Source organism: Mauremys mutica, chromosome 19, assembly GCF_020497125.1.
Source record: "Mauremys mutica isolate MM-2020 ecotype Southern chromosome 19, ASM2049712v1, whole genome shotgun sequence".
Lineage (NCBI taxonomy): Eukaryota > Metazoa > Chordata > Testudines > Geoemydidae > Mauremys > Mauremys mutica.
The window spans coordinates 1,445,823-1,731,100 of NC_059090.1; the positions used below are offsets into that span (position 1 = coordinate 1,445,823).

Sequence of the window (285,278 nt, forward strand, 5' to 3'; positions counted from 1 at the left end):
GCCCCGCCCCTAGGACCACACCCCACAGCCAGCCCTCCCGCACCATTCCCTCTAGCGCCCCCCGCAGCCAGCCCTCCTGTACCTTCCCTATAGCACCCCGCCCCTAGGACCACACCCCACAGCCAGCCCTCCTGTACCTTCGCTATAGCGCCCCGCCCCTAGGACCACACCCCACAGCCAGCCCTCCTGTACCTTCGCTATAGCGCCCCGCCCCTAGGACCACACCCCACAGCCAGCCCTCCTACCCCATTCCCCTTTATTCTCCTCACCCCTCAGGCCCCCTTGAAGGGGTGCTGAGAGCCATTGACTGTGACGAAGTGGGACTGTTCGCACTGGGGGCTGGGGACAGTTCCTAAGTATCTAGCAGCAAAAGGCCATGCAGCCAAATGCCTGAAGTGCTGTCTCCTAGCAACTGATGGCCCGGCCCCTCCCTGCAAAGGTGCTGGCTTAAAGGTGTTGGAGACAAAGGGGTCAGGTGACCTCCTAGCCTGGAAAAGAAGCTGAGCAGAGAGGAGGGGCCGGCGGGGGGGGGGGGGTTGGCAGACTGGAGTTGGCTGAAGAACAGAGGGGAGCAGGGAGACCGAGCTCTGATCCCTGGGGGGGGGGGGGGGGCTGTGTGGCCCCCCAAGATGGAGCTAACCGGGGGAGTCCGGTTATCTGTGCCTGCAAGACCTGCGTTGGACTGTGTTCCTGTCGTCTAAATAAACCTTCTGCTTTACTGGCTGGCTGAGAGTCCTGGTGAATCGGCAGGGAGACCGGGGGTGCAGGGCCTGACTCCCCCACACTCCGTGACATTGACCCAAACTATAAATCCTGTATATGATGGAAATCACTTGAAGCCAGAGGATGCTGCTTTACCCCCAGCACCCCTAGTTCCAGCACCTGTTTGCTCTTCCTCTGGGCCCTTTCGGAGCATGCACTAAGGCCAATTGGCGGCTCCCGCGCTGGTGCAGACACTGACTGTGCACGTTGGGCTTCCAGGTGACTCCTGTAAGTGCAGCAATGTCACATTCCCCGAGGGGCCTCGTTCCCCTCCCACGCACTAGTGATTACAGGCAACAAAGCTGGCCCAGCGCCAGAAATCCACTCCAGCTTGTATACACCATCCAACTGCCTTCACTCCTCCCCATTTGGGGCCTCTCCTCCGCAGCTCAGGAGGCAGCGTGGTGCTCACCAATGGGGTTACTTGCCCTGGCCTCAGCATCCCCAGAGAAACAGGCGACCACCACAGGCCCTAGCGTGGCTTCTCCCCCCTTGCATGCGAGTTCACGCAGCTCGCTTTTGTGCATGGCCTTTCTGCCAACCCAGGAGCCAAGCAGGCATTTCCCCAGGGACAGTTGCACTGGAGAGTTTAGACGTGGGGGGGGGGGGGGGAAGGAGAGATGAGGAAGGGGTAACATTTTTCAGAAGCGGTGGCATAAACTATTTACCAGAAGCAGAAGCTGCTGTCAATTAGACCTTGCAGAAAGCTTTCAAACTATCCAAACTGTCTGCCCCTCCTGCTCACACCTTCCTCCCCCAGTGACCAGTCAATTTATTCCGAATGTCTGACAATCAATTCATTGGAAAGGGAAACCAAGCTTGACTTCAGCAGAAGACCCAGTGGCTGAAATCCCTGCCCCTAGAGGTAGCACCTTGCATGCAGAAATCCAGGCCCACAGTTGTACTATTTCTGGCCTCGGGAGCCCCACCTTCTGTTCCCACAAGAGGAACGTGGGCGAAGCACTTGCATAGGGCAGTTCCCAGGTCTCCCTTGCTGCAGATTAAGCCCATTACTTCTTGTCCTACCTCCAGTGGACATGGAGAACAACTGATCACGGTCCGCTATAACAGCCCTTCAGATATTTGAAGACTGTAATCAAATCCCCTTCAGTCTTTGTTCAAGACTTAACCTGCCTAGTTTTCATAGGGCAAGTTTTCTAAAGTGCTGATCATTTTTGTTGCTCTCCTCTGGCCTCTCTCCACGTTGTCCACATCTTTCCTGAAGTGCAGCACCCGGAACTGGACACAGGCTCCAGCACCGAGCATAGCAGGGAATTACTTCCTGAGTCCAAGTCATTAATGAAAACATTGAACTCCACCCACCCCAGCTTGGCAGTGAGTACGGTCTTTCAGCCAGGTGCCCACCCACCCACCTTTCCATAGCTGCTTTGAGAAGGTCACATGGGGCTGTGTCAAAATCAAGATATCACATCTACTGCTTCTGTCCTTATCCACCAGGCCAGTAACACTATCAAAGCAGGAAATCAGGTTCTTTAGTGCTTCGTCTTAGCAATGCATCCATGTCTCCAGTTTTTGGCAGAATCCTTTTGATTTCCAGCTCGTTACAGAGCTCCTGGTGAAGCCAGAGGGTGTCTCTACACTGTGATGAAACACCTGCTGCTGGGCTGGGCCAGCTGACTTCAGCTCCAGGGCTATGAAAGTGCAATGTAGACATTTGGGCTCAGCCGGGTTGCCAAGGCATCCGGTTTTTGATTGGAACGCCCAGTCAAACAGGGACCCTAGCGGCTCCGGTCAGCACTGCCGTCTGGGCCGTTAAAAGTCTGGTGGGCAGCGCAGCGGGGGGGGAGGGGGGGCGCATGGCTAAGACAGGCTCCCTGCCTGCCCTGGCTCCGTGTGGCCTCCAGGTCCTTGTGGCCCCTAGGTGGATGGGTGGCCAGGAAGGCTCTGTGCATTGCTCCCACCCGAGTGCCGGTTCTGCAGCTCCCATTGGCTGGGAACTGTGACCAATGGGAGCTGCGGGGGCAGCGCATGCAGGTGCAAGGGCAGCACATGGAGCTGCCCTGGCTGCCCATGTGCTTAAGCACTGCCAGGACCCCGCACCCCCCCCACGCCCCAAACCCTAGCCCAGAACCCCCTCCTGCACCCCAAACCCCTCATCCCCATGCCAGAGCCCAGCCCTGCACTGCAACTAGCAAGTGTGTTCCATACACAGAGGCATATACATCACAAAACATACTGTTCTTTGGAGTTATAGGTGGTTTGTGTGTAGACACTGCAGAGGACACGGTGAGGTCTCTGCTAGAGGCTGGAGAGAGGCCAGTTTGAGTCACACATTTTCATGCACACAGGTTCTACTGTTCTTTCCAGGAGCTAAAAATTAGGTTCTAGAGGAGCCTCAGATGAGTCCAGCATCTCTGCTGGAGAAAGCATTCACACCTCCCCATGCCACCCAGAGATCTACTGGAACAGACTGCCAGGCTTCCACCATATGGCACAAGCCAGAGCCCCACTTACTTTGAGATTTTAAACTACAGCAAGCCAGGAAATTCAGTTCCTTCGCAGCCATGCAACTCAGACTCCTTGTAAATGTGTCATGTTTAGTCTCAATGCATGTCATTGCAAGTTCTAAGGCACAGTTGCTACAAAAACTAGATTTGCATTTATTTAGGGTTTTGCCTTTAAATACAAGACGGCATCAGGAAAAACCCTAGCTTTTGCTAGGAAAGATTTGCAAATGTAGCAGTGCTGGCGTATCTTCCTAGCACAGATGCAGCTTATACTAGCCATAAAAATAGTTTATATGGGAATAGCTTATACCTGTTCCCAAGTAAAATAAGCTGTGCTGGCAAAAGCACTTTTATCCTGGTCTGTGTCTACATGAGGACTTTTGCCAGTGTAGAAATGCTGCCTCCCCGCACCCCCAACAAAAATAATCACACCCTGAACCGATAGTATAAACACCAGCAAAAATTTCCAGTGTAGACCTGGCCCAAGATTTTAGTTTCTTCTGTTTATTCAAATGGGCAATTAATCACTGAGATAAGCATCGTAACCCATCATGTCTCAGTCTGCATGGCTTCCATGTAGATCTGCAGCATGACTCCTCAGTGTGAAATGTCCTGCTCACAGAATACATGTTCTCAGTGGCTAACTTCATGATCTGGATGTCACATTTCTTCAGACATGCCAAAGGGACGTGTCCTCAATAACACTGAAAATGAAGCTGTTGGGATCACGAGAGCCAGACAGGCATTCAATGAAACCAGCGAGGACGTTTTGTTCAAAGTACCAGCCAAATGGTACGGCAAACGCCCCAGAAAGTTCACTTTGGGGGTGGGGACGCAAAGAGAGTTGCAGCCTATTGCACTTGTACAGACATGAGAGAATCTGAGAAACTCACATTCTTTCATGTATCATAGAATCTCAGGGTTGGAAGGGACCTCAGGAGATCATCTAGTCCCACCCCCTGCTCAAAGCAGGACCAAACCCAACTAAATCATCCCAGCCAGGGCTTTGTCAAGCCTGACCTTAAAAACCTCTAAGGAAGGAGATTCCATCACCTCCCTAGGTAACCCATTCCAGTGCTTCACCACCCTCCTAGTGAAATAGTGTTTCCTAATATCCAACCTAGACTTCCCCACCTCTGAGTAGATGATGGAACAAGGAGCAATGGTCTCAAGTTGCAGTGGAGGAAGTGCTATTATCCCCATTTCACTGACGGGGATTGAGGACCAGAGTGACTTGCCCAAGACCCAGTTACAAGTCCAATGGCTGGAAGCGGAAGCTAGACAAATTCAGACTGGAAATAAGGTGTAAATTAACAGTCAAGGTAATTAACCACTGGAACAATTTACCTGGATCATGGTAGAGTCTTCATCACTGGCAGTTTTTAAAATCAAGACGGGTTTTTCCTTAGAAGTTCTGCTCCAGGACTTATTTTGGAACGTTCCATGGCTTGTGCTCTAGAGGTCAGACTAGATGATCACACTGGTCCCTTCTGGCCCTGCACTCGATGAATCTAGTCTCTTCCTCTCTAGCCTAAAAGGCAGTTTTCTTCAGAGTTCTAGATGCCTGAAAAGTAGCCTCGGTGGGAGCCTTCTCAGTCTCAACTTCTGGGCTGTTACACACCCCCAGCAACAAGACTGCACTATCGTAAGTTCTGAAAGCGACAGTATCAGACTCTTGTACAGACCTTGAACAGTTGCACGTGAGGTATATTTCTTCCCCATTTCTCCTCAAGATGCCAGCCGTTCAGAAGTGGGCTGTGATGGGGGAGACCCTGCAGCGAGCACTACTCGGCTTTGCTTGGACAGGCAGCGGGAAAAGGACTCTCTACAAGCAGTTTTACAAACACAAGTACATAATGTTTATTTTTAAATTTCCAATTTATTACAAGTATAGCCCTTAGCAGAACCCCCCTCCCCCCATGACAATTTTTTTTTTTTAAATAATGTACAGTTCCAAAGGTTTCACTGGGTAGGAGCTGCACAAAATGGTCAGTATTAACAAGACAAAACAACGCCTTCAAGGGGGGTGTCAAACACAAGTGTCAGTGCTAGTTCTGTGGGACAGGCTGGCGGGGCTGGGGGAGGAGAGAAGGAGGCTAGAATTCTGCTATAGGCTCACAACAGTGACTGACAGTCCAGGAGTGAACCAAGTGCTTGGTTGAAAAAACAAAAACAAGTACATAACACTGGGCTGCCATCTTCATTAACCTTTTTATTCTCAAATCATAGGAGCTGCACCAGGTTTTTTTTAAATTTAATGATCAGCACAGAATAGCCACACAGCTACTTTGTTCCAATTTAAAGACATAAGATGTTCAAACCCTGATTTTGTTAGACCAAAATCTGTCATAAGGAGGGAGAGGCAAAAAAAAATAGTTTTGCTTAAACAAAAATCAATAACTCAAGTGGCACAAGCTGTTGGGGACACATGACAGAGCCATGGCTCTCTCCCCAGCACAACCGATCTTTCCCACTAGTCAACCGCTGTGTAAATCGGAGTCCGCCCTTCTGCGCACTACAGGGCGTGGCAGGTGGGTTGGGGGGGAAGGGAGGCTGAGTTAGTGGAGGTATTACTATAAAAGTGGAGAGCAAATCTAGAAAAGGGTCAGTGAGACCCCTCCCTTCCCTCCCCAAACAAATCCCCCAGCTGAACTCCAGCTACTGAGAGGAAAACAAGAGTTTTAGGAGGGAAAAATATAAAGCAAACACATTTTCATATAAACTGTACTGTACATGTGCCAAAGCAAGACAAAGGTATCTTACAAGGTGTTCTTTATACAAGCTCACTGCTAGAAACAAGTGACTTAAACTAGAAAATTAATTTAAAAAGTTCCACAGAACAAGTTTCTGCTGCTTCCCCTCCCAGGGTTTTCTACGGGATGCGTGGGAATGCCACGTCTCTGATATGCCTCTGGCACTTGGTTCATCCACTCGAAGGGCTACATGATTATGTGCTGTTAAAGGTGAGCAAGGGAACCAACAGTCATGTCCAACTGGAGCGCTGCAGTCAGAAGAAAGGACAAGCTCCTCGGAGCATGACCTCAGGAGACCGCTCCCCAGAAGAAACAGAGGAGAGCAGCAAGAGCACCTCAAAGCCATTTGTATTATGATGCTGGTGAAAGCCATATCTCCATAAATGTAAGTGCTTTGCTCACTCGACGCGTCCCTTCATTGGGGGCTCAAAATTAACACCATATAAATATACACATACAAGAACTAACGGCCATTGGCCTGATCACACTCCGTCCTTCTGTGAAGCAACATGATCCCTCCCCATGCTAGATGAGGGCTGGTTTCACATCACAGGCAGCAGATGGCAGGAGGTCCCACAGCGCTCCAGTGTTGGCTGCTCAGCTAAAGGGGAAGGAAGCAGATAGCGCTCCACACTGGAGGAGACTTCACACTCCCCTGTCCAATGAGGCTTAGGCCAGTTCTTCCGCTTGCCCTCCCACCTTCTTCTTCTAGCAGGACAATCCCATAAGAGCTTTATGTATTTTGCTGGAAGCAGTAAGTCACCTCTGCTCACTTGATGGATGCCAAATACTTCAGGAAGATACAGAGAAATTACAAACTAGAACTGGTCACGGGAAAGGCTGGATTAATAAAGAAGTGTCTGCTGCTTCCTAAATCCCTTCAGACAGCCAAGCCTGCCGCCCAGCAGCACCAGAAGGCCTGCTCCAACTCTGTCTCCCCCCAGTCTCTGCCCCTCATTTCTTTCTCTTTCGCCCCCTGGAATGTTCAGTGGCCTCTGACTCACTGTCCCCTTCCTGCTCCTCTAGTCCCTGGTGCCTGGCAGAGGGCTTCTTGCGTTTTCTGCGTGAGTATGTATGGCCAGGCAAGTGTTTGTGCAGCATGTCAATCAAACACTGTTCTGTCTTCTCCAGGCAGGACAGTACGTGGCTCCCATTCTGATTGTAGTGCTCAGCGTTGGAGAACACCTGTTTGATGTCAGAGAGGAACTCTAGCACAGAGCGATAGCTGCCACATGAGCACTTGCTCTGCATAGTCTGGAAGTCCATCGGGTTGCTGATGACCTCAAAGTAATCTTCAGCTTCCTCTGTGGTCACTGGCTCCCTGCCGAGGAAGGAGTCATAAGACAGGAGAAGAATTAGCGTCAGACACTGGTATTACCTAGATACTAGCAGGACACTCACACAAGTTTACCATATCCACTGACATGGACCTGCAGCTCCCAGCAACACCACAATAAACCTTGGTGCCTAGAGCCCTTTACAAACCAACCAATACCCAGCATCCCCGGGAGGTGGCCAGCTTACAGACGGAGACACTCAGGCAGTTAAAGTGCCTTGCCCTTCATAGACGGGAATTGGTAGCAGAGCTGAATTTGAATTCTGGTGATGAGGACTATATCCACTAGAACATGCTTCCTCTGGAGGGAACACTTTGGGTGGCCCAACGCTCAGTACTGTGCAGAGAAGGGAATGGGAGCGAGTCACTCCCTAGCTTTAGAAGTCAATCTTGGTTCCCTCCATAGAAACTAGTCTCCAGAGACACTGGGCACAGGGGTTCCTAGTGTAACAGGTAGACCCACTTCTTCTCTGTACTTCTGCTGCTAACACACCCAGGCCTCCGGGCCAGCAGCAGCCTGCAGCCGTGGCTTCCTGCAGCCCTGAGGCGGAGCCACGCCCACTGCACAGGCAGAGTTCCAAGGAGAGTTTACACAGGGAAGGAAGCCCTAAGTGCCTCACCTGAAGGGCCAGCTGAAGCGGTACTTGATGAGCTTATTGAGGATTTCCTCACACTTCTGCAGCTCCAGGTTCTGGCGACGTGAAGTCTTCTTCGTTTGAAGCACCTAACCACACGAAGTGGAGCAAGCCATTAAAAGGAGGGGAACCGGCATATGATTTAACCGTAGCCAAAACAGTTCCTAAGGACTTGCCCACACTGAGGCTTAGTGAGCAGCAAGTCAGGGTGTGACTATACAGCACACTAAGTCGCTGGGAGGACCCTGCTACCTAATGCACACCAGCAGGGTCATCACGGTAACTTCGTGTGTGGCAGGCTAGTGTGCTGAGCATTCGCTCACACCCTAGCTTGCTCACTGCATGGACAAGCCCCGAGTGGAGGAAAATAGGAGTAGAGTTTTCCTTTTCAATCCTATCACAAGCAGGTGTATCAGTGGGTAGGGGAGAAGTGATACTGATGTAAACACTAAAGCTTAAGGTGTTCAAACCCAACCATCCTCTCTGCAATAATAGAGAAGCAAACTGCTCGGCTGCGGGAGCTTTGATGCTAGCAGCCAAGAAATGCCATGGCAGCTTGAGTTACAAAATGGGAACCCTGTCCAAAAGCTCTGACAGGAATAGTTTACAGGCAGCCCTGTCCTTTTTTCAGGGGCAGGAAGCTTTTTCAAAGAGGTTCAAAGCAAGTGGCCAAAGAATAAATGATAACAAATGGAGTGTGCAAATCCCTCTCCTCCTTACCCCCTGGATAGACAGCATATGACAGGCAAAGGAGGAAGAAAGCAGTTGTGGTGCCGTGTTAACAGGCCTGCGGCATAGGCTACCATGCCATTTTAAATAGCAAACAGCAGCTGATGAGCCCAAGCTTTGCTGTACTCGAGAAACAAGCAGTGCACAAGGTCAGCCATTTGTCTAGGGCTTTGTAGCCGGTCAGCCACTACTGTACTGGAGTCCCCCTCGGCTCTGAGCTCTGTAGGGGCACTGCATACAGATACTGCTGTTCCCTCCATATCAATGTAACATCCTGGACCTAGGCTATGATTGTCAACAAATCACATTTGTGCTGGTAAGAGGGGCAGGGAGCTAACAGGACCTGTCTCCTAAGCCTAGAGGGCTAGAGAAAGACAGACATTTTAACCAAGACACCCAATATTTTACCGAGGTCCACAATCCCAGCAGCCGACCCTGGGGTTTAGATGAGACCATTCCCCACTCGACGGTACCTCTAGCTGACTATGGTGCACCTCCCCTGATCTGGAGAGCATGTGAGCAAGCAACAAGAAAAGGCCAGCAGAAAAGAGGTCTCCTGTATAGGTTAGCCTAAGGCAACTACAGAACCACTAGCCGTTTTACCCCATCCCAGGCACCCTACTGCAGCAGGACCTGAGCCCCAAGCCCTGCACTCCAGCCCAAGAAGCAAAAGCTGTTGATGCTGGGCACTTTGGGAGGGGCGCCTATGACAGGCTATAACAGCAGCACTGTTAACGCTGGTCACTAGATGTACAGCAGACCTGTGGGAAGCTCTTGCGACACTGCACCAAGGTGCTAGAATGCCAATATCCCCACGTAACCCTAACGGCTACATCCCCGGGACAGTCAGCATAGAACCCCCAGCTCCACCCTTCCCAGTGCACCCACAGGATTGGCTCTATTCAAACACACAAGGTTTTATTCATTAAATGTCAAGTGAAACCTAAACCAGCTAAATTATGTCCTGAAGGTTGGGGAGTGACCGTCCGGACAACAACTGTCAGAAAATGGCCAAGCCCGGGGAGCGAGGGTCCGGCATTGCTGGCATTCTATCACCATCCCGGACCCCCCTCTTCCCCCACCTCTCTGCACAGACATATGGATACTATTTAAAACCCTTTAACAAGCTGCAGGCCGCCTGCTAATCAAGGGGGACAATGTGTGAAAGCGGCTGGGGAAGAATGCCTGGCATATCTGTGCTCCGTTTGCGCTAGGCCCTTAACGATACATGGCCTTTGTTAGACAGACCTCAGCCCCGTGTGGATTTCACAATACAATTCAGGGTATTTCTTTGAGAAGGGGAGGGGAAGGAAGTGTAACACCTGTTGAGTTTATAACTCATGAAGTGAGCAATCTCCTGGGGGCAATTTGGCTCTTACCAGCTCATCAATGTCTGCTCCGTTGACAGGTGTGGCCCGCTGCCGGGGTCCTCTGGTGGCATGCAGCGACTGTTTCTTCCCTTGGTGCCTGCCTTGCCTGGAAGGGTACATCATTGTGCTCTGCTTGCCCTTGGGTGCCTTTCTGGGTCTCACTGAAACGATCAGCACAGTTTTAAGAACAGGTTCACTTTTGGAGAGAAATCTGAGAGCCTCAAACCAAGGAGAGAGGATGACAACGGAGAGGAGCCCTTCAAGCCTCTTGGCTTCTGCTCCTTATGTTGAGAAGCTGACCCAAGTGTTATCACCTCTCCAAGTCACTGAGACTGTCTCTATCACAGACAACATCAAAAAAATCTAATCTTTGCAGAGACAGTCGCATATAACAGCAACCATTCAAAGAAGAATTTGGTGCCCTGAGTAGTGGCCACAAAGGTTTAAAATGGAGAGTTGCACCATCTCTGCCCAGCTGTACCAACACAGGTATGGTCATACTGCTGTCTCAGTTGGCTGGACAGGTGCTGCTTCTCACCAGTCTTTACTCACTTCTGCATACACTGAGTAAGCCAAGCAATCATATGCTTTCTCCAGGTGAAGCAAATGCCCCCTTTCCAGAAAGGACACTGGTGGTTGGCAAGGATGTTACGCCTACTCATGGGTGACCACACACACACTGCCAGCAGACCTCTAGCTGGGAGGGGATTTGGATTTCTGAGCTCTCTGTGAGCAAGGTTCAGCTGTGGCAGTGTTGAAGCAGAAATGTCCTAGTGCTAAAATCCTGATATCTCCAAGCCTTCCGAGGGCGGGGGGGAGGGAAGTGAGTTAAGCCTTGGAGATAACTTACACCTTCCTTTACTGTTCAGACCAGAAATGTGTGGGAATCCCTTGGTTTCCTGTTGTCCGCTTGCTCCCTGCCAGAGTGTGGATGGCTGAATGGGTGCCTTTACAGGCATTTACAAGTGGCCCACACAATAGGATAAGCCAGTTGCTAAGTCCCCCTGAAAAGCTAACTGTGTTCACAGTGGGTGTCGAGTTACTCTGGCAGGGAGCTCTTCCACATGCTGGAATTGGTAAACAATGGAATTTTATTCCAAACATTGGGGCTGCTACATTATGCTCCAGATAAATGTTTTTGCCCATTTGTCAGCCTGCCTGTCACCATTTTAAATGGAGGGAATGCAAGCATGGTGACAAACTGTCTCCTGTCTTAAATTTCTCCTGCGACCCCTGTGCATTGGGTGTATGTTGGTCTTTCTTCCTGAGCAAGCGCCTTCCACCTGGTCATAAATGCATACGAAAGCCATGTCCAACATGCAGCAGTCCTTCACTTGTGGCCTCTAATCCAGCCCTGTCCAATAAATCATCTTGTCAGGCCCCCTGCAGGAGCAGCGTGTGTCAGGGCAGTGGGATGTCTGTATACTGTCGCTCCTGCTTGTGTGTCAAGTTCGCAGCATGTGTTAAATGTCTGACAATCCAACATTCTAGATTCTATCCTCAGGATAAACGCTACACAAGGATTAACTGGGACTTCTCCACTAAAACAAAAGTTTTCCACCATGACCTTTCCATGCTAATGCCCTGTAAAGCTGGGGCTGAGTTTAATGCTTTATTTTTAGTGACAGTAACCCTCTTTTGCTATTGTCTGAAAACCCTGGCTTTGGTCCTGAAACTGGAATGCATCAAGGGCTGAACATACTCCAAGTGTGGACATGGATACTGCAAAGAACAAAGAGCAACCTATATCAGAAGATCAAGGAACACCCCACAAATTAAACAAAATGGAAAAATGTGTAAGGCCTGAACCAGCCAGCTGGAGCTCAGTAGTACAAAACACTCCCCAGCCGGAGACCACTGGGAGAACGTATACAAATCCCCTGGGTCTCAGTCACTGAATTCCATCACCAGCTTTAGCTGAAGAATTTGGTCTGAAGCTACAACTTTCATGTCAATGACATTTCAGCTGAAAGCAAATGGTGTGCACGTGCATTTCAGGGATCTTTCCAGTTCATGCTTCCTGATCTACTCCAGTGGGGCAGCATCAAAGTCCCAAAAACAAAAGGAAGGAGATGGAGTGTGGCAGAAAAGAAACTGTTGGATTTGGGGTAGAGAAGCATGTGTTTCATTAAGGCCTGGTCTACACTACAATTTTAGGTCGAATTTAGCAGCGTTACCTCGATTTAAGCCTGGACCCGTCCACACGACGAAGGTCCCCCCCAATCCCCCCCCCCTTTTTTTTTTTTATACACACACAAAGGGCTCTTTAAATCGATTTCTTTACTCCACCTCCGACGAGGGGTTTAGTGCTGAAATCGGCCTTGACAGGTCGAATTTGGGGTAGTGTGGGCACAATTTGATGGTATTGGCCTCCGGGAGCTATCCCAGAGTGCTCCATTATGACCGCTCTGGACAGCACTCTCAACTCAGATGCACTGGCCAGGTAGACAGGAAAAGGCGTGCGAACTTTTGAATTTCATTTCCTGTTTGGCCAGCGTGGTGAGCTGATCAGCACAGGTGACCATGCAGAGCTCATCAGCATGATGTGCACATTGCCGGGGCACATTGCCCATACTTTGTGAGACGTCTATGACCATGTCTATGTCCTCATCACCACACTGCTGTCACCTCCTCACCTGGTTTTGCTTTTGCAGCTTCTGGTTCTGTGCTGAAAAAAGGCGCGAAACAATGGTCTGCCGTTGCTCTGACAGAGGGAGGGGCGACTGACGACATGGCTTACAGGGAATTAAAATCAACAAAAGGGGTGGGTTTGCATCAAGGAGAAACAAAAACAACTGTCACACAGAATAGCCCCTCAAGAATTGAACTCAAAACCCTGGGTTTAGCAGGCCGTTGATTTCACAAAACAAATTGGGTCAATTTCTTCATAGAATCATAGAAGATTAGGGTTGGAAGGGACCTCAGAAGGTTTAGCAGGCCAATGCTCAAACCACTGAGCTATCCCTCCCCCTCATCTACTCCATCTATCTTTTACATCTTAGGCTGGCAGCAGACGGTACAGTATGACTGCTAGCCATCGTCATCTCCTGGGTGCTCGGCAGAAAATGGGAATGACCTGGCTGAGTCACTCCTATGTCTGCCCAGGAGCCCTGATCGACCTCACCGAGGTCGGCTAAAAGAGCACCCAGGAGTACGACTATGATGGCTACCAATAGTAATGCACTGTCTGCTGTCAAAAGGCAAGGAGCTGCTGCTGTGTAGCAATGCAGTCCCACGTCTGCCAGCACCCAGGAGATGTACAGTGACGGTGAGCTGAGCGGGCTCCATGCTTGCTCTGGTAGGACGCCTGCACAGGTAACTCAGGAAAAAAGGCGCGAAACCATTGTCTGCCATTGCTTTCACAGAGGGAGGCCTGACGACATGTACCCAGAACCATCCGTGAGACTGTTTTTGCCCCATTAGGCATTGGGATCTCAACCCAGAATTCCAATGGGCAGTGGAGAGACTGTGGGATAGCTACCCACAGCGCAACGCTCTGGAAGTCGTTGCTAGCCTCGGTACTGTGGATGCAGTCTGCTGACTTAATGCCCTTAAACGCACAATCCACTATAAAAACGATTTCTAAAAACGACTTTTATAAATTCAACCTAATTTCATAGTGTAGACATACCCTTAGTCTGGAATGTCATTCTGAACCCTGGTGGGTGAAGTAATCTTTTTTACTGGACCAACTTCTGTTGGTGAAAGCAGCTTTTGAGCTTAAACAGAGCCCTTCTTCAGGTCCTCGAAAGCTGGTCTCTCTCACCAACACAAGTTGGTCCAATAGAAGACATTACCTCACCCACCTTGTCTCTCTATTATCCTGGGACCCACGGCTACAACAACCCTTCATACATTTTGAACCCTGTGACTATTTCACTCTGCTGCCTGAGAAAGCTCAATCTCTGAGAACAGTTACTACAGCCCTGTTAGAAGCTTCCCTGTCAACTTTTGTTCAGTTTGGAGAGGGCTGACTCATACTACAGTCTGGACAGTAGACACTGGCTGTTCTACAGGAAGGAATAAGTGAAGGTGAATTTTAATAGTGTACAGAGGGAACCTCATGGAGACAGGCTAGAATTGTACTCCCCACCCCCAATCCCAAACAAGATACTTTTTTAAATGCAAAACTAAAAGTTAAGTTTTGGGGTGGTGGAGACAGAGAGAGAGCACTTCACTTCATAGGGACAGCAAATGCTGAAGAGTAAAAAGGCTATTAACATAAGCAATCATGCTGCTTGCTAACCCTTCACTGCTGCAGGCCCCTGCTGACAGCTTAGCAGCAGTTTTTATAGCATCAGCTGTGTATCAAGAAGCGTGGATCAGCACACTGGAATGCGATCATGCTCCCACTCCTTTGAGTTGACGTAGTATTTAAATTGCTACAAGGACAGTCTCAGTCCTGAAGTAGCAAGAGGCACGAAGGCAGTCGATTTCCAGTTCTCCACAAATACATCGCATGTCTGCAGCCTTCTCTGAAAAGATCTTCCTTACACATCCATGTGAGAGCCCAACCTCTTCCTCAGATAGGACACAAAGCCTCAGACAGAATACATGACAAAGATGGAACAGACTACAGCTGAGCCCACACGATAAACTTGTAGCTAAAGACTTACATTTCAGTCCAGCAACCTCATAATCTTCTTCTTCTTCCTCCTCCTCCTCAGCATCTTCCTCATCTGGGCCTTCCTCGCCCTCTTCAGCCTCCTCTTCAGCAGAATCTTCGGTATAGTTTCTAAAGGCAAGATGATTAGCTAGATGTCAGATGCTCTGAATAAACTAGCAGAGCCTGGCTAGCCTTGACCCTGGGAGTTTCACTGCATGTTTGTTCATACACACAGACTTGCTGACCACCTCAATCTAAAACAAACATTTGCTTCAAATTGCTTCACACTATAGTAATCTGTTCTTTTTCAGCCAGGATATCATGTTATAGTTATGGCTGAGATGGCACTTTCAGTCTCTTGCTACTTTCCAGGCTATCACTTTGGGGCTGACAGATTTCAGCCCAAATGCTAAAAACTTTCAACAGCTGAATACATGTGCAGAGAGAAACAGCTCTGCTGTTGTTCCACACATCTCAGCGCCATGTTACCGATAACTACATTTAACACTGTTTGCAGTGTAGTTATTCCTCAATAAGGCAAGTGCTTTGGGGTTTGAGGAAGAATGTCAGGATACCACATTGACCGTATGCAGTCCTCTTGCCCATGAAGTACAATGCTACTGATGCATGGGGAGCATCTGAAACATGCAGTCACTACCAGCTTACACTGTCCAAGTGCAATGCAGCCAAGGTGGCCTTACCAGACTCTCCACACATTTGGTCAGCCAGTCCTTCCTCAAGTCTTCTCCCTCCAAATCCATACTAAGTTTGTTCGAACATGAGACGTAACATGAGACTGTAGGTAGTAGTGGAGCAGAGAAGAAAGAAAGCAGCCAGCAGATTGTCAGATCTCCTGGCCGCCTTCTTTCTTCTCCCATTAAAGGGCTGCTTAAGAAGTTTTGGGGGGGAGACAGGGAGAGAAGAGTGTCTCCTTCCCTACTCCATCTCACTGCAGTGCCACTTTTCATGCCCTCCGCGGAGCGGAGCTGATTTAATGTGCTAACCATCAGGCAGACATCACAGCTACATTCCCACCTTTACTGAGCAAAGTACTGAGGGTGCACATGCACAGATGTCATAAAATGCAAAGATCTGGTTCGCACAGTGAGTGCGAACCCTGGCACTCATCTAATGCGGAATAACAATTATAACAAAAAACAGGAATAGAGAACAATATGCATGTGCAGAAAGAGGCAGAGGTATGCTTGCTGTGGAGCTACAACTTTACTCATGCAAGGCAGAAAATTCAAAGTCTCCATCATTAATTAAATGGAAAAAGACTACGTTCATGCAACACTAAGAGCTGGAGGGTGTTCCAAGGCCAACATTTTCTCCCCTTCTATTCCAGCTGGAAAGAATAAAGTAGTAAGTAGATAAGACAGGTGTTACTCCACCTGATGGCTCACATCCAGGAGCAAAGCAGCTTGCAGATGACTCTGACACATCAAAGCAACTGTGATCTCAGGCTAGAACAGCTGTGTTAAAGCCTTGCCATTTCAGAACAAGCCTGATAAACTCCTTTTAAACAGTGCCCAGAGAGTAATTAATATTGTTAGGCCCATATACCACCTGCACATGACAATCTAATATACTTTGTATCACTGCTCTGGAGGGGAGGCCAGCTAGGTACCTATTCTTCAGGGGTAGTTGGTACCTCATCCCTCTGGCATAAGTGCAAATGCAAACCCCAGACAGCCATGATTAAAAGAGGAGAGAGAGTAGGTATCAAGTCTTTTGAGTTCAAAGGTGAGTCATAAGGTACCACTGGCTATCATGGTCTAAACAAACAGTTATACTCAACATTGTTCTCTGCAGAGTAGCAGACTATGGGCTCCACGGTTCTCTCTTTTGGATGGACAGGAACAGCAGTCAGTTCAGGCTGCTTCTGAGCGCTCACCTCAGCTGGAAGTCAAAGGACTGCAGTGCTAAGGAAGCCTGTTCCTATGAGCAAGCAGCCAGACTTGCTGCTCAAATGAGCTGAAGCACCAAGTGAGTTTCAGCACTAATAGCAGCCCTTTATCACTGCAGAGACTCTTCCACTGCTACAGTGAAGTTATTTATTTAATCCCCTCAAAATGTCATGCGTCACTACAACACAGGTGCTCTAATGTAAGAGCAGCCTGAAAAGATTGCTCTGCTATTGTTCAAGTGCCATCAGGTAATCTAGGTATTTCCCTCCTCTAAAAGCAGTTACTGATTAAGGACTAATGCTTTGGTCTCTTTGTGAAAGCCTCCTTAGTTCTCAGAGCCTGATTAGAATTCCCACCCAGTGAAAGCATTCAGAGAAAGGAGGGTCTCACCTCCCCCGGGAGCTGCGCCTGGCGGTAGAGGGCTGGCAAGCTGGGCACTGCCACTCGCCATCTGGTATCTCGTAGAGTGCTGGTCTCAGACAAAACAGGTGGAAGGCTTTGTTACACTCATCACACAGGATCAGCTTGTCATCCTCACCTAGGAGAAGAGAGAACTTGCATGAAGTGTAGTAGCACAGCTCTGCTCACCCTGAGCAGCAGCAGCTACCACTACAATGGAGAAAGGGACAGAGGTGGAGGACCACAAAAACTCCTCAAACAGTGCTGCAGCCTTTTAAAGCCTATGCGAGTTTCCCAGCCCTGTTGGGTCTGGCTTTGAGCAGCACAGCGCAATTGCCCCAGTAGGAATGCTACCTCTGTGCTCCTCATTAACTTGAGCAAAAACCTATTTTGAGTGAGCTGCTTAGAGAACTTCACAACATGACTCTCCTCCCTACACCTAAAATTCTAGTTGTGTCAAATCAAGCCAGTTGGACCTAGGTGGGTGCCTTTGACTCAACTAGAGCACCCTCTGCTGGCAATGGACTAAAGAGTTTTTGCAATGCTTCAGAAGATCGCCCACAGAGGGGATGCACTGTAGCTGTTCAAGAGGACATCTCACTCAGTCCTCCTTGCTACTGATGCTTAGTTCACAAAGGCTAGCCTAAAAGTGAAAAGGTGATTAGTATGAGCCCCTGGCAAAGTAGGACAGAAAGTCTGTGTGGAAATAGAATCTCTGCTGCCCCCACCTCCCATGAGCATTTCAAGAGAGCTCAGCACCTTCCAGCACACAAATGCAAAACAAGACAAAGTTACAGTGAGGTGCTATGTGCTACCAGGCTCTTCTCTAAGGGTAGAGAAATGGCTGCTGCCTGTGCACACCTCCCATTCAGAGATCATGATGGCAGGACAACTACTGGTGACTCTCTCTACACTCCCCTCCCCATAACCCCCAATTTACATAGCTCCCCTTTGCAGATCTTCACCTTCATACCATGTCTTGCATAGAGGGGGATTCCTCTGGCCCAGGTCAGTTTCCTCCTCCACTTCCCAAAGTAGTAGTAGTTCAGGACATGAGGCCTCATCTTTCTGCCTACCCTCACATGAAGAGCTACAGCCAGGAGTTGCTCTCTCCCAGCTCCTTCTCTTCCACCCCCATCAACCGCTCCCTAGAGCAGAGCATAGGTTGACGGCGGATAGCCTCACTCAGCCTAATCCCACCTTATTCTCCCTCCTTCAGTTGTGGGGTGTTGTATTAGCTCCTTTTGTAGCAGAGCAACCAAGAGATGGGCTCAACTCACAAGGCTCCTAGAAAATTCAAGCCTGAAAGTGTGTGTTATGAATACAGACAAGACAAGAATTGCTTTCAGGCAGTCTGCTTTGACCAAGCGGAAGAGCACTAACAGAGGGCATATATAAATAGCTCTTAGCATGCGGCAGCTTCACCTATCATCACAGAGCCAAATTACAGTGCAGGGGGCTTAGAAATATGACAGTTTCATTTAACCACAAACACTTGTGAGAGTTATTTCTGTCAGAAATGCTGAACTCAGAGTAAGCCCTGGGTTTGTGTGGCATGCACTCTGGATAGGAAATGAAGGCATGACTGTTCCCAGAAGGGTTTGTTATTCTGAAGAGGCACTTTCATACGATAGGGATTTGTATCCAGGTGATCCAATATTTAGGACACAGTACTTTCATAAACACAGAAAGACACAGGGGACAGCCCTCTGATGATGTGCAAGACTAAGAAGGACCCGGTGTACTGCAGAGAGAACCAATAACATCTTGGAGTGCAGGAGAGGCTATGGAAATCACAGTTCTGCCGTGTTCTGTAAGTTTAATATAAAGACATTTAATTTGACTTTTGGTCTTAGGGCTCCTGTGACATTTGTGTTTCTGCTTCTGAACGAGTGAATCCTGATGTTCAGAACAAAAGCACAGCCAAGAGCAGGATGTGGTGACTCACTACAGGAGCGTGTTCCCCACTGTTAAGCAAGCTTGGGGCTGGAATCCGTACCTTTCTTGCGACACACTTTGCATCTGGCATTTTCTGCAGACATATCCCATTTGATACAGGCATCCAGCATCCCAAGCAGCACATGCATGCGAGAGAAGGTCTGGGCCTCCCGGATTGCTGTCTTCCACTTCTCCACCGCTGAAGCAACCTGCAACCAAAGCACAGGAACACAGCTCACTATAACTTGAAGACTTTTTACATCTCTTGGTTGGGGCTCTTGTCAGCCATAATTCAGCTATTGTATTTTCTACCTTCTACATAGCTTCACAGTCCTATTTGAGGCTTACCCTCTAATCAGCCTCACTGGGCCAGACATCTTGTTCATAACACTACGGTCCTTTTGTGTTTCATGACCAGCCTGAAACAACCTACACAAACTGCACTACATTCTTTACTTGGAAAGAATAACCCAAATACTTGTCAGTCAAAGAAAATAAACAGCGGAATTTTAGCCCCATTAAAAGTAGGATGAAAGTTAAAAGGCAGCTGGCAGGCATTGTTCAGGTCATGACTGCTGAGAACAGTCTGTACTGCCCTCCAGTGGACACTTGAAGAGCATTCACATCTGTCAGCAAGATCCATTAAAAAGTCTGCCCTCAAAGCTGTTCAGCTGACAGGTGGGTGACAGTGACATCAGCCACAGTCAGCTTTGACAGGCAAAGCATTCCGGGTCCCAAATACAAGACCAGTTATTTTCACTGAGCTGCAATAACTTCAGCACATTTGAGGTTCTCTCATTAGCCACAAATTAGACCATAGTATTAAAACCTGGGATTTGCACCAACATGACTGCTGGAGTCTGCACACAATAAGCCACCCGTGAAATCTACATTTCAACACCAGAGGTTTAAAAACAAAGGTGCAGTAAGTCAGAAATACACTAGAACAGAGAAGCAATCCACAGCCTCTGCATGCTCAACTAAAAGGCTAATCCTCTGCTTTACAACAATGAGTCCTAGTCCTGACAGGGACATAATAGGACTCAAGTAAATATTCTTCTACCCCAGCAAAATGAAAAACAACAAACAGTCAAGTGTCAGATGTGAGAAAACTAAACTCTGCAGCTGACAGCAATTTGGGAGCCAAACAAAACCCAGGATTTTTGCAGAGTTGCACATTCCCCTCCCACTGACTTCAAGGAAGTGCAGTATATACTGGATGCTTGGGAAAAAAAACCAACCCACCACACACATTGTTTTAACACCCTAATATCCTCACTGTTGCTTGCTGGTGTGGTACCTAGAGCAGGAGACACTGCCAGGGTCAGTGGAAAACTGCACAGAAAGTTATGGAAATTTCAGGGCATCCCACCATTTTTTGCAGAACATTGTTGAGGTGCTTCACATATTGTGTAATTGATTTTCCAAGTAACTGTTCCATGGCTTTTGCAGTTAACATACTGGATCACTGGGCCAAGATAAATTTGCAAAAGCTGTTGGCAGATTCTGCTTAGATTTTTCTACCCAAGTCTGTGGAATTGACCAGATCTTTAACACTGTTTCCCAAGCTCTATGAGACTGGGGCATTTCAGCATTACCAGTCTCTAAGGTACTCTGTTTATTGTTGCACCTTAACCTGTCAGGCATAGCATGAGAGTCAGTGAAGTTACTTGCATCCTCCTGGCTAGAGGAGATAGAACTCTGCCACTGCAACAAATTAACAAACAGAGGAAAATATCAAGAACAAAAAGAGCGTGACAGGAAAAGCCTGTTGGGAGAAAGACAAAGAGCAGGCTAGAAAGCCTATTGTCTGGCAACCTGAGAATGAAAAAATTCCCATCTGAATAAATGAGATTTCATTGTTTGTTCCTGACCTTAACTTAAAAATCCTGGCTGCACTGAGGGTATGTCTACACTGCAATTACAAACCTGTGACTGGCCCATGCCAGCTGAGTATGGCTTGCGGGGCTGTTTAATTGTGGTGGAGACATTTGGGCTCAGGTTGGAGCCAGGGCTCTAGGATCCTGCAAGGTGGGAGGATCCCAAAGCTCAGGCAGCCTGAGCCCAAATGTCTACACTGCAATTAAACAGTCCCGCAGCCCAAGCCCCGCAAGCCCGAGTCTGCTGGCATGGGCCAGCCACGGGTGTCTAACTGCAGCGCACACATACCTTTAGTGACTAATGCATCCAAACCTATGGCTAAAAAGCAAGAACTGGCCTGCTGCCTGCTCCCACACAAATACCATTGACCAGCAGAAGGGCTAGTGATCTGCCCATCTCTCTCATTCTGGTCAGACAGTTGGGACCCATACTGTACTGTAGGCAGAAGGCACAAGGCTAATTCTGTGTGCTCGCCCTAATGTACAGCCTGGGGTACATCTGCTAGTCAGGGCCATTTGCATGGAAACCAAGGCTGGTTTTCATATACTGCCTTAGGGGAGTCAGTCAGTGTACTCAGTATTTCAGTTCAGGTCCATGCAGGAGCTTGTTCTAGAGGGAAGGCGAGCTACAATTGTAACATTCATTTACATTTCAAAGCTGCAGCAGTCACATTTTCTTGTCAGATAATTACATTTGAGATCCAAACTGTCCTTACAAGGTCACCTTAAAAAGCGTTTCCTAGTTTGGCAAAAAGCAAATTCCAGATAAATTGGGGTGAAAAGACAATGTACTTTAATGCTAAACATACCAGGTAATGCCAGGTATGTCCAGGAAACTCCCACCAGCATAGCCAGACGTAACTGGTACTTTACTGGCTGTCCTATCAATCTACTGCCAAGACACAGGCATGACAGTAAGAGTTGAGAAAGCATTATTTGTAAGAGATCTGCGACTCCAGGGAGTGATTTAGATTGGCATGCTCTGGGAGTGCTGAAATCTACACTGTCACCTTTAAGCTCAACTGGATAATATGAACAAGAGTCACCCTAGACAAATTAGGTGGTGCTAGAAGAGTTCAAGAGCCACACCTGACCTCTGCTGGGCATGCATTCCCAAACCGTGTTTAGAATACCACCCCCCAGCGTTTGGATTTACAGAGTGGGAGTCTGAATGTTCTCAACAGCCTCAACACCACCGAAGGAAATTCAGCGACATTAGGAAAATGAGCCTGTTTTGACAATGGGTGTCAAATTTCTCTCTTCCCAGCTCTGGCGTGGACCGGGTCAATCAAGTTCAACACCGACTGGAGCACAGCATGCTAGACACCTGGCTTTGCTCTGAGGAGTGCTGAACTCCATACCCCTGTTCATGGTAATAGGGGTACTGTTCGACAATGCTAGAAGGAGTGGTGAGAGCAATCCCATGTCTGCTACAGTGGCTGACTTGACAGCCATTGTCAATGGCTGAATTTGGGGTAGATACACAGACAAACAGCCAGTTTTGAAACATGGTTCAGCTCTAGTACTAGTATGGAAGGAACTAAAGGTTTGTCTACAGTTTTTGTACTGCTATAACTATATCCATTCACAAACTAATGTTCTTAAATTGATACTACCCCTAGTATGGACGCAGGTCTATAGGACTGGAAGAATAGCTTATTCTTTGTAAATGTTCCTGTAAATATGGGAAGATTGGAATAGAAAGGATCTGATCATCAGAGATCTATTTACTCTACAGCTTGTTTTCTAGGATAACACTCTGCGAGTCACTCTGTTATGGAAAGGGCTGGAAGATTAATCAAGAACTAATTAATTGGACTTTTCTATAGGAAACAACAAAAACGGAGTATTGCAGAAAAACTGAGGGATGCATCAATTCCCACTGGCTCTGGTCAGTCTGGCTCCGCGCCAACACTGCACCCTCTCTGAAAGTCACAGCGTAACAGACAAAGGCTCTCATCTCCCTTCTAACAGTGGCTCAGCAATGTTGATAAGAGAGCAAAACATGCAGAAATGAATGCATCATAGGAAGCATCAAGAGGCTCCTGCTCTTTCATAGTGCTGGAAGCCTCTGTAATTTCAACGGGAGCAGGCTTGGCCAACTTGGAGTGCTTCTGAAAGAAATCAGTCATAGGAAACATATCCCCACATAATGCAGTGTACTGAAACTACACAGTGCTCCTCTGTTCCACATCTTCACCAAGGTGGACCTTTTTAGACACCAGACAAGCTCCTTTGATTAGATGGTTGCAGTGCTCCCACCACACTGCCCCGGCCCCGGGGGGGGGGGGGGGAGGAGAAGAGAGAGAGCGAGTGAGAGAGAGAGCACGTGTGCTGGCGCTGCAGCTTTTCTCCAGGTCTTCTTGGTCTCCTGCATCTTAAGAACACCTCTTCACTTCTGCTAATGTAGCTTCTCTGTTGCAGGCAGATGCAGCTCATCTCCCCAGCTGGCCAGTCAAACTGCATGGAACCCTCAATTCAGCAAACTCTGGATCTCCCAACCTCTCAGATACCTCTGCCCTTGTCCCCTTGCATAGCACCTGTCCTACTGCACCCCCACTCCCCGGGAAACTTCAGCACCCCACAGGTCCCTCTCTCTCTATAGGTGAAGGGATTAAGAACACTTGGCACCTGCTCTACTAGCCCTTTCCAAATGGGATGTAACATTTTAATTAAAAGCAGCAAAGAATTCTTTGCTGCTTTTACAGAACCAGACTAACACGGCTACCTCTCTGATACATTTTAATTAAGTTTTCTAAAAACACTCCCTGAGAAGTTCTCTTATTTGAAGATCCACCCACGGAGCAGGGAACCTAGGACCCCTGCCAGCAGTGTAGTAGGGGCATGGGAACCAGAAAGTTAAATGCACTAACCAGTTTAATGCTTTTTAGGGAGGGAATAAACTAAGGATTCTGAAACATGATTTTTATTGTGACAGCACCCATTTTAGAACATATGAGGCAAGTCACCCACCCCACAATACTGATTTGATTGCGCACAGAACCTGAAACAGGGCAGGATGAGAGGAGGCACTGGGCTTCATACCAGATGGAGTAAGCCCAAAGAAGAGCTATTTAAAAGAAGAAATGGGTCCTACAGCAACCAATAATACCTTGGCTTCTTCTGCCATTTTCTTCTCTTCATCTACCTCCTCCACCTTGGCAACAGAGTCCTCTCCTTGATGTTTCCTTCTCTTCTGCTTAGGGGCCATGAAACCTTGTAGGAACTTCTTAATGACACTGGCCTGGAGGGCAATCACACATTCCCCAAAATCCTTTAGGCTCTCCAGCGAGCATACCTGTTGGGAACACCACAAAACCATGTAATATTAGGACAACCTACCCTAACCACCATCCCAAGTAGGCTAGTCCTGCAAGTGCAGACCAGCGATACAGCATATTTCTGTTGCCACCAGACAACAGGTTGTAGATTCCCAACTCAAGTAGTGGTCTTCCTGGATAACCCTGACAACACAAGCAGTCTATAAAAATAGAACCCATATTTTTAAATGCCTCTCACCATGGTATTTAAGCACCAGAGTAGACTTCAAGTAGCTCATCCATTTAGGCACTTCAGCAGCCTAGGTCCCCTGACCAAAAGTTCTCCTTAGCATTCAGAGGGCAAGAGGGGCAAGGAAGTGAATATTTTTAGAAGCTGGCTATGGACTTTCAGAGGAGCTCAGCAGCTGATTTCGCTTCTCTATCAGTACTGACAGGTGTGGTAAAATGTCGCTACAGGAAGGCCAAAAGAATTGAAAGCTGCCAATTCAGGGTCATTCTGAGGGCTTGGAGCAGTTTTCAATTGTTTTGGCCATCCTGCAGTAACATTTCACCAAAAAAACCTGCCAGTACGGATAGAACAGTTAAAACCACTGCTAAGAACTCCCCTTTAGAAAGCCATCCGAAGTTGTGGGAAATCAGTTGATCTAACAGTTTTACTGGATCTCCAGCCTCAAATTTAAGGCGGCACTTATGCAGAGAAACGTGAGCTACCAGTTCTTATCTAGAGGTTGGTGATGCAGTTAGAGATACCGCTATGGAAATGCAATACACAAGGGAAAGTCACAACTGAATTTCTAGAGCTATTTGCTCAAGGGAATACTTAAGAGCAGGAACTCAATGGTTACAAGCCCTGGTGTGCCAGAACTTTGGCCTAGTTTTTCACCTTCAGAGCTACTACAGGGGCATAAGTTTAATTCCTGTGTTCCCTCACCCTGGCTTCAAACTCGGACGTCTCATCAACATATCCCAGCCCTCCTTTCTGTAGCCGAGTTGCCACCTCAATAAGATCGCTACGGAGGAAGTTGAGCAGCTCCTGATTGCCATCACAGTACTTCAGGCCCAGGTTTTGTTTCCGAGCTAAGTGGATGGAATGCGTGAGGTCCTGATACCTGGAAAAAAACAAGAGACCACCTTTTGAACGGATGCAGGCTACTACACAGCACATAGTCCAGTAATGGCTGGAGTATGCTGGAGGGAACAGCACAAGCCCAAGTTTAATCTGCACACTCCATCAGCAACAACTGTACAGAACTATCAATTTTCAGCAGCGTGCTGTAGCCCTGCCGCTGAGGAACAGTGCCCTTTTTCCAGCTGCGACTGCAGCAGTTTAAGAGCTGACAAGGTGTCTTGGTGGCTCAGACTTTTGCTGATGGAGAACTCACAATATGTTCCTGAAAAGAAAAGCAGCCCCTCTTCCCATCCCCTTCCTTTATATGCACACGATCATAGCTTTGCTTTGTGCACCCATGCTGGTACCAGGATGGTTTACCGTGAACAGAATGCACCTTGCAATGGGCAAGCTGTATGCACAGTAGAGAATAGTGGCCTCACCTTTTCTGCAGCCGCTCCTTCAGCTGGCTCTCTCTTATTCCCTGGGGGTGCAGGCAATCCAGCAGCTCATCCAGTTCCTTCTGACTATCACAGAGAAACCTGAAAGACATAACAAGCATTGACACCAGCTCTGCTGCCTTAACAGGGAGCGTAAAAGCCTCCTCTGAGAGGGTCAGTCCCGCTCCCTGCCTTACACGTATTTGTGAACTATGGCCCAATCCCCACCAGGCAAAGTGACAAATCATTCAAGTTCTATTATGGTGGCACAGAGGCCTAAAGTTGCCTCCATTTGCTATGCCTTGAATGCAGCTAAGTCTAGGGTGGAGAAAAAACAAGATGTGTGTGTGTGGGGGGGGGGTGGTATTGTTTTATTTAATTAAAAATAAATATATTTAAGGCAGCAGATTTCTGTTCATACGTATCTACCCTGCCTCCCCCATCCGACGATTTGAATGTAGAACTAATAAACCTTAGGGAACTCCCTCTCTTAACCCTCACCCAAGTGCTGTCCCCCCGATCTTGCTCTCCAAGCAATGAAAATGTGGTTACTTCCTCAGCAAGGTGTTAGCGAGATTCGGCACTAATGACAGTCCCCTAAACACAGGCAGTGCTGAGACCTGACCCTAAGTCTCTTACTAGAGGGGTGTCTGATTTTTTTCCACTTAAACTAAACAAATCAACCTCCCGGTTTTCTTCCCCAAACCCTACTCTAACCTTGGAGAATCCAAGCTGCATACTTGGGATGTTCCTAAACCCGCCTTTATTTCTTAAACAGGACAGAGCCATTTGGGAAATAACGTTGGTTGTTTGTGACCTTGGGGAAGACTAACAGGTCAGGTCATCTGTCCCCAGAGACACTGCAAGTGGATTACTCAATGCATCACAGCTTGCTACCAACTAGCACGTATGCCCCTTTCCTCAGGCAACAGGGCCCAGGCAACCGCCATAGCATGCCTGAGAAATATTCATATATCAGACCTATGCAGGCCAGCCATTTGGAGCTCAGCCCATGCCTTTACCATAGCACGGTTGGTCCTTAGGCACTTCTGTAATACTCATGATTTAATACCACCAAATATTACACATTGGATGTGGAGTCTAGATCTGATGCCAAATTCCAGAGAGCTGTTTGGCAATTGTCAGCTAGCTAGGTGTACTGTAGCTTAGTTTACATGCTCCCATGCCTTGTGACACATGAAGCAACCTAGTATTTCCACTGCTGTTTGTCTAGTGCAGGGGTCGGCAACCTTTCAGAAGTGCTGTGCCGAGTCTTCATTTATTCACTCTAATTTAAGGTTTCATGTGCCGGTAATACATTTTAATGTTTTTTAGAAGGTCTCTCTCTACAAGTCTATATATTATATAACTAAACTAGTGTTGTATTGTAAAATAAACAAGGTTTTCAAAATATTTAAGAAGCTTCATTTAAAATTAAATTAAAATGTTGATCTTATGCCGCCAGCCCCTCAGCCCGCTGCTGGTCTGGGGTTCTGTTCACCTAGGCCGGCAGTGGGCTGAGTGGGGCCTGCGGCCGGGACCCCAGCTGTTCCCTGACTGCCCCAACCCTTATCCACAGCCCTGCACCCAGACAGAACCCCCTGGACTCCCATGCCCCCTGACAGGACCCCCAGAACTCTGGACCCATAAAACCCCCCCTGCTCCCTGCCTGCCCCAACCCCTCTCCACACCCCTGCCTCCTGACAGCCCCCCCAGAACTCCCGACTCATCCCACCCCCCACAGCTCCTTGTCCCCTGACCACCCCCTCCAGAGACCCTCCCACCCTAACTGCCCCCCAGGACCCTCCTTGCTCCCTGTCCCCTGACTGCCCTGACCCCTAACAGATCCCGGGACTCCCATGCCCCATCCACCCCCCCCCGCTCCCTAACTGCCCCCTCCAGAGACCCCCACCCCTAACCACCCCCGGGGGATCCCACCCACCCTGCTCCCTGTCTGCCTCCACCCCTTATCCAACCCCCAGAGCCCCAAACTCCTTACCATGAGGCTTCCCGCTCATCCAGAGTTTTGTCGCTGCCGTGCGTGCACACCCGCCCCGCCCCTCAGAGCGCTGCGCGCACGGCAGCACAGCTCCAGATAAGCGGGGAGCGGTTTTCCCTCCCCACTGAGCCAAATGCTGCCCCGCAGGAGCACACAGCCCCAGCCCCCAGAGCCCTGCATGCACAGCAGCAGGGCTCCAGGGGAAGGCAAGGGAGGGGCCAGCAGCTTGCTGCGCTCGGCTGGCACTCCGGCCAGGAAGCGAGGACCCTGCAGCTTGCCGCGTTGGCAGGATTTTTAATGGCACACTGGAGTCCCGGCAGGCTCCAGCGTGCCATTAAAAATCGGCTCGTGTGCCATCTTTGGCACGCGTACCATAGGTTGCCGAACCCTGGTCTAGTGACACATTTTTTGCTCCATTCTAGTCAGTTTCCAAGACTGCGGCATCTTTCTCAATAGTTTTCTTATGTAGTTTGTTGTCCTCTTTTCCATATTCCATGAGGTGGTATCCAGTCAGGAGCTTCTCTAGGAATGCAGTTTTTAGACACTCATACAACATGTCCAAACCACAGCATTTTCTCGAATCATTGTCACATCATTGTAGGTGTAGTTAGGACTCCTTAGACCCTTCCTGTTCAATATGGGAACCACTAGCTAGTCACCGTAAGTGGTATCTGCACAGAAAGACTCAGATGAAGGAATGCTTACTTTACCTTACAGTAACTAATTCTTTCATGTTTTGTTTGCATAGATCCCATTACCCACCCTCTGTCCCTGCTCCTTCAGAGTACATCTCTGCTAGGAGTCTGGAGTAGTGAGAGAACTGAGAGGCAGCTGGGGCTACTCAGTCCTATATACCCTTAGGTTTTGGTGGGGGAAGCATGAGGACATGCAGGGCACAGGCATGGGCCCAGCAGACAGTGTTAGTCAAAAGATTCGCATCTCATGCACACCATAAGTGAAATCCACACAGACAAAACATCTTAAAATTGTAAGATACGAAGCCATTCTTCTCTTTAGTTCTTATTTTGTCACAGTAAGTCACATTTGTTTTATTGGACTAACTTATTCTGTAGCTGTATTAATAGAATGATTCAAAACCACTAAAACCAGCAGGCTCGAATTTTCAAAAAAACTGTTTTTACCCCCCTCCCCCCTCCAATTTTATATTCAACAAGTTTGGTTATTTTAAAAAATACAAAAAAAAAAATAAAAAACAGCCCCCCCCACAAATACTGTCTTATCCCAAGAGGATCTGTAACAGTCTCTTTCTAGTGGTCCACCTGTATCTCTTACATTTACACACAACATAAGGGGAAACAAGTGTGGAATATTCAGTTTGGCTGACTAGAACTGTTATGGAGCGGGATTGTCGAAGTTGCATAACTGTATTTCCAATGTAAACCCAATGTTGGCACACTCTCTCTACTACACAAATAAAGGAGTATCTGCCTTAATGTCAGTAAATTAAGTCCGGAGCTTGCTGGAGCGGAGGTAGAACTCCCCTACCAAATTTGAAGTGAACTGAACAAGGGGTTCCATGGCACCCTAAAGAATACTGAGTAACAAAAAACATTTGGCTACTGAGAACAGTTTACATGTAGTTGAAATCCAATGCCTGGCACTAAAGATCAGTCAATTAAACTATTTTTAAATTGTAATTTCACAATGCTCCAATAGCCCCTTGCACATAACCTCTGCATGGGTGCTGGACTGTCAGATTCTTACTATTGCAGATCTGCCAGCCCGGCTATGAGATCCTCTGTTCAGGGAGCCCTTATGGAGCACAGTTCCATTATGCACATGAGATATGGGAGCTTTCATAGAGGAAGATTAGGGTTGGAAGAGCCCTCAGGAGTTCATCTAGTCCAACCCCCTGCTCAAAGCAGGGCCAATCCCCAACTAAATCATCCCAGCCAGGGCTTTGTCAAGCCGGGCCTTAAAAACCTCTAAGGATGGAGATTCCACCACCTCCCTAGGGAACCCATTCCAGTGCTTCACCACCCTCCTAGTGAAATAGTTTTTCATAACAGCCAACCTAGACCTCCCTCGCTGCAACTTGAGACCATTGTTCCTTGTTCTGTCATCTGCCACCACTGAGAACAGTCGAGCTCCATCCCCTTCAGGTAGCTGAAGGCTGCTATCAAATCCCCCCCCCACACACTCCTCTTCTGCAGGCTAAATAAGCCCAGTTCCCTCAGTCTCTCCTCACAAGTCATGTGCCCCAGCCCCCTAATCATTTTCGTTGCCCGCTGCTGGACTCTCTCCAATTTGTCCACATCCCTTCTGTGTGTGTGTGTGTGGGGGGGGGGGGGGGGGGGGGGGGGGGGGGGACGACGACCAAAACTGGACACATTACTCCAGATGTGGCCTCACCAGTGCCAAATAGATGGGAATAATCACTTCCCTCGATCTGCTGGCAATGCTCTTACTAATGCAGCCCAATATGCCTTTAGCCTTTTTGAGAACAAGGACACACTGCTGACTCATATCCAGCTCTCTTCCACTGTAGTCCTCAAGTCCTTTTCTGCAGAACTGCCGCTTAGCCAGTCGGTCCCCAGCCTGGAGCGACGCAAGGAATTCTTCTGTTCCAAGTGCAGGATTCTGCACTTGTCCTTGTTGAACCTCAGATTTCTTTTGGCCCAATCCTCTAATTTGTCTAGGTCACTCTGGACCCTATCCCTACCCTCCAGCGTATCTACCTCTCCCCCAGGCTTAGTGTCATCTGTGAACTTGTTGAGGGTGCAATCCATCCCATCATCCAGACTAATGAAGATATTGAACAAAACCAGCCCCAGGACAGACCCCTGGAGCACTCCACTTGATACCGGCTGACAATCAGACAAAAGCTGTTGATCACCACCCGTTGAGCCTGACAATCTAGCCAGCTTTCTATCCACCTTACAGTTCATTCATCCAATCCATACTATTTTAACTTGCTGGCAAGAATACTGTGGGAGACTGTATCAAAAGCTTTGCTAAAGTCAAGATATATCATGTCCACCACTTTCCCCAATGTCCACAGAGCCAGTGATCTCATCATAGAAGGCAATCAGGTTGGTCAGGCATGACTTGCCCTTGGTGAATCCATGCTGACTGTTCCCGATCACCATCCTCTCCTCCAAGTGCTTCAAAATAGATTCCTTGAAGACCTGCTCCATGATTTTTTGAGGGCCTGAGGTGAGGCTGTAGTTCCTTGGATTCTCCTTCTTCCCTTTTTAAAAGATGGGCACTATATTTGCCTTTTTCCAATCATCCAGGACCTCCACCAATTGCAACGAGTTTTTCAAAGCTCCGCAGGCACTTCTGGAATTACCACCAGCTGCCCATGGATGGCAATCTCTGCACTTGTCGAGGGAGTAAACCTTGCAGTAATGAGTTTGTGAGCACCAGTGGCTATGCAATAAACTAGGCTGTAATAAAATAAGTTGTCAAGTATCAGAGGGGTAGCCGTGTTAGTCTGGATCTGTAAAAGCAGCAAAGAATCCTGTGGCACCTTATAGACTAACAGACGTTTTGCAGCATGAGCTTTCGTGGGTGAATACCCACTTCTTCGGATGCAAGTGGTGGAAATTTCCAGGGGCAGGTTTATATATGCAAGCAAGAAGCAAGCTAGAGATAACGAGGTTAGTTCAATCAGGTTTTTGTATATTGCCATTCCTAATATCTGATTTGTGTACATTTATCCTTTTCCTTAGAGACTGTCCAGTTTGGCCGATGTACATAGCAGAGGGGCATTGCTGGCATATGATGGCATATATTACATTGGTGGACGTGCAGGTGAATGAACCGGTGATGGTGTGGCTGATCTGGTTAGGTCCTGTGATGGTGTCAGATATTAGGAATGGCAATATACAAAAACCTGTAGGAGAACACTTCAACCTCCCTGGCCACACAATAGCAGATCTTAAGGTGGCCATCCTGCAGCAAAAAAACTTCAGGACCAGACTTCAAAGAGAAACTGCTGAGCTCCAGTTCATCTGCAAATTTGACACCATCAGCTCAGGATTAAACAAAGACTGTGAATGGCTTGCCAACTACAGAACCAGTTTCTCCTCTCTTGGTTTTCACTCAACTGCTAGAACAGGGCCTCATCCTCCCTGATTGAACTAACCTCGTTATCTCTAGCTTGCTTCTTGCTTGCATATATAAACCTGCCCCTGGAAATTTCCACCACTTGCATCCGAAGAAGTGGGTATTCACCCACGAAAGCTCATGCTGCATAAAATAAGTTGTGGACTATTCAGGACAGAAGATGAAATTGCTGTGCTATGCAATGCATAACATACCAATCCTTTCCAGCACATCAGACTGATTTTTCAGTTTACTTAAAGGGCTGTAACTTAGTGAATCTAACTCTTGGGATAGATGGCTGTACATTCAAATGACAATTTTAAACAAGTCTAATCTTAGAACATAAGAATAGCCACACTGGGTCAGAACAAAGAACCATCTAGCCCAATAGCCTGTCTTCCAACAGAGGCCAATCCCAGGTGCTCCAGAGGGAATGAACAGAACAAGCAATCAAGTGATCCATCCCCTGTTGCCCATTCCCAGCTTCTGGCAAACAGAGGCTAGGGACACCATCCCCGCCCATCCCGGCTAATAGCCATTGATGGACATATCCTCAATGAATTTATCTAGTTCTTTTTTGAACCCTGTCATAGTCTTGGCCTTCACAACATCCTCTGGCAAAGAGTTCCAGTTTGACTGTGTGTTGTGTGAAGAAATACTTCCTTTTGTTTGTTTTAAACCTAGGACTCCATTTATGAGCTTTGCCAATATACTTGAGAGGTCAGAATAGAGAAAACGTATATATTACAAATAATTCAGTGTCCAGATTGTCTGCTACCTTTCACAGCAACTCCTGACAACAACAGGTCCTTCTAGGAGGTGGAATTGGAGCAGTGTCTCCATCTCCTCATGTGGGGAAGTGGGGGAGAAAGGGTTGAGAAGAGGCTCTTGTGATCTTGGAGTCATTTCCTTCCAATCTTCCTCCTGAGCCTCTGTCTCTTTCCTCACATTCTCTCATTCCGTTTTTGAGGTCTACTTCACTGAGTGGTCTAGTCATGGACCTAATTGGTGCAGTGGACCCTAGGCCATTTGTAGAAGCAAGAGGGACAGCAGCATCTCCTACCCAAGCGGGACCAGAATGCCGAATAAGACCAGGGTGTAAAGCCAAATGGATAAGATTGAGACAGTGCTATGGCGCAAAGTGATGTCTGACAAGAGACGTAAGGATATTTTGCTGGAGATCTCTGGGCAGCCCTAAAGACTGTTGGTGATTGAGAGGATGATCTGGGAGTTGCTCAACTGAGGGAATCCTTGGGGAGAGGAAGAGGGCGATGGATGTCTAAAAAGGGTCTCTGCTTGATTCTGGAGAAAGTTTGAGTCTGAAGAGGAGGAGGAGTGTGTCTGTTCTAGAGGCAACATTGACTGTTCAATGCAGTGCAGAAGAATACCACTACTGAGGATATAATTCTTCCTGGTGCTGGTGGCATTAGTACAGAGGACAGTGCCAGGGGCTGAATGTCATTAATCTGTAACAGATTTGCATGTACTGTTAAAGATTTCTGTATGATAACAGGACTGGTAGGGAGAGTGGGGGCACTGGTACTGGCCTTCAATGTCTGTATGGATTCAGTTCCACTTGCAGCCAGTTGAGACAAAGAATCAGCCTTTCACTAACCTCTCCAGGGCAATCAGGCCTCTGTGCTCATGGTTCAGAGGAGACAGGAGGTCCGTAATTCCTCATTTCTTTCACCTCACCCATTCTGGGGAAGGAGACTAGGAGCTTGAGTTGCCCTTCAAGTGCAGCTCAGATCTGCCTTACCTCAATGCGAGCAAACAATACCAGGCTTTGGCACCAAGCTCTGTTTGGAGGACTAAGTCAGCTGAGATCCTTCTCTCTGTATTGGTGATGGCAGCCCTCGAGGTAGAGTCCCTACTAAATGGGGTGCTGAAGAAGTGGGATCTCTGGAAGGACAGTCCCTTTATGGAATCGGAGGAGCATCTTTCTGAATCTGATGCTCTCCTCATGGATTGCTCCAGTAGGTAGAACTTTAGCCATCAATGACTTTGAAATTGTCAGTTCTGATTGAGAAGACCAGCCTACAGAGCAATGGCCAAGGGTACCCATCAGTTGACGGAATAAGCCTGTCACATGACAGGCACAGCTTGCAGCCATAGGGGTTAGCCTCAGCCATTTGGTGGAATAGCACCTTGGTGATGAGTAGTAATCATCATAAGGAGGAAAGAAAATATAAAAAAAAATAAAGGGACTTCCAACAGGAAAGTGTCCATAAATTAAGTAACTAAACTAGTTAACAGTAATTAATGTTTATGAAGTGTTTCAAATAAAGGGCGCCAGTGGGTGGGAGGTAGAGACCACAATGTTCTATCTCACTGCCACCAACAGGGAACTAACAGGCAGTTGGGGCCACTCTGCTCTATGTGCCTTCACTGCAGGAGGGTGGATGAGCATAAGGAAATGCAGGGCACAAGCATGGCCCCACAGGTCACTGTTGGTCAAAAGATTCCAATCTCACATGTACCACAAGTGGGAGCCACACAGGCTATTATAATTTAAGCAAGGTCACGTGGCAGGGTATTAAAGACAGGATTAGTATTGTAGGTAGACAGACATGTTCTTAATGGATCAGAATAAATAAGTGTTTTGGCTGTTGTACCAAAGAATGAGAATCTCAGAAAATTAAAAAAAAACCAAACAAAACTATTCGAGTCTGGCTTTTTTTTAATCTACTGATTTAAAAATCACCCTATCTTGGCCAAATCTAACATTCTAGCAGCAGCAAGTCAAAGTCTTACTATCTCTTGGCTCATCTGTCTTTATTACCCACAATAACCAGTACCGCATGTTACACTTCCAAAGTATAGGATTGGGAGGCTACCAGACTAATTCAGCAACTGAACAGGACAACTGAAAAAGGAATAGCTGTAATGGTTATTACAAAGGGACCATCATACATTAAGAATAAAAAGCATTTGTTCAAACAAAAATATTACTGGATACTCCTATTGTGTCTAACTTCACTACAGAACCACAATACACTGAGTGTGTGAAACAAAATGGAATGGTCGCCTCCTTAAAGATGTTCGTTTAGCTTTCCACACTTCAATTTTTTCCACTGGAAATGATCTACAGCACCCTTTTATACTAGATACTGGTCTTTATAAAACACCAAGGTGGATCAGAATCCCATGTCTCTTATGAAGTTGAGACACCTCATTTCTGGGACCACACTAAATAGTCCAGCAAATTTTCCTGAACCCAATTGTCTGGTTATAAGCACAGAAGTGTAGCCAAGAGAAAGCATATTACCATAAGTTCTGTCCTTGTTTGGGTACAGTGGTCTCTATCGGAATGTCTGTAACATGCATGGATCTATGATGAGTGTTCACTCTGCCACCTGCAGCCACGTTCTTTCGCTTATCTGTAAAAGATTCACACAAAATAAAAATGCAATCTCATTCATGGTCACATCTGTCAACTTTTAACTTCACAAAGCTATACTGACTAGTTAAAATGGTTATATCAGACTGCTGCTGGGGTAGTAAGACAGCAAATGAGGCAAAATTGCTCAGTAAGCCTCTTCACATATTTAGCCAGGGAGACCTATAATTTGTTTTCTATAAAGAAACTAAATCAACAGTTTCAGAGTAGCAGCTGTGTTAGTCTGTATCCGCAAAAGGAACAGGAGTACTTGTGGCACCTTAGAGACAGTCAGTTGCTATCCTGGTATTTATAAAGGTATGACTATGGCATTAAGGCACAGTACAAGAAAGGGACATTAGAAATAACATCTATTACAATTTTACAAAAGGCTCTTTTCTCAGTATATATTGACCAGATACTCCATCTAGTGCTTGGAAATACAAATACATTCCACCCTTACAATGTACAAATCTCAGAGTCTTTCCTTTCCAACTGAACTCCAGTATATAATTCCTTTGAAATTATTACATATTTGGTCACAAACATTCACTGATCTTTTATTTATTTCAAGTCTGTATGTATGTGCGTGCTATGAAAATATATTCACCAATTCCATCAGTCACACAAAGAATCCTTTCCTATATGCTTTATAGGTGAAGTATATAAGCCAAGCCATTAATGCCATTTCCCCTCACTTCCCAGCCCTCAAGTGGCTCAGGGAATGTTCTCTTCCTATTGTTGAATTCACAAGAGAAAGTCTCAGCATTTGTGCTGTTCACATTGGGATGTATGCCAAAAAAGGAGGAGTTACCCTTAGATACCTCTTCCCACCAAAGTGTATGTGTACACAGCAAAGTAAGCCTAGGGTTAGTGGGACTCAAGTCCGCTGACCCGTGTCAGGGAACCCGTGGCTTGAGTGTCTACACAGCTTTTAACCCCAGGTTAAGGATTTTCTGATCCGTGCTCAAACTTAGGGCTCTGGCCTCCACACAGTAATGCAGAGATGCAAGTCCAAGTACCCCTATTCCAGAGCGGATAGTGGCACTCTAACCCTATGAATGTGTTTCACTGTGGGAAAACTACTGCCCAACTGTGAGGTGCTACTGATGGGACTCAGGGGCCATAAGGATCACAAGAGTAGATAACTGCATAATTAGCTCCTTTGGTGGTGGTCTGAGGAGAATGACTGCAGTTTGAGAAGGCTTTATACTGAACTACCATCCAACCTGAGAACTGGGCTCTCCAGCTCTAGGCTGAGTCATATTGGCAGGAAAATGCCCATGTGCACCTGTCTGAGGATAATTAGCACATCAATCTCTATTAAACTATTAAAATGAAACACTGCAATTCTTAATTTTAAAATGGGATGTTCAGTGAAGGTCTTTTTGTTTGGTTGGCTTTTTATTTATTTTTGTCGGTTTTCAAGTTTGAAATAAAAAGTAGGTTTCAGAGGAAAAACACCCTTCCCCCCCGCAGCCTGGCTGCTGCCAGTTGCAGAGAGGTGAAGGGTTTCCCCCAGGCTTAGGGTGCAGTGTGCTCCAGCACCCCATGGGGTTTCCTTAGCCCTGTCTCCACCGCACCCAAAGAGGTAGGGATAAGGGAACCCGGGAGGCTGTAGTGAAGTTTTGGAGCTGGCTTCCACTCACTGCCCTCACAGTGCACCTGGCCGGGCTCCTAGGCACACGCTGAAGTGATGGCAACAAGTAGTCCATCTTAATGGGAAGGTGATGGAAGGTGGTGATGTATCTAACAGTCTGATAGTCACTCAAATGGAGGTTCCATAAGCTTCAGGAGAACAATGTTGAGATGCTACAAAAGAGTCGAGTTTCTGACAAATGGATAAGTACGCACGAAGCCTGTGAGGAGTCTCAGTACTGTCTAATGTGAGAAGAGCAAGTATGACCGTACTAAAGTGTACATGCAGTGTTGCTGTAGCTATGTTAGTCCCAGGATATTAGAGACACAAGGTGGGTGAGGTATTGTAGTATAACACGTCATTACTACTGCAAGGTGGACTTGCAGAGAATTAAATGCCAAATCGACTTTGTTTCAAGTGCAACATGTAGTGGAGGCTCTTTGGTACTGGAGCCTCAGTTGGGTCCAGATTATATTGGATTGCCCATATGGACAACTGTTTCCATGTGGAAAAGTATGTCTTCCTAGTAGATGGCTTCCTGCTCTGTAGGAGGATTTCCTGAACCTGTTGAGAAGTCTGTCATGCTCAGCCAGCCAACAACTAAGCAGTCAGGTGCACACAGACCTGCAGTCCTTGCAATATCTGGCAGTGGAGCTGGGATCTCACATCAAGGGAGACAGAGATAGATAGGAGACAGAATGGAAGCGTGAAAAAGATCCGACAGCCAAAATTGCTTCTACCAATAAAGAGCTATTTAGGATCAGCATGGTCTTGTCCCACCAGATGATAGCCTGAGGGTAACTGGGGGAAAGCTGTATAGGAGGCCTGGAGTCCACTGGAGCAGGAAGGCATCTGGTGAACAGCCCATGCTCATGCACTCACTGGAGCAAAAGTTTGGGCACCTGGTGCTGTCCTATCTGGAGAATGGGTCTATCATGAGAGCCCTCAACTGGTGAAAAAGACGGTTACTCACCGTAGTAACTGTTGTTCTTCGAGATGTGTTGCTCCTATCCATTCCAGTTAGGTGTGCGCGCCGCGCGTGCACGGCTCTTCGAAACATTTTTACCCTAGCAACTCCGGCGGGCCACCTGGGCACCCCCTGGAGTGGCGCCGCTATGGTGCTGAATATATACCCCAGCCGGCCCGTCCGCTTCTCAGTTCCTTCTTGCCGGCTACTCCGAAAGTGGGGAAGGAGGGCGGGTCTGGAATGGATAGAAGCAACACATCTCGAAGAACAACAGTTACTACGGTGAGTAACCGTCTTTTCTTCTTCGAGTGATTGCTCCTATGCATTCCAGTTAGGTGATTCCCAAGCCTTACCTAGGCGGTGGGGTCGGAGTGAGACGTGGCAGAGTGTAAGACTGCGGAGCCGAAGGCTGCATCGTCTCTGGATTGCTGTACCAACGCGTAGTGGGAAGCGAAGGTGTGGACAGAAGACCAGGTGGCCGCTCTACAGATGTCCTGGATGGGGACATGGGCCAGGAAGGCGGCCGACGAGGCGTGCGCTCTCGTCGAGTGAGCGGTGAGGCGGCATGTTGGCACGCGAGCAAGCTCGTAGCATGTCCGGATACATGCCGTTACCCAGGAGGAAATCCGCTGCGAGGAGACCGGCTCGCCTTTCATGCGGTCGGCAACTGCTACAAACAGCTGTGGCGAACGCCGGAAGGGCTTTGTGCGCTCGATATAAAAAGCGAGGGCCCTGCGGACGTCCAGGGTGTGAAGCTGCTGCTCGCGAGGTGCGGCATGCGGCTTCGGGAAGAAGACCGGGAGGAAGATCTCCTGATTGAGGTGAAAGGCCGACACCACCTTAGGGAGGAAGGCCGGGTGTGGCCGAAGCTGCACCTTGTCTCTGTGGAATACGGTGTATGGTGGGCTGACCGTTAATGCACGGAGCTCAGAAACTAGTCTTGCCGATGTAATTGCGACTACGAAGGCTGTCTTCCAGGAGAGGCAGAGCAGAGAGCACGTGGCCAGAGGCTCGAAGGGTGGTCCCATAAGCTTGGCCAGAACGAGATTTAAATCCCAGGTCGGGGTAGGACGCCGCACCGGCAGGTACAAGCGGTCCAGGCCTTTAAGGAAGCGGGAAACCATCTGGTTGGAGAAGATGGACCGACCTCCCATGGATGGACGAAAGGCAGACACTGCTGCCAGGTGCACCTTCAAGGAGGAGACCGCAAGACCTTGCTCCTTAAGGTACCAGAGATAGTCCAGGATTGTAGGGATAGGGACTACAAAGGGATTGAGGCCGTGTTGATCACACCAGAGCGCGAAACGCTTCCATTTCGCGAGGTAGGTGGAGCGAGTGGAAGGCTTTCTGCTCTCTAGCAGGACTTGCTGTACTGCCGCCGAACAGTCCCTCTCTGCGTGGGTCAACCACTCAGGTACCAAGCTGTAAGATGGAGGGACTGCAGGTTCGGATGGCGGAGTCTGTCGAAGTCCTGCGTGATGAGGTCCGGCCACAACGGAAGGGTCATGGGATCCTGAACGGAGAGCTCGAACAGCAGGGTGTACCAATGCTGCCTCGGCCAGGCTGGAGCGACGAGTATAAGGCGGGCCCTGTCCCTCCGAAGCTTGAGCAGCACCCAGTGTATGAGCGGGAAAGGAGGGAAGGCGTAGAGGAGGTGATCCGTCCAGGAGCAGAGGAATGCGTCCGACAGGGAGCCTAGAGAGCGACCCTGGTACGAACAAAACTGGTGGCACTTCCTGTTCTCCTTGGAGGCAAACAGGTCTATCTGGGGAAACCCCCACCTCCGGAAAATTGTGTGCACGACATCTGGACGGAGGGACCACTCGTGGGAGAGGAACGACCTGCTGAGATGGTCGGCCAGCGTGTTCTGCACTCCTGGAAGAAAGGACGCTTCCAGGCGAATTGAGTGGGTCACGCAGAAGTCCCACAGGAGCATCGCTTCCTTGCAGAGCGGGGAGGAGCGGGCTCCGCCCTGCTTGTTCACACAGAACATCGCCGTCGTGTTGTCCGTGAACACCGCTACACATCGGCCTTGTAGACGGGCGCGGAAGGTGTGGCACGCCAAGCCGATTGCTCGCAGCTCCCTGACATTGATGTGGAGGGAGAGCTCCTGGGGCGACCAGAGACCCTGGGTGTGAAGGTCGCCCAGGTGGGCCCCTCATCCCAACGCCGAGGCATCCGTGGTGAGGGTGACGGATGGGTGAGGGGGGCGGAACGGAACTCCTGCACATACAACCTCTGGGTCCAGCCACCAGTTGAGGGAGTTGAGGGTCGGTTTTGTGACCGTGACTACCATGTCTATGGAGTCGCGGTGCGGGCGGTACACTGACGCCAGCCAGGATTGAAATGGGCGAAGGCGCAGTCTCGCGTAGGGGGTGACGAACGTGCAGGATGCCATGTGACCCAGGAGGCGTAGGCAGGACCGAACTGTTGTAGTGGGAAAGGTGTGCAGGTCTTGGATGATGGAGACCATCGTCTGGTGCCGAGGTCGAGGGAGGCAGGCCCTGGCTACCGTGGAGTCGAGGACCGCTCCGATGAACTCCACTCTCTGCGATGGAGTCAAAGAGGACTTTTTGGCATTGACGAGGAGGCCCAGTACCCGAAACAGGGATAGTATTTCGGACATTTGATCTGCTACCAGTTGTCGGGATGGTCCGCGAACCAGCCAGTCATCGAGATACGGGTAGACGTGAATGCGACGACGGCGGAGGTCTGCAGCAACTACTGCCATGCACTTGGTGAAGACCCTCGGCGCGGTGGACAGGCTGAAGGGTAGTACCGCAAACTGGTAGCGCGCACTGTTGACCATGAAACGCAGGTAGCGTCGATGGGGAGGGTAGATCGCGATATGGAAGTACGCGTCCTTCATATCGAGGGCGGCAAACCAGTCTCCCACATCCAGGGAGGGGATAATGGACCCCAGGGTTACCATGCGAAATTTGAGCTTGACTAGGTATTTGTTGAGCTCCCGGAGGTCCAGTATAGGCCGGAGACCTCCTTTCGCCTTGGGGATGAGAAAACAACGGGAATAGAATCCGCTGCCCCGCATATTGTGCGGCACCTCCTCTATGGCACCCAAGCTCAACAGAGTCTCGACCTCTTGTAGGAGGAATTGCTCGTGAGAGGAGTCCCTGAAGAGGGACGGGGAGGGTGGGTGGGAGCGAAATAAACTGAAGGCGATACCCGTGCTGGATAGTATGAAGTACCCAGTTGTCTGTCGTTATTTGGGACCACGCCGGGAGGAAGTGAGAAAGGCGGTTGCAAAATAAACGGGAAGGATCCGGGGAAGAGACTGATGGGCCGTCCTCGGACGTCCCGTCAAAACGCCTGCTTGGGCCCTTGCGGGGCCTTGGACGACGCCTGGGCCTGGTTGCGCTTGCTGCCGGATGGCCTACGGCGGTTTAGACCGTTTCGCCGACTATTATACGGCCGCGATCTGGCCTGGGTAAAAGGCCGGTAGGGCTGTTGTTGCCGGAATGACAGCCTCTGGGTAGCCGGTGTGTACATACCCAGAGTGCGAATAGCGATACGACCATCCTTGAGGGTCTGAATCCTGGAGTCCGTTTTCTCCGAGAACAGACCGTGAGTCTCAAAGGGGAGGTCCTGTAGGGTATATTGCACCTCCGGCGGCAAGGTGGAGGACTGCAGCCAGGAGATGCGCCGCATGGTCACTCCTGAGGCCAAAGTTCTGGCCCCTGAGTCCGCCGAGTCCAGAGCAGCCTGGATGGAGGACCGGGAGGCTTTTCTGCCCTCTTCGACGAGAGCGGAGAACTCCTGTCGGGAAGCCGTCGGGATCAGCTCCGAGAACTTAGTCAGGGACACGAAAATGTCGAAGGTGTAACGAGCTAGGAGGGCCAACTGGTTGGCAATCCGGAGCTGGAGACCCCCTGCCGAATACACCTTTCGGCCCAACAGGTCCATGCGCCTGGCGTCCTTGGACTTTGGCGCCGGGGCTGGCTGTCCATGCCTCTCGCGGTCATTAACAGACTGCACTACGAGGGAGTCTGGAGTGGGGTGGGTGTACAAATACTCGTATCCGGTGGGGGGGGGGACCGAGTATTTTCGTTTGACACCCCGTGCGGTAGGAGGGACGGACGCCGGTGACTGCCAGATGGTAGTGGCATTCTTCTGGATAGTCCGGATGAACGGGAGGGCCACCCGCATCGGGGCCTCGGCTCCGATCACGTTGGTCACCGGGTCTTCGTCCTCCGGGACCTCCGCCACCGGGAGGTCAATAGCCTTTGCCACCCTGCGAAGAAGGTCCTGGTGGGCCCGCAAGTTAATCGGAGGAGGGTCCGCCGTAGAGGACCCCGCCACCGCCTCATCCAGTGAGGAAGATGAGGATAGAGTCTGGACCACCACATCTGCCGGTGGTTGCTCAGGAGGGTGGGAAGCTGTATTGTGCCCCGGATGCTCTGCGGGACCAGGTGGCGACAGGGCCTCACCCGGTGGTGATGGGGGAGGCCTGCTCACTGTGGCTTCTGGCACCCTGTGTTCAGCACCCGCGGGACGCGGGGGGAAAGGGAGCCCTGGGGCTCGTGGTAGGCCCAGGGGACCCAAAAAACCCACTGCTGTGGTCCAAGGTCCTGGTTCTGGGTGCCAGCCCGGAGATCTCTTCCGCTGCCCGCCTGAGAGGCAACTGACGGCTGACGTGAAGGTCACGGGGGGGCAGAGGCGCTGATGGATTGCGCCGTGGAAGGTGGCAGTTTGTCCCCGGACGGTGCCGAGGATCGGTGCCGACCGTTGCGTTGCCAGGATGGAGATCGGGACCGTCAATTGCCTCGGTACCGGGAGCATGACCGTGACCTCGATCGACGGTGACGGGAGCGGCTTCGGGAGTCGCGGTGCCGAGAACGGTACCGGGAGCCAGACCTCCTACGGTACCGGCAGTCCGGTGACTGGGACCGGGAGCGTCGCCAGGAGTGCGACCGGTACCGTGATGCTGAGCGGTACCGGGACTGTGACTGGTGCCGAGACGGGGAGCGGTACCGAGACGTTGATCGGTGCCGGGATCGGGATCGGAGTGACGGCGACCGTTTCCTGGATCGGGACCGGGACCGAGACTTGAAGCGCCGTCTATCCCGTCTGTCAGGGGTCGGGGGCCGCATCATTGCCGGCTTGCCCACCGACTGAACAGCCTGCACCAGGCGGTGCCGGGGGCCGGAGGCTCGGTGCCTCTGTGAGCTCGATAAGCTCTCTCGCCGTCGAGAAGGTCTCGGGCGTGGACGGGAGATGCAGCTCGACCGCGGTTGGCACCGGGGAGCAGGGAGGTACCGGACTCGACGGCTCTTGAGGTGCCGGAGTCAACGGAACCGTGCACGGCTCGTGCACTACCACAGCCGGTGCCGGAGGTGCCGGTGATGGCTGGGTAAGCTGTCCCGGAGCATGAGGCTTAGAAGCCGAGTGCGCCGTCTTCCGCTTCCTCGGTGGAGAGAGGGAACGGTGCCGGGACGTCGGTGCCGTCTGCGAAGACCGAGCAGTGTTGGTACCGGGGCGGCTCGGTGCCACTGGTGCGCTGCGCGCCGAGGACAATTTCGGTGCTGCTGGGGATGGCGCGGGAGGTTGAAATGCCACCTCCGTAAGGAGCTGCTTGAGGCGAGAGTCCCGCTCCTTTCTGGTGCGCGGCTTAAACGCCGTGCAGATCGGGCACTTATCTGTCCTGTGAGATTCCCCGAGGCAGCGCAGGCAGGAGTCGTGCGGGTCGCCAACGGGCATGTGCCGCTGGCAAGCCGAACAGGGCTTAAACCCCGGTGCCTTGGGCATGAGCCTGCACCGGCTGTGGAAGAAGAGGGGCTAACCCCCCTAATTCCCTTACTATACTATATCTAACTAAACTTAGATTAGTTGAATAACAACTAAACTAAGTTAACCAACTATGTACACTGAAGAAATGGAGAAACGCTAGGGATGTGGAGGTAAGGGAGCACTCCACTGTTCCAACTGGCCGTCACGGGCGGTAAGAAGGAACTGAGAAGCGGACGGGCCGGCTGGGGTATATATTCAGCGCCATAGCGGCGCCACTCCAGGGGGCGCCCAGCCGGCCCGCCGGAGTTGCTAGGGTAAAAATGTTCCGAAGAGCCGTGCACGCGCGGCGCGCACACCTAACTGGAATGCATAGGAGCAATCACTCGAAGAAGAATATTGGCTTTATGATGGACATCTGCAGTGCCCACTCAAGTGCCTGCATGCCTGTGTAAGAGGCCAAGTTGTTGCCGGCTTCTACAATGTAGAGAGTCAATGGGGTTATCCCATGGGGATACCACCAGGCCCACAGTTTGATGGCTTCCTGGCACACAGGAGATGAGAGCACATCCTTGCTTGTTTACATAGTTCACTGTGGACATGTTGTCCATTAAGATCTGTATGGGCTTCAGGGCTCTGCAGCCCAGGAACACCACACAGGCTAGCCAGATGGCCCTGCGTTTCCAGACATTGATATGCAGCATCAAATCATACTGGGACCAGGTTCCTTAAATCTAGAGATAGTTCAGATAGGCACCCCAATCTGTCCCTGAAGCATCTGATATGAGTCATCGTAGGGAAGGTGGTCAAGAAAGGAACCTCCTTTCAAAATGTCCTCCAGGTCCAGCTGCCAAGTTCTTGTAGGACCTCAGGAGGGACCATGACTCTTGATCAGGTGATGCTTAGATGTCTAGCAGCCCCAGACCTGGCCTCTGAAGTGTGTCCTCAGGGCATCCATTACTGATATTCTGTATGCTGATGACTGTGCCATCCTCGCACACACCAAAGGTCAGACTTTGGAGACAGTCGAGCACTTTTGCTACCTCGGTAGCAAACTTTCTCAAAACGCAAAAAATCAACAGTGAGATCCAGTGCGCAAGTGCTTCTTTTAGGAAATTGCTCCAATGGACAGTGACCTACCAAAGGACACCAAGATTCAGGTCTATAAGACAAAGGTTATTCCCATACTCCTTTATGGATGCCTTATCAATCGCACCTCAAGAGTCTGGAGAGGTACCACTAATGATGCCTCCAGAAGATCCTTCGCATCCAGTGGGAAGATCGCTGCACTAACACTAGCATCCTCAGTGAAGCCAATGTCACCAGCACTGAAGCAATGACCCTAATGCATCAACTCCGCTGGGCTGAATATTGTGTACAGATGCCAGACTCTGGCCTCTCAAAACAAGTCTTCTACTCTCAGCTCACCCATGGTCAGAGATCCTGTGGTGTTCAGAGGAAACGCTGCAAAGACACAATGAAAGCGTCTCTCAAGAAAACTGAGGTGGACATCACAAGCTGGGAGGAGCAAACCACCAACTGACCCCAATGGGGCCACATCCTCCATCAGGCAGTGGCCCGCTTTGAGAAGAAGCGCCTTGCCCACAAAGCTGAAAAGAGAGAAGGAAGGAAAAATAACTTTCTGCCAGCAGCAGCTGGCCTGCCAGGAAATGTCTGTACCTACTGCGGGCAGATCTGTGGTTCCAGCTTTGGACTCTTGAGTCATCTCAAGACCCATATGTAAATCCGTGGTAGAGATCATCCTCAAATCAAGGGATCATTGCCAATGATGACACTGCAATTAAACACCTGTAGCTGACCCATGTCAGCTGATTCAGGCTTTCAGGGCTCTGGACGCAGGACTATAAACTGCAGTGGAAGTGTTCAGGCTTGGGCTGGAGCCTGGGCTGTGGGACCACAAGGGAGAAGGTCCCATAGTCCAGGCTCCAGCCCAAGCCTGAATTCATACACCACATAGTTTCACGGCCCTGCAGCCTGAGTCAGCTGATACGGGCCAGCTACAGGTGTTTAACTGCTCTGTAGACATACCCCTGACATGTAAGCTCGCCCTGAGAGAGTTCATAGACAATCTGATCAGCTATGATCTGCATGGCTATTACAGGCTATTTCTTGTAGTTCACAAGGAATTCTAATTGGGAGAGCAGGGAAAATATGTACTCCAGAGCTGTTAACATCTCAGTATAGGTAGACATGGATTCCCTTACTCCCTAAGAGTTCTGCCACCTCTGCCAGGGATTTTGTGAACACTGTTGTGGAGAGTCCAAAGGGCAATACCCTGGATTGGTAATGGTTGGGTCCCACTCGGAATCTTGGGTACTTCCCACGGACCAGATAGAGAGCTATAGACAAGTATGCAGATGCATCACGCAAGTAAAAAGCCATGAACCAGCCTTGAGCATAAATATATAGAATGAGAGAGGCAATTCCTGAAATGGCATATGTTTTTGTTGAGTCTTCTCAGGTCTAGGACAGAACAAAGACCCCCCTTTTTTTCTTCTTCTTCAGGATAAGGAAATACTGGGAGCAGAGACCCCTTCCCTGAGATCTGGTGGCAGCTCCTCAACCTCCTAGAGGATGCAACAAGGCCACTTCTGCCTGTAGCAGGCTCTCATGAAAGGGGTCCCTGAAGAGGGCTGGGGAAGTTGGAGCAATGGCCTCTAGCACCTATTTGTACAATGTTATGGCAGATCACCCCTGGTGGAATAGGGCGAGATGGCTTCTGAAAGTCATGCTCTCTAAACTGAATCTGATGAGGCTCCCAACAATCCTGTCAAATTCGCTGACATGCCATAGGAGCGAGATACATTGCCAAGGAAGGAGTCTGGTGACCCGTCATACTTTAGCTTTTTATTGGTATGGCACTCAGGTTGCTTGGAATGACAGCATGGTGCTTGTTGTCTTGACTGGGATTGAGGATGGTAGGGCTTACAGTATGAGGCTGGGGTGACAGTCCCAGGGAGCCTTTGAGCCTTCAAAAGAGCATGAAGAGCTGTCTGTTTGCTCCTTAAATTCCATGCTTTCAAATGGCTGGTCCCCAATCATATCCTGTACCTCTCAAGGGATGTCCAATACTTGGAGTCAGGATGTTCTGTGCGTTGTCACTGCCATGGCCATAGATCTGACCATAGAGTTGGAAGTGTCAATTGCCAACAACTGGCCTACCTTTTTTACTTCCCTGGGTGCCATCCAGTTGTCACATGGAGTTTCAAGAGAAAGGGCGTCACTCTATCCCAGCTCAAAGAGTAATTTGCCTCTTGCAGTTGCAGAAAAGCAGAGGAGTAAGTAGGTAGAGCCTTTTTGGGGTCTGTCTTTAGGGGCATTATTTTTTGCTGTAGATTTTTCTTGTACCTTTGAGACAGATAAGGATCCCTGGCTAAGGCAGGCAAAGAAGTATTCAAACCCTGTCTGAGGGATTGGGTACTGCTTCTCTACCCATTTTACACTGGGTGTTTTTGTGGCAGGCATCTGCCACAGGCCCTTAGCCTGGTCATTTATGAGGACGGCGACTGTGACTGGACTGAAAGTTGTCAAAATATCAACTTATATCACTTCACCAGGTGCTCTGCCCCCAGTTCTGTCTTCCTTGTAGTCTGGCATAGACAGTCTGACCACACATGCTGGTGGCAAGAGCGATCTCTTCCTCAAATACGGTGGAGACAGGCTTATAGAGGTGTGTGATGGCAGACCACAGTAAGTCCAATAGGACCATGGTGATAGGACATAAGGGCACCGTTGACTTATTTGATACTGGGTAGTCCAATGCCATTCCTCACAAGAGTCAGCAGCTGAGACCTGGAGAGGGAGATGACATGCGTTTGTGGTGTTGACCACAGATCTCCAAGTAGATTATTCTCTGCTTGAAGGCAGTGAGAACATGTTTGATAGAGAGCAGGAATCATCATCTAAGGGTGGTGCTGAGGTACATTGAGTTCTTGTCATTGGGGCACCATCAGCTCCAGTGACAGTCCTGGCTCTTCCAGAAACACATCTTCAGTTGTAGGTGTTGCCACTGAGGGATGCGTCGCCAGAGCTAGAGTTGTTGCTGGAGGAGAGTCTCTGTGCCACAGGTTCCTCATCATCACTAGTCCTAAACACCACGAGGGGCTTTGTGGTTTTATCCTGAGGCTTTAGGGGGTCCATCCCTGTGGGAAGACACTGAGCTCCTCCTAGTGTCTCTGCTTGTACGTTCACAGCAGTCCCTCTCAGAGCTGCACTTTGGTACCAGAGATGCTGATAGTGTCTGTGGTGATGGTTGAGTCTACGGCGCTGGTCGAGTCTACTTTGGTGATGAGGCCAGTCTTTTTCTGTGCCATCTTCTCTGTATTGGTCTTTGGGGTCCCTTGTCTGCTACTAAGAACTTGGAGTTCTTCTCAGATCCAAAGAGCTCTTCATAAATTGCTCCAGAAAACGAAGCTTCAACCACGCATCTCACGACTTGCGTGTTCTTGTGGCAAATTAAACGCACACCAAACATCTACTCAGTATTTGGGACTCTTGCTCCCTCACTCTCCCACATCTGTTTTTCAATAGATTCAGTGCATTGCAGGATAGGCAGGGCTTGAAGACTGAAGGTTTTGAGTGGATCAGAAGAGTGCTGAAGGTTTTATGAAGAGTTTGAGAAAATTTACCCAAAGCCAAGAATTAGTAGGTTGGACACATGCCAGGTTCCACCTGACTGCCACAAGAGTTAAGGAACTGAAGACAGATCATGGCTCCCCCTCAGAAGGGATAATAAGGAGCACGAGGTACAAGCACAACCCTTGACAATTATGTTCAAAAGACTCCAATCTTATGCACGAGACTCATGCACATCTACAGTGGGATCCACACTGACACTCTTGAACAGCACCTTTACTGATCAGTTACATGGTCATCCATTTGCCGATCGACCCCAACCCCAGCTAGTAACAAAGAGGATCCATTAGTGACAAAAGATGGTATGCAAGAGAAGTTGGCCGATCTTACCCATTGGGTAGTAGTCATCATCATCATCATCTACCACCTCCTCCTTCTTCTGGCGGCGAGGGATGAATCTGTAGTCTATGCTGTCATGTACCCAGCCCTTCTCAATGAACAAGCCAGGAACCTCATCTGAAAACAGCCAATATCTGTAAAGAGCATAGACATTACTGCAGGAGGACAAGGGTTGCATGGAAAAAATACATATACATTCACACACGAGAAGAGAGAACACAAGTATGCAGGAATTTAAAATATATGCATGCATCTATATCTTCAGCAGAAGTGCAGCATGAACAAGAAGAAGAAACTATCCCACAGTTCTTTCTAAAGAGTCTATCATACACCAAGTCTGAATGAGAGAAGGATAATAATGGTAACTACTATAGCCAGCACTTTGATAATTTTAGCCAACTGTTTCAACTACTGAGTCGGGCCACAAAGCTAATCAGGAGACTAAGCAATTGAAATTGCATTACAATCTAAAGCAAAGAAAACTCTTGCTCCCTCACTCCCCCGCACACTCTTACTTTTCAAGGTGAAGTACTTCCTGTCAGCCTCTCAAAACAAATCAATTACACAGCATTATCACTGAAATTTTTTACTCTTAGTTTATTTTAAGTGTGGGGCAAGGGGTCATCACAAAAGTTTTTGATTTAGAATAAAGGGTGCCAGCCTGAGTAGACTGAGAAATACTGGGTTAGACTGAGTGTCATGGATCCCTCCTGCAGAGATGCAGGTCCCCCAGACTACAGCAGTTTGGTGATGGTCTCATCTCTATTTTAGCTTTACAGTAGGCCACCTCTGAAGTTCTTGATGCACAGTAATGCATTGCATACTGGTAAAAAAGATCTCAAATAAATGAAATATTCATTTGTAACATTCTATTCCAACAGAAAGGAGGTGATCACCTAACAGGACCATTAGCAGTTAAAGGGATACAGATAGCACAGGGAAGCTTTAAGGTTAGGTCTTCTACCTGTTGTGGTTACGGTCAGTTCCTATTGGCGTTCTGCGCATCACCAGCTTAGCTTTCGCAATCCCATCTTGGAATGCCTTTTCAGCTGCAGCTTTATGCTTCCGGATTCTCTCCTCCTCTGCTTCTTTCTCCTGTTTTACTGCAGGGATTACCAGACACATTAAAAGAAAACTACTGGAATCAGATTCACCACATATTGCAATAGGCTATTTTCTATTTTGCTGTTTAGCTAGGTGAAGAAAGAAGATTAATTTACTGGTAACTTCTGTTAATGTATTTCCAAAGTAAATTAAGCTAATGCACACAATGGCACTCAGTGTGCAGTGGGAGTGTCCACATGGGGAGTTATTGCAAAGTAGCTTGTGAACTTTAGCTAGTATGCACTAGTTACTAAGGACCCCGCCTCCCGCCCCCCCATGTGAAAAACCCCTAGAGTTTCTCCCAATTCAAGACCACACAACTGCCTAAGGGTCCTGAATCTGCAGAATCCCAAACCTCAAGCTCAAATGCTGCTAATTTCAGTTTGAGAAAGAATGCAGAACAAAACCAGAGCAGGAGGGTGAGCTGGCCTGAGGCAAAGAGAAGGACTTTAATATTACTGGTATTTTATTTTCTGTTCTCCTGTTCCTCAGCATGGCCTTATGCATCACCTTCACTTCATCTCACTAGCTGCTTCAACTCAGATCTCACCATAAAGGACCTTTTCTGAAGCCTTCCTACCAAATGGACAATTGTAGACTGGAAGGCACGCCCCCCCTTAGCCACATAGGTTTCCAAGCGCAGCTGTTCTGCTCTGGCTACACGAGGGACAAGCACATGCTCTAGTAACTTGTACATTCCCAGATATTCTGCCATGTCAGCAGAAGAGTTCAAAAACAGCAAGCTTAGATTACCTGTCAGGACAAAAATCTTGGCATTCTAGTAGCTCCTACATCCCCCGGGAAGTCCACAAACAGAATGAAATAATGAAAGGTGGCAGGATTCCTGCAGATGAATGGTATGTCTACAAGGCAACTGGAAGGGTAATTGCAGCTCAGGCAGACATACCTATGCTAGCTTCAATCTAGCTAGTATAGCCAAAAAGAGCAGTGAAGATACAGCTGACACTGAAGCCTGTGTGGCTGCACAAACTCACCCAGAACCAGGAGTACATATTCCTATTGCTAGCCCATGCCAGGGTCCATGCTGCTGTGTCTTCACAACTTTTTAAGGAATACTAGCTACACTAAGGCTAGCATGGGTATGCCTACCCTAGCTGCAATCATCTCCCAATGCAGTGTAAACATACCCAAGAGCTTTACTTAAACATTTCATCTCATGATCAGGATAAACCACCAACTTCTGCCAAGAAGGCAAAGAACTGAGGTCAGAGGGCTTTAAGCTTTTCTTTTGGGCTCAGGGTACTTTACAGATGTCTTCTGCATCTTTACCTGCCTCTGAAGAACAAGCCCGCCTCACTATGTAAGAGATGTATTGAGAAAAAGGGAACAAAAATGAATCTGTCTAAAGTTAGGCTGAAATCCAGACCCCAAAGACAAAGTTATATTACAATCCAGGACCAAAAATCTAAGTAAGTAGATTCTGAACTTAAATACAAGAGCTCAAATCCTTGAGAAAATTGGAACCAACAAAATATTGAAGCCAACCTAGGGAATTCTGATCACAATGGGAGATAGGCAACAAGATAATGTGGGGCAACAGCCCTCCTCCAAACATACAGGAAGCACCTTCCCCATACATTGCTAACAGCTGGAAGTGCTCCTCACACCACTCTATGCAGGCTACAGTCCTTTTTCGAAACATAGGACTGAAGCGTCATTCTCTGTACACGTACTGCTTGTATAGCTGCCAGAACTTCGCCGCAGCCTTTTTACACACCGTGGAGAGTAGGACTTAAAAGATCTACAGCCTACATTTGTACTGCAGACAGGTATACAGAATAGCCAACAGCTAGCTGAGGACTACAAGAACAGTGCATGCTCAGAGCACCTTCTTACAGGGCTAGCTCTCAAGACGACCTTGTAAAGAGAGTGATTAAAACCCTAATAAGCTATTTGTTGGTTCTGGTTTCCACTGCATACCAGCAGGTTTCCAGTTTCAAATGTAGGAACCTTCACTGGGGAGGCTTGCACCTGGGCTAGAAAGGTTGTCAGCTTGACACCTGCTAATTTCTTAACAGCATATCCTCTTCCCCACTCCATCCCATTTACCGTCATACCCTCAAGAGCTCACTAGTTACTTGAACAAGGTTGACTACAAGCTTTGTACTGAGTCAGCATAGAAAGAAGAAGTGGGACCGCTAAACACTGAGGATGGAGTGGAGGTTAAGGATAATCTAGGCATGGCCCAATATCTAAACAAATACTTTGCCTCAGTCTTTAATGAGGCTAATGAGGAGCTTAGGGATAATGGTAGGATGACAAATAGGAATGAGGATATGGAGGTAGATATTACCACATCTGAGGTAGAAGCCAAACTCGAACAGCTTAATGGGACGAAATCAGGGGGCCCAGATAATCTTCATCCAAGAATTTTAAAGGAACTGGCACATGAAATTGCAAGCCTGCTAGCAAGAATTTTTAATGAATCTGTAAACTCAGGGGTTGTACCGTATGACTGGAGAATTGCTAACATTGTTCCTATCTTTAAGAACAGGAAAAAAGTGATCCTGGCAACTACAGGCCTGTCAGTTTGACATCTGTAGTATGTAAGGTCTTGGAAAAAATTTTGAAGGAAAAAGTATTCAAGGACATTGAGGTCAATGGTAATTGGGACAAAATACAACATGGTTTTACAAAAGGTAGATTGTGCCAAACCAACCTGATCTCCTTCTTTGAGAAGATAACAGATTTTTTAGACAAAGGAAACGCAGTGGATCTAATTTACCTCGATTTCAGTAAGGCATTTGATATGATTCCACATGGGGAATTAGCTAAATTGCAAAAGATGGGGATCAATATGAAAATTTAAAGGTGGATAAGGAACTGGTTAAAGGGGAGATTACAACGCGTCATACTAAAAGGTGAACTGTCAGGCTGGAAGGAGGTTACTAGTGGAGTTCCTCAGGGATCAGTTTTGGGACCAATCTTGTTTAATCTTTTTATTACTGACCTTGGCACAAAAAGTGAGAATGTGCTAATAAATTATGTGGATAACACAAAGCTGGGAGGTATTGCCAATACAGAGAAGGACCGGGATATCGTACAGGAAGATCTGGATGACCTTGTAAACTGGAGTAACAGTAATAGGATGAAATTTAATAGTGAAAAGTGCAAGGTCATGCATTTAGGGATTAAATGACAAGAACTATTGTTATAAGCTAGGGAAGTCATCAGTTGGAAGTAACAGAGGAGGAGAAGGACCTCAGAGTATTGGTAGATCACAGGATGACTATGAGCCGCCAATGTGATATGGCTGTGAAAAAAGCTAATGCGGCCTTGGGATGCATCAGGCGAGGCATTTCCAGTAAAGATAAGGAGGTGTTAGTACCGTTATACAAGGCACTGGTGAGACCTCATCTGGAATATTGTGTGCAGTTCTGGTCTCCCATGTTTAAGAAGGATGAATTCAAACTGGAACAGGTTCAGAGAATGGCTACTAGGATGGTCCGAGGAATGGAAAACCTGTCATATGAAAGGAGACTCAAAGAGCTCAGGTTCTTTAGCCTAACCAAAAGAAGGCTGAGGGGAGATATGATTGCTCTCTATAAATATATAGATATATCAGAGGAATAAATATCAGGGAGAAAGAGGAATTATTTAAGATCAGTACCAATGTGGACACAAGAACAAATGGATACAAACTGGCTATCAGGAAGTTTACACTTGAAATTAGATGAAGATTTCTAACCATCAGGGGAGTTAAGTTCTGGAACAGCCTTCCAAGGGGAGAAATGGGGGCAAAAGACATATCTGGCTTCAAGACTAAGCTTGATAAGTTTATGGAGGGGATGCTATGATGGGATACCCTAATTTTGGCAATTAATTCGTCTGACTAGTAGTGGTAAATATGCCCAATGGCTTGTGATGGGATGTTAGATGGGGTGGGATCTGAGTTACTACAGAGAATTCTTTCCTGGGTGTCTGGCTGGTGAGTCTTGCCCACATGCTCAGGGTTTAGCTGATCGCCATATTTGGGGTCAGGAAGGCATTTTCCTCCAGGGCAGATTGGCAGAAGCCCTGGGGGTTTTTCCACCTTCCTCTGCAGCGTGGGGCACCGGTCACTTGCTGGAAAGTTCTCTGCACCTTGAAGTCTTTAAACCATGATTTGAGGACTTCAATGGCTCAGACACAGGTTTGATACAGGAGTGGGTGGGTGAGATTCTGTAGCCTGCACCGTGCAGGAGGTCAGACTAGATGATTATAATGGTCCCTTCTGACCTTAAAGTCTATGATTCTAAAGCACTACTTTTGGCATCCTAACTGCTGATATATCGGATTAGGAATATCAATTTGGTTTGACCACTACCATGGCTTGAAAACTCCATTCACCATTGACAAGTGAGAAGTTTGTCATGGCTCGTGACAGAACACACACCATCAATTTCTATTGAATTTAAGTTCTCAGAAAATTACAATTCCAGCCCTTAAGATTGCAAAGAAAACCTCCAAATGGCACCTGAACATACAATGAATGCAATTTGTTCCTGAGACTGCAGAGAGCTACAGTGCCTCTGTCCCTGCTCAGAGCTTTCCCAACCAACACAGTGCAACCTACAATTCTGATCAGTTTCACTGTTGCTACCCAGAACCATACGGGCCATAGTGAGACAGTTTCATCTTTTGCTGGTTGGGAAAGCTGAGAAAGGAATATTTTGAAGGAAGACTGTCTCATTGCTGCTGCCAGAATGCTCTGTGGGGCAAAGGGGAGAAATAGGTTTGTGGGGAGATGAAGCTCTCTCTCTTCTAGTAGCCAGATCAAGACAGGAAAGGCAGCAAGTTTGAGGTGCCTATCAGCCAGATGCTAATAAAAAGATGGAGCACATACAGGGGTGCTGTCCCCAAGAATCCCAGCAGCCCTGGTGGGTGCTGGACTTCTCACTAAAGTATTGCCCAGGAAGCTCATTGGTGGGCACCCACCTCATTCTCCATATCAAGGTGTGATTGGTAGGTTCTGCCCTCTGGCCAGTACATGCCTGGGAAGTTTTTCGAGTCCTGTCAATTCCTATGTCTGACTGATTAAAAAGGACAGGGAAAGTCCTATATGCTGGGAAGAGCAGTTTCTGCACTTTGAGGTCTCCAAGATTTCTGTCGCTTTCCTCAAAGCATGGAAACTCATTTTTAAACAAGTCGGATCAGATTGCAAGGATTTTGTCCTGTTGGTAACTCCCTCCAATCACAACACAGCAATGCAAGTTGTAGAATAGTACTTAATTTCCCTATTCGCTGTAAAAATGTTACCTCCAGTGCCTAGTTGGGCCATTTCAATTAGAATGCAAAACAGCAAAGTCATTTGTAGGTAACATCCATGGCATCCGTCACTATACCTGATCACTTTACAAATGATAAAGAGTAAAGCTTAACACAGTTATGAAGTAGGGAATATATTATTCCCATTTTAATGATTGAGAAACAGAGACTAAGTGATTTGCCTAAGATTACTACTTGTGGCAGAGTAAGAAGAGAACTTGGATCTCTTGACTTCCATTCATGTGCCACATTCCTCCTTCCTTTTAAATTGAGTTGAGGTTTTTCCATCTGAAGTGCATCATTATCCAAGATACCTTTTTCATGCTCAAATAACTCTCACACTACTCAGTTTAATAACTGGGTTTTCAGATTAAGAGCTAATAATGAACACAAAAGTTTATGGGGAGGGTGCGGGGGGCAGAATGTTCCTACTCAAAAACAGAGGGATATATCAAGCAACAGAAACACTTGTTCTTACTAAAAACAGTCACATTGGAAGACAGCTTTTATTTTAAACTCAACATCCACAAAACAAACGGGTTTTATTTCCTGTTTGAAGCCACATCGCATAAAGAGGGCTCCTGGTTGACAGCTTCCTCATAAAGTAGGATTTGAACCGGTAAGCAAGGAATAAGAGCCTCATGGGGCACAAGATTTCATCCCCTCTCCTCTGATTATAGATGTTGACCCTAAAACTGACACCTACGGCAAAAACTGGGGTGACAGAAGCCACCACCCTGGTGGGTTGTTTTTTTTTAAAAAACAGATTTTAGTGATAAATCAGCAGCAACAGGACTGACAAAAAGCTGGATGCAGAGTAGAGCACTTTACAAAGGTGAGAGAGGTTGCAAGGCAAGTAGACGGCAAGGACGGTGGAGTTGTCAAGAATGATGCAGAAAGAGGCTACTTATGAGGAAAGAGTGGTGAGACAACCAAAAGATGACATCAGAGTGGTTCTTGAAGAATGGGGAGCGGAGCAGCAGGCTTGGCATTAGCACAGAGATAGCAGCAGAAGCCATAGGACCTGAAGGGGTCTCCTACAGGGACAGCATAGAATCTCAAGGGATGACAACAGATATGGACAGGGCCTTAACAGGCTATGTGATTTGCTGCTGAATCTCAGTTTCATTTAAAACAAACTCTCCATAGGTTTCTAGCCTTTATGGTGGTGAAGGAAATTTCCACCTGAGACCCAATGCTGCATTTCCCTAGCTACATCTCTACTGAACAATTACAGTTGTGACTGAACTAGAGAAAGTTGCAAAAGTGCCATGTTTTCACACTGACAATCCTATTTTGGGTGCTCTCCCTGCACCGATCGTACAATGCTCTGCGCAGCTTAGGGTTGCCAACTTTCTAATATTTTAAAAAAGGACACACCAGCAGGAATGCGGGAATCTCCCCTCCCACACACACACACACACACTGCTTTTCCGCTCTCCTCTGGTCGGGAGGGACTTGCCTTTAGAGCCAGGGCTGGGAGCTGCAGCCACCTGTCACAGATAGGAGGCAACCAAGGCTGAGTAGGGGCTGGCACAGGTGATGACCCATCACCTCCCCCGCCTGCAGAAATCAGATTTTGATCTGACCAGACCCTGTTAGGTCCCCCGGACACCTGGACACCCTAGTGCAGATGCACGGTGTCTATGGTATATTTACACCATTTCTCATTTTTGATGTATTTGTTCCATTTTCTGATTCATCTGGTTCTTGTCCCACATGAGGAACCACTCAGTGGCATGGGGGGCAGAGGTTCCTCACACCTGGAAAATAGCATGAAACAGGGTCCACAGCTGCCTCCTCACCTGGATTGATTCTGGGGACCTAGGGTTTATTACTACAATCACTGACACCTTTGGAAATCAGTGCTTGAGGGAACAGGAGCTTATTCTTTTTACCTGTGTTCAGCTGCTGCTACTTCTGCCATAAAACAAAAGGAAATAAATACTAGAATAAAAACTAACAGCTGTTCTTTCATTTTCCTCTATGATTCAGGCATGGGGTGGCCTGGGCCAGGTGATCCCAAGGAAGGCGACCCTTCCAGGCCTTTCTACCTGGCCTTCTGAATTCCTCAAACTCCATTCCCCTTCTTCATCTTCTACAATGGAGCCTATAGAGCAGAGGTGGGCAAACTACCGCCCACAGGCCACATCCGGCCCGCCGGCCCATTCTGCCCAGCCTGAGCTCCTAGCCTGGGAGGCTCGCCCCCAGCCCCTCCCACGTTGTCCTCCCTCCCCCGCAGCCTCAGCTCACTGTGCCACGGGCGCAATGCTCTGGGCAGCGGAGCTGCGAGCTCCTGGGGCAGTGCAGCTGCAGAGCCCGGCCTGACCAGGTCTCTGTGCTGAGCAGTGCTTGGCTGTGCTCCAACTAGGCTTGCTGTTTTCCAACCCTCCCCATGTGAGAACTAGGAAGGTACTTTGTGGGGGATTTCTGAAGAGGCAAAACTGAAAGAAGAGGATCTGACACATAGCACACCAAATTTTGAGCTACTGGAGTAATATTAAAGCACCACATAGCTGTGGCTTTGAAAATCCTGCAGGCTGCACAATGCCTCACATCAAGAGAACTAGAGACCTTAATCGACACCAGCCATAAAATCCCTCATGGCCAGGTAACACTACTGGAAATGGAGAACTGAACTGATTACTTTTGTATCCCGTTCCCCAGCTCCCACACACACACACTCCAGTACTCTAGTATTGTACCTCTCATTTGCCTCTCCTGTTGCTCCTTCTCTTTCTTGGCTTGAATGGCAAGAAGTCTCCTGCTTTTCACAGCACTAATCATATCTTCAGCCTCTATTTCCATCTGTTGCTCTGTTTTTACCATCTCAATTTTTTTCTTGTCATTCCTTCCCACCCCATTCTCATCTTTCCCATTCTCTTTGTTTTTAGCCTCCATTTCTTTCCGTTTCTGCTTTTCTGCTCTTTTCTTGTCATTCTCTTCCTTCAGCACAGCTAGCCGCTCCTTCCAAAGCTCAGCTGACATCTGCTGCTTTGCTTCCACATGGTCCTGCACAGAGTAAGTCATTAGGATTCGGTGGCAGAGTGCTGTGACTATCTGTAGCTTCTCCTCAGATGTCAGCTCAAAGAACTCTGATGTCTCCAACTTCTCCAAAAACTCATCTTGTACCTCATTATCCTCAAAGGTAGCTGAATCCTTGCTCTCATCTACATTATCAGAAACCTCACTTTCCTCCTGCACATCTGACTTGCGTAGACACAGGCGGACAAGCTCAGAAACAGAATGCAAGGTAAGGGGGATTTCTGAGAGTTTCATTCCCAACTCAGCGTAGTCTTCGGCAATTTCATCCTGCAGCAGGGTCTGCAGAAGAATGACCAGCACCCGGTTCAAGTAGAGAAAGCCCCCTTTCTCTGCACACAGAGCCTCCATCAAGGAGACTGCTGTAATGGGATACTGAGCATCTGGCATCAGTAAGCCTGAGTAACAGCTCAGGAACTCCACCACCATGGCCACATCCCCAAAGAGAGTATTGGGAAGTCCTTCTGGAGTATCCACTAGTTTAAAAGCAGGCAAATTCTTTCCTTTAAGATCTTGGTCCTCATACCGCTTCTGCTTTTCCAGTTTTTCCTGCATCTCCTTTTCCTTCCGCTCTTTTGCTCTCTCCTTTAGTTTCTCTTTCAGCTTCTCCCGTTTCTTCTTCAGATACTCCTTGCGCTGTTCCTCTGTCATGGAAGCCCATTTCTTTTTGTGCTCTAAGAGTTCATAGCGTTTCTGTACTATCCCTCGCAACTCTTCAGGAAGACGGGCACGGTCCTCATTTGAGAGTAGCCGGGCTGTTTTGGAGATGATGCAGGAAAGGGCACTTTTTTTATCCTCCCGGTCTTTGTTTTCCTTGTAATAGGCAATGAGGTGGAGCGCAGCAGGAGGAAGATGTTTCTGGGGTTTGCTGGAGGACCTGGGAGTCCCTGCTGAGCTCTTAGGAGTTCTAGACACCTTAGGGGTGCCTTTTGCCATGTCCAGTAGTGTCATTTGTTTCAGTTTCATCTTGGGATTCTTCAGACCTTTCCTGGGTGATTTTGATTTCCCAGGGGACTTCTGCCCATTCAGGACCCTTTTGCCTTTCAGTTTCTTGTCTAAGGATTTGTCACTGCCCTTCCCTAGTCGGCTCCTCTTAGGAATGTGGAAGTCAGCACCAAGTTTGCCTGGAGACACTATTTTCATCACCTCCTCCAACTCCTCTTTGGAGGATTTTGGGTTCTTAGAGTTCTTTACTTTTAATGGAGAGCCAATAATAGATTTCTTCAAATGCACATGACACCACAGCGTAGGGCTCAGTGGCTGGCCCAGTGAAGATCCATCAGTTTTGGACTTCTTGGAGGGCTTTCTGTCAGGTGATCCAGAGCTCTTCCTTTTGGTTGAGGGGTTGAGAGTCATGTACTAGAATTTAAGAAGAGATATTAATATAAAACCAATCTAAGCAGGGGCAATGTCTGAAAAACCTTTCCCTGATAATTATTTTTAACAGGTAAGTTTAGTTCAGTTCCCTGTTCAGTTTAACAAGTAAGTTCAGTACACAGTATACTGAGGGACACACACAGACCACTGCAATGGCTTTCAGTTTGCTATAGAGTTCCTCAGTTTATAAAGTTAACAGCCCATCTTAGGAGGATTTAACATTCAGCTTTAAAATTTGTTGTTTGTTAAGTTTGTTTGCTACAATGATGTTTTAAAGTTACTTCCAACTGAATTACATGAAAAAGCTTTGTAGTTTTCACAGATTTATGCATTTGTTTGCTTGTAAGTTTGTACGGTAAAAAGAGGACTCATTAGTTTCAGAGGCCTGCTCTGAAGTCTTTCCTGACAATATGAGGGTGGATTTGGAGGGTTTTTAGCCTTTGGAGTGATCCATTTGTCAATGCAGTTCTATTGTTCAGGACTGTTACCTAATCAATAGGATTACACAATTGTTTGTAGCATTTGTGTAGCTGTGTTGATCCCAGGATATCAGAGAGACAAGGTGGGTGACAAGCCTTTTTCTTGGACCAACTTCTGCTGGTGAAAGCTCATTTGTCTCGTCCACCAACAGAAGTTGGTCCAATAAAGGACTACACAGTGGTAGTTTAGCGGCCTCATTTTTAAGGTGCTGCAATCACCCCCAGCTCCTACTGATTTCTGAGATTCAGGTCATGAGCATCTGGATGGGTTAATTTCAAAAACTCAAAAATAACACAGAAGACTTGCAATAATATTTATAACCTCCGTGTTATAAATATTATTGCAACTATCAGAAGTCAGAGTGAAAAAGTTAAGGTTTTAGTAAAAATTCTGTCATGTCAAGCATAACAAAAGAAACAGGATGTTCAACATTCTAATAATTGCTATGATAAGGTACATATTTCAGATACAGTAAGCATGTGCCCATCATAATCAAGTTACCTTTCTCATAGTAATGTTGGCATTCTTATTTCCTGACTTCTGAATGTTTACTACTACATTAAGATTAACCATTTAATGAAAGTTTAGTTTTCTTTTAACGCCCTTATTGCAGAGAGCACCACTGAAGACAGCATATAAACATTGCAGGAGACCACCCACAGAGAAAGTTGTTTTCAGCATGATATTAGTGATAACCCTCTTAACCATTTATGTTAGATATAAATGTGTGTCATGTGTGCCAGTTGAACATGCTGACAGCTCAAAGTTATTTTGGCAGAACTGAGGAACGAATCCTAGATTGGTTTGTCCTCCAACAATTTCAGATTTTAAAATTGTTTGAATTTACCTCTGGGCTAAGGCCACGCATGGAAAACTTCCTCCTTAAAGATTCTCAGAGTTGTGATTATGAAAGTCCTGAAGTAATCTTAACTACTACATTAATTCCCAGGCACTTACAGCGTTATTCTTTCTACCCCACAGGGTAATGAAGGCACTTTAGTGCCATTCAGCTGATATAAGCAGCTCTTGTTTCCACTTAAGAGAAGTTACAGGGGTGAAGAGTCATTTGCTTTTACTCTCCCTTAAGTCAGTTACATTCTGCCTCTTGAACATAGGAAATGGCTATGGTATATAGACTCATAGATTGTAGGGCTGGAAGGGACCTCGAGAGGTCATTGAGTCCAGTCCCCTGCCCTCATGGCAGGACCAAATACTGTCTAGACCATCCCTGATAGACATTTATCTAACCTACTCTTAAATATCTCCAGAGACGGAGATTCCACAACCTCCCTAGGCAATTTATTCCAGTGTTTAACCACCCTGACAGTTAGGAACTTTTTCCTAATGTCCAACCTAAACCTCCCTTGCTGCAGTTTAAGCCCATTGCTTCTTGTTCTATCCTTAGAGGCTAAGATGAACAAGTTTTCTCCCACCTCCTTATGACACCATTTTAGATACCTGAAAACTGCTATCATGTCCCCTCTCAGTCTTCTCTTTCCCAAACTAAACACACCCAATTCTTTCAGCCTTCCTTCGTAGGTCATGTTCTCTAGACCAGGGGTCCCCAACCCCCGGGCCGCGGACCGGTACCGGTCTGCGGCCTGTTAGGAACCGGGCCGCGAACCGACCCCTAGCACATCAAGCGGCGTGTCTCCGGCAGGGCTCCTGAGCCCCACCCCGCTCAGAGCCACATGGTGAGGGGGCGGGGCTGGGAGCTCCGGGCTGAGCTCTGCTCCCTCCGCTCGGCGTGGAGCTCCCAGCCCCGCCCCCTCACCACACGGCTCTGAGCGGAACGGAGCTCAGGCCCCGCCGGAGGCATGCTGCAGCTGTCGGGCAAGGCGCTGAGGCTCCGGGTGAGGAGGGAGCCGGGGGTAAGAGGCTGGGGCCAGGTGGGTTGGCTAAGGGGCAGGGAGTCCTGGGGACAGTCAGGGCACAGAGAGGGGGCGGTCAGGGGGCAGAGAATGGCGGGGGTTGGATTGTGGGTGTTCCGGGGGGGTCTGTCAGGACTCAGCGGGGGATAGGGGTTGGGGCAGTCAGGGGACAGGGAGCAGGGGTGGGGTCCCAGGGTGGTGAGGGTCTCTGGGGGATGGTGAGGGGACAAGGAGCAGGATGGGTCGGGGATTCTGAGGGGGGTGGGCAGTCGGGGGGGCAGGAAGTGGGTGGGGGCCAGATAGGGGGCAGGGCTCCCACTAATTCTGCATTATGGTCAGTTGTATAATTATTTCATTATATATTACAATAATAATAGAAATAAAAGTACAAAAATAAATGTAATGCACTTGAATCGTCCCAAAACCATCCCACAGGTCCGCGGAAATTTTTTTTTCTACGAAACCGGTCCCTGGTGCCAAAAAGGTTGGGGACCGCTGCTCTAGACCTTTAATCATTCTTGTTGCTCTTCTCTGCACCCTCTCCAATTTCTCCACATCTTTCTTGACATGCAGAGCCCAGAACTGGACACAATATTCCAGTTGAGCCTAACCAGCACAGAATAGAGCAGAAGAATGACTTCTCGTGTCTTGCTCACAACACACCTGTTGATGCATCCCAGAATAATGTTTGCTTTTTTTGCAACAGCACCACACTGTTGACTCGTATTTAGCTTGTAGTCCACTATAACCCCTAGATCCCTTTCTGCCATACTCCTTCCTAGACAGTCTCTTCCCATTCTGTATGTATGAAATTGACTGTTCCTTCCTAAGTGGAGCACTTTGCAATTGTCTTTATTAAACTTCATCCAGTTTACCTCAGACCATTTCTCTAATTTGTCCAGATCATTTTGAATTATGACTCTATCCTTCAAAGCAGTTGCAATCCCTCCCAGTTTGGTATCATCTGCAAACTTAATAAGCGTCCTTTCTATGCCAATATCTAAGTCGTTGATGAAGATATTGAACAGAGCCGGTCCCAAAAGAGACCTCCGTGGAACCCCATTTGTTATACCTTTCCAGCAGGATTGGGAACCATTAATAACTACTCTCTGAGTACGATTATCCAGCCAGTTATGCACCCACTTTATAGTAGCCCCATCTAAATTGTATTTGCCTAGTTTGTTGATAGGAATATCATGCGAGACCGTATCAAATGCCTTACTAAAGTCTAGGTATACCACATCCACAGCCTCTCCCTTATCCACAAGACTCGTTATCCTATCAAAGAAAGCTATCAGATTGGTTTGACACGATTTGATCTTTACAAATCCATGCTGGCTATTCCCTATCACCGTACCACCTTCCAAGTGTTTGCAGATTTCCTTAATTACTTGCTCCATTATCTTCCCTGGCACAGAAGTTAAACTAACTGGTCTGTAGTTTCCTGGGTTGTTTTTAATTTACCTTTTTTATAGATGTGCACTATATTTGCCCTTTTCCAGTCTTCTGGAATCTCTCCCGTCTCCCATGATTTTCCAAAGATAGTAACTAGAGGCTCAGAAACCTCCTCTATTAGCTCCTTGCGTATTCTAGGATGCATTTCATCAGGCCCTGGTGACTTGCAGGCATCTAACTTTTCTAAGTGATTTTTAACTTTTTTTATTTTATCTTCCAAACCTACCCCTCTTCCCATTAGCATTCACTATGTTAGTTAGGCATTCCTTCAGACTTCTCGGTGCAGACCAAAACAAAGAAGTAATTGAGCATCTCTGCCATTTCCAAGTTTCCTGTTACTGTTTCTCCCTCCTCACTGAGCAGTGGGCCTACCCTGTCCTTGGTCTTCCTTTTGCTTCTAATGCCTTCTTGTTTCCCTTTATTCCTATAGCTAGTTTGAGCTCATTTTGTGCCTTTGCCTTTCTAATCTTGTCCCTACATTCCTGTGTTGTTTGCCTATATTCATCCTTTGTATACCCTGAGTGCCATGTGGATGCCTACACTGAAAAGAGCACCATGGCCAACCTAAGCCGATTCAGACTTGCAGGACTTGGGCTGCAGAACTATAAAATTGCAGTGTATACGTTTGGACTCTAGCTGTAGCCCAGGCTCCAGGACCCTGCCGGAGGGGAGGGTCCCAGAACCAAGGCTCTATCCAGAGTCCGAACTACACTGCAATTTTATAGCCCTGCAGACCTTGCTCGAGTCAGCTGACACAGGCCAGCCGCAGGTGTTTTACTGAAGGTATGTTTACGCTGCAGACTTCAGAGAGGGAAACAGCATAGGTGAAAATTTTGACTTTACATTGTCTGGGACTATTAAGATGTTTTACAAGATTACAAACAACTGTAACAACCCACAGTAGAAAGTCCAGTCTTTCATAACCTATCAGGGTTAACTCTACTTTGGCAGTATCAGTGTAGATGCTCTTAGGATTAGTAAACTTTCCCCAAGCATTGGTCCAAGACCAGTGATCAAAAAAGTTTCTATTCCATACTTTGATACAACTGTCAAGCCAGAGGAGAACATTGTCCTTGCAGGCTCTTTTGTACTTCCATAACTATAGAAAACTGATTTTTCCGCCCCGCCCCAAGTAGCTACATTTGGCAACAAGTTGTCCGTCAAATCAACATATGGTTTAGGCATTTCTTTACAAGAAGAGAACAAATCTATGTTGGGGAAATTTCTGAGAAGTAAGAGCAGTCAGATGTTGACAATTTTGTTTTCCTGTCAAGCTCTCGGTATTTAACTTTAGCTCCTATGTCCTGTCTTCACTCGCCAGTTCTCCAGACAGTATGCTACCCCACTTCCCTTCTTAGAATTTGCCAGTAAAAGTTCTAAGAAACCAGAAATTGGCTATGGCAAGAATTCTCTAACATTTCAATAGATGGACCTGATAAAGGTCAGGACTCCCTAAATATTTACAGTGAAATATAAAACAATGTTAAGCTTCTCCCACAGATTCAGTTTTACTGTTTCCTAATAGGAAGTAACTAGAAGAGGCAGTGAATGGTATGAAAGTAACAGCAGCTTCCTCCCCCCAAAAGTAAAACTGATTACAACAGATTTGCAAGTTTTTTGCTACACTTGTTCAACAGAATGTACTGTAGGCCCTCCATTGACAGAGTACAGGCACAACACTGGTGTCTCAGGCTCAAATACCATCTCAAGCTGACCAGGGCTAAGAGTTTCATAAAAACAGTGCTCTTGTTCTAGGGACAGCTAATGCACTATTTACCAAAGACTTGCAGCAGTGTAGATAAGTCCCTGCAAGTTCAAATAGAATAAAATTCTTTACATTGATAGCATGCCTCCTTTGGTGCTTTGAATGCTAACCACCTTTAATGCTTTGAGTAAATACTTTTTAATTATGTATTTTTAGTAACTGAATGCCCCAAATACTACAGCAAATTAAGAGGCAGTCTGCATATTAATGATTTTATATTAATCTTTCCTTTAAATGAACCTACACCAGACTTCTATGTGAGACTAAATATTCCTGTTAGAGCACAGAGCCACCCTACTAGGGCAGGCAAAAAGATGTAAGGAAATCACTTTTTGTTCTAGGGTGCAGTTTTACTAAGTTTGAATCATGCTAGAATTATTCCATAAAGGAAAAACAGGACTTTCCCAACATGCACACCTCCCAAGGGCAGATTCTGTGCTCCAGCAGGGTTTCAATACGGTGTATATTGAGGCAATGGTACAATAGTTAGCCCTTTTGGGGGTGAGGGATGAGTCTTGTTTAACCACAATACTGAAAGCCCCTTTTATCACTGCTATGTGGAATATTCAGTACATGTGATAGTTGCCACAGGGTTGCCAGAAGTAGCTCCCTCAGTTAAGGGATGGCAAGCCAGCATCTAGGATAACACGCAAATAGAATAGATTATCTATCTAGTTTAGTGGCAGTATGGTCCAAACGTAGGGCACATGACTGGGAGATTCAAGTCCTATTTTCAGCTCTGCCACTGACATGATAACGCACTCGGGCAAATCACTTCACCTCTACACCGCGATTTCCCACTTATAAAAGAGGGTAATCCTGGCCTTCCTTTGTAAAGTATTTTAAGATTTGTGAATCCAGCACACTATATGAAAGTATTAATTCTGCAGGGACTATGGAAATACAGTTACAAAACCAAAATATTTAATATCTCAACTACAATCTCTAAACTACGATAACCGGATAAATGATTCAGTAATTCACACTACTCGATAAAGGTTAGTTTTCTCCTATGTAGTAAACTCCTGACATCTCAAGTTAGCTTCAACAGCTGGGATTTATATTGCTTGCCTAAGGCAAAGAAAATGCAATCATGGTAATTGTGCCACTAGATTTTCAGTGTCTTGTGTCGGGGCAAAAACCTCTAAATGAAATAAGTTAATTAAATAAACACATTGCCTTACAATAGTATTTGTAGGTCTCCTTTACCCAAATTTTCTACACTTCAGTGTTGCACAAACAAGTATGTTTTCTGGATGGCTAGGGGATTGAGACAAAAATTGTTGCGAGTGACCACCTAGAAAAAAGCAACATTTATTGCATTGATCTGTTGCTGACAATATTGTGTCCAACTAAACTTATTTTTCTTCTTATCCAAGAGTGGGGGCTCCTTATATAATTGCCACTGATTGGCAAGGAGAAATGCAATTTACAATAGACTTCATCTGACTTTAATTCTACCTGATGACCCCAGAACTACAGGCTTCTCACCTAGTTCCACTCCTTAAGAGGGTTTAAGACCTCCCACTCCAGCCAGCCTTTTCAAAGATGACTATTTTAGGTGCTCATCTAAAGTTGCCTTAATGGAGCTGATTTTCAGAAAGTGCAGGGCTTTCAGTCTGAAAACTAAGCCCCTACAAGATGTCTCAAATTTGGAGCCTCCAAAAAAAATTATTCACTTGAAAATCTTGGCCAGTGTCTCTTCCATACCCCCAGCCCTACCCTGCAAGCAGATTTTTAAATGAGCATTCTTACCTTATGTGGGTCTAGCAGAAAGTCACTAAATTTACTGGGAAGAGAGTACTTCTTCACTAATTCATCTTCTACCACCCATGGAGAATTCTCGCCTGTGCCAGCCCGTAGTGCATTATGGCGGATGAAATACCTCAGGATTTCTTTGTTGGGTGGTCGCTCTGTACGGATTAAGCTATCTGCTGGCACATTGCTGATAATCTTTGAAACATCACACCAAGATAGATTAGTAACATTCAATGTTTATATATTCTCTCAAACAACACACGGCACAAGAGCACAGGTATGGTACACTACATCACCTCTTACCCCTTTCTTTGTGTGACCACCACCAATGCAACCTCAGATTAGAACAAATAGCGCTTGTAGCACTGAGAGTTGAGAGAAGTTGGTGGGATGTTCAATTAGCTAAAAACTGTCACTGAAGTATTTGAAATGTTAACTTACGTTGCGGATTCCTTGCCAAAGTCTACTACTTTGTTTTGGCGACAATGCTCAATCATTAATATTTGGTTAAAGAAAAGAGACTAGTCTATCAAAACCTTTTTGAGACCAGAGGAGTTACTCTGCAAGCTGTAATCATTAGTTTCAAGTCATTGCTGCCTTCCTATCAGGATTACATCACCTAGTGAACAGCTGATAGAAAGCATGCAGCAGTGCTGCAAACCAAAGTGCATCCTGAAGTGTAATTAGCTATGATGTCACTCTCAAAATATCACTGGTTAATTAAATATAAGCATCAGAGGGGTAGCCGTGTTAGTCCATATCCACAAAAACAATGAGGTGTCTGGTGGCACCTTAAAGACTAACAGATTTATTTGGGCATAAGCTTTCATGGGTAAAAACCCACTTCTTCAGATGCAGTTACAATATAAGCAGTTACTCTTGGTCACTTCTACAAGCAATACCAGGAGGGATGAGCTAGAGTGCTGATGAGAAGCACAATTGGGAAAGTAACTGAAATACTTTCCTAATGGATTGTATATTCTAAATGGACAACCCACCCTAAATTCTCAATTACCGAGGGACAATCTTCACTCATTGATATATTTCGCTTTACACAAACAACTCTACAACTTTTTATCAGTGATGTACCCAAATATTTGGATGCTAATATCTAAATGGTACTGTTAAATTTATTCACCTAAATTTAGGTTATTGCTGATTATGTACTATATGTATCTTATGACTTTTAAGACAAACTTTGTATTTGTGGACAATCTAAGCACTATACCCACATGTACAGACACTCTTTTCTTAACCTGTGTATTACTTTTTTTTTTTTAACATTAGCTTTAATAAAAAAATTTATATCACTGGCCAGGTTTCATCAACCAATTGGCAGACAGATCAGAGATTAGCCAGTTAACAGCCATCTTACTCACCAAGTCTTCAGACAACATTTCTATACAATACTGAATGTGGTTAAAAGAATCTTCACTGCTGCTTGATGGCACATAGGGGTTATTTATTTCATCCTTTTCTGTCACACTGCATAGTAGAAGATTCATACAGGCAACTCACCTTATCTTCATTTTGCAGCTTGACATCATATTTGTGTGGCAGGAATTTAGGTGGCACCCACTTCTTCTCTTCCTTCTTCAGAGAAGTAGGAAGTTTCCGAGGGGACCTACGTGCCCGGTCACCTGATCAACCAGAAGACAGACAGTTATTGATGCACTGCTGAGACAGACCAACTAGGGGCTATAGAATTAAAAAAGACTACAGTCATACCATTAACAGATCATGCTTAGACTTGTCACATGTTCCTTTAATGCTCCCCAGTCTTTCAAGTTCCCTCAGTAAAGCACCTAGGACACCTTAACATGCATGAGGGACCACCACTGAGCCCATCTTCACAGTGGTTTGCCTATAACCATCTACACACAGAGAGGACGGTTTTATAGGGATCTAGTCCTCTACACCTGCTCAGATCCTTTAAGCTGGTCACCAATAGATAAAATTGATCAGTGTTACTGCCAAAAGCTCTAGTTGTGAAACTGATACTTAGATGCACCATTCACTTTATCCCTCCCAGCAGTATCTAGAAAATGCAGTGGCCTTGCTAAAGTAGATGATCACATCCCAGAAGAGCTGTAGTACTAATCACAATAGGGCAAGACCGAAGTTTTAAGTATTGATTTCTCAGTGGTGTTTTCGGTGTGCCATTTTAACAACCAACTAGAGCTGGTGAATTTGATCAGATCACTTATATCTGGAAATAAATTCCACCACGGAGACTTACTACCAACTAATGGTACAGAATAAGCTAACTTTAATGGTCTTAAATGGCTTATGAAAATGTGAGCAAGAATTCTAAGTTATTAAGTTTCTGAGAAAAGATGTTATCAGGAGAGTGAGTGGGTCAGCTGTCTTCAACACAAGATGTTCAGTCTATCGAAATACGCATATTACAATTGTTAAGTTGCTCAAAGGAATAATGACAACTACTAGAATGAACAGGTGTATTTCTTGACCAGAAAACAGCCAGAAGTTTGTCTTTCCTAAAAAAAAGGATCTCTTATTAAAAAAGAACTTACTGTGGAAGACCATCCCCAAGTTTTATTTTTACACTCATTGCTATGAATTAAAAAAAAGAGAAAAAAAAAGATCATGTTTGTGTACTTAGACAAATTCTAGACCAGGGATGGTCAACCTGTGGCTCCGGAACCGCATGCGGCTCTTCAGAAGTTAATATGCGGCTCCTTGCATAGGTGCTGACTCCGGGGCTGGAGCTACAGGTGCCAACTTTCCACTGCTCAACCCCAGGCCCCGGCCCCTTCCTCTGAGTCTGCTGCACCCTTGCCCCTCCCCCCCTCCATCCCAGAGCCTCCTGTACACTGCGAAACAGCTGATCACGGCAGGCAGGTGGCACAGGGAGTGGGGACGGGAGGCGCTGATCGGCAGGAGGTGCTGAAGTGGCGGGGCGGAGAGCAGGCTGCTGAAGTATTACTGTGGCTCTTTGCTAAATTCTGGCTTCTTCTTAGGCTCAGGTTGGCAACCCCTGCTCTAGACCTAGGTTAGAAACAGACTTCTATACACCATTATGTCTATTTGTAAACATTATGGTTTTAACAAACTTAGCACCTCTAGACACTAACAATTAAAGCACATCATACAAATATCAAAGATAAATCCCTAGCAACAGACCATCCACACATTAATATGTCAACAAAATCATAACATTGCCACATCTAACCAACTTTATCCCTCACTCCACTTACAATCTGGATGCAAAAGGGAAAAAAGATGGCATTGCGGTCTGCTCAGAAGGCAGCTAAGATCTGGTAGACAATGTCAATGAGGAACAAGTACCTAAACTGAGGATTTCTTTGTAACTCAAGGACCTCCTGATGCCGACTGGCAGAAGGCACAGTGATACACAGATCCCTGGGTTCACCAAAATAATGTCATGTGAGGTCTCTAATGAAAGCATGTGTCACATTGGTCATCAATCATTGTGAGATGTATGTATGGAACATATATGAGAAGTCATATAGATATGTTGAAAATTATGTTCTCTAGGCCTTGTAGGTAAAGGCAGGTCACTCACAGGTGCCTTGAGACAAACTTCTCCAGACAAGAAATGGGAGACACTTATTCCTCTGCTGGACCATTGCATATTGTGTGTGTCTTACAACAAAAGTCTACTAGCACAGTGGCTCTCAACCTTTCCAGACTACTGTATCCCTTGTAGGAGTCTGATTTGTCTTGCGTACCCCCAGGTTTCACCTCACTTAAAAACTACTTGCTTACAAAATCAGACACAAAAATACAAAAGTGTCACAGCACACTATTACTGAAAAATGGCTTACCAACTCATTTTTACCATATAATTATATGGTAAATCAATTGGAATATAAATATTGCACTTGCATTTCAGTGTATAGTATATAGAGCAGCATAAAGTCATTGTCTATATAAAATTTTAGTTTGTACTGACTTCGCTAGTGCTTTTTATGTAGCTTATTGTAAATCCAAGCAAATATCTAGATGAGTTGATGTACCCACAGAAGACATCTGCGTACCCCCAGGGGTACTCATACCACTGGATGAAACCACTGTAGTAGCATACTGAGTCAAGTGCTAATGAAGGGCTTGGAGACTTCAGAAGGAAATTAATAGGAAAAGGTAAACAACAGAGGAAGATGTGGGGGGGAGACAGATGGACAGTTTTCAGGTAAAGATCAGAGATCTGGTACATCTTGGGGTGCAGTGAGACACTGGCATCCTTAAATCTGCAAAGAAACTGCGAGAAGACTTGATCTTATGAAAGGAGATCTCAGCCATCCCGGTTAACAATGCTGGGAGAAGAATTTGGTGTAAGCTAGGGGAATGTCCCGTGAGTTAAGTTTAGGCTCTAGAAAGCATGTTATGATTTTGGTTTATATGTAAGCATTTGTTTCTACTATTCTTACTTTCTATTATTTGAATCTCCGTTCTTATGTATATTTATAGTGAAAAAAAGAATAAGTTTATTATCAAGTGCTATTTGTTAAGCAGAGTGGTGATCCTGAGTTAAAACTAGTAAGCTGGTGTGTACTATTTCTTTGGGAGTAGTTATTCTGTGAGTGCTGAGTAGAACAGGGGCTGGGCACTCCAGAGAAATGCTTGAAGGGCTTGGTGTGTACTTACTGCTTGCCTGCAGAGGGACGGCAGAGCCAGAGAAGGTAATACTTGGGTTGCCTGTGGCCAGTGTTGTCAGGGACCCGACCCCTGGCAGGTATAGAGAAGACACTCTCATGCTAAGGGCAGGTGGTAGCAAGGTGCCTCACAACCCTAGGAAGCATCACACCCTCACAGAAAAATATTATGCAAGAGGAAAACTCTCTCCTTTTTAAACCAGGGGACCATAAGCTCAAATATTTCAGCTGATTCTACCTACAGCACTATTGCATGGTGAGAGAATCAGTCTCCAACAGCCAGGTCCTAAAGCATTGTGGCTTTACAAGTTATGCAGCCAACACTTTACACTCCTTCGAAGATTAATAAGGAGGCATTGTGGATTAGATTAAATAGCATAGGTATAATGTGCTCTCTGCGTGAAGTACCATTTAATAAATGGGCAGCCACATTCTGCACTAGCTTTAGTTTCCAGAGTCTAAAAGGCTGTGCCCCATGTACAGCACATTACACTAGCTTGGTCTTGAAGTGAAAGGCCCAGAACACAGTAGCAGAGGCCTGAGAGAAGATCAGATAAGAAGAGAGGCACTCTTGGCTGCTCAGGATGCATAAGTCATAAGTTGGTCTTATGCATTTGTTCTACAAATATTTGTTAACATTGCCCCTGGAAATTTCCACTACATGCATCCGACGAAGTGGGTATTCACCCACGAAAGCTCATGCTGCAAAACGTCTGTTAGTCTATAAGGTGCCACAGGACTCTTTGCTGCTTTTACAGATCCAGACTAACACAGCTACCCCTCTGATACTGTTAACATTTTAACAGTATTACTGACTTATAGTCATAGAAGGGACATTACCATATTATGTTTTTAATGATCAAGAGCACAATGAAAGTTGTGTGCAAAACATTTCATCCCAGATCCTCAATAGGTAATTCAGGCAGCTAACTCCCATTGATTTCAGTGGAAGTTAGGAGCCTAAATAGCTTGGAGGATCTGGGTCTTAGAAAATGAAAGCAGAGAACTGAATGAGCAGAACTCAGTGTCTGAATGCTAAGACACATTTTGGCTGTGGATACATTGACTACATATAATAAAGATTAGAGTTAAAAATGCGACCACATTTTTAGGCATTACAATCTGATTTTAAAAAAGTCTTCTACAGGTACAAGTTATTCTCCAGCAAGACCTGGATTAACCAAATGGCGTTAACACCCTAAAGCATCCAAATGAAGCTGTCTCCTTTTATTTACCAAATGTTTTGGATAGTCCAAAAACGTTTTGTGACTGCTACAGTTCAGGTTATATAACTGTTTCCAATGGCTCACATTGAGTCTTAGAAAAACACTTTTCACGCTGAAGTTTAATACTTTGCCTCTGTTCAGATTTTTTGGCTCACTTTCTAAGACGTTTCACTCATTTTTAAACAAGTGGAAATAGCCTTTGAGGAGCAATACTCAGCCTTGCTCCAGAGAAAGTTGCTTTTGATTTAACTGCACTGTGACTATACAGTAAATTTTTTTCACTAAACTTGTGAAAAGTACCCCCACAGACTTGTGCACATGTACACAAAAATCATAAAACAGCTTAAATGCTAATGAAATTAGTTTTTCAACATTAGCAGAGTTAAATGTATGGCTTCCCAGCTGCCTGAAGTCTCCTAACCTGACAATTTCAGCTGCCCAGCCTGCTTATTCCCATTCCATGATGGTGAACCTACAAAGGCATGCAGGACTGCAAGCCTTGTTTGCGCACCTTAGGAGTCCCTTCCAGCTGCACTACTCATATGATATACAAAAGGGGGGGCTTCTCCCCAAGCCCTAGTGCAGGGATGGGCAAACTACAGCTCGGGGGCCGCATTCGGCCCTCCAGATGTTTTAATCCGGCCGCCGAGCTCCCGCCGGGGAGTGGGGCCCGGGGCTTGCCCCGCTCAGCGCGGCTCCCAAAAGCAGCAGCATGTCCCCTCCTCTGGCTCAGCCAGGGAGTTCGGCGCGCTGCCCCCACAGCTCCCATTGGCTGGGGGGAGCCGGAGGGAAAACATGTCGCTACTTCTGGGAGCTGCTTGAGGTAAACGCCGCTGGAGCCTGCACCCCTGACCCCCTCCCATGTCTCAACCCCCTGCCCCAGCCCTGATCCCCTTCCTGGCCTCCGAACCTCTCTGTCTCAGCCTGGAGAAACCTCCTGCACCCCCAACCCCTCATCCCCAGCCCCACCCCAGAGCCCGCACCCCAGCCCTCACCCCTCCTCCCCTGCACCCTAACCCCCTGCCCCAGCCTGGAGCCCCAGCCTGCACCCTGAACTCCTCATTTCTGGCCCCACCCCACAGCCCACACCCCCAGCCAGGGCCCTCACCTCCTCCCGCACCCCAACTCCCAATTTCATGAGCATTCATGGCCCACCATACAATGTCCATACCCAGACGTGACCCTCGGGCCAAAAAGTTTGCCCACCTCTGTCCTAGTGTCTGTAGGACAGGGGATGCCTACTGCAGATTAGATATATCCACGTCATAGAATCAACATGCACTATACAGGAACCTCTGCAAGGCAGCAGGGCTTCAAACCCAAGAGATGAAACTGCTTTATTTATCCCTTTTACCAAAAAAAAAAAAGGGGGGGGGAGGGTAGGATGAGTGCCAAGAAAGTGCTAAGGTTTACTCTGCCCCCTTGTGTATATTCCATTAACTGAAGTTGGCATATACACCAGATGTTTTCATTACTACATTTGTAGTGCGTTGTAAGTACAGTAAGCATTTTATATTTATTTTCAAGGACTCTGGAACTCAGCTAAGTATTATAACATCACATGAGTATCTAAAATTGCAGAAAAATTGCATTGTTACTATTTCTCATACAATGTATCAGCCATGTAATTAAAAGAATATTGTGCATTCACACAAGAGCGCAGAGTTAAAGTTGCATGCACATGCTTAATATTGAGAGTTTAATGGTGTACTCTTACCGTTTCTATTAAGAGATTATTTTGTATGGAATTATATACTCAGCACCTTTGATAATTTCAAAGAGCTTTACAATGTTAAATTTCTATTTACAGTGTGCATCATCCTTATTTTACAAGGGGTAACTTTAAACAGAGATTAGACCAGTCACTTTACCAAAGTCAGAGTCAGTGGCAGAACCAGAATAAAACTCAGGAGTCTTAACTCTTCTGACATAACCACAAAGCCATATTGAAGCACAGAGGGCTAGGCTGTGTTCCTCGAACAGCCCCATTCAGAAGTTAACTGATTTGGGGTTTCTGTGCTCATGTAATATTTTGTTTAATGAAGTTTTGGCAAACACACTATGAATAAAACAAATATATTCCACAAATTCTAGCCAATTACTGCCCAATGACAAGCATTTGCTGTTTCTTCCTTCCTCGCTAACTAAATTACTGTGCTTTAGTCCCATTCTAAGCATTACTAATGCAGCAATTTGTTTCATACATTGATTGGCTATGTCTGTACTATGAGCTAGGGATGTGATTCCCCTGCCCATGTACACATACTTGCACTAGATCTCATGGAGCTAGTGAGTATAAAAAGCAGTAGTGGCAGCAGAGGCATGGCAAGCCATGCCGAGTACATACCCACCAGTTTCAAGTGGGTTTGTACTTGGCACCGCTCAGCCATGCCTTCACTACTACTATTACTGCTGTTTAGACACACGCTAGCTTTCATCAAGCTACCATGAGTATGTGTACAGAGTAGAGGAATCACACTCTACTTATAGTGTAGACAAAGCCTTAGAGTTTAAGGCCAGAATGTTTCTCCACATGTTAATATTTTCTCAGATAGTATGGACAATTACAATTACTACTAACATGTACATAGTCCACAGCTCAAATACACCTGCAGTGCAAAAGCTCATCTGCATTGAGTGAGAATCCACAGAAGCTAAGGACCGGAAGTTGAGAAACCTGGTTCCAGTTACAGTTCTGCCAGTGATTTGCTGTGTCACTGTGCGTAAGCCACTTCACCTCTACTCCTAGTTTCCTCATGTGTAAAATGGGGACTATGCTCATCCCCCTCGGGTGTTACATATGTTTAAACAACAAGCACTTTACAAGAATCAGTAAAGTGTCCTTAAACATAAGCTTTGATATTTAGCCTGGTCAGAGATGGTTGAAAGTTCTCATTCAAGTGGCCTTTCCAAAACCACAAGCTTTTGCAAAAAAAGTTCAAGTTCTTAAGAGTTACATAGGGTAATGTTTGAGTTCCATATTTTCCTTTTGACATTAACTTTTCCAAACTTGAGGAAGTTTTGAAGAGTTATAAAAGAGCAAAAGGCAAAAATGAAAACATGGAAAAAGCCTTGGACATTCGTTTTGTTGTGTTCAATGGGAAAAAGGGGTGGAGGGAGAAAAAGAGGAAGAAAAACAATTTTTAAGTTGTTTTATGTCCAACCTTGTAAAATAGTAACAGATTTTTCCACAAAGTTGATTTTGGTTTTCCAATCAGCTCTAAGCCTGAAAGGAAGAATTGGCTCCTAAGGCCTATTGGGGAGGTGAGAAAACATAAATATTGACTCAAAGTAGAGAGTCACAATGTTTAGAGTCAAGGGTCGGCTGATTTTATGGTTGGGCTGTGAAGGGAAGTGGGGATAGAAAAATCACAATAAAAATTAACACTAGAGCATAAAGCTCAGCTTTGGTTTTCCTTGCTTTTGATTTGCCTCCTGCTCCTATCAGCCGTTCTTTTGAACCTCATGTGTCAAGCTACACCTTCTAAATTTAAGATGTGGTTGACAGAAATTTAAATTTAACTCTCAGCAATTCTACCACACTAGATGTTAGCTAGTGCCTAACTCCCAGCCCCATCACCACGCATGCATCACCTCCATTGTTCTCAGAGGGTATTTTCTTCCTTGTTAAATACTACTGACCTTTCAGAAGTGCAAACCATTACCTAGTTCTGCTGATCACTATTTTTGTTGACAATGCTCTGTTTTAGCTGCATTTTGTTGTCTGCTGGTCACTATGTAGAAAGTGACCCTAAATACAGCAACGTGGCAAGTACCAGTGTAATTGGTTATGCTCCAGCAGGAAACTCAGAGAGGATGAGATACATCTTCATGACTGAGTGGAGAAGAGAAGTGTCTGGTACCAGCAGGAGACTGAAATACAGGAAGAGTCTTGAAGCGTTCCCACAACAGAGTGGAAAGGTTTCTCAATGATTCCCTCTAAACACCAACAAGGTGACAGCAACATCTAGGTCCTGTCCACAGTATCAACTGAGCAAAGCTTAGCCATTATTTCAGTGACACTATTTCAGCTGCAGTGTGCACAGAACATTGGATGGTCGACATTCTTGGTGTAGGTCATTCAAGTGCGGTGAGTATGCCTCCATGTGCCTGGGATTAATAAAGAACGCTGCCACTAGAATGACAACTGTCAACCAGTGGCAGCAATTTTGGAAGCTACAGCCTAGTCATGGCAGTTGGGTCTACCCTTATCTGATCTAACCTTACTCTGAGCGAAGTTAAACATACTGATGAAGACACGAGCCCTGGCTATACTACAGCTTCTATCAACACCACTAGCACAGCTCCACCAGTGACAAACATGCCCAATTTTTCTCAGCTTTGATAAAGGTCCTAAAGAAACTGCACACATGCTGTAATTAACAGAACTACTGAAGAAACTTTCATATGACTATATTAGACAAAGGCAAATCTAAACATATTTTGATTTCTGTAAGACAAAGTAATGGATTACATGTAGCTGCAGACTTGCAGTGCTTTTTAATTCCATTACAACTTGTGACAGACCCAGACCAGTGGGGTACAGGAGTCTGGTAGAGGGCAAATATACTGGTCACTGGATGAGTAGTTTTCTGTTTCCCTGAGTGACCAGAGCAGGAGCTGCACTAGAGTAATCAGGAACCTGCTAGAACCAATTAAGGCAGACAGGCTGATTAGATCACCTGCAGCCAATCAAGGCAGGCTAATCAGGGCACCTGGGTTTAAAAAGGAGCTCACTTCAGTTTGTGGGGTGCATGTGAGGAGCTGGGAGCAAGAGGCGCAAGGAGCTGAGAGTGAGAGGATGTGCTGCCGGAGGACTAAGGAGTACAAGCATCAGACACCAGGAGGAAGGTCCTGTGGTGAGGATAAAGGTGGTGTTTGGAGGCAGCCATGGGGAAGTGGCCCAGGGAGTTGTAGCTGTCATGCAGCTGTTACAGGAGGCACTCTAGACAGCTGCAATCTGGGCTGGAACCCGGAATAGAGGGCGGGCCCTGGGCTGGAACCCGGAGTAGAGGGCAGGCCCAGGTTCCCCCCAAACCTCCCAACTCCTGATTGGGCACAGGAGGAGTTGACCCAGACTATGGGTTCCACCAGAGGATAAGATCACTGAGGTGAGCAAATCCGTCAATAAATGCAGGACCCACCAAGGTAGAGGAGGAACTTTGTCACAAACTACACCCCTAGCTCAGAATGTTGGTGTATCGTGTAACACTGAGTGAGAAGATCCACACAGTGCTCTTCAGAGAGCATGTACAGTATTTCATAACCCAGGCCTGAGAACATTTGGGTTTGTGCTTCCCCTTTGCCCCCAGATCACAAACCCTTAAGTAGGCTGTCTTGTTACTCACTCATAATCTCTCTTCTGCTGTCATCCTCCTTCAGCACTGACTCCTTCTGGTTGTCCTCGGCTACTTGACTGGAGTTCTCTTTGTCACTGGATGGGGAATCACATGTTCCATCAGATTTCTTCTCAGCAGCCTCCTCATCCACTTTCTCCAGTGGATGTACTTTCAAAATTTTTACTGGCAGCATTTTCTCTTTTCCAACCTGAGCAGAAAAATGCACCAAAAACCAGTAACTAGGCAGGAAATATGAGTTGATCAGCTTTTTAACACTTGAAGGGAAGGAAGGAAAGTGAAATAAAGTAAGAGTCACATACACACTATGGTTTGAGAGAGAACAATTTTTAATCTTTGACCTCAAGTGAGACACTTCTATAGTTTCTTCTGTCACACACTTACAAGATCTTCCCATTATCCGCCCCATTCAGAAGTCCTGCCTATTACTCCAATGAAAGGAAAACCCGCACACAAGCTTTTCTAAAGTCCACCATTGCTACTTCCTCAATCTTCCAGATGTGTTGCAAGGGGTTGTGTGTGTCATCTCAATGGGAGGGATAGCTCAGTGGTTTGAGCATTGGCCTGCTAAACCCAGGGTTGTGAGTTCAATCCTTGAGGGGGCCACTTAGGGATTTGGGGCAAAAAATTGGTCCTGCTAGTGAAGGCAGGGGGCTGGACTCGATGACCTTTCAAGGTCCCTTCCAGTTCTAGGAGATTGGTATATCTCCAATTATTACCTTATTACCTAATGGTCCCAGCTCAGGAAACAGAGAACACAACTCAGTCCAAAATATATATTGTCACAGCACCAGGACTGCATCTTCCCCTTTCTTTTTGACAAACCTGAGTTTCCACTCAGTCCACCCAGCCCACTTTTTTTTTTTTTTTTTAAATTGGAGGTGGGGAGGGCTTCCTCTAATCACATTTGAGCTTCTGCCATTACTGTAGACCTTTCCAAGAAGTAGGAGAATCAAACTAGTGGGAAAACTATTGCCCTTCAGATGTTTTAATCCATCCCTCAACCCTGCCTCGCTCCGGTACTCCAGCTGAGGAGCGTGCCCAGAAGCAGCGGCATGTCCCCTCTCCGACTCCCCTCATGCGTAGGGACAGCCAGGGGGCTGGTGGGGGGACATGTCGCTGCTTCCGGGAACTGCTTGAGATAAGCGCTGCCTGGAGCCTGTACCCCTGCCCCAGCCCTGATCCCTCTCCCACCCTCCAAACCCCTCAGTCCCAGCCCGGAGCACCCTCCTGGACCCCCAACCCCTCATCCCCAGCCCTCACCCCATCCCAAAACCAACCCCCAATTTTGTGAGCATTCATGGCCCACCATACAATTTCCAAACCCAGATGTGGTCCTCGGGCCAAAAAGTTTGCCCACCCCTGAACTAGTGCAAGCTGTGTCAGTTACACTCTGCTATTCCTATTGGGAACACGGTGTGTGTGTAGCAGAAGAGCAGGTAGATGTGAACCACCTTCTTCTGCTAGGCAAGTCTCCTTTGCCCAAGCCACTCATCTTCTGACAATACCACGTTAGCCTCGGCTTAAGAAACAGGTTTCCACACTATTGCTTTGGAAATAGGCATTATCAAGGGAATTCCACAAAGAGGTGAGAGAGTCCTACCATTCTGCACCAAATTTAGATAGTCATGAAGATTGAAGGGGAAAATGTTTGTGACCTCCTCTTACCTCTCTCCTGAGGATAGCGGCATTAAGCAGAAGCATGGCAAGTATTTGAAACTAGAGCCTCACCTCAAAGTCACACTCCTCATCCACTGCATATTTGGTCATGATCTCTAGCCAGGCTGCATCTACAAGCTTCTCCAAGGAAATAGTATTGTGGTGGACCATTTCCAGTACCAGTTTCTCATACCAGGTGGGAAATTCCTCCTTCAAACTGAACAAGGATGTAAAAAGTTTACATCATCCAGCTAACAAAATACGAAATGCAACATGTTCTGTCAGTTCATGCCACTGACAGCATTTTGACAGTGAATTAAACACTTTCAAGGTGACATCACATTGGAATAAATAATAATGCAAGCGGTCAGAGTGAGATTTATCACAAGAAAAAATAAATGTTCATACGGTCACCAATATAAATTCACTTCTGTACCCACAAGAAATACAAAGCACATCTGTGCAACAGGGCCATGCTGGCAGTGCTCATCTTGCTGCCGATTGCCATCTCCCTATGAAGTGTTGCCTACACACCAAACAAACCCTGCCTGTGTTACTGACCCAAAAACATGGCAATAGATTTTTTTTAATATAATTCCTATCCAGAAAAATAAAGTTCCATATTTTTTATTCTTAAACATATCTACTGCAGTAGTGCCTAGAGGAACCAATCTTTCTTCAGGTTATTTTGTATTCTGTCCAGGAGAGGCGTATAATTTATGTAACTCAGTTATGAGACACATGGACACTCAATTATCTTTTCACTAGGGCTGTCAAGCGATTAAAAAATTAAACTCAATTAATCACATTATTAAATAATGGAATATTTAAATATTTTTGGATGTTTTCTACATTTTCAAATATACTGATTTCAATTACAACACAGAATACAAAGTGTACAGTGTTTGCTTTATTTTTTATTACAAATATTTGCACTGTAAAAAGCAAAATAGTATTTTTCAATTCATCTCAGACAAGTACTGTCGTGCAATCTCTATCATGAAAGTTGAACTTACCAATGTAGAATTAAGTACAAAAAATAACTACATTGAAAAAGAAAAATGTATAACTTTAGAGCCTACAAGTCCACTCAGTTCTACTTCTTGCCCAGCCAATCGCTCAGACAAACAAGTTTGGTTATAATTTACAGGAGATAATGCTGCCCACTTCTTGTTTACGTCACCGAAAAGCGAGAAGATACATTCACATGGCACTGCTGTAGCTGGCGTTGCAAGATATTTACATGCCAGATGCGCTAAAGATTCATATGTCCTGCCATCTTCAACCACCATTCCATAGGATATGCGTTCATGCTGATGTGTTCTGCTTGATAACGATACAAAGCAGTGAGGACCGACGCATGTTCATTTTCATCATCTGATCAGATGCCACCCGCAGAAGGTTGATTTTTGGTGGTTCGGGTTCTATAGTTTCTGCATCTGAGTGTTGCTCTTTTAAGACTTCTGAAAGCATGCTCCCTACCTCGTCGCTCTCAGATTTTGGAAGGCACTTCTGATTTTTAAACCTTGGGTCGAGTGCTGTAGCTATTTTTAGAAATCTCCCATTGGTATCTTTTGTGTTTTGTCAAATCTGCTGTGAAAGTGTTCTTAAAATAAACATGTGCTGGGTCATCATCTGAGACTGCTATAACATGAAATATATGGCAGAATGTGGGTAAAACAGAGCCGAAGACATAGAGTTTTCCCTCAAGAAGTTCAGTCACAAATTTGATTAACGCATTACTTTTTAATGAGCATCAACAGCATGGAAGCATGTCCTCTCGAATGGTGGCCAAAGCATGAAAGGACACACGAATGTTTAGCATATCTGGCACGTAAACACCTTGCAACGCCGGCTACAAAAGTGCCATGTGAATGCCTGATCTCACTTTCAGAGGACATTATAAATAAGAAGCCAGCAGCAGCACCTCCTGCAAATGTAAACAAAATTGTTTGTCTTAGCAACTGGGTGAACAAGAAATAGGACTGAACGGACTTGTAGGCTCTAAAGTTTTACACTGTTTTGTTTGAGAGCAGTTATGTAACAAAAAAAATCTGCATTTGTAAGTTACACTTTCAGGATAAAGAGATTGCATTACAATACCTGTATGAGGTTCATTGAAAAATACTATTTCTTTTGTTTATCATTTTTACAGTGCAAATATTCGTAATAAAAATAATATAAATTGAGCACTGTACATTTTGTATTCTCTGTTGTAATAGAAATCAATATCTTTGAAAATGTAGAAAAACATCCAAAAATTTGATGAATTTCAATTGGTATGTCTATTGTTTAACAGTGCGATTCACCACGATTATTTTTTTTTAGTTAATCGCCTGAATTAACTGAGATTAATTGACAGGCCTACTTTTCACCTTTTAATTTCAAGATGAGTTTTCCCTTCAGGAGTATTGCAATCCCAACTGAAGTTTGGCATTTTCTCCCATATTAAGTTTATATTGTCAAAATATTTTTATATGTCTTATAATGCAGTAAGTAGAGCTTATTTAAATAAATTATTGTGCAGTATTTCAGTCTATGCAAATGTGTGTTCCACTGATGTATCTAATATTGTTGGATGATCTTGAATTAGTTGTGTGAAGGATGATTAATTAGAACAGGGATTCTCAAACTGGGGGTCACAATCCCTCAGGGGGTCGCAAGGTTATTATGTGGGGGTCATGAGTATGTGCCACCCAGCTACGTAGCAAGTCTGCTGTCAAGTCTGCACTAGTAAGTCTGCTGTGAAAAGTTATATTAAACATAAAATACCAGTTTAAAATAGTATTAAATATATTTTAAAAAATGTGTTTTTAATTTATGGGGGGGGGTGTCATTCAGAGGCTTGCTGTGTAAAAGGGATCGCCAGTACAAAAAAAGTTTGAGAACAACTGAATTAGAAGAATGGGGGAAAGCTTGCCTGGTCACTTCCTAAATCAGAGCAGGTTTGTCAGTTTGAATTCTCACCATTCATTAATTTTTTTTTTTATTTTTATTAAAAGGGAATGTAAGCACCAAATTCAAGTTTGTTTAGTGACAGAAAAATTCCATTTCACCCTATCTAAAGTTTTCTTGTTTCTTAGATTTAAGGTAGCTCTTGCTGACCGAGACCTCATTTGTAGTTATTCTAGGATTACTAACCAGTGGATTCCTCACGACAAGGGCTGACTAAACTTGTACATTCAGATCAATGTTTTAAGTTTTAAATCTGCAGCTGCATGAAATCTTTATTATAATTCTCATTCAACATGAAGACTGGTCTCTAAGAGACATTTTACTGAACGTCTATTTGGTTTAAGAAAAATATAAAACTCTCTATCTAACCTGAATTGAGACATTCTCTCATTTATGTAACTGAAAACTTTCAGAAAAACAGGAGCAGTTAGCTAATCCTGTATCACTGCATCAGATTAAGTCAGCAAAACTAGGCAAGTGATCCACTGACTCAGCTACTTCAAGATTATGCAATTACAGAACCAGCAACATACACTTCCCTCATATTGAAGAGCATTAGCTGGAGAGAGATCAAAGACGACAATATCTCTATCTAAGGCTTCTGGCATCTTGTACGGTTGGGGAGTAGTTTTTAAAGGGAGCAATTTAATTGGACAAGAAAAATGTTGCAGGCAATTCCTCTCTAGGTCACGGACTATCACCTCTTATTCCAATCAAAATGATGAATTCCCTCCCCAGTAAACACAGCAGAAGCAATATCCAAGACAGATTTAATCTATAAACACACACTAAATAGGTGGGAACAGGTCATCTTTATAGAGTGAAAGAGGCAAAGCCAAAGTTGCCAGTATGTAAAACTGAGAAAGAAATGCCCTTTGTTATGTGTTCAACTCCCTCACTTTCATTGGATACAGCAATTAAGGAATAAGATACCTAATTAGTTCAATCAAGGACTTGCCCTTAGAAAGGTTCCTTCATCATGGCAAGTTTTACACTGGATATAAACCAAAGTTCTGGCCACTCTGTGAGACTGACAAAAGTGGGTAGGCCAACTGGTAGGGAAAAGAGAGAGCACTTGGCAGAACTATCCTTGCAATTTTGCTTTTTTGCAGTTTGTTTCAAGTGGAGCAGATCACCAATACCTTATTCCAAAATACTACTGAATTTAATGGCACCAGTTCACTGGTTGATACCTGCACAGATCTGGAAAAAACAACAACTGCCGCAGAGTTAGCTGGTATGCACACCATCATTATATGGAAACCAGTAAAAGTCACACAACTTAGGTGCTTTTGTTTTTTCTCCTTCAGCAAGAAAAATTCCCTCTTTGTGCAGGTAGTTTTGAGAGATATGCCAAATGTTGTACTCAGTTATTTTGTGAAAAGAACATTACAGATTAAGCTGCATTCATGAGTAGGGGTATGTCAAATTTGGAGTCAAATTTCTTTCATCTTATAAAGTCCTAAGGAACTAGTCACAACCTTAAACTCCCTGCTATGTAACTAGCAGCCACCTATCATTCTAAAGGCAGCTCTCCTGCCCCCAAATTCTAAAGATAGATGCATACCAACTTCTGCACCGTTACTTACAGCTCAGCAACTTCCTGCTCCTCCTCCCAAGCTTCTTTGTGCGTCAGCTGGCTGCTTCCTGTGCTTTTGCACGTCCATATTCGTTCGTTGTATCTCTCTAGCCGTGCCTCATACTCTCTGTAGGAGCATCAGCTCAGGAAAACAGGATTCAGGGAGCAGACAGCAAAACCAAAGTACTATATAGCCCTTTCCATTTGACTAGGCTAGGAGACAATATTATGCTGCAGTTCTGCGGAGCCAAACCTTAGCTTCTGTATGTACACAATATTCTCAATTTAAGTTAAATTGGAGAGCTTGTGTTTGAAAAAATAGCATAAAGAACATCTGCACTAATGCACAACAATGTGATTAAAAGGAAATTAAGAGAGACGAGGGTCTTACTCCATCCTGTACTTGTAAATTCCAGAATTAAAGACAATTTATTAGAGATTAAAATTACCGCACAGCAAATTCCTTGAATTCCCAAAACAAGCAATTTGTTAAATTAGTAGAATTGGTTCCTTTCCATTCAGCTGAACTTTAATACAGTATTAGCTTCTTCATATATCAAAACCAGCCTCAAGTTGCAATTTTTTTGGTTATTAAACACTGGGAATTAAGGGGGCAAAAAGTAGAGGAGAGGCAAGGAAAAGTGTCTTTACCTTGGAAACAGAGTTGCAATAGAACACCAAGCATGGAAGGTAAAGCACACTTACAATAACTATGTATCACTGTAGCGACAGAGGAATAAACCCAGTTTGGCTAACCCAGTAGTTTACAACCCTTCCTGTGAAGGATCTCTCACTTTTATGCTCCCGTGGAAGGCAGTGCTATTCAGTGCTGGAAATTACTTCTAGGATATTATGCTACCTACAGTTAGCGTGTCTCAGTTAAACCAAGCCTTGGGGTACTAATACTAGCATTACATTTTTCCACAGAGTCTGGTTAAGAAGGAAAAGACATACAACTATTAATTCCAGTCTCTGTGGGTCCCCTTCACACTATCCCAGCTGGAGAAAACTGAGCCACAAATGATATGATGCATGTGGCAAGTAGGTATTGTATTTGTATCCACAGCAACCAATGCAATGCAAGAGACTATACTGGGAATAGGTCATCTTTAGAGAAGGTTGCCACTAGCCAAAGCGTTAGACATTCTTCTCCCCCAAAAGCGTGTGTTGATGATAAAACAGTAAAAAAGGCTTTTGGAATTCCCAATCTTTGCACCAGTGTTAAGTGTACAGAAGCATTCACTGTGCCCTGTTTTTCATTTTAAAATACCTGTTTAGTATGTTAGATGGAATCACTAACTTTCAAGTTCCAGAAATTGATCTTTGCCTTCACTTATAGGAGATATCCTTCACAGATTATTGTTTGCAGTGAACCCTGATAGAAGTTTTTTCTTGATACTGCATCAAGTACACAGGTTGTCTAAGATGTTATTTTAACCAGCTCTCTAGAGATACTACACAGAGAGAGTTAATTGTGAAACTAAGATTCCTACTTATATTTACAGCCACTACCAACCATTTCAGCAATAAACTTGAGAAACTGCAGCCACTGAAATAAAGCCCTACCTAAAACTTTTTAGCAAGAACGAAAAAGTGCCTAAATCCATTTCTCTTGAGAGGCACTGACAATCCCAGCTCTCAGTGTAGGCAGAATCCCAAACCTGGAAGCAACAGTTGTCCCAACCATCTTTTGGGAGTCATCTCCCACCTCATAAACACACCACCCACATACCCACCAAATACAGACAATATTTGAACACCGAGTGTTCATTTACACTAGCACATATAATTGCTAGAGAAAAAAGGAGGAGAGGGTGCCCTTATTTGTTAAATATTTAACAATGTTTAACAAATGGTAACAGAACACACATCTTTAATGTCTAGAAGTGATTAAATGTTTGCAAAATCAGTAGACTGTGTGCTGCATCTGTGGCTGGAGAAGATAGTTAAGGGTCTGCTTTGCTGCCACACAACATGCTGGGCCTTTGTTCTCTCTGTCCCTGAAGACAGACTCAGCTCCTTCTGCGGCCAGTCTGAAAGAGAGCATGTAAATGCCTTGCCTTAGCTGGGACTAACAAATTTCTAACACTATTTCCTACACCTCCAGGTTTTCTGTACACAGTTTTTCCTTGCATTCATGGACGAAGAAGCATAATCCCAGTGTATAAAAACTCTATGCTTTTAGAGTATAATTTTAAAGCCAGCAGGTAGAACAATTTACCAGTCTACAATCCAGAGGGTGCGTCCCCATTCCAGTCCAGCTCTGTCACCCAAATGCAACTCAACTCCAACTACAGCTGGTCAGCGCCCATCAACGCTGACCTCTGGCCACATTCTTTAACTAGTATTCCAGGTTCATGTTCACAAATGCTACCCTGCTTTTTGTGTCTCCCAGATCCTACAAAACAGTGCTAGGAAGCATACAGACTAGATACACCTCTACACCGATATAACACTGTCCTCGGGAGCCAAAAAAATCTTACTGCATTATAGGTGAAACCGCGTTATATCGAACTTGCTTTGATCCGCCGGAATGCGCAGCCCCGCCCCCCCCAGAGCACTGCTTTACCGCGTTATATCTGAATTCATGTTATATCGGGTCATGTTATATCTGGGTAGAGGTGTAGTATTTTGTGATTCAGGGGCTGAACCCAGAAAAATAGGATGATGCTATTACAGTGATTCAGGTGTGCAAGTTCTATTTAGTTCTTTCCATTCAAATTGGAAAGAGATCCAATCTTTCTAATTTCAAGCCACCTGACAGGACTGTCTCGCTGTTATAACCAAATAGCTTCTCCACCAACAGCACTGAGTTGGTGGTTGCAATTTCCATGAGCCTTGAAGATGCAGTAATAAAAAAAATTCCAGAACATCAGCTACTGATAGACTTGCAAAAATATCTATGGATAACATGCAAGTTCAATTTAACAGATGAATACCACTTTGGCAATGGACAATATCTCACATGTAGGTAAGACACTAAAGAGCACTCAGGTGTTAAAACCTGGAAGACTAAGTTGTGCTAAAACAAAGAATCTTTTTAAAGAATGCTTAATCTTAAAAAAAATCAACTTAACACCCACAAGACTGATTAAAGCAATTATGCAGCTTTTTCATTGTTGGGAAGCCATTAATATCCCTACAAGTAGTATCAACCAGGCAACAGTTTGAGAATCATCTTTGAATTACTTCCATTTGCATTAACCACTGAGAAAGCAATTGCTTATCGTAAACATGGTTAATGTACTTATAACAAACTGATTCTTAGCCTGATGATGACAGTCACATTTGTCGTAACTACAGTGTTTAATGTGAAACATGCTTTTTACTTGTGTCTTGGCTTTAAAAATAATTTGCCACAAGGGTGACAAAGTTCCTATGACTAAGAGTCTCTTCAGTATGATGCCATACTGTTTTGGTGCTGCTTATAATACTATTTTCCAATCATATTTTAACTTTCTGGACACCCACATGCAAAGATCTGAAAGTTTGTCCTTTGCCCATCTGCAAAGCATTTCCCTTTTGTGAAACCTCTCGCTCTATCATTTTCTGTGCCACTCCAAAATAGGAGATACTGAACTCTTTCAGACCCAGTTCATTGCCTTAGAACACATACTAAACAAAAGGAGACAAATAAGTGAGAGCAGCAAGCTTTATTTTTAGGGAAAACAACACTGCTTTCAAACAAATTACACTGCTTATGGGCAGGCCACTTTCGATTTCAGCATTCCCTCCCTCACTCTCAGGTCAATTAGGTAGAGTGTGCCTTTTGCACAGTGCATACCAGTTGCATTCTTCCAAACCACAATCAGTGTAAACAAAATACATCTCTAAAGAAGTCACAAGCTAGCAACCCTACACACTGGAAAAGAGATACTTGGGCCATACAAAGCAAAGTTTGTCTTTTTGACAGGATATCAGACTCCTGAATTAGGAAAAACAAGTATTGCAGACGGCTCCCTTCCCATGTGTATGCTGCATAAAGCCAAGTGAGATGTAAAGTAAATGTTACCTGATTCTGTGTAGACCCATTAGCCAACCTGTGCAGAAGAGTATTTCTGGTTTTGCCAAGTGATTCATCCCACCTCTCTCCAGAGAGAGACAAACAACTAGGCTCATTCCAAGCCACAGACCAGAAGCCTAAGGTTTCATCTAGCATGCAGTGGACTCGGCAGGGTGTTTTTCCTCTAAAAAGGCTTTAAGGGGATTTGGTGGTGGAGGGCAGCCATGCACAGCTGCAAATAAGCACTAAGCTCAAATAAGTATTCAAGCTCCACTGACCAGCCCATCCCCTCCACCCACTCTGCTCTAGATACTTCCTGTGTCCCTTCCCATATGGAAGTTGAGCTCACTACTGTTTGCCACCCTTCATACAGAAGTTAAGGCTCTCTGCAGGAAAGTATTTTAGTAAGTTAGACAAAATCCAAAGAATTTCACTTTCCATCATCAGAGGGGTAGCTGTGTTAGTCTGTATCCACAAAAACAATGAGGAGGCCGGTGGCACCTTAAAGACTAACAGATTTATTTGGGCGTAAGCTTTCGTGGCTAAAAAAACCCACACTTCTTATATGAAGAAGTGGTTTTTTTACCACTGAAAGCTAATGCCCAAATAAATCTGTTAGTCTTTAAGGTGCCACCAGATTCCACTTTACATCATGTTGATGGATTCAGTATAAGAACCTACACAACACAGAAGGAAGTGTTGAAGGTTGTCTTCGCTAGGGAAAACGGTGGGTTCTTAACTGACACCTTTGTTCTTAACTAAGGCCTTGTCTACACTGCGACTTTACAGCACTGCAACTTTCTCGCTCAGGGGTGTGATAAAACACCACCCCCCGAGTGCTCCAAGTTTCAGCGCTGTAAATAGGGTGACCAGATGAGAATTCCAAAGTATCAGGACCATCGCAGGGGGAGCACCTTTTCAATTGTTACACTCACCCGTCTGAATCTTTGGCAGCAGGTCCCTCAGTTGCTGACAGCCTTCGGTGGCATTTTGGCGGCGGGTAATAAACCTTGCCGCCAAAGAAGGAAGTATCCGCTGCCGAAATGCCGCCAAAGACTGTCGGCGACTGAGGGACCCGCTGCCGAAGTGCTGCTGAAGACCTGGACGTGCCGGGTGAGTGAAACAATCAAAAAGGCACTCCCCCTGCCGCCTAAGCAGCAAGTAAAGTAGCAGTGTAGACAATGCACTAGCACTCCCAGCGCTGGAAATTACTCCCCTCGTGGAAGTGGGTTTTTTTTAATAGCGCTGGGAGAGCTGTCGCGACTACACAGCCACATTAAAGTGCTGCTGTGGCAACTGCCAGTGAAGACATGCCCTTACACACCTTTTTTCCTAGAGAAGAGGTGGTCTAAATGTCTTGGAGTCTGATTGCCTTGAAAGCAGCTTTAGGATGAAAACCCAGAGACTCTTCACCCTGTCACTCCCCTAGCCTCTCTTTTTCCTTCCCTTCAACCATTTGCAGACGTATACCTCACATCCCCTCACTAATTAACCAACACATACATATCAAGGTGCATAAAATATGATTAAAATTACTATTTAAATCAGATTTTTTATTTAAATTTAATACAGGCTTTTAAAAAAATTAAACCTATTTAAAATTAAATTTGAAATTATGACAACCAGTGTTAAAGCATAAATGTATTATAATCTGTTAAAATAATTTAAACTAAACAAACAAGTAGTAGTATGTTTACTTCCAACAACTTAACGAAAGTCAAACCACTGAATTGGTGAAGGCCACAGGCTAAGCACCTGGAACCAAAGTTTGCTGAAGTGCTAAACCAACTTTTGACAGCAGTAGCTGGTTCTGCAGGAGCAGAGAATATTTTCATCACTGCAGTTTATTCAGCTAGTTCAATGAAATGTTTGTTCTTAAAAAACCAATAGTAAACTGAAAATGCACACTTCCAAACTATGAATGAAATCTAGAAGTAAGAGTGCGAGATCTACAAGTTCTAAAATCTGAAGGGCATGCTGACAACAGTAAGTTTAATTCACTAACTGCAGATAATAGTTTCTTTTCTTAATAAATCAGTTAGTTTCAAATGCAAAACATGTTAAGAAAAAAATTCTCATATGTATCCACACATTTAAGGTAGTTTTATTTAAAATAATTAAAGGCTTTAAAATGTTGGAGGTGGTTTTTGTTGTTTTTTTTCAGTACTTTTAATTGCTTTGGAATTCCCAATCAAATAGAGTTTGATATAAACCACAAGTAAAAAATTAATCTAGTAAAATATTAGATAAACCATTTTCTAATATAAAAATGTAAAAAATTAAGAATCTGAATAAATGTACCTTATGTTATAACTGCTTAAATAAATGTGCATCAATTTATTATATCCTCCTTGCAAAAAGGAAGGACCAAATTTAGTGAAAAGACTATATTTAGTTGCAAATCGACATATTTTAATAGAAACCAACTAATAAAAAGCAACTTTTCTTTAGGAAAATAAATAAATACAAATGCATAACAATTAAAATCAAATGGTTTAACTCAAGGTTTACTGCTTACTGATTTAAAACATGATTAAAACCAGTAATTAAAGTCAATCCACCCTGCTGTATATTGAAATTGTAATAGTAATTGAAGCCTCCAAGCCCCAATCTTGTTGCTTTTCTAAGCTCCTTTCAATGTCATATCCCACATCATCTAAGATGTCAGTCACATGAACTGTAGGTTTATTCAGACTTAAATTATTTAAAATGAATATTCACATTATAAAATGAATATTGCATTAAGGCACCCCAACACCATTTCATTGTACTGAATGCATTAGTAATACCTGTCTGAATCTCAGACTTACACTTCCTTTTCAAAGGCTACATAATCCTTCCTATGGGCATTACCTGGCTGTACTTCATAGTGAAGTAACAGAACATTTTCTAATGCAAGAGTCTTTATAAGTTGTGGAGCCTCTTTGTCTCAAGGGCTGCCAAGATCTCTCGCACATTATACACATTTATACATTTCCTCCACAATCTAAATTCTCCTTGCGGTTTCCATCCCACTTGTTGTACAGAAGACAGATCAGTCTCCAGGGCCAGTAGTTTGTAGAGTTACAGCCCATTTTAAAAAAAAAACAAAAAAAACAAACAAAACAAAAAACACAGAAAACAAAAAAACCCACCCACACACCAATCTACGTAGACATTAAGTCCTCTGCACAGAATTATGGGTGCATCTCCTATGATTGTTATTTGATTTGCCTACCACCCACTTCCCCCTCTTCATCCCTCCAAGAAGTGATGAACACTGATTATTATGCTACAATACCATGAACTTATAGCCTACCTTTCATACAGGAGAATCCCAGAGGGTTTTCAAACTGTATATATAGAGAGAAAAGAATCCACTGCAGACAAGCAACTTCCATTGCCTGTTTCTTAATTTTTCCCACAAGAGCTATGTTTTCCACACCATCATTTATGCAAGAAATAAACTTGCTAAATAAGTCCCCTTCCCAATTCTGCTCCAATGACTAGAGTAAACTGAGGCCTATTGACAACTATTACATATATGGCCAGTTGGGGCTTCTGACATTTATCTCATTAATATTTATACAAGACACTCAAACCTTTATACCTGCATACGGTCCTGGCCTATGTGTTCTTGTCTGCCTCGTTCTCTTGTTACACAAACTATTTTGCCATGTCTTAAATTGGGGTATAAGTTTGTCAAGCAGGGACCACAAGCCTTCTACTCTGGCTCTGATCCTACAAACACTTAGGCCAAGTCCACATCACTCAGGGGTGTGAAAAATCTACACCTCTGTAGTTATATAGATCTTGCTCCCGGTTTAGACAATGCTATGTCAGCGGGAGATCTTCTCTCATCGACATCGCTCAGACATGGATTAACTACATTGATAGGAGAAGCTCTCCCCTCAGTGTAGGGGGTATCTTCACTTAAGTGCCGCTGCTTAATTTTAAGTGTAGATCTGCCCTTATATGCAAAGGAGGGCCAATAATCAAGAAGAATTAAAATGGTTTAAATCCAATAGTTAACTGTCCGCAAAAAGAGTTATAGTTGCAAGTTCCTACTATGTAGGCTACAAAACAAACATAATGTGCAATGTTCTAGGGCCTAAGCTTTAGCAAGGCTAGTTTTCTTAACATATTTACCATTTCAAGTGTTTAAGCAGCAAGCATGTATGTCAGAGATTCTTAAAATAGCCTGTGTCAAATTAACCCTTATACTTGGGTTCTTTCACACAAGCCCCTTCCCTTTATTTTACCAAATTAAAAATCATAAAACAGGAACTGAATTTTACAAGACTATCCTGAGACAGAAGCAAGTGTTCACAAACCATCTGCGTTTACTACCAGCCTAACAATATGAACTTAAGTATTCAGTTACTTCATCAGTTTTTGGAGGCTGAAGCCCTGTTTCCTGCCCAGTAAGACAAGCCATTCAATATCCTAGGAAACAGGGAGTTATAAAGCAGCTTTGGTGGAACTCTGAAGAAGTGACAAACGAACAGAGCCGTTTGTATAAGCATCTGCCACACAAATCACGCAGCATCGGGTAACAGAAACTGACTATAAACAAAACGGGAAGTGACTAGTTGACTTTCGGTGCGAGGCTGGGCTGCCGGGCGAAGCGCAGCCCAGGCGGCCGGGGCAGAAGCTGGACAGCGGGAGCCTGCGAGGCAGCCAGTTCCGGCGGTAGCACCCCACCGCCCGAGCCCCCGGCCACCGGCTGATGTTTCGCGGACCAGCAGCTCTCGCCGGCCGCTGTCCGCGACGGCCGGGCTCCAAGGGGAGTGACAGCGCCGGGGCTCGGAGCGCTGTCAGCGGCACAGCGAGCCAAGGGGGCCCCGGTCAGCGGGAGCGGGCGCTGCCCCTCCCCCAGAGGGGCGCGGGGCCACGCGGGGCAGCGGCCGGCACCCAGGGCACTTTCGACCCGCCTGCGCCGCCCCAGATCAACCGGGAGCTCCTCGCAGCCGCGGGACAGCGCCAGCAGCCCCACGCCCAGCCCGGGCAGCGGCCGCTCAGTCACCCCCCTCCCGGTACCGGGGCCGGGGCCGGCAGCCGTACGGAGCCAGCACGGCCACTGTCCCCTCGGAACCGCCCCTCCCTCAGGCCCCACGGGCCGGGCGGATACTCGCGGGTGCGGAAGGCCTCCTGCGTGTGAGGGACGATGAACCTCTCGCCCGCCTCCCCCGGCGGCAGCGGCTTGGCCAGCGGGAAGGGCTTGCGGCCCAGTAGCGGCGCCATGACGGGAAGCGAAGCGGCCCCGGCTGGGCCTGGCGGCTCCCCACAGCAACCCCGGCAGCGGTAGGACCCGGGCGGGAGGATTGAAAAATGGCGGGAGAGTCCCCTCCCCCCTCCCGAGCGAGCGGCCGGCAGAAGCGCTGCGCGCGCACCCTAACCTGCTATTACCGCCAGGCCGGCCCTTCCCGCCTACGGCACCGCCCGATTGGTCGCAGTCTGGGCCACACACAGTCTAGTGGCCGTGTGGCGCGCCTGTCTACTGGCCTAGCCCCGCCCACTTAGCGGACAATTTAGGTTGCAGAGCGCGTAGGGTGAAAGGTCACGTTATGTAAGCGGAGGGAAGCGAGACTCCATTTTGTGGCCCCGTTACTAGTCCCGCCTCCTTCCCTCGCCGGCCAATGGGAGCGCGTCCCCCTCATATCCATCCGGGTACCACGGAGAGGCCGCGCGCCCGGCTTTGTCTCCACAAACGGAACCCACCCCCTCCCCCCCTTAAAGGGGTAGCGCCTGGCCCGGACGGCTGAGCTGCGCCGAGGCTGTAGAGGGCGCTGCTGGCTCTAGGGCGGCTGAGACCGCCGCTCCCCCGCCCGCCTCCTGCGTAGCGCAGCCGGCTACCCCCGCCCCTCCCTGCCCCCGGCTTGTCCGCGGGGGCGGAGCCAGGCTGGCCCCTCGCGGAGCAGGGTCCCCAAGCACCAGCGCCTGGAGTCAGGTGATGCCAAGAGAGGCTCTGGCAGAGAGAAGCCTGAGCACGTGACCCCGCCCTGTACAGAAGTCAAAGGCAAATAAAAAAAGACACAGAACAAAAAAGCAACGTGTGTTTATTGATCTAGCGTTAAAGTCATGATTGTTAAACCAAACTCTTGGTGCCGGACTCACGACGGTAGCACTCTCGGTTCTTGGTCAAGGGGTCTAGGTGCAGTGGATGGGGCCTTAAGGACCTGAGTTCTAGTCCATGGCCTGCTGGATGCCTGCAGGTGAGTCAATTCCCCCTTTCTCTGCTGTTATTTCATCCTCTGTAAAATGGGGCTACTGTTATTCTTGGGGAAGGGAGAGCCCAGTGGTTTGAGCATTGGCCTGCTAAACCCAGGGTTGTGAGTTCAAACCGGGGGGGGGCAGTTAGGGATCTGGGGCAAAAATCTATCTGGGGATTGGTCCTGCTTTGAGGAGGGGGTTGGACTAGATACTGCCTAAGGGGAGCAATCTTGATATTCTAAGGCCTTGGCTACACTTGCAAATTTGCAGCGCTGCAGCAGGGTGTGAAAACACACCCTCTCCAGTGCTGCAGATTGCGGCGCTGCAAAGCGCCAGTGTGGTCAAAGCTCCAGCGCTGGGAGTGCGGCTCCCAGCGCTGTACGTTATTCCCCACAGGGAGGTGGAGTATGGACAGCGCTGGGAGAGCTCTCTCCCAGCACTGGCGCTTTGACTACACTTAGCGCTTCAAAGCCCTGCCGCGGCAGCGCTTTGAAGCGCTAAGTGTAGCCATACCCTATGACATGTAGCAACATTGTATTAAAAAAAATCTATTCCAAAATAGGGAAAACTGAGCCAATCTCTTTACCATGGACAACACTACACTCCCCACAAGCAGCAGGCACTTCACCTGGGCTTCATCCACCCCTCTTCCCTTCCATGATCTTGTCATTTTTGTTGTGCCCTTTGTTGTGATCCTAGTCTCCTTTTGTTTGGAAATTTTGATTTGGCTTGAAAATTGCCACATTTAGGCTGTCTACACTACAGACCTTACAGCAGCACAGTTGCGCCGCAGTAACTGTCTCCCACATAGCCTCTCTGTGCCATGGTAGATATGTCAGCAGGAAAGCATCTCCCACCAACATACCACTGTCCACACCAGTGCTTTTGTCAGTGAAACTTATGTCACTCTGAGGGGCCGCTAGGATGACCAGACAGCAAATGTGAAAAATCAGGACAGGGAGTGTGTGTGCGGTTGGGGGGGGGGGGGGAGTGGTAAATAGGAGCCTATATAAGAAAAAGACCCAAAAATCAGGCCTGTCCCTATAAAATCAGGACATCTGGTCACCCTATGAGGGGCGCTTTTTTCACACTCCTGAGGGACAAAAGTGCTACTGTAGACATAGCCTTACTCTGAAGGCAAAGGAAAATGTTTCTGTAAGTTTTGAAAACAATTAGTCACATAAACCATTCCATTGTTTTAAATATGACTGGATTAATGCCAGGGCTGGCGTTAGGGCGATTATCGGGTCCCATGCCCCTAAGAGGGCCATGCAACGTCCCGAAGGAGCTGCCGCCGAAGTCCCAGCACTGTCAGCGGTGTCAGCTCAATCGTTGCCGGTGCCTTCAGCGGCATTTCAGCGGAGGGACCTTCCTCCGCGGCAGCGATTGAGCTGCTGCTGAAGACAGCGGTGGGACTTCGGCGGCAGCTCCTTCGAATCAGGCCCTGCAGTGCCTAAAGCCGGCCCTGATTAATGCTCGTCTCCCTCTAGCTCAGAAATGGGTTGTTTTTTGGCCCTTCAAATTGTCCGTATTGTTAAATCATCTTTTGAACTTGTTCAGTTGCTAAATTTGATTAAAATAGGTTGTAATTAACCAAAGTTATTAATGATTTTTGTTGTGGATAATTTTCAGCTCAATCTTGCTTTTGCAGATATTAGCTGAAGCTTTTTTTGCCATTGGTTTATGAGATTACAAGATTGGGCACTGTATATTTGGGATCCTGTTGCCCTTTATTGGCTGGTTACAGATTAGATTGAACGTAAGGATGTTCCTACAGGCGACAGCTAAAGAGATCTTCCTTTAGCTCAACTGGAATTGGAAAAGGTTCAGAAAAGGGCAACAAAAATTATTAGAGGTATGGAACAGCTTCTGTATGAGGAGAGATTAATAAGACTGGGACTTTTCAACTTGGAAAAGAGACGACTAAGGGGGGATATGATAGAGGTCTATAAAATCATGATCAGTGTGGAGAAAGTAAATAAGGAAGTGTTATTTACTCCTCATAACACAAGAACTAGGGGCCACCAAATGAAATTAATAGGCAGAAGGTTTAAAACAAACATAATATATACCTGCCCCTGGAAATTTCCACTACTTGCATCCGACGAAGTGGGTATTCACCCATGAAAGCTCATGCTGCAAAACGTCTGTTAGTCTATTTATTTATTTATTTTCTTTTATTTTTATTACTGTTAGTCTATAAGGTGCCACAGGACTCTTTGCTGCTTTTACAGATCCAGACTAACACGACTCCCCCTCTGATACATATAGAGTAAGACACTAAGGCTAAGAAAGGGATCAAATTCTGACCCAATGTAATTGCAAAGTCTTAGTTCTAGATCTTAGATCATACGTTTTAGGTCTGGGTAACAAATCCTACCCTGCCTATGTAAGCACACACAATTTTCTTATATTTTGTAAAGTAAATGAAGGAAGTTTTTAAAGGGTTAAATTAACGGGCTGTGTCACCAAATTATTGAATTAAAGAGGTGGGTGGTGCCAGCTAAGCTAATTTTGGCTCCTGCAGAACCCTGCCTCATGCAAAACACAGCTGACAAGCTACACAAATGTAGCTAAGTGCTCCCTGCAAGCACTGTACAGCTTCCCTTCACCACTCCGAACACAAACCATATTAGCAGAGTAAGCATCAGACCAAGACTAGAACTTCGCTTTCCTGGTTCCACAGCACGTGTCTAACACCCTAGGCCACCTTACTGCTAAGCTACTGAACCTGTTTTAATGATTTGCTTTTATATTGCTTTATTACATGTAGTTCTCAAATCCTCTTAAAAGGGTGGAGAGGATTTACTAGCTGAAATTGACCGTTGACCTAAGTGCAGGGATTTGATACAGTGACAGGCAGTGTGGTGCACTGCAGTGGTTCTCAAACCTTTGTATTGGTGACCCCTTTCACACAGCAAGCCGCTGAGTGTGACACCCCACCCCCCTTATAATTAAAAACTCTTTTAAATGTATTTAACACCATTATAAATGCTGGAGGCAAAGCAGGGTTTGGGGTGGAGGCTGACAGCTCGCGACTCCCTTAGGGGTCCCAACCCCCCGTTTGAGAACCCCTGGTGTACTGGATTCAAGATGGGTCTCCTAGTAAGTTATTCAGCTGCTGTAGGAATATTGGGTGACAGTCTCTGGCCTGTGCTATGCACGCGGCCTGTTTGATGATCAGAATGTTCCTTTCTAGCCTTAAATCTGTACCAGGATTCTGTCCCCAGCCTTATCCAAAATTTCTTATGTAACTTTTTCCAGGGCATTTATATTTTCTATTCCCCAGTTACCCCAGTACGTCTTGCCCCTAGGTGAAGGAGGCGCTTTGGCGAGAAAGGCAGGGAGAGTTGTCCTAAGGTGCAGTCCTGGCCCCACCGTAGTCAAGGGCAAAATCTCAATTGATCTCAAAAGGGCCAGAATTTCCCCACTGATGTTTCCTCTCACTTTTGAGGCGTAACCTGGGCTAGTTCAGAGGTTGACAGTGAAAATTCTCCCTCACCAAGTTTTTTCTCCTTGGCTTCACTGACAGAGACTAACGTCTAGTTTTCAAATAATGGCAATTTTGTAAACATTTTACCATTCCTAACATTGAAAACTGCCTCTTGCTTCGGCCTGTCAAGCTCTACTTATATTTCACACTCGTGCTACACTGTCCCTCTCTTGGCCCAGCATGATCACACAAAGAAACAACACACACCCGCCACACATCACAAAAAGGAGGCACTTCAAATGATTTAAATCTCAAAAAGCCCTTACTCAGTTTACTCAAAAACATTAGAAAATATTCTCTATTGTCCTACAAATGTGAAAACAAGATGGTTTGTCTTTTTAACCCCCTTATTTCTTGTCTAACAAAGGGGATCAAAGTCAGATTTCTAATGCGTTGTAACCTTAACTATAAAAAGGCTATATCGGGTGGGCAAACTACGGCCTGGGGGCCGCATCCAGACCTCCAGACATTTTAATCCAGCCCTCAAGTTCCTGCCGGGGAGCGGGGTCCGGGGCTTGCCCTGCTCCGCGCAGCTCCCAGAAGCAGCAGCCTGTCCCCCCTCCAGCTCCTACACGTAGGGGCAGCCAGGGGGTCTGCATGGGAACCATGGCCAATGGGAACTGCAGGGGCAGAGGAGCCAGAGGGGGGACAGGCTGCTGCTTCTGGGAGCTGCATGAGGTAAGTGCTGCCCGGAGCCTGCACCCTGACCCCCTCCTGTGCCCCAACCCTCCTGCCCCAGCCCTGATCCCCTTCCCCCCTCCAAACCCCTCCATCCCAGCTCAGAGCAAACTGCACCCCCAACTCCTCATCCCCAGCCCCATCCCAGAGCCTGCACCCCCAGCCAGAGCCCTCCCCTCAGCCCCCAGCCTCAGCCCCCTCCCACACTCTGAAATCCTCATTTCTGGCCCCACCCCAAGCCAGAGCCCTCACCTGCACTCCCAATTTTGTGAACATTCACGGCCCACCATACAATTTCCATACCCAGATGTGGCCCTCAGGCCAAAAAGTTTGCCCACCCCTGGGCTATATCCTCACAGTTACAAATCACACAGGGTGCAGAAGGTGGGTCCAGAACCCTGATCTTGAAGCTTCAAACTCAGTCCAAACTTGAAGTAAAAGAAAGTTATGCTTAGCTCTCCGATATAGAAGGAACCTTATGTCCTTTCTAAACTGTAACCCACCAATGGAAATCAACTTACTCTCACACACCCCTATAGTATCTGGTCAATAACCAACAAAATAACCACAGCCGTCAATAACCAAAACAAAAAAAAATCAAAACAAAATTAAAACCCAATGCATCACACACTTAGGAATAGGAACAGAACTGGGTCCCAACAAAAAACATTAATAATGTTTGCTTAACTACAATCCATTTTATCCCAATAGAACCAAGGCATGAGTTTTTCAGGACATTTAACTCTATGAAAATTTGAAGGATAACAAACAAATCTTTTTGTGAGCTAGAGAGACCCAACAAAAATGTCAGACATGCCAAATTTCACATGGAGTATTTTTTTAAATGATCTGTAACTCTAAAACTGTTTGATTCATTTTCTTCAAACTTTGCAGAATGTTTTTCCTTTGCCTTCTGAGCAAATCTGGTAATTTTCATACCAAATCAATTTTCTAAGCCAAAATTCTTGGTGGATTAACATAGGACTTTATAACAGACGCGCGTTGCAACAACTTTAATTTTGGAGCTCTGTATTAACACAAACACAAAACAGTAACAGGTGCTGATGTTTTTTATTTTGGATGACAGGTGAGATCCAGGTGGACAGAGGATCTGGGAAAAAAATGAAAATACATACGTCAGGCTAGGAGATAGCAGCAGCAGTGTGTTCTAGGTAACATGCATAGAATGCTACAACATATGGTTGTTCATGGCCTGAGTAACACCTCTGTAGATTACACTATTAATGAAAAACAAACCACAGATTTACAGGCAAGTTAGCTGCCTAGTGACTAATGTTAATACTTATGTTTTGCTTAGAGAGAAAACACACTTTGGTAAGTTTTATTTGGTTATAATTCGTTTCCTCTCCATTGTATGGATAACTCAGTGGCGTGAGTATAAAAGTTGTTGCTCTCTTGGCTCTGGGAAGCAAGGGTGAATGTTTGCATCTTCCCGCTCCGCAAAACTTTGTACAAAATCCTGGAGAATTTCAGCCCAGCTCCAGGAATAGCTGTCGGAGCTTCTGTAGTAGATGCAACAGAGGGAGCACAAAAGATGGCGGCTAATGTAAGCCATAACTGTGGGGGATATAGTGCGGGAGGGGTGACGATGCAGATTTAAGACACTCCCACCCTCAGAACGTAGTGAAAGAGTTTCTCTTGTACCAAGATACCCAAGGTGGAGGGACCAGTCTCCGTGAATCCCATGATACCTGCCCCAGCCTATCAGCATGAGCCAGAGCAGCTTAGGTGCTACTCTATTATAGACCAGTTGGCCACATGCAATGCAAGCTCTTTGGGACAGGGGCTGTCATTTACTAGGTTTACACAGCACCCAGCACGTCAAGGTCCTGACCTGGTTGGCCTCTAGGCACTATAGCAATATAGGGTCCCTATATGCCTTGAGCCAGCTGTGAATCAGTGTAGCATGGACATGCTCCACCCTGGGCACCACCCCTACACCAGGGCAGGGTGGGGAGTATTTGGTGTCTGGGTTGGCTATGCTATGCTGGGGGAATCCTCAGAGCCAGATTCAACTCCTCTGTGCCACCTGGACGGTGCAAAGGGGCTTGAACCAGGGCAGAAAAATCAGGCCCATGGTACTTAGAACAGGAAGAAGGGACATCCTCTATCTGACTGGAACAAAGTTTTACTTAGAGCGCCTCCTGAAGGGCTTGGAGATCCTCAGATAAAAGGCACTGACCAGAGACCATATAAACTATTATCGCCAGGAATAGGCCCTGCATTGGGGCACAGTCCCTGTGACATTAGCATATTGCCGTGTAAGAGTCACTGCCTTACAAGCGATGCAACAAATGTAATTAGTTATGGATGCCAAAGTCTAATGAACTGCTAAGCATATTTTACTTAGAATACAGCGTGAGTCACTTGACAAGCTTCCATCTGGCAGACAGACTATGTTAGACAAGTGGGTTTGCTAATGGGACATCGCTGTGGACAGATTCGTTTGCTAATGGCTAAATGTAACTAGCAGAGTAGAGTCAAAGGACACCCACCTGTGGGCAGGAAGCCGGCCCGATGGGACCCAGTCTCAGGTGCGAATGTTTATGTACTGGCTTCCAATAACACCAGCGCACGCCACACAGAGCGCCCCCAGGACTTTGAAGAGGGTGGCTCGTGAAACCCAAACAGCGTCTTCTGGCAAAGAAAATGTTATGAAAAATTGTAAAAAGGTTATATATTTAGGAGCCTACGTTCCAGTTTTAGATGCCATGGCAATCCACAAAACCCCCGCTCGGTTGCTGCCTAACCCCATAGGTGTCTAAAATCACTCAGTGCCTACATTTCCGCTGTACTAGTTCTCTAGGAACCTAAATTCCTGGCTCTGGGCATGAACACTTCTGCCTCCCTCTGGGTGTCCAGGACCGGTACCTATCTCCCACCTGATTCCCCACAGCAACCCCCAACCTGGCAGAAGACAGGCCTATGAGCACCTCACTCAATCCAGCAGGTGTACTCAGAGACCACTTACTGGATCATGTCCCACTCGAAAGCTAGCCAGAGGAAGAGGCTTCAACAAGAGAGATTCAGGGAGCCCCACATCAGAATATCTCAAAGCCCAGCGGTTAGCGCATCTCCTGAGAGGTGGGAGACACTTGTTCAAATCTTTTCTCCACATCAAGCACGGGGGGAACTGAACCCAGGTCTCCCATGTCCCAGGTGAGTGCTCTTACCACTGGGCTAAAGGTAGTAAGGGTCAGACCCCTGCTGCTTCCTCCTTCTCTGGACATTGTGTGTGGAGTCAGGCAGGTGACTAATTAATTCTCACATGAAACAACTTGTGTCCTTGAGTCGCCCGACTCCAGAACGGCATTCCCAGTGGTGGATCACAGGCAGGACAGGCAGGACAGGCACCCCCCCAGGGGGGTCGCACTCAGAGGCTTGCTGTGTGAAAGGGGTCACCAGTACACAAGTTTGAGAACTACTGCCCTAGAGTGTTATAGTTTAAAACTAACTCCCCAAACTCCACAAGTAAAGAATAAAACACCCAGTGTAGAGCCAGGACTCCTGATATGAAGCTCCACTAAAAATTCAAGCAGCCAAATTCAGCACCAGTTTCACTTTCCAAGTTTCCTTAGGAGGCAGCCCCAAGAAGACCATGTTACAGCAGCCTAGTGCAGAGAACACAAAGGTGCAGATGCAAGTAGCAAGTTCCCTTCATCCAGAAGAAATGGTCACCCTCACCTTGCCAGGCGTAGTTGGAAGAAACACTCTTAGCACAGCTACTCCCCAGGAACCCATTAGCAGCCAACGCTCTGACACGGCCTCTAAGTTATGACCCCACTTCACAATTGACAGACACACTCCCTCGATCAGCAGGGCTGACAGAAGCCTCTCCACTTCCTCCTATTGCTTCCCCCCCAACCCTTCAATAGAGCCTTGGTCCTACACAGAGGGAGCCTCGGTGGACCACAGTACTCCTCTGGCCCAATGGAGCGCTCTACAATAAGATAAAGCTCGCCTGAGTGGGAGATGGAGCTTCCTCAGGGGCTGGTTCAAGGCGGTGGAATTAACTTCTCCAGGAACTAAGGACCGTCCCAGCTCTCCCCACCTTCCACCCACAGTACAAGGAGAATGTCTTTGGCTTTGCCTTCTCTAACGTCAACGTCTAGCCACATGGGTAGATATTTAGTAAGACAAAAACTCCAAACTAAAGCCCACCACCGCAACCTCCTGCACAGACGGAGCCTTTTCTTCTACGGCTCCACTGGGATTCGAAGTTACATCCAATTTATCAACTGGTCAGTGCATCTTGCTATGAACACTTACAGTGTCAAACACAAGACAGCAGAAATGTTCCCCACTCTACGAGGCTTGGCATTATTAGTTATTTGTACTGTGACAACACCTAGGGGCTAGAATTAAAGACCCAGGTCCCACTGGGCTGGGAGCTGCCAAACCCAGAACAGAACGACAGGCCTGCCCCAAGGAGTGAACCCTTTATAAATCATGTGAACGCAAAGAGGACACTGTAGAACGCCAGGCAGTTTGCTCGGGTCAGTCAGCCACAAAACGTTCAAGCCAGCAATGTTTCCGTGGCTCAGGGCTCATGGGACAGCTCCTCCTCCTTGCTGCAGTCGGGCAGGTTATGAAGAGAGCAGCCTTCATTGGTACTATCAGCTCCATCCCTTCCTGCCTCCAGCCAGTTTCCTTCCTGCCTCTGCAGTAGGAGGGCAGGAGGTGGCTGCCTGTACTGCAGTGAACGTTGTCCTATGAGCATTAGGCTCCTAGCACCTAAATCATTGTTGAAAATGGGACTTGGGCTCCTAAGTCACGGATACTTTTGAAATGTTACCTCAGATTAACGACAGGAGTTTTTCTCAAAAACTTTTCAGGTCCAGCCCCTGACCTTCCCTGCTCCATCTACTAATCTCCCTGAAAGCACAAGCCACACAGAGAGAGATTCCTCATTCATTTCCTTCCTCAGGCCCATCAGTCTGACAGAAACGTCCCTGTCTCCCACATTTTCCACTTCTGAACCAGCCTGTCCCAATTCTCAGCAGGACACTCAGAGGACCAAGAGTTTCCTTTTTCAGCAAAAGTGGGCAGCCATGACACAGGGCAAATGGGTTACTCAATTGTCTCAGGGACTCTTACTGCTCCTCCTTCTCCCAAACTAATATTTTCTTCCCTTTTTCCCAATGTTGAGAAGCAGCTTCTCAGCTGCAGTAAAGGCCATAGGCCATGTGCCTGGGCAGCAGCTGCATACAGACACATATTCAAGAGAATTCTCAGGGGCCATGTAGCCAGTGGGGTGCATTCAGCACTAGACCTAAAATGCCAACTTCTTTAGCTAGATCAGTGTATTGGACATGTGCTGATGCAGAGCTCAGAATCTGGTATCATGTCTAGCAGCGAGCAGTCTGGGTGACCTTTCATCCTGGACAGATTTAAAGGAGGCCTGTTTACATATCCCTGCCATCCTACGATTCACCCTACAGCTCCATCCTTTTTTACCCCATCTGGTTATGGCTCTCCAGCCTTCAGAAGGCGATGGTGATGGTGGCAGTGGCTGTTTCCCTGCAGCGGTTCCTGTTAGAAACTTGACGCTCTCCCAACCACCCAGAAGTGGAGCTGTCCCCTCCTCCAGGCATCCAAATGCATAAGGCAGAAAGAACATGCTGAAGAGTTATCCCCTGATGGCTTAATATCACTAAGGAATCACTGGGGATTCCTATGCACAAGCTACAGCTCAAGCAATGTGATTGTCTGTGGACAGTCTCTCTGAAGCCATCAAGCCAAAGGTCCCCTCAAATTCAAGTTCAACACGTCCTGGTAAGATCAGACAATCCAGCTGTAGTGCTGGATCTCAACTGGCGCAAACCTCAAAGCCACAACATCCTTTGTGTGGGTAGAATGCACTGTGTGGGCTGAAGGAACCTTTTTCATCTCACAATCCAAAGGCAGGCTAGCTAAGCAGGTCATTGGGGAGGAGTCACTCAGCCAGTGTGGGCTCCATCCAGCACGCTGACCTCCTCACAAACTCAAAGCCAGTGTGTAAAATCTGCAGCTGTTACCCTCAACCCACCAGGCCTGGGCGCACAAGTCCAAGGGAACCTTCCCCGTGTGTCTTCAATGCCCCTCCGATACCTCACAGACAAGTTCGAAAAAAGGGAGGGCAGAGCGAAGGTGGCCCTGCAGGCCGGAAGCAGCCTCAGTAGGTCCTGCTACAAACCAGCTCCAGTTTGCTCTGGCATGTCCAATCAGGTTGCTTGTGTTTCCAGGCCTTCTGAGCGCAACACACCATCTCCCATCTGTAACGATGTGGTTCTGGTGGGACCCAACTGAGAGTGCCAATTCAGGACCAATTGCTTAAAACAGGGCAGTCACAGCCCTAGGCTGGGGTTTTTCCACCTCTAAGGCAAACCAAACCAGCCAGACAAAGAGGACTTTGGTCTCACCCCACTGGCTAACCACAAGTCACATAAGCAATTCCCTTAGACACTCCAGTTTCCCAGTATCACCACCAGCGCCACTCGTTATGGGGACAAATGGTTAAACCAACACCCCAATGCAAAAAAAAAAAAAAGGTTCTCTCAATCCCAAAGAATCAAGCCCCAGACCCAGGTCAATATACACATCAGATCTTACCCACAAATCACGCTGTTGCCAATCCTTTAGAATCTAAAATCTAAAGGTTTATTCATAAAAGGAAAAAGATAGAGATGAGAACTAGAATTGGTTAAATGGAATCAATTACATACAGTAATGGCAAAGTTCTTGGTTCAGGCTTGTAGCAGTGATGGAGTAAACTGTAGGTTCAAATCAACTTTCTGGAAAACATCCACAGCTGGGATGAGTCATTCAGTCCTTTGTGTAGCACTTCCATTTGTAGCAAAGTCCCTCCAGAGGTAAGAAGCAGGACTGAAGACAAGATGGAGATGAGGCATCAGCCTTTTATAGTCTTTTCCAGGTGTAAGAACCTCTTTGTTCTTACTGTGGAAAATTACAGCAAAATGGAGTCTGGAGTCACATGGGCACGTCCCTGCATACTTTGCTGAGTTACAAGGCGTATCTACCTTCTCCCAATGGGTCAGTTGTGTAGCTGATGATCCTTAATGGGCCATCAAGCAGGTTAGGCAGAGCTAACACCAACTTGTCTGGGATGTCTCCCAGAAGCACCGCATAAGTTTGAAATACAGACAGTATAGCCAATATTCATAACTTCAACCACAAAAATGACACATGCATATAGACAGTATAATCATAACCAGCCAATCATAACCTTGTCTTAGACACCTTATATGACCCCCTTTACATAAGATTTGGTGCCACTACAGGACCTTGGTTGCGACCATGTTCTATATGGTCCCAGATTATATCAATAACGTCACACCATCCAAGCTCAGTCAGTCAGCCCACCCCTCAAACTGCTCCTCGGGCAGGGTTCTCACCACACCCTTGGTCTCTTGGAGAGCAGACACCACGATGCCTGTTACAGCAGGGATTCTTTACATCATGGCTCAGGGAGAGGAAAATAAGGCTGGGGGGGGCTCTTCAGTTCCTGCCTTCCTCAATCTGGGTGTGAAAAATGCTTATCCCCAGGTTCTTTCAGGGTGCAAGTGGCCACGTTAGGGTCTCTCAAGGGATCTGTAAATGGGATCACCCAGGAGTTCCCCCCCAGTCTCTCGGTCCTTTCTCAGGCCTGTGGTTGGATCTCCTGTTTCTCCCTGGAAACTTCACATGGTGCTTCACTAGCTTTCACCTTACTCCATCTGAAATCCTGCTAACAGCTGTCCCACCTTTACGCTGCAGTTTGGAAGGTGGCCTTCTTGGAGTCCTTTACATCCCCGAGACCGACGGAAGAGTCTGCTGCCCTCGCGTCTCTTTTCCTACTGAATTTTCTATCCAGTCTAAGTAGCGTGCAGTCTTGGGGCTCTTTCCCAAGGCCGTTTCCAGTTTCCACAAGAATCAAGCCAGTTCCCTCCCCAGCTTTTTTGTCCTTGACTCAAACTGAGGTGATGCTGTCACTCCCTTGGCGTGAGCAGAGCTTTCAAAGTGTACTTAACTCAAACCGTCCTCTTGAGCAACATCATTGATCTCTTTATCCTTCCTGAAAGACACAAAAGGGGCATGGCTGCCTCCAGATGTGTCACCCCCAAATGTCCCAGGTCCTGCATTGCACCGTCTATATGGCTACCAATCCCCCACCTGCTTACAATGAAAGCTCTTCCCACCTGAGCTGGGACAGCCTCCTGCACAGAAAGAGGACGGAGCCTTCAACACATGCACGTCCTTAGCAAACACTGCCATGTCAGGAGTACTTAGAACCATACAAGTTGACACGACCACTCCAGAAGGGGCTGTTCAGCAATTAGCACTTGCTCCTCCGCGCTGTTCTTAGTGTATCTGAGAACTGCTATGTCAGACCCCATGAGTCTATCCCACAGATAGACACGAACTGGTGGGCAATTCTCCTTCGTAAGAAGAGAGAACACCCTGGCACAATCCCTCTGCCCCTTTTGAGCCACCCGCCAGGCCCTGAATGTCCCTCCAAGGCAGAAAACTCAATAATAATGGGGGATTTCAACTATCCCCCACTGACTGGGCATATGTCATCTTAGGAATGGATGCAGAGATAAAGTTTCTAGATATCATTTCTTGGAGCACCTAGTCCTGGACCCCACAATGTGCGGGACAATTCTTCATTTAGTCCTAAGAGGCACATGGTATCTGGTCCAAGAGATGAATATAGCTGAACCGCTCAGTAATATTTACTATAATGTAATTAAATTTAACATCCTTGTAGGGGGGAAAATGCCAAAGAAACCCACCACAGCAGCGTTTAACTTCAAAAAGGGGAACTACACAAAAATGAGGAAGCCAGTTAAATGGAAATTAAAAGATACAGTCACAAGGGTGAAAAGTCTGCAAACTGCACGGAGATTATTTAAAAGTAGCATAATAGAGGTTCAAACTAAATGTATACCCCAAATCAGAAAAAGCAGTAAGAGGACCAAAAAACGCCACCATGGCTAAACAGCGGAGTAAAAGAGGCACTCAGAGACAAAAAGACATGCATCCTTTAAAAACTGGAAGTCAAATCCTAGTGAGGAAAATAGAAAGGAGCATAAACACTGGCAAGTCAAGTGTAACAGTATAATAAGGCAGGGCAAGAGAGAATCTAAGAGCAACTAGCTAAATACACAAACACTAACCGCAAAAAAACAATAAGTATGTCAGAAACAGACAAGCCATTGTGGAGAAGCTAAATGAATTTTTTGCATCGGTCTTCACTGCACGGGATATGGAGGGGATCCTCACATGTGAGCCATTATTTTTAAGTGACAGATCTGAGGAACTGGCCCAGAGTGAGGTATGAATAGAGGAGGTTTGGGAACAAATTGATACATTAAAAAGTAGTAAGTCACCAGGGCCAGATGGTATCACCCAAGAGTTCTGAAGGAACTCAGATTTGACATTGCAGAACTACTAACTGCATTATGTAACCTTTTGCTTAAATCAGCCTCTGTATCAGATGGTTGGAGGGTAGCTAATGGAATGCCAATTTTTAAAAAATGCTCCAGAGCAATTCTGACAATTACAAGCCAGTAAACCTAACATTGGTACCAGGCAAATTGGGTGTCAAAAAACATGGTCAAGGGGGATCCAGGGGATATAGTGTACTTGGACTTTCAGAAAGCCTTTGACAAGGTCACTCACCAAAGGCTCTCAAGCAAAGTAAGCAGTCATGGGATAAGAGGGAAGGTCCTCTCATGGATCAGTAACTGGTTAAAAGACAGGAAACAAAGGGTAGGAATAAATGGTCCATTTTCATAGTGAAGAGAGGTAAATAGTGGGGTCCCCTAAGGATCTGTACTGGGACTGTGCTATTCAACATATTCATAAATGATCCAGTAAAGGGGGTGTCAGGGTTCCCCTCCACTCTGAACTCTGCGGTACAGATGTGGGACCCGCATGAAAGACTCACCTAAGCTTATATTCTACCAGCTTCGGTTAAAACTTCCCCAAGGTACAAATTCCTTTCCTTGTCCTTGGATGGTATTGCTGCCACCACCAAGTAATTTACCCAAAAATCCAGGGAAGGGTCTCTTGGAATCCCTATCCCCCCAAATATCCCCCCAAGTCCCTTCACCCCCTTTCCTGGGGAGGCTTGGGAATAATATACCAACCAGTTGCCTTAGCAATGTGAGCACAGACCAGACCCTTTGTCTTCGGGACACTGAAATCAATCCCATTCTTAAAAGAAGAACTTTATTTATAAAGAAAAAAAATAAAAGAATTACACCTGTAAAATCAGGATGGAAGGTAACTTTACAGGGTAATAAAAAGATTTTAAACACAGAGGATTCCCCTCTCGGCTCAGCTTCACAGTTACAAAAACAGGAATAAAACTACCTCTGTAGCATACAAAAATTCACAAGGCAAAATAAAAGATAACCTAATGCATTTCCTTGCTCTACTCACAGTTTCTGTGATTTCAGATGGATTATTCCAGGTATATGTGCAGGAGATACTGTACCTGCTTGGCTTCTCCCTCCCTCCGGAGAGGGAACAACACACAGAACAAAAAAACAAATTCTCTCCCCCCACCCCCAGATGTGAAAGTATCTTCTTTCCTCATTGGTCCTTCTGGTCAGGTGCCAATTAGGTTATTTGAACTGCTTAACCCCTTACAGATAAGGCAATCCAGTACAGCTGCCAAAGAGGGATTTTATGCCACTGCATACATAAAGGTTGCTACCCTCCCCCTCAATATTCATGACAGGGGGTGAATATAGAGATGCCAAATTTGAGGTCAACACTAAACTACTCAATAGTTAAGTCCAAAGCTGACTGCGAAGAGTTACAAAGGAATCTCACTAAACTGGGTGACTGGGCAAGAAAATGGCAGATGAAATTCAGTGTTGATAAGTATAAAGTAACGCACATTGACAAAAATAATCCCAACTAGATCTATAAAATGACGGGGTCAAGAAAGAGATGTTGGAGAGATTGTGGATAGTTCTGTGAAAATATCTGCTCAGTGTGTAGCTGAAGTGAAAAAAAAAGCTAACAGGTTATTAGGTCCCATCAGGAAAGGGATAGATAATACAATGGAAAATATAACTCCATTATATAAATCCATAGTATGTCCACTCCTTGAATACTGCATGCAGTTCTGGTCGTCCCGTCTCAAAAAGTATATATCAGAATTGGGAAAGGTACAGAGAAGGGCAACAAAAATGATCAGGGTATGAAACAGCTTCCATATGAGGAGAGATTAAAAAGAGTGGGACTGTTCAATTTAGAAAAGAGACAACTAAGGGGTGGTAGGTCTATAAAATCATGACTGGTGTAGAGAGCGTAACAAGGAAGTGTTATTTACCCCTTCGCATAACAAAAGAACTCTGGGTCACCTGATGAAATTAATAGGCAGCAGGTTTAAAACAAACAAAAGGAAGTACTTCGACAGACAATGCACAGTCAACCTGTGGAACTCACTGCCAAGGGATGTTGTGAAGGCCAAAAGTATAACTGGGTTCAGAAAAGAATTAGATACGTTAATGAAGGATAGGTCCATTAATGGCTATTAACCAAGATGGGCAGGGATGCAACCCCATGCTCCAGGCATTCCTAAACCTCCAATTGCCAAAAGCTGGGAGTAGACAACAGGGGAGGATCACCTGAAATTGCCATGTTCTGTTCATTCCCTCAGAAGCATCTGGCACTGGCCACTGTCAGAAGACAGGACACTGGGCCAGATGGACTATTGGGCTGACCCCGTATGGCTGTTCTTATGTTCTCCATCCCTCGCTCAAACCCCAAACAGCTCCTCCTCATGCGCCAACCCAGCAGGCACCAAACAGCAGATTGCCAACAGCCCCTCACCCAGCAGCAAATCCTACATTAACAGAGCAGCGGGCCTGTGAGATGGGGGACTGTATGACCGGTTCCAGGGGCTTACAGCACATGCAGCAATGGGGGATGGGGCAGACAAAGAAGCTATGAAGGCTGCTTCAACAGATATAGGAGAACCTCAGAGTTATGAACACCAGAGTTATGAACCAGAACCAGAAGTACAATCAGGCAGCAGCAGGGACCAAAAAAAAAAAGGGTGAATACAGTACAGTACCATGGTAAACGTAAACTACTAAAAAAATAAAGAGACAGCAGCATTTTTCTTCTGCACAGTAAAGTTTCAAAGTTGTGTTATGTCAATGTTTAATTGTAAACTTTTGAAAGAACCAGAATGTTTTGTTCAGAGTTAGGAACATTTCAGAGTTCTGCACAATCTCCACTCCTGAGGTCTTTGTAACTTTGGGGTTCCACTGTACATCCAGAGGAATGGTAACTGACTTTAGAGCACCATGACAGGCCTGTGACGTTCTCTACCTTGTGGAAATACCCATGTTCATCCTTATAAAATGATTGTGTGGTATCCAGTGCAAAGTTTGTCATGTTGAGTGTCTTCGGAAGGCTCATGATGCACTGAGCATTGTTGTTACAGTGATGTTATAGTAATTGTTGTTACAGTGATGTTATATATAGGTTATAATTTCATGTATATAGTTATGAGGCTGAAAATGTGTCCTCATGGCTTAAAGAAAGCCCAGGCAAAAGCTCTCTAAGAGCAGAGGGGCAGTTCACACCTCATCAAGGCATGTATGGGACAAACCCAGCCCAGCCTCACAGGAACAAAGGACACTGCCCTAAGGGGGAGGGATAGCTCAGTGGTTTGAGCATTGGCCGGCTAAACCCAGGGTTGTGAGTTCAATGCTTGAGGGGGCCACTTAGGGATCTGGGGCAAAAATTGGTCCTGCTAGTGAAGGCAGGGGGCTGGATGTGATGACCTTTCAAGGTCCCTTCCAGCTCTAGGAGATTGGTATATCTCCAATTATTACTGAAGCTCTGATCAAAGGGGTGAGCCTGGCTGAGGGGAAACCAGCCAGTCTGTGGTGAGAAACATCAAGTTTGTAAGGGCACTGAAAGTGTTAAAATCAGCTTAGAATGCATTTTGCTTTTATTTCATTTGACCAAATCTGACTTATTGTGCTTTCACTTATAATCACTTAAAATCTATCTTTGTAGTTAATAAATCTGTTTGTTTATTCTACCTGAAGCAGTGGATTTGGTTTGAAGCATGTCAGAGACTCCCCTTGGAATAACAAGCCTGGTACATATCAATTTATTTGTTAAATTGACAAACTCATATAAGCTTGCAGCATCCAGCGGGCATAACTGGACACTGCAAGACAGAGGTTCCTAGGGTCGTGTCTGGGACCAGAGATATTGACTAGTGTCATTCAGTTGCACAATCCAAGCAGCGGCTGGCCAAAAGTGCTCACTCACGTAGCTGGGAGCAGCTTACACGCTAGAGGCTGTGTGTGAACAGCCCAGGAGTGGGGGTCTCACAGCAGAGCAGGGTCAGGCTGGCTCCCAGAGTCAAGGATTGGAGTGACCTAGCAGATCACCGGTCCGGATAACACTAGGGAACGTCACAAGGCCCCAGCCTCCTGTTGCATTATCAATACCAAAGTAGCAGCAAGACGTCTTCTGAAGCAGAAGGTTCTTTGCCAGACCCACTGTTCTGGTCTAATCATTGCAGAATCCAGACTGTTCTCCGAAGGGAGAGTGGGCGTCCGTCCCTTGAATCATTTTTCTCGGAGGGGGCACACAGCTCCCAAAGTGGCCTAGCGCCTAGGTGGTGTGGCAGGGTCATTATTATTTACATGGAACCTGAAAATGTGCTGGGCGCTTTACAGATCCTGACCCAAGCAGCCCGCAGTGGTGTGCTGGGAACACCTACCCCACACATTAATCAGCTATAGAAGAGCCATAAAGAGCTCATATTTATGATTCACACAGAGCTCTCCCCCATCTTCAGTCTGTTCAAAAATAACAACCACCACCACCAATAAAATGGCCGTGACCTGAAACCCCGAGTGCCCAGCTTCCTCATCCTGCCATCCAATGTCTCCCCACTTGCGTACTGTAAGAAAATAAGAATGGCCGTACTGGGTCAGACCAAAGGTCCATCCAGCCCAGGATCCTGTCTACCAACAGTGGCCAATGCCAGGTGCCCCAGAGGGAGTGAACCTAACAGGCAATGATCAAGTGATCTCTCTCCTGCCATCCATCTCCATCCTCTGACAAACAGAGGCTAGGGACACCATTCTTTACCCATCCTGGCTAATAGCCATTGATGGACTTAACCTCCATGAATTTATCCAGTCCCCTTTTAAACATTGTTATAGTCCTAGCCTTCACAACATCCTCAGGTAAGGAGTTCCACAAGTTGACTGTGCGCTGCGTGAAGAAGAACTTCCTTTTATTTGTTTTAAATCTGCTGCCTATTAATTTCATTTGGTGGCCCCTAGTTCTTGTATTATGGTGTAGCAAGGTCCTCTGCCCGCCCCTCTTCCTGGGGCGCTCTGTCACCCCAACAAAGCGCAGAGGGGCTTCTAGTTCTTCAGCACCCGTGGCTTTATTTACACCCCATTCTCCCACTACCAGTGATATACTATATACAGAGCTTGTAGGCCTTACAATCGCCTCTCCTGCACAGAGTCTGCCCTCAGCCTGGAGACTGACCTTCCCCTGGCCATTCCCCCTTTGTCTGGCTGCCAGCCAGCCTTTATAGCCCTTGAAGCCTCAGGCCCGCAGGTGCAGCCAGTTCTACAGGCCAGGCACCAGGCTTCTCCCCAGCCCCAATCTATTCCCCCTGATTGGGGCTGGCTGAGCAGGGGCTAATTAGGTGCCTTTGCACCAGCACCCTGCTACATATGGGAATAAATAATAACTTTTCCTTATCTACTTTCTCCACATCACTCATGATTTTATAGACCTCTATCATATCCCCCCTTAGTCTCCTCTTTTCCAAGCTGAAAAGTCCTAGACTCTTTAATCTCTCCTCATTTGGGACCCTCTCCAAACCCCTAATCATTTTAGTTGCCCTTTTCTGAACTTTTTCTAGTGCCAGTATATCTTTTTTGAGATGAGGCGACCACATCTGTATGCAGTATTCGAGATGTGGGCGTACCATAGATTTATATAAGGGCAATAAGATATTCTCCATCTTATTCTCTATCCCCTTTTTAATGGTTCCTAACATCCTGTTTGCTTTTTTGACCGCCTCTGCACACTGCATGGACATCTTCAGAGAACTATCCACGATGACTCCAAGATCTTTGTCCTGAGTAGTTGTAGCTAAATTAGCCCCCATCATATTGTATGTACAGTTGGGGTTATTTTTTCCAATGTGCATTACTTTACATTTATCCACATTAAATTTCATTTGCCATTTTGTTGCCCAATCACTTAGTTTTGTGAGATCTTTTTGAAGTTCTTCACAATCTGCTTTGTTCTTAACTATCTTGAGTAGTTTAGTATCATCTGCAAACTTTGCCACCTCACTGTTTACCCCTTTCTCCAGATCATTTATGAATAAATTGAATAGGATTGGTCCTAGGACTGACCCTTGGGGAACACCACTAGTTACCCCTCTCCATTCTGAGAATTTACCATTAATTCCTACCCTTTGTTCCCTGTCCTTTAACCAGTTCTCAATCCATGAAAGGACCTTTCCTTTTATCCCATGACAGCTTAATTTACGTAAGAGCCTTTGGTTAGGGACCTTGTCAAAGGCTTTCTGGAAATCTAAGTATACTATGTCCACTGGATCCTTCTTGTTCACATGTTTGTTGACCCCTTCAAAGAACTCTAATAGATTAGTAAGACACGATTTCCCTTTACAGAACCCATGTTGACTTTTGCCCAACAATTTATGTTCTTCTATGTGTCTGACAATTTTATTCTTTACTATTGTTTCAACTAATTTGCCCGATACCGACGTTAGACTTACCGGTCTGTAATTGCCGGGGTCACCTCTAGAGCCCTTTTTAAATATTGGTGTTACATTAGCTAACTTCCAGTCATTGGGTACAGAAGCCGATTTAAAGGACAGGTTACAAACCATAGTTAATTCCGCAACTTCACATTTGAGTTCTTTCAGAACTCTTGGGTGAATGCCATCTGGTCCCGGTGACTTGTTAATGTTGAGTTTATCAATTAATTCCAAAACCTCCTCTAGTGACACTTCAATCTGTGACAGTTCCTCAGATTTGTCACCTACAAAAGCCAGCTCAGGTTTGGGAATCAACTGAAGCAAAGAATCCATTTAGTTTCTCCACAATGACTTTATTGTTTTTAAGCGCTCCTTTTGTATCTCGATCATCCAGGGGCTCCACTGGTTGTTTAGCAGGCTTCCTGCTTCTGATGTACTTAAAAAACATTTTGTGTTTACCTTTGGAGTTTTTGGCTAGTCGTTCTTCAAACTCCTCTTTGGCTTTTCTTATTACATTTTTACACTTAATTTGGCCGTGTTTATGCTCCTTTCTATTTACCTCACTAGGATTGGACTTCCACTTTTTAAAAGATGCCTTTTTCTCTCTCACTGCTTCTTTTACATGGTTGTTAAGCCATGGTGACTTTTTTAGTTCTTTTACTGTGTTTCTTAATTTGGGATATACATTTAAGTTGGGCCTCTATTATGGTCTTTAAAAAGCATCCATGCAGCTTGCAGGGATTTCACTTTAGCCAATGTACCTTTTAATTTCTGTTTAACTAACCCCCTCATTTTTGCATAGTTCCCCTTTTTGAAATTATATGCTACAGTGTTGGGCTGTTCAGATGTTCTTCCCACCACAGGGATGTTAAATGTTGTTATATTATGGTCACTATTTCCAAGAGGTCCTGTTATAGTTACCTCTTGGACCAGCTCCTGCACTCCACTCAGGACTAAATAGAGAGTTGCCTCTCCCCTTGTGGGTTCCCGTACCAGTTGCTTCAAGAAGCAGTCATTTAAAATATCGAGAAATTTTGTCTCTGCATTTCGTCCTGAGGTGACATGTTTCCAGATGATTTAGTTGGGAATTGGTCCTGCTTTGAGCAAAGGGTTGGACTAGATGACCTCCTGAGGTTCCTTCCAACCCTGATATTCTATGATTCTATGAATATGGGGATAATTGAAATCCCCCACTTTTATTGAGTTCTTAATTTTGATAGCCTCTCTAATTTCCCTTAGCATTTCTTCATCACTATCACTGTCCTGGTCACGTGGTCGATAATAGATCCCTAATGTTATTCTCTTATTAGAGCATGAAATTACTATCCATAGAGATTCTATGGAACATGTGGATTCACTTAAGATTTTTACTTCATTTGATTCTACATTTTCTTTCACATAAAGTGCCACTCCCCCTCCCTGTTCTGTCCTCAGATATATTTTGCACCCCAGAATGATTGTGTCCCAGTGATTGTCCTCAGTCCACCAGGTTTCTGTGATGCCTCTTATATCAATATCCTCCTTTATCACGAGGCACACTAGTTCACCCATCTTATTATTTAGACTTCTAGACTATGTACTTCACTCCTCCATCTACTGCCCCCACGTGCTCCCTGGCTACCCTCCCCCCCCCAATCTGTCCATACCATCCTGCTTCACACCTGCAGACGTGCGCTGCTGCAGGGCCTCGGAAGCTCGGCAGGCGGCTTTCATGATGGCCAGTTTCCCCCGTGGCCGGCCTGGAATGAAGACTTCCACCTCCACCTCCACCTCCTCCAGCTCCAGTGCCTGGCCCTGTTTCCTACCCCGCTTGTCTCGTTTACGTGGCTGTCTAGGGAAGGCACCCTGGAGCACGCTCTCCATCAGCTTCCGGGCCTCTGTCTCCTCTTCCTTCTTGGGCTGCACGATGACTCCCACCAGAGCAGCTGGGGCTCTGCGGCTAAACTTCTTCACTTCCTTCAAGATCTTCTGGATCTCGGCCTGCTTGCCCCGCAGGGAGGAAGCTCGGCACAGGAAGAAGATGAGTTGGGGTCGACTATTGCTAGCACCAGGCTTGGCCCCTGGCTGTGTCTGGGTCACAGCCATTGCTGGACTGATCCCTGATTTGCAAGCATCCGGGAACAATTCTTGGACAAAAGCCGCCATCAGAGCCCGAGTGTCTTTTGCCTCCTGAGACTCTCCAACCAGCAGCACCTCTGGCTTCCCCCCAACCTTCTCTATCAGAACCTGGAAATCCTTTAGGATCTGCTCGCCAGTGGCAGCAGCAGGGGGTTTCTCTGACACCTGCCCCTCACTGTCCATGTCCTGTTAGCATGAACTCTCCTGCCCTCTGCTTGCCTAATACTGAAGGAATCACAAATTACACTTTCTTGCTATGTCACAATACACCACCTTGCCTCACCTCACCCTGGGGCACAGCCCCCCTCCATGGCCTAGAGCTGGGACACAGCCCATTATATTGTAAGGGATTATACATATATTCAGTGGATGTTTCAGCACTCAGCTGTAATACAAATACACCATCAACTGGCAAGCATATGTAACACAAAGCACGTATGGTTAGAAAGCCACTGCCAACTAGACAGAAGAAGGCCCCGCTTCACAGCAATGCTGTCAACAAAGGAGTCTAAATTCCTCTGGTGCCAACATGCTTTTCCTACCAGTTGTGACACCCCGTTAAGCTGTGTGCAAATTAACTAGAGCGCCAAATCTGGGATGTCTGATTTACCCCCGTCACAGTCCCACTCAGTAAGAGTGACAGTTGGTCACAAGAGTGGGAAACCCCAATATGAAAGGTCTTGTGGAAAAATTAGAAATAAAACTCAATAAAATGAGGGAGGCTGCAAAGAGACATTTCAGTTTCACTGTGAATTTCGGGCACAGGACTACATAATAATTGTGACTAATATATGTATTTGAAGTCTGGAAAATCAAGGCTTGCCCCTAGTCTAGCAGTCCGGCTGTTGACAGTATTCCTATGACCTCGCTCCAACCTTACTAGCTGAGTGACTTCTATTGTCACAATCTCAGACTCCCCATCGCTATCTTGAAATCAAACCAAACACTGCCTGAAAGACCACGAACAAAGAGTGACGATAAAAGCGACAGTTTTCAGTTAGGAGTTGGGGTTTATGGTGCTGCCTGAGGCTTGGGTGTTTAACTTCTTCATTAATGGCAAGGGGAAAGGGGAAGAGCATAATAAATGGGGAACTGGTGAGGCAGGACCACGTCCCAGTGGTGATATTCCTACACAAAGGACACAGCTTGGGTACACAGGCTCTTGCTCAGCCATATTCTCATGGGTCCGACGAACAGGAAGAAGATGAGCTGCCCGGCCGGGGGCGCGCTGGGCGGCGCGGGGCTGGGCGGCCGGCTCAGGCTGCCGGAGCGCCGGGCCACGGGCAGCACCTGGTGGGCGAAGGAGCTGAGCGCGGCCTGGGCGCCGTCCGGCTCCCACGTCTCCCCGGCCAGCAGCAGCACCTGCGTCCGCTGCACCACGGCCTGGAACTCCCCGTCCGGGCTCGCCCCGGGCTCGGCGCCGCCTGCCAGCTCCTGCCGCTCCATGGCCGCCCCGCCGCTGGGCTGGGCCCGCGGGGCCACGGGCTGCGCCCCGGCCATGTCACAATCCCACCCGGGAGCGGCGCAGCCCCTTGACCAGGGCTCAGACTCTTCCCCTGGGGTCCCTCCCTTCCCCGGGTCGGGAGCACAGTCCCATTCGAGCAGCCAGCCGCCCTCCTACACCCCTTTCCCCTCATATTCCCCTGGGCCCATGACCTGCCTTTGCAGCCCGCGGGGTGGCCTGGAGAGCCCAGCGACTGGCCACTTAGTCAGTCGGTGCTGCCAGGGAGCCACGTAGGACAGGTCCCTCTGCCCCCCATCAGCGAGGGGCTCTCACTAGAGCAGCCCCTCTACATTCCCTACCCTCGCTGCGATTTAACACCAGGCCGCCTGGCCTACGGCTCCGGACCCTACAGCTTCCCTAGAGAAGGCACATCTGGGCAAGAGGCTGTGACAAGATTATTAAATGTGTTAAAAAGGAAAACTTTCCCCCCTGGTGGTTTTCTGTCGCAGGTGGAGCCTCAGCGCTGCACAAAACTGAAGTGGACAAAAACCCAAACAAAAGGGAGATTTTCCTCTCTCCACCTGGTACTACCACAAAGGCTCTGCAGCGTTACAGCTTAGCTTGGGCTCAGCCCGATCTCTTTGGGTAATGAGCTCCTGTCCCTGGGAATACTCTGTTCCCCAAGCCTGGCCTTGGGAAGCATAGCGGCCCCCGGGGTTGTGAAGACTGAGGGGATCTCTGACCCACTTCACTGGGAGCAGGAGCAGGAGCTGAGCTCTGCTCTGACATGAACAGGGAGTCAGTGGAGTCCAACCAAGCGTTCACCTCAACCTTTATTGCTAGTGCTATCAGCAGCCTTGCTGTAGGGGTAGATGAGCTACAATATTATTGGTATTACCATGGAGCCTGAGTCCTAGGCAAGGAGCAGGCCCCACTGTGCTAGGGGCTGTGCAAACACACAACAAAAGAGCCGCTAAATCAGGGTTCCTTTGTTCTTACCGAGGCCCCCATAGAAACTCCACAGCCCAGCTGCACCACAACACCTGTTTTTCTGCATATAAAAGCCAGGGCCAGCATTAAGGGATAGCAAGCGGGGCTGCCCAAAGTGGCCACCACAGGGGCCACCACAGGCCACATCATGCCACAGGGGCCACCACAAAGCTAAGTTGTCCAGGCTTCAGCTTCAACCGTGGGTGGTGAGGCTCAGGGCCCTGGGCTGCAGTCCTGCGCAGTGAGGCTTTGGCTTTCTGCCCTGGGCCCTAGCAAGTCTAGCGCCAGCCCTGCTTGGTGGACCCCCTGAAACCTGCCCACGGCCCCCCAGGGGGCCCCCAGACCTCTGGTTGAGCACCACTGAGCTAAATCATCATGTGAAAGGACTGGATGAAGCCTCTCGGCCCGGCGAAGATTGTGTGTTCCCCACTGCTATGGCAATCTGCATATCCAGGAGTAGGGGGCCTTAGTCTAGCAAGACCCCAAGGTTTTGCATCACCTTTACCATCTGTGGTCTGATGCCCTCAGTCATTGCCAATTTCCTCAAAATGTTTCCCCTTGTCTATCAGCACCACCTCTGCCTTTCCCAGATGGAGCTGGCCACTGTGTTTTATCCATCAGCTGCTTTCTTCCCAGCACTGGGATAGCCTGCATTGGTGGAGACTGTATCAGCAGAGAAGAGGCGTCACAATCTGTCATTCACATACATGTCACAATCTCCCCAGTCTCTTATGTGGATCTTGGCTAGGATGGGGGAGAGCACTGAGTCATGTGGGACTCCCTGTGGTCAGGATTTTGGTGGTAGGGAGTGTGGTCCCCTCAGTATCAATGTCTGCAGTGGGGTCTAGCAGACTAGGTTGAGAGGTAGGTTTGCTGTTGGTCGCCAGAAGAAGGTTGTCCGTCAGCGAGGCCTGTTGTGTGCTGTGTCGTGGCCTGAGGCATGGTGATGAGTCTAGAATGCTGGCAGAGGGCACCGTTGCCCCAGTAACCATGGAGAAAGCCTGGTTGAGACCTGGAGCAGTAACTGGAAATATCTTGGAGGTGTGTAGGCTTCTAGGACCGCATGCTTGGTATCTGGTAACTCCTTTGATGGACATGGATCTCACTTATGAAGAGGACCAGCCAGGTGTCCTCTGCCGGATTTCACCAGACATTCCTTCTTCAGAGTCTCCACAGCCTCTGAATGGGTGACTGGCCCAAACGCCACCAGAAACGTCTTGGGCATCTTAAAACCAAGGGGGCTGCTGCTCTTCCAATATGACATACAATTCAGCACAGAGATTTGCGTGTGTCTCCAATTGTCTAGAGACCATGACACACATCCATCAGCCAGGAGACACAAACCTAGCTTCACCTATCCCTACACACTCACCTGCGTGTCCCCACCTCCGACGGGGCATCCGCCGGTTCTCGGGCGCCCCAGTCCAGCCTGCGGTGCAGACTCTACCCTGGGCAGGAGGCAGAGCGGCTCGGGGGCTGCCGCCGGCAGGAAGCACCAATCACCCCGGCGAGCCCGCAGCTCTGAGCTATTGGGAGCCGACCCCGCCGGACGGGAGCGGGCTGCCCCGGGCTCGCCCGCCGAGGGACGGCAGGAGGCAGCGCGCCCGGAGCCAGCCTGCAGGCGGGGGCCGCGCCGCTCCCGGGTGGGATTGTGACATGGCCGGGGCGCAGCCCGTGGCCCCGCGGGCCCAGCCCAGCGGCGGGGCGGCCATGGAGCGGCAGGAGCTGGCGGGCGGCGCCGAGCCCGGGGCGAGCCCGGACGGGGAGTTCCAGGCCGTGGTGCAGCGGACGCAGGTGCTGCTGCTGGCCGGGGAGACGTGGGAGCCGGACGGCGCCCAGGCCGCGCTCAGCTCCTTCGCCCACCAGGTGCTGCCCGTGGCCCGGCGCTCCGGCAGCCTGAGCCCCGCGCCGCCCAGCCCCGCGCCCCCGGCCGGGCAGCTCATCTTCTTCCTGTGCCGCGCCGCGTCGCTGCGGGGCCGGGCCGAGCGGCTGCGGGAGGCGCTGCGGGGCGTGCGGGAGCAGAGCCGCGGCGCGCCCGCCGCCCTGGTGGCGGTGATCGTGCAGCCCCAGCCCGAGGAGGAGGCGGAGGCCCGCCGCCGCCTGGAGGAGCTGCTCCTCGAGGTCTTCCAGCCGCCGGGGCCGGGCGCCGCGCCGCGGGTCGAGGTGCACACGGCCGTGTTCCGCCCCGGCCGGCCCGAGGGCGCCCTGGAGGTCAAGAAAGCCGCTTGCGAGGCCCTGAGGGAAGAGCCAGGTGCGGCGGGGGCTCGGGGGCTGCCTGGGGCGGTGCCCGGCCTGGCGTGTAGCGCGGAGGTGGGGCTGGCACATGGGGCTCGGGGGGAGGTCTCCCTGGTAATGCCCCCGAGCCCGGATCTTAGGCCCCTTTGGGAGCCGCTCTCAGGCCTGCTCTGCCCATCAAAACTAGCCCAGCAGAGCCGGGTGTTGCTCAGGGCTGTGAAAAACGAGACGCCCTGAAGCCCCGTCCTCAGGTCAACCCAATGCCCAGCGCAGCCAGGGCTAGGTGGGGGAAGAGTTCTCCCATCGACCTACCTACAGCCTCAGCGAGATGGATCATCTACATCAGGGTAGGTGACCTATGGCTTCCGCACGTGAGCTGATTTTCAGTGGCACTCACACCCCGGGTCCTGGCCACCAGTGTGGGGGGCTCTACATTTTAATTTAATTTTAAATGAAGCTTCTTAAACATTTTAAAAACCTTATTTACTTTACATACAACAATAATTTAGTTATGTATTATAGACTTTTAGAAAGAAACCTTCTAAAAACATTAAAATGTATTACTGGTATGTGAGACCTTACATTAGAGTGAATAAATGGAGACTCGGCACAGCACTGCTGAAAAGTTGCTGACTCCTGATCTACATCCATGGAACAAACCTTCCAGGGGACGTAGGAAGCATCTACCCTATGGTGCCGCGGTGGCCCAGCTGCAGTGTGTTAGCTGTGTCCCTGTAGCAGCTGAAGTGTAGACATGCCCTTAGATGGAAGATGCTGGGGAGGGCAGAGTATTATCACTGCAGCCAATTTCATCTTCAAAGAAAGCACTGATTTCCCCAAGGCCTCTCTTCCTGAGCGACAAAGAGTGACTGTGATCCCAGGCTGAGGGACGTGCTTGAGGCTCGTGCCAGTGGAACCTGGACACGGAACTGAAAATCCCACTGGACTTTCTACCCCATCTCTGCTCTCTGCGGCCCCCATAGTCTCTCCGCAGGGCTGCCGTGCAGGATCTGCTGTTTGTTTCTTTCTTTCCCCACCGTGTAGCTGCCAAGAGCTCAGCCAGGTTGAATCTCTGGGATGCTGCGATTCCTAGAACAAGGGCCGGTTTTCATTGGGAAATCGAATCGTATTTCAGCTTGAGTCTTAAGCGCCGAGTTAGCTGATGTGATGCTGTGATCAGTGTGACTAGAACCGGTTGTTCAGTATCCTGTCATCGTGCCGTGGCTGCACTCCACTAAGAGCTACGTTCACTCCCCACCAACTGACAAGCTGCTGGACACAAGCTGGCCTTGTCTGTCCTGCCCACTGCCATGCTCAGCATTTTACCCAGTTCGATTGCTACAAATAGTGTGTGAACCGAGTGAGGCTTCCTAGTGATGACAAACCCAGAGGGAGTGTGATGGGAAGAGGATAAGGATGTGGCCAATGGGTCCCTGGGCTGCATGTATCTATTGACCCATAAGGGGAAGCAGGTCCCTGGCCTATACTCCTGCCCCATACCCTGAGGTAGGGACCATTCAGGAGATGTATGAGGATTCTGTTCCTCAGACCCCAAGAAGGGCTCAGTGTAAGCTTCAAAGTTTATCTCGCTCCGCAGCAGAAGTTGGTCGACTAAGAGCTATTCCCTCACCCTCCATTGTCTCTCGCAGACCTATGAGAATATGGCTCAGCAAGAGCCTGTTTCCTCAGGCTGTGTCCTTTGTGTAGGAATGTCACCGGTGGGAGGTGATCCCAGCTTCACCAGCTCCCCGTTGAATATGCTCTGCATGTTTGTTTAATGGAGAGTTTACCCCTTTCCCATGGTCATTAATGAAGATGTGAAATAAATAGGGCAAAACCCCTACGCCTCCTCCACTGCCATAAACAACAACTCCTAACTGAAAACTGTCCCTTTTATTGTCCCGCTTTGTCCACGATGCTTCAGGCAGTGTTTGGTTTGATTTCCAGGCAGCGGTGAGATTGTGATGTTAGAGGTTACTCAGCCAGCCGTTGTAAAGTTGGAGGAAGGTCACTGGATTATTCCCATGAACTTGATTTCAAGATTCAAGCCAAATTCTGATTTTCCAGACTCCAAATATGTGAATTATTCAAGTTTGTATGTAGCTCTGTGCCTGAAAATTATGATGAAATTGCAATTTCTTTTTACAATTCTGTGATTTTATTGATTTTTTTACCCCCATTATCCCACAAGACCTTTCTGTTATTGGGATTTACCAGTACCTCATTCTTAGAGAGTGAGACTGTGACTGGCATAAATCAGACAATCCTCTTAATAGTTAATTTGTGCACATTAATGTGCAATGGCTGCCTGCATCTTCCACTCACCGTGGAGTTCCCCTTCTGGAAAAACTGGCCCATATGAGCCAGTCATCCAGATAGGAAATACCATACAAGCCTCACCTTTGCAGGGAAACAGCCATCTTCTGAAAGGCTGGAGTGCCATGACCAGAGCCGGTGGAAAAGAGCTGAGATGTAGGGTGAATCATAGGATATGCGACTAGGACTTCTTTAAATGTGCCCAGACAGAACGGTCACCCAGACTGCACGCTGATGGGCATGATACCAAATTCTGAGCTCTGCATCAGCACATTTTTGAATTAGCTAAAGAATTTCGCATTTTAGGTCTAGGGCTAATTGCATCCCCTTGGCTACTTGGCCCCTGAGAATCAGGGGCGGCTCTAGGCATTTTGCCACCCCAAGCACGGCAGGCAGGCTGCCTTCGGTGGCTTGCCTGCGGGAGGTCCTCAGTCCCGCAAATTCGGCGGCAGCCTGCAGGAGGTCCACCGAAGCCGCGGGACCAACGGACCCTCCGGAGGCTGCCGCCGAAGGCAGCCTGCCTGCCGCCCTCGCAGCGACCGGCAGAGCGCCCCCTGCTGCTTGCCGCCCCAAGCACGTGCTTGGGGTGCTGGTGCCTGGAGCCGCCCCTGCTGAGAATCCTCTTGAAGGTATTTCCACCTACAGCTGCTTTCCTGGCACATGGCCTATGACATGTATTGCTGCAGAGAAATTTGCACCTCTACGCTAGGGGAAAGGGGAGAAAGTATTATCTTGGAGAAAGAGGAGGAGAGAGAGAGACTGTGCAGGATCCTGCTCACAGCTGAATAACCCATTTGCCCTGTGTTGTGGCTGCCCATTTTGGCTGAGAAAGAGAACTTGTCATCCTAGTGCCGTGCTCAGAAATGGGAGAGACTGGTTCAGAACTGAAAACCATGGGAGGCTGGGGCATGTCTGTTGGACTGAAGGACCCGAGGAAGGAAATACCTTGAATACCGTGTCCAGTTCTGTTCGCCCCATCTCCAAATGGATGTAGTAGAACTAGAAGCAGTTCAGAGAAGAGCAACAGAGATGGTCAAGGGTATGGAATGGCTTCCATATGAGGAGAGAATACAAAACATTAGGGCTGTTCGGTTTAGAAAAGAGACATTTATGTGAGGATATGATAAAGCAGGGGTGGGCAAACTACAGCCCAGGGGCCACATCTGGCCCTTGAGGCGTTTTAATTCGGCCATCAAGCTCCCGGCGGGGAACGGGGTCCAGGGCTTGCCCTGCTCTGGTGCTCCAGCCAGGGAGCAGGGTCGGGGGCTTGCCATGGCTCTGCATGGTTCCCGTAAGCAGCTGCATGTCCCTCCTCTGGCTCCTACGCATAGAGGCAGCCAGGGGGCTTTGCTCCACACACTGCCCCTGCCCCGAGCGCCACCCTGCAGCTCCCATTGGCTGGGAACCGTGGCCAATGGGAGCTTCAGGGGTGGCACCTGTGGATGGGGCAGCGCACAGAATTGCCTGGCTGCGCCTCCGCGTAGGAGCCGGAGGGGGGACATGCCGCTGCTTCCAGGAGCTGCTTGAGGTAAGAGCCTCCCGGAGCCTGCACCCCTGACCCCCTCCCATGCCCCAACCCTCTGCCTCAGCCTTGATCCCCCTCCTGCCCTCCGAAACCCTCGGTCCCAGTCCGGAGCACCCTCCTGCAACCTCAACTCCTCATCCCCAGCCCAACCCTGGAGCCCTCAGCCCTCCCTGCACCCCAACCCCAATTTTTTTGAGCATTCATGGCCCACCATACAATTTCCATACCCAGATGTGGCCCTCGGGCCAAAAAGTTTGCCCATACCTGTGATAGAGGCTCTATAAAATAAGAACATAAGAATGGCAGAGCTGGGTCAGACCAGTGGTCCATCTAACCCAGTATACTGTCTTCTGACAGTGACCAGTGCCAGATGCTTCAGAAGGAATAAACAGAACAGAGCAATTGTTCAGTGATCCCATCCCCTGTTGTCTAGTCCCAGCTTCTGGCATTTGGAGGTTTAGGGACATCTGGAGCATAGGGTTGTATCTGCGACCATCTTTGCTAAAAGCCATTGATGGGCCTATCCTCTGTCTAATTCTTTTTTGAACACAGTTATAGTTTTGGCTTTCACAATATCCCCTGGCAGTGAGTTCCACAGATTGACCATGCGTTGTGTGAAGTACTTCCTTATGTTCATTTAAAACCTGTTGCCTAGTAATGGCATTGGGTGAGCCCCAGTTCTTGTGCTATGTGAATGGGTAAATAACACTTCCTGATTCACTTTCCCCACTCCAGTCATGATTTTATAGACCTCTGGCCCTTAGTCATCTCTTTTCCAAGTCTTTTAATTTCTCCTCATATGGAAGTTGTTCCATACCCCAGTGATTTTTGTTGCCCATCTGTGCCTTTTCCAATTCTGATATATTTTGAGATGGGGTGTCCAGAACTGCACACGTTATTCCAGGAGTGGGCTTAGCATGGATTTCCATACTGGCATTATGATATTTTCTGTCTTTGTCTCTATCCCTTTCCTTATGGCCCCCAACATTCTTTTTTTTTGACTGTCGTTGCACGTTGAGCAAATGTTGTCAGAGGACTATCCATGACCACTGCAAGATCTCTTTCTTGAATGGTAACACCTAATTTAGACCCCATCATTTTGTATGTATAGTTGGGATTATGTTTTCCAAGGTGCATTACTTTGCACTTATCAACATTGAATTTCATCTGCCATTTTGTTCCCCAATTCACCCAGTTTTGTGAGATCTCTTTGTAACTCTTCACTGTCTGCTTTGGACTTAACGATCTTGAGTAGTTCTGCATCATCTGCAAACTTCTCCACCTCACCGTTTACTCCTTTTCCTGATAATTTATGAATATGTTGAACAGCACAGGTCCTAGTACAGATCCTTGTGGGACCCTGCTATTTACCTCTTTCTATTGTGAATTCCTCCCTTTGCTTCCTGTTTTTGAACCAGTTACTGATCCATGAGAGGACCTTCCCTCTGATGCCATGGCAGCCTATTTTGTTTAATGTGGGACCTTGTCAAAGGCTTTCTGAAAGTCCAAGTACATTATGTCCACTGGATCCCATCTTTGTCCACGTGCTTGTTTATACCCTCAAAGAATTCTAATAGATTGGTGAGGTATTATTGCCCTTTACAAAAGTTCATTTAATTCTGTTCTTTACTATAGTTTCAATCAGTTTGCCTGGTACTGAAGTTAGTCTTACCAGCCTGTAATCACGAGGATCTCCTCTGGAGCCATTTTTAAAATATCAGTGTTACCTTAGCCATCCTCCAGTCATCTCATACAGAGGCTGATTTAATCGAGAGGTTACATACCACAGTTAATAATTCTGCAATTATATATTTGAGTTCCTTCAGAACTGTTGGGTGAATCCCATCTGGTTCCAGTGACTTATTACTGTTTATCAGTTTGTCCTAAAACATCCTCTATTGACTCTACAATCTAGGACAATTCTTCAGATTTGTCACCTAAAAAGAATGGCTCAGGTGTGGGAATCTCCCTCACATCCTCTGCAGTGAAGACCAATGCAAAGAATTCGTTTAGCTTCTCTGGAGCTGCCTTGTCTTTCCTGAGTGCTCCGGTAGCACCTTTATCGTCCAGTGGCCCAAATGATTATTTGCAGGCCTCTGGCTGCTGATGTATTTCATCATATTTTTGCTGTTAATTTTTGTGCCTTTTGCTAGTTGCTCTTCATATGCTTTTTTGGGTCACCTAATTATACTTTTACACTTGCCTTGCCAGAATTAATGCACCTTTCTGTTTTCCTGACTAGGATTTGACTTCCAATTTTTAAAGGATGCCTTTTTGAGTCTACCTGCCTATTTTGATTTGCTGTTTAGCCATGGTGGCATTTTTTTGGTCCACTCACTGTTTGAGGGAGGGGCACATACATTTAGTCTGAGCCTCAATTATGGTGTTTTAAATTGTTGCCATGCAGCTTGCAGGCATTTCACTCTTAGTACTATTCCTTTTAACTTACATTTAGCTGGCTTCCTCATTTTTGTATAGTTCCCCCTTTTGAAGTTAAATGCTACTGTGGTGGATTTATTTGTTTCCTCCCTATAAGAATGTTAAATTTGATTACATTATGGTTGCCATTACCAAGCAGTTCAGCTTTTGATGAGTGTAGCTAATGTAGGACTAAATCAAGAATTGCCTCTCCCCTTGTGGGTTCCAGGACTAGCTGCTCCAAGAAGCAGTCATTAATAGAGTGTAGATATTTTATTCCTGCATCCCATTGTGAGATGACATATGCCCAGTTAATATGGGGTAGTTGAAGTCCTCCATTATTAATGGGTTTTCTGTTTTTGTAGCCTCTCTAATCTCCCTGAGCATTCCACAATCACCGTCATCATCCTGGTTAAGTGGTCGGTAACATATTCCTACTGTTACATTCTTACTATTCAAGCATGGAATTTCTATCCATAGAGATTCTATGGTACAGTTTGGTTCATTTAAATTATTTATTATTTGACTCTGCTTTCTTTCACATATAGCGCCACCCCTCAGCAGCGCAGTATATATATTCCTATATATTATGTATTCTGGTATTGGTGTCCCATTGATCATCATTTTTCCATCAAGTTCATATAATGCCTATTATATCAATATCCTTATTTAATACTAGGCACTCAGTTCACTCAAATTCACCCCTGTTCATATTTAGACTTCTACCGTTTGTGTACAAGCACTTATCAAATTTGTCAATATTTAGTTGTCTGCTTTCATGTGAGATAATTGAATGGGAATCTTTTTCACTGGACTGTTTCTCTTCAGTTCCTGCCTGTATTTTATCAACTTCTATCCTCTCTTCACTATGATATAGGACAGGGGTCTGCAACCTTTCAGCAGTGCTGTGCCGAGTCTTCATTTATTCACTCTGATTTAAGGTTTCACATGCCACTAATACATTGTAACATTTTTAGACAGTCTCTTTCTATAAGTCTATAATATATAACTAAACTATTGTTGTATGTAAAGTAAATAAGGTTTTAAAAATGTTTAAGAAGCTTCATTTAAAATTAAATTAAAATGCAGAGCCCCCTGGACCAGTGGCCAGGACCCGGGCAGTGTGAGTGCCACTGAAAATCAGCTCACGTGCCACCTTCGGCACCCGTGCCGTAGGTTGCCTACCCCTGATATAGGATATAAATCCTCCGCACAGAATGTCTCTATCTGAACCATGTGCTCCTTCACAAATGTAGGCTTTCCCCCAGCCCTTAGTTTAAAACTCCTCTATGACATTTTTAATTTTCCATGCCAGCAATCTGCTTCCATTTTGGGTTGGGTCAAGTCCATCCTTCCTGTATCGGCTCCTTCTTTCCTAAAGGTTTCCCAGATCCAAATAAACCTAAATCCCTCCTCCCAACACCATCCTCTCATCCACCATTGAGACCTGCAGTTCTGCCTGTGAGTCTTTCCAATATTTCCCTGTTCTGTTGTACACTATCCCTGAAGCTCAGGTACTGGCAACTGTCAGAGACAGGATACTAGGCTAGGATTGGTCTGACCCAATATGGCCGTTCTTATGTTCTTAGAATCTGTTTCTGAATTGCTTGTGCTTTCAGGGAGATTGTCAGATGGAGGAGGAAGGTCAAGACCTGAAGAGTTTTTGAGGAAGAACATGATTCTTGATCTGGGAAAGTGACTTAGGCACTTTGAAGCCTAATGTTCATTGATAGTCAATAGGACTTAGACTCCTAAGTGACTTCTGAAAATGTGACTTAAATTCCTAAGTTACTCCGGTGTTGCTGAAAATGTTACCTCTGATCTTGTTCTGCCAGCTTGTGTCAGGCCATGGCTGCTGTGTTTCCTGAGGGGTCTTAAAGGGCTGTGACTGCTCCCCCAAATCACCATGAGGCCTGAAAGGGGCAGATGCCACTGCACTGGGGATGCAGGATGGTGATCTAGTACCCATAACAGGGCCCTTTATGGGTCCACAACAAGCAGTACGCCCATGGCCCAGGCTGTTGGCCATTGCCCTCGATCCTAGTGTGGATTCGGAGGTATGAAAGTGCTGCACAAACCAGTCACAAGGAAGGGACCTGTGAATAGGGTTGCCACGTGTCCACTTTTCAAGGGGAACACCTGGTCATTAAGTGTCCAGTTGGCAGCGCAGGGGGGCTAGCAGGCTCCCTGCCCAGCTCTGTGAGGCTCCCGGAAGCGGCCAGCATGTCCAGCTCCTAGGTGGAGAGGGAACCATGGGGGCTTTGCACGCTGCCCCTGCCCCGAGCATTGGCCGGGAACCGCGAGTGATGGAGGATGGAGTCAGTGGGGGGGGCCTTGGAGAAGGTTTGGGGCGTTGAGGAAGGGGCAGGGGGCAGGGCTAGGGTGTTTGGTTTTCTGCAATTAGAAAGTTGGCAACCCTACCTGTGAATAGAAGAACGTTCGGCAGGGCCACCCAGAGGATTCAGGGGGCCTGGGGTCTTCGGCAGCGGGGGTGCCCCCACTTCGGCGGTAATTCGGCGGCGGGGGGGTCCTTCTGCCCCGGGGCGGAAGGACCCCCCGCCGCCGAAGACCCGGAGTGGAAGAAGCGAGAGTTTTCTGGGGCCCCCGGAGCGAGTGAAGGACCCCGCTCCAGGGGCCCCGAAAAACTCTCATGGGGGCCCCGGCAGAGCCTGGGGCAAATTGCCCCACTCCCCCCCCCCCGGGCGGCCCTAGCGTTCGGTGCAGTACAGGCAGCCCCCTCCTGCTGCAGAGGCAGGAAGGAAACTGGCAGGAGGCAGGAAGGGGTGGAGCTGATAGTACCAATGAAGGCTGCTCTCTTCATAACCTGCCCGACTGCAGCAAGGAGGAGGAGCTGCCCCACGAGCCCTGAGCCTCGGAAATGTTGCTGGCTTGAATGTTTTGTGGTTGACTGACATGAGCAAACTGCCTGGCGTTCTAGAGTGTCCTCTTTGTGTTCACATGGGTTTATAAAGGGTTCACTCCTTGGGGCAGGCCTGTCGTTCTGTTCTGGGTTTGGCAGCTCCCAGCCCAGTGGAACCTGGGTCTTTAATTCTAGCCCCTAGGTGTTGTCACAGTACAAATAACTAATAATGCCAAGCCTCGTAGAGTGGGGAGCATTTCTGCTGTCTTGTGTTTGACGCTGTAAGTGTTCATAGCAAGATGCACTGACCAGTTGATAAATTGGATGTAACTTCGAATCCCAGTGGAGCCGTAGAACAGAAGGCAGGAGGTTGGGGTTTAGGATGAGGGCTAGTCACTTATCACAATAGTATCTGAGCACTTCCAGTTGCACATTAAAGCACATGACAAGCATCTATCACATGTCCATTCTCTGACCCCCTGACAGGGAGAAGGGTGTGCGGTGGTGGGCTTTAGTTTGGAGGTTTTGTCTTACTAAATATCTACCCATGTGGCTAGAGGTTGACGTTAGAGAAGGCAAAGCCAAAGACATTCTCCTTGTACTGTGAGCGGAAGGTGGGGAGGGCTGGGACGGTCCTTAGTTCCTGGGGAAGTTAATTCACCGCCTCGGACCAGCCCCTGAGAAAGCTCCATCTCCCGCTCGGGCGAGCTTTACCTTATTGTAGAGAGCTCCATTGGGCCAGAGGAGTACTGTGGTACCCTGAAGCTCTATTGAAGGGTTGTGGGGGAAGCAATAGGAGGAAGTGGAGAGGCTTCTGTCAGCCCTGCTGATCGAGGGAGTGTGTCTGTCATTTGTGAAGTGGGGTCATAACTTAGAGGCCGTGTCAGAGCTTTGGCTGCTAATGGATTCCCAGGGAGCTGCTGTGCTAAGAGTGTTTCTTCCAACTACGTCTGGCAAGGTGAGGGTGACCACTGCCATTGTCCGTACCTTTGTGTCCTCTGCACTAGGCTGCTGTAACATGCTGTTTGTGGGGCTGCCTCCTAAGGAAATGTGGAAACTGAAACTGGTGCTTAACACTGCTGCCAGATTGTTTGGAGTGGACCTTCCTACCAAGGCGATAGAACACTGAGCTCTGGGTTCTCAACAGGCTGCTCGATGCTTTACACATGCAGATTGAGGAGCTGGTTTTCAACTCTAAAGCTCTGAGTGGTTTTGGACCCAGTTCCCTGAGACTTTCCTCATGTGATCATGGTGGCATTGCAGTCAACAGCCAAGCTGCAGCAGGAGTTCCCTGGCTTTCGATGTGGGGAGGTGGCTGGCAGGGCATGCTCAGCGAGGGTCCCTTGACTCTGGAGCTTGCTTCACCTTTGCTGCACCGGATCCCGGATTTGTTAACCTTCCCCACATGTTGCCAAGCCCGTGTCTTTCCCCAGGCAGCGAGGAGAAGGAGCTGAGAAGGGCTGTGACTTTGGGCAGGCTGTTAGTTTGAGGGGCAGGCTGTGTGGTTCTGTTTGCTGATTATAGTTGAGAATGGGAATTGACTGTAAAGGTACAGTGGACTTGAGGTGGGGCCTGTTCTTATACACTGAAAAAAGTATAGAATTTTTTAAAACAATTTTTCATAACATTTTCTTTGCCAGAAGACGCTGTTTGGGTTTCACGAGCCACCCTCTTCAAAGTCCTGGGGGCGCTCTGTGTGGCGTGCGCAGGTATTATCGGAAGCCAGTACATGAACACTAGCATCTGAGACTGGGTTCCATCGGGCTGGCTTCCTGCCCACAGGTGGGTGTCCTTTGACTCTACTCTGCTAGTTACATTTAGCCATTAGCAAACGAATCTGTCCACAGCGATGTCCCATTAGCAAACCCATTTGTCTAACATAGTCTGTCTGCCAGATGGAAGCTTGTCAAGTGACTCACGCTGTATTCTAAGTAAAATATGCTTAGCAGTTCATTAGACTTTGGCATCCATAACTAATTACATTTGTTGCATCGCTTGTAAGGCAGTGACTCTTACACAGCAATATGCTAATGTCACAGGGACACCCAATGCAGGGCCTGTTCCTGGCGATAATAGTTTATATGGTCTCGGGCCAGTGCCTTTTATCTGTGGATCGCCAAGCCCTTCACAACATCTCAGTGGGGCAATCGAAGTAAAACTTTGTTCCAGTCAGATAGAGGATGTCTCTCTTCCTGTTCTAAATACCTAGGGCCTGATTTTTCCGCCCCAGTTGAAGCCCCTTTGCACCACCCAGGTGGCACAGAGGAGCTGAATCTGGCCCTGAGGATACCCTCGGCATAGCGTAGCCCAGACACCAAATACCCCCCAGTCTACCCTGCCATATGGGTGGTGCCCAGGGTGGAGCCATGCCCATGCAATACCCAGCTGTTGTAATGTCCTGTATACCATTTATATTGCTGTAAGAGTCCAGTCAGGTTGGGGCCCCATTGTGCTCTTCACTGAACAAACATACAGTATGTGACAGTCCCTGCCCCAAAGACCTTACAAACCACACCTGGCTGGTGGGTCAAAGCTAGAGCAGTACACGTGAATCATGAGACTCATGGAGATGCAGTTTGCTCCCTTTAGCAGTCCCAAGTGTCTCTTGGTACAAGAGAAAATTTGTCACTGGATTTCGAGGGTGGAAAGGTCTTAAATCCACTTTGTCATTGCCCGACACGCCAGCCCTCACATCTGTGGCTTGTAGAAGCAGTCTTGTTTTGGGTTCACTCTGCTGCCTCTCCAATGGGTGCCCCGACAGCTATTGCTGGAGCTGGGCTGACATTCTCCAGCCTCTGTACAAAGTTTGGGATGGGGGGATTGTTTGTGCCAGATGGAAACGCTCAGCCCTGCTCACCAAAGCCAAGAGAGAAACGACTCTGGTACTCAAGCTATGGCGAGGGTTTTCCATGGAGTGGAGAGTAAATCAGTTACAACCAAAATACAAAACTTACTGAAGTGGTTTTTCCCTTCACGCAAAACATAAGTATTAACATTAGAGCCTAGGCAGCTGGCTCCTCTGTAAACGTGTGATGTGTTTTTCTTTAATGGTGTGGTCTGAATCACTGTCACGCAGGGAGCGTATAACCGTATGGTTACTAACATATTCATGTTACCTACAGCTCACTGCTGCTGTCTCCTAACTTCATGTTTGTGCCCACCCCCCTTCTTTTTTCTTCAGGCCGCTGTCCATCTGGATCTTAACTACCATCCACAATAAAAAACATCATCATGTAAGATTTGTGTGTCCGTACCTTTACATTTCAAATTAAAACCTTTATCAAACTTTAAAACGTGAATATGCAGCAGTCACATTTTAGGTCTTACTCCTCAGAACAAATGTCTTTGCTATAGGAACATGTTTGAGATTATTCTGATATTTCCACTATTTTTCACTTTTAAATGTCAATTTTCAGTCCTGTGGTTTTCTCCAATCACACTAGCCAGTCTTGATCAATGCTGTTACTGACTTCAACATAAAACAGGGCAGATCAACTAGAGTGGTTCGCTAAGTGATCATCATGTTGCCACTATGGCTCAGGACTGGGGTTAGTATGAATGTGTCACTGACGGAAGTACAGCTTTATCCTGGGAAGAGTCGGTGGTGTAAAAATGAAGTGTGATTTATGCTCACTTGTAAAGGTCCAGTTGAATTGTACAGGTAAATAACACATGAATCTTAACATTTATTAAAATTAGTCCATCACTTCTGAGTATTATTTTAACTAATTGACCTTTCTACCTCTGTTCAGACTTCTCCATCTGTTATTCCTTCATCAGCCATCTCAACATGAGACAACAGTGCAATGCTGGTCGTGAAAAAAGCAAATGCAATCTTGGGTTGCATTAACAGTGGGATAGCATGCAACATAGATGCTGACTTTTGTTTTTGCCAGTGGGTGCTTTTGAAGAGGTGTGTGTGTTTGAAGAGGGGCACTCTGACAGTTTTCAGTATATTTATGTAACCCTTCTGCCCGTCAGAGCTGGCAGCAACAAGGGCCGGATTCAGTATCTAGGGGTTCTGTTTCAATAACACAATGCAAAACCAGCTTGAGCCCCCACCCAGTGACCTGGGACAATTACCTCCCACCTCCCTGGTGCCTCTACGAGACAACACTTCTCCTCTCACAAGCACGGAGTCTGAGCGTAGCAAAAGCCTTTTTATAAAGGAGGGAAACAATGCGGCATTATGTTGGGGAAACACGACAAACAGGTTTCATAACACAAACCGTGAGCAAAAGACCCACCCCCAAGTAAGTTTGGCAGTGTCCTTTGCCCCTCAGGGTCTTAAGTCCAGCAACCCAACAGTCACCCCACCCACAGTTTCTGACCTTGGTCAGTGCAGCCCCCATAGTTCAGAAGTTCCTCTGCAGAGTTTACCTCCTAGCCTGGATGGAAGAGGGGGAGGTATAGGGGGGCATCTTACATGTTCCGCTGCTTGAGTTGATGGCTGATTGCCATGCCTCTCTGTGGGGTTCTGCTGCAGTCTTCACCGCAAGGTGCATCCCTCCACCAGCCACCCTCTCCAGCCGTGCCTCTCCGCTAGCTGCTCACCAACTTGTCTTCACCCCCCACCCAACACCGCTGTCAGTAATCTCAGCCCTTTAGTGACTTCAGCCCTCCGTAATTTTAGCTGGTAGTAAGGGAGTTTCAGTGCTAGTACACCACTAGCCCAGAATAAGTCTGGGTATCACTGATGTCAGCTCTATAGCACCAATAAGACTTGTTATAGAATCAAAATCATCTCTCTTATTGGACACTGGAGAAAGGAGTAATAAAGATGGTATATCAGGACCTCAGAAATAGCTCATGTTACCACACACATATCTGTCCCCATCCCCCTTCTCAATTTACTGGGATTTGGAACCCATGTCCCTTGCCTAGTGCTACTTAGTTGAGGGCGAGTCCCTCTGTCATAAAATGCCAAGTACAGTTCTACTGTCCTTGATTCACATAACCAGGATAACAGCCCCTGCCCCAATAACAAAGAGACTGGGGATCCCACAGCAGCCAAAGTGACCATTTGGGCAAGCAGTCCATCATGCTAGGCAGGGTGGGTGTGCCCATGCAAACGAGATCAGACCCTGAAGTCCTTTTCCACAGCTCACCACCAGATGTCAGGGGAGAGCTCATTCTGACTGCTTACATCTATACACTTCTTTCCTAGTCTAGTTATTGAATGTGTCTGTCATTTGTATCTTTAGTGTTTTAATAATGATTAAATTGTTATGAATTACATAATTACATTCTCCTGAATTACAGTATATTAAAATCATTGCAGTCACCTACAAGCTGTCTTCACTAACATCCCAGTTTAAAAACATTATGTCTCACTGTAGCTTTCTGGATGAAACTGTCAGCAATCTTATTCACATCTAGTTGCCTGGTATGGTCTTGACGCACATTAAGGACAGCTACGCTATTCAGTTGCGTCTGTCCCACTGATGACTGGAGATCATTTTCAAGACTTCTGAAGAATGAGCATTCTGCAGTTCAGGATGAGACAGGCACAGTGAGAAGGATTTTTATACATTTGCAGTACTGCTTCCAGAGTACTGCAAGTGACTCCACGATCTCTTTCTTGATGGGTAACAGCTAATTTAGGATCCATCATTTTGTATGTATAGTTGGGATTATATTTTGCCACGTGCATTTAACATTGAATTTCATCTGCCATTTTGTTGGCAAGTCACCTAGTTTTGTGAGGTCCCTTTGTAGCTCTTCGCAGTCTGCTTCAGACTTAACTATTTTGAATAATTTTGTATCATCTGCAAATTTTGCCACCTCACTATTTACCCCTTTTTCCAGATAATTTATGAATATGTTGAATAGGACTGGTCCCCATACAGACCCCTGGGGGACACCACTATTTACCTCTCTCCATTCTGAAAATGGACCATTTATTTCTACCCTTCATTTCCTATCTTTTAACCAGTTACTGATCATAGAATCACAGAATATCAGGGTTGGAAGGGACCTCAGGAGGTATCTAGTCCAACCCCCTGCTCAAAGCAGGACCAACCCGAACTAAATCATCCCAGTCAGGGCTTTGTCAAGCCTGACCTTAAAAACCTCTAAGGAAGGAGATTCCACCACCTCCCTAGGGAACCCATTCCAGTGCTTCACCACCCTACTAGTGAAAAAGTTTTTTCCTAATATCCAACCTAAACCTCCCCCACTGCAACTTGAGACCATTGTCCTTGTTCTGTCATCTGCTACCACTGAGAACAGTCTTGATCCATCCTCTTTGGAACCCGCTTTCAGGTAGTTGAAAGCAGCTATCAAATCCCCCCTCCTTCTTCTCTTCTGCAGACTAAACAATCCCAGTTCCCTCAGCCTCTCCTCATAAGTCATGTGCTCCAGCCCCCTAATCATTTTTGTTGCCCTCCACTGGATTATTTCCAATTTTTCCACATCCTTCTTGTAGCGTGGGGCCCAAAACTGGACACAGTACTCCAGATGAGGCCTCACCAATGTCAAATAGAGGGGAATGATCACGTCCCTCGATCTGCTGGCAATGCCCCTACTTATACAGCCCAAAATGCCGTTAGCCTTCTTGGCAACAAGGGCACACTGTTGACTCATATCCAGCGTCTCCTCCATTGTAACCCCTTTTCTGCAGAACTGCTGTCTAGCCATTCGGTCCCTAGTCTGTAGCAATGCATGGGATTCTTCTGTCCTAAATGCAGGACTCTGCACTTGTCCTTTCTGAACCTCATGAGATTTCTTTTGGCTCAATCCTCTCATTTGTCTGGTTCCCTCTGCATCCTATCCCTACCCTCTAGCGTATGTGCCACTCCTCCAAGTTTAGTGTCGTCTGCAAACTTGCTGAGGGTGCAGTCCACACCATCCTCCAGATCATTAATGAAGATATTGAACAAAACCGGCCCCAGGACCGACCCTTGGGGCACTCTGCTTGATACCGGCTGCCAACTAGACATGGAGCCATTGATCACTACCCGTTGAGCCTGATGATCTAGCCAGCTTCCTATCCACCTTGTAGTCTGTTCATCCAGCCCATACTTCTTTAACTTGATGGCAAGAATACTGTGGGAGACTGTATCAAAAGCTTTGCTAAAGTCAAGGAATAACACGTGCACTGCTTTCCCCTCATCCACAGAGCCAGTTATTGCATCATAGAAGTCAATTAGGTTAGTCAGGCATGACTTGCCCTTGGTGAATCCATGCTGATTGTTCCTGATCAGTTTCTTCTCCTCTAAGTGCTTCAGAATTGATTCCTTGAGGACCTGCTCCATGATTTTTCCAGGGACTGAAGTGAGGCTGACTGGCCTGTAGTTCCCCGGATCCTCCTCCTTCCCTTTTTTGAGGATGGGCACTACGTTACCCTTTTTCCAGTCATCCGGGACCTCCCCCGTTCGCCATGAGTTTTCAAAGATAATGGCCAATGGCTCTGCAATCACATCCGCTAACTCCTTTAGCACCCTCGGATGCAGTGCATCCGGCCCCATGGACTTGTGCTCATCCAGCTTTTATAAATAGCCCTGAACCACTTCTTTCTCCACAGAGGTCTGGTCACCTCCTTCCCATGCTGTGCTGCCCAGTGCAGCAGTCTGGGAGCTGACCTTGTTCATGATGACAGAGGCAAAAAAAGCATTGAGTACATTAGCTTTTTCCACATCCTCTGTCACTAGTTGCCTCCCTCATTCAGTAAGGAGCCCACACTTTCCTTGACTTTCTTCTTGTTGCTAACATACCTGAAGAAATCCTTTTTTTATTCTTAACATCCCTTGCTAGCTGCAACTCCAAGTGTGATTTGGCCTTCCTGATTTCACTCCTGCGTGCCTGAGCAATATTTTTATACTCCTCCCTAGTCATCTGTCCAATCTTCCACTTCTTGTAAGCTTCTTTTTTGTGTTTAAGATCAGCAAGGATTTCACTGTTAAGCCAAGCTGGTCACCTGCCATATTTACTATTCTTTCTACACATTGGGATGGTTTATTCCTGCAACCTCAATAAGGCTTCTTTAAAGTACAGCCAGCTCTCCTGGACTCCTTCCCCCCTTGTGTTATTCTCCCAGAGGATCCTGCCCATCAGTTCCCTGAGGGAGCCAAAGTCTGCTTTTCTGAAGCCCAACGTCCATATTTTGCTGCTCTCCTTTCTTCCTTATGTCAGGATCCTGAACTCGACCATCTCATGGTCACCACCTCCCAGGTTCCCAAAAGGATCCATGAGGGGACCTTCCCTCTTATCCCATGACAGCTTACTTTGCCTAAGAGTCTTTGGTGAGGGACCCTGCAATTGCTGCTGCTCCTGATTGCTGCAGGCTGGGATGGCTGCAGACACAGGGTGACTGCTGGGCCCAGGCATGGAGAAGGAAGCCACTGTACTTAAATGCAGAGGAGACAAAAGCTGGACCTAGGGAGGGGGTACTGTGGGTGGTGGGGAAGGGGACACCAGTCTGATGAGTTTTTGGGGGGAGAACTGGGACTGGCTGGGCAAAGAGACTGGGACAAGGAGTAGGGAGGATGGCGTCTGGGCAGGACACTGGACTTGGAAGCCAAAGGTGTGTGGAAATGGGGGTGAAGAGGAGAGACAGATCAGGTGAGCTGGAGGGGGACTAGGAGTGACTGGGAACAAGGAGCCAGGGATGGGGAGACTACAACTGGCCAGGCAAGGAGACTGGGACTGGGATGAGAAGCCGAAGGAATGGAGACTGGGATGGTGTAGGCGAGAAGAATGGGACTGAACAGCTGCAGCGGCACAGGAGCCAGGAAACAGCTGTAAAGAGAGGAGTTTGAGTGGGGGTTCTGTTGGAGAAGGCATTTGTAGAGGGTGGACCTAGGTGAGAAGGCTATGACAGATACAGAGGCAGCAGTGGTAGTGACCCAAGCCGTGGAAGACACAGTGAAGATGACTGGATGTGGAAGCTGTGGCATGTACATGATCTTGGCGGGGGTACCGGAAAAGAGTTTTGTCTGCATGAAGTGCCGCCTGATAGAGCTGATGGAAGAAAAGATCCGAGGATTGGAGATGCAGGTGGAAACTCTGGTTGAGTTTAGAAGGGGATTTAAGCAGATGATGGAGAAAAGACATGATGCAGCTGAAGGGAAAAGCTCAGACTTGCAGATGGAAGCAGGACCAAAGAACTCTGAGGGGAGACTGCTGGGGGAGGAAAGTGGACAGTGGAAGCATGTGACTAAGAGAACCAGGCAGAGGAAAAGACAGGCCAGTGAAGGAGAAATAGAGCTCAGGAACAGGTTTGCAGAGTTGGAACATGAAGAAGGGGCACAGCAGGTGGTCGCTGAAGGGGAGAGGGCAAGGAAGAAGAGAAGAGAAGCTAGTTCTATAGGAAGAGGGGAAGAGTCAATGGAGACCACACTAAATATGAGCCCCAGGAGGATACGGGATGGGTTGCGGAGGATTGCCAGGGTGAACAGGAATCGAGAGGACTTGCAGCCAGAGGGAACAGAGGATAGACTGGAGAATTGCACCATCACCAGGAAAAGGCAGGTCTACGTGATTGGGGACTCCTTACTGAGAAGAACAGACAGGCCTGTAACTAGAGCTGATCCGGAGAACAGAAGGGTGAGCTGCTGCCGGGTGCTAAGATACGGGATGTGAACCTGAGGCTGAAGAGGATCCTAACATGAGTGGGAAAGAATCCGCTGATTGTCCTTCATGTGGGAACAAATGATACGGCTAAAATCTCGCTGGAACGTATCAAGGGAGACTATGCCAGGCTGGGGAAGACGCTTAAGGAAATCGAGGCTCAGGTGATCTTCAGTGGGATTCTGCCGGTTCCTAGAGAAGGGCAACAAAGGTGTGACAAGATTATGATGATCAACAGGTGGCTCAGGCAGTGGTGCTATAAGGAGGGCTTTGGGATGTACGGCCACTGGGAAGCATTCATGGACAGAGGACTGTTCTCTCGGGATGGACTTCACCTGAGTAGGGAGGGAAATAGACTTCTAGGATGGAGGCTGGCACAACTGATTAAGAGAGCTTTAAACTAGGAATTTGGGAGAGATGGTTGGGAGATGTCCAGGTAATCTCCATGCCGGAATTTAGCATTGAGAGGGAAGAAAACAAAGTAAGAAAGGATACAGCCGTGGGCAGGAGAATGGACATAAGGAGGAAGGGTAGTGTAGATACTAATCTAATAGGTGATACTGGTGGTAGAATGTCTGTGCCTAATCAGGTAAAGAATGTCAGTGAAGCCAAACAGCCAAAATTAAGATGTTTGTACACTAATGCGAGGAGCCTAAATGGAGGAACTAGAGCTACTGGTGCAGGAAGTGAACAAAACGGAGGAACTAGAGCTACTGGTGCAGGAAGTGAAACTGGATGTTATAGGGATAACAGAAACATGGTGGAATAGTAGTCATGACTGGAGCACAGGTATTGAAGGCTCTGTGCTGCTTAGGAAAGACAGAAATAAAGGCAAAAGTGGTGGAGTAGCATTGTATATCAATGATGAGGTTAACTGTAAAGAAATAAGAAGTGATGGAATGGATAAGACAGAGTCTGTCTGGGCAAAAATCACACTGGGAAAGAAAGCCACTAGAGCCTCCCCTGAGATAGTGCTTGGGGTGTGCTACAGACCGCCGGGATCTGATTTGGATATGGATAGAGACCTCTTTAATGTTTTTAAAGAAGTAAACACTAATGGGAATTGTGTGATCATGGGAGACTTTAACTTCCCAGATATAGACTAGAGGAAAAGTGCTAGTAATTATAATAGGGCTCAGATTTTCCTGGATGTGATAGTAGTAGTTGAAGGACCAACAAGAGGGGATGCCATTTTAGATTTGGTTTTGGTGAGTAGTGAAGATCTCATAGAAGAAATGGTTGTAGGAGACAACCTTGGTTCGAGCGATCATGAGCTAATTCAATTCAAACTAAATGGAAGGATAAACAAAAATAGATCTGGAACTAGGGTTTTTGATTTCAAAAGGGCTAACTTAAAAAAATAAGGAAATTAGTTAGGAAAGTGGATTGGACTGAAAAACTTGTGGATCTAAAGGTGGAGGAGGCCTGGAATTACTTCAAGTCAAAGTTGCAGAAACTATCAGAAGCCTGCATCCCAAGAAAGGGGAAAAATTCATAGGCAGGAGTTGTAGACCAAGCTGGATGAGCAAGCATCTCAGAGAGGTGATTAAGAAAAAGCAGAAAGCCTACAAGGAGTGGAAGATGGAAGGGATTAGCAAGGAAAGTCATCTTCATTATGTCTTCCACTGCTTGGGTCACTACCACTGCTGCCTCTGTATCTGTCATAGCCTTCTCACCTAAGTCCAGCCTGCTGGAGCTTTTGTTAGAACAACCGGTTCTAAAAGGGCTTCTAAATTTAACAACCGGTTCCCGCAAACTGGTGGGAACTGGCTCCAGCTCACCACTGGGCACAAGACATATCTGGCTTCAAGACTAAGCTTGATAAGTTTATGGAGGGGATGGTATGATGGGATAGCCTAATTCTGGCAATTAATTGATCTTTGACTATGGGATGTTAGATAGGATGGGATCTGAGTTACTACAGAGAATTCTTTCCTGGGTGTCTGGCTGGTGAGTCTTGCCCACATGTTTAGGATGTAACTGATCGCCATATTTGGGGTCGGGAAGGAATTTTCCTTCAGGGCAGATTGGCTGAGGCCCTGAGGTTTTTCGCCTTCCTTTTGGCCTGTTCTCCAGAGGCCCTGAGAGGAGCCTGCGCCAGGCTCTTCCCGATCCCCAGACATGGATGATGACTGGCCAGAGTACTGGCTGCAGTTTATCCCGAGGAGCTGCAAAAGGCCTGAAGGAGGCAGGAAGTAGCCCGGGGGCAGCCCCGGAACAGACGGCTGCAGAGCCCGGCATGGCTCAGTCGGTGTGATGCGGCCGGATCCCTGCCGACGCAGGGGCATCCAATCCTGCCCCTGCCAGGGCCCTGGGCTGGGACGCGGTGGAGTAGGGTGGGCCCGCATCCCCCTGCTACCACACCCCGCGTGGCAGAACCCCAACACGGTGCAAGGAGGCTCTAGCCCAGGACAGGAGCTCCCTTGTCACTCACCTGGAGAGACTGTTTGTTAGCTGGCTGCCTGAGCCCTACTCAGGCTAGAGCCAGCCCTGTCAAGACTGTTTGCTTGCTGGCAGCCTGAGCCCTACTCAAGCCCAGGCCCAGCTCACTTGTACACTGTTTTGTTTGCTGGATGCCTGAGCCCGACTCAGGCCAAAGCCAGCCCTGAGAGACTGGGTGTTTGCTGGCGGGCTGAGCTCCGCCCAGGCCAAAGCCAGCCCTGAGAGACTGTGGTTAAGGGCTGACTACTTGAGCTACCCCAGCCCAGGCCGAAGCCTGGTAGCAGCAGTTGATTGCCCAGCCCTATTGTGGGCTCCCGGCTACCCTGCAGACTCTGGTCCGGACCAGACTGGGCCAGCTGGAGTGGTCTCCCTCCGAGCGGGAGAGCGAGGGACCCCTACACGCACCCTGGCCAGTATTTGTAGTGCTGCCCATTTTCAAAACCAAGTAGGATTTATTAGTCATAGAAGGGTAGGACTGGAAGGGACCTTGAGAGGTCGTCTAGTCCAGTCCCCTGCAGTCAAGGCAGGACTAAGTATTATCTAGACCATCCCTGACAAGTGTTTGTCCAACCTGCTCTCAAAATCTCCAATCATGGAGGTTCCACAACCTCCCTAGGCAATTTATTCCAGTGCTTAACCACCCTGACAGTTAGGAAGTTTTCCTGATGTCCAACCTAAACTGCCCTTACTGTAATTTAAACAAACCCATTTTCTTTCAATCTTCCCTCCTAGGTCATGTTTTCTAGACCTTTAATCATTTTTGTTGCTTTCCTGAAATGTGGTGCCGAGAACTGGACACAATACTTCAGTTGAGGCCTAATCAGCATGGGGTGGAGCAGAAGAATCACTTCTCGTGTCTTGCTTACAACACTCCTGCAAATACATCCCAGAATGTTTGCTTTTTTTTGCCACAGTGTTACACTGTTGGCTCATATTTAGCTTGTGATCCACCATGACCACAGATCCCTTTCCGCAGTGCTCCTTCCTAGGCAGTCATTTCCCATTTTGTACATGTGCAACTGATTGTTCCTTCCTCAGTGGAGCACTTTGCATTTGTCCTTATTGATTTTCATCCTTACTTCAGACCATTTCTCCAGTTTGCCCAGATCATTTTGAATTTTAGTCCTGTCCTCCAAAGCACTTGCAACCCCTCCCAGCATGGTATCATCTGCAAGTGTGCTTTCTATGCAATTATCCAAATCATTGAAGATGTTGACCAGAACCAGACCCAGACCCAGGACCAATCCCTGCAGGATCCCTCTCGATATTCCCTTCCAGTTTGTCTGTGAACCACTCTCTGGGAACGGTTTTCTAACCAGTTATACTCCCACATTATAGTAGCCCCATCTAGGCTATATTTCCCTAGTTTATTTATGAGAAGGGCATGCCAGACAGTAACAAAAGCCTTACTAAAGTCAAGATATACCACATCTACCGCTTCCTCCCTGTCCACAAGGCTTGTTACCCTGTCAAAGAAAGCTATCAGGTTGGTTTGACACAATTTGTTCTTGACAAATCCATGCTGATGGTTGCTTATCACCTTATTATCTTCTAGGAGTTTGCAAAATGATTGATTGTTTGCTCCATTATCTGTCCGGGTACTGAAGTTAAGCTGACTGGTCTGTAATTCCCCAGGTTGTCCTTATTCCCCTTTTTATACATGGGCACTCGATTTGCCCTCTTCCATTCCCTTGGGATCGCTCCCATCTTCCGTCAGTTCTCAAAGATAATCGCTAATGGCTCAGCTATCTCCTCAGTCAGCTCCTTGAGTGTTCTAGGATGCATTTCATCAGGCCCTGGTGACTTGAAGACCTCTAACTTGTCTAAGCAACTTTTAACTTGTTCTTTCCCTATTTTAGCCTCAGATCCTACCTCATTTTCACTGGCATTCACTATGTTAGGTGTCTGATCGCTGCTAAACATTTTTTGGTGAAAACTGAAACAAAAAAGTCATTTAGCCCCTCTGCCATTTCCATATTTTCTGTTACTGTTTCCCCCGCTCATTGAGTAATGGGCCCACCCTGTCCTTCGTCTTCCTCTTGCTTCTAATGTACTTGTAGAATGTTGTCTTGTTACCCTTAGCTTCATCTCATTTTGTGCCCTGGCCTTTCTAATTTTGTCCCTACCTGCTTGTGGTGTTTGTTTATATTCATCCTTCGTAATTTGATCCAGTTCCCCCTTTTCGTAGGACTCTTTTTTGAGCTTTAAATCATTGAAGATCTCCTGGTGCTCTCTTGCCAGACTTCCTGTCTTTCCTACACAGTGGAATAATTTGCTCTTGTGCCCTTCAGGATTTGACCTGAATTGTTTCCATAACTCACCTGCATCATCATCATTAAAGCAGGGGATCAAACTCATTCACTGATGAGGGCCGGCTGAGCTTTTCACGTAGGCTGTATTTTCTGCACACATTTCCTGCTTGATCATTGTCTGTTCTCCACTGCAACCCCTTCCACATGTCAATCCCTTCTGCCCTTCATACGGAGGGAATTCAGTTAGGCTCAGCCTGTGTCCTGCTGCATGGATCCCTCCATCCAGTTTCACACTGCAGCTGGCTCTGTGCAAACTAGTGAGATGCTGGGATGTTGCTTTGGCTGCGGCTGTGCTTGCCATCATCGAAAGAGACGGGGGATATTTTCAAGCATCCAAAGATTGTATAAGCAACAGAATAAACAGGCTTTTAAAAAGGCTAATTATTATTCATAGTGCCTCTGTCAAACAAAGCAGACACCACACCTTCTATGGGCCATCTTAATTATCACTTCAAAAAGTTTTTTTTCCTCCTGCTGATGATAGCTCATCTCAATTGATTAGACTCTTCCTGTTGGTATGCATACTTCTACCTTTTCATGTTCTCTGTATGTATAAATATCTCCTGTCTGTGTGTTCCATTCTATGCATCCGAAGAAGTGAGCTGCAGCTCACGAGAGCTCATGCTAAAATAAATTTGTTAGTCTTTAAGGTGCCACAAGTACTCCTGTTCTTTTTGCGGATACAGACTAACACGGCTGCTACTCTGAAACTTAAACTTTGGTCATGACTAGCAGATGTATCTGACGCGCAGGTCTGTTCGTTTTTTATACTGGAATTTGCATGGCTATCTGAGGCTATTGATAGGAGCCAAACCATAGAGTCTAGGTCAGGGGTGGCCAGCCTGAGGAGGAGCCAGAATTTACCAACGAACATTGCCAAAGAGCGACAGTAATATGTCAGCAACGCCCCCCCCCGACCAGCGCCTCCCACTCACCGGCAGCCCTGCCTATCAGCACCTTCCCCTCCCTCCCCACACCTCCCGATCAGCTGTTTCATGGCGTGCAGGAGGCTCTGGGGGGGGGGGGAAGGAGGAGCAAGGGCATAACAGGCTCAGGAGAGGGGACAGGAAGGGATGGAGTGGGGGCAGGGCCTGTGGCAGAGCCAGGGGTTGAGCAGTGAGCACCCCCCGGCACATCGGAAAGTTGGCGCCTGTAGCTCCAGCCCCGGAGTCGGTGCCTCTACAAGGAGCTGCATATTAACCTCTGAAGAGCCGCCTGTGGCAGAGTCTTTTTATGATTAACTTTCATCAAACTGTGTCTGTTTCCTCTTAACATCATTTTTTTGCGTCTCTTTTCATTCTACGAATTCTGCACCCAAGGTCTAAATTCTGGAAAATAAAAAAACATATTCAAGATTCAGTCTATATTTTTGTGTATATCTGTGGTAACACAACAGTTGTTATTTCTTGTTATGGCAAAATTAAATGATTGACCATGTGCAGCTTTCACTCTTTAAATATTGCACAGTGATATGTCCTGTGTTTAAAATGTACTGTGTCTTAAACATTGAATTCAAATCCACTTCCTAGCAAACGTCTGTACTAATGGGAAAACGACTTACCGATATCTGGATATTTTAAAATTTGTTTAAACGTAACTTGTTTCATTTTCAGAACAGAAAAAACAAATTCTGGTTTTGTTGATTCCAATGACAATTTCCAACAGTGAGAAAAGTAGCTGATAAATATTTCAGATAAATGATACTGGTCCAGCCACCAGCACCAGAGTTCAGCGCGTGAGCTAACGAGAACACAAGAGCAAAGAAAGTACAAAATTATGCCACAGATGCAAAGGAGCAATGCAAATGGAAGCTCAAATTTGGGCTGGAGCAGTGAGGCTCACGCGCGTCCCTTACCAGCAAGCAATGAACCAAGTCCCAAAGTGACTAAACTGGCCACTTTGTCCTCTGCTGGGACGATATCCACAGAGACCAGCAGAACCAGAGCTGGAAAAGGCTGCCCCTTCCCCGACTCCTCTCCTGCCCCTGCCTCATGCTTTGGGTGCGCCTGTCTCCCACTCTCAGCACATGCTGCAGCAATGAACTGCAGCCACTAGGGGTCAGGCTGTCACTGCAGTCCGCAGTACGGGATCCCCAGTCTCCACCCAGAGCTCCTGGCAGGATCTGGGCCCAGGCTACTTTCCATCCCACACGCCACCTCCCCCATTGGACACCGCATCCCAAGGGTACAAGGAAAGGGGTCTTTCCAGAGAAGCACACGTAGAGATGGGGGAATTGCCAGCCTGGCTGTGACCCAAGGTCTTCTGGGGCCAGTGACCATCTCAGACAGCGACCAGCACTGGTTGCTGCACAGGAAGGGGTGAGAACCCCACAGCAGTACATGCGGGATGATCTGCCCCACCCCAGGCCCTTTAGTTAGAGCTGGGTAATGCCCTGACCCAGGAGGAGCAGGGGAAACACCAGACCACAGCTGAGCTGGGATCCTTCTGGTGTCTGACAACGGCCAGTACCGGATGCTGCAAAGGAAGGTACAGGGATGTCCTAGCCAGTAGCTAGAGACCAGCTAATGCCCCTGGCCTCAGCGGCTCCTGGGGGTGAGGAGTTCTGCACAAATGCCACGAGAGGCTCAGATGAACGGTCCAAGGACTGGCTGCTGTGGTTATCTGGACTGCAACAGTGAGCCAGGCTAGGACGTCGATCCCAGACTCCAACACCAAACCCAGGTAAATACAGAACTGCAGCACATCTGTCTGTCTGTCTGTCCGTCCAGGCTTTGATCAGGGTGGCCACCAACCTAGTATCTGATACTGCCTCCCCCGCTACAGTCCCCAGGCTGTGGAAGGAAGAAAGGAAACTGCAAATAAAGCCCAACTCTGCCACCCTTAATCTCCCAAAATAGACTCTGCCAGCCCCCCGCCCCAGGCCTCCCTGAACGCTGTGCATATGGACAGGCTTCGCAAAGGGCCGGGAAGGGCAACCCATCTCTGACTCAGAGGGGAGGGAGTTGCCAAGCAGAGGCACTTTACACCATGAGCTTTAATATCACCAGGACACACAGATCTCACACGTTTGGCTGCTAAAGACCAGGCAGGTGATCCTCTGGGACTCATTGGCGAGGAGAAGCCCAGGGCCGCCCAGAGGATTCAGGGGCCTGGGGTCTTCGGCAGTGGGGGGCCCCCGCTTCGGTGGCAATTCGGCGGCGGGAGGTCCTTTCGCTCCGGGACCCGCCGCCGAAGTGCCCCGAAGACCCGCGGTGGCCCCCCCCGCCGCCGAATTACTACCGAGGACCGGGCACTTCGGTGGCAGGACCGGAGCGGAAGAAGCTCCGGGGGCCTGGGCCCCGTGAGAGTTTTCCGGGCCCCCCGGAGTGAGTGAAGGACCCCGTTCCAGGGGCCCCGAAAAACTCTCATGGGGGCCCCTGCAGGTCCCGGGGCCTTGGGCAAATTGCCCCACTTGCCCCCCCCCCCCGGGCGGCCCTGGAGAAGCCTGGGGCACTTGGTGGCTTTTCCTGACCATGCGGGGATCAGCTGTGGGCCAGGCAGAGACACGGGGGTCTGGGGAAGCTGGCGATGGCAGGGTGCATCTGCAGTAGGGACCTGGACCAAAGCATGCAGGGTGCTGGGAGCCCGTGGCTCCTGCTGGGGCCTGACTGCGTGGGGCTTGTAACACAACTTTTGGGGTCTGCAGGCCCATAGGGGATGGGCAGTGGGCATGGCACTTCTGTGGGCTGGAATGTGCAGCTCTAGTTTTGTTTTTAAACAAACGGGTTTATTTAAGGCACCCAGCAAGAGAACATCCTTCAGCCCGTTAGAACCCGTCAGCTACGGCAGGGGAGCAACACAACCCAGCTGTTTGCAGGCATGTGTCACCCATTTGGCTCTTTCGTCTCACACACGGGCAGGAATAATGGTTGAGTGGTAGGGCCTTGGCCTGGCCCGGGCACTACCAGCCCCGAGTTCTGCCCTGGCCTGGCTGCCCCGGGTGTTACCTCGGAGGGACTCATCCCTCATTCTCATGGGTGGCAGTTCCAGGGAAGAGCCTTATCTGGGGGGAGGCTGTACCAGACCCGCCCGACCCAGGCAGGCTCCCAGGTACTCTCTGCCCAGGGCTGATAAGGCTCCTTAGCGCAGTTTCTCTCCAAACAAATTCCAGTTGAAGACACCTGACGGCTCCGCAGCAGGGCAGCATCCCCAGAGCGCAGCAGGGCGGGGGTTAGGGGGAGCAGTCGCTATACGGCAGGAGCTATAAGTGCCAGCCACGTGCTGCCTCCCCCTGGACGGCCCCTCTGCACAGAGCAGCAGCGTTCAGCCTGGGACAGACGTGCTGCGGGGAGGTGATGGGTAAGAGGGGCTGTGGGGCAGCGCTGGGCCCTTCTGCTCCGCACTAGGGCTGGGTGGGCGTGGTCAGCTGGGATTGGAACCCACCAGCACTTGTGGGTCCAGAACTCAACGTGGGGCGCTCCCGCCTCGCCCAGGGGCGACTGGGGGGAAGGGCAGAGAGACACCCGGGCTGAGACTCAGAGGAGCAGAGTCACCAGCTCCAGGGAGACAGAGTCTGTGACGTGTCACCCCTGTCCAGCCGGGTGAAACTCCCCAGCTGTGTGACAGCCCCCCACCCCCGATGGGTCCCCCCCCCCGGGTATGTCACAGCCGGGGTTGTGGCGTACTGAACGGCAGGGCTTGCCAGAGACCGGCTGGGAGAGGCCTTTGGGGACGGAGGAAGCAGCACTTAGGTACATGCCAACCGCCCTACAGAGGAGGGGCCGTGCCCTGCCGGCGCGGGGCAGGGAGCTGGGACACTGCGCGGTGGGTCATTGTCTGGCCCAGGCCCTTCCCAGCAGGGGGCCGAGGCCGAGGCGTTTCCTGCAGGTCACCTTCCGCTGCAGCCAGGGCCGGCTTTAGGAAGTGCGGGGCCCAATTCGAACAGTTTCGACGGGGCCCGGCAGGGATGACTTAAAAAAAAAAAAAAAAACCCACGGGTTTGTATTCACCGAGCGGAGCTCCGAGTCTTTGGCGGCGGGTCCTTCACTCACTCCAGGTCTTCGGTGGCACTGAAGGACCCGCCGCCGAAGTGCCACCAAAGACCCAGAGTGAGCGAAGTACCCACCATTGAAGTGCTGCCAAAGACCCGGAGCGCTGCCAGGTGAGTAAAACTTATAAAGGTGCCTCTAGCCAGGGAAGGGATTCTCACTGGGCGCGGGGCCCTCTTAGGTGCGGGGGGCCCGATTCGGGGGAATTGGTGGAACAGGCCTAAAGCCGGCCCTGGCTGCAGCCTGGCCACGGGCCCCCATAGCCACTAGCCCAGCCAGGGATCCCAACTGGGGATTGTCAGAGCTGGCTCCTCCCTGCCGCCAGCAGCTCTGCACTGCCAGGGAATTCCTGAAATCCTGTGCGCCCTTCCCCCTCCACCTCCCGGGGCTCTGAGTGCCCCCCCAGGCTCTGAGTGCCCCTGGACAGTGCCCCCCCTCCAGCTCCTGGGGCTCTGAGTGCCCCCCCAGGCTCTGAGTGCCCCTGGACAGTGCCCCCCTCCACCTCCCGGGGCTCTGAGTGCCCCCCCAGGCTCTGAATGCCCCTGAACAGTGCCCCCCCTCCACCTCCCGGGGCTCTGAGTGCCCCCCCGGACAGCCCCCCGCAGGCTCTGAGTGCCCCGGGACAGTCCCTCCCCTCAGCCCCACCTCCCGGGGCTCTGAGTGCCCCCCCAGACAGCCCCCCCAGGCTCTGAGTGCCCCTGGCCAGTGCCCCCACTCCACCTCCCAGGGCTCTGAGCGCCCCCCCGGACAGGCCCCCCCAGGCTCTGAGTGCCCCCCCCAGGCTCTGAGTGCCCCTGGCCAATGCCCCCCCTCCACCTCCTGGGGCTCTGAGTGTCCCCCCGGACAGCCCCCCCCAGGCTCTGAGTGCCCCTGGCCAGTGCCCCCCCTCCACCACCTGGGGCTCTGAGTGCCCCCCCAGGCTCAGAGTGCCCCTGGCCAGTGCCCCCCCTCCACCTCCTGGGGCTCTGAGTGCCCCCCCAGACAGCCCTCCCCAGGCTCTGAGTGCCCCCCCCAGGCTCTGAGTGCCCCTGGCCAATGCCCCCCCTCCACCTCCTGGGGCTCTGAGCGCCCCCCCGGACAGGCCCCCCCAGGCTCTGAGTGCCCCCCCCAGGCTCTGAGTGCCCCTGGCCAATGCCCCCCCTCCACCTCCTGGGGCTCTGAGTGTCCCCCCGGACAGCCCCCCCCAGGCTCTGAGTGCCCCTGGCCAGTGCCCCCCCTCCACCACCTGGGGCTCTGAGTGCCCCCCCAGGCTCAGAGTGCCCCTGGCCAGTGCCCCCCCTCCACCTCCTGGGGCTCTGAGTGCCCCCCCAGACAGCCCTCCCCAGGCTCTGATTGCCCCGGGACAGTCCCTCCCCTCAGCCCCACCTCCCGGGGCTCTGAGTGGCCCCCCGGACAGCCCCCCCCCAGGCTCTGAGTGCCCCGGGACAGTCCCTCCCCTCAGCCCCACCTCCCGGGGCTCTGAGTGCCCCCCGTACAAGCCCCCCCAGGCTCTGAGTGCCCCAGGACAGTCCCTCCCCTCAGCCCCACCTCCCGGGGCTCTGAGTGGCCCCCCGGACAGCCCCCCCCCAGGCTCTGAGTGCCCCGGGACAGTCCATCCCCTCAGCCTCACCTCCCGGGGCTCTGAGTGCCCCCCCGGACAGGCCCCCCCAGACTCTGAGTGCCCCAGGACAGTCCCTCCCCTCAGCCCCACCTCCCGGGGCTCTGAGTGGCCCCCCGGACAGCCCCCCCAGGCTCTGAGTGCCCCTGACCAGTGCCCCCCCTCCACCTTCTGGGGCTCTGAGTGCCCCCCCGGACAGCCCCCCCCCAGGCTCTGAGTGCCCCTGGCCAATGCCCCCCCTCCACCTCCTGGGGCTCTGAGTGTCCCCCCGGACAGCCCCCCAGGCTCTGAGTGCCCCTGGCCAGTGCCCCCCCTCCACCTCCCGGGGCTCTGAGTGCCCCCCAGGCTCTGAGTGCCCCTGGCCAGTGCCCCCCCTCCACCTCCTGGGACTCTGAGTGCCCCCCCAGGCTCTGAGTGCCCCTGGCCAGTGCCCCCCCTCCACCTCCTGGGGCTCTGAGTGCCCCCCCCCAGGCAGCCCGCCCAGGCTCTGAGTGCCCCTGGCCAATGCCCCCCCTCCACCTCCTGGGGCTCTGAGTGCACCCTGGACAGCCCCCCCCAGGCTCTGAGTGCCCCTGGCCAGTGCCCCCCCTCCACCTCCTGGGGCTCTGAGTGCCCCCCCCCAGGCAGCCCGCCCAGGCTCTGAGTGCCCCTGGCCAGTGCCCCCCCTCCACCTCCCGGGGCTCTGAGTGCCCCCCCGGACAGCCCCCCCAGGCTCTGAGTGCCCCTGACCAGTGCCCCCCCTCCACCTCCCGGGGCTCTGAGTGCCCTCCCGGACAGCCCCCCCCAGGCTCTGAGTGCCCCTGACCAGTGCCCCCCCTCCACCTCCTGGGGCTCTGAGTGCCCCCCCAGACAGCCCCCCCCAGGCTCTGAGTGCCCCGGGACAGTCCCTCCCCTCAGCCCCACCTCCCGGGGCTCTGAGTACCCCCCAGACAGCCCCCCCCAGGCTCTGAGTGCCCCGGGACAGTCCCTCCCCTCAGCCCCACCTCCCGGGGCTCTGAGTGCCCCCCCCGGACAGCCCCTCCCAGGCTCTGAGTGCCCCTGGCCAGTGGCCCCCTCCACCTCCTGGGGCTCTGAGTGCCCCCCCAGACAGCCCCCCCCCAGGCTCTGAGTGCCCCAGGACAGTCCCCCTCCCACATCCTGGGCTGAGTGACCTTGGCCAACCACCATCCCTTCAGGAGGAACTCCCAATACCCACCCAGCCCCCGCCCCTCAGGGTTCCTTTCCCTGCGGCTCTGTGGCCACCCCCCCACCCCTCACGACCCCCGTCCCCGGGCTCTCAGTGCCCCCCCCCCAGCCCCAATCTCCATTTTCCCTTTCTCTCACCCACTCTCCCTCCCTCCCGGTTATTTCCATGGCACAGGGGTGTCTCTGTGGGGCAGGAACATTTCTCCAGGGCAAATCCCAAACTCCCCCCTCCTGGGAGTCTGTGGCCCAACGGGGCCGGTTCCTAGCGTCTCCTCTCTGCCCCGAGCATGCCTGGCCAGTGGCCGGCTGCCCAGCCAGACTGACGGGCGAGGGCAGCAGTGCCAGTCTGTGCTGGGCGCGGCGGGAGGGTTGTGCCGTTCCCTGGCAGAGTCGCGGCTCCTGAGGGGCGGGTTTGTGTTCCCAGCTTCTCGCCGGCTCTTCCCTTTTGCAGCTGCCCGGTGCCCTCGTCTCCTGCTCCTCACCGGCCTGCTGGCCCTGTCAGCCCCAGTTCTCCCCCTGGAAATACACAACCTGAACATCTTACAGGGACCCACCCATGCCATCAGGAACATCCACCCGAAGGACCTGAAGGCAGGTGTGTCATGTGTCTGCTTCTATAGGCCTCACCCCTGGCCCTCACTCACTGGCTGCCTGGGGATTATGGGGGCCTGAAGCACTGGGAGAAATTACACTCCACCCGTAGCTCTCTGTTCAAACCCCGCTGAGCTCTTTGGCGGTTTGAGGGAGGGGAGGGAGGTTGGGGGGCGCACAGGGGCTGGCCCGTTGCAGTGCAGGGAGCAGCACAGGACAAAGCCAGGAGGTGCTGGTTGCCTTGAGCAGCAGAGGGGGTGTGGAGGAGTGAACTGGTGCAGCGCGGGCCCGAGCGGGGCAGGGGGCAGACGGGATGAGATGGGGGCTCTGGCAGCAGGGCGACTGGTGCAGAATTAACACAGAGCTCGAGCTAGGCAAGGCAGGGCTGGGGAGCCTGAGCTCAGGGCTAGGATCCAGGCCCGGAGCCCAAGGAGCCACCTTGTGCATTGCGAATGGGCCCTGGCCCAGAGGGAAGGAGCCTGTTGGTGCCCGATGCAGGCAGAGCCTATCAGGCCTCTGGGATTGGTGCCCGGCTCCCACATGCTGATGGGTCTTGGCCTTGACGCGGGGCTGTGGCCAGGCTGAGGAGGGTACAAGGGTAGATCTCTGCTCTGAAGGGATTTTAGGTGAATTCCTGTGGGTGTCAGAATTTGGAGCGATCCAGTGGGGTGAGGAGCCGCTGGGCCAGCAGAGGGACAGGGAGGTGAATGCGCTGAGAATACTCCCAGCTGTGGAGCTGGGAATATCCGCTGTAAAGCCCTCACGTCATGTGGATCTCTCCTCCCCACACAGATCACGGGACAGGGAGCCTCCGGCACAGCAGAGCCAGCGACATGCGGGTAGCCCAGGGTAAGTGGTAAGTGTGTCCCACAGGGGTGAGAGCCCAGAACATCCCAGGGGTTGTTCACACAATTGCTGGAGTATGCAGGTAGCATAGACACACACACACATACACACACACACACATACACATATATATCGGGGAGCAGAGTGCCGGAGGTGAGAATTCCCTCAGGCACAGCTATGGGGACATCAGAGTCCAGAGCTCACCTCCAGGACCCCTCTGCCCAGCCTGATCTGGTCAAAATGCAGGCTGCTATTCCTTGGCGGAGGAGTTGGGAAGGAGGCCAAGGAAAGGTTTTATGAAAAGTACATTGTGATCTCTGAGCTGAGTCTCTAAGCGGGGTTTTGTTCCATGGGGTTTTGTTCTCGACACCTTGTCTTGTTTTGCCCACAGCCTGGCCCAAGGACTGCAGCGAGATAACCTGGAACAGAGTCAGTGGCGTCTTCGTCATCCAGCCCACAGGACTCCATCAATTTGAGGTCTACTGTGAGCTGAACAGCACCAGCGAGGGCTGGACAGTCCTCCAGCGGAACCGGCGTGACACGCAGATCACCTGGGCCGAGTCCTGGAGCACCTACAAGTACGGCTTTGGCAACGTGCACAATGACTACTGGCTGGGGACGGAGTACATCTATCGGATCACCAAGCAGAGGGTCTACCAGGTCAGGTTTGTCATCCACGATTCATCCGGCACCATGAAATACGCAGACTACAACCTCTTCGGTCTGGAAGACGAGTCCAATGGCTACAGGCTGAGGCTGGGCTCTTACACGGGGACTGCAGGGGATGCCATGGCCCCAAACAATCCTAGCATCGTGCATGACAACATGAAGTTCTCCACTAAAGACCTGGATCAGGACACTTCCAGTGGGAACTGTGCGTCTAGCTCTGGTGGGGGCTGGTGGTACTCGGCTTGTTATTCTGTTCGACTGAACGTCAAAGGGAGCATCACTTGGGGTAGTTTCTGTAGTGGGAACTGCCAAGCCTCTGCCATCCTCATCAAACCAGCGTCTTACTGTTAGTCACCCCTTCCCCACCCTCCTGTCTGCAGTAAGGCCAACCCCTGCTCCACGAAGGGATGGAAAAGGGTCAGAGTGTGTCATGGCCAAACCTCCCGCCCGCCCTCACAGGCCTTGCTGGGGGAGGTACCCGGGTTACCAAGGAAATGGGGCCACTTTCCTTCTCCTCTCCCTCCCTGCAGACTTTCCGAGCTCTTCTCCGCTGGGCTGACTCCCATGCACCAGCGTTCAGCCTGGAGTGACTCTTCCGCGTCATTTTAGCTCGGCGACGCAATGAGCAGGCCTAGAGGTCCCTGGAAAGGTGACATCCCAAGCATGGGGAGAGCTTCACAAACACCCTCTGCATGGCCCTGCCTGGGGATCCAGGCTTTGGAATAAACACACGCTTCTAAGCAGTGGGTAACTCTGCGCCCTGCTGTCACTGTGTCTCCGGGTGCTCCCATGGGCACCACGCTGCTGGAGAACATGCCTGGCGTTTCCAGGTTCACAGGCAGGGCATGGGGGCTGCTGCGATGGGCCCTTTGCTCCCTGCTTCACCAAGAGTAACTCTCCAGGCCACCAGCCCTTCCGTTGGGGGGAGGGGGGGCTGAGGGGGGACTGGGGCCAGAGGGATTTTCTGCGGGAGGAGAAAGAGGAGATGGGAGCGGGAGGAGAGACTTGGGCCCTTAGTGCCGGGCGGGAGAGAGGAGTACTTGGGCCCTCTGCCCTCCGGAGCCTGTGGGGCAGAGGCAGCGTCCATCCCACTCCCACTGCAGGCGGAGCCGCTCCTCAGCCTGAGAGTGAAGGCTCTGCCCTCAGCTCTGCCTGGCCACGTGCAGACCCCTGGGCACTGGGGCTGCTGGAGCAGGAGCGCGGTGCTTGCCTCACGCCAGGGCATCCCGTGGCAGCCCCCATCTATGGGGTATCACGCTGGGCCTAAATGCTGCGGCCAGGTCCCTGGATTCTGCAGCACTTGGTTTAAATTAAAGAATGGTGCCCAGGGGCTGGGGCCGAGGGCAGCTTCGTGGGGTAGGACCCTGCTGGCTGGAGCCATGTGCCAGCAGGGACCGGGGGGGGGGGGGAGGCCCCAGACCACTGGGCTGGATGCATCCCACTGCTTGTGTGGTAAGATGCAGCCTGTTTCCCCAGCTAGCACATGCTCCCATGGCAGCTTGCACACTAGTTAGCTAGGAGTCTGGCCGCACCCCTTGGCGGAGGACAATGCCCCTATGGTGGCCCACAGGCCTGGTCCCTTTCCCTAGTGCTGTTGGGGGCCCAAGGTAGGAACCCTGCCCCACTCCTGCACAGACAGGGGGAGGGGAGGAAAGAGGCCCCTGGTGCTCTCATGCCACCAGGCCTGGCTCTTCATCCATCCTGCCCCTGCAGTCAGCAGGGCCCAGTTCTCTGAGGGGATCAGTGCCCCCTCCCTCGGCATCACCGTGGAGCTGCTCTGTGTGACACCATCATTCAGCTTTGCCGATCAATCATTTCATAGGAAACATTTGAAAATGCTCTGGTTTGAAATCTCCCTGGCTCCCGGCCAGCTTCTCACACCCCCCTCAGAGCACACGGGGGGATTGGGACCTGGGACGTTAGGCAGTGGTCTGGCCAGCGAAATCCCTGCTCTTTGTTCCTGAGCCGCATGCAGCACTGATGCCAGTCACATTCCCAGGCCGTGAGGTTACATGCACGTTGCCAATGGAAAAAGGACACGTTCATCTTCTCTCTTCAGCAGCATTGTCTGATCCCACTGCGCCCTGCACAGCCACTGGGAGCCAGGGATGCTGGCTGGGCAGCACAGGACGGGGGCTGGGCCCTGGGAGACAGGCCATGGGCGGAGCAGGGGTGGGGGCAGGCAGGGCTAAGCAGGGCTCTGGAAATCTGGGGGGAGCCTTGGGGGAGGATGTCTTTGTGCAGGGGGATGGATGGGGGAGCCTGACCGTGGGACTGGCCTGAGCTGGGAATCTGGGCTGGGCAACAGTGACTGTCTCCACAGCAAGGCAACTAGGGCTTCCCATAGGGCTGTGCCAGGGAACAGAGGCTGCAGCTTCAAGCAACCATGCACAGGGCTCCCCAGACCCACAGGCTGCCCCACAACCCTGGTCCAGTCCTCCAGCCACTCCTCCCCCAATGCTCTTCTCTCCCGTAATTCCCCTTACCCCGATCTCCACCTTGCCCCACATTCCCAATCGCCCCGCCTGGCTCCCCAGCACCCCTGTGCTGCTGTGAGCGCGGTGCAGCGGCGTGTGCTCTTAGCTGGCTGCTCCAGGGGGGCACTGTGCTGGCAGAGGGAACTGGGACTCATGGCTCCTGAAGGGCGGGTTTGTGTTCCCAGCCTCTCGCCGGCTTTTCCCTTTTGCAGCTGCCCGGTGCCCTCGTCTCCTGCTCCTCACCGGCCTGCTGGCCCTGTCAGCCCCAGTTCTCCCCCTGGAAATACACAACCTGAACATCTTACAGGGACCCACCCATGCCATCAGGAACATCCACCCGAAGGATCTGAAGGCAGGTGTGTTGTCTTGTTGTCACATTCCCAGCTTTGCCCGGCTGGCAGAGGGGTTGTGGCTCCCAAGCGCTGTCTCTGTGTCTCACGCGACATCATTCATCCAGCAGGGATGGGGAGCAGCTTGTGGCTGTGGTCACCGTGTGATTGTGCTCAGTGGCCCCTTGGCCTGTGGTTTCGAATCCGGCCCTGCCAGCATCTCCTGACAACTTACAGGAGCCAAACCCCCTCCAGGCCAACCATCTTTGTGGGGTCTGTCCCCTGTGCGGGGCGGACAGGCCAGGATCGCCGGGCCATGAGGTTGGGCTCAAGTCAGAACATTGGTTATATGCCCGGTGCTCGCCCCTCGGCTGACAGTCAGATCCAGGGTGTGCCCAGAGCAGGGCGGTACCGGGTGGGCTCCATGTGTCCCTGGCACTGGTCACATGGACGCTGAGCTCCCTCAGGATAACAAACCTGCGGGATTCCAGCCCCGGGCTGGGCAGAGGGGCATTAGACCCTGTGGGACACAAGCAAATCCGCAGCATGGACCCATCCAAAGGCCGGAGGACAGATAATGATAACGCGACTCAGACAGTGATAACATCTTCCTACTGCAGCGTTACCCGGAGGCCCCAGTTGTCATGGAGGGTGAGGGAGCCAGGGCCCTGCACCCCCCCACTTCCTGCGATTTACCGGGACTCTCAGCCAGCCAGTAACACAGAAGGTTTATTAGACGACAGGAACACAGTCCAAACCAGAGCTTGTAGGTACAGAGAACAGGAGCCCTCAGTCAGGTCCATCTTGGGGGCAGGGAGCCCAGACCCGGTGCTGAGCCTCCCTCCATTTCCCCAGCCAGCTCCAAACTGAAACTCTCCAGCCCCTCCTCTGACCTTTGTCTCTTTCCCCGGCCAGGAGACCCCTGATCTCTTTGTTCTCCAACACCTTCAGTTGGCACCTTGCAGGGGAGGGGCCCAGGCCATCAGTTGCCAGGAGACAGGGTGTCGACTATTCTCTGTGCAGACCCCTGCACACCCCTGCCCTCTTGGGCTGTGCAGCAATCACACACTCTTATCCCACCACCTAGATACTTAAGAAATGCATCGGGGAAACTGAGGCACCCACAGTATTCAGAGAAAACATTAAAACCATTCCCACTTCGTCACACCCAGCCTGGAGGCAGGGTGCCTAGGACTGGGCACTGAGCCCCCAGGGACAAGAGGACAGGCCCTGTGGCAGGGAACTCACGCTCTAGGGGCTCAACACCCCACACAGGGCAGATGAAGCAGGTAAAGGGGGGGATGGGGATGGGGATGGGATGCAGGAAAAGGTTAAGGAAGCTCATTTAGCGCAGGAGGAGCTTAGCTCACTCACAGATCAGGGCCTTCGACACAGGGTTGGCAGGTGTCCGGTTTTCGACTGGAACGCCTGCTCGAAAAGTGACCCTGGCAGCTCCGGTCAGCACCACCCACCGGGCCATTAAAAGTCCGGTTGGTCGGCGGCACAGTGGCACTAAGGCAGGATCCCTTCCTGCCCTGGCTCCGTGGGGCTCCCAGAAGCGGCCGGCACGTCCCTGCAACCCCTAGGTGCAGGGGTGCTCAGGGAAGCTCCATGCGCTGGCCTCACCCCGAGTGCTGGCTCTGCAGCTCCCATTGGCCAGGAACCATGACCAATGGGAGCTGCGGGTGCATGCAGCACACAATGCTGCCTGGCCATGCCTCCTCCAAGGGGCTGCAGGGACATGCTGGCTGCTTCCAGGAGCTGTGCGGAGCCAGGGAGCCTGCCTTAGGGCCGGTGTGCTGCCGACCGGGGGCCGGCTGAGGTAAGTGCCGCCTGGCTGGAGCTCGCAACCAGAAACCCTGCCCCAGGTCAGAACCTCTTCCTGTACCCTAATTCCCTCTCAGACCTCACACCCTGCACCCCAACCCCCTGCCCCAGGTCAGACCCCCTCCCGCACCCAAACTCCCTCCCAGAGTCCGCACCCCAACCCCCTGCCCCAGCCCTGAGCCCACTCCTGCACTCCAAACCCCACATCTTCAGCCCAATCCCAGAGCCTGCATCCCCAGCCGGAGCCCTCATCCCCTCCTGCACTCCAGCCCCCAGCCCCAGGCAGTGAAAGTGAGCGAGGGCGTGAGAGAGCGAGCGACTGAGGGAGGTGGGCTGGAGTGAGTGGGGGTGGGGCCTCGGGGAAGGGGCATGACAGGGGTTGGGTCAAGGGCGTTTGGTTTTATGCAAGTAGAAAGTTGGCAACCCTAGTTAGGGCCCTTTGAAAAGCAGCCTCCTTAGCACCGCTCCTGACACCGGGGCCAAGGCGCCCCTGGCCATGAGAACAACAATAGGCCAGAGCAAAACGCTGCGTTAGAAATCGGCGCTCAGGCTGCCAAGCGAATGATAGCCGAGAGCTGACAGACAGGAGATGCAGGAATTAAGGTTGTGCCTTCAGCCAGCAATTGCACCACACACACACCTGTAGCCAGGGCCACTGTTTCCTTGTCTGTCTGCCTGTTTAACTTCTCTAGGTCCTCACTGTGCCCATCACCGTGGTGTCTGAGTGGCAAACCAAGGGTCTGACGTGTGCATATGAAACTGCCTGACTGGAAGGACGTGGTTTGGTGTCGATCAGTGACTGCTGGGGCGATTGGTGGTAGAAGTGGGTTTCACTTCTCCTCCTGAAGGTCCTGAGGGCCTGGCTCATTCCGACCTGGCTCATTCCACCGGCTTCTACAGCTGAGAGCAGCCCAGTCTCCTGCCTGGGTCCGACGCAAACCAGGAAGTACAGGACCACACTTAAAAAGAGCAGCTCAAAAGATCATCTTCGCTGAGCCCAGCCCTGCACAGATTTCCAGCTTAGGTCTGCATTTTCAGCAATGCTTCTCGATTATTTTCTCCCAACCCCTTCGTGCCTCCATAATAGCCAGCCACTCCGTCAGTCGCACCCTGGGGAGCTCCAGGGACAGCGTGTGTGTGTGCATGTGCTAGTGTGCACATGTGACTGTGGGTACATGTCAGATGTGTACATCTGAATTTCCTTTGAAAGACATTTTCAGATTGCGCTGATCAAGTGCAAGTCCAATTCCTCTGCCCCCCAACTGCCTTTGCTGCTTTAACGTACAACCTGCTCCGCTGACACCTCTGACTCCCGAAAGCCCTAATGCTCCAAGGGAGCAGGCCATGCTCTGCCCTGCCCTGGCTGCCCCGGGTGTTACCTCGGAGGGAATCATTCCTCATTCTCATGGGTGGCAGTTCCAGGGAAGAGCCTTATCTGGGGGGAGGCTGTACCAGACCCGCCCGACCCAGGCAGGCTCCCAGGTACTCTCTGCCCAGGGCTGATAAGGCTCCTTAGCACAGTTTCTCTCCAAACAAATTCCAGTTGAAGACACCTGCCAGCTCCGCAGCAGGGCAGCATCCCCAGAGTGCAGCAGGGCGGGGGCTAGGGGGAGCAGTTGGAAGCAGCACCTGCCCCTCATACGGCAGGAGCTATAAGTGCCAGCCACGTGCTGCCTCCATCCCCAGAGGCCAGGTGACAGTGAATTCCCACGTCCCCGCACAATTGGTTCCGGTGGGTGACGTCCCGTCACTCTTCTACACTGACATTGATTTCCAATTTCAATGTTTCTAACATCACCTTTGCTAGCTCTCGTTACACCTTTGTCTGCTAGAGCAAAAACGTGAAATGCAGGCTACCTCCTCTTGCTGGGTGATGAGAGACCTTAATGACAGACCTCTGAACTGCTAGCTGCAGTCCCTCGGGTTGCCTGCTTGAAGGCGTGCTGGCCAGGCCACAAGTCATTTTTGTGCCTCTTCCCTGCTCCTTCTCAGCATTTTAACATCATTTTACTAGTGTGAACAACAGCCTATCCTGGGGAGAGCCCAGGGTGAGAGACAGCCACCAGACTCTGGTTATACAGTGCTCTGTCACGGCTCTGAGGTGCAGTTGACTTCACTTGCTGCACAAGGAACCAGTCTCAGAATCTGAACCAAATGTCCATCAGTGAGTATTTGACTTCTTCTGTCCAGGATGGGGGAATTGGGATTCTTGGCCCCTGCATTTGTGTTTCAAGCTTCACTCCGGCTCATCCCTTTTCAGCTGCCCCGTGCACTCATCTCCTGCTCCTCACCTGCCTGCTGGCCCGGACAGCCCCAGTTCTCACCACAGACACACAGAACCTGCCCATCTAAACGGGACTCATCCGTGCAATCAGGAACTTCCACCCAAAGGACCTGAAGGCAGGTGTGTCGTGTATCTGCTCCTCTATCCCTCAGCCCTGTCCCTGGAGTTCGCCAGGATGTGACTGATGGGGTGGCTGGCTATTATGGAGGCACAAAGGGGTTGGGAGAAAATAACCACAAGAACTTTTGCTGAAAATGCAAACCTAAGCTGGAAATCTGTGCAGGGCTGGGCTCAGCAAAAATGATCTTTTGAGCTGCTCTCATTAACCGTGGTCCTGTATTTCCTGGTTTGTAGTGGACCCAGAAGCAGCAGTAGCATGAGGCTTTCTCCCAGGATTTCCATTAAGGCCAAACCCCAGATATGCCAGTAACTGGTGAGAAGGGCTGACCTGACAAGCGGGGAAGGGATAGCTCGGTGGTTTTAGCAATGGCCTGCTCAACCTAGGGTTGTGAGTTCATAACTTCAGGGGGCTATTTAGGGATCAGGGAGGAAAATCTGTCTGGGGAGGGGTCCTCCTTTGAGCAGGGAGTTGAACTAGATGATCTCCTGAGGTCCTTTCCACCCCTGATATTCTATGATAAGATTTCCAGACTAACCACATCCTACTTATCTTGAGACAAGTATCAACATTTTGGACACCTGTCCCAGCTGAACCTCTGCACTATGGAAATTCAGCATCAGCCAGGCTGGAGCAGCAGATGCAAAGGTGCTGGGCCACAGTTATTGACCAGTGCCCAACACAAAGCCAAGCCCTGCAAAGTCTGAGCACCCTCACCACCCACCAGTCCCTGAAGCTAGTAGGATTTAAGGTTGCTCAGCAATCCACAGGCTTGGTGCCATTGGGAGGAACATGCTGAGATGGCAGAGAAGAAATAAAGCAGACGCAGGGCCCTGGGGGTATTGCAGAGGGGAGGGGAGAGGCCCCATGCCAGGAGCAGCTGAAGAGTCTTTACCAGGTAGATTTTTGAAAATCCTGTTATTTGGCATCATTGGGGCATTCCAAAGGCAACAGCAACTCCCTTTGATGGGGTGTGTAAACCCCACCCTGGGCCAGACAGGCTTCAGGAGCAGTTCTGGGCCATGTGAGCACCAGCAGAGTTCATCTCTCTAACCCAAACTGCCACTCTGAGGCCTCTGTCTGCCCCTCCGCTGCTGCGTCCCATCCCCAGCGGAAAACCCTGAACAGGGCAGTGCCGGCCTGGAGCCTGAACGTTCGCCCTGCTCCAGGCAACAGAGCTCCTGTTCTGCCTCCGGCCTCAGATGGTGTTGTTGGATAACAGCCTCCCCCTCCCCTGAGAACTGCTGTGACTTTATAAACGAGCATCAGAAGAACAGGGGCTGGTGGCAGGAAGTGGTTCCGATGGTTCGCGCTGTATCAATTCCATGGCTCCTGAAACAGAATTATAGACACGTTGGGCTGGAAGGGGCCTGGAGGCGTCATCTAGACCAGTCCCCAGCTCCGAGGCAGGTCCAAGCAGACCTAGAGCGTCCAACCTGTCCTTAAACACCACCAGTGTGGGGACTCCACAGCCGCCCTTGGTGACCTGTTCTGACACTTCCCTGGCCTTAGAGTTACAAAGTTTCCCCAATATCGAACCCAAACCTCCTCTGTGCCCAATATTTCTTGTTCTACCTTCAGTGGCCATGGAGAACACCTGATCCCATCCTCCTTATAACAGCCCTTAGTGCGTGTGCAGACTGGTGTCAGCTTCCCCCTCAGTCTACTTTTCTTGGGACTAAACGCGTCCAGTTTTTTCCTCACAGGTCCTTTGATCAGTTTTGTTGCTCTCCTCTGGACTCTCGCCACAGATCCCCCAAATAACCCCCCTTCTCAGCCCACACCCAACCCCCACCACAGACCCCAATTAACCCCCTCCTCAGCCCACACCCAACACCCCACAGACCCCTCCTCCCAAACCCCATGTCAGCCTACACCCAACCCCCACCACAGACCCCCCCCCAAACCCCACATCAGCCCACACCCAACCCCCCCACAGACCCCAATTAACCCCCTCCTCAGCCCACACCCAACACCCCCACAGACCCCCCAAACCCCACATCAGCCCACACCCAACCCCCCCACAGATCCCCAATTAACCCCATCTCAGTGCACACCCAACACCCCCACAGACCCCTCCTCCCAATCCCCATGTCAGCCTACACCCAACCCCCACCACAGACCCCCCAAACCCCACATCAGCCCACACCCAACCATGCCCCAGACCCCAATTAACCCCCCTCCTCAGTGCATACCCAACCCCCCCACAGACCCCTCCCCCCAAACCCCACATCAGCCCACACCCAACCCCCCCACAGACCCCCAATTAACCCTCCTCCTCAGCCCACACCCAACCCCCCCACAGACCCTCAAATAACCCCTCCCTCAGCCCCCAGTCAACCCCTGTATAGTCCCCAACCCACCTGCCCAACTCCCATCCACCTCTGCTTAAACCCCCTCCCACCGCCCCATCTAATCCCCAAATAATCCCCCAGCCACCCTCTTCAATCCATCCAACCCCCACAACTAAACTCACCCCCAAACCCCAAATAAATCCAAGTCCCCCAAACCTCCTGTCAGGCACCCTCCCTCCCATTGCCTCTCCACACCACTCCAACCCCAGCTCCCCGAAAAACCCACCCCATTGCACAACCCCACAAACACCCCTATAAAAATCACACTGCCCAGACCATCCCCCCACTCGCCAAAATCCCACAGCCCCCCCCCCCTCCTCGGCCCCATTCCCCAATAACCCCACCTCTTAACCCCCCCACTCCTCACCATCCCCAACCACTTCCTTTCCCCGCCCCCTTCTTCACCCCTGCCCAGTGCCCCCTGCCACTCCACCACCTCTTGTGCCCCCAAGGCTCTTCTGCTGCCCCCAACACCCATGTCCATTTACCCTACAGAGCAGCTCAAAGCACCCAGCTCCCAGCTGCACCAATCCCCTTCTTCCTTCCTCAATTGCTCCACTCCTCTATGGCTCCCCCGGGAACAACCTCCCCCGCACCCTCCGGACCCCTCACCCCATTGGCCCTGGCAGGAGCATCCCCTCTGCACTTTGGAGTGTTAGTCAGGGTGGGGACCCCCCAATGTCCCCCCCAATGTCCCCCCCTTGTCTTCTTGGCATGGTCAGATGGCTATGCCCCCCTCCCCCATTCAGAGTAACCCACCAAGCAAGTTTTTGAGCTGCTAGAGCAGGGCCCAGCCCTGCAGGACAGGAGCTGCTGCTTCAGGGTGCGAGGGGGCTCACCCTCCGACCCCCCCACCCCGAGGCCTCTCCTCCACCTCGGGCCGGAACAAAAACAGTGACCCATGCCCACTGGGCAGCAGAGCCTGGCAGTTCCTCCCCCACCCCCAGTGTATTCACTGGCCACCGATGAGGGCTGAGTAGCCTGGAGCATGTCGGGGGAGAAGGCAGGTGGGGAAAGATTCAGGCTGTGGCACTATACACCGTAGCCCCACAGCCTGGCTCATCAGCCTGTTCCCCTCCAGGGGCTCACAAAGGGCTCAGTCCCTATGTTCGTCCAGTATCGTCCCAGGCCTCGAAGTGGGGCTGACTGGTCTGGAATTCCCAGCTCCTCCTCGGTCCCCTTGTTCCCGACAGGTGCTGTGTTCGCCCTTCGCCCGTCCCCGGCGCCCTCCCCCGGCCTCCAGGAGCTCGCCAAGAGCCTCACTGAGCTTGGGTCTGAGATCGCTCCGGCTAGATCCTTACGTATGAGGCCCAGCAGTGCAGCTGCACCGGGCACTGCGGCCCCCCCACTCACACTTCTGCAGGAAAATGATTCATTATTCCATAGCTGGAATTGGTATGTACCAGCCGGGAGCATCCTTCCCCTCCCCTCCCGACCCTGCCCCTTCTGTGCTGCGGCCTGACGGCAGGTGCCACCCCTGCTCCCCCACAGCAGTGCCCAGCACCCGTTCCCTTGGAGAGCCAGGGGCAGCGAGAGCCTGGACTTCACCCCCAGATCGAGCCAAAGCGAGAGGGGGCTGAGGTCCCTCGGTGCTGCCCGTCACCCGTGGCAGGCGCGGCAGCCCTGGAACTGCCCCAGCGCCAGGGCCTGGGTCTCCTGCAGCCCCCTCCAGCTGGGGGCAGACGGGCAGAGAAAGGAGCAGGCCCTGTTACCCCAGTCACAGCCGGGGTCCAGCCCCAGAGAGCACCAGCCCGGCCCTGGGGCGTGGGTGGGGTGACACCGAGAGCAGTTTGGTCTGAGATGGAGGGCGCTGCTCACAGGTGGCTCATGGGGAGAGGGCGGGGGTGGGCTGTGGTGTATGAAGAGTTCAGGTTGTTTCGGAAGGGGAGGGGTAGCCATGTTCCGGGGGGAGTTGGGCTGTGGGTGGGACCCCAAGTTGAGGGGAATGGTGCAGGGGAATCCTGGGTTTGGCAGGGGAGCCCCCAGTCAGCAAAATGGCTGAGCGAGCCGGCTGCCCGGGACAGGCTGAGGCGGCTCCCGCTGGCAGCGTCATGCTCCAGCCTGGGGAGGGCACCAAGCGCAGCCTGCAATGGGCAGAGTGGGGGGTGGGGACAGCGGAGATGAGAGGTGCCCTGGGGAGGGAGATCCTCCGCTCCCCCATTGCAAACCAGCACATCCCCACCTCACCACCAGAACCCGAGATGGAGGGGATAGCTCAGTGCACGGGGGGAGGGGTCCCTGATACTCCCAACTGCAAAATAACAACCCCCTCCCCCTTGTCTGCACCCCAGGAGGAAACCTTCCAGCTGCACCTCAATGGCTCCCAGCTTCCCTCCCGCTGAAAAAATCCCTCTTTCCAAACCTGCCCCACCAAACTCCCCCCTACGCGCGGTCTCCATGCAGGCTCTGTCAGGAAGGCCAATTAGACAGGGCCATGTGTCCTGGGAATGCACTGAAGGGCCATGGTCAGGAGGGGAATGGAAAGATGCAGGGGTTGGTTTTTTGGGGGGGGGTGCAACACCCTTTCATATCCCCACCCCCATCTTCACCCCTGCCAGTGCCCCAGCCAGGACTACGTCCTGGCCCATCTTTGGGCTGCGGCCCACGATTTAGGAGCCCTGCCCTAGGGTGAACTTCATCAGGCCCAGCTGACTTGAATCCATGTAGTTATTCTTTAGCCTGTTCTTCCCCTGTCTGGGGTGGTGTTCCTGCCCCGGGCTGTTCGCATTAATGGTGTGCAGCATCTGGTCACAAGTAACTTTTATTGAAGTGAAGACTGAAGCCAAACAGGCAGGAAATGCTCAGAGGACGTCAGCCTGACAGATAAATACATTGCTAGGAGCTGGATTATACCTTGCTATGGGTGGAGTTAAAATCTCATTGACTCAGCTGTGAGGATGCACGCTTCATTTCAGACAGTTGGAAGCAACAGGTAAGGGGGCCTCGTGTAGAACAAGCCATGATGGAGTGGGCCCAGAAACTACCACCAGGTGGGAAGAAGATTCCACCGAGTGCCATTCTGACCTGGTGAGTGTGTGAAAGAGACTAGCCGGGCAGTGCAGCCAAGACACGGAGGCAGAGCAGGAAAGCTGAGCAAAGCCTGTGAGCATGGTGTGATCTTGGCAGGAGCACAGAGAGCTTTTGGGCCAGGTGCTGGCTACGGAGGCTTGGCGCTGAGAGCAGGGAGGCTATTCCCTGTTGTTGGTTCCTGCTGTGTTTGGAGAAGCAGGACTATGTATGTTCCTTGTAAATAAACAAGACATCAAAAAATTACCAGGCTCTATTCCCAATTTCTGCTCCCCACTGGAACATCCCCAGGACCAGGGGCGGCTCTAGCCATTTCGCCGCCCCAAGCACGGCGGCACGCCGCAGGGGGCGTTCTGTTGGTCGCTGGTCCTGCGGCTCCGGTGGACCTCCCACAGACGTGCCTGCGGATGGTCCGCTGGTCCCGCGGCTCTGGTGGACCTCCCGCAGGCACACCTGCGGATGCTCCACCGAAGTCGCAGGACCAGCGGACCCTCCGCAGGTCCTGCGGGAGGTCCACCGGAGCCGCCTGCTGCCCTCCCGGCGACCGGCAGAGCGCCCCCCGCGGTATGCCGCCCCAAGCACGGGCTTGGCGTGCTGGGGCCTGGAGCCGCCCCTGCCCAGGACCCCAAACTTTGACTAGCCCCTCGGGTTGAAGAGGGACACCAATATCTTTATCGTGTGGTTTTGTTGCATGTCTATCTAATCTCATTGGTTTATCCACAATTAATTATTGGTGCAATGTTTTCTCATGTAATAACCATATTTATTAAAAACACAGAGGCCAGGTTTTTGAACCCAAACTCACCACTGCTAATACATGCAGGATTCAGATGTAAAGTCCTGGCTTTGTGTCATCTCCCATTTAAATGCTCAGTAACAGTTGCTAGAAATCCAGTGCCATGATTCATTGATCACGAATGCCAAGGGGCAGTGGCAGGGCTGGGAGAAGCAGAGGTACATGTGGACCCAAAGTCGTAGTGAGTGACATGCTTCCAGCGAGGCAGAGTGGAAGGGGGGGTCCAGGGATACACCCCAATCACGCTCTTCATGTCATTCGAACACACCGGCGGGGGCAGCTCTCAGAGTTTATTCCAGGGGATTTACCATGCAGAAGCCAACAGGGAAGGGGGTGAGCAGAGTGGAGGCATTGCAGGGACTGCACTGATTAGGTGGGGGAGGGTGCTCCGTGTCTGATCTAATATTGTCTCCCCTTCTCAGCGGCGCCGGCTCCCAAGGAGGATGGGCTCCTCCTGCCGGACCCAGCACACGTCTGTTGGCTTAACCAGGATGAGGGAAGACTTGCACTCCCCACTCTTACAGAACCCTGCCCAGTAGATGTAGCCTTTCCCATTCAGCAGGATGTTCTGACACTTGTCGTACCACCAGCCCCCATAGCTACTGGCGCAATTCCCACTGGTCTGGTCCTGATCCTTGTCAGTTGTGCTGAACTTCATATTGTCGTGTATGCCCCCGAGGCCGGAGTGGTAGGTGGTGAGATAGTCCTCGCTGTCCCCAGAGTACCTGCCCAGCCTCAGCGGGTACCCGCTGGGCTCATCCTCGACACTGAAGATGTCGTACTCCGCATAGCGAGTGTTGTTGGATTTGTCCTCCACGACAAAGCGGACCTTGTAGGTGTTCTGCCGCGTGAGCAGGGACAGGTACTCGTTGCCCAGCCAGTAATCCTGCTGCACGTTCCCAAAGCCGTACTTGTAGGTGCTCCAGGACTCCTTCCAGGTGATCTCTGTGTTGTAAGAATTTCTCTGGACAACGGTCCAGCCTTTGCCTTCGGTGTCCATGTCACACCACACCACCCGAGGGGGAGAGCCTGCTGGCTGGATGACATGGACCCCGCTGGGGCTGTCCCTGGGAATGTAGCTGCAGTCTTTGGGGAACCCTGAAATGCCATGAACATCAGGTTAAGGGGGGGCTAGCCAGCTCGATCAAATCAGCCTGGGGTAACTGGAGGCTGGGTTTTTAGAGGCAGGTATTTCACAATACTACAGCCACAGAATCCGCCCCGGCCATTCCTGGCCACAGAATCTGGCTCCAGATCTTACACTTTCATTTTACCAAAAAAAATAAAATAAAATAAGAATAGTTTCTTGCTCTGCTGGTTTTGAAGAAACTTTGAAGAGATGAATCAAGTGTAAAGCAAGGCTCTGTATCCTTCCGGAGTCTGTACTGCAGACAAAATAGTTTGGGGTGGGTGGGGGGGACACTGCCAGATCCATCTCAGCAAATATTAATTATGAAACCCATAGGTGACAATTTAAATGGGATTTTTCAAAGAGCCTAAGGGAGTTTGACACCCGACTGCGATTGGAATCCAGTGGGATTTAGGCATCCAACTCCCTGTGGCGCCTTTGAAAATTCCAGACACCTTCTCGAGGGGCTTGTCTTTGGGGCGGAAATTGTCCAGAACGGTCCTGGGAGAATGATAGCACTGTGGCTATACTGGTATAACTGCCCCTCCCCTCCCCAGGGTCCTCCCTCAAGTCTGAGCCCCCCAGCTCCCCTGCCCCCCAGACAATCCCCGTGTGCCCCACCACCTCTGGCCCCCTCCCCCATAGCTGAGCCTCCTTCCTGAGCCGAGGAGGAGGAGCTGCTGAGCACGGCAGGGGGCAGGGGCTCCGGGCCACCTCTGGAGCTGGCTCAGCCCCCCGGCCTGCCTGGGCAAGCCCCCGAGCAGCTCCCCGAGGTGTGGGGAGAAGGGAATGAACCCCCCCTAGCAGGGCAGCCTGGACTCTGGGGCAAGGATCTAGGCATGAGCAAGAGCTCCCCAGCTGTTAGCTGGGGCGAGCCCTAAGGGACAGCTTAGCTTGCTTAGTGCAGGAGTTGGGGAGACTGAAGTGTAGAACTCCCAGCCAGTTTGGGGGCGGGGGTGCCTGGGTCCCACGCGCTGCCCTGCGGTTGGTACCAACGCTCTTCAGTCACTGCCAGCGGCGGGATAACGAAGCTGTGTAAAGCAAACAGCCAGTCGAGCAGCACCTCCCCCACCCCGGCTGGCCCATTCCCAGGCGCTGGAGGCCTCCGAATGGGAGTGTTGCGCTCACTAGCGCAGGCCGGCCTTGTTAACCCTTCGGAGAACTCAGCGTCTCCTTGGGCCCAGCGCTGGCGGGGGCTGGAAGGTGCACTCAGTGGGTGAGTGGATATGGGGGTGACACCGGTATGGGGGAGAGGAGCAGGATCAGGCCCACGATACCCTGATCTCGGATATGGCAGATGATAGAAGCTCTCCGACGGGTTCTCTACTCACCCCTCTCGACCTTCTTGTGGGCCAGGGCCCCGTTGCCCTGCACGGGGGCTACGCAAACGAGCACCATCATGGACAGCGCAGACAGAAGCAGGAGAGAGCCGGACTGGAACCCTGCAGGGGACAGAAACCGCTGGACATGAGACCAGGATTGAGTTTCACAAGTGCCTAAATCCCACTAGACGTCACCAGGATTTAGGCACTTAAGTGACTTAGCCACCCTTGAAAATGTTACCCTTAGACGCTAAGGCCAGAGTTTTCAGAGGGCTCATCAGCTACTGGGCCAGATTTTCACAAGAGCTCAGCTCCCAGGTAGGCACTGCAGGACATGGCTGGATGTTCAAAGGGGCTCAGCATGGGGGGTGTGGGCCCAAGTCTCTGGAGACGGGCTGAAGCCTCTCCCCCGGCCCTGCCACTGTCTCCATCTCTGCAGCCGGCCTGATTAGCACACAGCTGGGACCCAGCTGCATGCTAAAAACATTCAAAGATTGCGGCTCCAAGTGCCTGGCTCCCGGGTCCTGGGCGGGTCAGGGCCGGCTGGAGCGCTCCCTGCCAGCAGGGCAGGCGAAGCAGCCCCCTGTGATGGGGAAGGAGCTCAGCCAGCAGCCAGCTGCCTCCTCTCTCCCCGCGCTGCACCACTACAAGGGGAGTGCTGCCTCCTCTGCTGGGCGTCAGCGCCAGAGGCGTCCGGAGCAATGGGGGGACGTGCCCCCCGCTAGCCTTTAGGGTCCTGGGCTGCCTGCAGCAGACATCACCCGCCTGCCCGTCCCCGCTGGCCAGGACCCGGAGCTCACAGCCAGAGCAGGAGGCTGCCCTGTAAGGCACTGCATTCACATTTCTACCATTATCTGTCAGCCACAGCCGGCGCAAGGTGGAAATTTGTCCTGTGGGCAGGTTCCCAAGCAGGCTTGGTGGGTGGGATCACCCCTGCCCCTGACTGCCTGGAGCTGGCAGGGAGGGACACGTGCCCGACAGCAGGCAGGGTGGGGAGCAGCCCTCTCCCCCTCCCCTCCCGCGCAGTCTCTGCTCCAGGGCTCTAATGCCTCCGCAGCAGTGAGCCTCGCTGGCCTGGACAGCGCCCCAGTGTTAAGCCCCACGTGGGGCTGAGGGCATGTTCCTGGTGCCTGCTGCACTGAGCGGCGCTCGGAGCAACCCCTCTGTCCCAGCTGCACCCCGTCCACCGTCACTATCGCCAGCCGGAGGGCAGAGCCCGCTCAGCCACACAGACAGCAGCTGGGCAGCCTCCGGCAGGGCTCTGCCCCCCCCCCCCCCGACGAGCTCCAGGTGAGAGGTGCCCAGGGCACAGAGCTGCCCCCTGCACTGCAGCCCAGCAGCCCAGAGCGGGACACGCTGCCGACACTGCAGCTGTTCTGTGGGCCCAGCTCAGGCCAGGCTTAAAGTGGGCAGAGTCGCCAGGGGCCACAGTCCCGGCCAAAAAGAGTTCAAAATGGAGCCAGGTCACTGAGGGCTGCACTGCAAGTGCTGCCCTACCACATGCAGGGCCATTAATTTCAGCTGGGATTATCATAGACACCCCTTCCCCTCCCCACCCATGCTTTCCCCAGCCACTTCCAGCACTGAGCACAGGGAGTCACAATGACATTGCAGGGATCAGCAGCCCAGAGCAATCCAGGCTCTTGTACAGAAACCAGTTGATTCACCCCCACCCCCAGGTATATCTATCCTGGCCCTGGTATTAGATATTGTGTAACACAGAGCACTGCATCTGCAGCCCCCAGCGGCAAACAGGTTGAGAACCCTGCAGCAGAGGCTCCTGTGTTAAGCTCCAGAGGTCCCAAGTTTCATCACGGCTGCTGCCGGCCCATTACAGTTGTAAAATGGCAGCTTTTTGTTGGGTGTGGCGGGGCGGGAGGGTCAAACCAGAGCAGGTTAAAGCTGCACCGGAGTCTGGCACCGTCCTTTCTGTCAGTCATCATTGTATTCATGTGGGGTTGCAAAGTTAGAAAGTCCACAACTAACCCCACAAGTGACCCCACAAGTCCACAAGTGACCCCACAAGTGACCGTGATACAAACGTGCAAATGAATTAGAGATAGAGAGAGAGAACATAGTGTAAACGACACGCAGAAAACCGCTGTTCCAATGGAAACAGTGCCCAGATATGATCCACAGACAGATTTCACTGGAAACACCTTCTTTTCGGAGCTGGAACCCAAATTCTTCAGACAATGTCACAGCCCAAGTAACCGTGGCACGCTGCCAGCAATCTCAGGTATCATTGTGAGAGAGAAGAGAGATGCGTAACCCCACGGCAGGCAAAGGGTTAAAGCTTTAGAGGAGAAGGATTTCAGTGAGTCTGACAAGCCAGAATTACAATGTTTGGAATTGAATGAAATAACAATCTGGTAATAGTAGACGCTGGTGTAAGACACAGAGGGCCGGAGTTCTACCTGTGACCTTGGAAAACTCATTACACTGCACCATACCTCAGTTTCCCCATTTTTAAAACATGGCTTATGCTACTTCCATTTTGTTCTAAAGTACTTTGGCCCCAGTGCCCAAAGGTCCCTGGGGGCGGGGCAGGGAGGGAGGATTCCTGCCTAGGGTCCAGCAGAGTGCTGGGCTGGGGATCCCTGCCAGGCTCCTGGTACCCCATGGCCCCGGGGGCACTCTTCACCAACCAGGAGGCACTGCCAGACGCCTAGCTAGCCAGGCTCATGCTGCAGCATGCACTTGCTGGGGGAAATGCTGCTCCGTTTCAAAGGAAAAGCAGCGTGTACCTGTGCCCCCATCCCTTGTGCCTTGGCCAGGTAGGGTCGGGAAAGCGAGGATGCACCAGGGCTTCCCTCCCCCTTGTGCACCTGCTCACGCTCAGGGGTGGCACTGAGAGGAGTGCAGGCTGCCCCTCTCTATGTGGTAGTTACTGCGTCTGTCTGGGCACATTCCTTCCTGTGCCCGGGCTCTCAGGGCACATGGTGTCCCACAGGGGCCGGATAGACCTCCCCCCTATGCGCACACCGCCTGGGGCTCGGGTGCCCACCACCCCGGGCTCTGGCCCTACCTCTCCAGGCTGTGTGAAATGCTGGCCATTTCAATAACACTCACCCATCCCGAGGCTGCAGCTGAGCTGACGAATTAGCAACCTGAAGCGTTCCACTTCCACATCAGAAACCAGAGCCAGGGCTCTATCCCTTTATGGGGAAAGCGCCACTCCACACCCAGCTTATCTTGCTTTTTCAACTGCTGGCCTCAAGCCTGGCCTGTGGGCCGGGAGGGAGCCCCCACCGGAACGTCTGCCCATCCTTTATTTACCGCAGATACTAGACTTCTTGGGCTCCCTCCCTCCTCCCCGAGAATGCCAACGTTTCTGAAGTCAGGCAGGTGTGAGCCAGGGATTTAATTTATCAGTGGGATTCTGCGGTGTTACCGTATCATCGGCCCTCCAGACAAAGGACGCACTAAATGGAGAGGATCAAGCCAGAGGAGATGGCAGGAATGAGGATTGTGTAGAACGTGATGGGGGTGTAACACTTGTGCCAGGTGGTATTGGCAGCGACAAGGACTGGAGTCAGGATCTAGAGTTCCTCTTAGCATTGCAAACCAGAACCAGCTGGAGCGCCCCTCCCAGAAATCTGGGAAACTGACCAGCACGCCCCTAACAGGCAGCTGTTCCCCAGTCGCAAGCACCCAGTCTGTGTCTAACACACGAGAACTTTATTATTTAGAGGAGAAAGAAATGCAGCATGAATTGGGGAAACAACCACAAGACTGACTCAGAAGTATGTGAACTGTGAATGAAACGCCCACCCTACAATCCATTGGGCAGCAGCCCTTTGCCTCAGTTTCCCACCTTGGGGTGAGAGAGTCCAATGGACGAATGTCCCTTTGGCGCATCCCTCACATTTCCCCTCTGCTGCCCCCACACCCAGTTTACTGGCCAAGCTCAGCAGAGTTCAAGAGTTCAGGGGCATTCGGGGGGGTTCACTTCCTGCACCAGGGAGAGTAGGCATAGGCCAGGGATGCCTCTGCCTCTGCTCAGCACTGCTGCTGCTCCATGCTGCTGTCTCTGCCTGCAGCTGCGATGCCATGCTCTGAGGGGCCTCCAGCCCGGAGTGAGTCCAGCTCTTAGTGACTTCCCTGGCTAGGGGGAACCTCACGGCTGCTGACCCTTGTACCGTCTTTCACCACAGCACCAGCTGCCCACGGAAACCGGCTTCACAGTGTTTTCAGCTCTAGGGATCACTGAGAAGAAACCAGGACTTCCAGCTGAGTCCAGTCAGCTCTGTCTTTAAGCACTGGGCAGATCCAATGTTTTGTAGGCGCCTTTCACCAAACCCACACACCCAGTGGGAACCCCTCTCCCCACCCCCCTCGGGCTTTCAGTGCCATTTGGTATCACTAACCCCAGCTTAGCGCGTGGGGTTACAGAGACTGAACAGCCCCACCCCGCACCCCATTGTCCCTACAGGTCATGGCTGGGTGAGGAGATACCTGAGTGGGGTGGACTGGAGTGAGACTGTGCTGCTGCTGCATCTGGACCACAGGGAAGAGGATCAAACTGGATTCATTCAGCGACTGTCAAGGCAGCTGCTCTCTGTGTCCCAGCCAGACAGCTGGGATACAGGGGGCAGGAACTGGTGCATTAGAGGGAACAGCTCCATGTCCGTTGTGACGTTATAAGTATAATATAATATCTCATTGAAAGGTGACAGGGCCAGAAAGAGTTAATTAACGCATAAACTGACCTGACCCATGGGTGAACTTTGAGGACGGGTTAGGAAGATATGTAAATGACTAGAGCTTTGAAATGCAAGTCTGCATTGTTAGAGGTAGAAGGGGAGATGTTTGCTCAGGTCTTGTGATGTCAGCAAACAAGTCTTGTCTATTGCTATAGTTTTAATTCAAAAATCAAAAACGGAATATTAACATTTATGATGATACTTGAGTGAAATAGTATTATTGTCTATGTGTCACTTTGAAGGTTGTGCTAACCTGTATCTGAACTGTTTAATGGATAAATTACTCTGTGCTAATTGCCAGGATGTTTGGGAGAAGGAGTTGAGCCTATTGTTTTCTCAGGCCGAAATGCTGCTGGAAATGTATAAGAAGCCTGGGACACGATCCTTCTTCATCTCAGATCTGCTTTGGGTTTCAAGAGGGGGAAACCTTAAGCCATAAGGATTGAGATCCCCAGTCATTGACTGGAGCCACCCTGAATATGGACATTGGACCATAACCTATGGACTATTTCTAAAAGGACTTTTGGCAACTACAAGCTCATCTCTACTGTGTATCTGAACCTCAAGAATTGAATTCAAGTCTGTCTGTGTATTGATCTTTTAACCAACACACTCTCTCTTTTCTTTTTTAATAAATTTTAGCTTAGTTAATAAGAATTGGCTATAGCATGTATTTTGGGTAAGATCTAAGTTATAATTGGACCTGGGTATGTGGCTGATCCTTTGGGATTGGAAGAACCTTTTATTTTATATGATGAAGTAAGATTCTCAGGAATCATCATCATATCTGACAGGTGTGTCTGGACGGAGGCCTGAGGCTGGGCACTTTAAGGGAACTGCGTGGTTTGGACTTCTAAGTGACCAGTGAGGTACTGTAGAAGCTGTTTTGTGCTGGTTGGTAAATCTACATACTGGAATAATCACCAGCGTTTGGGGTTTGTCTGCCCCGTTTGGTTTGCAGTTCACCCTGATTGAGTGACCTCAGCTGGCTCCCACGGGCAGCACCGTCACATCCGTATATTTCTGGAAAAGAGCACCCAGGCAGTTCACCCGCATGCACGCCTCTCGATCCTGCAACCTGCCAGCACGTGGCACAAGCCATTGAAATGTGTGACAAAGGACACGAGATGGGACACCTTTATTTTGTTGCACGTCGCACCAGTTTGCTTAGTGTGATGTGCTCCAGTCTGATCGTTTGGGGACAAGGTTTGGGGGTGAGGGGCAGTTTGTGCAGTCATGCAAACAATGAATGAATCTCAGGGAACTACAGGCCAGTCAGTCTCACCTCAGTCCCTGGAAAAATCATGGAACAGGTCCTCAAGGAATCAATCCTGAACCACTTAAAGGAGGGGAAAGTGATCAGGAACAGTCAGCATGGATTCACCAAGGGCAAGTCATGCCTGACTAACCTAATTGCCTTCTATGACGAGATAACCGGCTCTGTGGATGAGGGGAAAGCAGTGGATGTACTATTTCTGGATTTTAGCAAAGCTTTTGATACAGTCTCCCACAGTATTCTTGCCAGCAAGTTAAAGAAGTCTGGGCTGGATGAATGGACGGTAAGGTGGATAGAAAACTGGCTAGATGGTCGGGCTCAACGGGTAGTGATCAATGGTTCCATGTCTAGATGGCAGCCGGTATCAAGTGGAGTGCCCCAAGGGTCGGTGCTGGGGCCGGTTTTGTTCAATATCTTCATTAACGATCTGGAGGATGGTGTGGACTGCACCCTTAGCAAGTTTGCAGATGACACTAAACTGGGAGGAGTTGTTGATACGCTGGAGGGTAGGGATAGGATACAGAGGGACCTAGACAAATTAGAGGATTGGGCCAAAAGAAATATGATGAGGTTCAACAAGGACAAGTGCAGAGTCCTGCACTTAGGACGGAAGAATCCCATGCACTGCTACAGACTAGGGACCGAATGGCTGGGTAGCAGTTCTGCAGAAAAGGACCTAGGGGTTACGGTGGACGAAAAGCTGAATATGAGTCAACAGTGTGCCCTTGTTGCCAAGAAGGCTAATGGCATTTTGGGTTGTATAAGTAGGGGCATTTCCAGCAGATCGAGGGATGTGATCATTCCCCTCTACTCAGCACTGGTGAGGCCTCATTTGGAGTACTGTGTCCAGTTTTGGGCCCCACACTACAAGAAGGATGTGGATAAATTGGAGAGAGTCCAGCGGAGGGCAACAAAAATGATTAGGGGGCTGGAGCACATGACTTATGAGGAGAGGCTGAGGGAACTGGGATTGTTTAGTCTGCAGAAGAGAAGAATGAGGGGGGATTTGATAGCTGCTTTCAACTACCTGAAAGGGGGTTCCAAAGAGGATGGATCTAGACTGTTCTCAGTGGTAGAAGATGATAGAACAAGGAGTAATGGTCTCAAGTTGCAGAGGGGGAGGTTTAGGTTGGATATTAGGAAAAACTTTTTCACTAGTAGGGTGGTGAAGAACTGGAATGGGTTACCTAGGGAGGTAGTGAAATCTCCTTCCTTAGAGGTTTTTAAGGTCAGGCTTGACAAAGCCCTGGCTGGGATGATTTAGTTGGGTTTGGTCCTGCTTTGAGCAGGGGTTGGACTAGATGACCTCCTGAGGTCCCTTCCAACCCTGAGATTCTATGATTCTATGATTCTATGATAAGAACATAAAAACGGCCGTATTGGGTCAGACCAAAGATCCATCTTGCCCAGTATCCTGTCTACCGACATTGGCCAATGCCTGGTGCCCCAGAGGGAGTGAACCTAATAGGCAATGATCAAGTGATCTCTCTCCTGCCATCCATCTCCATCCTCTGACAAACAGAGGCTAGGGACACCATTCCTTACCCATCCTGGCTAATAGCCATTTATGGACTTAACCACCATGAATTTACCTCCTCAGGCAAGGAGTTCCACAGGTTGACTGTGCGCTGTGTGAAGAAGAACTTCCTTTTATTTGTTTTAAACCTGCTGCCTATTAAATTTCATTTGGTGGCCCCTAGTTCTTGTATTGTGGGAATAAGTAAATAACTTTTCCTTATCTACTTTCTCCACATCACTCATGATTTTACAGACCTCTATCATATCCCCCCTTACTCTCCTCTTTTCCAAGCTGAAGAGTCCTAGCCTCTTTAATCTCTCCTCATATGGGACCGTCTCCAACCCCCTAATCATTTTAGTTGCCCTTTTCTGAACCTTTTCTAGTGCCAGTATATCTTTTTTGAGATGAGGCGACCACATCTGTACGCAGTATTCGAGATGTGGGCGTACCATGGATTTATATAAGGGCAATAAGATATTCTCCGTCTTATTCTCTATCCCCTTTTTAATGGTTCCTAACATCCTGTTTGCTTTTTTGACCGCCTCTGCACATTGCGTGGACATCTTCAGAGAACTATCCACTATCTCCCATGTGCAATTCATGCTGCCTCTTCCCCCTGGCCCACACACCCCGAATGCCAGCTGCAGCCGGCTCCATTAAGTCTGGCTGCCCCAACAAACAAGTAAAGCAGCTTCCAATGGATTCCGGCCGATTGCCCAGTCAACGCATCTCCCCCGCAGTGAGGCCTGGCAGCTCGCAGGCCCGTTTCTCTCCAGCTGCTGGAGGGCTCCTGGGCATGGAGACGGAGCCCCTGGCGGGAGCGGCCAGGAGGTGGGGGGTGAGCTGGGCGGGCTGGGCCGACCCCATGCACAGCAGGGGCAGCAGTGCGGCCGCCCTCGCGCTCTGATCGTGACTCGGGATTGTGGGGGCTTCTCACCTGTCCCATGGAAACGTGGCCAAAGGCGCCAACTCGCCAGTTGTCCCTTCGCCATCTCCCACTGCTGCCAGCGGGGCTGAGGCCTGCGCGAGGGCCGCCACGTCCCCACGCTCTGTCCACGTGTGGCAGGCAGGCTGCCCTCCTCCCGCTGGCTGCCACCTCCCCTGGGCTCGAGGAGGCTGAAGCCGAGCCCACAGGCAGCCTGGCTGATGCCGTATGGTTCGGGGCCTGGACAGAGCATGGGGACTGGGGACTGTGAGGGGATGTGGGGGGAAGGCTGAGCGGGTTGCAGGGGGGATGTGGGGGCAGGCTGAGGGGGACAGAGTGTGCAGGGGGAAGGCTGACAGGGGCAGCAGGGAAGGCTGAGGGGGGCAGGGGAAAGGCTGAGGGGGGCAGGGGCTGAGGGGGGCATGGGGATGGGGCAGAGGAGAGGCTGAGGGGGTTGGAGGTGATCATGTGGGCCATGAGAGCGGCTCAGGGAGGTGCAGGGGCATGTGGGGGCAGGAGAATGTGAGGGAAGGTTGAGGGGCAGGGGTGTGGGGAGCTGCGAGAGGCTGAGGGGGGTACAGGGGAATGGGGGCAGGAGGGAGGCTCAGGGGGACGTGGGGGGCAGGGGAGAGTCTGGGGGTTTGTGCGCAGAGAACAGTGCTCAGGCTGGCAGATGGGGGGATCATGGCAGCTCCCCCAGCCAGGGAGGTGGGGTGGTCGTCCTCTCCCAGCACACAGGGTTGGGCCATTCTGCAATGTTCCCAACTCTCAGGGGCTGAGTGCGAGTCCCGCGCTTTGGGCACCGACAGGAGGAGCTGCCGTGATAGTGGGAGAAGCTCCTCTGACGCCGTGATGTTCAGGGCTGGACCTGCGGGCAGAGCTCTGGGCGAGAGCCCAGGGGCTGAGGGCGCAGACCTGCCCTGCTCTCCCCGCATGTCTGACCCCATAGCAGAGAGGGTCCCAGAGCAGGGGACGGGGGACCTCAGCAGAGGAGAGGGCAGCAGGAGGCAGAGGAGTGTTGCTGCTGGGTGCAGACAGTAACAGGCAGTGGCTGGCAGTTCCCCTGCCTTACGGGGAGGAGAGGGGAAGTGGAGTCTCCATCGGAGCAGCGAGCAGGAGCCGGGCATTACAGGCTGACTTTTCTACCTGGAATGATCACACCCACTGGCCGGGGAGTCAAAAGTAGGATGTAAAAACATGCTCTGTTTTTTTTCTTTTTAGAAGAAGGAACCCACCAGCCTCACTGTTCCTTCTCCCACCCTCCGGTGTATACTGGGTCAGCCCCACGGCCAGGCCAGTCTGCAGCCTTGCTTCAGGGCTCAGTTTCTTCTTCAGCTGAGGAGAAAGGAACCATGGAACAGCAACGTAACGTCACAGTCCTGTTCCCCACCTGTTACGTAGGGTCTTCTGGCCTTTAGAGTTACTGGTCAGGGCCTCCCCCAGTCTGCAGGGGGCCAAAGGGCCTGCTGGCCTCCTCGCAACCTCCGCTGCAGCTACAGGAGAGAGGCCTCTTCAGTTTGCAGAAAGAAAGAAATCTCTGGGGTGAGCACATGGCAGATGTCTGTGTTTTCCCCAGGCCAGATGCTGCCACCTAGTCCGTGGAAGGGCCCATGTGACTTCTGACCACATATGAGGCAGGATGCCCAGCCTGGCTAGACAGATTCGTTCATGGCATGGCTGGGGACAGAAGCCTGCAGCTAAAGCTCACACTGCTGGAAACAACCTGCAGAGGCCTTTCATCTCGCCAGGGTCAGACGTCACCACCAGTAGAATGTGAGCACCGGGGAGCTGGGGGAGCTGGCCTGAGATGGCATCCCTGGGCACAGGGTGACCAGATGAGAGGAAGAAAATATCGGGACACATGGGGGGCGGTGTCTGCCCGTGGAGAAAAAAAAAAGCCGAGTGCTGCCGGCGGAGCAAAAACAAAAGAAAAAGCGTGCTTCCGGCGAAATATTGGGACAAATTGCGTCCTGACCAAAGATCAGTCGGGACGTGGGACAAACACCTAAATATCGGGACGGTCCTGATTTTATCGGGATGTCTGGTCACCCTACCAGGGCACAAACACCTCAGTCAAGTCTGTTCTGATTCCACGCTCAGCAAACATGCAGGGCACCTGTGCGGTCAGGAGAGGGGCTGGTCAGAACTTGCCAGTGGAGCCGTTTTTCCATCAGAAATTGCCAGCTTGTCAAAATGCAAACGTTTCGCGGGAACACGTCGATTTGGACAAGGCTTCAGGCGGAAAGCAGGCAGGTTTTGCACAGAGAGCTGCTTGGCTCCCTGCCAGCTCGCCCGCCTGCCCACCTCTCTTTCTGCCTGCTTGGCAGGTGGATGGGGGACGAGGACTTCCAGGCTGCCGAGAGAAGCCCTGGCTCCCAGGAGCCCAGGGCCCTCAAAACCCTCTCCCTGTGGGGGATGTTCTGGTTACTGCACAGCTCTCGGAGGAGGGAAGGTATCCGATGTCCTACAAGCACCAATCCTCCCTGCCACGGTCACAGTAACTACGACAGCCTGTGAGAACAGCCTAACTTTTGGGTAACTTTCCCTGCCAGGTGAAAGGGTGCGAGCTGGACCCCTCCCTGCCACCAGAGTCCAGCACTGCTGAGAAAGCCAAGTGTGGACTAAACTAAGCCCCTGATTAACCCTTTCCCAGAGGAATCCAGGAGCCACTGACAAGTGCAGGCTACATGGCGACCTCTCTCCCAGCTCACTCACCCATCCAGGAATAGGGGTCGGTGAGTCCTGGACGAACATCCTTCAGCTGGGAAAATGCTCCCCCTCCCTGTGCCGAGGACTACATGAGATGGGTGTAGTGGGCACTCCCTGGATAAAGGGGACAGTGTGACTGCTGCCTTGCAAACAGGGCCCAGGCATGGTGGGGGGCAGAGCACCCAGTTCCTCTGCCCCCCAACTTTCTTCGCTGCTTTAACGTACAACCATAACCTGCTCCGCTGACACCTCTGACTCCTGAAAGCCCTAATGCTCCAGGGGAGCAGGCCATGCCCTGCCCTGCCCTCGCTGCCCCGGGTGTTACCTCGGAGGGACTCATTCCTCATTCTCATGGGTGGCAGTTCCAGGGAAGAGCCTTATCTGGGGGGAGGCTGTACCAGACCCGCCCGACCCAGGCAGGCTCCCAGGTACTCTCTGCCCAGGGCTGATAAGGCTCCTTAGCGCAGTTTCTCTCCAAACAAATTCCAGTTGAAGACACCTGACGGCTCCGCAGCAGGGCAGCATCCCCAGAGCGCAGCAGGGCGGGGGTTAGGGGGAGCAGTCGCTATACGGCAGGAGCTATAAGTGCCAGCCACGTGCTGCCTCCACCTGGACGGCCCCTCTGCACAGAGCAGCAGCGTTCAGCCTGGGACAGACGTGCTGCGGGGAGGTGATGGGTAAGAGGGGCTGTGGGGCAGCGCTGGGCCCTTCTGCTCCGCACTAGGGCTGGGTGGGCGTGGTCAGCTGGGATTGGAACCCACCAGCACTTGTGGGTCCAGAACTCAACGTGGGGCGCTCCCGCCTCGCCCGGGGGCGACTGGGGGGAAGGGCAGAGAGACACCCGAGCTGAGACTCAGAGGAGCAGAGTCACCAGCTCCAGGGAGACAGAGTCTGTGACGTGTCACCCCTGTCCAGCCGGGTGAAACTCCCCAGCTGTGTGACAGCCCCCCACCCCCGATGGGTCCCCCCCCCCGGGTATGTCACAGCCGGGGTGGTGGCGTACTGAACGGCAGGGCTTGCCGGAGACCGGCTGGGAGAGGCCTTTGGGGACGGAGGAAGCAGCACTTAGGTACATGCCAACCGCCCTACAGAGGAGGGGCCGTGCCCTGCCGGCGCGGGGCAGGGAGCTGGGACACTGCGCGGTGGGTCATTGTCTGGCCCAGGCCCTTCCCAGCAGGGGGCAGAGGCCGAGGCGTTTCCTGCAGGTCACCTTCCGCTGCAGCCTGGCCACGGGCCCCCAAAGCCACTAGCCCAGCCAGGGATCCCAACTGGGGATTGTCAGGGCTGGCTCCTCCCTGCCGCCAGCAGCTCTGCACTGCCAGGGAATTCCTGAAATCCTGTGCGCCCTTCCCCCTCCACCTCCCGGGGCTCTGAGTGCCCCCCCAGGCTCTGAATGCCCCTGGACAGTGCCCCCCCTCCACCTCCCGGGGCTCTGAGTGCCCCCCCAGGCTCTGAGTGCCCCTGGACAGTGCCCCCCCTCCACCTCCCGGGGCTCTGAGTGCCCCCCCAGGCTCTGAATGCCCCTGGACAGTGCCCCCCCTCCACCTCCCGGGGCTCTGAGTGCCCCCCCAGGCTCTGAGTGCCCCGGGACAGTGCCCCCCCTCCACCTCCCGGGGCTCTGAGTGCCCCCCCAGGCTCTGAGTGCCCCGGGACAGTGCCCCCCCTCCACCTCCCGGGGCTCTGAGTGCCCCCCCGGACAGCCCCCCCAGGCTCTGAGTGCCCCTGGCCAGTGCCCCCCCTCCACCTCCTGGGGCTCTGAGTGCCCCCCCAGGCTCTGAGTGCCCCGGGACAGTGCCCCCCCTCCACCTCCTGGGGCTCTGAGTGTCCCCCCTGGACAGCCCCCCCCCCAGGCTCTGAGTTCCCCAGGACAGTCCCTCCCCTCAGCCCTACCTCCCGGGGCTCTGAGTGCCCCCCCGGACAGCCCCCCCCCAGGCTCTGAGTGCCCCGGGACAGTCCCTCCCCTCAGCCCCACCTTCCGGGGCTCTGAGTGCCCCCCCGGACAGCCCCCCCAGGCTCTGAGTGCCCCTGACCAGTGCCCCCCCTCCACCTCCTGGGGCTCTGAGTGCCCCCCCGGACAGCCCCCCCCCAGGCTCTGAATGCCCCTGGCCAATGGCCCCCTCCACCTCCTGGGGCTCTGAGTGCCCCTGACCAGTTGTCACTGAGTCCCCAGGTGATGCTCTGGAACTGCTCCCCACAAAGCCAGGCAGGACTCTGGGGGGAGCCTCCTCTCCCTTGGAGCAGACTGTCTGCAGGGCAGGAAGCTCACACGTAGCATTCAGCATGTGCCCCTCCGTGTGCTTCCCACAGCGAGCCTGCCCCAGCGGGGTCCTGGGGAAGCCAGAGGGTCCTGCACCCCCACTTCGCAGTCAGACGTGGCTCTCAGCCAGCCAGTAAGACAGCGGTTTATTTAGATGACAGGAACACAGTCCACAACAGGTCTTGCCAGTACAGACAACAAGACCCCCCCTTAGTTAGGTCCATCTGGGGCCCCAGGGAGGCCAGAGCCCCGCTGGGAGGCCAGAGGTGGCCTCCCAGAGCCACCTCGGGGCTCCCCTCCATCTTCCAGCCAGCTTCCAAACTCCCAACCCCCCTCCAGCCCCTCCTTTCTGGGCTGTGTCTCTGCCCCGGGCCAGGAGGTCAGGGCCTGGCCATTAGTTGCCAGGCAACAGAGGGTCAGCCAGAGCTGAGCCCCCCCCCCCCCAGTATTCAGAGGGAACATTAAAACCAGTCCCATTTCGTCACACCAGCGCCCCCCCCTCCACCTCCTGGGGCTCTGAGTGCTCCCCCTGGACAGCCCCTCCTCGGGCTCTGAGTGCCCCCGACCAGCGCCCCCCCTCCACCTCCCAGGGCTCTGAGTGCCCCCCGGAGAGCCCCCCCAGGCTCTGAGTGCCCCTGACCAGCGCCCCCACTCCAGCTCCTGGGGCTCTGAGTGCCCCCCTGGACAGCCCCCCAGGCTCTGAGTGCCCCTGGCCAGTGCCCCCCTCCACCTCCTAGGGCTCTGAGTGCCCCCCCCGACAGCCCCCCCAGGCTCTGAGTGCCCCTGGCCAGTGCCCCCCCTCCAGCTCCTGGGGCTCTGAGTGCCCCCCCAGATAGCCCCCCCAGGCTCTGAGTGCCCCTGGCCAGTGCCCCCCCTCCAGCTCCTGGGGCTCTGAGTGCCCCCCCAGACAGCCCCCCCAGGCTCTGAGTGCCCCTGGCCAGTGCCCCCCTCCACCTCCTGGGGCTCTGAGTGCTCCCCCTGGACAGCCCCTCCTCGGGCTCTGAGTGCCCCCGACCAGCGCCCCCCCTCCAGCTCCTGGGGCTCTGAGTGCCCCCCTGGACAGCCCCCCAGGCTCTGAGTGCCCCTGGCCAGTCCCCCTCCCACATCCTGGGGCTCTGAGTACCCCCCCGGACAGCCCCCCCAAGGCTCTGAGTGCCCCTGGCCAGTGCCCCCCTCCACCTCCTGGGGCTCTGAGTGCCCCCCCAGGCTCTGAGTGCCCCTGGCCAGTGCCCCCCCTCCACCTCCTGGGGCTCTGAGTGCCCCCCCAGACAGCCCCCCCCGGCTCTGAGTGCCCCTGGCCAGTGCCCCCCCTCCAGCTCCTGGGGCTCTGAGTGCCCCCCCAGACAGCCCCCCCAGGCTCTGAGTGCCCCTGGCCAGTCCCCCTCCCACATCCTGGGCTGAGTGACCTTGGCCAACCACCGTCCCTTCAGGAGGAACTCCCAGTACCCACCCAGCCCCCACCCCTCAGGGTTCCTTTCCCTGCGGCTCTGTGGCCACCCCCCCACCCCTCACGACCCCCGTCCGGGCTCTCAGTGCCCCCCCAGCCCCAATCTCCATTTTCCCTTTCTCTCACCCACTCTCCCTCCCTCCCGGTTATTTCCATGGCACAGGGGTGTCTCTGGGGGGCAGGAACATTTCTCCAGGGTGAATCCCAAACTCCCCCCTCCTGGGAGTCTGTGGCCCAACGGGGCCGGTTCCTAGCGTCTCCTCTCTGCCCCGAGCATGCCTGGCCAGTGGCCGGCTGCCCAGCCAGACTGACGGGCGAGGGCAGCAGTGCCAGTCCGTGCTGGGCGCGGCGGGAGGGTTGTGCCGTTCCCTGGCAGAGTCGCGGCTCCTGAGGGGCGGGTTTGTGTTCCCAGCTTCTCGCCGGCTCTTCCCTTTTGCAGCTGCCCGGTGCCCTCGTCTCCTGCTCCTCACCGGCCTGCTGGCCCTGTCAGCCCCAGTTCTCCCCCTGGAAATACACAACCTGAACATCTTACAGGGACCCACCCATGCCATCAGGAACATCCACCCGAAGGACCTGAAGGCAGGTGTGTCATGTGTCTGCTTCTATAGGCCTCACCCCTGGCCCTCACTCACTGGCTGCCTGGGGATTATGGGGGCCTGAAGGCTACACTCCACCCGTAGCTCTCTGTTCAAACCCCGCTGAGCTCTTTGGCGGTTTGAGGGAGGGGAGGGAGGTTGGGGGGCGCACAGGGGCTGGCCCGTTGCAGGGCAGGGAGCAGCACAGGACAAAGCCAGGAGGTGCTGGTTGCCTTGAGCAGCAGAGGGGGTGTGGAGGAGTGAACTGGTGCAGCGCGGGCCCGAGCGGGGCAGGGGGCAGACGGGATGAGATGGGGGTGCTCCGGCAGCAGGGCGACTGGTGCAGAATTAACACAGAGCTCGAGCTGGGCAGGGCAGGGCTGTGCTGAGCTCCAGGGGAGGCGCGGGGGCTGGAAGCTGCTGCAGGAGGAGCTGCTGAGCCAGGGAAGGGATTGGAAGGCACAAGGTGGTGTGGGCAGAGTCACAGGAGCGGGCAGTGAGTTTGGTGGCCGCATTTGGGCCAGACTGGAGGGTAGCAGACAGGAGCCAGGTAGAGCAGTGAGGGGGGTTTGCAGAAGTGTGGGCAGAAGAACGGTTTGTCCCAGATGAGGGTTTCAGGGACATGGAGAAGGGGAGGCGAATGCACTGCTAACACTCTGCTGTGGAGCTGGTGCTGGGGAGACAGTCTCTGAAAACTCCTCATGTCAGGCAGATCTCCCAATTCCTGTCCCTACAGATCAGGGGAAAGGGAGCCTGCGGCACAGCCGAGCCAGTGACCTGGAGTTACCAGAGGCCCACGGTAAGAGTATCCCACGCTTCACCTATCCACGCCCTGCAGAAATGAGATGCAAGAACAATGGTTATTCCCACAGCTTCTACCTGCAGGGCATAACAAGGCATTGGGATGCAATGTCTGAGCCGGCCATAGGGGAATCCCCAGGGATTATACAGGCCCCTGGGAGCAGAAATGCTGATGGCAGAATTCAGTGTGGGAGGGTGTGGGGGAAGGGCTTGATACGTGTCCTGCAAAGGAGAAGCTTTGGATCATGATCTTTCTGCAGGAAAAGTGGCACCACTGATAGACTGGGGGGGATCCAGGACCCACAGCTGTGACCCACTGGGCCGTGTCCCTCACTACTACAGGTGTGGGGAGTTTGCAGCCAAAATTTGGGATGAGTGGCAAGATCGTTTGACTCTGCAGTCCCCACCTTTCCCTGGCAGCTGGTGTCCGTGGCCTCAGCACACAGACCGTGCTGGAGAGCCCTTGGCACAGCAGTTTGCTGAGAGCTGAGGGGGTACAGAACCCGCTGCTGTAAAATAGTCACCCCACAGGACAGACAGTGCTGTTAGCTTGCAGTGTCCCACGCAGGGGCGGCTCTAGAAAATAGGCTGCCCCAAGCAGCCGTGCGCAGCGCCGCCCCTTACCCGGTCCCGCGGCGGGTCCCCTCTTCTCGCGGCTCCGGTTGAGCTCCCGCAGGCATGCCTGCGGCAGGTCAACCGGAGCCCGGGAGGAGCGGACCTGCCGCAGGCATGCCTGCGGGAGCTCAACCGGAGCCGCGAGAAGAGGGGACCCGCCGCAGTCATGCCTGCGGCAGGTCCGCTCCTCCCGGGCTCCGGTTGACCTGCCGCAGGCATGCCTGCGGGAGCTCAGCCGGAGCCAAATGCCGCCCCCCAGGGAAAGGGCCGCCCCACGCGCCTGCTTGGCGCGCTGGGGTCTAGAGCCGGCCCTGGTCCCACGCATCATGGCTGCAGTGTTAAACACCTCCCCGAAAGCCCCTGCACAGTATGAACAGGGGCCTGTTTGTCTTCTGGGAAACCTGCCTGTGCATGTGCAAAGTAGCTAGTCAGAGAATAAACTGCCCAGGAGCGGGTGGCAGGACCTAACGCCAGGGCTGTGCCAGCAGGTTCGGGCTCAGCGTCTGCATCCATTGTTGAAGCCTCTTTGACAATGGGCTGGCAAAGCATGCGGGGTGTCAATGCAGACACTGCTGTCTGTGGCACACCAGAGGGGCCCTTTCTCACTGACCAGGGTGGAAAGAGCTGAGCAGGGTTCTGTTCCAGGGGGTTTAGTGAAAGCGATCTCTCTCTTGTGCACAGTCTGGCCCAAGGACTGCAGCGAGATAACCTGGAACAGGGTCAGCGGTGTCTTCGTGATCCAGCCTACAGGACTCCACCAGATTGTCGTTTACTGTGACTTGAACAGCACCAGCGAGGGCTGGACAGTCCTCCAGCGGAACCGGCACGACACGCAGATCACCTGGGCCGAGTCCTGGAGCACCTACAAGTACGGCTTTGGCAATGTGCAGGATGACTACTGGCTGGGGATGGAGTACATCTATCGGATCACCAAGCAGAAGGTCTACCAGGTCAGGTTTGTCATCCAGGATTCATCCGGCACCATGAAATACGCAGACTACAACCTCTTCGGTCTGGAAGATGAGTCCAACGGCTACAGGCTGAGGCTGGGCTCTTATACGGGGACTGCAGGGGACGCCATGACTTCAAACAATCCAACCACCGTTCATGACAACATGAAGTTCTCCACTAAAGACCTGGATCAGGACACTTACAGTGGGAACTGTGCATCTAGCCATGGGGGGGGCTGGTGGTACTCGGCTTGTTATTCTGTTCGACTGAACGTCAAAGCGAGCATCACTTGGGGTAGTTTCTGTAGTGGGAACTGCCAAGCCTCCGCCATCCTCATCAAACCAGCGTCTTACTGTTAGTCACCCCTTCCCCACCCTCCTGTCTGCAGTGAGGCCAACCCCTGCTCCACAAAGGGAGGGAAAAGGGTTTGGGTGTGTCATGGGCAAACCTCACACCCAACTTCGAGGGGGAAGTATCATGTTTATCCAAAATGGGGCAACTTTCTCTTTTCTTTTCTTTCGTGCACTTTCTGAGCTAATCTCTGCTGGGCACTTGTGCTTTGCGTTGACTTGATTTTGTTATATTTGTAATCAGAAGAATCATTTGCAAAACCTGTAGTGTCCAGATGTAGAAGCTCCAGGGAGAGTAAATGCCTCCGATCCATAGTGACTTTTCAGTGTCTTTTGCTCTTAGACTCATGTGCAGTTCCAGAGGTCACAGGGGTGGCGAAATCCAGAGACACAGAAGGATTTTTATAAACACCCACTCTACTGCTCATTAGCAGGGATTAAAGCTTTGGAGTAAAAAGGCATTTTAAAAAGTGGTGGCTCCAGTTGGTAGCTTTCTGTTCCATGCCACTTACTCTCTGCTGTGCTCTCGTGGGCACCGTATTGCGTAGATCCATCCCCAGTATTCTCAGCCTTCCTGCCTTGGGAGTTGGGCTGCCAGACCTGGCTGGGTTTGTTGCCCCACAGTCTTAGGGGTCTGCAGGTTGCTGTGAGGGAATTTTCAGCAATGGCCTAGCAGGATTTGAAAGCCAGGTCTGCACGTCTGACGACATCTGGGTAGCTGCAGCAGGGGCCTGAGGGGCCCTTTAATCAGTCCCTTGAATTACTGTCCACATGTGCAAGTAGGTCCTCGTCCAAAGCCAGTTGATAACAATCTGCCATTGACTTCAGTGGGCGTTGGATCAGGCCCTAGTGCAGCGTTGTTGGGATGGGCCCATTGCTGCCAACGGCACCAAAAATAACTCTTTGGGCCACCAGTCCTTTCTCACGTTTCGGGGAGGAGAGACTGGGATGCTGGGCGAGGAGACTAGGAGCTACAATACCCAGAGAGCCTGTGGAGCAGACACGGGTCAGCAGGCAGAGCCACTCCTCAGGCTGAGAATCAGGGCCCTGCCCCCAGCTCTGCCTGGCCGCGTGCTTTGGGGAAGAGGTCACAGACCCAGGGGCTGTCTCCTGCAAGGGCTGTCCCAGCAGGACAGTCACATGGTAACAAGCAAAAACGGTGGGAGTTACTTAGGAGCATAGAGCCCATTGAAAGTCAATGAGCAGGGCTGGATTTGGGGGTGGGCAACCGTCCAGGGTGCAATGGTCAGGGGGCTGTCAGTGCCCATGGGACCCATGTGTGCGGGGAGGAGCTCATCCCCCCCACACCCTGGGGCCTGTCTACCCACCACACACATGGCAGTAGCGAATGGGTCCATCCGTGGCACGGGCTCCTGCGCCCCCAAGGAGAGCGAGAGCCCACCTGCTCCCTCCAGGAACAAGGAGCTGAAGGTCTTGATTGTGGGGGATGGAGGTTGCGGGAAAACATCTCTGCGCATGATGTACATGAAGGGAACCTTTCTGGAGGTGAGTGCTGGGGCCTCCTACCCCCCGAACTGCCCCTCCCGGAGGCAGCCCCTGCTAACCAGCCCCTCACCCCGGCACAGCACAGTGAGTGCTGCAGGAGAACAGCCCTTCGGAGAGTGGGAGGCGGGGAGGGTCGCTCGCAGTCTCCGGGACCTAACCCCCCCATCCCCTGCTAAGTTCGCCTAGGGCGCCATTTCCCTAAGGCTGGCCCTGTCAGTGAGATTCAGGCTCCTGAGAGACACACCGGCACTCTCTGGAACCTCCCCCAACAACGGGTATTAATTATTTCCAGGAGTGACCGGGTGAACCAGGGAAATTGCTCCAGCTGGGCAAAACTTTTCCCATCAGAAATATGGCTTCAGGGAAAGCAAAATTTTCTGTGGGAAAAAGTCAACTTTGTTGAAATGGCAAATACTGCAGGAGAGGGGGCAGCATGAGAGACGAACAGGCCGTTTGCTCATGTACACACAGCACAAGAGAGAAACACTGGAGAATGGCTCTGCTCCGGGCTGGGAATTGTTTTGTTTGGTCTCTAGAGAGGGGAATGCAAACTGTTCAGCAATCCCTCCCCACAGCCCATGGGAAGCGTTAATGCTGAAAGTGTGTCAGTGGGTCCATCTACCGTCCAAAGCAATCACTACATTTCCTGTACAAACCAATGAGGCCTGTAGACACCGAACGCCAGGACGTCTGGAGACGGACAATGAAAGGAACCCAGCACTGCCCCACTGGTCTAGGACCTTCCACTCCAACCGTCTGACACCGGCCACTCAGCTTTGTCCCCTGAAACTGACAACACGTCCAGCTAGTTTCCAGGTGTAGAACGGCACCTGGCCTCTACTCCCATTGCTCTGCAGCCTGCACTGCAGATCTTCTTAAAAACATCCCTTGTCCAACCGTGCATCCCAGCCCGTTTCCAGGGCTGTTCACAGACCAATGGGCAGCCTGGCCAGGGGGCAGAGCAAAGGCAGAGCAGCCAGGCTAAGCCTGTGCAGTGACCCTGGTGATATGACCGGGGGGAACTGGCTGAACCCCTGAACTGTCATTTCCAGACTTTGTGCACTTTGGGGCTTGGGAAGCTGCAGTAGTTCTGTGCAGAAAGTGCACTTAGGGGCTGTTAACTAGACTGTTCTGCGTTTACGCCCACACGACCCCTCCTTCGGTGCACTCCCCTCCCCTCGTCCCTCCAGGGCCTGCCCCTGATGTGCCTTTCTAAGGGGCTGAGGGGTTTAATCACAGAACTCTTGTTTTCCTGCTTCAAATTAACTAGTTTATTTGGCCATGTAGCAGATTGCTGACTCACTGGCACGGCGCCTCCTGCTGGTCATTCAGGAATTAGCTCAATTCCAGCACTAGGAGCGCCTCCTGCTGGCCCGTGTCTCTCCTGCTTCAGGCTCCCATGTCCCTCACAGATCCCAGTGCCCCTTAGCTTGGGGTGCTGTCCCAAAGCAGTGCCCCCACACTCTGGGTCTCCCTTCCCAGGGGAACCCCCTCCCCCTATGCCCACCTTGCCTCAGTGGCTACTGCCAGTCATCATCTAGCCCCCTTCCCCTGGGGCAGACGCAGTCTGTCATGGCCACTCATCACTGGCAAAGGGGTTGGATCAGCTGCTTCTGCCTATCCCTGGGCTGCACCTCTGTAGCCTCAGTACCATATTGGGCCTTACCAAGGCCTCGGCCTGGGGAGTTGCCAGGCTGGAGCTCCCCAGCTCCTCCTGCCCATCCCCAGCCCTGCTCTGCCCCAGGCACCCTGAGCGTCCAGGCAGCCAGGCCCTTCCCACTCCTCCCTTAGCTCTTATATCAGGGCCAAAGCTGTGGCTGGCTCCTCGAGCCGCTGACCTCAACTGCCTTGAACCTTCTCTCCTAGGAGTGCGGTTACTGCCCTGCTACAGGTCACTTTTCCTTATTTTGGCTTAAAGGGTCTTTTTGGAAGGGGAAATCCCTGGCTTAACAGTCTTTAGATGTTATTGAAGCCCCTTGTTGGCAACGTAAACAGGGGGAGAATGAGCTCTCCCCTAACATCTAGCCGGGAGCTGGGGGGAAGCGTTCAGGAGCAGGCTGTATTTGCACAGACACGCTTACTGTGCCTAGGTAATGAGCGATGGAGCTGGCTTGCCAAAGGGATCCGTTTTGGCTGCTGCTGAGTGCAGGGGTGATGAAGTGCTGTTATCCGTATGAGTAAAGGGTGGCAGAATCAATGGGAGATTAATGCACAGGCCCACAGGGCCTGTTCCCAGGGGCGCCAGCCAATTTGGGGGCCCCTGCAGGAGCGCGGGAACCTGTGCAGAAGTGAGGGTGCCCCGGCTCCAGAACTGTGGCCCCGCTTGTCCTCTTCCCCTGTGGCTCTGTCCCCTGCCAGGCTGGAAGCTGGAGCCTGGCTGTGGTAAGAGGCGCCCAGGGAGCCGGGGCCAGTTGTGGGGAGCCCTGGACCCTCCACCTGCCCGGGGTGGGGGGCCAGGGAGCCTGAGAGCAGCCCACAGTCTGTATCCCCACCCCCAGGGAATGCTGCCCAGGGTAAGTGGAGGGTCCGGGCCTCCCCACTGTGGCTTGGGCTCCCTGGGCAGCTCTTGGCCAGGCCTGGGAGTGGAGCGTTGGGGGGAGGAGGAGGACCAAGGGGCAGGACCCCATGGTGAGGGGAACTGGGGAGACCAAATGTTCTTCGTACCCAGCACCCCAATAAACCTTAATTGGCCTCTGGGCAGCACCACAGGGTGGCGTGGGCAGAGACACCGGAGCAGGCGGTGAGGTTGGTGGCTGCATTTGGGCCAGACTGGAGGGGAGCAGCCAGGAGCCAGGTAGAGCAGCCAGGGGGAGTCTGGGTTAGTCTAAGTTGTGACACCCCCACTGGACAGATCAGCAGCAGTGCTTTGAGGCTGGCCCTGCCTCCACAGCCCTGATTAGCCAGGGATGGGCACACAGGAGAAGCTGGCCTCCCGCCCCATCCCCCAGAGCCCTGGCTGGCTGGAGAGCTGGCAGGAAATCCTGCCTCTGCCGCCTGCTGCCAGCCCTTCTCCCACCCTTCGAGAAGGGGCTGTCGGAGAGACATGTGCTGCCCCCGCAGGGGCACAGCAGGGCCCAGGGGAGCCAGAGCTCAGGGCTGGGAGCTTGGCCCAGGGAGCTGCCCTGCGCACGTGCGAATGGGCGCTGGCCCAAGGAGAAGGAGCCTCTTGGTGCCCGATGCATCCAGCAGGCCTTGCCTCAGCCTAGGACTCCTGGTGGTTCCATACCCCACTCTGGGAACTCCAGTCTCAGGCACTAACAGAGTTTTCAGCCTGGGTTTCTCTCTCGCTAACCACAAACTGCCATTCTGAGGCCTCTCTCTGCCTCTCTGCTGCTGCGTCCCGTCCCCAGCGGAAAACCATGAACAGGGCAGTGCCGGCCTGGAGCCTGAACGTTCACCCTGCTACAGGCAACAAAGCTCCTGTTCTGCCTCCAGCCTCAGACGGTGTTGTTGGATAACAGCCTCCCCCTCCCCTGAGAACTGCTGTGACTTTATAAACGAGCATCAGAAGAACAGGGGCTGGTGGCAGGAAGTGGTTCCGATGGTTCGCGCTGTATCAATTCCATGGCTCCTGAAACAGAATTATAGACACGTTGGGCTGGAAGGGGCCTGGAGGCGTCATCTAGTCCAGTCCCCAGCTCCGAGGCAGGTCCAAGCAGACCTAGAGCGTCCAACCTGTCCTTAAACACCACCAGTGTGGGGACTCCACAGCCGCCCTTGGTGACCTGTTCTGACACTTCCCTGGCCTTAGAGTTACAAAGTTTCCCCAGTATCGAACCCAAACCTCCTCTGTGCCCAATATTTCTTGTTCTACCTTCAGTGGCCATGGAGAACACCTGATCCCATCCTCCTTATAACAGCCCTTAGTGCGTGTGCAGACTGGTGTCAGGTTCCCTCTCAGTCTACTTTTCTTGGGACTAAACGCGTCCAGTTTTTTTTAACTTTCCTCACAGGTCAGGTGTTGTTAACCTTTGACCAATTTTGTTGCTCTCCTCTGGACTTGCTCCAATTTCTCCACATCTTTCCTAAAGTGTGGTGCCCAGAACTGGACACAGTGCTCCAGCTGAGGCCTCGTCAGTGCTGAGGAAAGCAGGACAATTAACTCCCATGTCTCATATCTGGATGATGGGAGATCACTCGTTACCGAGTATGATCATCTTCCATGGGTGTTATGGGTCCTCAGGTGGCTAATAAGGCCAATCCTTAAACCACAAGTTCTATTACAATGAGGGGAGATGTTTTCAGGCTTAGCAGAAGGCTGTTGACCATGACTGGAAGCCAGTCGCTCCTTCCTCCTTTGCCTCTTGTCCTCTTCAGCTTGTCAGTGAGCAAGTTCAGAATGCAGGGAACCATCACGTAGGACTTCACTTCATTTTAAGTGATCCTGGGCAAGTGTCTCCAAAGTGTCAATGTCAATATTACACTTTCTTAGGTTTTCCTATAGCAAGTCCTTATAATGCTTCAGTTGTCCACGTTACGGTGCCCTTCTTTCAGCTGAGAGAACAGGACCTGTTTTGAGAGGCGATGGTCTGGCATCCAGACAACATGACCAGTCCAGTGGAATTGCTGATGGATGGTCATTGCCTCGATACTGGTGGTCTTTGCCTCTTCCAGAACACTAATATTGGTGCACCTGTCTTCCCATTTGATCTTCAAAATCTTACGAAGGCAGCATTGATGGTGCCTCTTAAGGACTTCCAAGTGGTGTCTATAGGTTGTCCAAGTTTCGGATAACGGCTCGATACATCGGTTAATATGCCCCAGAAGGATATTAGCCTTTTGGCAACTGCCTGACATCATTGGCTCATATTCACGTTGCGAACCAGTGTAACCTGTCCCCAGATCCTTTCTACAGCTCTGCTGCCCAGCCAGTTATTCCCCAGGGTGGGGTGCTGGACCCACACTGACCCATGTGGGACTCGTCCAGCTACATCCCCCCAGTGTGACTGTGAGCCACTGACAGCGATTCTTGGCGTTCGGTCTGTAACACCAGGGGGCCCCACCTGACAGTTATTTCATCTAAGCCCCACGTCCCTGGCGAGCTTAAGAGAACGGCAGGGGGGCTGAGTCCGAGCCTCACTAGCATCACTGTGCATCACGTCGGCTGGGCCCCTGCGGGTCTCACGGGCTGTTACGTTCGGTGTAAGGGTTTCAGTGAGGCACCCGGCAAGCACGGCTCTTGCTTCTAGTGGGAACGGTTTGAGTGGGGCGCACGGCGAGCCGGGTGAAGGGTTTGGGTAACGTACCCGGGGAGCGCGGCTCTGGTTTCCGGCCGGGAGGGTTTGGGGGACGTACCCGGGGAGCGCGGCTCTGGTTTCCGGCCGGGAGGGTTTGGGGGACGTACCCGGGGAGCGCGGCTCTGGTTTCCGGCCGGGCGGGTTTGGGGGACGTACCCGGGGAGCGCGGCTCTGGTTTCCGGCCGGGGAGGGTTTGGGGGACGTACCCGGGGAGCGCGGCTCTGGTTTCCGGCCGGGGAGGGTTTGGGGGACGTACCCGGGGAGCGCGGCTCTGGTTTCCGGCCGGGAGGGTTTGGGGGACGTACCCGGGGAGCGCGGCTCTGGTTTCCGGCCGGGAGGGTTTGGGGGACGTACCCGGGGAGCGCGGCTCTGGTTTCCGGCCGGGAGGGTTTGGGGGACGTACCCGGGGAGCGTGGCTCTGGTTTCCGGCCGGGAGGGTTTGGGGGACGTACCCGGGGAGCGCGGCTCTAGTTTCCGGCCGGGAGGGTTTGGGGGACGTACCCGGGGAGCGCGGCTCTGGTTTCCGGCCGGGCGGGTTGGGGGGTTTTTGTCCCCTGCTGCGGCGTTGCAATGGCTGGAAAACCGCTGAGAGTGTGAGGCGGGGGCCGGGCTGCGGGGGGAGCGGGCGGGGCGGGGCGGGGCTGGGGGGTCCCTGGGCCCGTGGCGCCCCCCGCTCCCAGCCCGGCGCCGGCCCCCGGTCGAGCTGCCGCATCCCGCCGGGGCCGGGGCCGGGGCCGGGGCCGGGGCCGGGTGGGGCGGGGCTCGGGCCCCGGTTGTGCTGCCGGCCGTGGGCCAGGCGGGCTGGAGGGCGCCGCGCCGGGGCAGCGACATCTCTCGGCAGCTGCGGTTGTCCGAGCGCTTCCAGTCTCAGCCCTGATTGTGGTAACTGAAAAGCTCGTTCAGTGTTGCCGGTTAATGTAACCGTTTGTAGGGCTGCTAGGTGCTTAGCTCTGCACCAGCCTTGAGGCGTTGAAAGGCTCCGTAGCTTGTAGCGGAAATGGTGCGCAGAAGAGGTGTCAAACACTTCTTTCTGTTTCTTTATAAAACTAGAAATGTAGGACAGTTCAGAAAAAAAATTGTGAAGAGAGCAAAAATATTCCATGGTTTAAACGACTAAAAGTCAAGAAATGCTTGTTTTAGCTGCTCAGGCGATCCTAACTCAGCCCCTTGTGTGTGCATTTCAATACAAGTTTTAATTACGTGGTATCATATAGTACAATATAACGAAGATTGTAGAAAAATACTATCAGTTATGGAGAGAGATGCATTAAGCAGCACTTGTGTTTCCCCACAGGTTGCAGGCCATCTGTCTCCTGGTAACTCCTAAGATACCTGTTCTGGGAAAATGTATCCGAGTTAATAAGCATTTAGACAGTAGTTATATTTTAGGCAGGGTTTTCCACAACCTCCTGGTTGAAGTGTGTATATGAATCCTTGACTGTAAGAAAGACAGGGTCACAATTTTTAATGTTACCAATTCAAATATTAAAGATACACAAATTCATTATGCGTGTTGTCATGTCCTTATTTCTCTCCCTAGACTGGCCTGTGGGGATGTTGAAGGAAAATTTGATATGTTGTTCAATAGAGTACAAGCTGTTCAGAAGAAAAGTGGAGAATTTGATGTAAGATTTATATTTCTGCTTCTGCACTGTGGTCTGTTAGATTAGAAGTGTTTCACTGTATATTGCCTCCCATTGGCAAGTGAAAAAATTTCTGACCTACGATAATGTTAAATAAAGCCAAACGCTCATTGTGTTGACGCCTCTAAATGTTACGTGAAAAGAATATTTGCACATAATGTGAAATAGAAGCTTAGTATTTACACAGTGCTTTGCATCTTTAAAACATTGAACAAATATTAATACTCACAACATCTCTTTAAAGTTGGTGCCACAGATAAGTCTTATTATCCTCATATTTACAGGTGGGAAACTGAAGCAAAGAGATGCAGTGACCTGCTCAAGGTCTCTCACTGAGGATATGTCTACACTACAGAGACTATCCCAGCATAGCTATGGCACTGTTGCTATGCTGGCATAACCCCTGGCTATTTCCATTGTTGTAAGAAAACTACCTCCCTAGGCAACAGCTACAGGGGATTCGGTTGGCATAGCTATGGCACTCCGGGGGTGAGGGTGGATTTTTCACACCCGTGAGCGACATACCTATGTCAACCTAAATTTTAAGTGTAGACCAGGCCTCAGTGAGTGGTAGAGCCAGAAATAGAACCCAGGAATTCTGGCTTTTAGCCCCATGCTCATTCTATATTAATCAAAGTGTAGAACTAGGATTATTTTACCAAAATTGATTTTTGATTTCTGACTGAAAATTGATACAAAGGTACTGGGGGAAACTATATTTGAGTTCTTAAAAAAAAATCTCTTAATTGAAGAGGGTGAAAGCAATCAGGTCTTTACTGGAAAACATTTTATGTTACATTTGTTATTTAAAAAAGTGAGCTAAGTGACAAGTGTTGTTACCTGCAGCATTGTTGTAGCCGTGTTGGTCCCAGGATGTTAGAGAGAGAGAGTTATTAAGCTGATGGGAGAGCTCTCTGCCATGGACTTGGAGCATCTTCACCAGAGATTTGTAGTGTAGACCTACCCTTATTCAGTGTGTCACATCTAAATACAAGGCGTGACAGATTGAATGATCCCTTCAAATATATGTTAACTACTTATGTTAAACAAAGTGAAGTGGCCAGTTAACTCCCCTCCAGTCATAGGGAGGAAGGAAGGGATGCAGAAGCAGCTGAGGGGGAAGTTGTTAGCGCATTATAGATTGTTGTAATAAGCCATAAATCTAGTGTCTCTTCAGTCCATGATTTTTAGGATCTAGCAAAGTCATGAATTTAAGCTTTCAGGTTTGTCTTTTGAAAGTGTTGTGGAGGTTTCTTATGAGATTGAGAACTGATAGGTCAGATATGGAGTGATCATTTTGTGAAAAGTGTTCACCCACAGGTGATATGGGTTTTTTTTTTTTTCATTTTCATGTGAGTTCATTCAAGAGCATAGTGATGATCTGGTTTCATCTACATAGTTGTTACTGGGGCATTTAATGCACTGGATGAGGTCTGCCACATGTTGTGATAGGCGTGTGTAGGACCCATGGATCTTGAAAGGTGTGTTGGGGTGGGCATTGATCTTGTAGCCGTGGAGATATGTCTGCATGTTTTGCATCTTCTGTTCTGATAGGGTCTGGTGCTGCTTTGAGTTGATGTGTCCTGGTCTATGAGGAGCTTGCTTCTGATGATGAGCTTGGAGAGACTGGAGGGTTATTTGAAGGCCAGAAGTCAGGAAAGACTTCTTTGACAATGGGGTCTCCATCGAATATAGGTTGTACTTGTCTGATGATACTCTGTATAGGTAGCAATGTGGGGTGATAGGTGACAACTAGGGGTATTTGGTTGGTGAGGGTTTACTTCTGTACTGAAGCAGGTTCTCTTGGGATATTTGGATAACTTGTTCCATGATGTGATCTACTTCTCTGATGGAGTTTCCTTGTTTGGTGAAGGTGGTTTTAAGTGTGTAATGGTGTTTATTCTAGACTTTCTCTTCAGACGTATCGGAGTGCCTGGTTGTAGATAACAGATGTCTTTGTGTGTTTGTGGTGGCGAGGGGATCCGTGAAGGTAGATATGGTGATCCCTGGGTTTCTTCTATATAGTCTGTAGGTGTTCATTCTTGAAGCTGCTTGTGGTGTCTAGGAAGTTCATGCTACTGTGGGAGTTCTCCAGAGAGAGTTTAATGGTGGTTGTTGAAGCTGTGATAGAAATCTGAGAAAGTTTAAGTTGCCTCTGCCAATGCAGCCTGATCCTTGGCTGCATTTTTGCCTCCCACAGCTTTTGCGAGTTTTGTTTTGGAGAGTGGAAAGTTGAAGCCAGAGGATTGAAGTCAGATACTTAAGTTGTATGCTTCGCCTTCAGTTGTCCAGCAACTGAACTGCAGTCAAGAGACAAAATCTGCATTTTCCTATCTCTTGCTATTCTTTTCACTTTTCTTTTATGTGAATGTCTTTGGGAAACACAGGATGAGATTTTAACAGAACCTGAGAGCTCAGACTGATGCTGTTATAATGGAGTCTAGGGTGTTTTAAACCCCTTGATTAGTGTTGTAACAGTAAACAGTTAAATGTGGTCTGGGGTTCAGGTAGAATATGTTCTGGCCCTTTCACCTGTTGTAACAACCATTATTAAAATACACCAGGAAAACTGGTGAAAAAATGATGGTAGATCCTGAGATCCCAGCAGGTGGTAGTAGTTGTGATGGTGAAGCTCCCTCCGTCCCTCCCCTGCAAGCTGTCCAGGCTGCAAGCTCAAGACAGGAACCGATATTCCTCCTCCAGAAAAGGAATGCCTTGCCCCCATCAAAATGAACCAAACAAATACACTTCTGGTGGATTTCAGTTATCAGCACTTCATGGTGTCCTAGCAACTCTTAATTTGTTGTTAAACAACTTTATGCACTGTCTTTTGAGACTCCTTATCACAGTTCACTTCGCTTAAACACACTCTCTTTGATTCTAACTTTCACTTAATTTCATGTGACAGGTCATGGTAAACTTCTGTAACCTTTCTCCCACTCTGTGCATCTTGTGATACTGGTCTCTGCACATCATGGCTTAAAAGGACGCCTGCAATAATGGTAGGATGCTATTGGAGAGATTGCTAGGAAGTGTTTTCTCCTGGAAAAGACTGTACATCGGGAAGGAATAAGGGAGTTTCTCACAATGAAGATTTACGTGATCTTGTAATTTCAGCTGTTTTTTCCCTGTGTTTTTTTCTTATGTGCTTCATAACTGCTAAGGAATTTCTTGTTTTACATACATCAAATGCAACTAAATCTCAGGCGATAAGTCACTGAACCCAAATCACTGTTAATGCTGTGACAGTAAGAAAGTAATGAAAAGGACAGCCTAGGTATTTTAACATCGTAAACCTTTCCCCGTTCTTACAATGGTTCTCTTGTGTTACTTTTTTAAAATGATTTTAGCTGCTTTTGTGTGTTGGGAACTTCTTTGGCTCTACTCCAGAGACAGAGTGGGAGGAGTACCGGACATGTGCCAAGAAAGGTAAGGAAAGGGCCTTATATTAGATGACTATAACCCAGTGGGATGTGGCTGCACGCATGGCTTTGGAGTTGATGAACAGTATCCTCACCACACATCTCATTCCTGTGTTGCTTTATTAAGTTGTTAAGTGTACGATCCTGGACTGAATAGAGGGATGGCCAGAGAGGGCAAGGGCTGTGGTGGGTGTCAGAGCCGTTCAGCTATGGGTTACGGAAGCTGAAGGCAATGTGCTCAGCACTGCTTGCTGCTGCTGGGAGTGCATAATAAAGGGCTATGAGCGCTTGGAACACTCTGTGCCCAGAATAGAGGCACGTGAGGATTCTGTTTCCATGCAGCTGCTCTACCAAAATATTTCTAAGTATGAAATGCCGTTTGACTTACTGAGCCCATCTGCTTCTCTTTGAGCCTCTCATTACTCCAGCATAGACCCCCTTCTCCACCCGTGTAGGGGAAACTACCCATTTCCTTATCCCCCTCTCCCTGCTCCCATCACCACATTTATGAGAGAAGCTTATCTGTGAAAATCTGTAAAGCTGCCACCTTACCTTGTTTTTTCGTAGAGTATCTCTACACTTCAAGCTGGGGCTGCAGTTCCCGGCTTGTAGACGTATCTGCATTAGCTCTGATCAAGCAAGCTCACTAAAAATATAGATGAGGTGATGTGACTGGCAGGAGGGGCTGTGTACCTGTCTGAGACGTTGCGCACCAGGGTGGATTGATTTAAAATTGCCAGTTTTTAGTCAGCAAGCAGGAAATCTTGATTTAAATCATGGATTTTAATAATGTTTTACATTGGTACTTTTTAGTTTTTTTCCTAAAGAAAAATTGATTCCCGGGAGTTGGTAACTATTAAAACATGTTGACTTGCAACTAAGTGTAGTCTATTGTGATGGGTTCCCTCCAGGGTGCCACTGGGATACCAGTGAGCCTGCCTGTCCCACCCGCCTGGGTTCCCCTTACTCTGTGCTGCTGTGACAGGCTCTCAAGCCACCTTCCAGCACATACACAAGTAGAGACACACCCAGGTGCAGCCATATTCACACACATGTTGAGATCAGCTCTGCATGGGAGAGCTCAGCTAAGGAATTGCACAGCACACCAGTGCATAACCTCTCTGGAGTGTAAACCCCAAACTGTATCGTCTTGTGCTGTATAGAGAGCTATATAGCGTAAGCTCTAAAAATTCACCCGCTCCCTAAATGTGGAGAGAGAGATGCAATAGCTTTCTGTCCCAAATATGAGTTCCACACTGGTTTCAGAGACAAAACAAATTTACTACAAAGGATAGATTTTAAGTGATAGCAAACAGATCAAAGCAGATTACCATAGTAAATTAACAAAACCCGCAAGCTTAGTTTAACACACTAAATAGGTAGAATGTAAATAAGCAGATTCTCACCCTGAGTGATAAACAGGCTGGCAGATTCTTAAGGCACAAGTTGCCTGGGCTTTCCCAGGTTTTCATACACAGGCTAAAAATCCATCACTTCCCACAGTTCAGTCTTTGTTCCTCAGGTGTTTCCAGGTGTGTTGTTGTAGGAAGAGTGACGACTCCCCCCCCACACCCATAACGTCATTTTCCCCCTTTTATGTCTTCTCCCCACTTTTGCTGTGACCTGGGTCAAACAGTTCCCATTGTGTAGTGCTGTCTCTGAGAGGTTTCTGTTGTACACAGTTCCTGGGGTAATCCTGGTGCTTGGGTGCATTTCCTCAATAAACTGTTAACATTGTTTACTGTCGTACCTGAAAGCTAAACTGATGAGTCCACACACAAGTTGCACTGTTTTAACTAAACAAATTTAAGTGAAACTGGTGCAAGTTGTGTATAGGCAATCTTTTAGTTCTTCAGGCCAAAGCTTAATGAGCTCCTAGGTGTCATGCAAATCTTGATTATTTATACTGGCTTTTCTTGAGGGGGGAGATTACAGTTGATGGGGACGGGGATGAGAGAATCATTTAATCTTGTTGGCATTATCAATGAAGATGTTCTTAAGGGACACAGTCAACTTGAAATCTACCAAATTAAAAAAAACAAACAGTACTTTAATATACTATATTAGTATGTGCTATAATGTTCAATTTAGGGGTGTGTGTGTGTGTGTGTTTTAACTGGTGGTTAATAAATATCCATGAAATGGACAGGATCTAACAAACTCAATTTCTGGGTCCGTAACAATAGTACATTTCCTCCATAGTGAATCTTTACTTTATAATAGTAAATACAGAATCAAATAAACGTCACAGTTCTGAAACAAGTGAACTAATTATGTGTATTTCTTCTCTAGCTCCTATTCCAACATATGTCTTGGGTGCCAATAACCCGGAAACGGTACATTATTTTCCAGATGTCAATGGCTGTGAACTAGCCGAGAACATTACATACTTAGGTAATGGTATAGATTTTATTTCTGTGTTGGGAATCCGATGTGCACTTTATGGAAGTATTAAAATGTTGCTGTAGGGGTGCCTTAATTTAGGTTGTGATGGCCCTTTCGTTCCAAACTTCACTTGTTCATTTCTTCACTTGTTGATACCTTCCTTCAGAAATCATGCCAACTAATCTCTCGTACTGAGTCTCGTACTGAGGCTCAAGATGAATTGTTTTTGAAACCTTAATAAAATCATGTTGCTTTTTTTTTTTTTTTTTGGATAAGCAACACACAAAGACATCTTTTGTACTTTTACAACATTTTCAACTTCTTATGAGCTCAACAGAGCTATTTGGGTTGTCAAACTGAGCTTGTTGGACAAGTTTCAATGAAGTTGTGAAGTTGCCAACTTTGGGGAAAAAATTGTTGGGAAACAAGTTAATGGCAAAAGAACACTGTCCATTGCATATGTGCAGTATGAATTTTCCTTCCTAATTCAGCTATGCATTTATTGTATGTCCACACGACAGAACTGTGCATGAGCTGGTCCACTTCAGCTAGTGCGAGCTACAACAGCTGTGGATTCATGCTAGCTGAAGACAATGCAGCACGGACTTCAGAGTGGGCTAGTAGTCAGGCTACGTACCTAGGGCCAAACTGGGCTTGTACTGCCTGTGCTGGAGTTTGCCCTGCACTGTTTTCACTGCTATTGTTACCCAGGCTAGCTGGATTCAAACTAGCTTGGGAAGGCTAGTCCATACACAGAAGATAAGAATGGCCATACTGGGTAATACTGTGGCCAATGCCAGATGCTTTAGAGGGAATGAACAGAACAGGACAATTGAGTGATCCATCCACTGTTGTCCAGTTCAAGCATCTAGTAGTCAGAGGCTTAGTGATACCCAGAGCATCCCTGACCATGGGGTTGCGTCCCTGACCATCTTGGCTAATAGCCATTGGTGGACATATCTTCCGTGAATTTACCTAATTCTTTTTTTAACCCAGTTATACTTGTGGCCTTCACAACATCCTCTGACCCCGGGTTCTTGTGTTATGTGAAGGGGTAAATAACATTTCCTTTTTCACTTTCTCCACACCACTCATGATTTTATAGACCTCTATAATATCACCCCTTAGTCATCTCTTCTCCAAGCTGAACAATCTCAGTTTTTTAATCTCTGTTTGTATGGAATCTGTTTCACACCCTTAATCATTTTTGTTCCCCTTCTGTGTACTGTTTCCAATTCTAATGTATATTTTTTGAGAGGGGACAATCAAAACTGTATGTGGTATTCAGGGGATGGGCATTCCATGGCTTTATATAGTGGTATTATGACATTTTCTGTCTTCTTAGCTATCCATTTCCTAATGGTTCATAACATTCTGATAGCTTTTTTTAACTGAGGCTGCGCATTGAGCAAATGTTTTCAGAGAACTATGCACAGTGACTCCAAGATCTCTCTCTTGAGTGGTAACAGCTAATTTAGACCCCATCATTTTATATGCATAGTTGGGATTATATTTTCCAAAGTGCATCACTTTGCATTTATCAACACTGAAGTTCATCTGCCATTTTGTTGCCCAGTCACCCAGTCTTTTGTGATCCCTTTGTAATTCTTCACTGTCTGCTTTGGACCTAGTTACCTTGGGTAATTTTGTATCCTCTGCAAACTTTGCTACCTTACTGTTTACCCCTTGATCCAGATCATTTATGAATATGTTGAACAGCACTGGTCTCAGTACAGACCCTTGGGAATCCCTCTATTTATCTCTTGCCACTGTGAAAACTGACTGTTTATTGCTACCCTTTTGTTTCCTGTCTTTTGACCAGTTACTAATCCATAAGAGCACCTTCCCTCTTATCCGAAGACTGCTTACTTTGCTTAAGAGCCTTTGGTGAGGGATCTTGTCAAAGGCTTTTTCTAAGTATACTGTATCCACTGGATTACCCTTCTCCACATGTTTGACCCCCTCAAACAATTCTAAGAGATTGATGAGGCATGATTTTCCTTTACAAAAACTGTGTTGATTCTTCCCCAACAAATCGTGTTCATCTGTGTGACTCATATTTCTCTTCTTTTAGTATAGTTTCAGCCAATTTGCCCAGTACTGAAGTTAGGCTTACCGGCCTATGTAACTGCAAAGATCCACCTCTGGAGCATTTTTTTAAAAATTGGCATTACATTAGCTACCCTCCAGTCATCTTGTACAGAGGATGATTTAAGCAATAGTTTACATATCAAAGCTAATACCATAGTTCTACAATTTCATATTTGAGTTTCTTCAGAACTCTTGGGTGAATACCTTCTGGTCCTAGTGACTTATTACTGCTGAATTTATCATTCATTCGAAAACCTCTTAGACCAGATTCCATGTGTTTCTTAGGACGGTATCAAGAATCGCCTCTCCCCATGTGGGTTCCAGAACTAGCTGCTCCAAGAAGCAGTCATTGATGGTGTCTAGAAATTTTATCTCTGCATCCCATCCTAAGCTGACATGTAGTATGGGTTTTGTTGAAATCCCCCATTATTATTGTTTTCTCTATTTTTGTAGCCTCTTTAATCCCCCTGAGTATTTTAAATGGAAAGGGGTTTCCAGTCATTGAGCCAAATCCTGGAGTCCTGACTGCAATTAATGCATTACCAGAGCCAGTCAGTTTCCTCATAAGCAAAGACTGAATAAATAAGCAAGGACTGCAAAACTTGGCCTCCTCTTAGGATGACATATTTGAGTAGTTTCTTACAATACTTAATTTCATTTGTGTTTTACTACAGGTCGTAAGGGTATTTTCAGCGGCACCTCAGGATTGCAGATTGCCTACCTGAGTGGTACAGAATCCCTGAGTGAGCCAGCTCCTGCCTACAGTTTCAGCTCCAAAGATGTGTCAGAACTGAAAATATCTTTATTATCTACTCCAAAATTCAAAGGTGTTGATATCTTGCTGACATCCCCTTGGCCCAGAGGTGTAGGGAATTTTGGAAATAAACCTGTAAGTATTCAAATTCATTTGAAATGGGTTAAATGTGCAGTTTCCACTCACTGTAGCTATTTGTAGATTTAAAAAAAAAAGCTTTAAAAATGGCTTGTCAGACTGGTTTCTGTTCTGAGGATGCTTATCTTGGTTCTTGAATTGGGTAAGTAGGGTCCATGGTGTCCTCTTGAGTTCAGACAATGAGCTGTCCTCTTTCCTGTGGACTCATTGTTTTCCACACTAGGTTTGTTTGTGGTACAAATTAGAGACGTTTTTAATTCCAATTAATCTTTTTAATCTTTTACTAGCTGACTTGCGGATCTTGTAACTTCTTTTGTTTCATGTGTGTGAAGTATGCTGAATAATCTGATTTCACCCCCAGGCCTCTTGCAGACTTCTCATAACAGCAGCTTACCTCTCCCTAGTGATGAGGCACATCTGCTACCTCAGTTTCTCCACTATCAGTGGTCTTCTGTGGGCTGGTACATTGCTGTGTGTGCCCTTGACCCTCTGGTTAAAAGTTAGTCTCTCTTCTGGGGACAGCCAAAAGTCCAACTAAAGAAACAAACCCTTCCAGCCCCCTCTGGGCTCAGAATAGCTCTTTGACTCGCACAAGAGATCAATAGTCCCATACCCTTCTTAGGGCACTTTTGACTTTTTGTCGTCTGTGCAGGACTATATACGTAGGACTTTTCTGCTCTGGCCCTAACCACCTAATTCACTTTCCCTCAGCCATTTCCTACATGACCTGTTGTTTGTCAGTCTGCTGCCTCTGGAGAGTCTCGCTCTGCTCTCTCTCAGCACCTCCTGCTCCCATGGTCTCTTCTTTGCTGTGTGGAGGTCAGTGGAGTTTCCATTGGTCCTTTCCTAGGCCCCACTTCCTGGAGAACCTGCTAGCATAGTGCTGCTCTTGCTAGCTTTCTTTTCACTGAGCACAGGCTGCCTTTTATAAGCAAGTCCCAGCAGGCCTGGCTGTCAATCACATGGTCTCTGGACTCTGTCCAATGATCTGGGTGGTAAACTAGGCACAGGTGAGGCTGGACACAAACACTCTTAGGGCTAGTCTACACTTACCTGCCGGGTCGACGCGGTGAGTTCGACTTCTCGGAGTTCGAACTATCGCGTCTGATCTAGACGCGATAGTTCGAACTCCAGAAGCGCCGCGGTCGACTCCGGTACTCCACCACTGCAAAAGGCGGTGGCGGAGTCGACCTTGGAGCCGCGGACTTCGATCCCGCGGCGTCTGGATGGGTAAGTAGTTCGAACTAGGGTACTTCGAGTTCAGCTACGCTATTCACGTAGCTGAACTTGCGTACCCTAGTTCGACCCCCGCCCTTAGTGTAGACCTGCCCTTATAGGGCTAGTCACCCTGTGATGCTACTGAAGTTTATATACCTCTTACCTGAGTGAAGGTCAACACATTTTTCCTGCACTACTGACTTTTCTGTTACACATCGGTTCACTGTAGTCAATGCAGGAAGCATCCACTATAAAGCTGAGTTCCAACTTCCAGTCAAGCTCCCATTTTCAGTTGCTCTTAATGTTTTAAAACACATTTTGGAAGGAGAACTGTCATGGTTGGTGTTGCCTAGAGAATGGGTGTGGTGACGGGGGCTGTTGGAAGTGGAGGATGAAAATTGGAGCAAAAATGTTCAGTTTTTGTGTTAAGTGAACATGGGAAAAATAATTTCCCCCATATGTTCTAAACACACATTTTTCTCTCTGAACACTTAAAGTCTAAAACTATAAACTTTGTACTTGTTGTATTTGAAAATCTCATTTATATTAACAAAGTAATCAAGGTTTGAAGAAATAGTTTGGCTGTTTTTAAAGGTTTGCATGTTTAATCTGTGGCTCCACAAATGGTTTGCTGGCGGAGAGTCCCAGCCTGACTTACCTAGATGGTTATTTTGGGCCAGTGCTTGTAGCAGTGATGGGGAGGGCATGGGGTGAGGGCTGGGGAGCTCTCATGGATGGGGACAAGAAGGGGGAGCACAGATATTACGCAGTCTCTTGTTTGTTCATGGAGGGTGTCCAATGGAGAACAGGGCTGAGGTGGGGGGAGAAAGAAGGGGCCGGGGGGCAGCTAATTAGGGGGGATATGGGAGAGTGTGTGTATCTGGGGATTATATCTAGCCACCTACTGCCAGGGCTTCTGAGCTCTGTGCCAGAGCTTTTGCTTTGTACAATCTCTGGTAGTGGGAAGAGCTGGCTCAATAGCTGAGCTTTTCAAGCCCCACTGCAAGCAACATCTATGGGAGAATTTGAACTCTGGCTCGAACGTGCTGCTGTTCAGCAGAGGTGCAGAGCACAAAATCTCTAAAGTACACAGAACAAAGAAACTCTATGCTGAACCATTTTTCTCTGCATTGCAAACCCAGAGGATTTTAGACTAATGCTTTATTTGCCTTTTATAGGGAGAAATGGATACTCAGAGATGTGGCTCTGTGTTAATATCTAATCTAGCCACAAGTCTGAAGCCAAGATATCACTTTGCTGCATTGGAGAAGACCTATTATGAAAGACTTCCTTATAGGTATGTAGGACCTTGAGAAACCACTCTTATTTTTTAAGAAAGTTTGGTTTTCTAGCGTGTATGGGAAGCAGTTCTAAAATTATAATTTGCTAAAGCCGCATTATAGCTTGTAGGTACCTTAATTTATTCCAGTGTACACCCTGACTTCATCTCAAGCATATTTTGTGGCCATAACCCCCATCTACACTAGGAAGTTGACCCATTGCTGATAATAAATGTCAGCAATACGTCCCTATGAACTTATGTTACAAATAGAATAACTGCTACTGTGGATTTTACAAAACACATTTCCTCACCAAGCGGTCACGGCAGCATTCTACATGGTTGGAGACAGATGAAGTTAGGCAGACTGGCCACCACAGGGAAGAGAAGCAGGAGGAATTCCACACACCTAGAAGTTTCCTATCGATACCAGGTCCTCATTGTGGAAACTATGAAAGATACCTTTCAAATTCCAGCAGGCCCAAGGGAAGGGAGAGATGTATTTGGCACTAGTGAGGCCATGTCTGGAGTATTGCGTCCAGTTTTGGGCCCCCCTCTACATAAAGGATGTGAACCAATTGGAGAGAGTCCAGCAGAGGGCAATGAAAATGATTAGGGGGCTGGGGCATATGACTTACGAGGAGAGGCTGAGGGAACTGGGCTTATTTAGTCTGCAGAAGAGAAAAGTGAGGGGAGATGTGATAGCAGTTTTCAACTACCTGAAGGGGGGTTCCAAAGAGGGTGGAGCTCGGCTGTTCAAAGTGGTGGCAGATGACAGAACAAGGAGCAATGGTCTCAAGTTCCAGTGCAGGAGGTCTAGGTTGGATATGAGGAAAAACTATTTCACTAGGAGGGTGGTGAAGCACTGGACTGGGTTACCTAGGGAGGTGGTGGAGTCTCCATCCTTAGAGGTTTTTAGGCCCAGCTTGACAAAGCCCTGGCTGGGATGATTTCGTTGGTGTTGGTCCTGCTTTGAGCAGGGGATTGGACTAGATGACCTCCTGAGGTCTCTTCCAACCCTAATCTATGATTGTATGTATGGGACATATAGGTTGGGCCGAGCTGCCACCCACACATAAGCTTGATTTTTCTTACCCACAAAGAGTTCTCCAATTTTCCAAGGAAGACAGACAGTCCTTGTTGGGGATTCAATACTCAGAAGAACTGAAACAGTATTCTGCAAGGGACAGGAGGACAACCGGAGAGTGTGCTACTTTTCCAGAGTCAAGACATGAGATGTTAATCTAAGATTGAATAAGTTTTTTAAGTCTATGGGGAAGGATCCATTTATGATAGTTCAAATTGGCAGTAACAGCATGGTGTTGGGATACATCTCAGAGATAGTAGATGACCTCAGTGAACTCGAAGCATGCTGAAGAAGAATGTCCAGTCAATCTTCTTTGAGATCCTTCATGTACCTTGTGCAAAGGAAGGCAGAAGAGTCTGGATGTGAATTGCTGGGTAGGAGGGCTTTGGTTCCGTGGAACGTTGGTCCATGTTCTGTGGGGGGAGAGGCCTGTGTAGTTTGTATAGCCTTCACCTCCTGGAGGACAGGCTGGCTAAGTAGCCAGGAGGAAGTTAAACTAAATTACTGTGGATAAATGTAAAGTAATGCACATTGGAAAAAATAACCCCAACTATACATACAATATAATGGGGGCTAATTTAGCTACAACGAGGCAGGAAAAAGATCTTGGAGTCATTGTGGATAGTTCTCTCAAGATGTCCACGCAGTGTGCAGAGGCGGTCAAAATAGCAAACAGGATATTAGGAATCATTAAAAAGGGAATAGAGAATAAGACTAGAATATATTATTGCCCTTATATAAATTGATGGTATGCCCACTTCTCGAATACTGCGTACAGATGTGATCTTCTCATCTCAAAAAAAGATACACTGGCACTAGAAAAGGTTCAGAAAAGGGCAACTAAAATGATTAGGGGTTTGGAGAGGGTCCCATATGAGGAAAGATTAAAGAGGCTAGGACTTCTATGATTCTATGATTCTATGATTGCCTGTTAGGTCCACTCCCTCTGGGGCACCTGGCATTGGCCACTGTCGGTAGACAGGATACTGGGCTAGATGGACCTTTGGCCTGACCTAGTATGGCCGTTCTTATGTTAAAAGGGGATGGTAAAAAGAGGGATGATATGAGTGCTTAGTTAGCACAACATTGAGATGTTGAGAACAAAATTAAGCAAGGAGCCAAATGACATGAAGAGAAGAAATTTTGGAATTGAATTCTTGAACTTTTCTGAATTCTTGGAGCCTGAGTAACAAACAAGAGGAACTGGGATTGCTCATTTATGAGCATAAATTTGATCTAACCGATATAAATGAAACCTGGTTGGATGATTCACAAATGTTATGAAATGTTAAAGCCAGTGGTTGTAACCTATTTGGGAAGGATCGTGCAAGCAAAAGGTGTGTGTGTGTGTGTGTGTGTGAAAATTATCTTGATTGCTTGTGGATCTATGTTCTAATAGATAAAGTCAAGATGGGGTACTAGTTGGTCTCTGCCACAGACCAGCTCACACATGGAGCAGGATGCTTCCTTACGCACCAATCTATAATGTGTAAAGAGAAGAGATAAATGTGTAATCATGGAGGACTTTCGTTTGAGTGACATATGCTGGAGGTCTCATGCTACCAATACTAAAATGTCCTTGGATTTTGTAAACATTGCAAATAACTAGGACTGTTGATTAATCACAGTTAATGTATGCGATCAATTAAAATTGTGATTAATCACAACTTTTTAAATTACACTGTTAAACAATAGAATACCAATTGAAATTTATTAAATATTTTGGATTGTTTTACATTTTCATATTTATTGTATTCTGTGTTGTAATTGAAATCAAAGGATATATTTTGATTACAAATATTTGCACTGTAAAAGTGATAAAAGAAATAGTATTTTTCAATTCACCTTGTACAAGTACTATAGTGCAATCTTTTTGTCGTTAAAGTGCAACTTACCAATGTAGATTTTTTTTTGTTACATAACTGCACTCAAAAACAAATCATTGTAAAACTTCAGAGCCTACAAGTCCACTCAGTCCTACTTCTTGTTCAGCCAATCGCTAAGACAAACAAGTTTGTTTACATTTACAGGAGATAACACTGCCCGCTTCTTATTTACAATGTCACCAGAAAGTGAGAACTGGCATTTGCATGGCACTTTTGTAGCCAGCATTACAAGGTATTTATGTGCTAGATATGCTAAACATTCATATGCCCCTTCATGCTTCGGCCTCTATTCCAAAGGACATGCTTCCATGTTGATGACACTTATTTTAAAAAAATGCATCAATTAAATTTGTGACTGAACTCTTTCGGGGAGAATTGTATGTCCCCTACTCTGTTTTACCCGAATTAGGCCATATATTTCATGTTATAGCAGTCTCGGATGATGACGCAGCATGTGTTCTTTTTAAGAACACTTTCACTGCAGATTTGACAAAACACAAAGAAGGTACCAATGTGAGATTTCTAAAGAAAGCTACAGCACTTGACCCAAGGATTAAGAATCTGAAGTACCTTCCAAAATCTGAGAGTGACGAGATGTGGAGCATGCTTTCAGAAGTCTTAAAAGAGCAACACTCTGATGCGGAAACTACAGAACCCAAACCACCAAAAAGGAAAATCAACCTTCTGCTGGTGGCATCAGACTCAGATGATGAAAATGAACATGCGTCGGTCCTCACTGCTTTGCATTGTTATCGAGCAGAATCAGTCATAAGCATAGACGCATGTCCCCTGGAATGGTTGTTGAAGCATGAAGGGTATCAAGGTTTCCTCCCCCACTCTGAACTTTACGGTACAGATGTGGGGACCTGCATGGACCCTTCTAAGCTTAATTCCTAGCTTAGACCTGGTAACGCTGCCACCAGCCAGAAATCAGTGTCTGGCACACTTTCTGTCCCCCCAAAACCTTCCCTGGTGAACACAGATCCAAACCCCTTGGATCTTAAAACAAGGAGAAATTAACCATCCCCCCTCACCAACTCCTGGTGAGTTCAGACCCAATCCTCTTTGATTTTTCTTTGTTTTAAGATCCATCAGGTTCTTAAAAAGAAAGCTTTTAATTAAAGGAAGAAAAGGTAAAAATTATCTCTGTAAAATCAGGATGGAAAATGCTTTACAGGGTACTTAGATTCATATAGTCCAGAGGAAACCCCCTCTAGCCTCAGGTTCAAAGTTACAGCAAACAGAGGTAAAAATCCTTCAGCAAAAAGGAACATTTACAGGTTGAGAAAACAAACATAAGACTAACACGCATTACCTGTGCTACTTACAAGTTTGAAACATGAGAGACTGATTGATGTCTGGTCCCTCTCAGTTCCGAGAATGAACAACCCCCAAAACAAAGAGCACAAAAGAAAGAACTACCTCCACCAAGATTTGAAAGTATCTTGTCCCCCTATTGGTCCTCTGGTCAGGTGTCAGCCAGGTTTACTGAGCTTCTTAACCCTTTACAGGTAAAAGAGACATTAACCCTTAACTATCTGTTTATGACAAAGGGACATATGACTCTTTAGCTCATCTGGCATGTAAATACCTTGCGACGCCAGCTACAGCAGTGCCATGAGAACGCCTGTTCTCACTTTCGGGTGACTTTGTAAACAAGAAGTGGGCAGCATTATCTCCTGCAAACGTAAACAAACTTGTTCGTCTGAGCGATTGGCTGAATAAGGAGTAGAACTGACTGGACTTGCAGGCTCTAAAATTTACTTTGTTTTATTTTTGAATGTATTTAGGGAACACGTGATATAGTCCCATTTTATGTGATCATAACACTCTTTGCATTCCACTAGTACTTCTGGAGTCTGTTAAACAGAAGCTACTAAAATCAGGCATTTTTTCAGTCAGCAGGTCCAGATCACTTCCATCCAAGAGCTTTAAAAGAGCTGACTGAAGGGCTCGCTGGACTGTTAATGTTGATTTTCAATATGTCTTAGAGCACTGGGATAGTTCCAGAAGACTGAAATAAAGCTAATGTGTAACTTTTGAAAAGGGTAATGGTCTGTTGGTTTGACATCAATCCTGGGCAAGATAATAGAACGGCCAATACAGGGCTTGATTAATAAAGAATTAAATGAGGGTAATGTAATTAAAGCAAATCAATATGGGTTTTTGGAGGATAGATCCTATCAAATTAACTATCTTTTTAGATATCTTTAGCAACCAAATGTATAATAATAGTGTTGATATCATACTCTTACACTTCTCTAAGGTGTTTGACTTGGTACTGCACTACCTTTTGATTTAAAAAAATTAGAATGATATAAAATTAATATGGCACATGTTAAAGGGATTAAAAACTGGCTAACTGATAAGATTTCAGAATGTAACAGTAAATGGGGAACAGTCATCAAAGCATGTCTGTGTGCAGCAGGGTCCCTAGAGATTGGTTTTTGGCCCTATGCTATTTAACATTTTATCAGTGACCTAGAAGAAAACATAAAATCATCACTGATAAAGTTTGCGGATGGCACAGAAATTGGTGGAGTGGCACGTAATGAAGAGGGCAGATCTCTGATTCAGAGCAATCTGGATTGCTTGGTAAACAGGGCCCAAGGAAACAATATGTATTTTACTATGCATGCCATCCTGTCATCTAGGAACAAAAAACATAGGCCATGCTTGCAGGATGGAGGACTCTGTCCTTGCAAGCAAGGACTCGGAAAATGATTTGGGGGTTGTGGGAGACGATCACCTGAAGATGAGCTCCTGATGTGATGTTGTGTCCAAAAGAACGAATGAAATCCTGGGATACATTAATTGGGGAATCTCAAGTAGGAGTAGAGAGGTTATTTTACCTCTGTATTTGGCACTGGCGCTACCACTACTGGAATCCTGTGTCCAGTTTTGGTGCCTACAATTCAAGAAGGATGCGGATAAATTGCCGAGGGTTCAGAGAATAGCCAGAAGAGTGATTAAAGGATTAGAAATGAAGGAACAGAAGCATGAGGGTTTATTACGCACAGCGCTGGCCCAGTGTCCCTTTGCTTATTAGGCTCAGTGAGACACTGCTAAACAATTGATTACAATAGATTATATAGGGTGCCAGTGGGCGGAGAGAAGCGATGGGGTAGGAGTTCCCGAGCCCCTGGATAGGTTCTAGCAGCAAGACAAAATTAGCACAATAAGCCAATAGTCTAAAACATTACATAATGGCTCCACCCATAGCTCAGGTTAACATGTTTGCTAGTACACAGGTGTTGTCCCTCAAAATTCTCCTCTTGCAACATGTAAGTTGAATCCTGATTTCAGGTCCATAGAAATGACGGCGCTCTTTCCAGACAGCATGGCCCACAGGGTTTAAACAAAAAGAACAGTAAGCAGCAGTGACAATCATGTAAGATTTACAACTGCGTTTCTGCGAACTAGGATTGGCATCTGTAAGGGAGGATGCCATAACTCATGCTATCATATTAGGCCTCTCCCTGAACCCTGGTAGGCATTCGGGGAGTATGTACCGTTATCTCTTCCTGAACCAGGGAGCAGACTTTAAGGCTCCTCTTAGTGAGTTATGTGCCTATAACTCGTGATAAGCCTCCCAATTACTGCTCTCCACCTGGAGTGATGCTCTCAGCTTATTTTATGTATAGTTAAAACAAACAAGGTCATCTCCTGATTATCCAGCTTTCTTCAGCCATGATGTCCATTGTTAACTAGCCCTTATGCCTCAGACCAAGTGGTGGAATTTGGGTCTATGTGAAAGATTCTTAACAGAGACTGTGGTCAAGATCTTACATATGTATTATTGGGATTTTGGCCCTTCAAGAAAACATTCCTGATAGTGATCGACTCAAGGAGCTCAGTTCATTTAGCTTAACAAAGAGAAATTTAAGGGGTGACTTGATTATAGTCTATAAGTACCTACCAGGGGAACAAATTTTTAATAATGAGTTTTTTAATCTAGCAGACAACAGTATAACTTGATGCAGTGGCTGAAAGCTGAAGCTAAACAAATTCAGACTGGAAATAAGTCATACATTTTTAATGGTGAGAGTAACTAACCACTGGAACAATTTATCCAGGGTTGTGGTGGATTCTCCATCACTGAAAATTTTTAAATCAAGATTGGGTGTTTTTCTGTGGCCTGTGTTACACAGGACGTCAGACTAGATGATCATAATGGGCCTTCCTGGCCTTAGAATCTATGAACCATTACAGAAACCCTGAGTCAGAGAATTGTTTTAATAGTTATAATTAATAATGAAAATATTTGAGGCTGTTTTCTGTCTCCAGTGTAATAATTGGACCTGTAAATAAAAATGAAGCAAAGTCCAAGGACGATGTGTTGGCCCAGGATTGAGTTATTGCCAAACCAGCAGGAAGCATCCTCAAGTTGTAGGTTTTAAAATACTTAAATATCCTTTTTCTCTGCATTCAAAAGTGGCTTTTATTAAAATTTTCAGGTCTGATAAGCTACTGCCATCAGAACTTCTCATCGGTGGACTCAGGTTTAATTCTGGAGCATGCTAAGCATTTTGGCCCTAATCCAGCAAAGCATTTAAGAATGTGCTTAATTTTAATGATGTAATTTCATTGATACCACTGGGAGTACTTGTATGCTTAACGTTAAGCACAAGCATAAGTACTTTGTTGGATCAGAGTGAAAATGCTCAGTACTCTGTAGAATTGAGCTCCACATACCCACATCTTTATGCCATTACTCAGGCAACTTACTTTAAAGAAAATCCAGTAACAAGTTACAACAGGCTGTATATTTGATTCCCTGGCTGGTTTACTCCTGAGGGCATTCTGTGCCAAAAAATTAAAAATTCTGCACACAATATTTTAAAATTGTGCAAATTTTATTTGTCAAATAAATGTGGAGGCTCCAGCATGGCCTTGGGAAGCACAGGCCCCTGGCTGCACGGAGGTGGGAGCTCACTGTGCTGCTCTGCTCTGCGCCCCGACACGGACTCAGTGGTGAGGCTGCACCCAATCCTGACACGGCACAAGGACCCGGCTTGCCCCAGAAACACCCCAGGGCCCTGCCCCTCTGTGTGAGGCAGGCAGGCTCAGCAAGGCAGAATCCAAGTGTGGAGGAGCTCAGTATGGGGGGATCCATGTGTGGGTTGAGGGTTCTGTGTGGGGCAATCTGCGTGTGGGTGGCTCAGTGGGGGATCTGGGTGTGGGGGGGGATCTGGATGCACAGGGGCTTGTTGGGAGGGTTCTGAGTGTAATGGTAATGGGACTCTGCAGGGGAGTCCAGGTGAAGATAGGGCTCTGCACAGGGGGGTCTGAGTGTGTGTGGGGGGGATAGAGCTTGGTGGGAGGTCTGTGGGGATCAGTGGGGGATCCAGATGCTGGTGGGGTGGGGATCCCAGTGCGGGTGGCTCGTTGGGGTGGTCCAGGTACAAGGGGAGTGGAGCTCGCCAGAAGGTTTCTGAGTGCAGGGGGTGGGGGTGAGGCTCGGCAGGAGGGTCTGGGTATGAGGGGGTCTGGCTGTATGGAGGTTGGGTGGATGGGGGAGCAGATCCCTCCCCCTGTAGTTGAGAAGCAATGGGTACAGGAAGTATGTGTGTGTGTAGTGGAGTTTCTGTGCTTCCTGCAGCCAGGGGAGATATATGAGAGTGGGTCTGACCCACCCCGGATGCTGTGCTGGGAAAGAGAAAGTCCTGTCCTCCCCCAGCCCAGCCAGGACTGGCAGCTGAGCCTGGCACAGGGTAGGAGCCACCAGCTGGGTCTTCCCCAGTCCCGCCTCCTTCCCCACAGTGATTTACCTCTCTGCCAGCTGCCCTGGGCATCTGAAACACACTGCTGGGAAGGGTTGCATGACCGCTCTTGTGGCTTCCCTTTGCTTCCCCATCAGAAAGTCATTTTTCTGCAGGGAAGTGAATAAATCCTGTAGGGGACATAAATTCTGCGCGTGCGCAGTGTACCCCCGGGAGTACTAGTTCTTAGTGGTAGTGATCAGCAAACAGTAGCTTCTGCTGTAATAATTGTGTCAAAAATACATTTAAAATGTTTGTTTTTCCAAAGAAACCATGTGGTCCTACAGGAGAATGCACAGCATGTGAGCAGATTTATAGCTCTTGCCAACGTTGGCAATACAAGCAAGAAAAAGGTAATGGCAAATGCTTGATTATTTTCTTCTATCAAATATAGATATTGTGGAAACAAGCATGACTTTGGACATCTAATTTATTTTTAGAGTATGGCTGGGGTCACACATTGAATGATGGGGCCTTTCTGATGTCACAGTTACATACAGACTTGCAACAGAGCAAAGTTGGAATCTCATCACTCAAGTAATATCCCATAATGTTTGGTAGATGAGGTTAAAAACAGAAAACATTTTTAAGATCATGTCTGTTCCCCTCTGTGTCATACACAGGGTACAATCGATACTAGTGCAAGACCGGTGCAAGGATATTTTGCACCGTAGGCAACACTTCCACCTTGCGCTCCCCCCCACCCCCCACCGCCCCCGACAACCTCAGAAAACTAGTAAGCTTAGCATTATAAACAGCCTGTCAGAGCAGGTAACAGCTGTTGTAATGTTTCTTTTTTACCTTTAAGGCATTTCAATTGTTTGCCATTGCCTCTGATGGTGTCCCATTCAAAGTCTTACTATTGTGTAAAGCTAAACAATTGAGCCTTGAATTGCATCACCAGCCAGGTTAGGCAGGGTGACAAATCCTCCTTGCCCCAAAGGGCCATTATCCCCTGGTGACTAATTTCTACTCCAAGTCTATAAAGCAGACTTTTAAGGTAAATATATTATTCCTTCAATATTACCCACGCACACATCTTACAAAGATTCCCACTCTTGACAAGTTGCCAGCCTTGTGTAGATCCCTCCACATTCGTCTTTGTGGGTAAGTGCCCTGTAAGACGCATGTGGGGTGCAGTGAGTTTGTCAGGCCTGCTGACAGTATGGGGCAGGGCATTGAGGCTGGTGGGGCAGGTAACACTCACTGGGCTGGGGGGTAGGTGGTGCCAGGATGGGGCAGGGGCATGTACCTGTCAGTCTCCGGTGCTTGGGCTGCGCCAGGGCCAGTACCTCTTCACCTTGGAGTCTCCCCCGCTTGCCCGGGGACCACTCCTCCTCTCAGGCTCCCCAGCTGCTGCCGCCACGGCTGCCCGGGAGGACACGGGCAGGGGGCGCCACCGCGGAGGAGACGCAAGGGGCTGGGCTCGGCTGGGGCCCCGCACCTGCCGGCCGAGAGCAGCAGGAACCACTCGGGGGGAGCCGGGTGGCCCGAGCCCAGAGTGGCAGCAGCCTCCGCGGCAGCAGGGGCAGGCAGGGAGCGTAGCCCGCCATGGGGTCGAAGAGGCCGTGCTGCTGCTGCTGTTTCCCGGCCCTGCTGCATGGCGCAAAGGACGGCTGTAGGCAGGAAGCAGCAGCAGCAGCATGGCCTCTCCTGCCCACTGCGGGCTACACTCCCCAGCTGCCCCTGCTGCCGCGGAGGCTGCCGCTGCCCTGGGCTCAGGCCTCCCAGCTGCCCCCGAGCGGCGCCTGGTTCCTGCTGCTCTCGGCCGGCAGGTGGGGGGCCCCAGCTGAGCCCGGCCCCTTACGTCTCCTCTGCGGCGGCACCCCCCGCCCGCGTCCTCCTGGACGGCCATGGTGGCAGCAGCCGGGGAGCCTGAGAGGAGAAGTGGCCCCCGGGCAAGCGGGGGAGACTCTGAGGTGAAGAGGCTGCTGGCCTTGGCATGGCCCGAGCACTGGAGACTGACAGGTACCTGCCCCTAAGCAATAGTGTAAAAAAAAATTTGGGGCACTGCTTTTTGGCGCCCCCAAATCTTGGCGCCCCAGGCGGATGCGTCGTTCACCTAGTAGTTACACCGGCCCAGTTCTAGGGAGTGTCTTTGTCACCCCTGTCCTCTAACTTGGGGTGCCCTTTACATTGCTTTGCTGCTGTAGCCTGCAGTCCTGGACTGCTCACCAACAGCCTTTAGCATGTGAGTCACTCCCAGTTTGGTCTGTGTGGGAGCTACACATCTAGGCTCCTATCAGCCATGTTTATACCCAACTTATTCCCAGTCTTAGATTTCCCCCAGAAACGTGTATCCTGTACTGCCCTGCCCTGCCCTCTCCTGGGCAATACCAGCGTCTAGGAAGTATGTCATTTGAGTAATTGAAATGATATGCACGTAACATGCTACCCCAAATGGAGTTTCCCAAACACTTCCGTTCAAACACACTGAATTACATAAAACAGTAAAACGAATGTATTAACTACAAAGAAACAGTTTTTAAGTGGGGAAAAAAAATAAAAATAACACAACAAACGATGGTAAACTCAGAATAAAGTTTTTCTCACCACATGCTCTCAGCAGTCTGACTGGCCAAACTTCTTAGGCTAGGACCTCTTCTTGTGTTTAATGGCTGATTCCTTTGTTCCTTTTCGTGCAGTGACTTGATTGCGTGTGCATGCGTGTGTGTGTGTGTGTGTTCTGCCCCTTCTTTTTATAGTCTTGTCTTCCTGTTCAGAATCGTTTCCAGCTGGGAGCATGGTGATAGGCAGACAGTGTGGATGGGAACTCACTGCTGTTTCTTTACTAAAATGTAGATTTTCTCCCCAGCCCCCTTTACTGCTAAGGAATAGCCACTTAGCAGGTAAATGACCCATTGACCTTGTTTACACCTGGCTGAGGCATCAGCTTGCCCTTTGTCGCTGGAAAATGGCTTGGCCACTCCCCAGACTTGGAACAAGTTTTAGTAACACCAAATAGTGGAATCTTATAACTTTAACAATGTTGCTACACGTATTTTACAAGGACCATAATGACCAGCAAATAAGAGTTTTCAAATGATATCTCCCAAGGCATACCGTGTACAAAGATTATTACAATAGTGGGCTGGGGTGAATACAGGGGTACAGTCCATCACCCCCTCCCACAAGGTTAAAGTAATTTAAAAAAAATCCTTAAATATTTTAGTGGGAAAAACAGTTAATTGTAATCTACTTCCTCTGCCTCATTGTCTCTCATCCCTGCCTTCCTCACATCTGCTTTCCACTTCCCTCTCCTGCAGTCCAGCTCCTTTATGAACTGAAATGTCATGAAAATCCTTGCAATTCACTGAAAATATTGTTGGCTTTCTGGTTGTTTGTGGTGGCCAGGAGGAAAGCTAGAGAATAGACATTTGATTAAACCATCTGCAGTAAAAGCATCTGGCTAGATTTTTCAGAAGTGCTTAGTGCAACTGAGTCAGAGAGTTGAGCAGTCCCTGTTGTGTTGTGTTGTGTTTACTATTCCCCTGCTGGTCAATGACTGGTGATGATTATTCAACACCCACCTGGGTGTTGGTCACCTTCTTTGTCTTTGTCACTGGAGAATTTACAACCTATTTCAACCATACAGCAAAATCTCGCAACTTCACACACACTAATGATATACATATTTTGACAGAAAAATGGGTTTCAGCAGATCATGACCTTTCATGTGATATCCTACATCAGGGGTCGGCAACCTTTCAGAAGTGGTGCGCCGAGTCTTCTTTTATTCACTCTAATTTAAGGTTTCGTGTGCCAGTAATACATTTTAACGTTTTCAGAAAGTCTCTTTCTATAAGTCTATAATATATAACTAAACGATTGTTGTATGTAAAGTAAATAAGGTTTTTAAAATGTTTAAGAAGCTTCATTTAAAATTAAATTAAAATGCAGAGCCCCCCGGACCGGTGGCCGGGACCCGGGCAGTGTGAGTTCCACTGAAAATCAGCTCACGTGCCGCCTTTGGCATGCGTTCCATAGGTTGCCTATCCCTGTCCTACATGGCATGCTTTGTATGAAATATATCCTAATTATATGACGGGGTAAATATAGGGTTCCAGGATGCTGTTTTAAGGTACAGAGTGCCACAATGGCACCAGTTAAAAAATAATTCTCCAATTCTCCAAACTACCCTCTGTAGTTTTGTTAATGAAGCACATTGTGGAGGCTGAAGTGAAGAGAGGCAATGGGTGGGAAAGAGGGAGGGCCTTCAGTGGAGGTGGTGGTTTGAAACTGCCTTCTGCCCAAAGTACCAAGCTGCTGTATGTTGGTCTTCCACTCAGATTAGCCTCAGCTTTCCTGTGGCCAAAGCTAAATTGGGAGCTGGTTGATATTCCAAATATTATTTGCATAAAGAGTGAATTAAAACTTGCTACTGATAACAATTGCTGCTGAAAGGGCAGTTGGTCTTTTGGAGGTGTTGGGACCTGGTGTCCAAGGAACCTTAGGGAGGGAAAGATTTAGGGGAGCGAGGGGCAGAATTGTGAACAAGTGTCATCAGAATAATAGAAGAACGAGATTTATCACTTTTCCCTATTATTTTCTCTAATCCATTTAATGGGCACTACTTCCAGATCTGCTGCTGCTTTTCAAAAAGGTTCTAAAAATGGAAATGTAAAATGAACTGAATTCTTGTTGTGAAGTTAGTTGTTCCTTTTCAGTGCCTTTTGGGTTGCTAAATCATTTTTGTTTTCTCCAGTATCTCTATGCATTTAGTATTCTCCCAATGCGCTCAATGGACCCTGCAGAGCTAGTGAAACAGCCACAAGATGTCACTGAAAACCCATATCAGAAATCTGGGAAAGAAGCACATAAGCCAAAGATGCTCTCAGGTGCAGAGGTACAATATGTTCAGCCTTTGTGTGAGTGAGCTGCTGCTTTCTTCTGCAGCATAAAACAGTGCTTCGGTTTGTAACCTTTGAGTGTTTCCATCCAAAGTGCTTTGAATGTCTGAGGGATGGTTTGGGGTGATGCACAATCTCAGGAACAGCCTCATTGTGGCCTGTGGTATTCTGTAGTGTAGCACATAGTTGCTGCCTACCTTTAACAGTGTGTAGATACTGCAGGCCAGGCTCCAAATCAATGTGAGTGACTAGGCTGCTTGTTGGGACCTATTTTCCATGGGCTTCTTTGCATACTGGACCCATGTAGGGCAGGCTCCACAATGAAGCTGGAGTGACTGCGGTTGGCCTGGTTTCTGTCAGTTAGAATATAGCCCTTAGAGTCCTGGTAAATTGTCAGTGCAGCCCTGCACTCCACCAGTTACATTTCCCCCATGCACCCTTTCTTTCCTTCTCCCATAAGTGCTTCTGTGCCTTCTGAATATTTCATAAAACACAGCCGCTCTGAAAGTAAGAGGGGCCGCTGAAATAGGGAATGGGATAACTGTTTTAGAGAAGTCTCCCAGCCTGGGGATATGGTTACTAGGCAGATGGACTTCATTGTATTAGTAGGAGAGAAGATCAAACCATTATGTCACTTATCTGCTGAGTAACAAACAGCCTTTTCAGAAGGATCTCTTTGTATATTAGGTGAGGCTTCATCATATAGACAGAGCACAATTGACTTTGGTTTTATTTTTCTGACCAGGAAGAACCAGCTTGTCAGTTTTTCTTTGATTTGAGCAAACAGCATGGAAAGAAGCGGCCATCAGATGGAAAGGGAGGACAGCATTCCCAGCTCAAGCAGCCTAAGAAAATACGTGAGTACCTGGCCATTGGTGCTTTTGGTGAACTCCCTGGAAGCTACCCTAGAAAATAAGAGAGCAAAATATTCCTGAGTAGTAGTAGTTGTTGTTCTTTGAGTAGTGTCCCTATGGGTGCATCACTGTAGGTGTGTCTGCGTCCTTGCGTCTCTAATCACAGATTATAGATAGCATTGTCTGTCTGACCCCCACATGTGCTCTTCCTCCCTCGTGGTCTGTTTCAAGGCTATGTAGCGCTGTGTGAGCAAACCACCCTCAATTGCTTCTCGACTGCCTTTGGCCTTGAACGGAAAGTATAGCAGTTCTGTTGTCTACTTCACTGCGTCATATGTTAGCATAAACTATTGGAGATATTACACGCTTCCTCCTCTTCTAGAGTCACCATTCCAGTCACCGAGATTCCTCTGGCCCCAGCTAAGGTCATATGGCAGACACCAGCCTCTGTTGTATCAACACCCAAAAGGGCTGATAAAAAGTATTACGTTCCCCTCTTCACCCATCTTCAGCCAAACTATGTCGTGGTGGATGCAGTCAATGCTCAGGGAAAGCAGTATTACTCCAGATCCACCCCTTACATAGACACTGGAAGACGCTAGACCTCCTTGGACAAAAGGCATACTTATCTGTGACACTGCAGTTCAGGGCCTCACATGAGGCCCTAATGGCCAAATATGTTTTCATGAACTATTGAAAACTGAGTACTTCTATTGACCACTTACTGGAAGCACAAAAAGCACAATTTCAGGCCATCATCACAGAGGGACAATTACTAGCAAGAACAGCGCTACAAACTGCAGTGGATGTGGCTGATGCAGCAGCCTGCTCAGTCTTGATGGCGGTGGTAATGAGTTGGGCATCCTGCTCACACCTCTCATGGTTGCCCAGAGAGGTGCAGGCAGTGGTTGAAGATCTCCTGTTCAAAGGGCCCAAACTATTCACTGACAAGACCGCCATGTCGCTCCACACCCTGAAAGACTTGAGGACCATGCTATGCTCTCTGGATATCTACACCAAGGCAGAAGAGGAAATTTACATCACAACCACCTCACAGATCCTGATTACACCAGTTCCCTCCATCACAGCACTACTATGAATCACAGCGCAAGAGAACCCGGATCCAGAGGAGGAAGTCATCAACTTCCCTCGATCTCTCAACCCTCGTCTTCTAAACACCAATTTTGACTCTTCGGTTGAGGCCCCGAATGACCACTTCTTGCAATGCGATCAGCTGCCAGATACGGTGCTTCTGTGCCCATTTGGTAGTTGCCTGACTCATTTCTTAAGGAACTGGAAGAACATCACCTCCAAAAAGTGGATTTTGGAGATTGTTTCAAAGGGCTACTCCATCCGCTTCCCGTCCCTCCTCCCCTCCCCATCCTCTTCAGGGACCCTTTTCACGAGACACTGTTGCCTCAGGAAATAGATCACCTGCTCCGCCTAGGGGCCATAGAATCAGTCCCCACTCACCTCAGGGGCAACGTTTTTTTACTCCAGGTATTTCCTGATACCCAAGTCAAAGGGAGGTTGGAGGCCCATACTAGATCTACAGGCACTAAACAGATATGTGAAGGCTCAGAAGTTCAAGATGGTCACTCTAGCAGCTATTATTCCATCTCTGGAGCAAGGAGATTGGTTTTTGGCCCTTGACCTATAGGATGCCTACTTACATATTTCCATCCGACCATCTCACAGGAGATTTCTTCGGTTCACCTGTGGGCAAAACCATTATCCAATACAGGGTGCTCCCTTTCAGCCGCACCCAGGATGGTCTCCAAGGTCCTTGCCATTGTAGTGGCACACCTACGAATGTTGGGTATTGTCATCTACCCATTCCTGGATGGCTTGCTTCTCTGGGGCTGAACTCAACTTGGTGTAGGTGAGAGCATTCCTCCTCTTGCATGAATTCAGCACCCTGTTGAGCCTCATAGAGACAGTCCAGACTGGCCCACAAATGGCCAGGAATTGCTTCCAGCTCCTGGGCACATGGTGGCATGCACATTCGTGACGCTAAATGCCTGGCTATTCATGAGATGTCTGCAGATGTGGTTCAAATCTGTCTACTCCCTGTACAGGGATGGGTTAGACAAGCCCCTGTTGATGCCCTCCGGGGTCAAACCTCCACCAATGCTGACCCTAACAACAGACGCCTCCCTGATAGGCTGGGGAGCCCATCTGAACAACCACAAGGTCCAGGGCAAGCAATCTCCCTCAGAAGCGGTCCTCCACCTCAATCTCTTGGAGCTAAGAGCTGTCAGAAATGTCTGTATACGCTTTCTCCCATTCATCAGGGATACTCACACAAAGGTCATGACGGACAGTGTGACCTGCATGTTCTATATCAAGTGGGTGCCAGATCACCCTCCCTTTGTGTGGAAGCACTACAACTTTTTAATTGGTGCTCATCTTAGGCGCCATGGATACAGAATGTGACAGCTGACCGCCCTAGTTGAAACTTCTCCCATGATTACAAATGGGAAATGAACCTTGCAATGCTTCACAATATATTCAGCCTATAAGGGACCCTGACAATAGACCTTTTTGGCACTTACTGGAACAGGAAAAGTCCTTGCTATTGCTCCAGAGCTGGATTGAGGAGACAGTCCCTGGGGGACACCCTCATCTTCCTATGGAGCAGGGACCTACTGTACACCTTTCTTCCATGTCCTCTGTTATTCAGGGTCTTGTTGAAGATAGAGAGAGAGAGAGAGAAGATTATTCTGATTGCCCCCTCCTGGCCGAGACAAGTTAGGTTCCAGTATGTCCTCCAATTCTTCTTCTGCCCCTTCCTCATCTGATCTCTTAGAACAACGAAAGTGTTCTTCATCCCAACATGCGGATCCTCTGGCTTCAATCTTGACTCCTTTTTGGTTCCAACACCTACAGAGTGAATGCTCTGAGTGGGTAAAAGAATCATAGACTATCAGGATTGGAAGGGACCTCAGGAGGTCATCTAGTCCAACCCCCTGCTCAAAGCAGGACCGATCCCCAGACAGATTTTTGCCCCAGATCCCTAAGTGGCCCCCTCAAGGATTGAACTCACAATCCTGGGTTTAGCAGGCCAATGCTCAAACCACTGAGCTATCCCTGTGTTACTGCACAATAGGAAATCAGCAACTCATCATGCCCTCCTTCAAAAGTGGAAACAATTCCAAGTTTGGTGTGATTCCAAGCAAGTGGACCTGTCATCTTCCTCCCTCCCATTGATTCTGGACTATATTCTCGAGACCTCAAATGGTCCAGGGTTTCTCTTAGCTCACTTAAAGTTCATCTAGTGACTATAACGGCCTTCTACCATCCCATGGACAGATACTCAGTGTTCGACCATGCAACAACATGCAGATTCATTAAAGGCATGGGAATCCTCTTCCTACATGTTAGACCACCCACTCCAGCCTGAGACCTCAATCTAGTTCTAGAACCCTGACCAGATCACCCTTTGAGCCTATGGCTAATTGCTCCCTATTACACCTATCTATTAAGATGGCATTCCTGAGGGTGGCCATTATTTCAACTCAAAGGATAGGAGAGATAGCGGCATTCAAGGCACATCCGCCATTCACATTCTTAATTTGAGAACAAAGTCACCTTGAGGACACACCACAAGTTCCTTCCTAAGGTGACCTCGTCCTTCCATGTCAATCAGCTAATTCATCTCTTTGTTTTTTCCCCAAAACCACGTGATGACAATAGGGAGGCAACGCTACATATGCTGGGTGTTAGGAGAGCCCTAGCATTCTACTTAGACAGGGCTAAGGACTTTAGAAAGTCTCCCAAGCTCTTCCTTTCATTTGCAAATAGATTCAAAGGCTCCATAATATCAACTCTAAAGACTCTTTAAATGGGTCTTCAGTTGCACTAATCACTGTTACTGTGCTCAGAACCTGCTGCTCTTGTTAGGAATTTGCACTGTGACAAAGTCAGGCCAGATGGCTGCAAGAGGGTGCTGGAAGGCCGATATGTCAGCCCTAGAATGTTACAGGCCCTTTTTCTTACAAGCTGAGAAGGGGTTACCTCTGGTCAGTTGGGGACACCTGAATCTATTTAAGGGCTGCCTGAGACCTTTTAAAATCCTTCCTCTGGTGAGAGAAAGAGGGATGAGAAAGAGACAAACTGCTCCCAGGCTAGTGGCAGCAGGGAAATAAACTTTTCCAGGGTGAGAGGCTGTGCTTTTTCCCAGAGGGAAACAGTCAAACCTGAGTGTCTGCTAGGGGAAGGACTGACGCCCCGGGGCAAACAACAAGACAGCGAGGAGGCAGGGAAAGGTATCCCCCTTTATTTTTGTGTTTGTGAGACTGTTTGCTTTCTGTTTGGTGGAGGATCACCCCTTAGGCCAGCCCTGAGCGCAACCCTGAAAATACGGCAAAAGGAGCATTGTGGGTAAGACACTGCCCAGAGTGGGGCTGATTTACCTTAGGCCTGTCACCGCCAGAAAGAGAAGTGCTAAGTCTGGTGACAAAAAGGAGATGCCTTGCCATACGTGTTGTAAGAAGTGGGATTTGACTTTGTGGCAAACCAACCTGTGGCAAGGTAAATTACCGTTTCCCCACAAAATGGACAATGTAGTGAGGGCACTGGTACAGGCCATGGCAGCACAACAGGAGGCTATCGGGATCCAGATGGCCACCAACAGGAGTCAGTATGGCTACAGCAGGAAACGAATCAGCTACTGATGAGCCAGGCACCCCGGATCAAGTCCCTCTGCAGGAGTTCGTGAACCAGCAGAAAGCCCTGACAGTTCTGACACATGGCCACAATGGGTCACAGTCCCTAAGGCAAGTAGTTACCTACAGAAGATGACAGTGGAAGATGATGTGGAGCCGTACCTTCTTACCTTTGAGAGAATGGTCCTACATGAGGCCTAGCCCCAAGACCAGTGGGCCAGCATCCTTGCCCCTTTCCTGTGTGGGGAGACCCAGAAGGCCCACTACAACATGGCCACAGAAGTGGCTACAGATTACCCTCAGTTGAAGGCTGAGATCCTGGCGTGGTCTGGGGTAACGACCACCATAAGGGCCCAGAGGTTCCACAAGTGGAGGTACCAGGATGGCAAAGCACCGAGGTCCTAGCTGTTCGACCTGATCCATCTAATGCGGAGATGGCTGCACCCCGAGATCTGCAGCCCGGAGAAGATTATGGAAGTCGTAGTGTTGGACAGGTTCATGAGAGGACTACTGTTGGACCTATGAGGATGGGTCAGCCAAAATAACCCTTTCTCTTATGACGAGTTCCTCACCCTTGGAGAGAGACCAAAGAATGGACAAAGAACTTTCTCAGACTACTGGGGAAGAGATGTGCTGGGTCAAGAGGATTTATTCTTTACAACTGGGAAGGCCCTGGAAAACTAGATGAGAGAGGAGGGCAGACAAGAGGTTGGGAACTGGGATCTTGGCCCTGAACCAAAAAGCGGTGCTCGTAGGGAAGAAATCTTGTGCAGCTGTCATGGGGCAACTCAGATAGTTGACGAGCTGGAAGCTGGACCAATTACACGGAGACCAGTCCTGGGAGGGAAACAAAAATAGGTCCCCTTGAATTTGGGCATATTGGAACCTCCTTTGAGAATCTTGGGCAGGATCAGGCCAATGATCCACTATATGATAATATTAGAGAAGAGGTAGTTGAGGTGAATATGGGGTTCCAGGGGAGGGGAAAACCAAAGGCCCAGGCCATACTTCATGATAAAAAGGGACCTATTATCTAGAGTAGTCCGAATACAAGAGGAAGAAGTGGAGCAGCTCTTGGTACCTCAAAGGCACCAGAGAGCAGTGTTGGACCTAACTCATAGTCATTTGTTCAGAGGACATATAGGGGTAGATAAGACCCTCGATCAAATCCTATCGAGGTTCTTTTGGCCAGGAGTTTATATGGAGGTCCGATGATATTGTGCCTTCTGCCCAGAATGCCAGTTACATGGCCCCCCACCACACTTAAGGGTCCCTTTAGTACCTCTTCCAATTATTGAAGTCCCATTCGAGGATTGCCATGGACCTAATAGGCCCACTGGAGAAGTTAGCCCATGGCCATCAGTGTGCACTCATTGTTCTGGACTACGCCACCTGATACCCAGAAGCCATACCCCTATGAAACACAGTGTCCAAGATGATAGCTAAGGAATTAATTCAAATTTTCTCTAGGGTGGGGATACCCAAAGAGATTTTGACTAAGATTTGTGTCAAAGTTGATGAGGGACTTGTGTGCGATGCTCCACATATGGGACTAAGAACGTCAGTCTACCATCCACAGACTGATGTCCTCGTCGAATGTCTTAATAGGACATTGAAGAACACAATACGGAAAGTGGTGAGCCAGAATGGGAAAAATTGGGCTATCTTACTACCTTACCTGATGTTTGCTATCAGGGAGGTTCCCCAGTCTTCAACCAGCTTTTCCCCTTTTGAGCTGTTATATGGTTTCCACCGCTGTTGCATACTGGACGTTGCCCAGGAGGGCTAGAAAGAATAGCTTAACCAGGGAAGAAACATCATTGAGCATGTGATGCAGATGAGGGACAGAATAGCCCAAGTCACCCCCCTAGTGTGGGAACATATGGACCCAAAAGACCTATTACGATTGCCGAGCGATGGCCCGGAAATTCCAGGTGGGAGATCGGGTAGTGGTGCTGGTCCCCACAGCTAAGAGCAAACTCCTGGCCAGATGGCAGGGACCATATGAAGTAATAGAAGCCGTTGGGGAGGTCATCTATAAGGTTTGACCGCCTGATTGCCAGAAGTGATCTACCATATCAACCTGTTGAAGCCCTGGCAAGACAGGGATGCTCATCTGGTCTCCCTAGAGACACCACCCCAAGAATGCATGCATCCGACGAAGAGGGTATTCACCCACGAAAGCTCATGCTCCAATACGTCTGTTAGTTTATAAGGTGCCACAGGACTCTTTGCTGCTCCCACCCCAAGAAAATAAACATCAGGGACAGGTGGGAATATCCCCCAAATTGACGCCTGAACAACAAGCAGAAGTTATGAATATGATTGAACGAAACCACCGTGTGTTCTCGGAGAAGCCAGGCAGGACTACAGAAGTTCATCATTCCAGATCCTGGAGTAAAGGTGAATATTAAGGCATACCAGATCCCAGAGGCAAAAAGATCAAGATCAAAGTTAGGAGACTGCTAGAGCTAGGAGTCATTGAGGAGTCTCATAGTCAATGGTCCAGTCCAGTTGTCCTGGTACCTAACCCAGATGGCAGCATGAGATTCTGCAATGACTTCTGAAAATAAAATGAGGTGTCCCGGTTCAATGCTTACCGTATACTTCGGATAGATGAGCTAATTGAGTGATTGGGAAAAGCACCATTCCTGTCCACCCTTGACCTGACCAAGGGTTATTGGCACATCCCTCTGGCCAAGGAAGCCAAAGAGAAGGCTGCTTTTTCTACACCAGAAGGATTGTACCGTACACTGTCCTCCCTTTTGGGTTACATGGGGCTCCTGCAACTTTCCAGCAGCTCATAGATAAGCTGTTACATCCACATGGCAAGTATGCAGCCGCTTACCTCGCTGATGTCATCATACATAGCCCAGACTGGGAGATGCACCTAGAAAAGATGCAAGCAGTACTGGACACTGAGGAAGGCAGGTTTCACCCCCAAATGTGCAATAGGGCTATCAGAAACCAAATAACTCAGGTACATCATGGGGAGGGGCATTGTAAAACCTGCCCCCAACTGAACAAGTTAGAGGTGATACAAAGGTGCCCGACCGATCTGGAAGACACAGGTCAGAGCATTCCTGGGGATAGTTGGATACTACAGGCGATTCATTCCCCACTTTGCTACCTAGCATACCCGTTGATAGATCTGATAAAGGCTTGGGGCCCAGCGATATTGAAATGGATCGGCACAACTGAAGAAGCTTTTGCCGATCTGAGGACTGGCCTCTGCAATAACCCAGTACTAGTAGCCCCAGACTTTGAGAAGGAGTTTATACTACAAACCGATGCCTCTGAGGCTGGGTTAGGAGCCGTACTTTCTCAAATGCTAGGAAAGGAAGAACACCCAGTCCTGTTTCTTAATAGGAAGCTCCTACCCAGAGAACAAAAGTAGGCCATGGTAGAGAAGGAATGCCTTACGGTAAAGTGGGCCACGGAAATCCTCTGATACTGCCTACTTGGATGGAGATTTACCCTCATCACTGACCAGGCCCCCCTGAAATGGGTTCACTGGAACAAAGAAAGAAATGTAAGGGTAACGAGATGGTTCCTGTTGTTACAACCCTTCCACTTCAGAGTGCAACACAGGTCAGAGACCAAGCATGGTAACGCTGAGGCATGTCAGTGGTGCACTGTTTTTCGACCCAAGTAGCCCAACCCCATGGTGTTGAGAGGGGGGAGAATATGTGACAAAGTCAGGCTGGACGGCTGCAAGAGGGTGCTGGAAGGGCGATATGTCAGCCTGAGAATGTTAAAGGCCCTTTTTTCTACAAGTTGAGAAGGGGTTACCTCAGGTCAATTGGGGACACCTGAATCCTTTCAAGGGCTCCCTGACATCTTTTAAAACCCCTCCTCTGGTGAGAGAAAGGGGGAAGAGAGAGACAAGCAGCTGCCAGGCTAGTGGCAGCAGGGAAATAAGCTTTTCCAGGGTGAGAGGCTGTGCTTCTTCCCAGAGGGGAAACAGCCAAACCTGAGTGCCTGCTAGGAAAGGGCTGACACTCCAGGGCAAACAGGACAACCCAGCGAGGAGGCAGGGAAAGGTATCCCCTTTATTTTTGTGTTTGTGAGACTGTTTGATTTTTGTTTGGTGGAGGTTCACCCCTTAGGCCAATCCCGAGGGCTACCCTGAAAATATGATGAAAGGAGCACAGAGAGGGGAGACAAATACTGCCCAGAGTGGGGCTGATTTACCTCAGGCCTGTCACCACCAGAGGGGGAAGTGCTAAGTCTGGCGAGATGAAGGAGGTGTCTTTCTGTAGCATGCATTCTACAAGATACGTTTCCACCTCGGTTGTGTTTCTTAAAGATGTCCCTGTGACATACTGTACCTCAAAGTACCACAGTGTAACCCCCATATTCAGCATTCGTATATGGTTGTGATATGTCATTCAAAGCATGCAATGTAAGATCTCATAGGAAAGGTTATGACCTGCTGAAAACCATTGTTCTGTCAAAATATGCATCTCATTAGTGTGTATAAAGTTATGAGATTTTGCTGTATGGCTGTCATTGAAATATGGTGTAAGTCTGGGAGTTGTCCATTGCTAGTTCGCCAGTGAAGGAGGTGACCAACACCCAGGCAGGTGTTAAACAACCATTAATCAGCAGCGGAGTTGTAAACAAGGGATGCACAGTTCTGTAAGAGAGTTGTGCAGGCATCACACAATAGGAGGATTACTCAACTCTGAGACTCAGCAGGGCCCACCAGGGCATGTCTGGGCTAGTATTTTCCAGGCACATGGACTGAGAGTATAAAATAAGGGATGGCGGCATCGTGCTTGTACCTTTCTCCTCCCCCACCTACGCTGGAAGCAACAAGAGTGCTGGGAAAACAAAGACCTAAACTGAGGAGACTGGTCCCAAGCTTTAAGGGAAAGAAAGCGTGTGTATTAAGGACTGTAATCTACCTGCAACCAGGGCCAGATTTCCAGTTAGGCACAGTAGGCACATACCTAAGGGCGCTGGCATTCTAGGATGTGGGGGGGGGGCATGAGGATGCTGTGCTTAGGGGCGCATGAGGTGTCAATATGGTCCTGCCTGCAACATGCAGTCGGGTGAGAAAAAACGCTTAATCCAAATATTGTTTAGTCTAATAAGGGTTAGGATTTAGACTGCGTGCTTGTCTTTTATTTTCTTTGGTACCTTTTGTGCCTACCACTTATAATCACTTAAAATCTATCTTTCTGTAGTTAATAAATTATTTTAATGTTTTATCCTTACCAGTGAGTTTGTCTAAAGTATTTGGGAAATCTGCTCATCTTACAAAGAATCATAGAATATCAAGCTTGGAAGGGACCTCAGGAGGTCATCTAGTCCAACCCCCTGCTCAAAGCAGGACCAACCCCAACTAAATCATCCCAGACAGGACTTTATCAAGCCTGACCTTAAAAACCTCTAAGGAAGGAGATTCCACCACCTCCCTAGGTAACCCATTCCAGTGTTTCACCACCCTCCTAGTGAGAAAGCTTTTCCTAATATCCAACCTAAACCTCCGCCACTGCAACTTGAGACCATTGCTCCTTGTTCTGTTAAGGTACATGTCCACTTTCCTTTGATGAAGTGGTGAACTAATCAAAATACTTGCATTACTCAAGAAAGGATTTGAAGTGGTGCACAATGATATATTCCTGGGGTGCAAGGCTGGGGCCTTGGGAGATTTGCTGGTGCCTTTCTCTGTGTGATTCATGAGTGGCTCAGGGAGCTGGGTGTGGGGCTCCACATGCCACTGTGTTGAGTGATGACAGCACTTGGAGGGGTTTGCTGCTTGTCACTTGCAAAAACATTGTGAGAGGCAGCCCTTGCTGGAGAGTTAAGAGGGCACAGTGGTACCCCAGTTCCAGGTTGTACCCCAGGGATCCCGTCACAGTCCTCATCTCTGAAATCTTCAGGGCAGCAGCGTGGGCCTCTGGCCATACTTTCAGAGAACACTATGCAATTACCCAAGACTCAGACTCCTGATACCATCTTCAGCTCCACTGTGTTATCAGTAATAGGATCCACTCCGAAGCCCCAGCTGTCCATGGGACATACTGCTGTGGAGTCACCTACAGCGGAGCACCTATAGGGACACTACACTAACTCCTCGTTTAACGTTGTAGTTATGTTCCTGAAAAATGCTACTTTAAGAGAAATGATGTTAAGTGACTCCAATTTCCCCATAAGAATTAATGTAAATGGTGGGTGTTAGGTTCCAGGGAAATTTTTTTCGCCAGACAAAAGGACACACACACACACACACACACACACACACACACACACACACACACACACACACACACACACACACACACACACACACACACACACACACACACACACACACACACACACTTTTAAACAAACAATTTCCAAAGTGCTGTGTGTGTGTGTGTGAGAGAGAGAGACACACACACACGCACAGTCTGTGTGACAGAGACAGACAGACCGTGTGTGTGTGTGTGAGAGAGAGAGAGACGCGCATTGCCCTTTTAAGCACGCTGACTCCACTCTAAGTACAGTGCCTTTTTAAGTACTGTAGATCAGCAAGTTGAGACAGCAGCTGCTGCCAGCAAGCTTCCTCCATCCTGAGCCCTGTCCTGTCTCCCCCCCCGCTCTGTGGAGATGGTGTACAGGAGCCGGGGGGGAAGGGAACAACTCCTCCCCCCCTCACCCCCCCAGCAGGCAGGAAGCTCCCGGGAGCAGCTCCAAGGCAGAGGGCAGGAGCAGCACACGGCAGTGGGGGGAGGGACAGCTGAACTGCTGACAATCGATAGTTCAGAATGGAGAGGGGTAACTAGTGGTGTTCCCCAAGGGTCAGTCCTAGGACCAATCCTATTCAATTTATTCATAAATGATCTGGAGAAAGGGGTAAACAGTGAGGTGGCAAAGTTTGCAGATGATACTAAACTACTCAAGATAGTTAAGACCAAAGCAGATTGTGAAGAACTTCAGAAAGATCTCACAAAACTAAGTGATTGGGCAACAAAATGGCAAATGAAATTTAATGTGGATAAATGTAAAGTAATGCACATTGGAAAAAATAACCCCAACTATACATACAACATGATGGGGGCTAATTTAGCTACAACGAGTCAGGAAAAAGATCTTGGAGTTATCGTGGATAGTTCTCTAAAGATGTCCACGCAGTGTGCAGAGGCAGTCAAAAAAGCAAACAGGATGTTAGGAATCATTAAAAAGGGGATAGAGAATAAGACTGAGAATATATTATTGCCCTTATATAAATCCATGGTACGCCCACATCTCGAATACTGTGTACAGATGTGGTCTCCTCACCTCAAAAAAGATATTCTAGCACTAGAAAAGGTTCAGAAAAGAGCAACTAAAATGATTAGGGGTTTAGAGAGGGTCCCATATGAGGAAAGATTAAAGAGGCTAGGACTCTTCAGTTTGGAAAAGAGAAGACTAAGGGGGGACATGATAGAGGTATATAAAATCATGAGTGATGTTGAGAAAGTGGATAAGGAAAAGTTATTTACTTATTCCCATAATACAAGAACTAGGGGTCACCAAATGAAATTAATAGGCAGCAGGTTTAAAACAAATAAAAGGAAGTTCTTCTTCACGCAGCGCACAGTCAACTTGTGGAACTCCTTACCTGAGGAGGTTGTGAAGGCTAGGACTATAATAATGTTTAAAAGGGGACTGGATAAATTCATGATGGCTAAGTCCATAAATGGCTATTAGCCAGGATGGGTAAGAATGGTGTCCCTAGCCTCTGTTTGTCAGAGGATGGAGATGGATGGCAGGAGAGAGATCACTTGATCATTGCCTGTTAGGTTCACTCCCTCAGGGGCACCTGGCATTGGCCACTGTCGTTAGACAGATACTGGGCTAGATGGACCTTTGGTCTGACCCGGTACGGCCTTTCTTATGTTCTTATGATAGCCTGCTGGGCGGCTGCCGCACAAGGAACTTAGGGGAGCGGGGAGCTGATAGGGAGGCTGCCGTCCCACCTTGGTTCCTAGCCCCCACCAGCCAGCTCCAAAAGGCTGCTCTTTCTGCAAGCAGTGGACAAAGCAGGCGGCTGCCAAACAACGTTTTTAGGGAGCAACTTTAAACAAGCATGTTCTCTAATTGATCAGTGACATAACAAAGCAACGTTAACTGGGCCGATGTTCATTGAGGAGTTACTGTACTTGAAGAAGAGGAGGAAGTTACTCACCTTGTGCAGTAACAATATTTCTTTGCAATGTGTCCCTGTGGTGCTCCATAACCTGCCCTCTTCCCCTCTGCTTCGGAATTCCCGTCAAGGAACTCTGCAGTAGTGAAGGAACTGCGGACAATTTGCCCACACAGTGCTACATAGCCTTGAGGCAGACCATGAGGAAGGGAGGGTGCATGTGTGGGCCGAACAGAGACTGCTACCTAAAATCTTTGAATAGAGGCGCAGGGGGCAGATACACCTACAGTGGAGACCCCTTAAGGGGACACATCTCAAAGAACCGTCGTTATTGCACAAGGTGAGTAACTTCCTCTTTTTAGTTACTTTGTGGTAACATCTGAATGCCCCAGTCCAGAACGGAACCCCATTATGTTTTGCACTTCACAAATACAAAGGAAGAAATGGTCCCTTGCACCCAAGGAGCTTACAAGCTAAATGAGACAATCAAAGGGTAGAAAATACTAAGCAGTTGGTCAGCATTGATGGGAAACTGTTAGTATCACTTAAAAAAAAATAAGTATGAAGGCTGGTGTGGTGTGAGGCTAAACGGCCTTACGTGTGGGCTCTGTAAGCTCACTACTATTAATCTCCACTTCTTCGAGTTACTGCACACGGGGATCCCACTTGCTTATGTCTGTGCCCTAGCACAGGAGTTCTGAACATTTTCACCAACCGGCTCCAGCAGGGGTTGCGGATGTGCCTTGCATGCCCTCTCACCCCTTCCCTGCATACCCTCCACACCCGAGGGTACAGTGACCCCAGCTGCCACACAGTTCCTTCAAGCTGCCTTTAAGTATTGAGTCAGAACAACATAGTGTCCCTTTGTACTATTCTTGCTATGTAGTTAGTAGTTTGTTATAGTTAGTTATTCGTTGTTACTGTTTTATGTAGTTTGTTAGCAGTAAGCCAGCAAAAGAAAAGGGGGGGGGATATCTTCTTATGGCACAGATTAGGTCACAAGGGTTTAAGTCATGCGCCCCCCTCGTGCGTGGGTTTTTCATCTCACTACACCCATGACAGATGCCTTTACTGTCCCTCATACTTTGCTCAGCTATCCATGGTGGGGGGGGGAAAGGGACGGGAAACGGATTAAGTTTGCTCTCAGGGCAGACTAAGACAGTAAGTGTGTGGGGGTGTGGGCTAGCTGGCTGAGCAGACTGAGTGCATCATTAAAAAGATTGGCCAAGGCCAACCCGTATCAGTGGAGAATCTGAGAAGACAATGGAAATCCAGTCACCAGGATATTGACATCTAGCAATCAGTGACCCAAAGGGAGGAGAAAGAGGTGGGGGAATAAACATGGGCTCTGCCAAAAACTTGGAGCTCTTTCACCTGGGAACTGACCAAGGAAGGAAGTCAGAGACACAGAGCCTGAAAATGGGAGTTCCCTACAGCTTGGCTAGTGAATTTCTCTGGGTTGACTAGCATTTACATTTATTGTCCCTGGATAAATGTGCCATATGCAGGTCTTCCAAGAAGCATGCACAAAAGGACAGGCAATCCAGACAAGCTTTTCCTCATGGAAAAATCCATGAAAGCTATGTTGGACTCTGAACACAGACCAGCCACAGAAGCTTCTTCCTTTCTGAATCATCCCTCCAATTCTACTCACCCAAGATATGACACCAAACACACGAGCAAGTAAGCAGCCGAGGTGGGGGAAGGAGCAGGACTGGAATCCTCTCTCTTTGACACTAGCTGCATCAGCACTGTTCCTCCTGGCATAAGAGTGCTCAGGATGGTTCTCTGTGGGGCTTCCTTTGCTGGCACTAGTAGCTTCAATCCAGTCCCACTCTGCACCAGTGGTTTCAGCTGCTCAGAGATCTTCAGTTTGGGAAGAGGCATCTGCAACATCCTCAATCCAGATGTCTTTTACAAATAATTTTGCAGTTCCAAGTAATTCTTTTGTGTCTTCAGCAGACCCTAGGTCACTCCAGAACCTGAGTCACCAATCCTTGAGGTTTCCCTGGTTCAAGTGCCAGAAAAGAAGCCATATAGATGGAGGGAAAAACAATGACAAGGATCTTCTTACTAGATGTGTGGATGCTTATTCTCATTATGGTCCTTGGTTTCCTCCGAATTGTCCAAATGTCCCTTTCCCATATGGACCACAACTTGGCTATATTGGCCCACATGGCTCTGATATCCATAATTTCAGGGACAAGTTCTGCCACAATATGAGAGATCTGAACCCTCTCCAATTTATCAATATCTTCCTTGAATTGTGGGCCTCAGAACTGGACACAGGATTTCGGCAGTGGTCGCATCAGTGCCAAATAAAGAGGTAAAAACTTCTCTGCTCCTACTTGAGATTCCCCAGATTGTGCATCCCAAGAGCGCTTTTGGCCACATCATCACAGTGGGAGCTCATCTGATTATCCGCCATGACCGCCAAGTAATTTTCAGAGTCATTGCTTGAAAGGATAAAGTACCCATCCTGTAGGGATGGCCTCCATTCTTTGTTCCTAGATGTATACCTTTACATTTAGCTGGATTAAAAGGCACATTATTTCCTTGTGCCCCATTTACCAAACAGTCTGGATTGCTCTGAATCAGTGACCTGTCCTCTTCATTGTTTACCAATCCTCCAAATTTTGTGTCATCTTCAAAATTTATCAGTGATGATTTTATGTTTTCTTCCAGGTCACTGATAAAAATGTTAGAAACTGTAGGGCCAAAAACCTATCCCCACGGGACCTTGTTGAAAATCAAATGCACTCAATGACTATTGCCCATTTATGGTTACATTTTTGAGATCTTATCAGTTAGCCAGTTTTTAATCCATTTAATGTGTGCCATATTAATTTTATATCATTTTAGTTTTTTAACCAAAATGTTGTGCAGTATCAAGTGAAATACCTCAGAGAAGTCAAAGTATATTACATCAACACTATTATCTTTAGCAAGCAAATATATAATGTCATAAAAAAAGATATCAAGTTAATTTGACAGGATCTATTTTCCATAAACCCATATTGATTTGCATTAATTACATTACCCTCCTTAATTCTTTATTAATTGAGCCCTTTATTAGCTGCTCCATTATCTTTCCCAGGATTTTTGTCAAACTGACAGGCCTCTAATGACCTGGGTCATCCTATTACACTCTTTAAAAATTACATGTTGGTTTTCTTCCAGTCTTCTGGAAGTACCCCAGTGCATCCAAGACGTATTGAAAATCAACATTAACAGTTCAGTGAGCCCTTCTGTCAGCTCTTTTAAAACTCTTGGATGGAAGTGATCTGGACCTGCTGACTGAAAACATGTCTGATTTTTAGGAGCTTCTGTTTAACAGATTCCAGAAATACTAGTGGAATGCAGTGTTATGATTACACATAATGGGACTATATCATGTGTGTTCCCTAAATACATAACAAAAATATTTACTGAACACTTATGCTTTTCTGTATTATTATTATTGGTAATTCTACCATTTCCAAATAGCAATGGACCAGTGCCATTGTCAGGAGGATTCTTTTTGTTCCTAATATATGTAAAAAAAACCCTCCTTACTGTCCTTAACTCTACTGGCCATACATTTCTCCTTGTGTCCCTTGGCTTGCCTTTTTAATTTTCTACCATTGCTAACTTCTGATTTATATTCATTATTATACATTTCCCTTTCTTCCATTTGTTACCTACTATTTTTTAATTTTTATAGCTGCCTTCGCTTCTCCTTTAAACCAGGTATTTTTTTAACCAGTGCGGGTTTCCTCATCTGTGGGATTGTGGCTTTTGGAGCATCTAGGAATGTGTTCTTAAATTATTCCAAATTATCATTCAACTTTTTCTGATGAAATTCATCCTCCCAACTTATCGGGCTCATAATTGTTTTTAACTTTGTGAAGTTGGCTCCATTAAAGCACCAAGTGTATATATATTCCTGCTCTGGACTCTGCTTGCATATTATAAATGATCAAGTCATCTTCACACAATGTGCAGTCAGCCTCCGGAATCCTTGCCATGGGATTTTATGAAGGCCAAAAGTATAACTGAGTTTAAAAAAAAAAGAATTGGGTATGCCCCTGGAGGATAAGGCCATCAATGGCTTTTAGCCAAAACGGTCGGGGCACAACCTTAAACCTTCACCTGCCAGCAGCTGGGACTGGACAACAAGATGGATCATTTGAAATTGCCCTGTTTTGTTCATTCTATCTGAAGCTTCCGGTTGTGGTTTCTATTAGAAGACCAGATATTGCGTTAGACCATTGGTGTGACCCAGTATGGCTGCTCTTATGTTCTTAAAGAGACAGGGCACCAGAAAACATCGCCTTGGCCTTCCAACCAGTTCTTACACCAAAAATAAGTATATTTACAGTAACATCCATATGCTAACCTTTGAGTGCTTAGCTGTGATCCTGTTATCTCTATGAAAAGAATGTTTACGGTAACAGTTTTTGTTCTTTTTCTCCTAATAAAGGTCAGCCAACTGGCCCCTGCTGGTTCTGTCTTTCCAGCCCTGACGTTGAGAAACATTTGGTTGTTAGTATCGGCACACACGTGAGTACTTCCTGGCACATTCTTCTCACAGAAAAGTGCAGTGTTGTACTGATGCTTACGATTTAAAGCCACTTTCTTTTTAACACTTGACTTTAAACTGCAATTAAAAATATCCTAAACTTATACACAAAAGGGTTGTCTGGCAGCTACAGGTCACAGAAACCTCTGATTATCCTCTCAAAAACCTCAAAGGAAACCTGACACTGTCCAGTTTCACTGCTGTTCAACACAAGAGGCGCTATAGCCCATTTTGACTATGTATCAACCACAAACGATGTCCTGAGTGTGAGCATGTAACTCTGTGATTCCAACTTCAATCATGTCCCTAAGATCTCCCAGCAGGACAGTTTATTCTACTCTGCAGTTAGATAACTTTTCTTATCTTTGCTTGTGCTCAGGGAACCACGGCAAGGCCACATCTGCACTAGAAAGATTTCCCAGCATAGTAATGTCAGTCAGGGCGATTTTTCTTTAATGTCATTTTTATACCTGCCAAAGCCCTAGTATAAATGCAGTTATATTGGCAAAAAAGTGCTTCTACCAATATGGTTTATTCTGTGAGATAAACCAATGTAGCTGTATGGACAGCATCACGTCTTTTTTCTTTTTTGCTAGTATAAGGCATGACTGCATTAGGAGGGTTTGCCATTTTATTTGTGTCACAAATCCACAAAATCAGTGCTACACCCCAGCTTTAGAATAGTCTCTTGGCAGAATCCCTTCAGCGTGCCAGAGTCCCAAAGGGGTCTCACTCTTCCTTCAGGGTAGGCTACGTGGCCTCCCTGCCTCCTGAGACTGAACTTGGAGGTCTTCAGCACTCCTGCTTCACACTGTGAGCTCTGCTTGCCAAGTCCAGCTGAGAGAGACTCTTGGTTAGAGACTGGTACACGCTTCAGGGACTCATGCACTTCACGCTGTATTTGCAGTGACACTCAAGCAGCATTTTCAAAACAGTCGGCTGTATTAGTCTGCTGGAATATAGCATTGGAATTCCTTAGGTTAGCATAGAGCCATAAACATTAAAGCATAGTCCATGCTAGTCAACCCAGAGCAATTCACTAGCCAAGCTGTAGGGAACTCCCATTTTCAGGCTCTGTGTCTCTGACTTCCTTCCTTAGTCAGTTCCCAGGTGAAAGAGCTCCCAAGTTTTTGCCGGAGCCCATGTTTATTCCCCCACCTCTTTCTCCTCCCTCTGGGTCATTGATTGCTAGATGTCAATATCCTGGTGACTGGATTTCCATTGTCTTCTCAGATTCTCCACTGATACGGGTTGGCCTTGGCCAATCTTTTTAATGATGCACTCGGTCTGCTCAGCCAGCTAGCCCACACCCCCACACACTTACGTCTTAGTCTGCCCTGAGAGCAAACTTAATCCGTTTCCCGTCCCTTTCCTCCCCCCACCATGGATAGCTGAGCCAAGTCTGAGGGAAACTGCATCACCCAGTGGTGTCACAAAAATATTACAAAAAAATTCCCTGTTTGTCACAAGCTACATTAACAAACCTTTTCTAGTGCAGACCTGGTCCAAGCCTGTCCTGAGATGGAAACCTACTTCAGCAGTGGAACCTACTGGCTCTCTGCAAAATTCCAGCTCAAATCATAGAATCGTAGAATATCAGGGTTGGAAGGGACCTCAGGAGGTATCTAGTCCAACCCCCTGTTCAAAGCAGGACCAATTCCCAACTAAATCATCCCAGCCAGGGCTTTGTCAAGCCTGACCGTAAAAACCTCTAAAGAAGGAGATTCCACCACCTCCCTAGGTAACCCATTCCAGTGCTTCACCACTCTCTGAGTGAAAAAGTTTTTCCTAATATCATGAAATCAAATGCATTTCTTAATGATTAAACCTTCTTATTTATATGTCTTTGGTGATCTTTTTCTCTGGATAACTTTCTATCTAGTTGGAGACCATTATGTCCTTCAGGTGTAAGAACACCTGAGCCCTGATTCCGTGACCTCCTCTGGGTTAAACGGTGTTGATAGCTGGCTATTCCACTTTGCGTAAAGCTGCTGCTGCTGCTGTGGAGTATAAACCAAAATTAGCTGATTATGAACTATTACAGGATCAAATTAATTCATTCTTTATTTTAAACCCAACCATAAATTCCCAAGTGGATTTTCTTTCAAGCGGCGTCATATCCAGAAATCCCATTTATTGCCACCTGACTTTGCCCTGCCCTACCCTTTTTTAAGTCATCTGATAATTGACAGCCTGCTACAAACTCTCCTTGAAGTAGAGCCTGGGGTATTTTGTTGATTTTTGTCTTTTGAATCTTGCAACTGTGAGCCGGGTTAGCCATGGGGGAATAACCATGGCAAGGTCTGAGTTGGTTTGCTGTGAATAGTTGCTTATGTATTTTCTGATTTCTTGTTCTGTTCTAGTGCTATCTTGCTCTTGCCAAGGGTGGCTTATCCAATGATCATGTCCTGATTTTACCTATTGGGCATTACCAGTCAGTGGTTGAACTTTCTTCAGAGGCGATGGAAGAAATAGACAAGTACAAATCTGCCCTGAAGAAGTTTTTCAGAAGCAAAGGAAAAAGATACGTGTTGTTTGAAAGAAATTACAGGAGTCAGCACCTACAGTTGCAGGTAGGGTTATAACACACCAGTGGAAGAACACAATCTAAGCTGCTTTGAAAGGGAACAGCTCACATTTCAACCCAAGTACAGGCAAACTCCCTTCTCTGGTTTTCCTCCTTGGCATCCCAAATTGTAAATAATCTTGCGACCAGCAGATGGGAAGCAGGATAAAGGTAAAACCCCTGTGACCACTTAAATGGCCACTTGAACATGTTTAATTTTTCTTGCTACAGCAAGTGCAGAGAGCTGAGTTTACTGGAGGCCAGTGTCAATAGACTGGAACATTTATCATCTTCAACTGATAAAGATCAGAAGGGCTTCATGCAAGCCGGTAGGCTCTCCTCCTGCTTTGGTTTTAGCAGCTCTCCTTGGCATGTGCAGTGGGTTAGTGTTCAAGGTACTGAGCTAGGCAGGAAAGCTTCCAAGCGTGTGCTATAACACGTACAAGTCTTCGGCCAGTGGCTGAAAACACTGATGCTCAGTGACCAGTTTCTGCTGCATGGATTATGGAAGGTGCATTGGGTGGTTTTCTACCTGGTGGACCTGTGACCGTTTCAGAGTGGCCTCATCTACCACAAAGGGTATTGGAGGATAGTCATGAAAATGTTTCAAGAACTTTTAGTCTTTTTCTTGTGTCCACCATCTCCAGGTGATTCCTGTACCACTCAGCTGCTGTGCAACTGAAGACATTAAAGAGTCCTTTATTTTACAAGCACAAGAACAGGAGATTGAATTATTAGAAATCCCAGAGCACTCGGATATCAAGCAAGTATGAACCAAGACTTTCACCTCTCATTTACTGATCCTTTCTGGTTTGGCATTTCATCCAGCAGTAGCCTTACACGACCAGATTAAGCAGTCGGGAGTTGTGATACACTGTGGGCCTGAGCTTTGAGGCGCTGAGCACTTACCTATTGAGGTGAAAACATTGAGAGTTGTAGGTGCTCTGCATCTCCACCATTAAGCCCTGTATCAATAATTGCTGACTGTCTGGGGTGGCCTTTAATCAAACATTGCTACTATTTCCTCCTGTTCCTTTTATTTGAAACCACTTGCCCTTCTTGCTGGATCAATGGGTAATAACTAGCAGCAGTCTGGCTTGCTGTGTCCTTTGGGTCCATTATTCCTTGGAAAACACATTTGCAGCCAAAGTAGGAACAAGCCAAAAATTAGGTCCCAGCTTTTTCTTTTAACTCTGACGCACTGAGGTTCACTTCAAGCAAAGCTGAGGCTTTCCTCAAGCTGGCTCAGAGAAAGCTTCTGTTAGGAAATGGGAACAAAACTACTTAACCTTGTAAAGCAGCTAGATGCCATGAATAAACCCAGGTCACTTTCCAGAAGGAGTATTACGAGCTCGTCATGCTGCAGAGGCGTTTACTGGCTAGCTTCTGGTCAATAAATAACACAGATGTGTTTCCATTACTATGTAAAGCAATGCAAAGGTTTAATAATACCCTCTCTGTGTTAGAAAGTAGAAGGCCTTGATTTTCAGCAGGCTGGGCTGTGGAAATTATTATTTTAGGTTGGTTTCAACATATAAACGTAAAGATGCTTTATGCTCGCCTGTAGGAGCCTTGACCAATTAAAACTACACTCGTTGTCGGGGATCCCTCAAGGTCAAGGATGATCTTTCCCAGGTTTTATTTTTCATGGGTCCTTTGGTGACTGAGGAGTCTGATCCTTGAGCCACAGGCCCATTGGCAGACATTGCAGGTGGTGTTGGAAGACGGGGTTGGGCCGTGACTGCAGCGTGACCATTGTAAACTGAGACAGAACCAACATTAGCCAACCCAGCTGCCTTGCTGTGCACAAAACCAGTCATCAGCATGAGGTGTATGTCTCCTCATTTGGGTCCTGCAGAACCCCAAACACAACACGTGCTTTAAAACCTCAGCATCCTCCAAATGCTTTTCACCGTGCACTAAGGGTGAGCTTGTTGAGGGGGTTTCAGAGCAGAGGGAATGAATTTCTAAGTTGAGGCCCCCAGTCCTACCATCAGTATCTTCTCTGGTAAACCAGAGAGGCTGCACTCTGAGCACGTCCATTGATCTTGTGTCAGTATCTTGCAAGGGGAGAGGCATCACAAGCAGGCAAGCCCCAGGTCATGTAGGGCTTCATAAGTCAGATTAGGACTGAACCTCCACCCACAAGCTAATGGGCAGAGCTAGTGCAGATCACAGAGTATTAGTGTTAGGAGCTACTGGCAAGATACCTGATTTATTTTGCAGCAGCTTTAGTTTCCAAATGGAGTTAAGGCACTGTAGCCCCATGTTGCTCTAGTGTAATCTTAACGAGTGGGGTCCCGCGGGGATCAGTTCTGGGTTCGGTTCTGTTCAGTATCTTCATCAAGGATTTAGGTAATGGCATAGAGAGTACACTTATAAAGTTTGCAGATGATACCAAGCTGGGGGGGTTGCAAGTGCTTTGGAAGATAGGATTATAATTAAAATAAATAAAAATAAATGAATTCAAAATGATCTGGACAAACTGGAGAAATAGTCTGAAGTAAATAGGATGAAATTCAATAAGGACAAATGCAAAGTACTTCACTTAGGAAGGAACAATCAGTTGCATACATACAAAATGGGAAATGACTGTCTAGGAAGGAGCACTGCGGAAAGGGATCTGGTTGCTATAGTAGACCACAAGCTAAATGAGAGTTAACAGTGTAACGTTGCAAAAAAAGCAAACATCATTCTGGAATGTATTAGCAGGAGTGTTGTAAGCAAGACATGAGCATTCTTCCACTCTACTCCACGCTGATTAGGCCTCAGCTGGAGTATTGTGTCCAGTTCTGGGTGGCACATTTCAGGAAAGATGTGGAGAAATTGGAGAAAGTCCAGAGAAGAGCAACAAAAAATGATTAAAGGTCTAGAAAACATGACCTATGAGGGAAGATTGAAAAAATTGAGTTTGTTTAGTCTAGAAAAGAGAAGACTGAGAGGGGACATAAGTTTTCAAGTAGATAAAAGGTTGTTACAAGGAGGAAGGAGAAAAATTGTTGTTCTTAACCTCTGAGGATTGGACAAGAAGCAATGGGCTTAAATTTCAGCTAGGTAGGTTTAGGTTGGACATTAGGAAAAACTTCCTAACTGTCAGGGTGATTAAGCATTGGAATAAACTACCTAGGGAGGTTGTGGAACCTCCATCATTGGAGATTTTAAAGAAAAGGTTAGACAAACACCTGTCAGGAATGGGCTAGATAATACTTAGTCCTGCCATGAGTGCAAGGGACTGGACTAGACGACCTCTTGAGGTCTCTTCCAGTGCTATGGTTCTGTGAATCTTGAAATGATGAAGGCCTGCATGACAGAAGCCACCCAAATTGGGGTTTGACAAACGTGTATAGTACGCTAGCTGCCTGTCTCGGTGTGTGTTTGCAGAAAGTGGGGGTGTTCATGCAAAGTGTTCATGTGAATGTACTGCAAAACAGGCTCAGTGAGTTGGTAACAGATTTCAGACATGCACAGTTTTCCCTTCAGTGTTTTATAAATTCATCATCTTCATCCTCATTATCAAATGCGCATAGTGTACTGAGAACCGTTGTTCCAGCCAGAGTGACAATGGATGATGGCATCATACCAGACATTATAGAGTGACGTTCCCAGATCTGGCTCAATCCTGCAAATCTATGAATCTCTAGGCAGGGTGGGTCAAGGGTGACACCCTTTGCACATCAGTCTGAGAGCACAGTGAACTGGGTGTTTTTGTCCTTCCTAGTGACATGGCTGAAGAGCACGCAATGCCCCTTTCTGAATGTAGTGAGCAATTGGAGGAAGGCCAGATCACTGCAGGATTATGCCATTTCACACAAAGTCAAACTGTTTTATGCTCAGGATTTGGTGATGACAGCGCACATGGAATGCCTCTAGCTGCTCCAAGTTTGTTTGTAGGAGGCTCCAGGTTTCTGACCCATATAGCAGTGTGTAGGCAGTGCACAGATCTGATAGATCCTGAACTTTGTCTTAGCACAGAGACGTGTTTGCGTCCATAGGAGAGACATGGACTTCATGCAGGAGACAGCGAGACCTATTCTTCAGATGACCAGTTTGCTGCGACCATTTGAACTCATCAGTGCTCATCCCCACCTGCACCAGGAGTTCTGGTGACCCAACTTCAAGGTTCTGGACCTTGGTGGTCTTCCCAAGAGACATTCAATCTCGTAGTGCGGGTGCATTGTGGAAACTTTGAAGGGCAGGGCTAAAAATCTTTGGCTTCTCCACAAAAAAAGACAGTGTCACAGACATACTCTTTATCGATGAACACCACTTGACCAACCTTGATTCTGACGTGTGGAGCCACAAAGTCCTTGTGTCCAGTTGGTAGCTTGACAGGATAGTGCTGTGGTGAGAATACAAACCGTGCTGCACACCTGAGGTTGTACAGAAACGTTGAAAGCTGTGAACGTGGGCCCAAATTGGCCTACGCAAACTCCATTCTGTCTTGTATTACTACCTTTGCTGCTGCTAGTCAGGTGTGTGGTATTCTAAGGAAAAAGAGCACATGCTACTATTGTAGTATAGGTGTTCCATCAATCTGGGCACACACAAACTAGACTTGTGTCACAGATCAACAGAGCGATGTTTCAGGTTAAACCAGATATCGCAGATTTTCAATCAAAAGCTTCAGTTAAGTCTCTTTTTGCATGGGCTGATGGCTGGCAAAGATTGTTGCTCCCAGTGTGTTTTGTAGGACTTCTAATTTCCAGCCTAGTTGCTAACTCCCCGGGTTTTGGCATGAGTTAACAAAAGCTAAGAAAAAAGCAGCTGTGCTTCTGCCCTTTAACAGGTTTTCTACAATAACAAGTTGAGTTAACCTAGAACTTTGTTTGCTGGCTTTTGTTGGTCGATTTCACAATGTTAGCTGCACAGAAACGTAACGTCTGTATCGGTGTTATCTTTTGTGCACAGTGTATCCCAGCAGTAGGAGACACTTAACCCCACGCTGGCGAAAATACGCTGGTTCTCCCCTCCTCTCTGCTAGCTGGCAGTTGCGACAAAATCACTTATGTTACAAGCAGTTTCTAGGTTTTCTGTTTTTTTAGGGGGATTTTATATCTGAACATTTGATACCTTATGTATTTAAAAATCAGCTGCTCTGCTCACTTTCTGTGAATGATCAATAGTCACATTATTGTACTTTTCAAACTTGGCTCAGGGAATCCAGGTTTTCCCACTGTGTGAAATGCTGATTAATGTTTCAGCATCACCTTTATTCCCCCTCTTCTAGATTGCACAGCCGGGGACACCTTATTTTTACGTCGAACTGGATACTGGAGAGAAGCTTTTTCACCGAATTAGGAAAAAATTTCCCTTGCAGTTTGGAAGGTTTGTTTTTCCTCCTATTTAACTTCATCATGTTTAGTATAATAAAATATACACTTGATACATCCCACCAAAGATGCTGTCCTACAGCAGTTGAGAGGGGAGCTGAGGCTACTTAGGCCAGGCCTGCACAACATACAGCCCGCGGGGGGATTGTAAATCCCCCTCACACGGCGCTCTGCGGGCAGCCCAGAGCCCTTTAAATCCCAGCCACGGCCAGGAATCAAAGGGCTCTGCGCTGCCTGCAACGGCGGGGAGCCCAGAGCCCTTTAAATCCCAGCCGCAGCCAGGAATCAAAGGGCTCTGCGCTGCCCGCCGCCGCGGGGAGCCCAGAGCCCTTTAAATCTCAGCTGCGGCTGGGAGTCAAAGGGCTCTGGGCTGCCCGGCAGAGATTCCCGCTGCGGGCAGCCCAGAGCCCTTTGAATCCCGGCCGCAGCTCCAGTGGATGGGCTGGGGCTGGGATTTAAAGGGCTTGGGCTCCCCTCAGCGGCAGGAGCTCTGGGCCCTTTAAATCCCTGCCCCAGCCCCGGAAAGCTCTGGGTTCCCCCAGCCACCGGAGCCCCGGGCCCTTTAATTTGCCCCTGAGGGCTCCCAGCCACCTCTTCAGCTGGGAGCCCCTGGTTGATTTAAAATCAAGTGTCACCTCCCCATCCCCAGCCTTCCTTTTTGGCCCACAGCTGTTTTGGTGGGGCGGCACTGGGGAAGGAGGGTTTGTTTCTGCAGGGCTGGGCGGAGCTGGAGCGGGGTGTTTTCGCGGGGCCAGGAGGTGCTGGAGCGGGGTGTTTTCGCGGGGCCGGGAGGTGCTGGGGCGGGGTGTTTCCGCAGGGCCCGGGGGGTTCGGCCCTCAGCTGTTTTCTGTGGAGTAATGTGGCCCTCGCCGCTTTACGAGTTGTGCAGTCCTGACTTAGGCTAATGACCTAGAAAGGTGAGGAATTACTACCATCTTCAAATTAATTAGTTTATTTATTTATTTATTGAAATAACACTAAACTCCTTAAGAACTTATTTCATCTGTAGATCTCAGTCACTTACAAAAGAGAAATAAGTATTTAGAGATGGAGAAAGTGAGAGACGGAGACGTGAAGTCATTTGTGTAAGGCCATGAAGCAGCATGGTGGTAGAATAAAGAACAGAATGTGCTTAAACCAGATGGCCCACCATTCTTTCTCTTCTCTGTTTGAGGAATGAGGTCTGGAGTTTCATACTTGTTTGTAAAGATTCCATGTGTCTCCAGTTAGTTATGTGCTACTAGCTCCAGAGCTGCAATTCCTATCCACCCTCAGATCATAAAATCACAGTGCTTCAAATGAAGAGGTTAATGTAGTGATGCAAAATCATGTCTGTGTGACATCCCTTATAAAGTTGCAGAGGGGTAGCCGTGTTAGTCTGGATCTGTAAAAGCAGCAAAGAGTCCTGTGGCACCTTATAGACTAACAGATGTTTTTGCAGCATGAGCTTTCGTGGGTGAATACTTGCATCCGACCAAGTGGGTATTCACCCACGAAAGCTCATGCTGCAAAACGTCTGTTAGTCTATAAGGTGCCACAGGATTCTTTGACTTTATAAGGGATAGCAGCATTCTCTGTGGTTTACATTTCATTTTCCATAGTAAAATGCCTTTTTAAAACATTAACGATGGGTGGTGCCTCTGAGTAGCAGCTTACTGAAGTTTTTGGCTAGGAATTCTGTCTGCTTAGAAGTAGGCTTGGTAAAATTTGATTTTTATATTTTATAATAATGACAGGCATCAGCTTTATTTTTAAACATTTTTTTAATCTATTTAAATTTTTAGTTTCAGGAAATTATGTGGTGAGGGTTCAGACAGTTGTTTAATGACAGTAGATATAGATTGAAAAAGTACATGAAAACTGTTAACACAAATTGCCAACATTACATGTCAAAATATACAAAGTAAATATCCTGAAATAAAACTAAAGCAGCATTTTTTTATGATAACTGATGGAAATATTTCTTCATCGTTTCATGTGTGATTGGTGAAATTGACATTTACCAATAAAAAATCAAATCCTACCAAGGCTATTTATGAATGTGACTTGGTAGATCTACTCCCCTTGAATTCAATGGGAGTTTTCCTATTGTATTCAACATGAACTGAGCTTGTGCTTTGATATAACAGAAACTCTGCTGTCACAGAGGCTATATGCCAAATCTGTAACCTCATTATTTCAAGTAATCTATTTGCAATTTAAAATACTCCAGCCATTGACTAGGGGGTTTCTGTGTTTTGATTTGCCGGCAGGGAAGTGTTGGCGAGCGAAGCCATTCTGAATGTTCCTGGGCGAGCGGACTGGCAACAGTGTACGGCCAGCCGGGAGGAGGCAGAGGCCACTGCCAAGGCCTTCCGGGAAGACTTCCAGCCTTTTGATTTTTCTGAGCTGCAGTAATGCTGCGGACCCTGCAGACCCTTCTTCCTGCCTCGTCAGTGCAGCTGCCCTTGCCCTGGGCTGGGCACGCAGCCGAACTCAATCCATGCTGGGGCAGGGCAGGGCGCGGCGCGTGCACTTTTTACCCCTGCAATAAACTTTCTACTTTTCTGTGTCACGGATTTAGTGCTTTGCAAAGGAGAGCCTGGGCTGAGGGAGGTGAGGCCCAGTGAGGGGCGAGGGCTGGTCCCAATGGGGGTAGCTCCACATGGCAGCAGTAAGCATGGAGGGGGTGGGCTTGTAGGTTCCAGAACACGCTGCAGCCCTGCGGGAGGGGGAGAGCGAGTTCTGTTTCCCCCAGCCAGCCCTGCCCTGAGGCTCGTGGGAAGAGATGTGAACGGGTTCATGTGCCTCAGTGGGAGTTGCTGCAGGTCCCAGCATGGCGTGGAGCGACCCCAGTGGGTACAGCGCTGCAGGGACAGGCCAGGGGCAGCCGGGACTCCTGCAGATGCGGGAGCAGCGGGGAACGTCCGTCTGTACAAGCACCAGGTATAGAAGTGCTCAGGTCCCAAGAACTGCCCACAGCTAAGCTCTGCTGCCAACCAACCCTCAGTAACCCCCCAACCCTAGCTGTGCCCACTCCCAACCGATCCCTGGGGCAGCCTCCGGGTAACCCCGCACCCTAGCTGTGCCCACTCCCAACCGATCCCTGGGGCAGCCTCCAGCGCCTCTGGGTAACCCCCACCCTAGCTGTGCCCACTCCCAACCGATCCCTGGGGCAGCCTCCGGGTAACCCCCCACCCTAGCTGTGCCCACTTCCAACCGATCCCTGGGCAGCCTCCGGGTAACCCCCCACCCTAGCTGTGCCCACTCCCAACCGATCCCTGGGGCAGCCTCCGGGTAACCCCCAACCCTAGCTGTGCCCACTCCCAACCGATCCCTGGGGCAGCCTCCGGGTAACCCCCAACCCTAGCTGTGCCCACTCCCAACCGATCCCTGTGGCAGCCTCTGGATAACCCCCCACCCTAGCTGTGCCCACTCCCAAGCGATCCCTGGGGCAGCCTCTGGGTAACCCCCAACCCTAGCTGTGCCCACTCCCAACCGATCCCTGTGGCAGCCTCTGGGTAACCTCCTTGCCAATTGAGCCCCTGGCTAACTCCCCAACTGTGGAGACCCCCACTTAGAATCACCCTCACCTAGTGGCCCACCATCCCCCAATCCCACTGACCCCTGGGTAACCCCCCTGCTGATAATTCCCTCCCTTGGGTAACCCCCTACCCCACCAAGTCCCCTGCCTAGGTAACGTCACCAAACCCCAACAACCCCACTCTACTGCTTATACACCCAGACCCCGATAGTAGCCCCCAGTAATACTCCCAAGGACCCACAATAACCTTGACCCCCAGTGCTAACAGCTCCAGAACCCCCAGTGCTCCCCCAGACCCTGACTGCTAAGAGCCTGGCAAACTCCTCTGCCTCCTGACACTGTTGTCTCGATAGCCCCCTACTGCTGCTAACAGCTCCCCATTGACCTCATTCTGGCCCCACACACAAACCTCCTTGGTAATTTTCCATTGTTCTCCCCTGCAGCGTTCCCCCTCTCCCTGATTGCAGTGACCCCTGACTGCTCTGACCGCCTCTGAACCCTTAATAACTGCCCCAGTCCAAAGATGCCCCTGATAAATCCTGGTGATCTCCAGCATCATGCCCCCCTGCTAAACCCATCCCTCTCCTTCCCCCAGCCCTCCAGGGAGTAAGACTTGGGAGGCAGGGGGGGTGGGTAGTGTAAGGAGCTGTAGAATGTGCTGAATGAGCAGAAACTTGGCTAATTCCCGGGGGATTGTTGTGCCTTATCACATTTATTGTTTGTGTTTTAGGATGTAGGTGATAAGATCGTTATTAAATCTTGTTGTGTGGAACTAAACATGAAAACCAAAGACTGGTGATGCCATGAAATCCAGAACATGAAGAAGTAAATATGATCCAACATGTTTCCCATTGCTTTTGAGAGGTGGTGTCCTCAAATCCATTGGGAAACATTTGTATTTCAGAGATGTAACTAGGCTATGGACATCTTTTCTGGCCTTAACTGTATCTTATGAGGTGTCAGCAAGCATCTTTATCTCCTTGGAAATAAAGCTGCATTTTAAAAAAATCAAAATTTACATAGAAGCACAGAACCAGAGGGTTAGGAGGGACCCTGAGGGTCGTCTTGTCTAACTCTCTGCCAAGGTGCAGGATTTGTTGGGTCTAAGCCACCCAAGACAAATGGCTCCAGCCTCTTTTTGAAAACCTCCCGTGGAGAGATTTCATGAATATCCTAGGCAGTTTGTTCCACTGTCCTACTGTTCTTACAGTTAGGAAGTTTTTTCTGAGCTTTAATCTAAATCTTCTGCGCTGTAGTTTGAAGCCATTGCTTCCTGTCCTGCACTCTGGGGCAAGAGAGAACAATTTTTTCTCCATCATTCCTATGGAAGTCTTTCAAGTATCTGAAGACCGCTATCATGACCCCCTTAATCTCCTCTTTTCCAAACTAAACATACACAGTTCCTTCAGTCTTTGCTCATATGGCTTTGGTCATTTTTGTTACTCATCTCTGGATCCTTTCCAGTTTCTCCACATCCTTTTGGTGACATTTGACACAGTACCCCAGCTAAGGCCTAATCAGTGCTGAGTAGAGTGGTACTATCACTTCCCGTGACTTGCATGCTCTACCTCTGTTAATGCAACCTGAAATTGCATTTGCTTTTTTTGCAACAGCATCGCATTGTTGACTCATGTTGAAGCTGTGATCCACCACAACTCCCAGAGCCTTCTCAGCAGTGCTCCTGCCAAGCCAATTAGCCTCCATTCTGTATTTGTACATTTGTTTTTTTCTTCCTTAAGTGAAGCACCTTATATTTGTCTTCGTTGAATTTCATTTTGTTGTCTCTAACTCAGTTCTCCAATTTATCAAGATCCCTCTGAATTTTAATTGTATCCTCCAAAGTGTTGGCAATCCTCTCTCTCCCTCAGCTTTGCAGATTTGATCAGTGTGCTCTCTGTTTCTACATCCAGGTCATTAACAAAGATGTTAAATAACACCGGACCCAGCACAGATCCCTGTGGAACCCCACTGACGACCTCCTTCTAATCTGATGTCCTTCCATTAATAGTTACTCTCTGTTTGCAGTTGTTTAACCAATTCTGTGTCCACTTAATGGTAGTTCTACCATGCCTGCATTTCTCCAGCTTCCTTATGAGAATGTTCTGTGAGACTGTCTCAAAAGTCTTGCTAAAGTCCAAGTATATTATGTCCACCACATGCCATCCATCCACCAAACCAGTTACCTTGTCAAAGAAGGAAATCAAGCTAGTTTGGTGTGATTTGTTCTTGGTAAATTCATGCTGCCTGCTAGGGATCACCCTTCAGCCTCTAAGTATTCACAAATGGAATGTTTCACACATTGCTCTGGTAGCTTTCCAGGTATGGAGGTCAGGCTGAGTGGTTTATAATTCTCTGGCTCCTTCTTTCCCCCCTTTTTAAAGATGGGCACCACATTAGTCCTTCTCCAAGCTTCTGTCATCCATGAGTTTGCAAATATTATTTCCGGTGGCTCCCAGATTTCTTCAGTGAATTCCTCCATCTTTTGGAGTTTGTTCACACGCACACTCAGTATCTATTGCTTCATAAGGAATGCCTGTGTTTTAGCCACACTAACAGTACCTTTGCCAAGGGCATATATTGGACAGTGAATTTGTGAGCATCTACTTTAATACATGGACTGACTTTAGTTCAGAGCCTGTGGTTCAGGCCTTGGCTCTTGCACCAGCCCCAGTGCTCCAGACTCTCTCGCTCCTTCAACTGTAATGGTAAAGTAATGGCACGAGTCTGTCACAGAGGTCCCAGATTCCATGACTTCTTGGGACCTCTGTGACTTCTTCCGCATTGGCAGGGTTGGAGTAGCTGAAGCAGTGTTGGGGGAGGGGTTGGATCAGCTCTCCTAGGGCTGGAGCAGCTGGCCAAGGGTAGCTAGAGCAGGGGTCCCTGGGCCTGCCTGAGCAGCGGCCACCCTCTGGGCCTGCTGGAGCAGTTAGCTGGTGGTTGGCCTCGGGGCCACCGGAGCAGCAGCCCCCGCTGGCGGTCAGCCCCTGGCAGCATCCGCACTGTTAGTCCCCTCTCCTCCAGGGTATTTTTAGTACAAGTCAGGGACGGGTCACGGGCTTCCATGAATTTTTGTTTATTGCCCACAACCTGTCCCTGACTTGTACTAAAAATACCCGTGACAGAATCTTAACTACAATTATGATTAAGTTATAAGCTCCTTTTTTCATGGAAAAACCACCCTCTGCAGTGAGGTGTGTCTGGTTAGCTCCTGGCCCAGAGATCAGCCTTGCATGTGACAGAATTTTGTGAAACTCCAGGTTGCCGTTTTGTGCTCAGATAACTCAGATGATGGGGGAGGGATAGCTCAGTGGTTGGGGGAGGGATAGCTCAGTGGTTTGAGCATTGGCCTGCTAAACCCAGGATTATGAGTTCAATCCTTGAGGGGGCCACTTAGGGGTCTGGGGCAAAAATTGGTCCTGCTAGTGAAGGCAGGGGGCTGGACTCAATGACATTTCAAGGTCCCTTCCAGTTCTAGGAGATTGGTATGTCTCCAATTATTACCTTGATAAGCTGCATCATAAAAGAGAAGGGTGAGAGGTGACTTGATCAGTGTGGCTAGGCACTGAGAAATGGAAATGGAAAAGAGATCGAAGAGCGGCGGCTTTTCAACCTTCTGAGAAAGGCAGAGCAAGGGCTGGAAGCTGAAGTTGGACAAATTCAGTCTTAAAATAACACACCGTTTCCTAGCCTTGGAACATCTTACTGGGGAGGTTGGGACTCACCATGGCTCGGTGTCTTTAAAATCATGTTGTCCTACTGATGACCGGATTTGGGGTCAGGCAGGAATTTCCCCCCAGGCCAGCTCTCCTTTCTCTGTGGTATGCAGCACAGTTCACCTGCAGGGATCCCCGGGGCACGTTTCAGCCAATCAATCCCCTTGGGCACCGATGGCATCTTGGTCTCTCCTGTCCTCTGCCTGTGGCACACAACAGTTCAGTCTTAGTGCTTTAGTCTGAGCCATGTTATTGGACTCTATAGCAGTAACTTGGTGAAATTTAATTGCCTGTGATACACAGGAGGTCAGATTAGAATAAATGCTCTAATGGTCCCTTCTGGCCTTACATCCATGGAAGTGGGAACGTGGAAAAGTCTTTTAAACTTCATAGTGGCCATGAACTGACTTCTTAGTAGAGAAAAATGTGTTTGATTTGGGAAGAAATTTGGTTTAGCTAAAAAAGGAAAAGAAAATTAAACCTGCATCTTCTGAAACTGTTTTTTGCAACTGCTGTAAAACACCCCACACAGAGTTGGTGCCACTAAACTCTGTAGAGAGTCTGAAATTCAGATTGTTCCATTGAAAACATCTTAATGCAATGCTAAAGCATTACATGCCACTAAAGTGTACATGCCAAATTTAAAAAATGCTGATTTAAATTTACGTGAGCATTTAACCATTCTCTGGCTCCCATGCATATACATTACAACAGTGATTAACTAAATAACTCTTATTTTTCAAGTTATGCAATACATGTAAACTTTTTTTACATATAAGTAATATGTAATAAATTCACTTACATAATTTTTCCATTATTGGTCTGTCTTTGGTGGGTCTCATTTCATATCACAAGCTCCATTCTTCACAAACGTTCATTGTGTAGGAACAAAATATTACTTAAACCGTGTGTGAACTCTTACATGAGACTTTTCTGTTTACATTAATACGAGCAATGTTAGATCCCTAGATTAGAGGTGCTACCGTAGCTGCTGAAATGCTTTTGCACAATACCGGATAGAAAGATGGTGTGCCAATAGTTGCTCCATAGTTAAGGTGACAGCTAAGGTTCTGTGTAATGCTGCATTTTGCAGCCCTTCTAAAATTCACCAAAAAGTCAGATCAGCTTGAAAGCTGAGACAAAGGTAGATTATGGGAAAAAACTGAAATCATAAGCTGTTCCTAAAAGTCTTCTCACACGCTCTTGCTCACAGGTAAGGAAAATCCAGTGGGGAGGATTAAGATGAACCTTATCTATAACTGAGCTCCCTGACTGAGGTGTAACGCAGGGCACAAGAAAGTCTGTAATTTGAAACCTGGAGAGTTGTTAGGCCTTCCTGGAAGGACAGAGTACTTGCCATCTGCTATGGGAACCGGCTTGCGGTGCACAGATGCCTTAGCTAGCTCTTAGCTGCACTCCTGACAATTCAGCATCGGGGAGGGCCCAGGGCGGAGCTGGAGCAGCAGCGGTAGATCAGTGCAACTCCAGGCTCAGCTAGGTACACAGTGCTACCCGTCTTGAGAGCATCTGCAGAAGTTCAGCAGCAGCTGTGCAAGTGTGCAGCTGTTGTCAGTGTGTCTTGGGCACTGTCGTGAGCAAGGGCATCCCGTCCCCTTTTGGGGCAGGTTGGGGTAATTACTTCCCCGCGGTCAAGTATTTACAACCACCCCTTGTCTTGGGATAGTGTGGCCCACTGGTAAGTCAATATGGCCGCTCACTCTCTCAAGGTTGTGTGGCCTGAAGGCCAAAGTTAAATGACGGCCCCTTCCCACCAGTCAGTATGGCTCCCCGGTTTGGCTGGGGGTATAGCCTAGCAAGGCTGGCTCAGCAAGGTGCTGTGGCTTAGTGGCAAGAGTCCACAGGGCTGCCCTCAGGGTTGTGTAACCCAATGGCCACAGTCAGTCTAACGGCCCACTCCTGTGGGGCTGTATGGCCTAGCGGCAAGAGTCCACAGGGCTGCCCTCTGTCAGGGCTGTGTGGCCCAGTGGCCAGAGTCAGTATAACTGCCCCTTCTGTAGGGCTGCCTGGCCTAGTGGCCTGTCAGGGGAGTGGGCCGCCACCCCAGGGTGGGTGGCAGCTAAGTAGGGGACCCAGGCTCCACTAGGTCCCAGCTCAGGGCCCTGTCGGTGGCAAGTATGCCTGCCACTGGGTCAGCTGGGAATCTGCCCAAAACACACTGACCCCACTCTGCACAATAACTAGTCCCCCTGAGCTACTTCCTACCCTGTTTCTGATGCAGCGGTCCCCGTGTCTCTGGGCTTCTCAGGCAGTGCAGCTCCCAACAGCTCCGTCACTCCTTGGGCGTCCTCCAGAGTCTCAGCGTCCCTGGCTTCCACCCTGTGGGGCTTCCCAGGCTGGTGCTCACAGCATGTGTCCTCCTCTGGCAGTCAGCCCTGAATAAGCGCAGCTGCTCCCTTTTATACTAATCTCCAGCCGGAGCATGCCTGGCAGGGCCGCGGGGGCGTGACCTCGGCCCAGAGAGTAGAGTTAACTCCCACAGTACCAGTGTGGGGCAAGTGCACCCTGTCACACGCACCCCTATAAGAGGGTGTCTGGTGATGGTCCCTCTTTTCCTTCTTCACCTCCCACCTAGGAGGAAAAGTCCGCGTTTGCGTGTGCCCTTCCTCGTCGATGGGCGACGTTGAAGTCATAGGGCTGGAGCGTTAGGTTCCACCTCATAATTTGAGCATTGGTATCTTTCATGTTGTTGAGCCATCAGAGTGGTGCGTGATCTGTGATCAATTGGAAAGCGTTCCCCAGCAGGTAGTATCTTAGTGCATTGACCATCCATTTTACCACTGGGGCCTCCTTCTGCAGGGTTGAATGCCTCTGTTCCTGGAGAAACAACTTTCGGCTCAAATAGAGAATGGAATGTTCTTCTTCGAGTGATTGCTCCTATGCATTCCAGTCAGGTGTGCGTGCTGTGCGTGCACGGCTGTTCGGAACATTTTTACCCTAGCAACTCCGGCGGGCTGGCTGGGCGCCCCCTGGAGTGGCGCCGCTACCGAGATGGCGCGCGAGACCATCGACTGCCGCGGTGCCGGGAGCTCGACCAGTGCCGGGAGCTCGACCGGGATCTCGACCGGCGGTGCCGGGAGCGGCTTCTGGAGTCACGGTGCTGGGACCGGTGCTGGGACTCAGACTTCCTGCGGTGCCGACGGGACGGTGATCGGGACCGGGAGCGTCTCCGGGAGTGCGACCGGTACCGCGATGTTGAGCGGTACCGGGACTGCGACCGGCGTCGAGAGGGTGAACGGTACCGCGATGGAGAGCGGTGCTGGGACCTGGAGCGGCACGACGGTGACCGTCTTCGGGACCGGGAGCGAGACCGAGTCCTGGAGCGCCGTCTCTCCCGTCCGTCAGGGGAAGGGGGCCGCATCATGGCCGGCTTGCCTGCTGACTGAACAGCCCGCACCGGCGGTGCCGGGGGCCGGAGGCTCGGTGCCTCTGTGAGCTCGATGAGCTCTCTCGCCGTCGAGAATGTCTCGGGCGTGGACGGGAGATGCAGCTCGACCGCGGTTGGCACCGGGGAGCAGGGAGGTACCGGACTCGACGGCTCTTGAGGTGCCGGAGTCAACGGAACCGTGCACGGCTTGTGCACTACCACAGCCGGTGCCGAAGGTGCCGGTGATGGCTGGGTAAGCTGTCCCGAAGCAGGAGGCTTAGGAGCCGAGTGCGCCGTCTTCCGCTTCCTCGGTGGAGAGAGGGAATGGTGCCGGGACGTCGGTGCCATCTGCGAAGATCTGGCAGCGTCGGTACCGGGGCGGCTCGGTGCCACTGGTGCGCTGTGCGCCGAGGACGGTTTTGGTGCCGCCGGGGACGGCGCGGGAGGCTGAAGTGTCACCTCCGTAAGGAGCTGCTTGAGGCGAGAGTCTCGCTCCTTTCTGGTGCGCGGCTTAAGCGCCGTGCAAATCGGGCACTTATCTGTCCTGTGAGATTCCCCGAGGCAGCGCAGGCAGGAGTCGTGCGGGTCGCCCACGGGCATGTGCCGCTGGCAAGCCGCACGGGGCTTAAACCCCGGTGCCTTGGGCATGAGCCCGCACTGGTTGTGGAAGAAGAGGGGCGAACCCCTCTAATTCCCCTACTATACTATAACTAACTAAACTTATTCAACTAATCTAACTACTAAACTAAGTGAACCAACTATGTACAGAGAAGAATGGAGAAACGCTAGGGCTGTGGAGGTAAAAGAGCACTCCACTGTTCCAACTGGCCGTCACGGGCGGTAAGAAGGAACTGAGGAGCAGACGGGCCGGCTGGGGTATATATCCAGCGCCATAGCGGCGCCACTCCAGGGGGCGCCCAGCCGGCCCGCCGGAGTTGCTAGGGTAAAAATGTTCTGAAGATCCGTGCACGCGCGGCGCGCACACCTGACTGGAATGGATAGGAGCAACACATCTCGAAGAACAACAGTTACTACGGTGAGTAACCGTCTTTTCTTCTCCCTCGATCTCCTGGGACCCCACTTCACTTCACTTCACTTCCAGCCCCACTTCAGATGCATCAGTCTCAAGTATAAAGGCATTAGTAAAGTCGGGGTGAAATAGGAGTGGTGCCCTAGCTAGTCAGTCCCTTAGGTCTTGGAAGGCTCTCTCACATTCTGCTGACCACTGGATCTCTCAGGGTTGGGAGCTCCTAGTTAGGTCTGATAAGGGTGATGTGAGTGTTGCGAAATCCGGCACAAAGCAGCGGTAGTATCCTACCACACCTAAGAATTGGTGTACCTGTCTCTTTGTCATGGGCATTGGGCAATCCTGCAGAGCTTGTACCTTGTCCACAAGTGGGCTTAGGGTCCTTCACCCCACAGTGAATCCGAGACACATTACTTCTTGTCATCCGAGGTGACATTCAGCCGGGTTACCATGAGTCTGGCTTCCACCAGGGCTTGTCACATGGCCTTGAGGTGCCATGAGTGTCCCTCCCGCATGTGATTGTACACCACTATATCATCTGTGTAAGCTGCTGCACGTTGGCGGTGGGTTGCAATAGCTGATCCATGAGTCATTGGAATGTGGCAGCACCCCCAGGTAGACCAAAACGCATGGTAACGAAGTGGTATAATCCAAATGGAGCAGGAAAAGCCGTCTTCTCACGGGAAGCTGGGGTCAAAGGAATCAGCCCCTACCTTTGTCAGGTCTAGGGTTGAGATGAAATTGGCATTACTCAGCCACTTGAGTAACTCCTCTACTCATGGCATGGCTTAAGCATCGAACTGAGAGATCTCATTCACTTTTCAAAAGTCTATGCAGAATTGTATGGTCTTGTCTGGCTTCGGGACCAGCACAATCGGACTTCTCCACTCGCTCCGCGATTCTTCTACTACTCCCATCTCCAGCATAGCCTGGGGCTCCTTTCGGACCGCATCCCACATCATCTTTGGCAGAGACCGGTGGTTGTCACGGACCTTTTGGCCTGGGAGGGTGGCGATGTGGTGACTTACCAGACTAGTGGGCCCCGGGTGGGTCGATAACACGGTGGGGAAGGTCTGAACTACTTGTTGCAACTCCTCCTGTTGCCTGGGTCCACTCTGCCCTAATCGTGACGGGTGTAGAGTCACCAGGGTCACCAGGCAATGGACCAAGCTCTGGTTCCAGGGGATGCGCAGTGATCAGCAGCCCTTCCTGAGTTTTCCACTCCTTCGGGAGGTTCATGTGTTAAGTCCAGACGTCCTTTCTTCTTTCCAGTAGCCGTACCTTGTAATCCACTGGCCCTGCCCATCAGACCACCTCGAAAGAGTCTTGCCATTTAGCAGGTAGCTTGGACATGGCCGACGGTAGCAGAAGCAGGACACTATCCCCGGCTTCGAAAATGCACAGCTTCATCTCTCGGTTATATTGGTGGGCTTGAGTCTGTTGCGCTTGCAGTAGATTCGTCCGGGCGAGTACTCCCAACTTCTGGAGTTGTTTGTGTAGTTGTAATACGTAGGGAACTGATCCCATGACCCTTGCTCTTCTCAGGTCTCCTTCAGGAGTCCGATGATCCCCCAGGGCTGTTTCCCTTAAAGCAGCTCGAAAGATGAGAAGCCTGTGCAGGCCTGAGGAACCTCCTGTATGGTGATCAGCAAGGACAGTAGTAACTTGTCATAGTGTCATGGGTCATCTTCTATGCACTTCCTTAGCATGGATTTCAACGTCCCGTTAAAACTTTCCACCACGCCATCCATCTGCTTATAGTATATGGAGGTCTTAAGATACTCAACGGATATTCAACAACCAGCACAACTCCAACATCAGTTTGAACCAGACGTTGGTTCCTTGGTTGGTCAGAATCTCCCTGGGTATCCCCACCCGGGAGAAGAATTTTAGAAGTTCGGCTGCTATGGTAGGGGCCATGGTAGTCCAGAACAGGACAGCCTCAGGATACCGAGTTGCGTAATCCATCACCACTAGTATATACTGACACCCGGAGCTGCTTCTTTCAGAGAATCCTACAAGATCTAGATCATTCCTTCAAATGGCACCCTGACCACAGGGAGTGCTACCAAGGGGGTCTTTGGTACGGCCCAGTGCATTGACACTCTGGGCAGGCCTCGCAAAAGTTCCGAACTTCGCAGTGGATGCCGGGCCAGAAGAAACTTTGTGCCACCCACTGTAGGGTCTTCTCCCTGCCTAGGCGCCCTGCCCAGGCACTGAGTGGACTAATCATAGCAGGCGTCTCCGGTGCTTCTGTGGGACCAGCAACTGCCACAGCTCTTCTTGGGACTGAGGCTCCCTCAGCACATGGTAAAAACACTCTCCACGTACCTCAAGCCAGGGTTCCTGCAGCCTTCATTGTTCAGCCTCCCTGACTGGGTCAGGTGTCACCACTTGTTTCCAGGTACAGCATAGGGTCTGGTCCTCTCGCTGCTCCCTCATGAAATTCCCTGTTAATGGAATTTCACTATAAACCCTTATGGCTTTCTGTGCTGATGCAACACTACCTTGCATGTCTATAACTCCTTTCATCATAATGGATCCCAGAACACTTTGGACTGTATATGTGCGTAACGTTGTTAGTGCTGAGGACTGTTGTTACTGATGCTGTAGCGTTGTTACTGCTGCCACTGTTGCTGTTCTTGGAGCTCCACTAGCAGACAGTGCAGCATGCTCGTTTAGAAGACTCGTGCTTGGTTAGATGGTGAATGTGCTTGGCCAGGTTTATTGTCGACAAAGCACGGCATTAGCGCCCCATAGGAGCTACAGGGACACTAACACATGTAAACCCGCGACAATGGGACTGATTCAATCAGGACACCAGGATCCTGTCCCTTACACCAGCACAAAATTTCCCCTCCTATGAGTTTTTCTTTTACGCATTGATACTAATAAGTTAACCATTACGTCCGGATGTGGTTATTTACCTCCCTTATCCTTGTACCTGCTAGTCTGAACAAAAGATCCTTCTCCATTATCCTGTCATCCCCTCCTTATCTTTACCAGGGGGTGGGGTGTTCCTGTACCATCTCTTAGGAGTATGCTTCTGTAGTTACTTGAGAGAGAGGTGCATTTTTGTGCCATCCTCTCTGGTCAACAATGTGCTTACTTGGTGTTAGCCAATGCCTGGTGTGTTGCTGTTTTGCCTGCTCTAGTTCAAACCTTTGGTTCACACGGCTGGTGACGCCTAGGGCTCCTGCAAGGCCTACACAGTGAAATAATTTCTGCCTCTAAAACTCCAGCTTCCTTTCTGATGGATTGTGGCCAGCTGTTCAGCAATTCATTGCTGTGCTTCACATTCGTAGCAGGAAGGGACGGTTACTCTATCCAATTAAAACTGCAGGGAGAATTTTTAGGTAGATTTTAGCTAATCAGATTGGAATTTGGCCAAAACACCAGGGTTCATACATATCATGGAATTCTTAATAAACACAAATGGTCAGAACTTGTGTTCTACACCTCATCAGAATCATTCAGTAGCCCAATACTCCTGAATAGCCGACTGGTTCAGCACTGACTCAGAGAAAGTGCCACCTACTGAATCTCCCCAACCTAGGTTTGCTTTCAAAGAACTGATCTGGCCTAGTCCTGCCTAGTTTTGTAAGATCTGAGGATTTGCCTGTATCCTGTTAGAAGTTTACCAATTAAACCCAATTAGCTTGTAGCTGCTTCATGTCTCTTCACATTATGTATGTGACTGTCCTCAATCAGCCTTAAGATCAAAGATGTGTGATATAGTGCGTGAGACTAATGATAATACCTTATGGGTGATGATTATCCATCCCTGTTACAATGAACGGCCAACAATTAATTACCTTATGTAAATCAATGAAACTGGTGTGTTTGTTTGTGCCCTGGCTCCACAGCACTCCCAGAAGCAACCAACATGTCCAGCAGCTGTTCCTAGGAGGAGGTGCATCCAGGGGGTCTCTGCACACTGCCCCTGCCCAAGCACCAACTCCACAGCTCCCATTGGCTGGGAATGGGGAACAGGGAGCCAATGGGAGCTGCATGGGTGGTGCTTGCAGGCAGGGACAGAGTGCAGAGCCACTGGGGTGCTGTGAGCCTAGGAGCCGCTGCCAGACATGCCATCACTTTCGGGAGCCACCTGAGGTAAGCTGGAGCCTGCACCCCCAAACCCCATCCCACACCCCAACCCCCTGCCCAAGCCCCTTCCCACACGCAACCCCCCCTGCCCCAACCCTGAACCCCCGCCTGCACCCCAACCTCCTGCCCCAGCCCTGAGCCCCTTCCCACACCCAAACTCCTTCCCAGAGCCCGTACCCCAAACCCGCTTCTGCACCCCAACCTCCTGTCCCAGCCTAGTGAAAATGAGTGGGGGGGATAGCGAGTAAAGGAGGGAGGAGGGCTGGAGTGAGCTGGGGTGGGGCCTTGGAAATGAGGGGGGCAGGGGAAGGGCCTTGGGGAAGGGGCAGGGCGGGGCAAGGGTCTTTGGGTTTGTGGAATTAGACGGTTGGAAACCCTACCGCTACTAGTCTGCCAATGCCACTTGAGATGGATTCGTTAGTGCAGAAACTGCAAGCTCTGATGGTGAATAAGAAATGGACATGAAGGGAATTAATTTTGGCATTAGGAGGGGCTCCACCACCTGCAGCACCCAGCCTGGTGGAGTGGGCCAAAGAGCTGGGGAGCACCCACAAAAATGCATTGACTCCAGCGTATGAAAGTGCACCATACAAACGGAGATATTATTTCTTGGAGGTGTCACCCATACGTTGGGGAGGATGATTATGAGACCTGGAGGAATTTTGCGGTGCCCCTTGTCCAAGAGTGGGAATGCTCTGATGCTAAGAAGCAGAAACATGTGCTCGAGAATCTGAGAGGACCTGCCATGAGGATGGTCTGAGCCCTGAAAGACTCCCAACCAGCGGCTATTTAGCCGCTCCTGAGAATGTCCACAGTGCTACTGATAGAGGTGAAGACCCGGATTGTGGTTTCTGCCATACCTATCAGGAGCCCCACAAACAGTTGTCAGAATTCATCAGGAGACTAGAGGATCTGCTGCAGCAGGTAGCGAGGAATGAAGAAATCCCCACCAAGCGCATTGATTCTGCTAGGTTGAACCAGATCCTTTGGGGCACCTGATGAGATGGGATGATGCAGTAGTAACTCCAGCTGAGGGAGCGGGCCCAAAGCCCGTCCCCATTCCATGCTCTCATTCAAGAGATACATGACGAGGAGGAGCAATTTTTGCAAGTAGATCCAGTGGTGCAGCCAAAGGAGACAGGGAGTTACAGCACCACGGTGCTCAAAGAGACAAAGAGGCCCCGTCAGTGGCAGCAGAGCTGAGAGATTTGACCCAAGAAGTAGCCATGATGAAGGCTCAGGGACATACTGTGCCATCCGGAAGATGGGGGAGTAGCAGGACGGGTGCTAGCCAGCAAGAAGGTTCCTGTTACAATTGTGGGAGAGGTGGGCACTATGCCTTGGTCTGCCAAAACAAGACAAGCCATGCAAGGGTATCTCAGAGCTTGCAGCAATCCATTAGGGAGCTTCAGGGAAACACCAACGGGGCTTGGGGAAGGAGCAACCCAAGACCCTAAAATTCCAAGGCTCCCTAGCACAAAACCACAAAGAGAGTCACCTGGTAGGTCCCCAGGCTATAGTACCTGTTTGTATAGAAGGACCATTGTGTGAGGCATTGCTGGACAGCAGATGGCAGGTCACCATACTTTATAAAACTTACTGCCGAAAGCACTTGCACCATTTACCCTTGTGTCCCCTGTCCAGCCTGACTATCTGGGAAATTAGCCAGACTCTTGCTCTTATTGCTATATATCCTGTTGAAAGTACAGTTTCCCAAGGACATTGCAGGGGTAACTCAGAAACTAAAAACATTGGTGCTGGTTTCCCCAGATCCAGTGGGAAGAGAATATGCACCTTTAATCCTAGGGACAAATGCAAACCTATTCCAGAGATTGGTGTGGAAATGCCGTGAGATGGCAGGGAACAACTATCTGCAGGAGCTGCCAATGCATGCTTTATGCGAAGCTGCATACCAGCGAGTGAGGGGACCCCCATCCCAAGAGGAGACCAAGGTTAGACCTTTTGGGAGGGATAGTTTCCAGTTTGGAGATTCCCCCATTCCTGCTGAGTGGAAGGACCGCCTGTGTGAGAAGTTAGTCAAGAGGAAGGCTGTTTTCTGTATGCACAAGTGGGATGTTGGGTGTGCTCAGAATGTGGAGCACCATATCCGAATGCAGCATGGTCGGCCTTTTGCAGAAAGATCAAGACGATTAGCCCCTGCTGCTATCGAAGGTGTGAGGAAGCACCTACAGCAACTGACTCAGGCAGGTATCATTGAGGAATCCAGGAGTCCCTACACGTTGCAGATTGTTGTAGTAGGAAAGAGAAGTGACAATGTGCACATGTGCATTGACTATCACACTCTGACTCTGTTGGCAGGGATAGCTCAGTGGTTTGAGCATTGGCCTGCTTAAACCCAAGGTTGTGAGTTCAATCATTGAGGGGCCACTTTGGGATCTGGGGCAAAAATTAGTACTTGGTCCTGCTAGTGAAGGCAGGGGGCTGGACTCCAGGTCCCTTCCAGTTCTAGGAGATAGGTTTATCTCTAATTATTATAATCGGCGGACGATCCCCAACCAATGCGCAGTGCCCTGGGCGGATGATGACTTGGATAGCCTGAATGGGAGCTGCTGGTTCTCTCTCCTTGATCTCAACAGTGAATACTATCAAGTACCCATGGCACTAAAGGACCCGGAGGAGACAGCGTTCATCTTCCCCTTAGGGGAATTTAATCACGTGTCCCAGGGAGTGTCTGGGGCTTCAGCCACATTTCAATGACTCCTGGAGTGGGTGGTAGGGGACATCCACCTGTTAAAGTGGCTGGTGTACCTGCATGACATCGTGGGGTTTGGGCACACTTTAAAAAAACATTATGTTATGAAAATTCCTGGATCGTTTGGAACAGGCTGGCCTCAAGTTATCCTTAGACAAGTGCATCTTCTGCCAGACATCCGGTGGGATGTGGGACACATAGTGTCTGCAGGTGGTATAGCTACTGACCCAGAGAAGGTGAAGGCGGTAACCACCTGGCCGAGTTCTGCGACTCTCAAAGAATTACAGTCATCTCTGGGATTCTGCAGCTATTAACGCAGGTTCATAAAGAATTTTTCATACATGGGCATACACGCCCAGAGCTCACCAAGGGATACTCCGCCACAAATAAGAAAAAGCATCAGTACTTTAATATGGGTTCACCTTTAGGAAAGCGGTGGGCTGCTGAGTGTGAAGAAACTTTCCTTAAAATCATTCAACAGTTCACTCAAGCACCTGTTTTGGTGTATGCCCATCCCACCAGCCATATGAATGTCACATCGATGAAAGCCACACCGGGTTAGGAGCCGTCCTTTATCAAGAGCATGAGGGCAAACTCCAACCAGTAGCTTCTGCAAATCGAGGCCTCACACCACCTAAGAGAAACTACCCTGCTCATCAAGTTGAGTTTCTGGCGTTAAAGTGAGCCGTGACAGAGAGGTTCACAGATGTACAGCAAGACAATAGCAAAATTATCCGTCGCAGGATATTTTTCCTGAGATGGGAAGTGCTGATTGTTCCAGAAGGAAGAAGTGCTGTTGGGATGGGGAGCAGAGATAGAGGGGAGAGCGACAGGGTGTGTGTGTCTGGAGCTCCAGACAGATGGGCTGCAGTGAGCAGGCCTTCACAGAGTGAAGCAGCCAAGAACCTGCCCGAAGCCTGGGAGCACAGGGCAGCCGATCAGGGACAGCCCAGGACAGGAGCCAGGAGCAGCACTGTGCCAAGGAGGACTCGCCCGAGAAGAACAGGCTGGAGCTGGAACCAGTGTCACTGCTGCCAGAGCTGCGTGGGGCTGGGAGTACTGGGGCCTGGGACTCTGCATTGGGAACACGGAGGAAGGCTGCTGGCTAGTTAAGTGGGGAGGTGGCCGCTCTGTGGGGCTTTGCAGAGAGCGGCAGAAGAGGCACTGGAGGGGTTTGCTGGGGAAAATTCACAGGCGCCGAAGACGACCAGGAGCACCCAAGACTCACCACTGGACTGGAACTTTTCTCAGGACCCCTGAACTCTGTGTGCAGACACATTGCTCGGTGTCTGCCCCTCCAGCCTGTGCTCCCACTGGGCCCGTGGGGCCTTGGCTGGGGTGCAGCCCTGTTTTACTGCTCCCACTTTACTTCCCCCTGTTGTTTTCCTCCTCTCATCCCCCTGTAAATAAATATTTCCCTTTCCGATATTCACTGTACTCTTCTGCTGTGTGTGTTCACTCGGGGCTTTGGAACAGGTGCCTCTGGGGTGAAAGGGACTTTCCCTGCCACATTCCTCAACCTGCCGTCTCTTGGCCAGAGCTGCCTGCAGAGCAGACTCCATCTTGGCCATGAGGGCGCTAAAGTTACAAATGAAATGAGGAGAATGGAGCCTGAGGGCAATCTCAGAGTGACAAATTTACAGCTAGGGCTCTGGTGGAACAGGACAGTTATGCTGCCCAACGAGAAATGCAGGAGCTTAGGGTTTGGAGACTTATGAATCCAGGAGATTTCTGAGCTGTGACACTGGGAGCTAGAGCAGGATATTGATAACTTCTACCAACCAGTGAAAACGAGGGACCTTCACAGCATGGTGAGAATGGGCGTTGGGAATTACTGCCAGGAAGCAGCATGGAAGAGGAGCAATATTACAGCAGGATGGAATTAATCGTGGAAATCTTAGAATTGTCAGACTAGAAGGGGCCTCAAGAGGTCACCTAGTTCAGTTCCCTGCCCTCATGGCAGGACTAATTTTATCTAGACCAGCCCTGACAGTGTCTGTCTAACCTGCTCTTAAAAATCTCCCATGATGGAGAGTCCACAACCTCCCTAGGCAATTTATTCCTGCGCCTAATCACCCTGACAGGACATTTTTTCTATTGTCCAACCTAAACTGCCCTTGCGGCAATTTAAGCCCATTGCTTCTTGTCAAGTCCTCAAAGGTTAATGAGAACAATTTACCTCCTTCCTCCTTCTAACAACCTTTTTTATATTTGAAAACTGTTATCATGTCCCCTCTCAGTCTTCTCTTTTCCAGACTAAACAAAACCAGTTTTTCCAATCTTCCCTCACAGGTCATGTTTTCCAGACCTTTAATCATTTTTGTTGCTCTTCTCTGGACTTTCTCCAATTTGTCCACATCTTTCCTGAAATGTGGCACCCAGAACTGGACACAATACTCCAGTTGAGGCTTAATCAGTGTGGAGTGGAGTGGAAGAATTACTTCTCATGTCTTGCTTACAACACTCCTGCTAATACAGCCCAGAATGATGTTTGCTTTTTTTGCAACAGTGTTACACTTTGCATTTGTCCTTATTGAATTTCATCCTATTTGCTTCAGACCATTTCTCCAGTTTGTCCAGATCATTTTGAATTTTAATCCAAAGCACTTGCAACCCCTCCCAGCTTGGTATCATCTGCAAACCTTGTAAGTGTACTCACTATGCCATTATCTAAATCAGTGGTTCTCAAACTGTGGGTCAGGACCCCAAAGTGAGTTGCGACCCCATTTTAATGGGGTCACCAGGGCAGACTTAGACTTGCACGAGAAACAATGTATACACTGTCAATGCTGCCCTTGTGCTTTGCATTCATTGCAGCTGAAAGCTTGTCCATCAGCACATCCTCCACACCGGGACAGACTTTCCCAGATTAGAAGGCAGAAAAAGAAGACTTGGGGGGACGTGTTGAATGAGTTAATGCGCGCATCTGAGAGCAGCAAGACAGACACAACTCATTCGAAAGGGAATGGAGTAGGAGAAGAAAGGTGGGATGGGCAAGTTTCAACACAATAAAGACGTCTCTAACAGATGATGAGCTGCCATGAAGAAAGGGAAAGAACTATTTAACTCCACTGTTCTGCCAGCAGTGATACATGGAGTGGGAAGCTGGTCAGTGGCGAAAGTGGAAGAAGAAAAATTCGCTCTCACCCAGAGAGCAATGGAAAGGCGAATGTGCAAGACATCGCTTTGTGATCAGATACTAAATGAGGAGGTCAGAAGGCATAGAGAGGTGACCGATGTAGTGCAGGCGATGTACGACACAAAGTGGAGATGGGCGGGTCATGTATTCTGCAGGCAAGAAAATAGGTGGACAACATGCATTGGTGACTGGCTCCCCAGAGACCACAAGCGACCACTGGGCAGACCGAAAACACACTGGGCCAATCCCATGACAAAACTCTTTGGCCAGAAATGGAAAGAACATGCTCACAACAAAACAGAATGGTGTGGCGTCGACTTGCATTTATGGAGGGATGGATGAGGACAAGCTGGACAAAGGTGACCTTCAGGCATGCAAAGTGCTATCTGTGATGCAAGGGTAGCGAGAGAGAATGGCAGGAATGGCCTTCTTCATGGAGATAAGGCTCATTAGCTAATATGTCCAGCTAGGATTTGAGGCAACAGCTCTTTCCCAACCTATCCTAATGGGGAATGCTCATAATCTTGCATCTGTTATTTCTCAGAGTTTCACAGATATTAATTAGATCTTTCACACACTACCGCAGTCATGCCAAACCTAGCAATTCATTCATGAAGAGCTTAGTGGATGAATTCTTACAGTCAGCCATGATTTCTGCCATTATTACCTACAGGAATAAGAGTGGTATTCAAAAACATAAGCGGCAACAGGTCTCTGCAAAAAAAGGACAGAAAAATGCAAGTGCTCTACAGAGTTTCTTGAAACATACAAAGTTCAACCATGTTCCTGGTGAACAATCTGTGGATGATTCTGCCACTCTCACTTCTGAGCCTTCCTTACCTACTGAGGATGTTGATTTGGGTGTGTCAGGCTTTTTGGGTGGGTGCCAGAGTCTCTGATTCCAGGACAGAAAGTTGCCATTGGTTGCTATTGCAACTGTTACAGATGTGGATGCTGAAAGCAATTCCATTATTGAAAGTGTGGGGCAGAATTTTGACTTTGACAAGACAGATCCAGCTACTTGGATACAAGGGATGAATTCTGTTGATTGTTGTTTCTCAGTGGCTTGTTTCTGATCTTATCTGGTTTCCTTTTGCTGTCCACACTCCTATTCTCTGGTGTTTTCATATCCATTACTATATCCTTGTTTACCTGTAGAAGCAGCAAAGAGTCCTGTGGCACCTTATAGACTAACAGATGTTTTGGAGCATGAGCTTTCGTGGGTGAATACCCACTTTGTCATGCTCCAAAACATCTGTTAGTCTATAAGGTGCCACAGGACTCTTTGCTGCTTTTACAAATCCAGACTAACACAGCGACCCCTCTGATACTTGTTTACCTGATTTTCCTTTTCCTGTGCAGTAAAACCATGCATGAAGATTGTATGAATCTTTGCCAGCCTTTCCCCCCACATTTCCCCCTAATTTAAAGCTTTTCTTAATCAGGCATGCCAGCCTCAGTACCAGAGAGTTAGTATCCCAGGTACGCAGGTGGATTCCATCCAGGGTGAAGAGTCCTGTTTCCAAATCTCCTAAAACTTCCACATAGCACCAATCCCTGATCCATCTGTTGATTTTCATTATCTTGTCCCATCTCCACCCTCCTTCTCTAGGGAGCTGAAGAATTCCCCTGAAGATCATCTGAACTTTGTCTTCTTTGAGCATCTTCCCCAGTCCGGTGTAGTCGTTCTTGATTTGACCCAAAGGGGGTCTGGCAGTATCGTTAGTCCCAATATGAGGGACAATCCGAGGATTTTCTCCTGTTCCCATTAGGATCCTTTTGAGACTGAGGGTCACATCTCTTATCCTTGCTCCTGAGAGACAGAACACCCTTCTGTTCTTTGGGCCCACTCTGGTGACAGACCTGTCAATTCTTCTTAATAAGGAGTCTCCAGTGAAACAGACTTGCCTCTTCCTGCTGTTGGCATTAAACTCCCATTTGTTCTTTCTTCTGTGCACAGATCTGTCTTCTATTCTCTCTTGCAGGTCCCTCTATGTCTTCCTCAACCTTTCTAGGCCTATGCTCCCTGGTTATCTCCATTAACTCTTTTCTTTTGGGACTAGCGTCCCATTTATTCTTTCTTACCATCACATCTTCTGCCAGCTTCTCCTCCTCATTCTCCAGTGAAGCAAATCTGTTCCTCAGCTCTATTTCTCTTCCTCTCCCTTGTCCTTGTGGTCACGTTCTTTCAAGGGTCACCCTCTTCATCTAGAAGTCTGCCCTCTTGGTTGGCAGTTGTCTGTGGGGGGCTGCAGCAGGAGGGGAGGGGGAAGGAGAGAACAGAGCCACCCTGAGCGACTGGCCTCTTCAGCCCCCTTCTTCCTTACCCGCACCTGGGAGAATGGTAGCAGGTTGCTGAGGGGAAGGGGAGAGAGCACGTCCTGCCTCCTGCAGCAGCTCTGATTGGCTACTCTTCCTCAGAAGGTGGAGCAGTGGAGAAAGCAGCCAATCAGAGGGTGTTTTCCCAGAGACAGCGTTAAAATTCATGACAATGCTCGAGTTCCTTCTGCCATTACCAGACAGGCTCCAGCCCTGACCAAACTCACGTGACTCATGAAGAAATCACAAGAATTAGCAACACTGCCTTTCCCCCCCGCTTTCCATCCTGACTGTAAGGCTCAGATCCTCAAAGGTGCACAGGTGCTGCTCCACTCAGCACTGCAACACCTAACCGCTAGGCAGCCTGCTGCCCAGTGGACCCTCAGCCCCTCACCAGGCCTGGGGAGCATTAGGCCCCCAAGGAATGGAGTCTCAGACATCAGCAAATTGAGTGGGGAGCCCCCTAAGCTAATGCCAAAGAGAGGAGCAGAGAGAAGGGATGGGCCTAGGTATCTGAGCAGCTGACTTGATGCACCAGGCTGATGGGTCAGAGCAGGGCTAGGCAACCTATGGCACAGGTGCCGAAGGCGGCACGCGAGCTGATTTTCAATGGCACTCACACTGCCCAGGTCCTGGCCACTGGTCCGGGGGGCTCTGCATTTTAATTTAATTTTTAATGAAGCTTCTTAAACATTTTAAAAACCTTATTTACTTTACATACAACAATAGTTTAGTTCTATATTATAGATTTATAGAAAGAGACCTTCTAAGAACATTAAAATGTATCACTGGCATGTGAAACCTTAAATCAGAGTGAATAAATGAAGACTCGGCACAGCACTTCTGAAAGGTTGCCGACCCCTGGGTCAGAGAAAGACACTTACCTCCACTTGGGATCCTCAGTTGTGAACCCTCCTGGAGTTAGGTGCCTAAGCCAGGTCAGCTGCTTAGCTAGCCCCTGCTCCAGCAGCTGAAGCTCTTTTGGATGAAACTGAGACCTGTAGACATGTTTCACAAAAATACAGAGAGAGAGAACGAGAGAGAGAGAGAGCGAGCAACCAGAATCCCCCAAAGCCTGGTGGTTAGAGCACTCGCCTGCGGGTGGGAGAGCTGGGCTCACCTCCCTGGTCTGAATCAGGCACAGCAGGGATTTGGACTTGACGCAGCCACATCCCAGGTGAATGCCCTAATCACCAGGGGATACACCTTGCAAGATTCCCTACCTGCTCACTCCCAACTGCTGTACTGCCCTTCACTATTGGGGGCCTTCATTTGACCTTCCTGACACAGGGTCTGACAGGTAGCAGGTGTGAGGTGTGCTCAGAGCATGGCTGCAGGATCAGGCCCTCCTGCTGAGATAGGCTTTCCCCTGCCTAGTTTGAGAATCCAGCGTCAGGGCTGCTAGGGCTCCGAGCTTCTGCTGAACTGTTGGGCAGAGTCAGTGCTTGGAAGGCCTGGTGAATTCCAGCAAGTGGAGTCTTAGGCACCTATAAGGTTAGGTGACAGCTGACTGGTGGTTTTGAGAATGTTAGTAGTGCCTAAATGGTGAACTTAGCAACCTAAATATCTTTCCTGATCTGGACCTAAGCTCATCATGGCAGGGACGGTCTGTTGCTGTTTGTTTGTACAGCACCTAGCGCAGTGTCGGCAGGTTGTCCCGTAGGTGCAACTACAATACGAACAATAAACAAACAAACAAACAAAAAAAGAAAATAGAAACACCCCATCACTGCCTTTGACCCTTCAGAGTCACCAAAAAATTCATTCTTTAATTAGCAACATTCCTAGAGCAACAGTGATTACTAACTCCATTTGGAATGTAAAAAGCTCCAAGATGACTAGATTTAGTAGTAGAGTTGGTGCTCAGAGGCAGCTTCGATGTTTGAAGCTTTCTTCCAGTTTTCATTCAATTGTTTTTTTTTCTGGAAAAACGCCAACAAAAATATGCACAACAAAGTCATGCCCTGAAAACTCCACCTGTACGTTAATTCAGCGTAATATTTGTCTTGGTTTAACAGAGGTGCCTAGCCTATTGTCCTCACTCCTCATATCTGCTTCCTTATTATTTTCTCTGTATTTCCTTCATCTCATCAGCTCAATAAACGTATTTGATTAATAGGTGGTGGGGAAAACCTGGCTTATCAATTGGGATTAGCATGAATCAATCACACTCTATCTGAAGTCAGTTCCTCTCTTTCCTGTTTACACAGACTAGCGTCATATAACTGTAAAAGGCCCAAGGCAAACAGTGCTGAACAATAACCCATATTGTTACTGTATACTTGGTGGAAGCAAGTGAAATCTTCCCTGCTGTTTATAATTTATTCATTTTCTTATGACTCAAAATTAAGATTTCACTGTCCAGAATCACAGAACCAAATGAGAATTGCCAGACGGGGTCAGACCCAGGGTTCATCTAGCCCAGTATTGTGTCTCTGACGCTGGCCAGCACTAACTGCTTCAAAGGAAGCAACAAGAAATCCCATAAGAGAATAATCTGGTCACAGGAGTGTTAGGGGTTGGTTTATGCCCTGAAGCATGAGGGTTTAACCTGAACTCTGCACCCTTTGATCCCCATCATAAGGGGAGCCTCAGTGTCCCCCAGGAGATGTGTGGAGAACAGCAGGGAGGGTGAAGAACCACAGCGCTGGGGCAATGCAGAAGACATTTTACACGTTTAAAGCCATCAGCTCCCTGCTCTCAGAAGTCCCTTGGGGAGAGAACTATGTCCCCTCACTCAGTCTCATTGTTCATAAATTATAAGGCCAGAGGGGATCACTGTGAACATCTAGTATAACAGAGGCCATAAAACTTTCCTGAATTAATTCCTGTTTTACCCAGAGCAGATCATTCTGATGGTTAATTACCCCATTAAAACATTTGCACCTTATTTCCAGACCAAATTAGTTTAGCTTCAAGGTCCAGCCATTGGATCCTGTTAGACCTTTGTGTATTAGACAGAAGAGCCCGTTATCAAAATTCTGTTCCTCATTAGGTATTTATAGATTGGGATCAAGTCACTCTTTAGCCTTGTCTTTATTAAGCTAAACAGATTGTGCTCCTGGAGTCTATGGCCTGAAGGCATGTTTTCCAATCCTTTACTCATTCTCATGGTTCTTCTCGCAATCTCTTCCAATTTACCAACCTCCAAACTTGTGATTGGCTGGAGCGTCTCTTCCAGAAAGGCTTCCAGGCTTGCTCTGAAGTCATCAAGAGTTTGTAGAATCCATCACTTCTCTTGGTAGTTTGTGAGCCATAGTTCAAAACCATAGTCAGAGCTAACATTTGGTGCCTTGTTTCTAATTCAGTCTGTCTGGCTTTAACCTGTAGCCATGGGTTCTGTGTTACGCCCTTCTCCACTGGATTAAATAGCTACTTGGTACCTAATATATTTCCCTGCTGTAAAGTGAAAAGTTTTGCCACACTAACTGTTTTGGCATTTCTTAAAGCAGCTAAACTCTCTAGTCTAGACACCGTTATACTGGTGTAAAAGTGCTTGTTCCGATTCAGGAAGTGAAATAAGCTGTGGTGATACAAGGCACCTTTATACCTTTATAACTGTGTTCACTCTAGGGCAGGGGTGGGCAAACTTTTTGGTCCGAGGGCCACATCTGGGTATGGAAATTGTATGGTGGGCCACAAATGCTCACGAAATTGGGATTTGGGGTGTGGGAGGGGGTGAGGGCCATGGCTGGGGGTGAGGGCTCTGGGGTGGGGCCAGAAATGAGGAGTTCAGGGTGCAGGATGGGGCTCCGGGCTGGTGCAGGAGGTTGGGGTGCAGGAGGTTGCAGGGCTGGGGGTTGGGGTACAGGAGAGGGGTGAGGGCTAGGGGTGTGGGCTCTGGGGTGGAGCTGGAGATGAGGGGTGAGGGGTTGCTCCAGGCTGGGATGGAAGGGTTTGGAGGGCGGGAGGGAGATCAGGGCTGGGGCAGAGGGTTGGGGTGCAGGAGGGGATCAGGGGTACAGGCACTGGGCGGCTCTTACTTCAAGTAGCTACCAGAAGCAGCGGCACGTCCCCGCTCTGGCTCCTATGTGTAGGTGTGGCCAGGTGGCTCTGCATGATGCCCTGTCTGCAGGTGCCGCCCCTGCAGCTCCCATTGGCTCTGGTTCCTGGCCAATGGGAGCTGCGGTGACAGTGCTTGGGATCCCCTACGTGTAAGAGTTGGAAGGGGGACATGCTGCTGCTTTCGGGAGCTTCGCGGAGCGGGGCAAGCCCCAGACCCCACACCCCAGCAGGAGCTCAAGAGCTGGATTAAAATATCTGGAGGGCAGATGCGCCTCCCGGGCTGTAGTTTGCTCACCCCTGTTCTAGGGCAGTGGTTCCCAAACTTTAAGAGCCCACAAACCCCTTTCTCTAAATTGTGAAATCTCGTGAACCCCCTCCTAAAAATGAATATTTCCAGGGTTTTAAGTTTAAATTTCCTCAGTGTGATGAATGCGCTTGCTTTGCTCTGCGTAGCTCTTGGAAGTCCGGAACCACTGGAGAAAGATCAAGTCTCAGGTCTGGTTCAGCATCAAGTCTGTTTCTGTATTTGGTTTTCAGATGTGCATATGAGGAAAACGCTTTCTCGCATGAGTATGTTGTTGAAAATGGTAACAAAACTGCAGCAGTTCCTTCAGTCCCTTTTTCTGCCAGAAGGGGGTACTCGTTTCTTAAACTCAGCCAAAAGCTGATCAATGACAGATTTCTGAAACTCCTTTTCAGTTCATAATCACAGGAGATCTCAATCAATTTCTCTTTTTCCTCAGTGTTCAATAACTGTGTTGAGAAAGTGGTATCATCTAAAGGGTTGCAAATCCAGTCATTATCGCCTGACATAGCTGGAAAGTATTCCCTGAAAGTTGTGCAAAGTCCTTTTAGGTATGCAATTATATTGGTTTTAGTGCACTGATCCAACTGAAGTTTATGTTCTGCCAGGAAGTCATGAAGATCAGTGAAACACTCTGTTTGGTTGTTTTCCAAACAACTTTCCCAGAACTGCAACTTCTTTATCATGGATTCAACTCGCTCTTGCACGTTGAAAACTGTTATATTGAGACCTTGAAGAGATAAATTTAGGTCATTAATTCTTGAGAAAATATCTGCTAAATAAGCTAGGCTCTGGAGCCAGACATTATTTTCCATACAGCTGGCAAGGTGGAAAGGGTGGCTGTAGAAAAAAACTAGGATTTCCGTTCTAAGCTCAAACAAGCGCACCAGGATTTTGCCCCGTGAGAGCCATCTAAGTTCAGTATGGGTCAACAGACAATTGTGTATACTACCCATTTCTTCACAAAGTAGGTGAAATATTCTGGAATTTGTTGGCCGTGATTTTATGAAATTCACCATTTACACTGCATTGTCCAGCACATCCTTCAGTCCCTCAGGCATGCATTTTGTTGCGAGGGCTTGTCTATGGATGCTTCAATGAGTCCAAGAGACATTTGATGCAACCTTTTTTGCATGAGCTACAAATCCAGTATACTTCCCTGTCATTGATGTGGCCCCATCAGTGCAAATGCCTAGGCAATGAGACCATATTTCCTTTTCTTGAAAATATGCATTAGATTGAAGATATCTTCTCCAGTTGTACGTTCTTCCAATGGTCGGCAAAATAATAAATCTTCTTCAACCAGACCTTCATTCACATAATGTACAAACAATAGCAAAATAGCTAGATTAGCTACATCAATTGATTCATCCAACTGTATAGCATAATATGGACTATTTTTCACTCTCTGTACAATTGTGGTCTTTACATTATTTGACATGTCATTAATTCTTCGTGACAACATATTATTGGACAAAGGTACCATGTCAATCCTTTTTGCAGCCTTTTTTCCGAGCATGCAATGAACTACGTCTTTTATACATGGACCAATCAAGCTCTCTGCTATGGTATGGGCTTCTGATGCTTTTGCTACTCAGTAGCTCACTTGGTATGATGCTTCAAGTGCATGTTCATTATCAGTACTTGCTTTGGATATAAAACTGGTAATGTCACTTTTCCTCTCAGCTAATTTTTGCCTGAAAAAATCAACAGGCTTGTCGAGTTGTGCAGAATGCCTAGTTTCTAATTGGCGCCGAAGCAGAGAAGGTTTGAGGCTGCCATTTGCTAGAACATCACCACAGATCACACACAGTGGTTTTGGACGTTCTTGATCACCAATGCATGTAAAGCCATATTTTATATAATCATCGTCATACTTTCTTTTCTTTGTAAGTGATTTTCCAGGACCATCATGATCATTAGACTTAGATTTTCCACAGTGTGGACTTGAGGAAACACTAGCTGATTCTTGCGTCTTTACACTTTCCTTTTCCAGCCACTTATCCATTGAACGTGTGCACCAAAGTTCTAATAAAAACAACCCAGAGAGACTGCTAACAACCAACAACTAGAAAATGAGAAGATTCACTCAAGTCTCACTGAAGCAAAACCACCCTCCAGAGAGAATGACAGTTACTGAGGCACCTTAACGCTGCTACACAGGCTACAACGTGCGTCCGGCTGGCTTGGCTCGCAAACAGCTTTTCTTCTGCCACGAGGTCTCCCCCTAGGAGGGTGTCCTGCAAGGGACACATTAGCTTGGACCACTCCCACGTACAGCGCGGTTCCTGCTCACTCTGCCCTCCATACCAACTTCCTCTGTCTGACAAGAATAGGGGTCCGAGCTGCCACCTGTGGGCTTTGGGGGTCTCAGCTGCCGCCCTGCCCACCACAGGGCTCAGGCTACTGGCCCCGCACCGGGGTCTGGGCTGCCGGCTCCGCACTCCGTGGGGCTCCTGCTGCTGGACCCACAATGATTCCAAGAGCTATGTTTTGAGTGATAACATCTAATAGAAATCCCATCATTTTGTATGTGTAGTTAGGATCATGTTTCCAATGTGCATTATTTTGTATTTATCAACATTGAATTTCATCTGCCATTTTGTTGCTGGGTCACTCAGTTTTGTGAGATCCCTTTGTAACTCTTTACAGTCAGCTTTGGACTTACCTATCTTGAGTAGTTTTGTATTGACTGCAAACTTTGCCACTTCACTATTTACCCTTTTCCCAGATCATTTAAGAATATGTTGAACAGCACTTCTCCCAGTACAGCTCCTTGAGGCACCCTGCTATTTACTTCTTGCCATTGCAAAAATGACCGTTTATTCCTACCCTTTGTTTCCTACCTTTTAGGAAATTACAGATCCACGAAAAGACCTTCCCTCTTATCCCACGACTGCTTACTTTGCTTAAGAGCCTTTGATGTGGGAACTTGTCAAAGGTTTCCTGAAAGTCCAAGTACACCGTACCCACTGTATTACCCTTATCCATATGTCTGACAGCCCCCAAGAATTCTAATAGATTAGTGAGGCATAATTTCTCTTTACAAAAGCATGTTGACTCTGCCCTAAGATATCATGTTCATCTATGTGATCATCTATTGATCTATGTGACCATCTATTGATAATTCAATTCTTTACTATCATTTCAACCAATTTGCCTGGTACATCCTCCAGTCACCTGGTACAGAGGTTCATTTAAGAGCTAAGTTACATAGCACAGTTAGTAATTCTGTAATTTCATATCTAAGTTCTTTCAGAACTCTTGGATGACACCATCTGGTCTTGGTGATTTTGTTACTGTTTAATTTATCAATTTGTTCTAAAACCTCCTCTATTGATACCTCAGTCTAGGACACTGCCTCAGTTTGTCACCTAAATGGCTCAGGTGTGGGAATCTCCCTCACATCCTCTGCAGTGAAGACCGATGCAAGGAATTCATGTAGCTTCTCTGCGACAGCCTTGTCTTCCTTGAGTGCTCCTTTAGCATCTCAGTCGTTCAGTGGCCCCACTGATTGTTTGGCAGGCTTCCTGCTTCTGATGTACTTACATTTGTTAGGGTTGTCAATTAATCACAGTTAACTCATGTGATTAACTCAAAAATTAATTATGATTAATTGCAGTTTTAATTGCATGGTTAAACAGCAGACTACTAATTGAAATTGTAGTGCAATCTCTTTATCATGAAAGTGCAACTTACAGATATAGATTTTTTTGTTACATAACTTCGCTCAGAAACAAAACAATGTAAAACTTTAGAGCCTACAAGTCCACACAGTCCTACTTCTTGTTCAGCCAATCGCTAAGACAAACAAGTTTGTCTACATTTATTGGAGATAATGCTGCCCATTTCTTATTTGCACGACAGTACTTGTATTAGGTGAACTGAAAAATACTATTTATTTTGTTTCTTTTGTTTTTGATGCAAATATTTTTAATAAAAATAAATATAAAGTGAACATTATACACTTTGTATTCCGTGTTGTAATTGAAATCAATATATTTGAAAATGTAAAAATATTCCAAAATATTTAAATAAATAGTATTCTATTATTGTTTAACAGAGTGATTAATCGCACAATTAATCACAATTATTTTTTAATCACTTGACAGCCCTAACATTTTTTTTGCCAATTAATTTTTGTGTTTTTTTACAAGTTAATCTTCAAATTATTTTTTGTCCTGCCTAATTGTACTTTTACACTTGAATTGCCAGAGTTCATGCTTCTTTCTATTTTCCTCAATAGGATTTGACTTCTAATTTTCAAAGAATGTCTTTTTCCCTCTACCTACCTCTTTCACACTGTTGTTAGTAGCTGTTAGTAAAGAATAATACTTTTAGTTCTTTCTTTCTGTCTATTTGATTCATTTATATATTAACTATTCCTTAGTATCTTTATCTTCAACAAAGAATGTGTCTGAATTCTAAGACCCTGGCCCTTGCCTGATATGTAAACCTATTCAGGAATTTATCTATTATGCAGTATTTTAACACTCTTGGGCACCTTCATGTCTATACAAATCCAGCTATTCATGGAAACCATCTCCTTACCGTATATGTATAACGCTGACATAAGCATATATAGACTTGGGAAACTAATAAGGGATGATTGTTATAGCACAGAGGTGGGCAAACTTTTTGGCCTGAGGACCACATCTGAGTGGGGAAATTGCATGCAGGGCCATGAATGTAGGGCTGGGGCAGGGGTTAGGGGTGTGGGGGGGAATGCAGGTTTGGGAGGGGGTTCAGTGTGCAGGAAGGGTCTCAGGGCAAGGGGTTCAGGTGCAGGAGGGGGCTCAGGGCAGGGGGTTGGGGTGCAGGGAGGGGTGCGGAGTGTGGGACAGGACTCAGGGCAGGGTGTTGGGGTGCAGGAGGGGTGCACGGTGCAGGAACTTGGTTCCGGCCCTGCCTACTGTAGCCACAACACCTGAATTACTGAAATCTTTTTCTCCAGCTATGCAGTGGTTGTCTCTTTTAGATATTTCTAATGGGTATCGGGCCATCTCTTTGGACTCCAAATGTCCATATAAACTGGCTTTTACCTTTCAAGGGCAACAATTTACATGGAATTGTTTGCCTCAAGGACTTCCCTCTATCTTTCACAGGCAAATGAAACGTGCACTGTCACCTTTCTCTAAACTATCTAGTCTTTTTCAGTATGTTGATGATTGATGCCTTGCTACCGTTACCCAGGAGGAGCATCTCAAGCTGTTAGATGAAGTACTGAAACTACTACAACAGGTGGGTCTAAAATGTCATCAAACCAAGGCTCACCTGCTAACTCAATCAGTTTCCATTTTAGGAATGACTCTAAGGAAGGACAGACACCATTGCAAAAAAGATAGACCTAATTTTGTGCTTAAGGTAGATACTTGTGTATCTACCTTAAGATCTCTTCTAGGTCTTATTGGCTACCACAGAAATTTCTTACCTGATTTTATCCCAGTCACTGCTCCCTTGTACCACCTTCTTAGGAAGGAAGTGCAACGGTGCAGGACAGAGGAACATACAAAGGCAGTTACTGCTTTGAAACACACAGTAGCCTCGGCTCCAGTTCTGGCAACACGTGACCAGACCAAACCCTTTCATTTGGAAGTTGCCACAAGAGACACAGCACTCTCAGCTGTTCTCCGTCAAGAAATCCATGGCAAAATAAGGCCTATTGCTTACATCTAAAGTACTTTCACCAGTGGAACTGAAGTATTCTGTGTGTGAACGTCACTTGTTAGTTACTTATTGGGCAATCAAACATTTCACCTTTTTACTTGGTCTCTCTCCCATAATGTTACATACAACACACATCCCTACTGATGTGCTTCTTTCTGATTGGGTCAAGGACGGACAAGTCTCTAATGCTCGATTAGCTCACTGGTCACTGCTGTTGCAGGACAAGGACATAACTGTCCACCCTTGGGGTACGTCTACACTACAAGACTATTTCGATTCATCTTAATTCGAATTTCTGGAATCGACCTAATGTAGTTGAAGTTGTGTATCCACAATAAATACAGTAATTCGACTGTGTGAGTCCACAGTAACGGGCGAAACGTCGACTTTTGAAGCAGTGCACTGTGGGAAGCTATCCCACAGTTCCCGCACTCCCCGCCGCCCATTGGAATGCTGGGATTTCCCACCAATGCATGCTGGGGGGGGAAACTGTGTCGAGGGTGGTTTTGGGTAACTGTCATCATTCAACCGTCACTCCCGCCGGCGAGAAATCAGTTCGCGCACTTTTCCTGTTATAAGTGACAGCGCGGACGCCACAGCACTCCACTGCGACCATGGAGCCCGCTGCGATCATCGCTGCACTTATGGCCGTTGTCAACTCCTCGCACCTTATTGAACACCTCTTCCACAGTGAGATGTTGAGAACTCGGTCGAGAAGGCAACGGCAGCGCGGTGAGGACATGAAGTCTCAGAGTGGCACAGACCTCTCAGAAAGCATGGTACGCCGCGCCGTGGAGATCATGGTGACAATGGGTCATGTTCATGCTATGGGACGGCAATTCTGGGCCCGGGAAACAAGCACGGACTGGTGGGACCGCATAGTGCTGCAGGTCTGGGATGAATCACAGTGGCTGCAAAACTTCAGGATGCGTAAGGGCACTTTCCTTGAACTGTGTGACTTGCTGTCCCCTGCTCTGACGCGCAAGGACACCCGGATGCGAGCAGCCCTGACTGTGCAGAAGCGAGTGGCCATAGCCCTCTGGAAACTTGCAACGCCAGACAGCTACCGCTCAGTAGCGAACCACTTTGGCATGGGCAAATCTACCATGGGGCTTGCTGTGATGCAAGTAGCCAACGCAATCATTGATCTCCTGCTCTCGAAGGTGGTGACCCTGGGAAACGTACAGGTTGTCATAGATGGCTTCGCCGCAATGGGATTCCCAAACTGCGGTGGGGCTATAGATGGGACTCACATTCCTATCCTGGGACCGGCCCACCAGGCCAGCCAGTATATAAACCGCAAGGGCTACTTTTCCATGGTGCTGCAAGCACTGGTGGACCATAGGGGACGGTTTACCAACATCAACGTCGGGTGGCCGGGCAAGGTTCATGACGCGCGTGTGTTCAAGAACTCTGGTCTGTTTAGACGCCTGCAGGAAGGTAGTTTCTTCCCAGACTACAAAATAAATGTTGGGGATGTGCAGATGCCTACAGTGATCCTCGGGGACCCAGCCTACCCGCTAATGCCCTGGCTCATGAAGCCCTATACAGGCGCCTTGGACACTGACAAGGAACTCTTCAACTACCGACTGAGCAAGTGCAGAATGGTGGTGGAGTGTGCTTTCGGACGTCTGAAGGGGAGATGGAGGAGCTTACTGACTCGCTCGGATCTCAGCGAAAACAATATCCCCATTGTCATTGCAGCTTGCTGTGTGCTCCACAATCTGTGTGAGAGCAAGGGGGAGACGTTTATGGCGGGATGGGAGCTTGAGGCACATCGTCTGGCTGCTGATTACGCTCAGCCAGACACCCGTGCGATTAGAAGAGCACAGCGGGAAGCGCTGTGCATCCGGGAGGCTTTGAAAGCCAGGTTCCTCAGCGAGCAGGGTAACCTGTGACTATTAACTTTGTGTATAGAGAAGCGGAACCTGCCCCTGTTTCTTTACCCAGTTTCTGTTGACTCTCCTCTACAGTTTCATATCCCGTTCACCCCGTTTGCCCCCTTCCAACACACGTGTACAAATAAAGTTAATAGAGCATTGTTCAGCAACAACCTTCTCTGGACTACTGACTTCGCGTGAAAGGGTTGACACAGGGACGGTGACTGTGCTGGGTTGGGTGTGCAGTGATGTAGAGACCGCTTCTAGACTATAGGACTGATAGGCTCCTGCTCGTACAGCGGTCTTTGTGGTGAGGACTGGTACAGGTGCGTGTGCAGGAATGGGTGAGGGGTGCAGGCTTTGCGACGGAGTTTGGGTGCAGGCTCTGGGCTGGGGGTTGGGGGCGTAGGAAGGTGTGAGTGGTGTGTGATAATGGGGAGGAGGTGTAGGGGGTTGCGGGCTGGGGGCTGATGGTTTGATGCATTGTAGAGGCTCAGGACTACGATAGAAGGGCAGGGTGAGGGCAACCTGCCTTGCCACTTGTGGATGGCATGCTCAATGACCCTGGGGCAGCAGACAGCATTTCTGTGGGTAGCCTCTCTATTGTGAGACAGGGACGCGGCGCGGCGGGGGCTGTGTGAGACGACACGCCGGGGGAGGGGTGGCAGGTGGGGGCTGGTACCTGCTCCAGGCAGGGAATTGACGGGGCTGGGGGAGACCCGCGTGGGACAGGGCACGATCCAGGCATGGCCGGTGGAGAGACCCACCTGCAAATATACCTGGCGCAGGGCACCTTCCGCCTATGAGCAGAACATGAAAATCACCCCACAGACTGACCAGGGTGACTAGAGGCTGCACTCTGTGAGTGACCAGCTGTTGATCTTGCCCCCATATCTGTACCACTATTAACGGTGAAAGTCCTATGCAATTCCCAAACCATTCTCCCGCCTTCACGGAAAGTATTCTGCAAAGAAACCTGACGGGAAACGAAATTACCAACAAATAAAAACTTTTTATAATGAACAGCACATTAAGGGAAGGACTTCTCAAAAGTAAGGTACTGAGAGCGTTTTGTAAGTTTAGCACTCTGCTGTGGTGCATTAACATTTTTCACGGCCCCTGGTGCCCCTTCCTCTAGTCATTTTGGGTGATGGGGGGATTGGACTTTGCGGCGGGGGGCGGCGGTCGCAGATGCAGTGAAGGGGAGCTCCGTCCTCCTTCCTGCGGTGCTGCAGAACATCGACAAGGCGCCTGGATCAGGTAGGGATACAGTTGCACCTGTGTGACGGGAAAAAGTGAGTGAATTCCATAGAGATATTTTTGGTCAAAAAAGAAACAAAGTCTACTCAGTGTGTGTGAACAAGAGCAAGCACAGCACCTCTCTCATGAGCACTCACTTGGGGAAAGTTCGATTTCTCTGGGTTCGCTTTCATTGCCTCTGGTATTGCACTGCAGACCAGAGAAGCGGGGCAGGAAAGAAGAATCCATGGAGCAGCCAGGCATGGTAAGCCTAGTTTTTTTTGCAGCTTTAAGTTGCATCTACAGCACTGTCCTCCTGCTGCAGGCAAACATGACAGCAGAATCGGTGCCCCTGTTGCAGCCCCTCGCGGCCGTTCCCTATTAGAGATCCCTGTATTCTCCCACTCTGCAGCCTCCTACACGTGGCTGTACAGTGACGCTTCTTGTTATGCAAAGGAACAGTTAAGCACAACCATTACTAATGGTACACAAATTACTCTAATTACATGCAGGAGTCTGCGCGCGACATCACACTGAGGAGAGTGTCACGGAGAGAGAGAGCGCGCATGCTGGAGGAAAGCCAACACAACCCTGGGGCATATGCTGCCATGCTCGTGAAGGCGCTGGTCCCCTAGTTCCAGCTGAGAGCGTTGCGTGGAAAAGTGTGCTTCCTCGGGGCACCCAATAAGCAAGCCCTGCCCAGGAACCTCATGCAGAGGCTTGGCGATTACCTCCTGGAGAGCTTCCTGGAGATGTCAGAGGAAGATGACAGTTCCATCCACCTGTACATAGACCTTGTGTTCGCCTAGTTGTTTTCCCAGTTTATTTAAAAAATAAATGTTAACATGTTTGAAGCAGTTACCGATTGATCCTTCTCCTGAATCA

The 285,278-nt window shown here is 48.9% G+C and overlaps 7 protein-coding genes and 1 long non-coding RNA gene across 17 annotated transcripts; 5 read left to right on the forward strand and 3 right to left on the reverse strand.

The window, feature by feature from the left end:
- Positions 1-5,092: 5,092 nt before the first annotated feature.
- Positions 5,093-93,184, reverse strand: BAZ1B (bromodomain adjacent to zinc finger domain 1B). Its single transcript, XM_044993982.1, has 19 exons — positions 93,054-93,184; positions 83,951-84,067; positions 79,479-79,623; positions 77,739-77,937; positions 68,046-68,167; positions 66,525-66,722; positions 57,485-59,180; positions 49,372-49,510; positions 48,399-48,541; positions 34,954-35,065; positions 25,619-25,717; positions 24,999-25,176; positions 23,899-24,084; positions 18,968-19,115; positions 16,960-17,107; positions 14,670-14,788; positions 10,063-10,214; positions 7,940-8,043; positions 5,093-7,304 (listed from the first exon to the last, which is right to left on the reverse strand). The coding sequence occupies exons 1-19, from the start codon at positions 93,164-93,166 to the stop codon at positions 6,938-6,940; spliced, it is 4,485 nt and encodes a 1,494-aa protein (XP_044849917.1). The 5' UTR covers positions 93,167-93,184; the 3' UTR covers positions 5,093-6,937.
- LOC123353142 lies at positions 93,090-99,594 on the forward strand. Its single transcript, XR_006574406.1, has 3 exons — positions 93,090-93,226; positions 94,069-94,137; positions 99,394-99,594. It is a non-coding gene; the product is annotated as an uncharacterized LOC123353142 (long non-coding RNA).
- On the reverse strand, positions 99,307-116,469 carry LOC123353141 (uncharacterized protein C2orf72-like). Of its 3 annotated transcripts, none has more exons than XM_044993995.1 (3): positions 115,776-116,469; positions 100,823-100,961; positions 99,307-99,417 (listed from the first exon to the last, which is right to left on the reverse strand). In XM_044993995.1, the coding sequence occupies exons 1-2, from the start codon at positions 116,413-116,415 to the stop codon at positions 100,858-100,860; spliced, it is 744 nt and encodes a 247-aa protein (XP_044849930.1). In that variant the 5' UTR covers positions 116,416-116,469; the 3' UTR covers positions 99,307-99,417; positions 100,823-100,857. The 3 variants fall into 3 exon arrangements, with proteins under 3 accessions (XP_044849930.1, XP_044849928.1, XP_044849927.1); XM_044993993.1 differs by having other exon boundaries at positions 100,823-100,964; XM_044993992.1 differs by having other exon boundaries at positions 100,823-100,964; positions 115,761-116,469.
- A 2,969-nt stretch (positions 116,470-119,438) lies between these two features.
- LOC123353137 lies at positions 119,439-147,210 on the forward strand. 3 transcript variants are annotated; one of them, XR_006574405.1, is made up of 4 exons: positions 119,439-120,917; positions 131,661-131,802; positions 133,202-133,253; positions 145,958-147,210. XR_006574405.1 is itself a non-coding variant. In XM_044993983.1 (3 exons), exons 1-2 carry the CDS (start codon positions 119,924-119,926, stop codon positions 131,765-131,767), a joined length of 1,101 nt encoding a protein of 366 aa, XP_044849918.1. In that variant the 5' UTR covers positions 119,439-119,923; the 3' UTR covers positions 131,768-131,802; positions 133,202-133,423. The 3 variants fall into 3 exon arrangements, 2 of the variants coding, with proteins under 2 accessions (XP_044849918.1, XP_044849919.1); XM_044993983.1 differs by lacking the exon at positions 145,958-147,210 and having other exon boundaries at positions 133,202-133,423; XM_044993984.1 differs by lacking the exon at positions 145,958-147,210 and having other exon boundaries at positions 131,664-131,802; positions 133,202-133,423.
- A 1,190-nt stretch (positions 147,211-148,400) lies between these two features.
- On the forward strand, positions 148,401-154,958 carry LOC123353139 (fibrinogen-like protein 1-like protein). 2 transcript variants are annotated; one of them, XM_044993989.1, is made up of 4 exons: positions 148,401-148,643; positions 152,539-152,709; positions 153,498-153,554; positions 153,943-154,958. In XM_044993989.1, the coding sequence occupies exons 1-4, from the start codon at positions 148,640-148,642 to the stop codon at positions 154,569-154,571; spliced, it is 861 nt and encodes a 286-aa protein (XP_044849924.1). In that variant the 5' UTR covers positions 148,401-148,639; the 3' UTR covers positions 154,572-154,958. The 2 variants fall into 2 exon arrangements, with proteins under 2 accessions (XP_044849924.1, XP_044849925.1); XM_044993990.1 differs by having other exon boundaries at positions 148,423-148,643; positions 152,566-152,709.
- Positions 154,959-160,481: 5,523 nt separating this feature from the next.
- LOC123353138 (fibrinogen-like protein 1-like protein) lies at positions 160,482-188,467 on the forward strand. 3 transcript variants are annotated; one of them, XM_044993988.1, is made up of 5 exons: positions 160,482-160,500; positions 181,595-181,695; positions 185,162-185,305; positions 186,034-186,096; positions 187,395-188,465. In XM_044993988.1, the coding sequence occupies exons 2-5, from the start codon at positions 181,692-181,694 to the stop codon at positions 188,021-188,023; spliced, it is 840 nt and encodes a 279-aa protein (XP_044849923.1). In that variant the 5' UTR covers positions 160,482-160,500; positions 181,595-181,691; the 3' UTR covers positions 188,024-188,465. The 3 variants fall into 3 exon arrangements, with proteins under 3 accessions (XP_044849923.1, XP_044849921.1, XP_044849922.1); XM_044993986.1 differs by lacking the exon at positions 160,482-160,500 and having other exon boundaries at positions 181,495-181,695; positions 185,135-185,305; positions 187,395-188,467; XM_044993987.1 differs by lacking the exon at positions 160,482-160,500 and having other exon boundaries at positions 181,496-181,695.
- Positions 167,261-173,109, reverse strand: LOC123353140 (fibrinogen-like protein 1-like protein). Its single transcript, XM_044993991.1, has 3 exons — positions 172,956-173,109; positions 169,893-170,003; positions 167,261-168,530 (listed from the first exon to the last, which is right to left on the reverse strand). Exons 1-3 carry the CDS (start codon positions 172,957-172,959, stop codon positions 167,851-167,853), a joined length of 795 nt encoding a protein of 264 aa, XP_044849926.1. The 5' UTR covers positions 172,960-173,109; the 3' UTR covers positions 167,261-167,850.
- A 6,751-nt stretch (positions 188,468-195,218) lies between the features above and the next one.
- Positions 195,219-249,923, forward strand: CWF19L1 (CWF19 like cell cycle control factor 1). Of its 3 annotated transcripts, none has more exons than XM_044994108.1 (14): positions 195,219-195,350; positions 196,298-196,382; positions 199,751-199,829; positions 202,115-202,216; positions 204,973-205,187; positions 207,587-207,705; positions 216,691-216,775; positions 221,128-221,268; positions 222,018-222,129; positions 239,378-239,457; positions 241,840-242,049; positions 242,690-242,809; positions 247,270-247,367; positions 249,625-249,923. In XM_044994108.1, the coding sequence occupies exons 1-14, from the start codon at positions 195,328-195,330 to the stop codon at positions 249,767-249,769; spliced, it is 1,614 nt and encodes a 537-aa protein (XP_044850043.1). In that variant the 5' UTR covers positions 195,219-195,327; the 3' UTR covers positions 249,770-249,923. The 3 variants fall into 3 exon arrangements, with proteins under 3 accessions (XP_044850043.1, XP_044850045.1, XP_044850044.1); XM_044994110.1 differs by having other exon boundaries at positions 242,690-242,805; XM_044994109.1 differs by lacking the exon at positions 195,219-195,350 and adding an exon at positions 199,309-199,402 and having other exon boundaries at positions 196,296-196,382.
- Positions 249,924-285,278: the final 35,355 nt, after the last annotated feature.

Excerpts from the sequence above, each read along its gene's own strand:
- BAZ1B (XM_044993982.1), bottom strand. The coding sequence starts at position 93,166 with ATGGCGCCGCTACTGGGCCGCAAGCCCTTCCCGCTGGCCAAGCCGCTG. Across the intron at positions 77,938-79,478 it reads ATGAGGAGTGTGACTTTGAG|GTTGGAAAAGAGAAAATGCT; the intron begins GTGAGGCTCTAG and ends TTTTCTGCTCAG. Across the intron at positions 35,066-48,398 it reads TGATGACTACTACCCAATGG|ATAAGCGAAAGAACGTGGCT; the intron begins GTAAGATCGGCC and ends AATCTTTTACAG.
- LOC123353141 (XM_044993992.1), bottom strand. The coding sequence starts at position 116,415 with ATGGACAGTGAGGGGCAGGTGTCAGAGAAACCCCCTGCTGCTGCCACT. Across the intron at positions 100,965-115,760 it reads TGCAGGTGTGAAGCAGGATG|AAGACGCTGTTTGGGTTTCA; the intron begins GTATGGACAGAT and ends TTTCTTTGCCAG.
- LOC123353137 (XM_044993983.1), top strand. The coding sequence starts at position 119,924 with ATGACATACAATTCAGCACAGAGATTTGCGTGTGTCTCCAATTGTCTA. Across the intron at positions 120,918-131,660 it reads GGCCCTGAGGGAAGAGCCAG|AAGACGCTGTTTGGGTTTCA; the intron begins GTGCGGCGGGGG and ends TTTCTTTGCCAG.
- LOC123353139 (XM_044993989.1), top strand. Across the intron at positions 152,710-153,497 it reads CCCGAAGGACCTGAAGGCAG|ATCACGGGACAGGGAGCCTC; the intron begins GTGTGTCATGTG and ends CTCCCCACACAG. Across the intron at positions 153,555-153,942 it reads CGACATGCGGGTAGCCCAGG|CCTGGCCCAAGGACTGCAGC; the intron begins GTAAGTGGTAAG and ends TTTTGCCCACAG.
- LOC123353140 (XM_044993991.1), bottom strand. Across the intron at positions 168,531-169,892 it reads CCACAAGAAGGTCGAGAGGG|GGTTCCCCAAAGACTGCAGC; the intron begins GTGAGTAGAGAA and ends ATGGCATTTCAG.
- LOC123353138 (XM_044993986.1), top strand. Across the intron at positions 185,306-186,033 it reads CCCGAAGGACCTGAAGGCAG|ATCAGGGGAAAGGGAGCCTG; the intron begins GTGTGTCATGTG and ends CTGTCCCTACAG. Across the intron at positions 186,097-187,394 it reads GGAGTTACCAGAGGCCCACG|TCTGGCCCAAGGACTGCAGC; the intron begins GTAAGAGTATCC and ends TCTTGTGCACAG.
- CWF19L1 (XM_044994108.1), top strand. The coding sequence starts at position 195,328 with ATGGCTGGAAAACCGCTGAGAGT. Across the intron at positions 199,830-202,114 it reads CCGGACATGTGCCAAGAAAG|CTCCTATTCCAACATATGTC; the intron begins GTAAGGAAAGGG and ends TTTCTTCTCTAG. Across the intron at positions 202,217-204,972 it reads CGAGAACATTACATACTTAG|GTCGTAAGGGTATTTTCAGC; the intron begins GTAATGGTATAG and ends GTTTTACTACAG.